General features: G+C 42.8%; 1 protein-coding gene and 1 long non-coding RNA gene across 9 annotated transcripts; one reads left to right on the plus strand and one right to left on the minus strand.

Moving 5' to 3' along the window:
- Nucleotides 1-18,066: 18,066 nt before the first annotated feature.
- LOC140069066 (uncharacterized) lies at nt 18,067-40,684 on the minus strand. The gene is made up of 3 exons (XR_011848703.1): nt 40,621-40,684; nt 18,352-18,414; nt 18,067-18,245 (listed from the first exon to the last, which is right to left on the minus strand). It is a non-coding gene; the product is annotated as an uncharacterized lncRNA (long non-coding RNA).
- A 29,328-nt stretch (nt 40,685-70,012) lies between these two features.
- SIPA1L1 (signal induced proliferation associated 1 like 1) lies at nt 70,013-228,663 on the plus strand. Of its 8 annotated transcripts, none has more exons than XM_072115606.1 (22): nt 70,013-70,262; nt 113,465-113,557; nt 154,259-156,035; nt 173,258-173,388; nt 179,667-179,855; nt 184,769-184,943; nt 189,577-189,680; nt 193,595-193,752; nt 195,894-196,470; nt 196,749-197,023; nt 198,459-198,737; nt 199,223-199,375; nt 203,835-203,959; nt 209,831-209,949; nt 210,787-211,232; nt 215,883-216,122; nt 216,558-216,714; nt 221,231-221,435; nt 222,627-222,773; nt 223,236-223,350; nt 224,790-224,871; nt 226,985-228,663. In XM_072115606.1, exons 3-22 carry the CDS (start codon nt 154,550-154,552, stop codon nt 227,126-227,128), a joined length of 5,307 nt encoding a protein of 1,768 aa, XP_071971707.1. In that variant the 5' UTR covers nt 70,013-70,262; nt 113,465-113,557; nt 154,259-154,549; the 3' UTR covers nt 227,129-228,663. The 8 variants fall into 8 exon arrangements, with proteins under 8 accessions (XP_071971707.1, XP_071971704.1, XP_071971708.1 ...); XM_072115603.1 differs by having other exon boundaries at nt 70,014-70,262; nt 221,231-221,450; XM_072115607.1 differs by having other exon boundaries at nt 70,014-70,262; nt 221,231-221,450; nt 223,266-223,350.
- The last annotated feature ends 59,695 nt before the right edge of the window (nt 228,664-288,358 follow it).

Below are 288,358 nucleotides of genomic sequence, written 5' to 3' on the forward strand. Positions count from 1 at the left end.
GCGACAGATGCTGAACATTGGAATGTTATCAATTGATTACAAAATAATTTAATTTAAAAGAAAAAAAAAAATTGAAAAAGTGACCACGAGTTAATATTTATTTTCTGATGCCTGTGTTCATTGTATTTTGTTATTTTTTTTTTTTATAAATTGGATTTTGAGTTTGTTCAATTGAAGTGATATCGATACATAATTATATCAACTTGCAAATCCACCAAGAACTGTGTCTCAAAGTTTCAGATTGCAGCATTCATAACAAAGGGGAGTTAAAGTAATTATTATTATTTATATAGTGCACCCATATAACACAGCGCTGCACAGAGCTTGCCAAATCGGTCCCTGTCCCCAATGGAGCTCACAATCTAATCAACTTACTAGTGTGTTTTTGTAGTGTGGGAGGAAATCGGAGGATCCAGAGGAAACCCACCCAAACGGCATACAAACTCTTTGCAGATGTAGACCTGGGACGAGAACCCAGGTCCCCAGCGCTGCAAGGCTGTAATGCTAACCACTAAGCTACTGTGCTGAAGCCACCGTAAAAGGAACATGTCACTAGCATGCACACTACTAAACTACTCACTTACATTGAAACTTGTCTATTTACCTATTAAAACATAAATCGCCTGCATAGTCTCCATATATTCAAATCAGCTTGGAAAAGTCACTTTTTGCTTAAAGTGAGTCACTGGTGTGTGGAAAGTCACCTCAGATCTTGGATTCTATTGTACCTAGAACTTTTGGTATCATATTAAAGATGAGAATCTCATCAGGCTGTTGATTCTTTTCTAAAGTAAATCTACCACCAAAATCAAAAATGATAATCCAGGGCCACTTACTGATAGTGCTCTTAACTAACAAATACAAGATTACCAGTGTCAGGGCCTGGATCTGAGTTACAAGTCACAGGCTTTTACACTGTGGAGGAGCATGTCTCCTCCTCTGCTCCCTCAGCACTTCCCCTCCCTTCATGTAATCTTAGTGCAGCAGAGGATATTTCATCACACAGTGGTGGGGGAAGTGCTTTGTCGCAGTGTAACAGCCCATGCATCATGGAGGAACTCTTGTAAACTCGCAGGGCCCTTCTGGCTCATTAGCATACTTTAAAAGGTTGATTTTAGAAGGAAGTAGAACACAGTCACTGAGCCTGGAGCTATGAATAAGCCTCTTCCATTTTGATAATTTCCTTTAATGTGACATCATGGTTCTAGGTACTAGAGTCCAAAAATGGGTATCTGAAAATTGCACAATTTTAGAAAGCCTTTATAGTTGACTTAGTCATTTAAAAGAACCCTCCAGTCACTTAATTTGTTTAATAATGCATAGTGTGGGGTCTAAAGGAAGCAGTATGACTTGTTTTTCATTGTATTCCTAGAACCTAGAGTCACGCTTCTTCCTTCACGCCATACACATGTGAATCCGCTGTGACTGGAGGGTTCCTTTAAATATTTGCTTTACTAATGTAGCTTATTCTCCTAGCACAACTTTAAAAGGAAAGCATTGCACCCTACTAGTTACACCCCTAATTATAATTTAGAGGCAGGGCCCCATAGCAGACTTCTGAATGGGGCCCCTTCCCCGTTTGAAAAAAAAAAAAAAAAAATAATAATATATATACACACACACACATATTTGTATAGTCACACATGAGTTACAAACACACACATTTTCATATTGCATAAACATACAGTATATACATACCATTTATAAATACAAAATATACCTCGGCCTGTGACCAGGACAAGGGAGCATCCTCTACGCCTAGAGGAGAGGCGATTTTACCATCACCATAGACAAAGGTTCTTTACTGTAAGAGCAGTGAGACTATGGAACTCTCTGCCGCAGGAGGTTGTTATGGCGGACTCTATGTACATGTTCAAGAGAGGCCTGGATGCCTTTCTGGAGAGAAAAAATATCACGGGTTATGGGGATAAAACATTTATTTAATTCTTAAAGGTTGGACTTGATGGACTTGCGTCTTTTTCCAGCCTTATATACTATGATACCCATACATACAGTAGCATATACGCTTCACCATGTACAGACATACATCATATACACTTTGGGCCCCATAGCGGCTGCTTCCCCTGTATTTACTCCCCTGGTTATATTTAAGAAGCCAACAAACTCAGTGAAATGTGTGTGAATGTTTTTCAGGTCATTTTGTACTAAATTTCTGAATGTAGTTGATCCCTTTTGACAGCACCAAGCAGCCATCAAAGCCCAATTATCAGCGACACTAGATGGAGGTCTATAGGTACAGGGCTCTGCTTTCCTAACTCCCATTCATTCAGGAAAGCAGTCAGCCATTTAATCCTTAACCACCATAGTTTGTGATAAACTTCTTTGTGATCCTTATGGTATACATTAAGGGATAGTATACCATCCTGTGAGATGAGGAAAGGCTCTAACAAATGAATTTTCATGTTGAGTTAGAAGTGTACAGCGAGTGTAATTCTAGGAATCCTGAAGGGTGTTAATGTGTGTTATTAGATGAGTGGTGATGAATCAAGTCTCCAGCCCATTCAAAACCCAACTAAATAAATATATTTAAAGCCATAGTTTCTTAAAGGTGTCGCTTCCCTTTAAGAATCAGACAAATGACAGATTATGGTAAAAAAAAATAAGCCTTAAAAGTAAAAAGTTATGATGAGACCCATAGTAATCTCCACTAAAATGATCAATTCTCCACCATGGATCTAGTCCTGGAACGTAGTATATATTTTATACCATTATGTTTTTTATGGACTGTATTGTAAACTGTATAAGGTTTCCACAGCAGATATGTTTGAGATGGTAGCAAATACAATACAGACTCCACATTGGGAATCAAAGTAACATTCAGAAGGACGATCATTATTGGAGTTGGTCAAAAAAGATTAATCTCTATTGTGTTTGTCTCTCATGTCATCTACCAACCCATCAGACTTGGATAATTCTAAGGTCTGGGGCTTGTGGCCATAGCACAAAATACTCAAATATACAGTCAAAAATCTGCAGAAGTTGGGTAGGTCTTGAATAGAACAAGACCAGGAATTTTAACATCTGAATGAAGTCTTCTGGTCTGATATCTAAAGTGATGAGCCAGTATAATGGAGCCTGAAAAGTGGTTCTTTATGTAATAGGAGGAGCAAATATATCTATTGCATATCTGATGAACTATTACCATATTGGCTGATCAACTAATCTGACCCGAAGAGACCATCATTCCAATGGAAAAAACTCATTATCATCTAATAAAATTGTCTTGTGTCCTATTACACAGAGGCCTTCTTAGACCTACAAGGAAATTATCTAAACCATTCACCCAAATCACTGATTCGCAAGGGTCTCAAATCCCTCAACACAATTTGGTAAGTGGTTTTTGATCCTGTAAAAAGGGTAGTATCTGCACACCCCTTCTGTTTCTATTAGCGACCTCATCACCGTCTGGTTAAGAGCTGCCCACGGTCTCCTCCGGGGAGTTCTTTGCGGAGGGCTGCTCACATTACTGCTTCATGGTGCTTACATGGACATATGAAGACTGATGATACATTCAGACTGAAGGCCACCGCCCAGACATATTCTATAGGACAGTGATGGCGAACCTATGGCACGGGTGCCAGAGGTGGCACTCAGAGCCCTCTCTTTGGGCACCCAGGCCATGGCCCAGCACAAAGGTCAACATTCAGGACTCAAGACCTGAATCAAGGAGGTGTGGACAGACCTTGATTATCATTGTAGCCTCTTCTTGGAACCCATGATTCATCCTATTAAGAGAACTTTAGAGGAAAACTACAATAACAAACCAAATTTCTCCTTTTTTCTCTTGTATTGGTGTAATCAGGGCGCCAATATGTTGAAAACCTGTGAATATCTTTAAATTGGCATTTGGCACTTTGTGAAAATATCTGGCTTTTGCTTGTAGATTTGGCACTCCGTGCCTAAAAGGTTCGCCATCACTGCTATAGGGTATTCTGCAAGACACAAGACGACAAAAAGAATCCTTGACAACTATCTCCTAGAAACTCGGATATTAAATGGACTCCTGAAGAGTAAACAGTTTCTACCTTTTATTTTTAACAGAAAAGTGTCCAAATATTGCATCATTTTTTAGGAAGTGTTGATGATGTCAGAACTTATCTCCCCCTCCCCTGTGCAATGGACCCGGTATAGACAACACTGACCCATCATGACATCACTCCCGAGTATAGGTAATGTCCCATCTTGTCTTCTATATTTCCAGTGGAATACTCCAAGAATCCATCTATTTCAGTAGTTTGGCTAGAAAATCTGTACAAATCTGTCGTATGGACATACCCTGTACATACACACAAATATACAGGTTTATGCATAAAATACATATATTTACAGGTTATACCTATGTACACGCCCATTACATGTAACACTTACATACTTACTAATGACATGATACACCTATGTACACGCCCATTACATGTAACACTTACATACTTACTAATGACATGATACACCTATGTACACACCCATTACATGTAACACTTACATACTTACTAATGACATGATACACCTATGTACACACCAATTACATGTAACACCTACATACTTACTAATGACATGATACACCTATGTACACACCCATTACATGTAACACCTACATACTTACTAATGACATGATACACCTATGTACACGCCCATTACATGTAACACCTACATACTTACTAATGACATGATACACCTATGTATGCACCCATTACATGTAACACCTACATACTTACTAATGACATGATACACCTATGTACACGCCCATTACATGTAACACCTACATACTTACTAATGACATGATACACCTATGTATGCACCCATTACATGTAACACCTACATACTTACTAATGACATGATACACCTATGTACACACCCATTACATGTAACACTTACATACTTACTAATGACATGATACACCTATGTACACACCCATTACATGTTACACCTACATACTTACTAATGACATGATACACCTATGTACACACCCATTACATGTAACACCTACATACTTACTAATGACATGATACACCTATGTACACGCCCATTACATGTAATGCCTACATACTTACTAATGACATGATACACCTATGTACACGCCCATTACATGTAACACCTACATACTTACTAATGACATGATACACTTATGTACACGCCCATTACATGTAACACCTACATACTTACTAATGACATGATACACCTATGTACACGCCCATTACATGTAACACTTACATACTTACTAATGACATGATACACCTATGTACACGCCCATTACATGTAACGCCTACATACTTACTAATGACATGATACACCTATGTACACGCCCATTACATGTAACACCTAGATACTTACTAATGACATGATACACTTATGTACACGCCCATTACATGTAACACTTGATACACTTATGTATGCACCATTTAGATGTAACGACTACATACACACTTCAATAAAGTGAAGAGATAACAATGTTTTATTCCATCATACTAAAAACCATACAAGGCAATAGAAAACTGGAAACCCACAAGTTCGATTACCAGGCAAAGCTTTTCAATATGTTACTTATGCGTCATTTTATTGAAGTCTGCTAATACCTGAAGAGCCCAGGTGATCCGTCGCACTGACTGACCTTCTTATCCACTTACCAAGGGAGGTGAGCTGACTTTTCCTTGTCCATATGTGTACATACACACTAATTACATGTTACACCTATGCATACACCCATTACATGTTACACTTACATACACACTCACCAACAATGAGAAAGCAGAGCTCCAGAACATTTAAAGTGATCCACTTTAAGTGTTCTGGAGTGGATTGTGCATCTGGGCCTTTGGTGGGCACAGTGGGGTGGCACAGTGATAATGGGTCCAGTCTAGCTTTAGGGGGCTAAAGCTAGACTGGACCCATTATCACTGTGCCACCCCTTCTTCTTGTATATACTACATACACACTCATTACATGTGACACGTATGTTGGCTTAGTGTTTAATGCGTCCCCTGCCACTGTGTTCAAACCGCTGAGCTGCTGCCTGCAACAGCCAGGGAGGTGGAGCAGGGCATAAGGGACGGATTAGGACTATCATGGGCCCTGGGCTGTATGAAAATTATAGACCCTACAAGTTTGGAATTCCCTTCCTACATATGGAAGTAGAATCAAGCTTCTTGGGCAATGGAGCATGTGTCCTTTCTCCATGCTTTCACTTTGTGATTTCAGGACCTTTAGAGGACCTTCAAAGGTCCTAAAATTTCTATTGTGTAAATGTGAATTGAGAATAGAAACAGATGTAAGAGACTTTCATGGGTGAATGTCCTTCTCAGAATAAAATTTGGTGGGTGGTTTTGGTGACCATGGATTGGTAGAAGCCTTGGGGCCCAGGCTACTGCCCAAACCGCCTATATGAGAATCCACTACTGACCAGAGCTTCCAGAAGATGTATTCTGCTGTGATGGAGGGACAGGGCTTCTCCGGTCAGCTCTGTGAGAGCCGTAGCACCACAGAAGGCAGTAAGTGTTGCCGCAGGACAGTTTATTGGCCGCATTGTTATAAATACGGAAACTACAGGACAGGAAGCTTGGGGCAGTAAACTTGCGTGTGCTCCATCAATACCCAACCCCCTCCCTCACCCATAGGGGGTAGGATTATGTTATGCGCTGTGTCCACCAAATGATTTTCTTTTTAACAGGCTCTCTGCCTGACCCACTCCCCTAGTTGGCCATCCTAGGCACACCATGTCCACAGTGCCCAGTGGTATATATGGCCCTGGCAGGGGGCCCAGTACACTTGCAGTAGAACCATCAGGACAGCTGGGGAGCAGCAGAGGACAGCAGCTTCTGCACTTTCCTATTCTCCTTGCCTTAGTCTTTAATCCATTCTCTGCCACTGACTGCAAGGCACAGACCAGGGGAGCAGAACGTATAAGAAGCACCAGGACCTCCATGAAAGGGAAGTCAGAAGATGTAATGTGCTGTGCAGGACGGCCGGGCTTCTTCATGAGAGCCGGAGCCTGCACCACGGAAGGAAAAGAAGTGATGCAGAAGGACATTTTGTTGGCTGCACCATTTTAAATTAGGTAGAAGACAGGTACTGAGCTGGAACCCGCTCCATTAATACCCGAAACAGCCTTCCCACTTGCAGGGGCAGGCTAGTGAAGTGGTCTTTTGCCCTGTGGCCTCCATTTTTTTTAAACATGTAAATAAAGTGCCATCTCCCTGACCGCCCCCTCATCTGGCTGCCCTAGGCATTGTCTCCACACTGCCTAGTGGTGAATACAGCCTTGTTGCCTGTATTTGGCCAAATTTTGTAATGGAACTCAAGTGACGGCCCCTGGGTGGCAGGACATCAGTGGGCCCCTTTGCAGTGAACTCATGTGGCAGCATTCCAAATTCAGAAACTAAAACAGTCTCCTGTTCCTTAAAATATTCCCTTGTTTATTATACCAAATAGCCCCCTCTCCCCCATGGATTCTTTATGTATGGCCTTATGTGGGGCCCCAGCAGCACTGGGCCCCGGCACTTGCCGAGGTATGCCCAATGATGGCGCCTGCCCTGCATCCAGGTCATAGCCACCATTTGAGCCTCTGTTGCAGATTCTGTCAAAAAAACTGATTAAAAAGTCTTGCAAAATGTAATGTTCTGTAATATAGATCCTATTACAGCCAATGGCAAGTGTTGGGCTCTGTGAGGGTGTATGTCATTCTAGAGCAGTGATGGTGAACCTTTTAGAGCCTGAGTGCCCAAACTTCAACCATAAGCTACTTATTTATTGCAAAGTGCCAGTGCAGCAATTTAAGCAGTAATGGATTCTCCTTGTTCTTTCACAACTTTCAGTGTTTAGCCTCCTAAACACACCAAAGCAGTTGAAAAGAGGAGGGCTAATTCACCTATCATTGTAGGAAGATTCTTTGAGTCCCGTCTGGTGAACTTCATGCTGGGTGCCCACAGAGAGGGCTCCGAGTGCCACCTCTGGCACCAGTGCCATAGGTTCGCCACCACTGTTCTAGAGTGTCTCATATTCTTCGAAGCAAAACAATGGAAGCCAGAGCAGACGTGAGCGCAGACTTCACTAATGCAGCCAGTAGGTGGCAGCATCATTCTGGGATTGATTCCTCCCAGTAAGACTTCAGAAGACTGGGAACTATATTTGGTACTGGTCTAGTGTTTTCATAGTATAGGATCCCTATACCTAACACCGCAGGGCTTATGTCCTGCACTGCATCTGCCACACGTGAATTTAAAGAGGTCCATTTGGTGTTTGTTTCTTTTTCATCCCCCAAATTTTAATCTGAATTATATCATACTAGCCAAGAGGGTGTGTCTAGATGAATGTGCCTGGTGTGAGCTTTACATATTTCCTTTTCCTTCCTTTTATATAACGCACACAGATTACGCAGCGCTGCACACAGATTACCGAATTGTCCCTGTCCCCAATGGGGCTCACAATCTAATCAACCTACCAGTATGTTTTGGAGTGTGGGAGTTAACCGGAGGACCCGGAGGAAACCCATGCAAACATGGAGAGAACATAGAAAACTCTTTGCAGGTGTTGACCTGGATGGGACTTGAACCCAGTTCCCCAGCGCTGCAAGGCTGTAATTTTGTACTTGGTGACAGGTATACAGTACAAGGAGCTGTAAAAAAAAAACTACAACTCCCAGCATGCTCTGACATGTTCTAGAAGTAGTAGGATAACAGCTACTACTATTGTACAAGTGCAGGATGTTTGCCCCTAATGTCCCTTTAATTAACGTACATTACATTTGAGGCTCCTTTCTCCGTGCGATGATTATGGAACAAAGCCCCTGTGATTCTTTCCTGGGAAGGAATGCACATGAGTAGATCAAGTACACGAATGGAATGACAGTACAGAGGCCTAAGCCGTGCACCGTCCCCAGTCTGCCCCAAGAATTTCAATTGCTCAGACCCTTGTCGGCTCTATTCTGGTGCATGAGCTCACAGGGATTTTTTGGCAGAATTCCAGTATTTTGTACCTACCCAGTCCTAAAAAGAAAATGTAATTCATTGTGAATGTATTTCCTGCTCGGCTGGGTGAAGGACATTAATTCAGCTGTGAAGAATGCATTATTGCTTAACATTAGCTTCTCTTAAATGTGATGAGATTCACCTCTGGCTCCTTATTGTGATGCGCTGAGCGCTTTTCCAATGTGTTGCTTCTCACTTGTTTTAAATTTAAGCCCTTTTAAAATAATGACAAACACTTACATCAAGCTGATCAGCCGGCGACGCGGAGGTGGAGGTGTGAGAAAGTCCTGGGTGATGATTCTGTGAATTGAAGATGATAGCATAGAGATTGGCTGCTCATTCCTTCACTGGTCTGATGTTATATCACTCATCTATGTGGGCCGGAACCAGCAGCACCAAAACAGGACAGTGTCATTTGTTATAGACCTCCATGTGAAATGTGTTGTAGACAGGGTTAAAGGTCTATACATAGAAGATGAATGTCCGCTGGACCAACTCATCTCAGCAGGACTTGCCGACCATCTAATATAATGGATTCCAGTCTGCTATGAAGGTGGGTACATGTGCACCTACTCACTGGGCTGAGAGTGAAGTTGTTACCGAATAGAGAGAAAAGTATTTTGTGTAAGCAGCTACCTCAAACTCTTCATATAGACTACATTAAAGGAGATCTATCTCCAGGATGAAGGATTGCAAACCAAGCACACTGACATACAAGTGTGTACCCCCTCTGGCAGGATCCGCTCTTCTTTTAGCTTTTTATGCCCTTGAATATACAAAAAAGGTTTAAAAATTAGGGAAAGTAGCCTGATGGGCTACAGGTCCAATTAACAACTTTTTTTTTAAAGAGAATAAGAAGGTAAAAGAAGAGTGTCACACTCCAGTATGTCAGTATGCTTGGTTTACAATCCTTTATCCTGGTGGTTGATCTGCTAAGCCTACAATTCTCCCTGGTTCTGACCATCTTAAGGGCCACCTGACTTCTACAGATGGGGAGACAGTTGGATTAAAAGTATGGCTTTGCAAAATCAGCAAGGAGTTTGTTTTTTCTCTTTGTTTGCGTAGGTTGCCTCTGAGTCCTCCGGTTTCCTCCCACACTCCAAAACATATTGGTAGGTTTATTAGACTGTGAGCCCCATTGGGGACAGGGACAAATTTGGCAAGTTCTGTGCAGCGATGCGTAATCTGTAGGCGCTATATCAATAAAGGAATTCTTATTATTACAAAGTTTCTCTAGTGAGACCATAGAATCCACCTTTTTGTATGTACCGGCAGACACCTACACCCGACTTACAGACGACCGCTAGTTACAGACGGACCACTGGATGATGGTAATTTACTGTACTTTAGCTCTAGGCTACAATGATCGGCTGTAACAGTTATCAAGGTGTCTGCAATGAGACCAGAAAAATTGACTGGAGTTACAATTATAAAATATACAGTTCCGACTTACAAACATACAAACCTACCACTGGATCCCGGGCGAAATGACCTCCTCACACCACCCTCTCGGCTCTTTACCACTGACCCAGGACATATTTTGTTTAGGGACAAAAAAACGATAGTTTAGGTCAGTGGTGGCGAACCTATGGCACGGGTGCCGGAGGTGGCACTCAGAGCCATTTCTGTGGGCACTCAGGTTATCACCCCAGGACAGAGTTCACCAGGAACAAATCCACCAAATCTTCCTGCAGTTCCAGGCAACTTAAGAGATGCTGCTCTCAGCGCCGCTTTAAAGCAACACTTTTTTAGCTGTTTGGAACTGCAGGAAAAGGGAGAAGGTGTGGACAGGACTGCATTATCTTTGGAGCTTATCCTGCTGGACCCAACATTCTTCCTCTACAGAGCGACCCGGGAGAGAAGCTACAAGAGAGTCTGAATTTGCCCTCCTTCTTTCAACTGTAGTGGTGGCCTCAGGTGCTGATACGATTGAAAAATGTGAAAGAACAGGTAGAAATACTTGGTCTCCAAAAGTCTCGCTTTTGTACTACTGAGGTAGATGATATTTTAAAATCATAATAAAAATATAGCCACGCTCCTTTTATGTAACTAAAATAAACTCTGTGTATAAATAGCTGGGATTTTACATTTACTCACTCACAGGTGGAGATTTATCATAAGTCTCTGAGAGCAGAACTGTTCTAGTTGCACATGGCAACCAATCAGAGCTCAGCTTTCATTTTCTCACAGCTGTTTATAAAATTAAAGCTGAGCTCTGATTGGTTTCCATGGGCAACCAAAACGGTTTTACCTCAGAAACTTGATGATAAATCTCCCACAGAGTGAAAGTATTTAGTCCTCTTTTCTTTTCTCTCGATGGATAGAAGTATAAAAAACCAATGAACTGTTCTCTCCCTCCAGGCTTGCCCCGGGCCACTGGCATAGTGTAGGTCAGTGATGGCAAACCTTTTAGAGACCGAGTGCCCAAACTACAACAAAGACCCGATTATTTATCGCAAAGTGCCAACACAGAAATTTCATTTGTGATTTATACTCCCTTCTCTGTCACAGTTTTCATTGATACCAGCACCTGAGGACACCAATAAAGCAGAAAATAGTCCCAGGTAGAGCTGTCACTTTAAAATAGCTCTGTGCACAGCAAGTCCTGGGCTGACTGAGACTGCAGGAAGATACCTGGAGTCATCTCTGGTGATGGCCTGAGTGCCCACAGAAAGAGTGCCATAGGTTAGCCATCACTGGTGTAGGTGATGGGGTTCCACTGAGTTGCGCTCTGCACTTCGGGTGACGTAACCACTGCTACGGATTTCGATGTGGGCCAAACTTTTCCAACGCATTTCGGAAGTAGCGTCTTCCTTCATCAGGGTTGTCGGGGCACATCGCCCTTCAACCTTCTTATAAACTAGACCAGTGGTGGCGAACCTATGGCACGGGTGCCAGAGGTGGCACTCGGAGCCCTTTCTGTGGCCACAGAGTTTGCCAGCAAGGCTTTCTCCTTTGATCCAATACAGCCCAGGACGCACCATGCTCAGCACTATTTTTAAGCAACATCCTTGGCTGCCAGGAATACAGGAGGAGCGGGAAGGGCTGGATAGAGATGGATTGTCATTGAAGCTCCTGCTCTGGGTCCCCTGATTCTTCCTCTTCAGGGGATTTGCAATCCAAATATCTCCATCTTTCTATTGTATTGGTGAACTCTGGACACCAATTCAATTAAAACCTGTGATACAGCTGGGATCAATAAGTTACTGCTTAAATTTTCATGTTGCCACTTTGCGACATACATGTAGATTTTGGTTGTAGCTTGTGCACTCTGTCTCCAAAAGGTTCGCCATCACTGACCTAGACAAAGGGGCACATTTACTAAGGGTCCGACGGACCCTTTCTGTTGGATTTCCCGAATATTTCCGATTTGCCCTGAATTGCACAGGGGTTTTTGGTGCATTGGGTTGGCTTTCATGTGACACAAATCGGGGGGCGTGGCCGTCGGACAACCCAACTGATTCGGACAAACCGCAGAATTCAAAATTCAAATTGTGTCGCAAGAACATGCACCGGGAAGAAGATGGTGAACTCCGGTGGACTGGCAGCTCCAAATCCTTGTTGGACATTCCGGATCGGCAGACGCAACGGGACGGGTAAGTAAATGTGCCCCCAATATTTTATTCACTACCAGTAAAGGTAACGTTTTGAATGAGGCCTGAGTTAGATTTAGGCTGGACATGTGGTGTAAGATGGACTTTTATACTATTGTTATTTTCCAACATTTCTTCAACTGTAAGACACATGTGAGTAAGGAGCCCACCTTACATTTAGCAATCCGGTAAGTTATCACATATCTGCTGGGCTAATGTGATTAGAGTAATGACTTGGGACTTGTCCTGTGCATATGCCTGCACTTCAGGGCACCGCTTGTCACTCCATATAATACTTCCAGTGTTTTGCTGTATGTGCACTGGGGAATTTTAAGTATTCCATGTTATCATGAGCAAAGGGGGTTGGGAAAGATTTTTCTGAGTTAAAAGCAATTTAGGAGGACTGTGTGCTCAGGCGGAGAGGGAAATGATAAAACCCTTTCAGGAGGCGCTGTGTGTGGGGAACCATTGACAAGTTTGTATTGGAAGAATAACATCATTGAGATAAGAAAGATCCCGGATGTATAATTGGAGATGTAAATATATGTAGCATCTGATACCTCGGTCAGTCCAGCATGAATCAGTGAGCAGGAGAGACGTGAAACACATGAAAGCCTCTGTTTTTTTTAGCTGAATAGTTTTTTTCTGCTTTTTCTGCATTTATTTATTTTGCCTAAAGGAAGAATTGATTTGGTTGTTGTTATTGTTGCTGGTTTTTGCTTGTGAAGGTCTCGCTTGTAGATGCAGAAATATTCATGGCACCGCTGGGTCCTGTTATAGACTACATGAAGAAAATGTTTTGCCAGCTCTGAAGATATAAACAGTTTTGACACGGGGATTAGGCTGCCGAGATAAGAGTCTTCAGGAAAAAGAAACATAACGTCTGCTTCTTTATGAAAGAATGATAGGTTTATATAGCGAGTCAATAAACTAGACAACCCGCCTAGACTAACTTCACACCACACACTCACTATATACACTATGTACACTATATGTGTCCAGAAGCCGCAATCGCATCATCAGCTCCACACTTTATTTTAAGTTTAATTTGGGTGAATATTTTTTTGGAGGCGACCTCTCACCATCTCACCATTAACATTGCAGCAGCAACTAAGCAGATTGTACATAATGTCCTATCTGCAGGCAGAATGTTGTAGAGCAGGATGAGCTGAGCACATTGTAAGTAGTGTCCCATCTGCAGGCAGCATGTTGTAGCGCAGGAGGAGCTGAGCAGATTGTACACAGTGTCCTATCTGCAGGCAGCATGTTGTAGAGCAGGAGGAGCTGAGCACATTGTACATAGTGTCCTATCTGCAAGCAGAATGTTATAGAGCAAAAGGAGCTGAGCTTGGCTCCTCTTGCTCTTTAACATGCTGACTTCAGATATAGGACACTATGTACAATCTGCTCGGCTCCTCCTGCTCTATAACATGCTGTCTGCATATAGGACAATGTGTACAATCTGCTCAGCTCCTCCTGCTCTATAACATGCTACCTGCAGATAGGACACCATGTACAACCTGCTCATCTCCTCCTGCTCTGTAACATGCTACTTGCAGATAGGACACTATGTGCAATCTGCTCAGCTCCTCCTGCTCTATAATATGCTGCCTGCAGATAGGACACTATGTACAATCCAGTGTCGGAACGAGGAGAGACGGGGTCCCCTAGCAGGCTACTGCTTGGGGCCCCTTCCCACTTAAAAAAAATATACATATTAGTATACTCACACATGCGAATTACAATCACATATAAATACACTCATGTGCATATACACATACAGTGCCATATGCAGCATACTCACATCACAGATACTGCATATATACACTCACCAGCCACTTTATTAGGTACACCATGCTATTAACGGGTTGGACCCCCTTTTACCTCCAGAACTGCCTCAATTCTTCGTGGCATAGATTCAACAAGGTGCTGGAAGCATTCCTCAGAGATTTTGGTCCATGTTGACATGATGGCAACACACAGTTGCCGCAGATTTGTCGGCTGCACATCCATGATCTTCTACTGTCCAATTTTGATGAGCTTGTGCAAATTGTAGCCTCAGTTTCCTGTTCTTAGCTGAAAGGAGTGGCACCCGGTGTGGTCTTCTGCTGCTGCAGCCCATCTGCCTCAAAGTTCGACATACTGTGCTTTCAGAGATGCTCTGATGCCTACCTTGGTTGCAACGGGTGGCGATTTGAGTCACTGTTGCCTTTCTATCAGCTCGAACCAGTCTGCCCATTCTCCTCTGGCCTCTGGCATCAACAAGGCATTTCCGCCCACAGAACTGCCGCTCACTGGATGTTTTTTCTTTTTCGGACCATTCTCTGTAAACCCTAGAGATGGTTGTGCGTGAAAATCCCAGTAGATGAGCAGTTTCTGAAATACTCAGGCCAGCCCTTCTGGCACCAACAACCATGCCACGTTCAAAGGCACTCAAATCACCTTTCTTCCCCATACTGATGCTCGGTTTGAACTGCAGGAGATTGTCTTGACCATGTCTACATGCCTAAATGCACTGAGTTGCCGCCATGTGATTGGCTGATTAGAAATTAAGTGTTAACGAGCAGTTGGATAGGCGTTCCTAATAAAGTGGCCGGTGAGTGTACATCACAGTATATGTTATATACATATCATGCTGGACATGTGCAGTACAATATAAATACAATGGTGCATATCCTCCATTCTTTATTGTGTCTAGTCAGATGACGGGGCCCCCTGACACTGCTGTAGTTACGCCCCTGGTACAATCTGCTTAGCTCCTCATTCTCTAAAATATGATGCCTGCAAATAGGACACTTACAATTTGTTTTGCTCATCCTGCTCTATAACATGAAGCCCGAGGATTACACTGGATTTTTATGTCTGCTGGTCCTTTTGATTCTTTGCAAATTTTGGACAGCCATATTGCAGAACCATCTGAATTCCAGCAGTGGCATGTGGACCAGTGAAGTGTCAGATAGAGGTAAGTGGGCCTCTTATTAGGATACTATAGCTGCCACTTATGGGGACACTTGGAGGATCTGTAGTAGAGGTATGTGAAGAATTCCCTGTGAATACTTGTGCAGGGTTGGGTTGGGGGGGGCACAGTCTTTTCCACTTCCATGGAGTATGAGCTCGGTTTGCCATAGATTTTTTTTTTTTACAGTTTCAGGAGCCTCATAAATCATAATCTTGTCACTGAATGAAACGTTATTGAAGATGAAACTTGGCCAAGCAGTTGAGTTGTGGCACCATGTCACAACAATATGCCCCAGCGCTGGAGAGAAGGCAATGAAGGTTACTCAATTGACAAGTGGCTCGGACAACTTCACTTGTAAGAAAAGATTAAAATCTTCCGCTTTGACAAGCTGCGACTCAAGGGGGGGGGGGGGGGCGGCAGTGTACCTAAAAGCGTCGAAACATGATAGACTTCTCCGAATAACTGATGAGCGCACAGACTATAATAACAATCAGCCAGAAAAAGAAGGGATTAAGGTTTCTACTTCTTCTCTCCAAGTTTCTCAGTTAAATTGCAATCAGAAAGATAACGTCTTTATTCTCGATGTTTTGTGCGCAGTAAATCACTTAAGGGATATGTAATTACCGGGAATAGATGTCATCTGATCTTGTGGGGGTTTTCTCCCTGCATAAGGCGTAATTATGCCCTGGCAGATATTACTGACTTCACATAGGTTGAGCCCCATTGCTGTAATTAATGTATCACTCATTCTCTATAGAAACCGTTTTCCCGAATTGCCAGAATCTCTCCGTCCTTTACGGATCTTTATTTTTAGCGATGGTAACCTGCTAGATATTTTTTCACACGGCCGCTCTAGAAGGATCCTGAGAAGCTGCTAATAGAAACCATAAAAACCTCTGTAAATAACTACTACACGTCTGAAAATGATGTAAACGTCTATTAAAAGACGCGTTTGAATGTAAATGTCAGGGGGCGCAGGAATAAAAGCAGGTTAAAGCAAAGAACCTGCCATTTTAAAGGAAACCTACCATGAGGAATCTACCATAAGAAACATATCTGATGGTAGATTCCTCCTGCCTGTCTGTGCCCTGATCTGTAATTTAATAATCCTGGAACCTAACTTGTTAAAAACTTTTTTTTTTAGTAATATGTAAATTAATTACAGAGGCTACTGGGGCGTGGAGTAGCCTTAGCTCCTAGTGGACAGCCAGGCTATGACACGCCCTAATAGCCTCTGCAGTCAATTTACATATTACATTTTATAAGAAGTTAGGTTCCAGGATTATTCAATTGCAGATTAGGGCACAGGCAGGCAGGAGGAATCTACCATCACATCTACTTCTAATGGTGGATTCCTCGTGGTAGGTTTCCTTTAAAGGCTCAGGGAAGGTTAAATGGGAGAATTATGAAGCCGTTGTAAAAGGGGTTGCACAAAATATTATTGTTTTCCCCTATCTGCTGGATATTAGTGGCATTGAACTGATGGGGCTCCCATCGATCACAAGAACGAACCCCCGCAAAGGGCTTGTTCTCACCATTAGAAGAAAGTATAATGTGGAGAATGTGTCACTATGGGATTGGTTGGAGGCAGATATAGCCAAGTACAGAAATTTTTGACCCTCCCATAGTTTTGAATCAACCGTCAATATGTGACCTGTGGGGTTTTGTTCTCATATGCTGCAATCATGAAGCATGAAATCAACAGGGGGCAGATTCCCTTTCTGTAAAATTACCCTCAAAAGGGCAACAAGCAAATATTCTTGGAACCCGTAGCAGAATCCTGATGTATTACATGGATTTCACTCCACATTTAGATTCACATTGTATGTGAATTATACAATTAGTTGTTGGTAGGCACAATCTACAAGAATCAGAGTCGGCTGCGGTTCTTGAGCCCACCGTTCATTACCCCCCAGGAGTTAGATATGACAATCCACCAAATTAGGTTGTGTTCTGCTCAGTGGAGTAACTTGAAGCTGATGGGCCCCAGTACAAAGTCTGTGCCAGTCCCCCGAAATATAATGTAAGCTTTATAGTACTAGTCTTCTCATATGGGAAAGTGACACCTTATGGGCCCCCTTAACCTCTTGGGCCCGGTTGTGACCGCATCCTTTGAACTCCCTCAATTTACATCCCTACTTTTGCTGTATCTATGGGGTCAAGTATAAGGTTAGAGCCTTGAGCCAGGGCCAATCCAACACTGACAGAAATACATGTATACAGGTTGTCCCCTACTTAAGAACACCCGACTTACAGACGGACCCCTCTGATCCCACCATTAGGACAAGTAACTGGAAATGTACTTTCTGTACTTAAAGAATGTTTTATTTCAGACTATATTTTATCACTTTAGAGTAAATTTATTCACTTCTAAAACATGAAACCTGAGATGCCAGCTGTCTAGAGTTTATATAGAGTTTTATTTTAGCATAAAATGAAGAAAAGGAGCCTTAGTAACCAGGATGGAAGCTTGCGTTCAGCACTAACACCCTGAGTATCTAAGCACCCGCCAGCCTCCCGGGGATTAAATTGTACCATTTCCAGAGACCTTCAGCTGTCACCATCTTCTAGCTCAGATATTTTTGTCGAATAGTTAGCAGAACCATCAATGTAAAAGTCATTATTGTTTATTATGATGAATAACAGTTTCCTTACAGTTTTATAGAGAACACCCACTGAGCTCCTGACTTGCAAAGGAAGGAAGTGCTTGAAAATCTGGAAATGAGAGTTATAATCAATGTTACTATATGGACTTTAGTAATACGAATACCGTATAGGAAACCTACCATTTAAAAAAGTTAAAAACTCTACAGATACTGACCCCTGCTCCTATTGATTGAGATCCCGGCGCTGTCCTTCGCTAATCTTGAAACGCTGGTATCACCTAGAAAAGAAAATTACAGTTAGCAGCCCGAAGCGCGGGGACAAGATGGAGACCCCCTTTGTGCCGTCCTCTCCCAGGGCGAGCATAATTAGCAACTCAGTGTACCGGACATCCGCTCCATGGGCTAATAATTTATTCACGCCCCCATTATTGTTACCGCATAGTCGGGTCCCACTCTGTGATCATTCAGACTGCTGGTGATGTCAGCTGTGAGTCTAAAATTCTTGCACATGCGCGATGAAACTTTCCTTGTACAGCTGATGCCGGGTGCATGCAAGGAGAGTCTTTGCGAAAGTTCAGACTCCCGGCTGAAGTCTGAATAATCAGAGGGCGGGACCCGACTGTACTAACAATAATGGGGGCGTGAATATATTGTCAGCCCCTCGAGCCAAGAGGCACTCAGATGATGTAAGCCTGAACCCCTCTGACTCATTTACATGTTTTATAAAAGTCTTTGCTATGAAAATGGCCTAGTTCCATGATTTAATAAAAACATTGTATTAAAGAAGAAAAAGCTATGAATAGGTATGTTATAGGACTGTATCATCAGTATATCTGATGGTAGATGTGCTTTAAATATCGTACAAAGCTAGAAAATATTACTGACTAGTTCTTCAATCTTATTTGGGTAATGGCCTAATGATTATCACTAATGATCTAATTTTAGACCTTTCCATCCTGATATGTGAGACTTTGTTCTGCATTGTGTTTGTATTTATTTTGGAAGTGGTAACATGGAGTCAGAGCCTCGATTTGCTATTAGAACTGTAGAGCATAATGTAATGCAAGGACAATAGTAAGGGAAGATAAAGAGATTGAGCTCTAATGGTAGACCCAAGCAGCTGTTCTTATCTACTTGCCAATTGTACCCTAGATGGTAGGCAACAACTTGGTGACGTTCCTTTCTGGCGCCAAAAGTGAAACACAGAGACAAAAACAGGAAGAAGGTAGTTCACAGATATGGGTGAAAATCATGAGGACTATATGGAATAGGAAAAGAAAAGAGGTGGAGAGAACATGCATTTGTATGAGGTAGGTGCAGTCCCCCTCCACCAGTTAATAAAGCGGCAGCTTCACAATGGCCACCTCACAAAAAAAAAAACAATGGGGCAGATTTACTTACCAGGTCCGTTCGCGATCCAGCGGTGCGTTCTCTGCGCTGGATTCAGGTCCGGCCGGGATTCATCAAGGTAGTTCCTCCGCCGCCCACCAGGTGGCGCTGCTGCACTGAAAAGTATCTGAACGCGCTGGAGTTCACCGGCTCGGGCTGAGTGAAGGTAAGCGTGTCCCAAGCGACACATTTCTTTTTTTAAATGCGGCGGTTTTTCCGAATCCGTCGGGTTTTCGCTCGGCCACGCCCCCCGATTTCCGTCGCGTGCATGCCGGCGCCAATGCGCCACAATCCGATCGCGTGAGCCAAAATCCCGGGGCAATACAGGGGAAATCGGCGCAAATCGGAAATATTCGGGTAACACGTCGGGAAAACGACCCCCAATGTGAGAGGAGCCAACTGAGGAACTTTCAGCTCTAGAAGGGATACAGAGTTGTGTGCGCTGTCCTGCTCTGCCCTCTACATATGTGTCAGCTCCCAACATACATGTATTACTACTTACCTTTCAGGACTTGTGTGCGTGTAAGTGGTATGTGTTTTCTGTGTGTCTATGTGTGTGTCTGTTTGTTTGCTGTTTCTGTCTACACTATTACTACACACACACATATATATATATACAGTGCCTACAAGTAGTATTCAACCCCCTGCAGATTTAGCAGGTTTGATAAGAAGCAAATAAGTTAGAGCCTTCAAACTTCAAACAAGAGCAGGATTTATTGACAGATGCATAAATCTTAGACACCAAAAAGTTATGTTGCTCAGTTAAATTTTTATAAATTTTAAACATAAAAGTGTGGGTCAATTATTATTCAACCCCTAGATTTAATATTTTGTGGAATAACCCTTGTTTGCAATTACAGCTAATAATTGTCTTTTATAAGACCTGATCAGGCTGGCACAGGTCTCTGGAGTAATCTTGGCCCACTCCTCCATGCAGATCTTCTCCAAGTTATCTAGGTTCTTTGGGTGTCTCATGTGGACTTTAATCTTGAGCTCCTTCCACAAGTTTTCAATTGGGTTAAGGTCAGGAGACTGACTAGGCCACTGCAACACCTTGATTTTTTCCCTCTTGAACCAGGCCTTGGTTTTCTTGGCTTTGTGCTTTGGGTCGTTGTCTTGTTGGAAGATGAAATGACGACGCATCTTAAGATCCTTGATGGAGGAGCGGAGGTTCTTGGCCAGATGGCCAGGCCCCTCGGCTGAGAAGCAGCCCCACAACATGATGCTGCCACCACCATGCTTAACTCTAGGGATGGTATTCTTGGGGTCATATGCAGTGCCATCCAGTCTCCAAAAGTCACGTGTGTGGTTGGCACCAAAGATCTCGATTTTGGTCTCATCAGACCAGAGAACCTTGAACCAGTCTGTCTCGGAGTCCTCCAAGTGATCATGAGCAAACTGTAAACGAGCCTTGACATGACGCTTTGAAAGTAAAGGTACCTTACGTGCTCGTCTGGAACGGAGACCATTGCGGTGGAGTACGTTACTTATGGTATTGACTTAAACCAATGTCCCCACTGCCATGAGATCTTCCCGGTGCTCCTTCCTTGTTGTCCTTGGGTTAGCTTTGACTCTTCGGACAAGCCTGGCCTCGGGACGGGAGGAAACTTTCAAAGGCTGTCCAGGCCGTGGAAGGCTAACAGTAGTTCCATAAGCGTTCCACTTCCGGATGATGCTCCCAACAGTGGAGACAGGTAGGCCCAACTCCTTGGAAAGGGTTTTGTACCCCTTGCCAGCCTTGTGACCCTCCACGATCTTGTCTCTAATGGCCTTGGAATGCTCCTTTGTCTTTCCCATGTTGACCATGTATGAGTACTGTTTACAAGTTTCGGGAGGGTCTTAAATAGTCAGAAAAGGCCGGAAAAACAGATAATTAATCCAAACATGTGAAGCTCATTGTTCTTTGTGCCTGAACTACTTCTTAATAATTTAGGGAAACCAAACTGAATTCTGGTGGTTTGAGGGGTTGAATAATAATTGACCCATACTTTTATGTTTAAAATTTGTTAAGATTTAACTGAGCAACATAACTTTTTGGTTTGTAAGATTTATGCATCTGTTAATAAATCCTGCTCTTGTTTGAAGTTTGAAGGCTCTAACTTATTTGCTTCTTATCAAACCTGCTAAATTTGCAGGGGGTTGAATACTACTTGTAGGCACTGTATATACATATACACTCACCGGCCACTTTATTAGGTACACCATGCTAGTAACGGGTTGGACCCACTTTTGCCTTCAGAACTGCCTCAATTCTGCATAGATTCAACAAGGTGCTGGAAGCATTCCTCAGAGATTTTGGTCCATATTGACATGATGGCATCACACAGTTGCCGCAGATTGGTCGGCTGCACATCCATGATGCGAATCTCCCGTTCCACTACATCCCAAAGATGCTCTATTGGATTGAGATCTGGTGACTGTGGGGGCCATTTGAGTACAGTGAACTCATTGTCATGTTCAAGAAACCAGTCTGAGATGATTCCAGCTTTATGACATGGCGCATTATCCTGCTGAAAGTAGCCATCAGATGTTGGGTACATTGTGGTCATAAAGGGATGGACATGGTCAGCAACAATACTCTGGTAGGCTGTGGCGTTGGTACCAAGGGGCCCAAAGAGTGCCAAGAAAATATTCCCCACACCATGACACCACCAGCCTGAACCGTTGATACAAGGCAGGATGGATCCATGCTTTCATGTTGTTGACGCCAAATTCTGACCCTACCATCCGAATGTCGCAGCAGAAATCGAGACTGATCAGACCAGGCAACGTTTAATCTTCTACTGTCCAATTTCAATGAGCTTGTGCAAATTGTAGCCTCAGTTTCCTGTTCTTAGCTGAAAGGAGTGGCACCCGGTGTGGTCTTCTGCTGCTGTAGTCCATCTGCCTCAAAGTTCGATGTACTGTGCGTTCAGAGATGCTCTTCTGCCTACCTTGGTTGTAACGGGTGGCGATTTGAGTCACTGTTGCCTTTCTATCAGCTCGAACCAGTCTGCCCATTCTCCTCTGACCTCTGGCATCAACAAGGCATTTCCGCCCACAGAACTGCCGCTCACTGGATGTTTTTTCTTTTTCGGACCATTCTCTGTAAACCCTAGAGATGGTTGTGCGTGAAAATCCCAGTAGATCAGCAGTTTCTGAAATACTCAGGCCAGCCCTTCTGGCACCAACAACCATGCCACGTTCAAAGGCACTTAAATCACCTTTCTTCCCCATACTGATGCTCGGTTTGAACTGCAGGAGATTGTCTTGACCATGTCTACATGCCTAAATGCACTGAGTTGCCACCATGTGATTGGCTGATTAGAAATTAAGTGTTAACGAGCAGTTGGACAGGTGAACCTAATAAAGTGGCCGGTGAGTGTATATTATATATATATATATATATATATATATATATATATATATATATATATGGGCACAGCATTGTACTACTACTCCTATCTTGTATATATATATATATATATAGTATATATAGATGCCATTTCAACCCGGTCTGACCTGGTGGAGATTTCAGCGATAGTATCCACCAAAAAACTGGTGGACAAGGCATAATAAATAGTTATTATAATCTAATAAAATAGCAATGTCATGTAATTGGGTCCCTATTCTGAATCTAAGGCTAAGAAGAGTGGAAACCTGCAGTGGCCCCAATATTTGACATGGCTGAAAGCTTTTTGGCTCCCCATGGGAACACTTTCAAGGCCTTTTAGCAGTTCTAGAAAGATTTCTAAAATTGTGTGATATCTTAAGACTCCCACAAGGATTCAGCAGAAAGTCATGATGGTGCAGCCACATATAGGTTCCAGGTCATTTAACTTCTAACCACATCTGGTATGTGATAGCTTATTTTATCTAAGCTATGCTTAGCAACTGCTAAAGGATCTGAGAAATATGTACATGCTCATTCTGTATGAGGTTGGACATACAGTCCTTCTTTCCTAAACATAATCTGACCCCCATACATATTCAATTATCAGGCTTGGCCAACTAGCCTGACATGTATGGGTCCCTTTAATTTCCTCTCGATCTCTCTATTTTTGTCTGGCAAAAGCCTGAGTGGGTGTATCCAAGCAAGCGGAGCCGAGGGGGAGGCCTTCTGCTGCACTCAGTTGTCTTACAGCTAGAAACAGAATTCTATGGAGGATAGGAAAACCTCCAGGGTTACATATAGAACTATTATTTCTATACATCTTTGTTACAATGGGAGTCATAAATTGGTTTTCCAATACATTAAAAATGGGGTTACACATACCTTCATTAACATAAACATGACTGACCAGGTCCCTACTGCTCCGGTCCCTACCTCCCGGTGTCTCCCACAGGAAGTCCTTGCAAATGACTTCTCAGCCAACCAATGGCTGATTGGCGAAGGTGGTGATATTTCCTTTGTGTCAAGTCGGGAGGAAGCGGGAGAGTTGAGTAAACTTTTTTTGGTTGAGTTTAGAGATGAGCGAACATGCTCGTCCGAGCTTGATGCTCGGTCGAGCATTAGGGTACTCGAAACTGCTCGTTGCTCGGACGAATACTTCGCCCGCTCGAGAAAATGGCAGCTCCCGCCGTTTTGCTTTTTGGCGGCCAGAAACAGAGCCAATCACAAGCCAGGAGACTCTGCACTCCACCCAGCATGACGTGGTACCCTTACACGTCGATAGCAGTGGTTGGCTGGCCAGATCAGGTGACCCTGGGATAGACTAGCCGCTGGCCGCGCTGCTCGGATCATTCTGTCTCTGGATGCCGCTAGGGAGAGAGCTGCTGCTGGTCAGGGAAAGCGTTAGGGTGTTCTATTAGCTTACTGTTAGGCAGGAGTGATTCTCAAAGAACCCAACAGCCCTTCTTAGGGCTACAATAACGTTCTACTTTTTTTATTTTAATTTGCATCTTTTACCATTTTGTGAGGAATTAGCAGGGGGACTTGCTACCGTTGTGTTTAGCTCTTAGTGGCACACATATCCATAGCAAAGACCGAAGTGGGAAAATTCAGTAGGGGTTGGATTTCTATTAGGCAATAACTCAGTGTCATCTCATCTGGCATAGTAGTGTGCTTCCTTTGATACTTGGCTAGAAAATAGCCATAGGAGAATACAAACAGCTTCTTGAAGCCTACAGTAGCGTTCTATATATTTGATTTCTGGTTGATCTGCTGGTGGCTTTAGTTTCTGCAGTGCATGTACTTGCCAATTCTGAGCAATTTGTAGTGAGACTTGCGACCGCTGTGTTCTGCGCTTAGTGGCGCACATATCCATAGCAAAGGCTGAAGTGGGAAAATTCAGTAGGGGTTGGATTTCTATTAGGCACTAACTCAGTGTCATCTCATCTGGCATAGTAGTGTGCTTCCTTTGATACTTGGCTAGAAAATAGCCATAGGAGAATACAAACAGCTTCTTGAAGCCTACAGTAGCGTTCTATATATTTGATTTCTGGTTGATCTGCTGGTGGCTTTAGTTTCTGCAGTGCATGTACTTGCCAATTCTGAGCAATTTGTAGTGAGACTTGCGACCGCTGTGTTCTGCGCTTAGTGGCGCACATATCCATAGCAAAGGCTGAAGTGGGAAAATTCAGTAGGGGTTGGATTTCTATTAGGCACTAACTCAGTGTCATCTCATCTGGCATAGTAGTGTGCTTCCTTTGATACTTGGCTAGAAAATAGCCATAGGAGAATACAAACAGCTTCTTGAAGCCTACAGTAGCGTTCTATATATTTGATTTCTGGTTGATCTGCTGGTGGCTTTAGTTTCTGCAGTGCATGTACTTGCCAATTCTGAGCAATTTGTAGTGAGACTTGCGACCGCTGTGTTCTGCGCTTAGTGGCGCACATATCCATAGAAAAGGCTGAAGTGGGAAAATTCAGTAGGGGTTGGATTTCTATTAGGCACTAACTCAGTGTCATCTCATCTGGCATAGTAGTGTGCTTCCTTTGATACTTGGCTAGAAAATAGCCATAGGAGAATACAAATAGCTTCTTGAAGCCTACAGTAGCGTTCTATATATTTGATTTCTGGTTGATCTGCTGGTGGCTGTAGTTTCTGCAGTGCATGTACTTGCCAATTCTGAGCAATTTGTAGTGAGACTTGCGACCGCTGTGTTCTGCGCTTAGTGGCGCACATATCCATAGCAAAGGCTGAAGTGGGAAAATTCAGTAGGGGTTGGATTTCTATTAGGCACTAACTCAGTGTCATCTCATCTGGCATAGTAGTGTGCTTCCTTTGATACTTGGCTAGAAAATAGCCATAGCAATAGGATAGGATTGTTTGGTTCTAAAAACTCAAAAAAAAACAAAAAACACAAAAAAAAACAAAAAACACAAAAAAACACAAAAAAAAACAAAAAAAAGTAAAAAAAAAAAAAAAGTTATAACTCTCATTTTAAAAATGTTTAACCCCAGGGCTAGGGGTAGAGGACGAGGGCGGGGACGTGGGCGTCCAACTACTGCAGGGGTCAGAGGCCGTGGTCCTGGGCGGGGTGAGACACCACCTGCTGATGAGGGAGCAGGGGAACGCCGCAGAGCTACACTCCCTAGGTTCATGTCTGAAGTTACTGGGACTCGTGGTAGAGCACTGTTGAGGCCAGAACAGTGCGAACAGGTGATGTCGTGGATTGCTGACAATGCTTCGAGCAATTTGTCCACCACCAGTCAGTCTTCCACGCAGTCCACCCATGTCACCGAAATCCCCACTCCTCCAGCTCCTGCACCTCAGCCTCCTCCCCCCCAGTCTGCCCCCTCCCAGGAAAATTTGCCATTTGAACCGGCATACTCTGAGGAACTGTTTTCTGGACCCTTCCCACAGTCACAAACCACTTGTCCGGTTGCTGCTGAGCAATTTTCCGATGCCCAGGTTTTCCACCAGTCACAGTCTGTGGGTGATGATGACCTTCTTGACGTAGTGGAAGTGTGTAAAGAGGTGTCCGACGATGAGGAGACACGGTTGTCAGACAGTGGGGAAGTTGTTGTCAGGGCAGGAAGTCCGAGGGGGGAGCAGACTGAGGGATCGGAGGATGATGAGGTGACAGACCCAAGCTGGGTTGAGAGGCCGGGTGAACACAGTGCTTCTGAGACGGAGGAGAGTCCTCGACCTGAACAGGTTGGAAGAGGCAGTGGTGGGGCCAGACGGAGAGGCAGGGCCAGAGCTGGTGCATCAGCGCCACTGTCAACTAGTGAAGCTCCCGTGGTGAGGGCTCTTGCGGCGAGGGCTAGATCTTCAGAAGTGTGGAGGTTCTTTAAGGAAACACCGGATGACCGACGGACTGTGGTGTGCAACATTTGCCAAACCAGGCTCAGCAGGGGTTCCACCACTACTAGCTTAACTACCACCAGTATGCGCAGGCATATGAATGCTAAGCACCCCACTCAGTGGCAACAAGCCCGTTCACCTCCGGCCGTGCACACCACTGCTCCTTCCCCTGTGTCAGCTGCTAGTCAGCCCCCTGCCCAGGACCCTGCCACAAAAACCCCATCGTCGCCTCCACGATCCTCCACAGCATCCACCAGCGTTCAGCTCTCCATACCCCAGACGCTGGAGCGGAAACGCAAATATAGTGCAACCCACCCGCACGCCCAAGCCCTTAATGTGCACATCTCCAGATTGCTTAGCCTGGAGATGCTGCCCTATAGGCTAGTAGAGACCGAGGCCTTTCGCAACCTCATGGCGGCGGCCGCCCCTCGGTATTCGGTCCCCAGCCGCCACTACTTTTCCCGATGTGCCGTCCCAGCCCTGCACCAGCACGTGTCAGACAACATCATCCGTGCCCTGACCAACGCCATTTCTGACAAGGTCCACCTGACCACGGACACGTGGACGAGTGCTGCCGGGCAGGGCCACTATATATCGCTGACGGCACATTGGGTTAACTTGGTGGAGGCTGGGACCGAGTCTGACCCTGGGGCTGCTCATATACTGCCGACGCCGAGGATTGCGGGGCCTACCTCGGTCCAGGTGTTTCAGGCCTACTATGCCTCCTCCTCCTCCCACCCCTCCTCCACCTCCTCCTCCGAACTACCATCCGTGGGCACGGCGCCATCAGTCGGTAGCTCTAGGCACAGCAGCAGTGCCGTCGCTAAGCGACAGCAGGCGGTGCTCAAACTGCTGAGCCTAGGCGACAAAAGGCACACCGCCCAAGAGCTATTACAGGGCATCACGGCGCAGACTGATCTGTGGCTGGCACCGCTGAACCTCAAGCCGGGAATGGTTGTGTGTGACAACGGCCGTAACCTGGTGGCGGCTCTGCAACTCGGCAGACTGACACATGTGCCATGCCTGGCCCATGTGTTAAATCTGATAGTGCAGCGTTTCCTCAAGACATACCCCAATCTGTCTGATTTGCTCACGAAGGTGCGCCGCATCTGTGCGCATTTCAGGAAGTCCAGCCCAGATGCTGCCACTCTCAGGGCAGCGCAGCGCCGCCTCCAACTGCCCGCTCACCGACTGTTGTGCGACGTGCCCACGAGGTGGAATTCAACACTGACCATGTTATCCAGAGTTTACCAGCAGCGCAGAGCGATTGTAGACTGCCAGATGTCAACTTCCACCAGAACTGGTAGTCAGGTCAGTCAGCTTCCTCAAGTCTACAATGAGGAGTGGACGTGGATGTCTGATATCTGTCAGGTGCTGAGTAACTTTGAGGAGTCAACACAGATGGTCAGTGGCGATGCCGCCATCATCAGCCTCACCATCCCGCTGCTTGGCCTGTTGAAAAACTCTCTGGTCAGCATGAAGTCGGAAGCTTTGCGCTCGTCACAAGAGACGGGGGAAGAATATTCCCTTGTTGATAGCCAAAGCACCCTGAGGTCTGTTTCTCAGCGCATATCGGAGGAGGTGGAGGTGGAGGAGGATGAGGAGGAAGAGGAGGAGAATGTTGGCGAGACACAAGAGGGGACCATTGTTGAGTCCTTCACTGTTCAGCGTGTATGGGCAGAAGAAGAGGAGTTGGAGGAGTTGGAGGAGGAGGAAATGGACAGTCAGGCCAGTGAGGGGAGTGAATTCTTACGCGTTGGTACTCTGGCGCATATGGCAGATTTCATGCTAGGCTGCCTATCCCGTGACCCTCGCGTTCAAAGAATTTATTCCAGCACCGATTACTGGGTGTTCACTCTCCTGGACCCACGGTACAAGCAAAATCTTGCCACTCTCATCCCTGCAGAGGAAAGGAGTGTGAGAATGCATGAATACCAGCAGGCCCTGGTGCACAAGCTGAAACAGTATTTCCCTTCTGACAGCGCTAGCGGCAGAGTGCGTAGTTCTGCGGGACAAGTAGCGAGGGAGAGTAGGCGAGCAGGCAGCTTGTCCAGCACTGGCAAGGGTACGCTTTACAAGGCTTTTGCCAGCTTTATGTCACCCCAGCAAGACACTGTCACCTGTCCCCAGTCTCGGCAGAGTAGGGCTGATCTTTACAGAAAGATGGTGAGGGAGTACGTAGCTGACCATACCATCGTCCTAAATGATCACACAGCTCCCTACAACTACTGGGTTTCAAAGCTGGACATGTGGCACGAACTGGCGCTGTACGCCTTGGAGGTTCTTGCCTGCCCTGCCGCTAGCGTCTTGTCCGAGCGGGTTTTCAGTGCAGCTGGTGGCATCATCACCGATAAGCGTACACGCCTGTCGACTGACAGCGCTGACAGGCTGACGCTTATTAAAATGAATAAAGGCTGGATTTCTCAGAATTTCCAATCTCCACCAGGTGAAGGAAGCTCAACCTGAATAATTGATCCACTCCTCCTCCTCCTCCTCATTTTCCTCCTTCTCCTCCTCTTTGTACAGTAAAGCAGAGGAAAATGGCTATTTTTTGACAGGGCCCACTGGCTCTTGCTATACTTCATGCATTTAATTTTTCTGGAGGGCCACCTACCCGGTCCTCTGTTTGAAACAATTTTTGTGAGTGCCACATACAGGCACTCAATCTATTCCATTTTTCTGGAGGGCCACCTACCCGGTCCTCTGGTTTGAACAATTTTTGGGACTGCCACATACAGGCACTCAATCTATTCCATTTTACTGGAGGGCCACCTACCTGCTCCTCTGGTTTGAAGAATTTTTGGGACTGCCACATACAGGCACTCAATCTATTCCATTTTACTGGAGGGCCACCTACCTGCTCCTCTGGTTTGAAGAATTTTTGGGACTGCCACATACAGGCACTCAATCTATTCCATTTTACTGGAGGGCCACCTACCTGCTCCTCTGGTTTGAACAATTTTTGGGACTGCCACATACAGGCACTCAATCTATTCCATTTTACTGGAGGGCCACCTACCTGCTCCTCTGGTTTGAACAATTTTTGGGACTGCCACATACAGGCACTCAATCTATTCCATTTTACTGGAGGGCCACCTACCTGCTCCTCTGGTTTGAAGAATTTTTGGGACTGCCACATACAGGCACTCAATCTATTCCATTTTACTGGAGGGCCACCTACCTGCTCCTCTGGTTTGAAAAATGTTTGGGACTGCCACATACAGGCACTATCCAAATTAAATTGTCTCCATAGCAGCCTCCACACGTTGTCTCCATTGCTACCTCCAAAAGTCGTCCATATAGCTGCCTCCATACATCGTCCCTTTATCAAACGAGGTGTGTCAGGCAGAAATTTGGGTTGTTTTCATGGATTCCACATCAAAGTTGTTAACTTTGTCGCCACCCTGCTGTGTTATCCACAAAATATACTGGCAAACTTTTACCATTTAGGGATATTATTTCAGCGCTTCTTGCGCATCTGTTTACATTCCCCTCACCCGGCATATCCTAAACTTATAAGAACGCTACTACACTTGATCTTATACAAAAGGTTCTTAGAAGTGCTGTTTGGGGAGTAGCCTAGAGACAGGGGCTTGGATTGGCGAAAGCTCGCCTGGCAGCGGAACGCCAGCTCCATGCGCATCATGCGCTTCTTGCGCATCTGTTTACATTCCCCTAACCCGCCATATCCCAAACTTATAAGAACGCTACTACACTTAACTTGGTGCAGGCTGGGACCGAGTCTGACCCTGGGGCTGGTCATATACTGCCGACGCAGAGAATTGCGGGGCCTACCTCGGTCCAGGTCTCAAAGGCCTACTATACCTCCTCCCACCCCTCCTCCACCTCCTCCTCCTCCGAATTACCATCCGTGGGCATGGCGCCATCAGTCGGTAGCTCTAGGCACAGCAGCAGTGCCGTCGCTAAGCGACAGCAGGCGGTGCTGAAACTGCTGAGCCTAGGCGATAAAAGGCACACCGCCCAAGAGCTATTACAGGGCATTCCACATCAAAGTTGTTAACTTTGTCGCCACCCTGCTGTGTAATCCACAAAATATACTTGCAAACTTTTACCATTTAGGGATATTATTTCAGCGCTTCTTGCGCATCTGTTTACATTCCCCTCACCCGCCATATCCTAAACTTATAAGAACGCTACTACACTTGATCTTATACAAAAGTGCTGTTTGGGGAGTAGCCTAGAGACAGGGGCTTGGATTGGCGAAAGCTCGCCTGGCAGCGGAGCGCCAGCTCCATGCGCATCATGCGCTTCTTGCGCATCTGTTTACATTCCCCTCACCCGGCATATCCTAAACTTATAAGAACGCTACTACACTTGATCTTATACAAAAGTGCTGTTTGGGGAGTAGCCTAGAGACAGGGGCTTGGATTGGCGAAAGCTCGTCTGGCAGCGGAGCGCCAGCTCCATGCCAAGATCCAACTAACATAGTTTTAACTGCAGCACCTTTAATCTACTACTAGTTCACTGCCTCCATACATGGTCCCCTTATCAAACGAGCTGTGTCAGGCAGAATTTTGGGTTGTTTTCATGGCTTCCATGTTAACTTTGTCGCCACCCTGCTGTGTAATCCACAAAATATACTGGCAAACTTTTATCATGTACCGATATTATTTGAGCACTTCTTGCTCACCTCCTTTGGTTCCTCTCTGCCACCCATTGGTTTGAAGCCTGAGTCCATTTAGGGTATGTCGCCATGACACTCTCTAGCCTGCTGCCGCTGCCTCTGCATGCCGTCCCCTATAGTGTCAGGGTCAATTATTGCATGTTTTAGATACTATCTAGCTTCATTCTGTCACTCTGTCATGGCCATGCTGTTGCCCATAATTTTGGCATAATGGTGCGTTTAAGCAGCCTCAGAGGCATCCATGCATGCTGCCCCTGCTGTTTCCTGTCCATTTCCGTGGTGTTTCCATCCTTTTCTGAGGTTCCCAGGTGTTTGGCCAAGCTTCCCTGTGCAGAGCCTTGGTCCCCTTGAAAAATGCTCGAGTCTCCCATTGACTTCAATGGGGTTCGTTATTCGAGACGAGCACTCGAGCATCGGGAAAAGTTCGGCTCGAATAACGAGTACCCGAGCATTTTAGTGTTCGCTCATCTCTAGTTGAGTTGTTTTGTAGTATGATGTTGGGGAGCAATGAAGGAAACCCCATTCTACCATCCTATGACGTGGTTGAGGTGGTTTACTCTTTTCTGTATCTTGAGTAAACTTTTGTTATATTAAGTTCCCTTTGTGAAACCTTATAAAAATCCATTTGTATTCTCTGTTAACTCCTAACAAATGAATCCCTATGAGAAAGAAATCTTTATTTCATATACAACCCAGGGGGTTAGGTACAAGATAGGTTCTGTAGGTTTGTTCTTAAGTTGAATTTGTATGTAAGTCGGAACTGTATATTTTAACAATAAAACTTACCATATATACTCAAGTTTTTCAGCACAAAAAATGTTCTGAAAACCCAAACTTGGCTTATACTCGAGTAAAAAAAATATAGGTTTTACCAGGTTTTTGTGGTAAAATTAGGGGCCTTGGCTTTTTCTTGGGTCAGCTTATACTCGAGTATATACAGTAATTGTAAACACATTTGATAACTGTTTTAGCTGTTTATTGTAGCCTAAGGCTAAAGTACAGTAAATTACCAAAATCCAGAGGTCCTTTTGTAACTAGGGGTCATCTGTAAGTCGGGTGTTCTTAAGTAGGGGGCCGCCTGTAATGTAAATGATTAAAATGAGACATGTACAAACTGTAGGAACGAAAGTGTTTCTTAACTTAGGCCCGTATGACTGAAAGTAAGTGAAAGTGGAGATGCTGGTGGCGATAAGCTCAGGAGCGCTTACCCTTTGTGAAACGCCTTGACTAGACTATCGGCATACTTCACAGTTCATGAAGCACATCTTAATGGATACCTACTTATCTCTGAAGAAGTAATTGGAGAATTAATCTTTCATTTAGGTCACAAGGAGAAAGCCCTGGTCGGGTTGGTGTAACATTTACAGCCTGTCCGTCACTGTGTTAGATAATATACTGCTTAGTGTATTTGTGCCCATAGGCAGCTCTTGTCCTGGCAGCTTTTCTGATTTTGTATGGCATTTACTGTAGAGGGACTTGGTGACAATACTGTGGGTGTGCCAACATGTTGTGGGAAGTGTTAACACTATAAACCTGTCATTGTAGAACAGATACATTCTGGAGACAGAACACAGATCATATCTGCCTTAATGGAATGAATGAGGCAGGATTCTTACAGCTTGTACAATGTACAGGGTCACGTGGAATCGCCAGAGCAAAAGCAGCTTCTAATAACTCTTTCAGCCTTATTTATATATGATTATTGTAGTATACTGCCCATACTACCTCTAGCAGGCCTCCCGAATTTCAGAACACAGAAAGAGAGACATAGGTTGAGGAGTGTAACTGAGAACTTGCATATACAGGCAGTCTCCTACTTAAGGACACCGACTTACAGACGACCCATAGTTACAGACGGACCCCTCTGCCCACTGTGACCTCTGGTGAAGCTCTCTGGATGCTTTACTACAGTCCTAGATTGCAGAAATCAGCTGTAAGGTGTCTGTAATGAAGCTTTATAGATAATCCTAGGTCCAATTACAGCAAAAATTTTGAAACTCCAATTTGCCTAAAACTTCAATTATAAAATATACAGTTTCGACTTACATACAAATTCAACTTAAGAACAAACCTCCGGACCCTATCTTGTATGTAACCCGGGGACTGCCTGTACTGAGCCATGCCCCTAACCCCAACCCATGGTGTGACCCCCCTGTATTATGCTCCATGCCAGAGACACCTCACCCTTTGTAGTGCCCAGATTTCTGTGGCAACTCTGTGTTATGCACCTTTCCTGCAGCCCACCCATACTATATCACACCTGCTGTCCTGTTCCCCCTCCCACTGCAAAATTCCACCCTTTGATCCTGACATATAACACACCCAAAATATGATCCAACAACTAATAATACTCCCAATTTGTTGCCCTTATGCATAATGACCTCCTTTCTGTATCCCTCCACTGGTGCTTTCTTTTCTATAGCCCTCCCCACATATAGTGAGCTCCTTTTTGTGGGCTTCAACTTAGTATGCCTCTGTTTGTGGAGGCCTGACATCAGGCAAGCTCCGCCATTGAGGGCACCATCATGGCTATCCATGAGCTTCTCCCACTTAGAGTTATTTCTCACAAATTATTAAAGCCCAAGTAAACTACTTTAGGCTTCTAATCGATATTGCACTCAATAAATCTCCACTCCTCAAACCCATAGGGGATAATTTAGGGCCCGATTTGCGTTTTTCCGTTGCGTTACCCGAATATTTCTGATTTGTGCCGATTTACCCTGAATTGCCCCGGGTTTTTGGCGCACGCGCTCAGATTGTGGTGCATCGGCGCCGGCATGCACGCAACGGAAATCAGGGGGCGTGGCCGTAAGAAAACCTGACGGATTCGGAAAAAACACTATTTTTTTTTTTTTTTAAAAGTGTTGCTTGACACGCGCTTACATGCACCCAGTGTAGCTTGGTGAGCTTCAGTGAACTCCGACGGAATTCAGCGCAGCAGCGACACCTAGTGGACATCGGGCGCACTACCTTAGTGAATCTGAATCCTCCTGAATCCTCCACTGAGAACGCGCCGCTGGATCGCGACAGGACCGGGTAAGTAAATCTGCCCCATAGTTTAGGTGTGTCTATTGAACATTTGGACAACATGGGGTTGTCCAAAAATTCAACCATTCTGGAGGGATGTAGGTTAGATAAGTTTACACAATATTGCCTTGTACTGAGTCCTCTACTAATTTGACTATGGTTGAGTTTATCCCCCCCATTTGATAACAAAATGATTATTTTAACCATACTCCTAATCCCCCAAAAATGGAGACTACAGGATCAGGATCCCCCTACAGAAAAATGGGGCACATTTACTAAGAAGAGGGCAAACTGTACTATGTGCAGTTTACCTGTGTATAGTGCAAGGTGCACAAGATTCAGGATTTCTGGCGCCCAATCTTCATGAATCTGGCGCTCCCTACTCTGCCCTGACAGAGTGCACCACTTTTTTTTGTGCACCTTTATTTTAATTTATTTTTTTTAACATATAAATATATACTTTATTAAATATTTCACATTATACAGTAAAGAGATAGGATGAACCAGCTTGTAAATACATTAAAAAAGAGCACCTTTTTGGGCACCTTTAATATACAGAGTGTGACACACTTCTGTCGGACACTACATGATAAATGTGGTGTTTGGTCCAACTGTGTACAAGAACGCCATCTAATTTGTGTCGCATGGTGCCAGGTGAAGCTGTGCCACAAAACGGTTGCGTGCAGCAAAATTGTGGTACAGACACTTAAATACCGTACTTGTGCAAGCAATTTTCACTTGTGCAAGCAGAAAACGGGTGCATGGCCCTTAGTAAATGTGCCCCAATATCTGTAACTGTTTGTCATAATGGAACATATATGTCCATTGGTGGAACTCATTAGCTGGGAGTTATGTTTTTACTACAAGTTCAGATGGAACAGATGTATGGCCATCAAGGTTATGTCACTATAACCTCAGCCAACTTGGGTGCTTGTTGGGATATTCCTCCTTAACACCCCTATTGAAAGTTATGTCCTATTATTACACATTGGCCCACATTTATCCACCTTATGCAAACTGCAGTGTGTGACAGATTCATGAATTGTACTGCACATTCTTCATGATTCTGGTGCCCCCTGGACTGCCCCTCCGGTGGAGTGCACCATTTTTTGGGGCACAGTTTAATTGCTATTATGCCCCAACACAGTGACACTTGTGTGTAATAAGAAGTTATTTTTTTCCTGGACCTGTAGTGACATCATAGTGTGTCCTACTGCCAGGAAGGAAACCCCATATATTTGTTAAGGTCATTTATAGTGGGACTGCAGGACCTGTGATGATGTTAAATGTGGGTGTTATAGGGAATGCTGGCTTTCTGAGGAGGAGGAGTGATAGGGAGTGCTGGCTGTCTGAGGAGGAGCAGGGATAGGGAGTGCTGGCTGTATGTGGAGGAGGGGGAATAGGGAGTGCTGGCTGTATGTGGAGGAGGGAGAATAGGGAGTGCTGGCTGTATGAGGAGGAGGGCGAATAGGGAGTGCTGGCTGTATGAGGAGGAGGGAGAATAGGGAGCGCTGGCTGTATGTGGAGGAGGGAGAATAGGGAGTGCTGGCTGTATGTGGAGGAGGGAGAATAGGGAGTGCTGGCTGTATGAGGAGGAGGGAGAATAGGGAGTGCTGGCTGTATGTGGAGGAGGGAGAATAGGGAGTGCTGGCTGTATGTGGAGGAGGGAGAATAGAGAGTGCTGGCTGTATGAGGAGGAGGGGGAATAGGGAGTGCTGGCTGTATGTGGAGGAGGGAGAATAGGGAGTGCTGGCTGTATGAGGAGGAGGGAGAATAGGGAGTGCTGGCTGTATGTGGAGGAGGGAGAATAGAGAGTGCTGGCTGTATGAGGAGGAGGGAGAATAGGGAGTGCTGGCTGTATGTGGAGGAGGGAGAATAGGGAGTGCTGGCTGTATGTGGAGGAGGGAGAATAGGGAGTGCTGGCTGTATGAGGAGGAGGAAGAATATGGAGTGCTGGCTGTATGTGGAGGAGGGAGAATAGGGAGTGCTGGCTGTATGAGGAGGAGGGAGAATAGGGAGTGCTGGCTGTATGAGGAGGAGGGAGAATAGGGAGTGCTGGCTGTATGTGGAGGAGGGAGAATAGGGAGTGCTGGCTGTATGTGGAGGAGGGAGAATAGGGAGTGCTGGCTGTATGAGGAGGAGGGAGAATAGGGAGTGCTGGCTGTATGTGGAGGAGGGAGAATAGGGAGTGCTGGCTGTATGTGGAGGAGGGAGAATAGGGAGTGCTGGCTGTATGAGGAGGAGGGGGAATAGGGAGTGCTGGCTGTATGTGGAGGAGGGAGAATAGGGAGTGCTGGCTGTATGTGGAGGAGGGAGAATAGGGAGTGCTGACTGTATGAGGGGGAATAGGGAGTGCTGGCTATATGAAAAGAAGAACCTAGGGTTTCCGACCGTCTGAGAATGCGGGTGGTGCGACATTGGGGTGCAGACTGTGTGAGGGATCTTTGGAGTACCGGCTGCTTGAGTAGGATGGGACATTGGGGTACAGCCTGTGAAATGGGTCACGAGGATGCAGGTTGCATCGGATCACTGAAATATAAAGGATTTCTGCAGTCAGCTAGTAAGGTCCATATGGAAAATCATTTCACAAATTGCTGCAGAGTTACTGCTGGATATACTGCAGATAACTAAGACATGACATAGACTTCATATGGAATTTGAATTTTTACATCAATTCCCAATTATGGAATTCAAAAATGTGTGAAATTTTTCCCAACAATTTTTTTTCTATTAATCCTTGTAACTTTTCTGGGTTTTTTTTTGGTCGCATTCTGAGGCCCAATCTATTTCTATTAATTAATAGAAAAATGACAAAAGGATATCTTGGCAGCAGAATGATCAACGCGAGTTAGCAGCATGATAGATTTCTAATGAGATTTATGAGCAGAATAATTACAATGTCATTTAGTGGGAATGAACATCTGACTGCCTTTTTGTGGTTTTCAGTGATCCTATTGCTGACACTCTTTCAAAGGTCAAACAGACAGAGGGAAAACTCTTCAGGCAGAAACCTTAGGTTCAGAATAGATCTTTACCCATCCACAGTCCACTGGGCAGCTAATGCAGTGTCTTAACATATCCTAAGTTACTCATCAGAGCGCACAATACATTTAATGTTGTTAGCAGGAAGGGCAATAAGGGCAGGTTCCTGTAAGCCTGTGTGCACACAATTTAAGTTAACTTGACTTTTCATTAGAAGTGAATAATGTTCTCCTACAGTATATGGCAAATCCTGATGACATAAGGCTGGCTTTGGACAGCTGGTGCAGTCACAATTTAGATCTTCTACTACATCCACATTATGCACGAACAAAGTTACCATCGGAATTATAAACCATAAAGAAAAATCCTGCCAACTACATGTGATAGCAAATATCCAAGACCAAGGCTTCACTTCAAGAGCCTGTGGGTCTGGTTGGCCAAACTAATAGGACTTCTGATGATTTTAGTTCAGGTGAACGGACCCATGGGAAAATTTTCCTAGTATTATGCTAATGTAGAATGGGAATAAGATACCTTATGCTGGAGGTCCACCTACCATCCATAATAGATGTGTGTGTGTATCAATGTATTATCATCAATACAATGACAAAGTTTGTGAACCTTTTTATATCATCTAGCCTCTAGTGTCAAATGGTTGCTCCAGGCACCACCAAATTGGATTGACCTTTTGTAGGACCCTGATAGTCCATATCCGGGACCTACCAGAGGAATTCACTGTACTTGTGTAAAATGTGCTGTATTTAGTTCTTTTTCAATAAAAGTAAAAATCAAGAATCATAGAGACTAATGAACAATTGTGGTTAGAACATGACGATGGTGTGCCTTTTTGTCTCTGTATTTTCACTATATTGCAGGAAGGGAGCATCGACAGTTGTCACCTACTGTCTAGGGTAGAATAGGCAAGTAGGTAAAGACCAGTGGATCTAGTTTTAGGGCTCACTTGTCTGTGTTTGTCCGTTTCTTTTCCATCATTGTCCATTCTCAAACAACAGCATGACTCTCTGTCCCATTGTACATTACAGGTTTCCAAAGTGTTTTATTGAATTTTGATTTGTGAAGAAGGCTCAGTAACATTGGTATATCATTAAAAGATACATTTTAGCGGAAATATAAGCTCATTTAGTCTGCGACATAGTTATTTCTGAAAAGTGTTAAAGTCTTCATTTTAATTAAACCACATAAATGAGATATCCAGGTAATATACATTTTGCCTTTCTATAATTCAGATTTACATAATTTAGAAAACGTAAAATTCACTAATTAGCTCCCAAATCACTAAAACAGCATATAGGGCACTAAACGTTTCCGACATAATTTTCTCATTTGCAAGCAATTTGAGATTTTAGCTAAATTTTCTTTTTAATTTTGTACAAATGAGCCTCTTGGTTCTGTAGTGTTCGCTGGTGTACCTGCATTCTTCTCTACAGGTGCAAGAAGGATCACTAGCAGAGACAACAGCATTGTCTCTAAAATGACAGATGAGTTGGAAACAATTAATATATCAACAGAAATTTTATAGACAATGTTTTATGTATTTATGTAGTGATATTGGAGGTGGTAGACTCTCTTTAAGTTCATTTCGTGTAAATCAGCTTACTGCCCTGTTCTCCACTGACGCCTGAAAGATCAAGGAACCTTATAAATTCTGTAATTGCTTAAACCAGTTTCCCATTTTGTCAAATTATAGTTATTGTTTGTATAATAAAAAGTTATACAATTCCATATCAATTCTTCACAGTTTTCTAGATCTCTGCTTGCTGTCTTTCTATAGGAAGCTTCATGGTTTACTTCCAGTGGACAGAAATCTGACCATGGTCACACAGGTAAGTATCAGAGAGTAATCAGAGCCGTGTAATATAATGAGCAGTGCACCTGTGTGACCATGGTCCGATTTCTGTCCACAGGAAGTAAACCATGAAGCTTCCTATAGAATGACAGCAAGCAGAGATTTGGTAAAAAAAAAACTGTGAAGAACTGATACAGAAAGTATATTGGAACATTGTTTAATGTTTCATTATACAAATAATAACATTCATTTGCTGAAATGGAAACAACCCTTTAACTGTTTATAGTAAGTCACAAGATAGTCCAATCACTTCGATGAGCTGAATTATTATGAAAAAAAATTCTCTAGGTATGCAAAAAAGTTAAAGCTTCCTTATTCTTCTGGAGTGGACAGGTCTCCTAATGTTTTCATATGCTCGCTACAGGAAACAGAAGAAGAAAAAAAGTACAGAAAGGTTGTTTTTCTTAATGCAAGTTTACTATTTTCATCTGCACTATTAATTTCTGAAATATAAAAGTTTGCTTCAATGATTTAGTAACTCATTAAAGGGGTTTTACCATGAACTGAATGTATCCGAATTGTTGATGGTCCAATTGCTGGAACTTTCATCTATTACAAGTATGGGGATCTTAAGTTTCCCTAATTTAACAATAAGTTGGTCTTATATTAATACTACTGCAATGTTCATCTCTATGGGATGGAAGTAGCGAAAAAACGTCAGTTCTTGGCTGTTTTCAGCAATCCCGCGTAACTGAATGGAGCAGCCCTCACACAAAGGTGTTGTTCTAAAAAAGAAGGATCACTCTCCTTACACGAGTGTCACGAGTGGTTGTTATCACCAGGGGCGTAACTTTAGGGTGTGCAGAGGTTGCGATCGCACCTGGGCCCAAGAGGTTTAGGGGGCCCTTATGGTGTCACTTTCCCATATGAGAAGACTAGTACTATACTCCATACATTATAGTCGGGGACCTGGCACAGACTTTGCACTGGGGCCCATCAGCTTCTAGTTACGTCACTGGTTATCACTTTTATTGTTGTGCTAGGCTGACACTGGTAGCCAAAGTCATGAATCATGTAAAAAAGCTACCACATGTGCTACTGCTACAAGTTACTGTATTATTATTAATAATAATAGTCTTTAATTATATAGCGCCAACATATTCTGTAGCGGGACACATACAAATATAACACTACATTACAGAGTATAAATCCCCCCATTAAGTACAGTACATGAGTGATATTCACTCCTCTTCATCAGAAACCCCAAGCCACAGAGAGATGACTGTTCGGCATGCACATAAACACTGCTTTCCTGCCTGCTGCCGGGGATGTGTGCAGGCACTCTCTGCCACTAGTATCTTGTTTCCCTGTGGGACCAGTATACACAGAGCATTCCTGTTACCAGCACTCGCTGATCCTGCTTCTTAGTCTATGAAAGGTTCTTCAATGATGCCAGTGTCCTTTTCATTCACATATTTTGGTTGCTATGCAACATCACTCCCACACTGCGTTCCAGACCTTATTTTCTGAATATATTTATCTCTATTTTCATCTCCAGAATGCAAAATGCTTGAGTTTGTCAGGTGTCAGATAAAGGGCTAAATCAGCACAGGAGATTTCCATGTACTTTCTGTGTTATTTCTCACAAACTGGGGATCATTATGTAACTCTACAGACACAGCATGCGCTGTCACATTGTATTGACAAGTAGTCATGAAATAGTGAGATTACCATTTCCCATGTATCAGTAGAGTAGAGTCAGTAGAAGTCCAAGTGTCTCACAAATCAGACTTATCCCCTCCCAGTTACTTTACAGGTCTCGGAAATGTACAGTTCAGCACTTATTCCGATGAGCATATTTGTGGCCATATACTGTCCATGTGACCAATAGACTGACACAGTGTCACGGTTTATAAGGAAGCAGAAAACCATATAAAGAGAGCAGCAAGAACTAGCGAAATAGGAAAACTGTCCCTTAGAGCTAAGGGCTCATACATACGTCCCCCATAGACGGCTATGGTGCCAGGGCTCGCTTGTTGCGCTCACTGTTCCGAGCCGTAGCCCCAAAAAGATAGAGCCTGCTCTTTAGCTGTATCCACGGCCACGTGGCTAGTTTTTTCTATGGAGAGGGGCGGGGGCGAGCAGCGCTCACCCACTCCTCTTCTATCTTGCACCGACGTATGCCTGCCAGGCTACAGCGCAGTGGGCATACATTCATGTGCATGAGCCCTTACTCTAAGGCTAAGCTAGTCTCTGCCTGCGGGTGATGGTCAGCTTGCCATGTGTGTTCCAGATCAGACAATTTCTCTCCCTCTGAACACGAAGACCTTTCCAGATAGTAGGGAAAAGGACTAAAGGATACTAGGGTCTGGTGTACTAGGGTCCCCCTAACGAAACGATTGCTGCAAGAAAAACTTGGCAAACTAGCAATCCCAGCATGCACACAAACACACAACCGAGACTGAAGGCAGGAAGGAGGGCAATAGGGAGGATAGGAATAAAGGACAACAACCAGAGCAGGTCCACAAAACACATACCATAATAAGCAGAGACAAAGGGGAACATACAGGAAAGTGGTGAGTGAATACAAGAGAACAGACAAACTTCACAGAATCTCTCACCACAGTCCAAGAAACAAGCAACTAGAAAGCACAGATATACAGAACCAATACAGGGATAAGCTGCAGATACAACAATACCTAGCAAAGACTGAATGACAAAACCAGCATTAAATGGAGCCGGCCACTACTGATAGAATAATACAAATGAACACAGCTGAGACCTAAAAACAGGAGCAGGTAATTCAGAAACACCGGCAACAAAAAAAAAGTATAAAACAATCAGGCCACACAGCACAGTGGTAGAGAACCAACTATTAAGGACAAAGGATGCCGGTTCAAATCCTGACATATAGACCCATTATGGTCAATGGGACTATTCACACAGAATAATGGTCTATGTGAAAAATATTGCAGCTTACTTTCATGTTTTTAATGTCCAGGGAATTCTTAGCAGAGTCAATGGGAACGCGAGGACAACACATGAACCTTAACCATATGCAGTCGGATATCATACATTTTTTGCTAGGAGGAAGAAGAACGCTGCCATGACACCTTTATTTTTAAAATTCTTTTTCTAGACAAGAATTATGGATTCTATGTGGGACGTAGTTGTAGACAACATGGAATTTCCCATATCTTGCCAATCTTTGGATGACAAACATATATGTCCATCTGAATAAGGCCTCATAAGTGATAAAACTAGTAGGACGCTCTTTGATTTCTGGAACTAAGGGTCCTTGGACCTTTTTTTCTGTCAATGAACATACATATAACATAATTGTATATTTTTGCCAAAATAAAAAAGTATGTTAAATTAATGTTGGATTTTTATGAATTTCTTTTGCAAAAGTTTGGGCATCTAAAATATTTAATACTTTGCAGAAATCACAGTCTCCGCATGGTGCTGTGGACATTCTTTGTTTACTTCTATTCCTTCAAAACACGTCTTCAAAGCTGTAAAAACATATTTTGGAAACTAAAAATAAAAAAAATTAGTTGCTTTGAGGGGTTGGCCAATCACGTCAAGTTAGCCCTTATTCACTGGATAAAGGCTACGTTGCTGATCTGTGTATAGGGTCTAATTTGTTATGACTGGATAACCCCTTTACAATCATAGTAGCCAATTTTGGGGAAACAACTGCAAACAGTTGGTAATAATTGGGCATGGGTGTCTCACCTAGATCCCATAAGCATACCCTCAGGAAATTTATGAGGCAATTTTGTGCTATTAAGGATGTCAATATATGCGCTATAAACAAGGAAGGAAAACTGCAGTATAATAAGCATTATGGCTTATTGGCTTACCAAAGGCATGTGTGAACAGTATGTCAGAGACTGCTTATGTATATGCACAGATGATATTACTGGTTTATTGTAATCTATATTAATTATTAATATTTGACACTATTAGGTTACACTATAAGAGAGTCCAGTAGACTTGCGTTCTAGCTTAGAAGCCGTTGATTTTCCTCTTTCTCTTTCCTCTTTCCTGTTTTGTGTGTATGAACTGTGACTTAGGTTGCTTCTGTATTGGAACTGATGAACCACATCCAGATCCTCCACAGCTCAGCCCAGCAATGGTTAAATTGAGTAATGGACAGCCGGTCCAGTCAACTGCTGGGAGCGGTGTCCAGGAACTCTTTTATATATCTGCCAAGTTCCATTTCACCTTGCAGGTTTTACTAGTCCCCTGATACCTATCCCTATTTCTGCTTGCTATTACTTTGCTATACTATCGACCATTTTTTTGTTATTCCATTCTGTGCTTCGCCGCCATCTTGGATTCGACCCGGGTCTGTCGACTTTGCTTGTCTGTCTGTTATCTGTTGTCTGTCCCTTTGTGTTTGGTCCTCTTTCCTGTGCACTCAGTCAGTGTATAGATTGTTGACCAGAAGTCTCTAACCAATATTTTTTGCTTGGCTTGTAAGGTAGGTGACAGGGGTAAGGTAGGTGATAGGACCTGCACTCCCTTTTCTATCTTTCAGAGATTCACTGGGGGGTGATGTATCATTGTTTTTGTATGTTTGGCGTTGTTTTGGCACAGTTGTGGTACGAATGCTGATTTGTGACTTGCCATTGCGCCAAATGTACATAGAAGTGCAAAGTCACTTTAACATAGACCTTGTTTGCACCAAATTCATTATTTGCATAGACAAGTTTTCACAATAGGACTGAATTCATGATTTTCTACCTCCCATTTGGGCACAAATTGATCTTCTGACACTTTTGATGGTCTTCTGTCGCAAACAATTCCCATGGCATAAGACATTGCCAGCAGATTTATAAAGGGTCAAAGCCACTTTACTGAATCTGACAGCAGCGGATCCCCAAAGACAGATATAGAATTGTCGTAAGGAGCCACCTTTGCCACCTCTGTATTTTGTTGGCTCTATTTGAGCAAAAATGTTTTATTTTCAAAGTCCATTCTCATAATCTAAAACAATGAACTCCAGACTAAAGTTGGCAGATATATAGTACAGTAGGAAATATTTAGACAGCACACTCTGGATGAGTGCCAAATGTATCATTGGTTCATGCACTTTGAAACATTTTTAGCATTTTACTAGATACGGCTAATACTTTACACTGTCTGTTGCCTTACTTTACACCAACATTTTGTTGCGCCCCAAAGAATGGATCCTTGGTGCAGTGTTTGTGGCCATGGGTCGCTTATGAGGTCCATTTAAGAAAAGGACTGCAAGGGAAAAAGAGTGGAAGAGAAACAGCTCACCTGGAGTGCTGTATGTCCATGATTGGACTCGGTGTCAGTCCGTGTACAACGGAAAAAGGAAAAAAGTAGTCCAGCAGTGTAGGTTTCCAAAAAATGAAAAGCAAAAATGTATTTCCAAAATATTAAAAACATTCTTCAAGCCATGGCAAAGGGAAATAGAGACATCTAAAGCGTTTCAAATCCTAGCATGGATTCTTACTCATAGGTTGTAAGACAGACGGTGAGAAATACTGCATACTACTGGAAAACACTGGACACACCACCCCCAATAGTTAACAATGAGAAACAAAGTATTTATAAGAAAACATATTAAAACAAGGGATTACGTGGTTAATAAATGTACATGAGATTGTTGCGATAGTTCATTCCGCTAAGAAATCTGGTTTCCAAAGTTAATATCCAGAAAGCTTCTCTAGCGTGCATCTTCTGAGACCAGTCTCCTCCTCTTCTGGGTCTAAACACTTTTTCAATGCGTAACAATATAATAATAATTCTGACGCACGCAATCAGATTTTAGCGCAGCAGCGCCGGCTTTCATGCGACAGAAATCAGGGGGCGGGCCGTTGGACGATCCAACTGATTTGGATTGAACGCAGGATTTAATATTCAAATTGTGTCGCAACCAATGCACTTACATACATTGGGAAGAAGAAGGTGAACTCTGCTGGACCTGAACGGGGAAGCGATAGATGCAGGAAATCGGGCACACAATCTTTGTGAATTGCGGCAGAGTGCATTGATGTCGGACAAGGCACTTCAGTTGAACTCTGTGGGCCGGGTAAGTAAATGAGCCCCATAAAGTTCATTGTAGAATTCTTGAGGCTGGAGGGGTTTCACACTCGTTGTCGGGGATTTTTGTCCGATTGGTGTGTGGTGGGAAAGAAGAGAAGAGAATGCGCTACCTCGTGAAGATGGTTTTTGCAGGGAGAAGGTACAGGTAGGTGGGATGTACACTCACCTATTTACATATGCTTATGCGTATGTAAGATGTGTAGCTGGCAGCCAGTGGTCTCCTGTATTGCATCAGTGTCCGGACCAGATCCCGGGGCTGAAGAAAGTCGATGTGTAGAACCCAAGGGAAGACAGGAGATTCGGCGCTCAGGGATTCTCAGGGATCCAACGAAAATTAGCTCAGTGAGAGCAATATTTTATTTTACAGAAATAAAAAAAAAAAAAACAAAAAAACAATAAATTATTATTATTGTTTTGTTTTGTTTTTTTTTTATTTCTGTAAAATAAAATATTGCTCTCACTGAGCTAATTTTCGTTGGATCCCTGAGAATCCCTGAGCGCCGAATCTCCTGTCTTCCCTTGGGTTCTACACATTGTAGAATTCTGCTTTGTAAATATTTCTTTTGAAATTGAAACATTGCCTTCTTGTTGTTGACATTTGTGGGTCCAGAAAAGGCCATGTAAATTCCGTCTTTAGGTAAAATGTATGTAGACTGCAAACTGTCAATAATAATAATTGAGTATGGATCTTAGTAAATAATAATAATTCTTTATTTATATAGCGCATGCAGAGCTGCACAGAGCTTGCCCAATCAGTCCCTGTCCCCAATTAATCAACCTACCAGTATGTTTTGGAGTGTGGGAGGAAACTGGTGGACCCAGAGGAAACCCACGCAAACATCCAGAGAACATACAAACACTTAGCAGATGTTGACCCTGGGACTTGAACCCATGTCCCCAGCACTGCAAGGTTGTAATGCTAACCACTAAGCCACCTGAATGAGTATGAGTTCAGAAAATGCATTGGGCTTGGAATAGAAAGTGAACCACTATTGACTATTACAGCAGAAAGGGGCATTGAGATCCTGACTCAAATACTCTTTTTAAGATGGCTAATTTTTTTTAGATATTTTATTATACCTCTTCGTCTTTTAAAAGAAACAACATCAATACTGGAAATGTGACTGCTCAATTGTAATTGTTTCCTATAGTCGATAAGTCATTTATCTTCTTTTGCTCTAATGCAAGTTTATAAGGTCTTTTATATCATTTTGTGTCTTATGTCTATACTATACCTTATGAAGAATGGAAATAGAATTTGAGCCCGGATAGAAATATATAGGTCACTAATGTACACAGGGCTAGTGCCAGACCACCCGCTTAATGCGCCTATGAAACCAGTGCCCTTTAAATCCAAGATACTCATTTAATAATTGATGATTAAAAGCAGATGACAGATGGTAACATAACATCTGCCAGCCCTTTACACCGAAACTGGGAAATCTGCATTAACTCATGTTAGGAATCACCAGGGATCCTTACTATATGATGGAATTTATAGTCCCATATAGATTGTAAACTCCATATGGCAATCTAGGGCATTGCAATGGGTGAGATTTGTAGTAAACATTAGAAGAGAGAAACAGCTGCTGGTCAACAATTTCTACTTTTAAGAAAAAAACAAAACAAAGTTTTATGAACTGAACTTTGCATATTCCTTTACCAAAAAATATACAATGCATATTAATATGTGATGTTTATTTGAAGTATATGGACTTTATTGGGCAGTATTGTACAGCCTGCAATATTTAAAGACCTCACAGGAAATTTGATGTTATAGTGTTAATTCTATTGTGTTTGGAAGTGATTGTTTAACTTCCTGTATTTTCACTTCACAGGAAAACTAAACTTCACATTTCACAATGCAATGTAGTTTATTCAACATGGACATGATCAGCTATATGAGAACTGATACTAGGTATCCAGATCTAGACCATGAATGGTAGGGAAAGGGAAGGAACCATCCCCTTAAAGGACACCTGTCATCAGGTCTGTGCCACTAGTCCTGTCACCTCTACCTGTTGGAGCAGCTCACAAGGATCCCATCCCAGCCTTTATCTAGTTATTTCATACATTAATCATTGTAAAATCATCTATTTTTTATCAAGTAAATGAGGCTGGTCACATGGTCAGAGGCAGTGATGTCACCCCTGTTACCCCTCCCCTCTCCTCCCCCTGCTCATGCCTGTGTGTAATGTATAGTAAAGCATGGCTAGTGTGTGTGCTGCATCTGCTGACATGCTGCATCCTCCTAATATACAGGTGAGAGACACAGACATCAGCTACACATGAATCTGACATGTTCTGCTGTAACATGGCTGCCTGGAGCTGCTGTATCTCTCCTAAACACACACACATGCACATACAGGCTGCAAGGGGCGTGGCCACCAGCACCAGGAAGCACATCATTATACAGCCTCACACCATTATACAGGCTGTCAGTCATGCACTGGGGGTGTGGCTGTGCCTCCCACTCATGAATAGAGTGGACAGCTTGAATATGCTAATGCTTCATTGGACATTTCAAAGGTCATTTGCATACAGCTTTAGGACCTCATTGCTTAGGTTTACAGGCATGTAGAGGGACAATGAAGGGATAGAGGCAATGCTCTCTAATGGCAGTTTATGAAAATATATTTAGTTTAGGGGGGTTATTTTGCATGACGGGTTCTCTTTAAAGGGATTTGCCCATGAAAGAAAGTTCTCAAATGTTAATCCCCTAGTGATGTTTACACAATATAGATAATTTTTCGCCCATTACTTTCCAATTTTACAGTTTTATTGCTCTTTAATCTCCCATCACTCAGTGATGGTCAGTGCAATATTCCAGAATGTGAGCGGGGACTCTCTAAGCAGACAATTAATGATTCCTGTGTGCTATGATATGCTGTGTGCTGACAATGTGCTTAGGTTACAGGGTTTATCTACACTTTCATTTAGCTTTCAGAACCATTTACTAATATTTGACACATAAAAAGAGAGATGGGCACTTACTTAGGTATCACTGTATACAAGACATACCAAAATACTAGCAAACGGGTGACGGACCCAATACTGGAGTTCGCCAAAAACAAATACAAAGCATGGAAAACCCTTCCCCTCTCAACCGCTGGTAGAATTAATCTAGTGAAACTCATCATTCTTCCTAAATGCCTGTATGTACTGCAGCATGCTGCAGTTCCGATTCCAAAAAGATTCTTTAAGACACTACACTCTCTTACAGGCACTTTCATATGGGGAACTTCTAGAGCTAAGCTTGGCCTCTCTACGCTGCAGCGACCTAAAGATGAGGCGGGAATGGCTCTACCAGATTTCTACCACTATTATATAGCGGGACAACTCAAATATGTGAGACACTGGGTAGTAGAACAAACTTTACCAAATGCAGAACATCACCTCCAGCATCATTTAGGCTGTTCCAGTCTATGGCCAGTGTTAGTACCCAACCATGCCCTTGACCTCCCCTTCCTACCCTTACATAGACTTGCCAGACAAGTATGGCAGGCGGCGACTAAAATCTCGAGATTCACAGATACAATAGCAGAAATACCACTGTGGAATAACCCATCCCTACCACAGTTACAGACGCTAGAGGGGGCACACCTCTGGAAAGCCAAAGGGGTCTGTGCGCTTGCGGATGTGTTTGAGGCGAACGTTCTACATTCCTTTCAGGAATTACAACAGAAATTTGAGCTAGAGAGGCATTTCTTTTATAGATTTCTCCAGCTGCGACATGCCCTGGAGACTCAGTTCCCATCTCCTAGGACACCTATCTCCTCATACCCACTGATAGGGATATGTAAAACACAGGGTCCTAGAGGCATTATATCTGCCTTATACACCCACCTTACCCAGGAGAAAGTGATAAACAATAGTCTGCCGGTGATTGACAGATGAAAGGCACACATTCCATCATTAGAGGAGGACTCTATCAATGACTTATTAGTAGCACACACCAAGGTATCCCCTTCTGTGAATAACAGAATGATTCAGCTATACTTTACCCATCAGGCTTACTTAACACCAGTGCGTATGGCAAGAATGGGCCGAGTACCCACGACAGCCTGTCCCCGATGTGGGGAGCTAGGGGCGGATTTCTGGCATATGAGCTGGGTTTGCCCTCCCATACAGGAGTTCTGGAATAACATTACCAATTTCTTATCCACACTAATACACATCCCGGTCCCCAAGTCACCTGAGGGATGCCTTTTAGGCCTACTTTCTGAGGAAGATTGGTCTCTTTACCAAATCATATTCCTAAGGGAAGCTCTATTTATGGCCAGAAAGTGCATTGCCCTGCGGTGGTATGACCCCAATACCCCAAACTTGAGCATGTGGAAATCACAAATTAACCAGATTCTACCCTATGAAAAACTGGTGTACAAACATCGCAAACGCCCCAATAAGTTTGATCAGGTATGGGGACTTTGGTGCAACTCAAGAGATACTAACTACTCGGCGCGTAGACTTAGACAAGAACTGAGAGATAGCACCTCCAATAGGTGAGGAGATACAGCAAAGCAGACAAAGTGGTGTGTCTTTATAAGGTGGAAGTTATCCCCGGCTAGACTAGCCGATTAAACCCTGAGGGTTTGGTTGGGGAGGGTGGGTGAAGTTGGATAGGGAGGAGAACCGACCTATAGGAGAAGGCTGACAAGTTTTTTTTCTTTTGGTTTTGTTGTTTCACAGCAGTTAGCATGCAGATGAAACTGAAAGATTGTGTTATTGTTCGGGTCACAGCCGTGGCCTTTTTGTTTTCTTTTTATTACTCATTCATTATATGGCATAACAAGGTCTATCAGGCAGACAAGAAGGAGGCGAGATTTGTAATAATAAAAAGCAATGTCTTTATTCAGAATGCTACAACTGTACATGTTGAAATTCAAGTTCTGTACTTCTCTGCTTGTAAAATGAGGTACGATATGTTCAATGTACACATGTATGTCATAAGCAAGTTTCTAAAATAAAATCAGTTTAAAAAAAAAAAGAGAGATGGGACAGATCAGAGATGAGAGATGATGAGATCCATGAGATGGATCTAACACACAATGACACTCTCAAGCTATGCTATATCTCAGCTATAACACACAGAGTCGGCTCTGCTATATGCCTCCCTCCTGGATAAAGATAAACCTTATCTGCCTGTAGCTAGAAGAGTAAGTCTCTGCACACTGCTGCTTGCCGGAAGGAAGTGCCTGTGTCTGAGCTGGTCTTGTAATGCAGGGTTGAGGGGCAGGAGGCAGAGAGCACTGCAGTGTGCAGCCAAGAGAAGCTATTCATGAGTAGAATATGACCATAGTCAGAAGATTTTTGGTCATATTCATGGACAATCAAATTGTGTACACCAGGACTGGCAACTGGCAGGTTGGAATTATATCTGTGAAATGCTGCATTTTTGTTAATAATAATGAATTAGAGTGTGTTATTTTGTTATCCTGAGTATTGTCTTCATGTGAATACCACTTTAAGTAAAATCAAGCAAAACTCATTAGATTCTTAGTCAGATGGTATATCGTTATCCTAGCAACATCAGAACCATTTTGGGTCAGGACCACAGGTAGACACATCTGGGGGCATTCATCATTTTTAGCACAGGGTCTGTGTTTTTGGCACAGTAATCGTGCAGTAATTTAGACTTGGATGTTTGATTTTTGTGCAATGGATTAATGAATTGGTTCAAACTAAATTCTAAACTAACACCACATTCTTGAAGGTAAAATATAATATAACTCCGCAGACCAGCTCTTTGCAGCTCTAAGTGTGCGCCAAAAATTGCACCAAAAGAGGTGTCAGGACACTAGTGCAATGTCAAGATGCACCCCCTCCAAAAAAAAGGCTTAGTGTCGGAAAAACACAAATATTCTGGTGCTGCCACTCGGTAAATAAGGCACAGCAGGTGCAGCAAGACCAAAAGAAAATAAATGTTGGAAAGTCAATAATAAATGCCCCTCCCCCCAATATGTCCATGTATGGAACAGGCACATATGCACATATATTGTAACTACATCAGAATACTTGCAAATAATTTAAGTGCTATTCCCATCATAGAAAGTAATGGTATATTGTTAGCATATGGCAACAGTTTATCCCAGGGTCAACATCTGATTTTGAGCTTGTTTGTTCTCTGCGTGTTTGCGTAGGTTTCCTCCGGGTCCCCATGTTTTCTCCCACACTCCGAAACATACTGGTAGGGTGATTAGATTGTGAGCCCCATTGGGGACAGGGACTGATTTGGTAAGCTCTGTGCAGCGCTGCGTATTCTGTGTGTGCTATATAAATAAAGGAATTATTATTAATTAGAATAATTATTATGGTTGACTGACCTCAAAGACACTATTGATCCTGAGATTACAGGGGCTCATAAGCACTAATCAGTGTTATGTAACCTTCACCTCTCTCCCTGTGCAGGAGCACCCATAGGATACATGCACATGAAGATGTAAAAAAACAGGGGTGGTAAAACGCTCTTCAACCTTTTCCTATTCATTGGAAGCTGAGCGGCTGCAGACAGTGAAGTGAAGTCTATCCTTTGGTGGTGCAGCTGCCTAGCTCGTTCATGGAGTGGTGAGACGCAATAGGGCTCATTTACTAAGGGGCCGAATTGCCGGGTTTCCCGAATATTACCGTTTGGCGCACACGATTGGATTGTGGCGCATCGGCGCCAACTTTCACGCAACAGAAATCGGGGGCGTGGCCATCGGAAAACCCGGCGGATTCGGGAAAAAATGCGAAATTCAAAAAAAAATTGTGTCACAAGAACAGCACTCACATGCATCAGGAAGAAGAAGGTGAACTCCGGCGGACTTCACCGCAGCAGCAGCGACACCTGGTGGATATGGGACCTTAGTGAATCACAGAAGACCTGAATCCTCGTCGGACAACGCGGTGCTGGATCGCGACTGGACCGGGTAAGTAAATGTGCCCTAATATGTCCGGTACACCGTGACCGGCTATAATAGAAAGCAATGGTGACCTTTATCTGGACAAAATTTGGACGCGATCACGTGTGCAAGTAACCTCAGCCTGCTATGTAAGGAAATCCGTACTCCAACCTCTTCATTCTCAGGATTGGTAGACGTTGCAGGGTTCAGGGTCTCATGGCAATGGCCGTATTATGACTTGGTTTTGTATAGAACCATAATAGATTTTTCAAAGAAGTGCATTATCTACGATACCTTTCATAGGGACACGACAATTCCTTTTTACAGTTGTTTGAATACAACATTTCCTTGGCCTGTATCAGTAAACAGAAAAATACATTGAACCTCCATTCAATTACAGCAAAAGTAATTGATTGATGCCACGTCAGAGCTGGGATCAATTCCTGAGGTCACTATCACCAGATAAACTTATATCACATTTCTCATATTGTGTATCATAACCGCATAGCTAGTATCCTCATCCCACATACATAGCTGACATCATAAAGGGATGAGCACAGTAACACAGTCTGGATCTCATCCAAATGCTAGTTTGGTAGATTCCTAATGAAAGCTGTCAGCGGGCCAGAATATCTTTACATGGAACCGGAGAGATGGGAAATGATTAGTACCATGGTGCCACAAGCTAAGCTCTATGAGAAAACATTCTGCAAAGTGTACAAATGAATGACAAATAACAGGAAACCTTATTGTAATATATTATGGAATTGTGATGTAAGCAATTTCTTATGTATTATGGAAACATTTGCTGTAAGTAATAGATGTAAAAATACATTTGTCCTGTGGCAGATATAGCACTGGTTAAGGTGACTTAAGGTGCATTAACGCCTGGTTAAAAGGTTGAAGGGGTTGTCTGAGATTGCAAAAATTGCAATCAGTTTATTTCTATGCCCGGTCGGGGCAGCCGTAGATTTGTGCAAAAATGTGAGACTTTTTTGTGACTTTTTAAAAAGTCGCAACTTTCACATCTGGATTTAGGTGATAACTCAGGGAACACTGCAGAAAACTAGACATGGGGCACATATATCATAAGTCCCGCTTTGTTTTTCAGATTTTTGGGAGTTTTCTTGGCTTTTCTGCTGGTCACATGTATCTTAGTGTTTTTTCTTTATTGTAACACGTGGAGTCTGGTCTTTAATGAATTTGCGACTTTTTAAAATAAAACTCCAAAAAAGTCTCCAAAAGTCGCCATCAGCCCCAAGCTAATTTCTACCCCTGTAGATTTGCACCAAAATGTGTGATTTTTAAAAAAGTCACAACTATCGAATCTGGATTCAGGTAATAACTCGGGGAACACTGCAGAAAATTAGACATAGGTGAACTTTAAAGGAGACTTTTTTAAGGCACAATAAAAGTTGCAAATGTGCACAAGCACCATGAAAAGTCTCAAAAAGAAAAAGGCAAGCCAAAAGTTTGATACATGTGCCCCATATTCTGGCTGCAAAAGCCTTCCCATCCCTATGGTCTCATTCACACATCATTTTCTTTCTTCAGTATGTTTCCGTGATTTCCACTGATAACATACAGACCCTTTATTGGCTATGCAGATATTCATATGTCCTTTTTTTCACTGGCCTATGGTTCTATGGAAAACAATTGGAGCATGTCCTGTTTTTTCCACGTTTACAGACCATGGACATCTGTGCAGCCTGTTTTTTCTCAAAAGATGCTGGGGAACCAGATGTTTTGTCTTCTAATTTTTTTAATTAATTTCTTTATTTATATAATAAATAATATAGCACACACAGATTACGCAGAGCTTGTGAAATCAATCCCTGTCCCCAATGGGGCTCACAATCTAATCAACCTACCAGTATGTTTTGGAGTAAACCAGAGGACCCGGAGGAAACCCACGTAAACACAGAGAAAACATACAAACTCTTTGCTGATGTTGACCCTGGGACTTGAACCCAGATCCCCAGCGCCACAAGGCTGTAGTGCTAACCATTAAGCCACAGGGCCACCCATTTTACACATCAATTTTTTTTGCAGATGTGAAAAAAATGGATGAACATATGACCTATGGTGTAAAAGGAGATAAGAATACTGTAATGCTATTGGCCATAATGAATTTATCAGCACATTCGCGGAAAAGGTTAATACACCTTGTTCACAGACATGTTTATACTAATTTCCCTGAGAAGAAGGAGATAAGCGGTATCACGGTTTTAACACTTTTTAAACTTTAGAGCAGAAGAGGCTTCGGCGCTGCGTGCGCACGCCTACATAGGAAATAGCGGAGATGTTGCGCGCGCACAGTCGCGCGCAGCGCCGAAGCCCCTTCTGCTCTAAAGTTTAAAAAGTGTTAAAACCGCGATACCGCGGTTTATAACACTAACGTAAGTAAGTACCGGCACCAGCTCACCCTGAGCGGGTGCTCGGTACTTACAGCTTACACCGACCATTCTAAATGGTAGGTTTCCTTTAAAATGGCTTTTGTTTGGTTCTCTTGCTCCAAGATGGCCGCCGTAGAGGAATATTTCATTAACAAATCTATAGTCTGTACCAGTGTATGACAAAAACACTGCCAAGCTGGATATATCTAGAGGATCGGGCCTCCTGATGTATTTGGCAGCTGACTGCATTGCTGGACAATACTACGTTGGGCCAAAAACTGTTGCAGGCTATAGCTAGTACGCTCCACGCCTACTTGGTATGGATTTGGCGTAAGGGGAGAAATAATTGCAATTTTTGTCCATACACAAGCCTTCATATATCTCCCTCTATGTACACATCAAGCTTTGTTCTTGTACACCATAGTACCCAGAAAGATAGAAAGAATGATAACTAGGAATCAATCCATTATTGTTTAACAGTTGTCTTTTTATGTAATTGTCCTTTTGCCTGACAAAAAGTCCTACATGAAGAACTTTTGTTTTGTCCATGTACTTGTTTAGCTAGTTGTTAGCAATAATTTCTATTTCTGGCTTTGAATATTAGTTAAACTCATCAGTAACAGGCAGGGTCGGCTCCAGGTTTCAGTAGGCCCCTGGGTGACAGAGCCTCAGTGGGCCCCTTTGCAGTGAACTCACGTGGCACCATTCAAAATTCAGAAACTAAAACAGTTTCCCGTCCTAAAATATTCACTAGTATATCATACCAAACAGCCCCCTTGTCGTTGTTTTATATAAGATCCCCTTATACTCTATGGATTCATTAGATACAGCTTCCCTCGCCCCCAGGATTCATTATGTACTGCCTTATGTGGGCCCCCCCAGCAGCTCTGGGCCCCGGCACTTGCCCGGGTATGCCCAGTGCTGGCGCTGGCCCTGGGTACAGGTCTTCTAATCATTGGATTAATTAAAGAATCCCCTAACACTAGAGATATATAAATAAGACTTGTTGGGATTTCAGACGTGAATTAGATGTGCATTTCAGAGAAGATTAGTGCCAGTCTTCAATGCACCAGAGCACAATGCTATTTAGCAGAGCATAACAACGCCATTAGAAGCCATTACCGCTTCTGCTTTCATTACATGATTTCTGTATCTTGGGGTGACAAGGAAGCATGACATATATCTATACCCTAAAGGTTGGACATATGAAGTTTTCCATTGCACTGTATTTTTGGAAAAATTGATCTGCAAGTTATCCCAAATCAACCCATAAACCATAAAATGTTCAATGAGGCTGAGCTGCAAGTTACATGCACAGAAAGAAAGAAACTTCCTATTTTCCGCTGTATACTGAGCCTTTCAGCAATTTGCATAGAGCTGGAGGACAATTTGCAATGCTAAGAAGGATATTTTTCTTCTAAGTGGGATGTATGCCCAGAATTGCAGGATGACTAGTAGGCCTGTACATGGTGGATAGCTCAGATATATAATGAGTGAAACAGATGATTGTATGATATACACAGCACTGGAGCGAATGTCAGCAGAGAACTCTAATTCATTAAACATCTAATATGCATTTGATCTCATTATGAACTTATTATTAACGCTGTCACATTCAAACACATGAGGTCCATCACTAGACAGCTAGATTTTCTAGCCACGTATCATATTGTGCCCTCACTGAGGTTTGTTACCATTAGGGAGCAAGGATTTTGACCTCAATTCACCATTCCAGCAAGACGTGGAATTAGTCCAACTTGTTGTTACAAGTGATAATAGAAATACATTTTTAGGTAATATTTCTACCATGGCTGGAGTATGGTTCCCTTACTTGGTCTTTACATGTCCATAAATTAATTGGGTTGTCCTGGTGGTTGGTGTCGGACTGGCCCACCAGAGTACCAGAGGATCCTCTGGTGGGCCCTGGCTCAACCCAATATTGAACAATAGAGGTCCTTCAGAAAACACCACAATTTGGAGGCAGCTAGAGTATATTTGCTGGCAGATAATGAAGAATGGGCCCCCAAATAGATTTTTTCTGGTGGGCCTAAGGAAACCCAGTCCAACACTGCTGTGGTAATTCTACCCCCCACCACGTCTCCATCAGCAAGCAAGCTCTGCACAAGCACAGTAGCTCCTGTTCCGCTGCCAGAGCTATGCGCATGCACAGAACTCCCATTGTGTCTCCGTCAGAGAAACAGTAGTTACCGTGCTTGCGCAGAGCTCATTTGCTGATGGAGATGCACAAGAGAAAGGAAACAGGGAGGGGGTAGGCAGGTCTGAAGTGGCTACTGGGAGTGCGGAGTAGCCCTTTCTCTTAGGCTTCTACATGCCCCCAGTAGCCTCTGAAATTAACTTGCATATTGATGGATTTCACCAGCAGCTGCATCCCAGAAATAGGCAAAAAACGGGATGCAGCTGCTACAGGCATGGGGAGCCTGTATCGGGAAAAACTTCAGAAAGTAGGTTCTCGATGGTAGATTTCCTTGAAGCTTAAAAGTGCAAAATAAATTGTACTTACCGTGTTTTTTCTGGGTAGTTCTTGCAAAGTTTCCAGTCTCTTCTGTGAAGGATATGGCAAGTACTACCTTTACCTACTACCTTCTACAGACCACATCTTGCTAATAATCGTCCAGCACACAACTACTGCGGCAAATCAGTGATCATGGTGCTGACATCATGGCACAGTTTTTAGTTGGCCTGCCCATTATATAACACCATAGGCTAATTTTGTATCCATGGGGATCACCTACTGTAAGAAATATCTACAATCAAAATCAAGCTTGATTAACCAGGGACACTTACTCATAGATCCAGGCACTGTGACTGTTATAATCTTCTTATATTTGTTATCCATTGTCTTCTTGGTTCTAAACGCAACTTTAAAAAAATAAGCCAATGAGCCTGAAGGGCTTTAGTAGAGCCCCTCCATGCTGTAGCTTCACAGGCTGTTATACTGTGCAAGGAGCACTTCCCTGTCCCTCTGAAACTTTCTCTGCTGCAGTGTGATTACATCTGTGAGGGGGGAAGCACTGAAGGAGCAGGGGAAGGTTGAGACAGTCAAACAGCCTGTAAAGCTGCAGCATGGAGGGACCCATTAGTATAATTTTAAAAGTTCATTTTAAAAGGAAGGAGTTCATAGATGACAGTATAAGAAAATGACCACGGTGCCTGGATCTATGAGTAAGTGCCCCTGGTTTATTATGATGGAATCTTGATGGTAGATTTCCTTAAACTTTTTTTATGTTTACAAATTATATAACTTATTTGAAGTTCCACTGCTTTATATTTATGAAAATAAGTTGAATTAGAAGAAATACCAGTTTATAAATGGCAGAAACCAAGTGGCTGAACAAGTCACTGCAGCATAAATCCTATTAAGTATGAATAGGAGTTGATCTGCAGTAACCTGGTCTGACCACTGCACAGAGAATGGAGCTGTTTGCCTCCTATTCCATACATTGGGGCTCATTTACTAAGGGTCCGAACGCCACACTTTTATCGAGTTTCCCGATTATTTCCGTTTTGCGCTGAATTGCCCCAGGATTTTGGCGCACGTGATCGGATTATGGCGCATCGGCGCCGGCTTTTACGTGACAGAAATCGGGGGCGTGGCTGTCGGACAACCCGATGGATTCGGGAAAAAAACGGAATTTAAAAAAACAATTTGTGTCGCAAGATCACGCACTTACATGCACTAGGAAGAATAAGGTGAACTCCGGCAGACCTCGGCGCAGTAGCGACACCTGGTGGATATCGGGCACACGACCTTAGTGAATCCCGGGATCGCGACTGGCCCAGGTAAGTAAATGTGCCCCTTTGTTTTTTCAACTACTGAGGTCAGCTTGTCTGTGGGGGTGCTGGGTGCAATTTGATATTGAGGACCTATTCTCTGGGTTATCGCTATTTTTAGCATAGAAAACTTATTTAAGACTTATTCTGCTGCTACTTCTATTTGTCTTAGTGGTATGTAATGTATTTAGAGCTCTGTCTATATACATTTGGGATAAACGACAAAGCCTCTTATGTGACAGGGAAGATTAATGACTTCCTACATAATCCGTGGTTTCTGGGAATGTAAATACATGTTTATATCAGATCATAGATGACACTGATCATTTTGCTGAAGTGACCAAAAATAGAGGGGGAAAGGTAATATGTTGTTTGAGCTCAATTTTAATGTGCACATCCCTCCTTTTTAAAGCTGCACCTCCTGTGACATATTTATTTTGTGTCCGCGCCACTAAAAGCTCAAGTTTTTATGGCACAATTTTTGTCACACAAAAAAAGAGGTCCATTAACTTCTAAAGCCCTTTCTGAATGTGGAGATTTTTTTCGATGTGAAGAAGCCCTTGCGACACAATGAAAAATCCCAGTTCAAAGCAACACTAAAGTCGGGCGCCAGAAAACAGACATGGCACCTCAAATTAATACATTTCCCCCAGAATGTCTATAGTGCCATTGTAAAACTGTAAAATGTTGGTCATGTCCCATGTCCCTGAGTAGTGTGCAGAGGGGGCCCCAGATTCAGGATTTCTGGTGCATGTTCTTCATGAATCTGGTGCCCCCTGCACTGCTCCGACAGAGTGCACCACATTTTTTTGGGGTGCACCTTTAACATAGGGCGTGCAACACAATTCTGTCAGACTTTGCATGTTAAATCTGGGGAATGGTCCCACTGAGTGCCCTTCAGTGCAGATTTGTGCAGCTGCACCACAAAACGTCACATGCGACACAAATGTGGTGCAGACACCTCTCCAATACCTGTGCAAGCAGTTTGCACTAGAAAGAACATGCAACACAGGTGGAAAACAGGCGGATGACCCTTAGTAAATGCGCCCCACTGTGTGCACACCACACCGCGACCAGGTGCCATAGTCCTCTATGATGCCTGTAATACGGCTGCACATGTGCTGGTACTCCTATTCCACACCATCTCCTGCCAATCTAGATATAGTTCACTGTTCATGTAGCAAACAGCAATTTATTAGCGTAGCACCAGTATAGTGTAGGGTTCAGTATATTTTATATCAAAGTATTTTTGTCTATGTGTGGTTGTCTGCCACAAGTCTCATCTTTATTGCCACAGGCAATTATACCAGATCACTGGCCATATCTACATGGATTCAATGGTGATTTTATGGGTGATCTAACAACTATGTACATATACTTGAATGGACAGTACAAAGATGGGAGGGAAGACGGTTTCACCATCGTAGACAGGGATGCTTTACTGTAAGAGTAGTGAGACTATGGAACCCCAGCCGCCGGATGTTGCGATGGTTAAAGGGGTATTTCACGAGAATGGGGGGCCCGATGGGATCTGCGCTTGGCAATCTGTCAGCTCCATAGAGATTAATGGAGCAGACAGGCATGCAAGGCCTTCTATTTGGCTCATCTCAGGGAGAATTGAGGGGTCCGACAGAGCTACCTCGGACCCTCCGTTCTCGTAATCCGTGGGGGTCTAATCACTAACACCTCCGCCGATCAGCAAGTTAGACTGGAAAACACCTTTAAGACACTGGGTAAGTTCAGGAGGGGCCTAGAAAGGTAAAATATCCCATATTAAAGAAACTATATGCTTTGGATGGAATGATGGTCCAGGGAGATGTTCTTACTGCCATAATTGAAGTCAGAACTAATGGGCCAATTAGAATCAGTTTCAAAGGGTTTTATGCCTTCCTCTGGAACACAGGTATTATAGTATGGACTTTATGAAACTAGTTCTTTATTCACCCTATGAATAAATATAATTCTTAATTAATTAAATACATTCTTAATATCAGAATATTACGGTAATCTAGAGTGATGAGATTTTTACAAGGGAATCTAAATTATTCGGACACAACACTAATAATGATATGGATAAGACAGATCATGGTGTCTGAATGTAAATGTGTAGGACCTAAACAAAAGCCATTTTTATCATTTTATTTTTTAACATGAAGTGCAGTTTTAATAACATGTGATAAGATGTCTGTTCCTCAACCCACCAGTATTCTAGAGTGTGATTAAGACCTCTTAGACCAGTGGTTGGGAACCTCTCTCTGTGGGCACCCGGGCCATCGCTCCAGCACACCAGACAGGACTCAAAGAATCTTCCTGCAGTTCCAAGCAACTTAAAAGATGCTGCTTTCAGTCATTTATCAAAGTGATCCTTACTTTGTTACTTGGGACTGTAGGAAGAGGGAGAATGAGTAGACTGGGCCGAAATATCTTTGGAGGACCTCCTGATAGCCACACGATTGTCTGTGTACAGAGGGACACTGGAAAAAAGCTAAAATGATGCAAATTTTCCATCTTGTCCTCTGGAGGCCAATATGATCGAAAGTTGTTGAAGAACAGGGAGTTCCTGCTTTTGGTGGGCACCTGGCAATAAATAAGGGGGGTTTTGGGTTGCAGTTTGGGCACTCGGCCACTAAAAGGTTCGCCATCACTGTCTTCCACTTTTTTCTTTATAATAACTACAGGTTAACTACAGATGTGCAAAACATTTGCTGTAAAGGGCAAAATCGTCTGTAGTGATGTGTTGCCCTTCCATACGTCTAATGGGATGTGATGTGATTAAAGGAAGCATTCTAGATGTGCTCTGAGCAATGCAATAAAAGGCATTAAGCACGCAAACGTGCCACATGTAATAAAGACAGCTGGATGCCCTTCACTCTCATTGTTAGAGGCAAACACCACAAGAGAAGAAGCTGTACAGTTTTACTGAGTTTCTAGAAGCAAATTAGAGAATATAATAACAACAAGCAGAATTAGCAGCATAGAAAAATAAGACAATTAGTGACAAACTAATAGAAAATATTTACACTTTAGTAAAATAGTGAAGATTCCATCAAAACCTATGAATGAGGTTAAAGTCATATTTAAGGGGGTAAATGCATTCATTTTTTTATATAGACATTACTTATTTTTCCATCCCTGATTTTTTTTACCGGATTATAACGTACATTCTTGTACATTCTTCTGCACATCAGTACAGCCTCTGCTCTGATCAGCCCCTAGCTTAAAGGAATCCTCCAGTCAAAGCTATTCCATTGAATAATGCATGGACCTGAGGGGAGGAGCATGACTCATTTTCATAGCATTCCTAAAAGCTTGCTAGAACCTAGAGTCATGCTCCTCCCTTCAGACCCTGAATTATACAAAGTAAAGTTCAATTAATCAGCTTTGACTGGAGTGTTCTGTTAAAGGGTATTCCCAAGAAGACAAGATTCTTAAATATACTCAGGATAACAAAATAACACATTCTCTAATTCATTGTTATTAAAGGGGTTATCCGGGTGTTAAAAACTTAGGGCCGGGTTGGGGTGGGCTATTTAAAAATAATAAACATGTACTTACCTTGTCCGGCGCTGCTGATGTCCTGCGCCGTGATCCGTCTCCTCTGTGCGCCGGTTTGATTACAAGGGCGCACAGGGAGCTTCCGGGCCGGCCAGAAGCTCCCATCCAACACTATCTCCCAGCGCTGACAACGCTGAGTGATAGGGACGGATGGGAGGAGCCGGCCACATCGAGGACCGGAAGTTCCCTGTGCGAGGCTTCTGTGCCCCTGCAAAAAACAGGGGCATGGATCAAACGGACCACGGCACGGGACGTCGGCAGCCACGGAGGAGGTAAGTACAATCACACTCCAGCTTACAATACAGCCACATAATTGGCTCATTACTTACACCAATTTAACTGTTGCCTTTCCAGGCAGAATCTACAGCTGCAATTTACATTATATTCTCTTAGCATTATCTTCTGGGTGAGTTTCGCAGGCTCACTCGAGAGATCCTGAAATGGAGAGAGAGTATTCGCAACTACCACCTTACCATATGTTGGCAGGGGTGTTGCAGGTGGTTCCTGACCTATAGAAGCCCTCTAGTTACGGACCTCTCTGCTCCCTGTGACCTGTGGTGAAACTCACTGGGTCCTTTATTCTAGTTCCAGTCTGTGATGATCAGCTGTAAGGTGTCTGTAACGAAGTTGTATTGATAATCCTTTTTCCCATGACAGCACAAAACTTTGAAAATCGAATTGTCACAGGGACAACATTTTTCTTTTAATTTAGAGTTACAATTATAAAATTTACCTATCCTGACTTACAAAATAAACTTAAGACCAAACCCAAATATCGCTTTTTCAGAGATCTAGTGTAGTACAGTTCATGCAATTGCATTATACAGATAGCCTGGTGGCTTAGATGGTGTTCCCCTCGAGACTAGGTGTGTGATTTACATGGGAGTCCAAGGGAAAAAGACAAGTAGAAAATGGTGGTTGGGAAAACCGTCCTGTGTTTGGCATGTCCCTGAATGGATGGGGGACAGATCTATGAGAGTTTCCAATACAGGGGGTCATTTTTAAAAACTGTCATACTTGATATATATACAGTACAGACTGTTTGGACACACCTTCTCATTCAGAGAGCTTTCTGCATTTTCATGACTATAAATTGTATATATATATAAAATTCCACATGTGTTAATTCATAGTTTTGATGCCTTCAGTGTGAATCTACAATTTTTATAGTCATGAAAATACAGAAAACTCTTTGAATGAGAAGGTGTGTCCACATCCTCTTAGCAACTTGGCAAACACAAGATGGCACTGCCCACCACCATTTTCTATTTATTAAGGTTGTACCATCCTCTATATAGGGGGAATAGATGCATAGTTAAAAAAAATTAACTATTTTTTTTCTAGGACATGGAGGTTTTGGGGGCTGGTTGCTGCGACCACAGTGTTTGGACAAGTTCTGGTGCTTCAGAGCTCACCAAGCACATTGGGGCACATTTACTAAGAACAGTACAGTCTGTACTAAATGCAGTTTGCCTGTGTAGTGTGTAGTGGGCGCTAGATTCAGGATTTGTGGTGCCCGTTCTTCATGCACCTTTTCTTTGGTGCACCTTTAACAGGGGGCGTGCGACACATTTCTGTCTGACTTTTTTTCAAAATCAGATCATATTTATAAAATTTCTACATCACATTTGCCATTTACAACACTGAAAACAAAACCACAATGAACACTGCGGCGCACGGTCTGCACCCATTTCAGTGCAGAACTTTGTGTTGCATCGGGTATAATGCAGCGTGCACCACAAATGTGTCTCGGACACCTCTTAAATGCCTGTGCAAGCAGTTTGCACATGAAAGAACAAGAAAAGTCTGATGCAGGGGTTTTAGTAAATCTGGGCCAATTTGTACATTTTTTAGTGTCATCACAAGCCTGGGAAAAGGTGCATAGTGCAGCGCTGATGCCACTGAGCATGTAGCATGTAAGCTGGAAAAGGAACCAGTAGAACCCACTGCTGTTCACTGATAAAAGCCAATTCACATTGAGGAGATATGATTGGTGCCAACAATGTTGGAGACATCTAGGAGAGTGCTAGGCATCAGCCATTATTGTTACCAGCTAAACAGTGTGGGCAGGGGCATCTAGTCAATACAGATCTGCCCTACATTTTGGGAATGGGACAATGACAAACTCATAGTACTGGTATAACATCATTAATCCATTCATTGTGCTCTGGTACTAATGTCATCTTCATGGAGGACAATAGGCCTACTCATCAAGGTCACATCATTAGGGAACGGCTGCTTAAGACTGGCGGAACTTAAATAGAGTGGCCTGCACCTTCTCCAGACATTGCAAACCAATGGGGTCACACTCGCAGTGTAGAGGCTTGTAACTTTGTACACGGGACCTCAATGAACAAGGAAGGCACTCTTCACAATGAGGGGGATGAGACCTAGGCAGACTATTAGTTGATTTGTGAACAGCACCAGACGTCACTGTCATTATGTAAATGATGCTCAAGATCAAATGCCAAGTTATTGGGAGAAATGTCACATGCCGGTGCCCCTGCGCCGGATACATCAAGAGGCTCTCTTGAAGCATCTACTGGGTGGTGCGGCCAGCAAGCAAAACTACACCAGGTCTGACTTTCGTTTGCTGGTTCTGCAAAAGAACGCAGGTATGACCCCTGCCTGCCACCTCCACTGGCCAACGCACCCATCTATGCCCCCTAAACATCCACATGGCGTGGAGGTGGCAGAAGCAGTGATAAATCTCCCCAGTCTATGGAATTTTTGTGGGGGTGAACCCAGCGCTGATGTTGGACTTTGTTTCAATAAATTGTTTAAGATGAAGAAATCATCATTTCATGATTATACATAACTTCCCTGCTTTCATGATATAATATCACTGTCCCAAACAGCAAATCATCCCACAAATAAAAAAAAAATAAAACAGATGGATATGGAAATAGAAAACAGCAAGAATCATAAAAAGCAATGAAGAAAAAAAATCTTGAAGGCTGAAAATCGACTGCACCTTAAAGGGGTATTTCTGTAAAAACATCTTTTATATTATCTTTATATGTTGGGAGTCATTTACTAAGGACCTGATTCGCGTTTTGCTGACGGTTTATCTGAAAATTTCAGATTTTCCCTGAATTGCCCCAGGATTTTGGCACACGCGATTGGATTGTGGCGCATCGGCGCCGGTATGCATGCAACGGAAATTGGGGTGCGTGGCCGAACGAACACCCGTTGGTTTCGGAAAAACCACGGCATTTAAAAAAAAGGGTCGCTTGACACGCGCTTACCTGCACCCGGCCTGGCTTGGTGAACTTCAGTGCACTCCAATGGAATTCAGTGCAGCAGTGACACCTGGTGGACGTCGGAGGAACTACCTTAGTGAATCCTGGCCAGACCCGTAGAGAAAGTGCCGCTGGATCGCGAATGGACTGGGTAAGTAAATCTGCCCCATTATCTTTATGGGGTATATGTGTGCCTGTTTTAAGGCATTTCCATTTTGCATCTTCCAATTTGGGTAATTTTTTTTGAGACAGTTCCATACCTTCACCACTTTTCAATTCTCATGTAATGAATCTCTAGACCGCACTCACACCTATTGGACAAACCCCTGGTGGGAAGTGTGCTCTGGTAATACCGTGTGCCCCTCGGTAAATGTAATAGAGCTAGATAAAAATGCATACCATGCACTACTTGCTGTTTTCACTCAACATGTGTTTATTGCATAAAATAGCACATCACTAACAATTATTATCATAAAATGAACCATAAAATTTACCGCATATACTCGTGTATAAGCCGAGTATCTCACCTCGTGTATCCTCACCTCGGCTTACGCATGAGTCAATACATGTCAATGCACTTAAAAAAAAACAAAAAAACTTATATACTCCCCCGGCGGTGGCCCCGATGCGCCGCGCTGCTCCACCGATGTCATCGCGGCTCGTCTTCTGGCTTCTCTGCTCGTCTTCTGGCTTCCCGGCTCCTCTTCTTTCTTCTGTAACCTCCTGCAGGGCGCGGCCATGTTTTTCCCCCGGGCGGCACATAGTATGACGTCAGCAGCGGCGCGTCATTCTATGCGCCTGCCGGCCGGGAGAGGAGGCGATGCACCTTCCCACACAGTATACAGGGTCCCTACCTCCTGAAGTGCCCTGGCACAACTAACATTTTGCCCATCCTGCCCTCCCCTAGCACGGAGAGACCGGAGCTGCCATAGTGCCGACCACGAGGCAATCATCATCATCAGTAAGAAATCCCCCATACCTGACAGCCCTGTAACAGGGGAAAGAGAAGGAGCCACAGGGAACCCCACAGGAATAACAACCGGGCTGAGGGAAGGAGAAGGGGCAGAGGGAGACCGCTTAACCCCTGCTGCATCACCCTGCATTAACCCCCAGCAGCCCTTACCTCTGAGATCGGAGCTCTCTGACACGCTGAAGACAAGTTTCCCGGGAAGTGTAGCTGGCTTGAACTGTGCACAGGTCTGCCACCTGCTGGTCATTTTTAGGTACTGCATTTGATCCTGCGCCTTATACTCCAGTGCGCCTTATATATGAAACTAGATGTCTTAGCAGGCATTTATCAGAGGTGCGCCTTATAGTCCGGAGCGCCTTATAGGCAGAAAAATACTATACTTTGTATTCTTATAATGTTGCAATCAAATGGTACCTTGGGCCGGGTGCCTGATTACAACCTGCACCGCTATTAGTGCTATATGTCACAGTGTGTGAACACTAGATATCGCAGTCCATAAACGGTTGGTGTCACCAAATAAAACCAAATAGATTATACTGTGCATGCACAAAATAAAAATAAAAATAGTCACTGAATAACTGAGATCCAGACCAGGATATGGGACATGTTACTACAGTACTTCCAATCGTTGGTAAACAATATATTTGCTATCTCCGATAGATTGTTTCACACAGCTTAGCATTTGTCTCATAGATCACTTGTGGTTATTCCAGTTGGGTAATATCCCTGTAGGTTATGTATTACCTGCATCAGTTTTTTGCTGCCACAATGCCTCCACTGTGCTTACGTTACCACTACGAACTTTGGATGCTGTGTACTCATGCTTTCCTTCCTATTTCCACGTTCTGATAGACTCCATGGTGCTTATTTACTTACCCGGTCCATTTGCGATCCAGCGGATCGAGGATTCGGGTCTTCCGGCAATTCACTAAGGTAGTGCACCCGATGTCCACCAGGTGTCGCTGCTGCGTTGAAGTCCGTCGGAGTTCACTGGAGTTCACCATCCGTTGCTGGGTGCAGGTAAGTGCGTGTCAAGCGACACATTTTAAAAAAAAAATTTTGCGTTTTTTCCGAATCCGTCGGGTTTTCCGACGGCCACGCCCGATTTCCGTCGCGTGCATGCCGGCACCGATGCGCCACAATCCGATCGTGTGCGCTAAAAACCCGGGGCAATTCGGTGCAAATCGGTAATTTTCGGGAAACCCGAAGAAAAGACGTGATGTGGGCCCTTAGTAAATGACCCCCCATGTGTGGTGGAGTGTGCTGGAGCACACAGCTGAATTACTCCAGGTCCTAGCGCTGGTGTCTGGTGTAATGGAAGCCGGCTTCCTTTTGAGATAATTGTCTCTCACTTGATTTACCGCATCGACCGGTACTCGGAGATAGGTAGGTCGGTCTGTATTCGTTGCTTTCGGGGTGTCTAACCCCCTTTTCAATAGCTATATATAATTTTCAATTCTCCTACTGTGACCGAGGGCGGGTTTAGGACAAAGTGGGGCCCTGGGCAAAACTAAAAGTGGGCCCCCAAAATCAAAGTATTTTATGAAAAGTCACAGTCAGCCCTGGATATAACACTTTGTATGGTAAGGTAATCTGTAGTATGGGACAGTTGGAGAATTTCATAGGAGATAGACAGATGATAGGGAGATGGATGATAGAAGATACATCTTCCAATTTAGGTAATTACAAATTTCAAAAAATTAAACAGTCTCCTGTTCCCGAAAATATTTCCTAGTTTATCATCCCAACAGCCCCCTCATGGTTATTTTATATACAGCCCCCTCATGGTTATTTTATATACAGCCCCCTCATGGTTATTTTATATACAGCCCCCTCATGGTTATTTTATATACAGCCCCCTCATGGTTATTTTATATACAACCCCCTCATGGTTATTTTATATACAGCCCCCTCATGGTTATTTTATATACAGCCCCCTCATGGTTATTTTATATACAGCCCCCTCATGGTTATTTTATATACAGCCCCCTCATGGTTATTTTATTTACAGCTCCTCATGGTTATTTTATATAAAGCCCCCCTCAACTCCCATGGATTTATTAGATACAGCCCCCCTCATCCCCATTGATTCCTTATGTCCAGCCTTATATGGGTCCCCCAGAAGCTCTGGGCCCTGGCACATGCCCAGGTATGCCATGTGCTGACACCGGCCCTGCTACTGGCACTCGATTCCTTCCAGTGACTTTGTCCCTGTGGAGGAGACACAGGAAATAAAAAATGCCCGCTGGTCTCATGTCCACAGCACATGTCCTGCACCTACTTGGGCAGGTCATCTGATCAGCCCTATGTTTGGCTGTAGTTGGTTGGTTGTAGTTTATCCAGTACGGCCGGTGTTGGATTGATGTAATGTGCAGTTATGGCAGTTACACATAATTACTATGGTAACAGAGCAGGACAGATCACTGAGAGCAGAGCATAAAGAGGGAGGAGCTATTACTGAGAACTGAGTGATCATGGGAGATGTAGTTGTTCACAATCTACCATTTGATTTCATGCATTATGAAGCAAACATAACTTGAGAATGCTGTAGCTACACTGATGCAGGTACATATCTTGTTTAATCCGTGAACTGAGTGGTTTTGCTGGATTGCTTCAGTCTGCCCTTGATAAACACTGAGCTTTCTGAAAAGTCCAGACAGGACAAATCAACCTGAGCTAGATGACTCATACACAGCAGCTGGGAGATGGTGCAAGGACTGATTACTGCCAGGGACAAAACAGTGATTATATAATTTTTTGAAGCAGTGCTTACTTTAAGAGGACCTGTCATCCAAATTTTAGGCACTAGGAGCTGCTTACTAAAGTAAGCAGCTCCTAGTGCTTGAACAAACACCGCAGTGTTAGAGTGATAGCGTTACTGGAAACCTCCGGTAACGCTATCTAACACAGCGGCGGGGTACAGTGTAATTGTCGGACAGCTCGCAAAGCTGTCCGACGTATTCATGAGGGGGCGGGGTTGGGGTGTGGCGACTGCCTCCTGGCAAGCGGCAGTAACTGCCTGCCTATGGAGCGAGCGGTCCGATGATTACATTGTACTCCGCCGCGGCGTTTGTTCAAGCACTAGGAGTTGCTTACTTTAGTAAACAGCTCCTAGTGCCGAAAATTTGGGTGACAGGTCCTCTTTAATGTAAGAGTAGCAGCGTTGGAGCCAGTCACAGGAGTGACACAGCCTCAGGCTGCATTTACACACATTTATGGGGGACATATATACGGCCGATATATACGTGCCCCATATACTTCTATGGGCTCACGGCGTCCTACGTGCGGCACCGTACCGCTCCGTACCCGGGAAAAAGATAGGACATGTAATACGGCGCCGTGCTGCCGTGTGCCCGCCGTGCTACGGTGCGGCAGCCTCATGCATGTATGTGCATGTAGCCTCATTATGATAATTTTATAATTTTTTTTTTCAGCAAAACCACTCGGATCAGGGATTAAACAAGATATGTGCCTGCATCAGTGTAGCTACAGCATTCTCAAGGTATAATTGCTTCATACTGCATGAAATCTAATGGCAGGTTTCCTGCATCTGTCTTATTGTCCAAATTTCCTGCATGATGACACAAAAAAATTTACAAAAACCTATGCATGTGATGGATAACATGTATTTGGCATAAAAATTGAGACCTAGAACTAAAAATCCATCTTTTTGCCATTCTGTGGTCTGCTGACAGCTAGACACGAATCCCCACACCCCAGTGACACCACTATGCGGCGTCTACATGATAGCTGAGGGGTGATATACACATGGAGCAGCCGCTGGTCACCGCTGCGGTAACGCAGGAGGTGTGAATTGTTGCCATGGTAACCTGTACCACCCTCGGTACCGCCCGCCGCCATTTTGGCCAATGGGAAGTCTCGCGAGAATCCGCCGCAGGCGCTCAGTGCGGGCGGGCGGGGAGTAACTTTGTTCTCAACTTGTGTGATCGGGGAGCGGAGCCCGGCTGTGCTGTACTGTGCTGCTGGGGAAGGGAGAGGCCACTGCTCCGGGAGCAGCCCGGGACTAGCGGAGGGAGGGCTGCGGGGTGTATGGCGGCGCACAGACTCCCAAGAGCTGGATTATCGTGTGTGCGGCTACAGGAGGAGCCCTGACAGGAGCCGAGGTAACCGGGAGAGATGCGGCAGCACACACCGGCACACAATGCACCCACTGCACAGCACCCATCGTCATACAACTTCTCACCTCCACCGGGTGCTGCAGCCTGTGCCCAGTGTGCTACACACAGCACCCTGCACTATAACACAGGCTGCCACATACAGCACCCTGCACTATACCCACACGGCACCCTGCACTATACCCACACGGCACCCTGCACTATGCCCACACGGCACCCTGCACTATGCCCACACGGCACCCTGCACTATACCCACACGGCACCCTGCACTATACCCACACGGCACCCTGCACTATACCCACACGGCACCCTGCACTATACCCACACGGCACCCTGCACTATACCCACACGGCACCCTGCACTATACCCACACGGCACCCTGCACTATACCCACACGGCACCCTGCACTATACCCACACGGCACCCTGCACTATACCCACACGGCACCCTGCACTATACCCACACGGCACCCTGCACTATACCCACACGGCACCCTGCACTATACCCACACGGCACCCTGCACTATACCCACACGGCACCCTGCACTATACCCACACGGCACCCTGCACTATACCCACACGGCACCCTGCACTATACCCACACGGCACCCTGCACTATACCCACACGGCACCCTGCACTATACCCACACGGCACCCTGCACTATACCCACACGGCACCCTGCACTATACCCACACGGCACCCTGCACTATACCCACACGGCACCCTGCACTATACCCACACGGCGCCACACACGGCCCCCTGCACTATACACAGGGTGCCACACACGGCCCCCTGCACTATACACACACGCCACATTACATTATACACAGGGTGCCACATACAGCACCCTGCACTATACACAGGGTGCCACATACAGCACCCTGCACTATACACAGGGTGCCACATACAGCACCCTGCACTATACACAGGGTGCCACATACAGCACCCTGCACTATACACAGGGTGCCACATACAGCACCCTGCACTATACACAGGGTGCCACATACAGCACCCTGCACTATACACAGGGTGCCACATACAGCACCCTGCACTATACACAGGGTGCCACATACAGCACCCTGCACTATACACAGGGTGCCACATACAGCACCCTGCACTATACACAGGGTACCACGCACGCCCCCCCTGCACTATACACAGGGTGCCACGCACGCCCCCCCTGCACTATACACAGAGTGCCCCACACGCCCCCCCTGCACTATACACAGGGTGCCACACACGCCCCCCCTGCACTATACACAGAGTGCCCCACACGCCCCCCCTGCACTATACACAGGGTGCCACGCACGCCCCCCCTGCACTATACACAGGGTGCCACGCACGCCCCCCTGCACTATACACAGGGTGCCACGCACGCCCCCCTGCACTATACACAGGGTGCCACGCACGCCCCCCTGCACTATACACAGGGTGCCACGCACGCCCCCCTGCACTATACACAGGGTGCCACGCACGCCCCCCTGCACTATACACAGGGTGCCACGCACGCCCCCCTGCACTATACACAGGGTGCCACGCACGCCCCCCTGCACTATACACAGGGTGCCACGCACGCCCCCCTGCACTATACACAGGGTGCCACGCACGCCCCCCTGCACTATACACAGGGTGCCACGCACGCCCCCCTGCACTATACACAGGGTGCCACGCACGCCCCCCTGCACTATACACAGGGTGCCACGCACGCCCCCCTGCACTATACACAGGGTGCCACGCACGCCCCCCTGCACTATACACAGGGTGCCACGCACGCCCCCCTGCACTATACACAGGGTGCCACGCACGCCCCCCTGCACTATACACAGGGTGCCACGCACGCCCCCCTGCACTATACACAGGGTGCCACGCACGCCCCCCTGCACTATACACAGGGTGCCACATACAGCACCCTGCACTATACACAGGGTGCCACGCACACCCCCCCTGCACTATACACAGGGTGCCACGCACGCCCCCCCTGCACTATACACAGGGTGCCACGCACGCCCCCCCTGCACTATACACAGGGTGCCACGCACGCCCCCCCTGCACTATACACAGGGTGCCACGCACGCCCCCCCTGCACTATACACAGGGTGCCACGCACGCCCCCCTGCACTATACACAGGGTGCCACCCTACATCTCACCCATACTTTTCTGGTTGTCCTGATACAGACGAGACCTGCATCTTTTCTAGTCAGCCTACACTGCATTGGGTACCGTCCCGGGGACTGGCATAGTGCGGCCACTCATTATTATCCATCTTTGTTGACATATCTGTGCCAGTTGGGCATCTATGTGCCCTTCCATACAGCTATGTGGTTCCAGTAAGTTAGGGCTTTGTTTCTGTGTGCCCGGAGGACAGCAGTGTAATCTCCTTCCCAGCTGTGTTACAGCAGAGGAGTTGTCACAGTGTGCTGATTTATTGCCTTCTCCTGGCCACCAGCATCTCTCAGCTCTCTCCTCCACAGATCTGTTTTCTCCATCCCCTCCTTGCGTTTACTGCACACATTTTTTTACATTTCCACTTTCTTTTTTTTCCCTGTGTTTTTGTTCTTATTTTGTGGGGAAGTTTCTTGGTGCTGAACCAGGATGATCCAGAAGAAATGGCTTGTTATGAATCTGGTGGATTAGCTCAGTGTTTTAGGATTATTTTAATGGGGGGTGGCATCCGTTTGGTGACAGATATTTCTAGCAGCGGCTGAGCAGGTGATGGTGACATCACTAAGTGAAATGCCAAGTCTAGCGCCCAGGGGTTGGATACCTTTGGCTTCCTCATCCCTTGAAGTAAGTTACATCACCTTCCTTAGATGTGATTTGTGCAGATTTTTCTATGGTGCCTATAAGAGAGACGTCTGTTGTAAGGGAGGAGGAGGAAGTCAAATATACAAGAATTGATAAGACTGTGCAGGTTTTCTTTGATCTTTCCGAGTAAATCGATGGACTAATCGTCTGCTATACTTTGGCTTAGGCCGACTAGTACAGATCTGCTCCCCTTGTGCCATAGTATGTGACTGGTGCAGCCATAGTGATGGTCCGCATTTATATAAGCTGTCTAAGAATTTTGCAGTGATGTTACCTGTCCTTAGGATAGGTAATCGGTTGAAAAAGCAAGTGGATTTCCTTGATTTGGTATAAATCTGGCAATTTTGAGGCCCCCAAGTGGAGCAGTAACTACAGGCAGTCCCTGGGTTACGTAAGGATAGGTTCTGTACGTTTGTTCTTAAGTTGAATTTGTATGTAAGTCGGAACTGTATATTTTATAATTGAAACCTCAGACAAATTTTTTTTGGTCTCTGTGGCAAATGGTTTTGAAAAATGTTGAATTTTCAGAAGAATCAGGATTAACAATAAAGCTTAATTGCAGACACATTTAATAACTGTTATAGCAGCTTATTGCGGCCTAGGGCTAAAGTACAGTAAATTATCAAATCCAGAGGGGGGTCGTCTGTAAGTTGGGTGTTATTATGTAGGGGACTGCCTGTACTCAGATTCGGTTTGGACACGCCTTGTATATATAACAGAGGACTTGTGGATCCCTTAAAATGTCCATTGATTTCAATAAAGCTTGGAAGCCTTCTGTTGTCTGTTTGGCTTTTGTTATTGTGACAATTTTGGTGACAATGGAAATTTTTTTTAAATGCGATTAGACATTTTTATATAAAAAACACTGAGGACAATCCGGCCAGTGCATGGTCTATGATACACAGATACGGTCACCTGAAGCCTAGGATGCTCTTTCATCTTTAATGTGGCAACCGAAGTTAACAGCCAGATTATGAGCCCTGTTACTTTGTTGTAGTATATACTTTGTATCTATTGTATATGAGATGTTACCAGCTCAGTCAGGCCAGGGACGACTACCCATGCGGGCGATATGACCAGTGAGTGTGGCAGGACAGGATCTGGGGTTTTCTTGAACACGGCACTTGTCTGTCTACACTGCAAACCTCTCATTTATGCCGTCGGCACAGGAAAACGCTGTCCCTCTGCTTTCATTTATTGGATCTAGAGAAGACCTTTATCTCCTGTATGAAAGGCTGCTTGTAGTGTATGTAGGAGCAGGGCTTGTCACAATTTCCTATATGATACAGACTTTTAATGACTTCTTATATGAGCGGCTGGGGAGGGGGAGAGGGTGATTGTGTTGAAACTAAAATACTAAGAGCCACTTATTCAGAGTATTTTTTTGCTGATATCATATAACAGGCGAGCTCTAAGGAGATGTCATTAATCATTCGCCCTCTCCAAGTACAACACCTTCTTTGTGCTGGATTTGGGACTGTACCGCACGTTTATTACATTTGGCGACAAAACCGATATCGGACTATACTGACAAACGATTGCGGATCATCACAACCAATATATTTCCTTCTGAAATCGTATGAGTAATTTGACATCTGGGTGTTGCCTTTCCCTTGTCAAAAAACTGTGTCCATACAGCCAGATACCCTAAACCTTTATTAGTCAATGTGAGACAGACCCAACTGGTAACGCCCAGATGTCCATTTATTTATACTTTTCTAGGAGGAAAGGGATTTGACCTTAATTCCATAAAGTATGATCCTGAATTGATTTATCATAGGAAATTTAAGAATATACTAAACAATACGTGTCTGGAGAGGTGATGGGTTCTCTTTTAGAGTCACATTTGTTTCTGTGGACTGCTGACATCACTCCAGTGATACTAGTCCGGGAAATCCTACCAGCACAAGGAGCACATTTCTCTGACTCAACTTGCTTGTGGGCAACCGGCCTAAGAACTAAAACAGACGACTGTGGTCAGTCAATGAATCATGGAACTACTGTGGCCAGCTATTATGGACCCACCACAGTGCCCGGTATGGGACACCTCCAACACTGTGGTTGGTCTGTAAAACTCTGCAAAGCACAGTCTGATATTCATTGCCGGGCTGCCTACCTGCACAAGTGTGCTGTTATTGGATCGCAAATGGTGGATCCCTGATCCTTTTTTATGGTCCATTTCTGTGTAATTTGTTTCTTAGGCTCCTGTCATCCGTATGTCGTCTGTTTTATGGATCTGCAAAAATACTAAAGACTGGGAAATGATGCCACTAACTTATCCCAACCCCTTGACATGAATCTGATCCGCAAATACGGACTGCACTTGTGTGCTGTATTTTTCCCATTCCCATAGACTTCTATGGAAAGGCCTTAGCTTCACACATGGGTGGGAAGACCTAATTTTCTACAACTTCTACACAGATCCATAAACGTGTTCTCGTACATGGCTCCATTGCCATTCGCAAAAAATGGAGAGCACACAGACGAAAACTGCACCTGTGTGCGTGTAGCCTAAGACTATCTTGTATAACGTTTGCACATCCTATTAGTTGGCTAACTTTATGCCAAAATGTGCTTGTTTTGGTGCTTTCTTATTTTTCCTCCGTACAATCCATTCTTACACAAGCCCATGTTATGGTGTGCAGTAGTTTACGGTCATACCTGTAACTGTTTCTTCTGTTTGGTGTTGGATCTACCAGTTTAGGAAAAACCTGTCTCGCTGTGATTCTGTGTTCTGCTGTTCTTTAGTCACATTTAGCATGTAGTGACTTATTTCCAGGTATTCCCTTTCATCCGGCTGAATGGAGTTACAATGCATGGACTTTTTGTGGTCTTCTCTTTTCAGGTGTGAACGTACCTTTAGGGCTAATGAGCCTTTAATCTGTCAATTAGCAGTAGCCCATGGATATGTAAGCGATTTTACTTTCCTACTATTGTCTTTCTCATAGGATAGTGCAGGTATAGTATTTGTGCCACCCTGGCTATAAATACATCATTTCCATATAACTACAAGTAAAATGACAGGAAGACCGTGGAGCCTAGTAAAGGGCAATGTACTGCCCAGGATAGACTTATTTTCATAAGATATTGCCAAGGCTGGAGAAATCAAATCAATGTGCCTAGACAATTGCCAGTGGCATTTAACTTGATGAATAAAGGTTTCTATTGCAGGGTTACCAGAAAAGTCAATCTAGGCATAAAATTGACCTTTCAGGTTTATTCATCCATTGTAGCCGTGCTGTGCTTTTGGACATAATTTACTAAAATGACAGTGAAACGTTGGCATCTTTGTTTGTGATTTCATACAGCACAGCAAAAAATCCGCTACATGTGAATAAACCCTTATAGATGCTGTGACTAGTCACTTGAATGAGCAAAGTTCTAGATCACTATCTAGTGTTCATGGGGAACAGAAGGATTGGGCATTTTTGATTTCAACATGCCTAATCCAGTGGTGACTGTCAGAACAGTCCCTGTTCTTATCAAAATAGACATGTATGCACAAAAGATTTCGGTTGCAGGTATAGCTCAAAGCCATTGACTGCAAGTGGTTTCCAAAGTATCTGGCCATACCCTTAAAGGAAATCTACCATCAGGATCATGGATTATAAACCAAATACACTTACAAGCTGGTGTGTCCCCCCTTTATTAGGATCTGCTCTTCTTTTAACTTCTTATGCCTTTGATTTTTAAGAAAATATGCTTTATATATTATGTAAATGAGCCTAAGGGGCTCCAGGCTCCATTAACTTCTATGGAGCGTGGAGCCCCTCAGGCTCATTTTGAAGCCATTTTTTTGTAAAAACGAAGGCATAAAAAGATTAAAGAAGAGCAGATCCTGACAAAGGGGGCACACACCAGCATGTAAGTGTACTAGGTTTATAATCCATAATCCTGATGGTAGATGTCCTTTAACATCTATCATCAAAATAAAGCATGATAAATCAGGGGCACTTACTCATAGATCCAGGCACAGTGACTATGATAATCTTCTTGTATTTGTTATCTATGACCTTCTTCCTTCTCAAATAAACTTTTTAAATTATGTTAATGAGCCAAAAGTAGTCAACTAGAGACCCTCTTTGTTGTATCTTCACAGGCTGTTACATTGTCTTGCTCTCCTCCCTCCCTCTGCCAGCTGTAATCTCATGGCAGCAGGGATTTTCAGCACTGTCTTATAGCCTTATAGCCTTATAGCTACAGCACAGAGGGAATTTGGTAACGCCCCCATAGCACTTTTGGGTCATGATAATTGTAAAAGTTGATTTTTGGATAACAAATATAAGATTACCACAGTCACGGTGCCTGAATCTGAGTAATGTCCCTGGTTTATCATGCTGGATTTTGATGTTGGATTTCCTTTATTTGTGGCATACCATTATTTTGTTATTTTTTTTATCAGCTATGTTATTGAGATCAGATCAGCAGGTGTCTTGTACTGACGCACTCGGGCTGAGTTCACTAGTGGTGTTTGAATTGCGTTTACAGCCTTTTGACAGTCCCTTTTATGTAGACGCTGTGTGAATGCAGAATGCTGATCAGCTATTAGGAGAGACTGTTTTGCTTTGTTGCTTACTCCTATCATTCCAAGCAGAGCATCGTGTGTTGCCTAGAGGCAGTGCATGGTATTGCAGTTCAGCCCTGTTGTCTTGTATGGGACTGGGGTACAAACAGGTCACGTGGCTGATGGGCATGCCATTTCAATCCTGTAAAACAGAAGTGGCACATTCTGGAGTATTTTGCCCCCGGTTACAGGTAGACCCCCTTCATTTAGATATAGATGACCTATCCTAAGCTGGTTGTTCACATTCATAGGAACAACACTGGCAAGTCAAGGAGGGAGCATAAGAAAATTGTCCAATATAAACATCAAAGGTGTATCATGCTGTACCCTTGCACCATCCTACCACCCATGGCTTATACCCCTTGGTGACAGAGGGTCATGGGTGCCTGAATGTCCAGGTTAGGGCTCATTCACACTGCCGTCTGCGGGGCCGTACATGCGGCCGCATGTATGTTCCCATAGACGGCAATAGCGGCACGGCGGGGATCCGGTGCCATACATGTGTGCCTCCGATCCGGGCCACACACTGCAAAAAGATAGAGCATGCTCTATCTTTCGGCGTGTGTGCGGCCGTGTGCCGCTGTTTTCTATTGAGGGAGAAGGGGTCACCACCTCCTCACCTCCAGCACACGGCGGTATGCCCGCAGGTGGGCATAGCGCGTGTGTATGTACCCTTATGTTACGCTCTATCTCTTTGGAACTGATTTACATATCGTAACAATTTTACTTTTTTTTCATGAGTTGTGAAACTTTAACTTGATAAAATATTTTTTTATAGAATTGGCAGACAAATCACTGAAAAAATATACCTCTAGTCATTTTGCGGTAAAATTGAATAAACCTTTACCAAAGTATGATGTACGGTAAATATGTCAATCCATTACCATTTTCCAGGTTAAGAGGCCGAGGGTGGAAAGAGGGGGTTAATCTTTTGTGTTATTTTAGTTTGGTTATATCACATCTTTTATCGGTCATATGTCAGACTGTGATTTCACGTATTGCTAGAGGATATTTTTCATAGGGGGCTGAAGATGAGAAAGTGGCTCTTGGTTAATCACTGGGGTGAATAGTTACTATAGAGGATCCTTGGCTCTTTCGTGCGAAGCAGTTATAGTTAATTGATGTGACATGACCCTGGGGGGCAGAGTTCCTCTGTGTGCCTTAGGGCTCTTCTGTAATGTATGTGTGATCTCCAGCAGTGAAGTAATGGTGGATATTTTCAGAGCCTTTCCACATGTCTTATAAGAGGTTAGGGATCATTTTGCATGTGGTCTGTTCTTACTGACTGTTTCCACCTTTGCTGCAGACAAAACCAACCAGGTCAAGTGATGTCAGCCAGGGAAGGGATGCTCCTATTTTCGTAGGCTAAAGGCCAGTGTGGCAAATGCAAAGCAAATCTTCCCTGCGGCTAAGTATATTATTTAGGTTACATGCATAGAACCTGCAGGCCATGTGCCAAGATATGATGTGTATATATTTCTAGCTATAATGAAATTACAATGTATCCTGGGGTGTATAGCTCATCAATAGCTGTAGAGACACAACTCAATGTGTTTCATGAGGTCCATGTAGTAGTGGTAGTGTTTGGGGAATTTCCCTATGGCGTTGTAGTAGGTTGTTTTATACAGAATTCTATAATGCACCAGCATTTTCCACAGTGTTTTGCAGTGACATTTGTGAGAAGTCTGCGGCTTAAACAAAGGGTAAGGACGGCCCTGAGCGCAAGCTCTTGCATCTCAAAGGAGCAGGCGAACAAAGAGACAGAAGGTGTGGGCTGAGACACTGTGGAGGTGGGGGGGCTACCACTAATAGGTGCTGGTCACACCAAGGACAATGCGGGAATCACTTCTATTTAGGAAATACTAATCCTTCAATGAAAAGACTTTTGTTTATTTTATTTTTTTTTTTTAATTTTTTGCAAATAATTAAAAAGAACAAAGTATCATTAACCCCTCAGTGGCTAATTTATAGAATTAGCAGACATATCACTATACAATAAGAAAAAAATGGCTTTTCTTGTCATTTAGCCCATTCATTTTTTTAATAAGCGGTAAAATTGTAAAATATACCTTTACCAAAATATTTCGTAAATATGTAGTGTTTCAATCACGAGGGTGCATGTACTCTTGCAGAGTGTATTCTGCAACTTGTCCTGTATTCTGCCTTTAGCTGGCAGACTTGAGGGGGGCGCACTCCTATCATTCCAAGCAGAGCATCGTGTGTTGCATAGAGGCAGTGCATGGTATTGCAGTTCAGCCCTGTTGTCTTGTATGGGACTGGGGTACAAACGTGCTATCTAGAAACACAATTCTGGTGCCCTAGTAAAGAGGAGAATTTCTCCTTCGACCTTTAATTTAGTTTCAGAATTGTGTTTTCTAGGTGAGCAGTAATGATTTTTTTTAAAAAAATTTTTCCGTCAGTATCAGATCAATGGAGTCCGGATCTTGGGCTCTCCATTAGATCAGTCGGTTAATAGGCAACCTACGAACTAGCAACCTCGAAGGATGAGTGCTGTGACACCTCTATATGTAGTTAGAACTTGTGGTTGAAAAGATGGCTATATCTGTTGCTAAACACCTTTATCTGTTGATATGCACGTACTAATAACATGGGAAAAGTAGACTTTGTATGCTTGTACTATTTTTATCTGTCTTTTATGTGTTGACATGTCTACACTGTGTACAGTGATGGGGCTACAGATTAAATGTATTGCTATTTCCCTCTCTGTACATATTTAGAAGAATTCCTCTCAGCAATATTAGATGGAGAGGTGTCCCTTGTGTCTTCTTTTCCCATTTGCGAATAGCTTGTTACTGGGGTCATTGTTGTGCTTCCTGTAATAAGTGCAGGGACCTTTGATGTCCCATCACTCCCAACACTTCTGGAGGCTAAACAATGGCTCACACTTTGGTAACAGAAACCATATATGATAATATCACACATAATACTGAAATGGAGAATAAAAGACCCCCCCCCCCCCCACAACAAGGAATCATAAATAAAAAAGAGAGACTTCTGACAATCCTGAGCAGCATAAAATAAAGGGCTTTTATGTATATTCCAGGAGACTTCTATTTAATCTCTGCCCCAGCAGAGCCCCTCTGCTAAATGTGAAGCTCAAGAGGGGATAGATCCATGTCTTCTTTTGCAAATTTCTGCAAGACACTTTGCAATCCCGGACTTTACAGTAAATCCCTGTTGATACAACTCATTTCTTACTTGGATATGTTAGCGGTTGCCCACCAGCGCATAAAGTTTACCAGGGTAAATACAGTAGCCTATAATAGGGTCATCCATATAGTACTTACCCTGGTAACTTTGTAGTCTGTGGAGCCCCAGACACATATTTGTCTAGCTTTTTATTTTGGGGCATTTATTTATTTATTTTTTTGTTTCATAAATGTTACTGTTTTAGCCTTGTTCTCATACACAGTAGCCAGCCAGCTAGACGTGGCAGGGGGTCTGATTGTAGCATTTCTTCCTCCCCCTCCACACATACCTACTAGTAATATTCAGCTGTAAATATATTCATACATTTCTACATGGGGTAACAGGAACCTGATATGAAAATTTGCTCCGTAAGGTATACATTTTATTTATAAAGATAGGAGGACCACAATGACAAATTTTAAAGGGGTTGTTCTGATCAGTTTGGATCTGTCAGGTGGGACCTCATTAATCAGTTCCCACAAAAATTTGGGAGCACAGCTTCATTTCACCAGGGACTCTTCTCTATATATAGTAGTATTTTTGACATAAGGACCTGTGGGTGGTTTAGTGTCCCAAATAGTCCTGTCAGGTTCCCTTTAAGCCCAAGTTCATATCTGTTGTCTTTATACTTGTAATCCCTCGTGTGCTGCAGTTCTATCTCCTGATCTTCTGACAGATGGAACATGTATTCAGTCTGAGGATTGGCTCTGAGCAGGGAGAAAATAGTTGTTTTATTATTTTTTATTGGATCTGGCTCCATACATTCCTTGTTTTTATATCCAATCTTTATGGCTTTGACGTAATTGTCCCTCATGTCATCTGATTGCAGGAATGTGTTTCACAAGGACACTTGTCGTGATTTGTGTTGTTTACCACCATTGGTCCGGCTTATCACAGACTGCAGGGTTTGTACAGTCCTTCCAACAATGAAGGGAAATTGGCCGTAATTTTTCCCTTTTCAAGTTTGTATGCTCGCCTTCTCTTGTTCTCACGTGAATCTGCACTGCAAACATCATTTGTAAAGAACGTATAAATCTAAGGATGGCCTACATTACCTAAAAAATTATATATTAATAGTTTTAGACATTAAAATGGGTGTGCGATTATTAAAGTTTTTATAGGCACTACTGGTATTGTATAGAATTAACATTCTGCATTGGGATCTGTTCCGACAGGTTTTTGTTCCTCTCGGATGTATTAAATAATGTAGAATGCTACAGAAACATAAGATATATCAAGGAAAATCAGTGGGATCAATAGCTTCCCAATAGACAAGTCAATAACTGGCATGAGTGCTATGAAGCTAGTGTGAACATCCCCCTAATAAAGAGGCCAGTATGAGAATTGTAACATAAAGGACTAACAGCTGATTTATGTGAGAAGAGAGGTTTCAGTGCAGTGCCCCAACAGGAGAAATGAAGAATTACATGTGCAAAGTTATAAAAAAAAATTATTACATGAAGAATACATGCTATCACTATAGACAAGATCCCTACAAAATAGGTTGTCATAGAATATAATTATTTCGGGAGGATATGGTTCAAAACCTGGTGCTTGGTGAATGTTTTTTGGTATTAGCACAATTGCAGATCTATACAGAAACCTATGTACCCATCACATCCCATCCGAGAAATGGAACGCCATGTACTGTGTTCTCTCCATCGTGTTTCCTAGGTGATGTGATTCATGTGGTTTTCAAATATGCTCTAAGTAAGAACATTAAATACCAGTGAGTGGAAATCAGATTATAAACACATTGTATATCAATGACTATCTGGCCACGGGTAACACTGATAACCTACATATTTGATGATGGGATCTGCTCTTCTCTGGAGAAACTCTTTAAAGGATGCCTGTTGAGGATACTATTTGTAATCTGCTCAGTTCCTCCTGCTTTATAACATGCTGCCTGCAGTTTGGGCCCTATATGCAAAATCCTCTGCTCCCCCTGCCTTTATAACATGCTGCTTGCAGACAGGACACTATGTAGAATCTGTTCAGCATCTCCTGCGCAGCTCCTCCTGCTCTATAACATGCCGCCTGCAGATGGGACACTATGCAATATGTGCAGCTCCTCCTGCTCTATAACATGCCGCCTGCAGATGGGACACTATGCAATATGTGCAGCTCCTCCTGCTCTATAACATGCCGCCTGCAGATGGGACACTATGCAATATGTGCAGCTCCTCCTGCTCTATAACATGCCATCTGCAGATGGGACACTATGCAATATGTGCAGCTCCTCCTGCTCTATAACATGCCGCCTGCAGATGGGACACTATGCAATATGTGCAGCTCCTCCTGCTCTATAACATGCCGCCTGCAGATGGGACACTATGCAATATGTGCAGCTCCTCCTGCTCTATAACATGCCGCCTGCAGATGGGACACTATGCAATATGTGCAGCTCCTCCTGCTCTATAACATGCCGCCTGCAGATGGGACACTATGCAATATGTGCAGCTCCTCCTGCTCTATAACATGCCGCCTGCAGATGGGACACTATGCAATATGTGCAGCTCCTCCTGCTCTATAACATGCCGCCTGCAGATGGGACACTATGCAATATGTGCAGCTCCTCCTGCGTTTTGTTTGCGATGTGGCAGGTTTCCTTTGACCTTTGTGGTACACGAGAGGTTAGAGTAAGAGAAGAGTATTGTACTGTAGTGGGGGTTGTACACATTTCAGCACTTGGTATTTCTAGATTATGATATTAATTTGGAGTGCACCTCCTATGCATTTAAGCAGAACATATCATTTAGCTTTGCCCTCTCATGCATGGTAAGGACGTCCTAGCTTTGACTCATTGTGACTTCCATTTATTGTTCCCTACAAGGTCTTATTTAATGGTTGGCTTTGTGCAGACTCCCTATTCTCACTGTGAGCAAAATAAATTCCTGTGTGAGTCAGACAACATGGTAATCGCTCACATTTACAAGATGACATCTAATCCTTACAATGGGGGGGGGGGGGGGTGTTACGTCTCATTTTACCTGATGTCCCTGGCCACGCAGCATTCCTATACCCATAGTCCCTTAAAATGGGATCACACCTTTAATCTCTGGTAGAGGCACGGTCCTTTCAGGCAGGGCTATACTCTCATCTTCATATGTCAGTCAGCTGCTGCATGTCATTGTTGTCTTTACCTATTAGCTGTTAAATGAAATTATCTGTCATTAGCTGTAATGTCTCCTTTAAGTGGCCTTGTTTATGAGAGTCATGCTGTCCGCTCCGCTGGCATGTGAACGCTCCGGCTACACAGGACCACTATTATGTTGCTTGTGAGCTCAATCCAGTTGAGGTTTGCGGAGCACATTGAATTCCTTTACTGGGAAATTGGAATTTAAAAGCTTTTTTTTAAAATTTCATTTAAAAGCCTATTTTCTACATATTTCAACCCTTTCAGCACATGCAGTTGGTACTTGCTGTCATAATGTTACATGGTATATGTCCATGCCTGTCTCGGTCACCATTGAAATCCATCAAGGCCTGTGTAATGGGATCATATTGCCATAGGAAAGGTCAGTAATATCACATAGGTCAGTGATGGCGCACCTATGGCACTGGTTCCAGAGATGGCACTCAGAGGCCTCTCTGTGGGCACGTGGGCTGTCTCCCAGGCACAGAGTTTGCCAGACATGGCATCTTCCTGCAGTCTCAGGCAGTCCAAGTAGTTCCCTGATATTTTAAAGTGACCCATCCTGTGCTGCTTGGTCCTGTCCAAAGAGTGAGAAGGTGTAGACAGGGTCAGATTGGAGCTCAAAGATTCTGGTAGCAATAAGTTTGTTACTGCCTAAATTGCTGTGTTGGTACTTTGGGAAAAGCTAGTGTGTTTTGGGTCTCATTTTGGGCACTCTATCTCTAAAAGGTTCGCCATCACTGACATAGGTGGTCCTTAGCTACACAGAACAGAGCTGGACTACTGGCTCGATTATCTGTGTATTGTAATAAGACTAGGTCACCGTTATCTTCAGGCTGCGTTCACATGTTGCATTTGAATTGCGTTTTGAAACTCAATTCAAATTCAACGCTGAGGGTCTTGGCCAATCACATATGAGTTTCCACCCGTGCCATCGGGAATGATTAACATGAGTAACATGTCTTTTGTATGTAAACAATACGAAATACCTGTTGCTTGTTTCAAAACGCATCCGCTTCAGAGAAAACACAAACATTTTTTGGCTGGGGCTACAATTATAAAATATGCAGTTCTGACTTGCATACAAATTCAACTTAAGATCAAACCTAGAAAACTTATCCTGTACATAACCCGAGGACTTCTTGTACCTTGTTTGCAAGTGCACTGGGCAGACCTTTACCTGCCAGTGCTCTGTCTCTCCTATCACTTCCAAAGGCTGATATTCCCAGTCTCTGCCTGTGTCACACCCGTTATCGTGAAAATCGGACACATACACCACCACCTAATAAAAACTGTTGTACCATATTAGAGAATGGTACAAATGGGCTGAGTTTTGACACTTCTAGCCTGTTTGAATACTGCAAATATTTAGGGGAAAGTTTGGGGGATTCAATGATTTAATCCCCTCAATAGCTGTTTTGGTACCGAAAAGAAGGCAACCTAGTGACACTCTGCCCATGTTAAAAAAAAAAAAGCTGCAACCTATAATAATAATTCCTTTATTTATATAGCGCACACAGATTACGCAGTGCTGCACAGAGCTTACCAAACCAGTCCCTCTCCCCAATGGGGCTCACAATCTAATCAACCTACCAGTATGTTTTTCGAGTGTGGGATGAAACCGGAGGAAACCCACCTAAACACGGAGAGAACATACAAACTCTTTGCAAATGTTGAAACCTGGTACTTGAACCCAAGACCCCAGCGCTGCAAGGCTGTAGTGCTAACCACTGATCCACTGTGCTGCCTTGGATAGACTTTTTATGGAGACTTTATTGTAGTGCACTAAGGATAGTTCATCAATATCAACAACTCCCCAATGCCTGGTCAATTCCTTTAATTTCCAGTAAAGCGTGTTAAAAATGCGGGCACCTGCTGCTTCTTCCCACAGCCTCTTTGTACAGCACAGTGTGAGGATTATTTGTTACTTGGCAGAACAGATTTTTAAAGGCTTTTTGAGAAGTAAACAATTGCAGTTCCAAGGATGTTAACCAACACATTCTATGATGTAATCCCCTGCCCCAAAGACCTTGTACAGGAAATGAAACAAGATACAAGCCTGATATATTAGACATTCTTGTTCTAGTTAGAGATACACAAGAAGTATTGGGAAAATAGAAATTCACAGCAAAGGAGGTGAGGCTGTTTTTCCTATCTACTGCATTGTTTTTATAAGATGTGTAGTATTTGACTTATCCTGATACAGTAAATCTTGAAAGACCTCTACCACCAGGAAGGGCTGTATGCAAATGAGCCTGAGGGGCTTAATATTAACAGCCCCTCAGGCTCATTTTCATACAGTCCTTCATCCGGGTGGTAGATGCCCTTTAAGGTGGTTTGTATATTTAATAAATATGTCCATCTTTGCTACAGTTTTCCTTTGCTCTTTTGTTCAGTTTTTCAGATTTATACTTTTAAAAGAAACATACCATCAAAATCAAGCATGATAAACCAGGCCTGAAGGGCCTTAGGGGTGTTAACAGAGCCCTGTCATGCTGCAGCTTCACAGGCTGTTACAATAAGCAGAACGTGTCTCTCACTGCCCGCTGCTCTCTTGCTCCGCCTGTGTAATCTAACAGCAGCAGGAAGTGCAGGGGGAGGCCTTCTCTGCTCATTGTAACAGCCTGCAAATCTGCAGCATAGAGGAGCTCTGGAAACATCCACCCACCAGATTATAGAAGAAAGGAGTTTAATGAATAACAAATATAAGAAGATAAGAAGGATCTAAACGTAAATTCTCCTGATTTTTTTCATGCTTAAATTTGATGGTAGATTTTCATTAATGTGTGGACTTCTGTGTCTCCATGGTTACAGACTACATACAAATCCTTTTGTAGTCTGATGCTGATATCATGCTGATTTCTGATGTGTCTTTTCATGTAGAGGACAAATGGACTAAAGTAAGACTAGAGGATTGGATTACTCAGCCCGTATTTGTGGTCTACAACCTGCATGCATGTGCCTAGGCGTGGTAACCGTAACTGATAAGATATGTTTATCTTGGTCTATTTGCTGTAGTGGAAGTTGATGGTATAGACTTTGGTCTTAACAGTTCTAGCAGTTTGCCACATCCTTCATTGAGGTCTTTTATAGCTTCTAGGCTACTGTTTGCCTCTCGAGGAAGTATTTTGTAGGCCTGATTTTTCTTCATTGTTTCCCTAATCTTTAATATTGGGACTCACGATAAGTTACTAAACCATGTATATCCTTCTGTGAAACGGGCAGAAAACGGGAACAGGCAGCTGCGGACCCTTCCATACAGGACGCTGACTGCAGGTGGCTCCATGAATCGCACTGATTGAGGACAGATTGTGTGGGGATTTGGCTTTGGTGAATGTGTCTCTGTAAAGCGCTAGTAAAACTTCACAGCTAGAACAAACTTTCTTTTTATCCATAAGATGTACCGTATATTTTAAAGGCTTCCTCTATAAGCTTTTTCGGGGACAGAAAACTAGGATTTTGTTTTAGAAATATCTTATTTTTTTTTTTTTTTTTTGACGTTTCTTAGCAGCTGTGTACATTTGGTTATAGTATAATTTCAATTCTTGTTCACTTTTTTCTGTAACCGTATGGTTGGTCCATTTGCTGTACTTACCCTAATAGATTTCACATGGATTTGTCTCTTCATGGCTATGTTAAAAGGGCTATTTGTAACCATAGTGGTGTACAGTGATGTGAAAAGAATAAGTGAAGAGGTAGTTGGTATACTTAATGCATTGTTGTGATTTGTGGAGTCCCAGCGTTTTTTCCACCACTGATCAGCATGTTAGCCCCTTGTTTTTAACGCATTTTGAAACTCAATACAACAGCTGAGGGTGAAGACACACATGGCGTTTTTGGGCCGTTTTTACTAAGTGCCTTTTCAGATCGTTAAAAACGCATGCATTAAAAAAGTTTTTGTCCGTTTTTCCAAAATTGCGCAATGAAAAACAGACAAAAACGCATGCGTTTTCAAAAAACGGATGCGTTTTTAAAAAACGGATGCGTTTTTTATCGATCTGAAAACGCACTTAGTAAAAACAGCCCAAAAACGGCCCAAAACCGCCATGTGTGTCTTCACCCTGAGGAGAGGAGATTTGTCTAATCACATGGTTATTAACATTTGTGTTTACAAAATGCAGCCGCTAACGCATGCATTAACCAAATACACACATTCACATTGTATCAGCAAAATGCATGCATGAATGCAAGGTTAATGCATTTGTTAAAGGTTGTTTTGTTAACTCGAATGTTTACAGCAATGTAGTTGGGCAAACCTTTTGTATTACATTTGAAAATGCACGTGCTAACGCCACATGTGAATGCCCCCTGAGGGTGATGCCACGCGTGGCGTTTTTGGTCCGTTTAAAAACGCATCAGTCTTTTATAGTTTACCATGCGTTTGGCTTCTTTGAACCTATTTATCTATGAAGATAAACAGGTTCTAAGCTGCCAAATGGTCTAAAACGGATGCATTTTTAAATGGACTGAAAATGCATGCTTAAAAACAGACCAAAAACTTTACTTGTGCCATCACGTGTACGTTAACATGTTGTGTTAACACATTGGCATTTTCAAGCACATCACAACAGCTGAGAAGAAGAGATTTGCCTAATTACATTGCTGTCAACATTGTGTTTACAAATGCATGTGTGAATGCTCTCTGAAAGTGTATTATTTGTATTATGTGAGATTAAAACCCAAATGTCTTAATGCAAAAAAAAAAAGAAAAATCTTTACATGTGAAAAGCACAACTAAGGTTCAGTGTAGGATCTGTTTGTGGAACGTTTCATGTAACAGTTTCCACCCTAAAACTTGAGCCTTGCACCTCAGATCCTCAGACTGGTAGCCCTATGGACTTGTCTAGTGTGGGTCACTACTTGTACAGTGCTGGTCCTTGCTGTCCATTGTAGTGGTTGTTAAATAGCAGCTGAACTGTCCATGAGGTCAGGTTAGTGTACGCTCGTATGTTCACTGCAGATGTTTCTTCCTACTCACAATGAACATTTGATGGAAGTAAAATCTGGGAAATTCTTTGCCGTGTACATGCTTTTCCTTGGCCGCTTCTCTGCAGTTCATATCATGAGTGGGATGCAGATGTTATATCACCTTGTAAATAACGATAGAAGTATCTATGTGTAAGAGGAGGACATATAGAGTTTATTTCCGCTGCTGCCTGTGTCAGGTTGCTGTTTTTCCTTTTTCGCCTGCGTTTGTTTGCCAACTCTCCGACTTCATTCTGCCGGTTTGATGAAATGTCACATTGAACCAATGAATATCCTTTTACCCTTCAGCGCTGCATCCGACTCTTTAATTTACCTCGTTGGAACAATTTCCTTTTGCTTAATTATAAAGGAAGGGGATTGTCTAGACAGACTTTGCCTACATTGGAAAAGAGCAGATCAAAGTCCATCGTTTGTTGACAGGCCAAACAAGCCCAACCTAAGCGATGGCAGAAACGTGCTGCTAAATGTAGTATTGTCCCAGAAGAGTGCACGCAGAAGTATGGATACAAATAAGTTTCCATTGAGAGAACCTGGAGGCAGGGGGCATTGGGGAATCCCTGAATTTTAGGATACATGTAGAAGAATGTTTGTTTTTATTTACCATGTGTTATCCTTCATATCAACTCATGACACATTAACAGACCTATGCAAATGAACTTGTTTTCACGGATCCCAGTGGCGTCTGTAGAAACCTTAGAGCAGGTTCTGTTCCTGTAATTATATCATTTGCCAGCCTTCAGGTTTTTTTGGGGGCTACAGGGACCACTCCTCGCTGGCCTCCCCCATGGGACTAGGGACACCGCTCTGCATACAGAAAGGTAAACTTTGATCTAACACCTTTTTTTCAGAAAAAGCCATTTTTACTATAAAAACTCTTTTGTGTACACTATTCTCTATCGACATGGGGCAGCCAGAAAAGGGGCTCCTGATGACAGGTTCCTTTTAATTTTTCGTTGCAAAAGCTGGATTTTGCACCTAGAATTCACAGCTAAAATGTAGCCTTTTTGCTTGCAGATTGTAGATGGGATTAGTATAAATCACATCCACCATACTGGGTCCGCAGGCTAGTAACTTCAGCTAATCCACAGCAATAAGGCAGTGTGGTTCCCCCCAACCCTTACACTTCATTATGCAAGATTTGGGCAGCAAAAAATGTCATTCATTTTCTGGTGGAGGATATATTTGACCTATTTTCTACCCCCAGTTCCTACTGAAGACCCCCAAACACTGTTTCACCTCACTGCATGACCCTTTTTAAACCCATATAAACCCATGCTATTGAGCTGCAAATCACTCGAGGGGAATGGGTTAAATGTGTCCTTAAGAATAATACAAGTGGAGGATTAGGTTGTTTGAAATAAAGCCATTGCCGGCTTTGTATTACTCAGGAGGAGGTTAAAAGACTGGAGAAGAGAAATCAATAGTAAAGCTATCTTGAATAGATTTGCCCACATATTCCAAGGCAACTCATTATGGTCGATGGAGCCGCTACATTTCATGTGTAGAAGTCTCCAGCGATGGATTTTAATTGACTGTTTGCTCAATCGGAAAACAAAGTGAAAATCCTGTAAATGAGTTGTTGGGTTGGGGTCTCGGGACGCGCTTTCCATGTCCACTCACCGTATGACGTGGGTCACATGGGATGTAGTAAAGAAAGCAGACCACTGCACATCAGTATGTAGAATATAATGTACTGTGACACATTATATAATCTGTCAGAACAGCAGACGTAACAGTATCAGGACGTATGTAATGGCCGCCATAACACACGCATAGCAGTCCCTTATCTTCCTTGACGCCTTGATAACACACACGGGATGGGATGCCAGGTGCTCATGTTTTCTGCCATAGGGAGTGCAGCTCTCTAGGGGGACAAAGGATTGGATGTAGTGAAACCCACCATCGCTGAGCTAACACAGATAAGATGTGTGTGTTATGTGTGCAGACCCCATCGCATACCTTACAATGGGGGGATTTATTGAGGCTGGCAGATGACTTTCTCCCTGTCTGTATTCTGCCCATCATATAGAAGAGTCTCCGACCTCTCGGTATACCCTGAGTCGTGCTGCGGCGCTGGAATTATACAGCATATTGCCCCTGACTCAGCTGAAGTCTGCATGACACGGGATGTCACAGGGTCCAAAAAATGGCTGCCTGCAGGTCACCTGACACATGCCCTCAAAGGGCAGCAGAGGAACATGAACCCTTTTGAGCTATCAGCTGGGCGACCTCTGCTTCCTCTTCTGTTATTACTCTTAACACTAGGGCCGGAAGAGGGGCTCAGCTCCAACTCCCTCCCTTGCACTTGTTATGTGAGTATATGTACTTTATTCAATAAAAGAAGAAGATTTTTGCATCTACAGCCTGGTGAGTGCCATCCTTGCCTTCTATATCGTATTCCTTGTGTATTGGACTTCTGTCTCTTTTCCAAGGATTTGGGCACCACTGAAGATATGTCTCCACACATATGGAACCCATGCACCCCACAGCTTGACATTGTACCCCTTCTTTCCTGTGAATAGGAGTAATGCCGTCATCTTTCTTATATAGTATTTTTCCTCTTCTGTTATTGGTTCATTTATAGGGGGACATTTATCTGGGCTTTTCCAATCGGTTTTTCTGCAAAGAAGCACCAAAACAATCTCTGTGCCTAGCGAACCACCAGACATTGAGATTACTTACCCTCTCAAGGCAGGCACTCCTCCTCTATAGCCTGCGACCGCTCAGTCCTCAAGGTCACAGGTATCGGCACACTCTGGCGCCGCCGGAGAGGCAGGACTTTTCATCATAAGTCCATACCCAAAGAGCCGGTGTATGATAAATGTCCCTCTTAGACCACCATACAAAGGATGACACTTGTACCAAAGTAATGATTGGTGGGACACGATCTCATTGTGTGCCCTATACTTTGTTCAGCTACTTGTCGTCCATGATTTTTCGATGCTTGGAGCAACAGTTTTTTTTGACAAATGGAATAAAGAGAATAAAGTTGTAGATGAAGACTATATTGTTCATATGTTTTTGTCTCCTTTGTTTCTGGGAAAACCTGATCCCATCCATTTTGTAGCAGCACGCCCAGAACTAATGCTTGTTGTGGAATTCAGGAGCAATGCCTTGTAATTCATTAGTCGTCTGCTCGCATGATATATGCATCGCTCCGTGCCCCTAGGTAATAGCAGGAGGCTCTCATTTATTGTACAGCAATCCATCATCTAGCATTTCTACACTTTGTTATGTCTGCTGGTTTTTACATGACGCAAGTCTTTTATGCTTGGTGGTTTAGAATATTTAATGTTTATATGTATTTCATTTAGATTTATACTTGTATTCTTTTACATGTATCCATAACACATTGGCCATTCTCTTACTGCATAGAAGCCGAAAATGAGCTCTCCTCTATGAGGTCTGCCTGGTATGCAGGGACTGTCAGCTAATTTGCATTTCTTTATTTCCCATGGAGCCTCGCCTGAAAATAAGTCTCCATACACCAGCTGCATCTCTTCAAGTATCAGCTGGCTGATCCGCGTGGAAACACATGACTGCAAGGCTCTGTTCACATTCCTGTTATGTGCTTTTTGTCAGAGTTCCATTGTTCTTTTCATCAACTCTTCTCTATCTGTTTTGGATGGGAACAGTGGGTCTGATTTTGGACCACATTGACCGTATTTGGTCTGTAAAGGAAAGTTGCCACCAGATCTTATCCCATTAAACTACTAGCCCCCTCAGGTAGGGAATCAAATGGTCTTTGTAGAATTCCCTCTCTTATCATTAGAGCTCTGGCTCCAGACCCCACACTACTTCCTATTTGGGGACACTGGAGGGAAGCTACAATGATGATCTGACTATGCCCTCCTTTTAATGGTATTGAAGTATTGCACTTTGCAATAAATAAGTGGGTTTTGGGTTGTAGTTTGGGTATTCGGAATGTGATATAGTTATGCATTTACTTGTAGTGTTTACACAATTCTATATTTTTTTCCCGTTCTTTACTTGAGGACTACTTGAATGGCTTTTTAACACTCCAGTGTGGCGGGTGCTGAAGACATGGCTATGGGATGAGGCTATGGCTTCTGTAGGATTGGGCCGTATGAGATGAAGCAGAGTCAGCGTGAGCTGCACTCCATCATTATCTGGTTCTTATCTCTGCAGGCAGTGAATGACATAAGCCCTGGAGACATGAGGTGAAAGCATCAGGACCTCTAGGAAGTGTTATCCTGCACATGGTCACCAGTGACCTAACACCAGCTGTTCTCAGTCATTAGACAGTCTCCTCCTAGGTGTCCTGGATCATCCATCAGCTGGTCACGGAGAAGTCTTGCTGTTCTGTCACTTTTTATTATCTTGCTGTGAGCTTGTACTGATCGCTTGTTTATATGAAGTCAGCGATATTATGTAAGGATTTGGTTCCACCCGGCAGTAAGCGCTAATGGGCAGGGTCCTCTCTCCTTTGTCTCTTTTGTTGATAGATGCTTATGTCAATATTAGTCTTGCGTTCTGTTTTTATGTTGTAATGTTGAAGCTGTATACATAATAGTTATTGTTGCGTTTTTATAATGCTGAGTGTGGTTTTGCCGCAGGTTGTTTTAGGTTATGTTTCCCTTTCAGAAGAGCCTGTACAGCCTTGTTGAGAGTCTCCTTCTGAAGGATTTAGTAATACCTTACTATACTTGGAGGACATAAAAATGGAGGAGACGGATAGAAGCTGTGCCCAATTTATCACAATGTTGGATGCTGTATGTTAAATTTGGCACATTCTCCTAGAACCTTTACCTAATCCACATCTTGACTGGCTTATTGGCACCATACTTTTGCTCCAAAATAACGTGCCTGACGGCTGAGGCAATGATATTATTTAACTTAATCATAAAAACAATAAACCTTAATGCGTGACATTTATTATAGCACAATGCAGTGTTAAAGCAGTGGACCCCTCAATTTCCCCATAGGGAAAAAAATGGAATGGAGGTGGCATATTCACTCTATTCGAAAATACTTGCACTGCGGAAAACTGGCGTACAAGCAATGATACATCTCCCCCATTGTTACAAACGAGGGTACAGATAAGTTTACATACGCTACATCGGGACGACAACGGACTTTCGTCTGCTTGTCGCTAACTTGCTTAGAGTTCTTAGTTACATAGTTACATACAGACATACAATGTGGACGTATACAATTGTACGACAACACCAGTGGTAACTTACAGCTTACTCAGTTACTGGATACCGCATATCCCCTCAGGTCTAGCGCTGATGCACTACAGGATAGGAATATTAGTACTGAGTAGTAGTGTGTCCATGTATGCAGGATAAGAGTAGAAGTGCTGTGCTGTGCCAATGTATCCAGAACTAGAGTAGCACTATGCTGTGCCCATATAAATGCAGGATGAGATGAGTAGTACTATGCTATGCATGTATATACACAGGATGAGAAGAGTAGTACTATGCTATGCATGTATATATACAGGATGAGAAGAGTAGTACTATGCTATGCATGTATATATACACAGGATGAGAAGAGTAGTACTATGCTGTGCCTGTATATATACAGGATGAGAAGAGTAGTACTGTGCTGTGTCTGTATATATACAGGATGAGAAGAGTAGTACTGTGCTGTGTCTGTATATATACAGGATGAGAAGAGTAGTACTATGCTGTGCATGTATATACACAGGATGAGAAGAGTAGTACTATGCTATGCATGTATATATACAGGATGAGAAGAGTAGTACTATGCTATGCATGTATATATACACAGGATGAGAAGAGTAGTACTATGCTGTGCCTGTATATATACAGGATGAGAAGAGTAGTACTATGCTGTGCCTGTATATATACAGGATGAGAAGAGTAGTACTATGCTATGCATGTATATATACAGGATGAGATGAGTAGTACTATGCTATGCATGTATATATACAGGATGAGATGAGTAGTACTATGCTATGCATGTATATATACACAGGATGAGAAGAGTAGTACTATGCTATGCATGTATATATACAGGATGAGAAGAGTAGTACTATGCTATGCATGTATATATACAGGATGAGAAGAGTAGTACTATGCTATGCATGTATATTTACAGGATGAGAAGAGTAGTACTATGCTATGCATGTATATATACAGGATGAGAAGAGTAGTACTATGCTGTGCCTGTATATATACAGGATGAGAAGAGTAGTACTATGCTATGCATGTATATATACAGGATGAGATGAGTAGTACTATGCTATGCATGTATATATACAGGATGAGAAGAGTAGTACTATGCTATGCATGTATATACACAGGATGAGAAGAGTAGTACTATGCTGTGCCTGTATATATACAGGATGAGAAGAGTAGTACTATGCTGTGCCTGTATATATACAGGATGAGAAGAGTAGTACTATGCTGTGCATGTATATATACAGGATGAGAAGAGTAGTACTATGCTATGCATGTATATATACAGGATGAGATGAGTAGTACTATGCTATGCATGTATATATACAGGATGAGATGAGTAGTACTATGCTATGCATGTATATATACACAGGATGAGAAGAGTAGTACTATGCTATGCATGTATATATACACAGGATGAGAAGAGTAGTACTATGCTATGCATGTATATATACAGGATGAGAAGAGTAGTACTATGCTATGCATGTATATATATATACAGGATGAGAAGAGTAGTACTATGCTATGCATGTATATTTACAGGATGAGAAGAGTAGTACTATGCTATGCATGTATATATACAGGATGAGAAGAGTAGTACTGTGCTGTGTCTGTATATATACAGGATGAGAAGAGTAGTACTATGCTGTGCATGTATATATACAGGATGAGAAGAGTAGTACTATGCTATGCATGTATATACACAGGATGAGAAGAGTAGTACTATGCTATGCATGTATATATACAGGATGAGAAGAGTAGTACTATGCTATGCATGTATATATACACAGGATGAGAAGAGTAGTACTATGCTGTGCCTGTATATATACAGGATGAGAAGAGTAGTACTATGCTGTGCCTGTATATATACAGGATGAGAAGAGTAGTACTATGCTATGCATGTATATATACAGGATGAGAAGAGTAGTACTATGCTATGCATGTATATATACAGGATGAGATGAGTAGTACTATGCTATGCATGTATATATACAGGATGAGATGAGTAGTACTATGCTATGCATGTATATATACAGGATGAGATGAGTAGTACTATGCTATGCATGTATATATACAGGATGAGATGAGTAGTACTATGCTATGCATGTATATATACACAGGATGAGAAGAGTAGTACTATGCTGTGCCTGTATATATACAGGATGAGAAGAGTAGTACTATGCTATGCATGTATATATACAGGATGAGAAGAGTAGTACTATGCTATGCATGTATATATACAGGATGAGAAGAGTAGTACTATGCTATGCATGTATATTTACAGGATGAGAAGAGTAGTACTATGCTATGCATGTATATATACAGGATGAGAAGAGTAGTACTATGCTGTGCCTGTATATATACAGGATGAGAAGAGTAGTACTATGCTATGCATGTATATATACAGGATGAGATGAGTAGTACTATGCTATGCATGTATATATACAGGATGAGAAGAGTAGTACTATGCTATGCATGTATATACACAGGATGAGAAGAGTAGTACTATGCTGTGCCTGTATATATACAGGATGAGAAGAGTAGTACTATGCTGTGCCTGTATATATACAGGATGAGAAGAGTAGTACTATGCTGTGCATGTATATATACAGGATGAGAAGAGTAGTACTATGCTATGCATGTATATATACAGGATGAGATGAGTAGTACTATGCTGTGTCTGTATATATACAGGATGAGATGAGTAGTACTATGCTGTGTCTGTATATATACACAAGATGAGATGAGTAGTACTATGCTGTGCCTGTATATATACAGGATGAGAAGAGTAGTACTATGCTGTGTCTGTATATATACAGGATGAGATGAGTAGTACTATGCTATGCATGTATATTTACAGGATGAGATGAGTAGTACTATGCTATGCATGTATATATACAGGATGAGATGAGTAGTACTATGCTATGCATGTATATATACACAGGATGAGAAGAGTAGTACTATGCTATGCATGTATATATACACAGGATGAGAAGAGTAGTACTATGCTATGCATGTATATATACAGGATGAGAAGAGTAGTACTATGCTGTGCCTGTATATATACAGGATGAGAAGAGTAGTACTATGCTGTGCCTGTATATATACAGGATGAGAAGAGTAGTACTATGCTATGCATGTATATATACAGGATGAGAAGAGTAGTACTATGCTGTGCCTGTATATACACAGGATGAGAAGAGTAGTACTATGCTATGCATGTATATATACAGGATGAGAAGAGTAGTACTATGCTGTGCCTGTATATATACAGGATGAGAAGAGTAGTACTATGCTGTGCCTGTATATATACAGGATGAGAAGAGTAGTACTATGCTGTGCCTGTATATACACAGGATGAGAAGAGTAGTACTATGCTATGCATGTATATATACAGGATGAGAAGAGTAGTACTATGCTGTGCCTGTATATATACAGGATGAGAAGAGTAGTACTATGCTGTGCCTGTATATATACAGGATGAGAAGAGTAGTACTATGCTATGCATGTATATATACAGGATGAGAAGAGTAGTACTATGCTGTGCCTGTATATATACAGGATGAGAAGAGTAGTACTATGCTGTGCCTGTATATATACAGGATGAGAAGAGTAGTACTATGCTATGCATGTATATATACAGGATGAGATGAGTAGTACTATGCTATGCATGTATATATACAGGATGAGAAGAGTAGTACTATGCTATGCATGTATATATACACAGGATGAGAAGAGTAGTACTATGCTATGCATGTATATATACAGGATGAGATGAGTAGTACTATGCTATGCATGTATATATACAGGATGAGAAGAGTAGTACTATGCTATGCATGTATATATACAGGATGAGATGAGTAGTACTATGCTATGCATGTATATATACAGGATGAGAAGAGTAGTACTATGCTGTGCCTGTATATATACAGGATGAGATGAGTAGTACTATGCTATGCATGTGTATATATACAGGATGAGATGAGTAGTACTATGCTATGCATGTATATATACAGGATGAGATGAGTAGTACTATGCTATGCATGTATATACACAGGATGAGAAGAGTAGTACTATGCTGTGTCTGTATATATACAGGATGAGAAGAGTAGTACTATGCTGTGCCTGTATATATACAGGATGAGATGAGTAGTACTATGCTATGCATGTATATATACAGGATGAGATGAGTAGTACTATGCTATGCATGTATATATACAGGATGAGATGAGTAGTACTATGCTATGCATGTATATATACAGGATGAGAAGAGTAGTACTATGCTATGCAATGCTGTGTCCACGTATACAGGATACATGTAGTAGTGCTGAACAGTCTCCATATACATAGGATACGTGTTATTGTACTGTATTATACTTGTACCTTTAATTCAGGATAGTAATAGATCTACGTACACCTGTATTTGCCCCGGCTCTCTTTGTCCTGAGGATGTAGATGGAGTTGTAGTTAGGACTCTGGTGGTCGCTTTGTTGTAGCTGCACACTTGTCCACATCTTATCTTTAGGCTGTGACCTGTCTGCTCTGATTTGACAGACACCCTTACAATTTTTATGCACAGTTGTTGGAATACTTTAAGAAGAAATATATGCAAGCCTAACAAAGCCCTGTGCCCCAGCAATCAGCCAGGAGCGCTGCCACCAGTGATTGGCAATCCTGATAACAGGAGCCGTGCAGAATAACGCTATCAACAAGGACAGGAACGTCTTATATTGTGTGCCACCGCTGCCGAATCTCTGTAGGAAGTGATATTTTTACTTGACCCTTAGATGACCAGTTTCCCTCCTGGCTTCCTCTTGCCTCCTTCGAGCATAAATAATAGATCTTTATAAACTCATCTGGAACTTAGTGGATGTGATGCTAACTCTGGTAATGCTATTTGTATATCCAAGTACACAGGGGTGCAACTTGCCCTCTATGTACATTTCAGATTATTAAAAATCGGTAAATAGTATAGATCTTTATCATGTGAAAGTCAGGACACCTCTATGCATACACATATGATAAACCAATTTGGTTTGTTTTTACAAAGCTGGTCCAGTCAAAATTTACATTTCTCCTTTAAAACAGACTTGGGTTTAATGACGTCTTTTCCCTCTTGTATAACCCCAAAATTATGGGCAAACCCGTCTCGGCAAAATATGCATTTATTTCAGTAGGGAGGGATGTGGCATGAAGGATGAGGAAGTGGATTTTTGGACTATTGCGCTGTATGACTGAGTACTGATCCCAACACAATTGGTATAGACTGGTATATGTGGTAGTAATGAGATTGTGATTTTCCATTTCCACATTCCCATCACATCCCTGCCATCACCCTGTATGACCCTGGTCTTCAATGTGCTGCCACATGACCTGACCTCAATTATCACAGGAAAATTGCTCCTTGTTTTGCCGCTAGCTCTATAGATTTCTGGCACAACTTGGTTTCAGCACTTGTGGCAGATCGGAGAACGGGATACAGTATTTTAACAAGTTCTATTATTACAGATGAGGTCATTGCATTTTGTACAAGTATCATGGTGCTCATTCATAGAGTGCAGGCCTGGAATAGACATGAATGGCCTTACATAACACCGGATGATCCAGCTGGTAAACAATTTGCTATCTCCCCCCCCTGACAGCAGGCCGGTCCTCTGGAACATGCCAAGTAATAAGTGCTGTAGACTAGAGGACACTATCCAGGAGGTTTATTATGTGCCCGGCAGAGGCGCCCGGACCGCATCGCCTCTAATGAACATGCCACTTAGAGCGAAATGAAAAATGTGTGAACCCGAGGAAGCGCTTTGTCTCTGAAAGGAGATGTCTGCATTCTCGCCTCTAATGAAGATATTGAGAAAGTGTTGAGAAAAGATTCTTCCATAGGGGCCGAGAAATTAATTAATTAATTAATATTAATGATGACAAGCTGTGTACCCTAAACAGTTACTAAAACAACCCCCCCCCCCCCCGACCGTTAGATGACGCGAGCCATTGCAGAGCAACGTGGGGGTAGTTCAGGTCTTCCAAATAGTTTAATGTATCTAATTTTGATACAAGAGGTCTATCTATTCCTGTTGGGAGGGTCTAGGAAGAAATAGTGTTTGCAACATGCTTCATAGTGACTCTGGTAAAGTGCCTAGAGGGTGGTACCATTTATGATATGGATAGTGTCACACTTACTGGTGCTATGATGAGAGTATAAAACAGTATTTACACTCAGGCCGTGCGTTTTTTAACGGACTGCTTAAAAACAGCCCAAAAACGGGTTCAAAACGCCAAGTGTGCCGCCGGTCTTAAAGAGAAATTTAAGGTCTATTACCCACAAGCTAGTTTTATGCGTCCAATTTGCATGACACTCGTATCGTGTACTGTACTGGAACGTCCTGTGCTGGCCAGAACAAAACTTGGCATGTCGGGTCAGTTCTGCTTGCTGAGTATTAGGGTCGGGCAATCTAACAAGCACATGGTGCAACTTGGACGCATCCAACTCACTTGTGGGGAACAGGCCTAATTACAACTGGGATCGGTGCGGAGATTGGTTACCGGTTAAACGTGATTCAATGTATGGGATACTGGCCGCCATAAGAAACTCTCCACTTCCAGCACGTATACATTGCACCTCATTGTGTGAAATGGGGAGGTGGGGAGAGGGGGTAGGTTGTGTAGACAAACCAGACAATGTTCACCGGCAATAAAGGTTATCTGGGAAATTGCATCTCTACAGGTGGACCTGGAAGCCGACTTGTCACTTCTATTTGACTTCTGCAATCACCATGGCAACAAAATATTGCTTGTGTCCTTCTGATAGAAGAATCCTAGCACGTAATAATAATAATTCTATAAATAAAATATATAGCGCACACAGATTATGCAGCTCTGCACAAAGCATGACAAACCAGTCCCTGTCCCCATGGGGCTCACAATCTAAACAACCTACCAGTATGTTTTGGAGTGTGGGAGGAAACCGGAGGAAACCCACGCAAGCACGAAGAAGAACATACAAACTCTTTGCAGATGTTGACCTGGGTGGGATTTGAACCCAGGACCCCAGCGCTGCAAGGCAGAAGTGCTACTCACTCAGCCACCGTGCTGCCCCACGTACCAATATTGGGGAAAATTCAGAGAAATGGACACCAGAGTATTAATATGTAATATTATATTAATATGTAATAGATATAAAATATGCAGGAGACTTGTATTTGCTGTTCTCTCTGAGAAGTTTGCAAGTTCCTTTGGTGGTCTGTTTACCCGGATCAAAGGGGTTTGTTTATGAAGATCTATGTGGGATTTTTAAAAATATGAATATTGTGAAACTGCTAGTGAAGGGGTGGACAAAAGGGTGCACTTCTGTTTCCTATTGGACAGATTAGGTGGTAACGCTTACCGGGTTTGGGCCCAATTAACCTCTAGTCGTTTTTTAAACTGGGTGTAATTTATTTTTTGCGTACATTGAGACGTGTCTATAGTATGTGTTTGTACTCTTAAACACACAGCAGGTCACAGGAAGGTAAATCTCTGTTCCACAGACGCCTGTGAGTCACCCGGGTGCCTCATATTTCATTCCACGTACATCTCCGTGCAGCAAGGTGTGCTGTCTGTGCTGTGCGCCCGCTGATGCATGCAGATAGGAATTATACTCCGTCTAGATGTCTTTGCTGTCTCTCAACACATAGGAAGGGAGCTAGATTAGTCTGACATTCACAAGGTGACAGCCTGGGAGCTATTTATGATAAGTTTTGAAAGCGAGTGTTAATAGAGTTAGAAAAATGAGATTTTTTTTTGTAATTTGTTATAGAATTATTTTATTTTTGTATGCAGAGTGATGTAATCCCCAATGTATATTCACAATCACTGGTCGGCCCTAAAATCTTATAAACTTGTGAAGGATTGGTCATTGTGCAATGACTCCCCCATACACATGCATGCTCGGCTCTGCAGATCTAGTACACAGGAGAAGAAAGAACATGACTACCACCGGTGCTTCCCCGGGTGTTTTTATATCATTATATACTTCAAGAGTGGAAGAAAACAATGACATTGTCAGCACTTGTCTCTAAGTGCCTGTCCTGAAAGTCCATTTTTGCAGGTGTATCAGGGCTGAGTTTTGGAAAACAAAAAAAATAAATTGTAATATGTAGCGATTAGAAGTGATTTTTTTTATTATTGGTTGTACAGGTTTGGGTTTTCTCTTGTGCTTTGCAGAATTCTGCTGCTTGTTCTCATATTGGCCAATCAGCTCGTGATCCGTAATAGTAGTAGTGGTAGTATTAGTGGTTCCTACCAGTCTTACATGTGACCATGTGAGAGATGCACATACATATATATAGAAGTAACAAAAGGAGCAGCACTCTGGAAGTCAGGTGTGAACAAAGTTGTGGTCTCCTTTATTTCATGTGAAGCGTTAATGATATTTCGGCTCATACTGTGCCTTTTTCAAGCCTCAATATGAGCCAAAATGTCGCTACCGCTTCACATGATATAAAGGAGACCTGACCTGTTCACACCTGACTTCCGGAGTGCTGCTGGTTTTTTTTTTTTTTTTTTAACTTGTATACATGGAGGATCTTTGACCCAATCTTGGACAGCTTGCACCCATTGTTTTTGTTTCGGCGTGCTGCTTGGACTTTCTTTGTGTACACATACAGATAGATATTTTAAAGTTCTGTCTCTGATTTCTCCTAATCCCATGGTTTGCATAGGAGGTAGTCTTGTTTAGTGTGTAGCTTATATATGTATATATTACAGGTTATGTGTGTATATTCTGCACTCACAGCTGTGTATCTTTGTAAAGCTGCACGTCGCTAAGAGGCCAAGTCATGGAAAGCAATGGATATATACAAACATTGCAGATCCAAGATTTTTATTTTACATCTTTGTTGCTTTTCTGTTACTTCAAAGGATTCAGTTTTGTTTGTGTTTGGAAGATTAATCTGTTTCCCCACTATACAGTTTATATTAAGATATGTACTTTTTAACAATGTTTAACCTGTCTTGTACAGTCTCTGATAATTATCTGGAGGTGAAGTTACAATGCTGCTGGTTGTCATATGCGCTTAGCGACCATGAAGTGTATATACCAAGCTATAAATTTGTGTGTATCTAGAGCAATCTGTCCGTCCTCTCGGTTTCTGCTTACAGCCCATCATTGGCCGTCGTGGCCCTATTACAGACATCCTGGTTCCCATCTCTAAGCTACGCTGCCACCACTACAGCCAGTGATCTGTATGGACATGGGACGGCTGTGACGGACTTGTCCAACATTGAATGTCTCTTCCGTCCTGGAAAATTAAGAATTGAGGCCGGAATGTAAATGTTGCTGATTTACCAATTCATTAGAAATTATATACATGTGATCTGGCTATATATGTATATGTTACAAATCCATTTCTTTTCACATCTGTATGACATCTGTCAATCAGTTTTTTTTTTGTCAATCATTGATAGCATATTGACATAAACAAAAGTAGTATTTTTTTGAGCCCTTGGGCTTGTCCAAAGAAAGCCTTGAATTGTGGATGGTAAATGGCTATCTTTTTATTACGTGCAATAGATTTTATGATGAAAATAATCTGTCTCATGATTGCTTTATGAAATACTTGTGTTAGCCATAAAACAACTCTTCCGCTCTTATTATATCTGTCGTTTTGATCTTCATATAAAAATTTCAATACATTGACATCAGGTTAGTGTAATTTTGAGGGCGGTATGCCCCTCCTCAGTCTGGCGCTCTTATATTTTAGAATGGGTAGGGGCCTACCATAAATGGCAACTCCCCTAATAATAATTAATAGTAATTCCTTTATTTATATAGCGCACAGAGCTTACCAAATCAGTCCTTGTCCCCAATGGGGCTCCCCTCTGTCCATTTATTCATACATTTCTCAAAGAACCTTGTGCAGTAGTGTTATAAGGGAAATAAGCTACAGAATTCTCATACTGTAGGGGAAATGATTAATTAGTACAACAACCTTGTCAGGAGGGAAGACAGATCCTCTGGAAATATTAATGTAATGTTGGGGATTTCTCAGAATTGTCTGAGGTTAAAATTGTTATAGTTGCCCAGAGAAACCAATTAGAGCTCAGTTTTTATTTTCCCACAGCTGTTAATAATATGAAAGCTGATTGGTTGCCATGGGACACTAGAACCGTTCTGTTATCAGACACTTCTGATAAACCTCTGACAATGAGTCCATAATATAACGATTGCCATTTCCTTATATCATCTCAGGAATGGAGTCATCTATAGTCAGTTTCCCGATTGATGTAAGGCAGTATAATATTACTGTAATGCCTCCCGGTGATCTAATGGCCGCCCTGACCTGTAGGGTTACAGTACGTGAGCGTCTTCTTCAGGTGTGTGTGTCTGAAGTTTACGTTGCGTATCAATGTTGTAACGTTAGATGGAAAACCACAGCATTCCATTCTGGGAAGGTAATCCAGCCGTGGTCTCGCCATGCTAATTTGCAGAAACATAAAAGCAGTTCTTAGTAAGTTTTATAGATCTGGCTGTTTATTTTGTAAGGACGATTAGCATCTTAGACCGAGCAGATAGTTCTGTTTTCAGAGAAAATCACAATTGGAATGAGTAAATAACATAGTGAGTGGCTGCGGCCATTGAATGTGCCCTTACAGTTCTCGGTGTGTATTTACTTAAGTGCTGGCTTGGAGAACACTTGAGTTGCCTGGTGTACCCTCTGCGTAATCCCTTGTCCGGGCTTCACAATGTCAAAAGGAAACTCAATCTATCAATTAGAACCGAGCCAAGGATCTGTGCTATCTGCGCTGAACTCTTAGCTAGTCTCAGGCTGCACCTTTTGTTACATCTCCTGTATTTCTCAGACTTGATCTCCATAGCCGTGTGTCCATGTCACTCTATTCTTTTATGCTGTCGTCTACTTCTTATCCTGAACGTACCCCAGATATAACCCTTAATGGCTGCTCCATGACATTATACATTATACTTCCTATAGGTCAAAGTTTCTTACTGTTGAATATTAAAGTATCAAAACTGTGGGAGAACTGTAGACCACTGTTTTATTGATTGTAAGCTCTTGTGAGCAAGCCCGCCCCTTCCTATTATTTATATGACCTTTGTTATTGCTTTGTAATGTCTTATTTTGTCTGTACGTGTTCCCCATGATCTGTAAAGCCCTGTGGAATATGATGGCTAGATGTATATGCATTTAGGATGTTTGTATCCATGATATTAAATCCTATGTGTTGTGGTATAGGCCTGTAAAATTCAATGGCATTATATAACGGTTATGCATATAGGATGTTCAGACCCCTAATATTGAGACTTATGCATTTCGGTATGTGCTTGATCAGGCTTATAAGGACATATTCTCTCAATAACACAACTATGTACTGTATAACATTGCAATAAAATATGGTAGAATTTTTTTTTTTTTATATGGTCACCAGGGCTGTAAATATATACTCGCCTCTTTCCAGTCCTCTGATTCATCATTTGTTAACAGAGAATTGGCATTGACATCTTGTCTGCATTGTGGACCCACTACAAGCTTACTGGTAAGGCTGTGCCACTGTCTATACCATATCACTGCTGAGCCTCTGTAACAGGGGCACTGCACTGGAGCAATAGCACGAATGAGGCAAATGTAGGCTGGTTATATACATATATATCTCCTGGACAACCCTTTTACACCACTTTTAAACTGCATAGTACATGGCTTTGTTCGATTCATCTCAGATCATGTACCATGTGGTTGCTCTACTTCTAGAACTTTACTCTAGACCTGAGCAGATCACTAGGGATCAACCCTGAAGTACCGTGTTTTTCGGACTATAAGGCGCACTAAAAATCCTTTGATTTTCTCAGAAATCAAAGGTGCGCCTTATATATAAACCGTACTTACACACAGCAGCTGCCTTGAACTGTGCACAAGTCTGCCACCTGCTGGTCATTCATCCTTATAATCAGGTGCGCCTTATAATCCGGTGTGCCTTATATATGAACCTAGACGTTTCAGCAGGCATTTATTGATGGTGCGCCTTATAGTCCGAAAAATACTGTAGGTACTAAAAAAAAAAGTATATACTATTATTAACTTTCTGATACTCTGTTGCTGCAGTAAAGCGACTAATGCAGTCCGGTACCATTCAGAATAAACCTTTACAAACACGTCTGTTCCTGGTAAAGATAAATTCCCATAATCTGCTTACCTCTCTGAGTTATAATTTTGGCAAAGCGGTTCATGTTATAGTTATGATATGCAGCAACAATATACGTAGAGACTTACTTAAAGCTCCCATATAGCTTTTTATTTGGAAACGGAGAAATTCCAGATAAAGCCAAGACGCGTCCATTGTTTTCTATTGATTTTGTGACATTCTTCTTGAATAAATATTTATCTAACGTATTGACCTGGAAGGAGCGACATCTCAAGGTGCCTCATGTCACAGCGTTGTCAGTGCTCCTTTGATAAATGACTGGCGTCATCCTTATAAAACACTGCAATCCAATAACATCAGAGGGGGAATTGTACGCCCGTCACTGGTTTGTAGGGTGTCAGTCGGCTCTATAGTAATTTGTATTGATTTGACCCCGAAAAAAGAAAACTCTGCCGTGGCTGCGTGTAAGCGACGTGTAAACTGTAACTCTTATTGACAACACTGTCACTTGATTGAAAATTCTTCTTTGCAATTTATTACCGGGGCCATCTGCTCGCTGCCAATTAATTTGTGAGAACTTTCGTGTTAATTACTTTACCCACATGCGAGCCATGAAAATCTTGTGGTGAAAGTCACCTTTAAATATTCTGCAGGCCGGCTGCTGCTACACCGCAATTTGTACCGAGCGGAGAAGGTCACCCATCAGCCGTACAACACTGACCTATACATTATCTGACTGTGATTTCTCTGCTGCCCTTCCTGTAACGAAATTACTGTAATCTCGCTGGAAACTATTGTAACCTGCAAAAGGCTACAGCGTATCATATGTTTTAAATATCAGATATTTTTGTTACTTACCTTCCCAGAAATGACGGCTTGCTTTACGTAAAACCTTTCTTCATAATCAAGTATCCTAGCAACTGTGCGAGAGTGATGTCACCGCTTCCCTGAATTATAAGATAGTCCAAATTGTCTAAAATTAGAGTTGTTGTTATGTGGCTCGATTTGGGTTTCTTGAATGTTACCTGTTTTCTGGACATTGGTGGGATGAGTACTTGCTGAATAAGTCCACCTTCACACAGCAGTATTTTGGTTGCTACTTTTCACCGGTATTTGGAAGCCATACATACAGAGTGGGTCCTAGTCCTGTCTGAGCACAAAATAAATGGATGGTACACGGGTGTCTAATGCATGTCGTCTGTATTTGCACATTAAAAGTTTGGGGCAAGCTAATGATACAATTTGCTAGCCTTCCATTCTTTTCTTATTTTGCAAATTCACGCCAATGACCTATGGACCACAAAAACCAACCAGCAGCTCGAGAATCAGAAGAATGAGGCATCTCAAGCCCCCCAGTAGCACTTCCAGGTTTCAGTCATTTTTAGGTTGCAAAGGAAATGGAATGGGACAGAGCGATCGATCACAGCCCAGAGCCGGGGGTCCCCTGTTCTGCTAACACTGGTGGGTCCAACAGCCAAGACCACCTGCGATAATTTATTATTATTAATGACCCAATATCTTTAAACCGGCTTTGCTGATCACAAGCTCATCTTCTATCCATGGGGCCTTCCTACTTGGCCTCAACTCTTACCCGATAGCAGATACTGAGGGAAATAAGGATTGAGAAAGTTTCAAATTAACTTTCCCTTTTGGGAGATAGATAGATATATAAGAGATATATATTTATCTCCTTAGTTCCAAAGAAGTGAAAAACTAGCAACAACATGTAGCGTGTGCAAAGCCGCAATGAATCTAGGCAAAAAAGATTCCTCCAAGTATTTGATTGAAAAGGCAGCGCAACAGAAAAAAGTTGAAAAATGGGGGTTTTAATCCAAAGGTGACGATGTTTCGGCTCTTACAAACCCCGAGCCTTTCTCAAGTGAGATCAAATATCTATATCTTTAGTCATTTCATATTAAAATAGAAACTAAGAAATGTAAAAATAAATCTTGACATATCCCAGAACGTCTGTCGGGCTTCAGCAGGAGCTCCCCATCTCTTTCCAGGCTGCCGTGATACAGGATTGCTAGGCCTTTCCTCTACAGATGGATCCTGTGTTATCTGCAGGGTTTCTGCAAGACTTTTTCTCTGGAACATTGAGAACTCTGCAGATCAGCAAACATTGAGCGCAACTTTACCTCCCGTTAACTTTTATCATTCATCTCTAGGTTTTTATTCCTTTCCAAGTGTAGCTCAGCCTCATGAATATTACATTTACATGAGTTATTAGAGAATATTTAGCAGTGAGAGAGGCCTGTGTGTATCTATTACCCAGCTCTTTCCTTTGTGATTAGAAGGTCTTGAGACAAATTTTGTTCACCAGCAACCCGAGATGACTTCTCCTTTTATATCCTTGGCCTAATTTTAGGGTTGGTTAAAATTGCTCAGATTTGCTCTTTGCTTGTATTTCTATTAGCATTTTACTGAGTACATTTGTCTGTATATTTTAGAATCTGATCAATTTTTCACAATTAGAGTATGTAATTCTAGACAAATCAATCCTCGTCTGGATGAGGAGCGCTGTTGTTTAGGTGTTTGCAATCAAACGTTTCCCAGTTATAATGGTTTTTGATACGTAGATGGGAGAAGAGGCCTTCAGAGACTTTCTACAATTCTCTTCCAGTGTCTCTGATAATAATCATCCTTAAGCCCTTTCTTGAGTGGCAATGTTCATTGCATCCTCATATAACCCATCGAATCTGTGTCCTTGGTTCCTATGTGATGGCTTTGAATCAGAATCTTCTTTTTCTAGTGTAAGATTCAGTTGGTTAGAATTAAAACAGTTTTCGAAACAACTGGATCTGCAGCGAGTTGGTCATAGTGGAAAATGCACATGTACAGCAATATATAATAACAATATATAGTGACCTTTATATATGTGTGTATATATATAGTGTGTATATATTGTGTGTGTTTGTATATAGTGTGTATATATAATGTATATATGTATGTATGTGTATATTTGTGTTCCCTGCTGTTCTTTTATATAGATCACAGAAAACTGTGATCCTATAGGCTGTTATGCACATCGCATACTCCCAGCATGCCTTTCAGCGCTCTATATGGGTGTTGTATACGGGGGGGGGGGGGGGGGGGGGGGGGGGGGGGTGGCTGCTGTGACAGGGTCCCACTGGTAGGACCCCTCCTGATCATGAGAATAAGGGCGCTCTGTTTACGACAGGTCAAACATGTTCCCTAAAACTTCATTTAATGTCCCTTCAATTCGTTTTTTCTGATTGGTGGTCTCCGTTCGTGTGATTGGTGGGGCTCACAGCCGCCTGCCTCCCACTAATCAGATTGTTAACCTGTGACTACCAAAAAACATTGTATATGGAGTATTTTAGGAGGGTAATTGTAGGAACCACAAATATTATAATAGAGGAAAGGGGTATTACAATGTATTATACGTCTATTGTGGACTGAAGGGTTGCTTTAAATGATTCCTAATGATGTATTTATACCCAAATGCTGATTGTGTCCATGGAGAAATAATGACTCAAGCCTGTAGCCTGCAAACATTCGGCGCCTCTCTAATGTCTCATTATATTTGGTGCATTATTACTTGATTTGGATAGTTTGTGCTGGATGAAATTATCTCATTTAAACAAGCATCTGAATGACAGATTCCCATTCCCCATGTGTACGGCTTGTGGATAATGCTATCCCATTTTATTGTGATTAATTATTAATGGTCTAGCAATCCTAGCGCCGCCGTTCTCTAAACAGATCCGTCCGTTGTATTTTTAGATAGATGGCGATTACTCCAGAACGTGGCAGAAAACCAGACCTAGAAGCGTTCTGCATTAGGCGCCAGCAGAGGAGAAGTTACAGCGTTTCTCAGATTATTTCCCTTCCAACGCCTACATCTATAGCTCAATGGGTTCTATGGCAGCCCCCCATTTATTTTTGTGTAGGCAGATTGTATGCTTGACAGATTCTGCTGAGCATGTTGGGTGTCCACACCTGAAAATGATCATGCCGTCGCACATCCCAACACATATTACCTTAAAGGGATCTTCCTTTATTGTTACCTTCGTGTTTGTGCTGCTGCAGTTACTCTCCTTGTTTCCCTGCTGTGTCTGTTGTGTGGATAGGACAAGTACTAAGACTCGACGTACGTGTTCCTGGTGCTGCACCTATCATCTAGAGTTTTCCCTGTGTATGCAGCAAAGACAAGACATGGAGCAAAGCTGAACATGCCCATGTGTCATTACACTGGGAGGTGGACATTGGTGATGACAATCTGTATGGATCTTGGCCCACATCAGTAACTGGGCACTGCTGCCAATCACCTAGTATGTAGGAGCAGAAAAGCTGTTCCTGCCCCAATGTGACCTATAAGTTTCTGCACATTAGTAAATCGTGTGCCCTTCTAACAATTGGTGGGGGGAATTTATTAATTTAGAACGGTATAATAGCTTGTAAAGCAGCAGCTCGGAGGGGCTCTGATGACACCCTCAGAGCCCATGTTGTTTATTAGCATAATGATAAAAGTCGATATTTAGAAGAAAGGAGGCCATGGATAACACGTATAAGAGGTTCATCGCAGTCACAGGACAGAGTTGGGAATAACTAATGGCAACTGAAGACCTATAGTAAAAAGGAGGTTGTGTGGTAAAGTTTGGCATAGTGATTGTGATTACATGCAGCTTTTTGAGTGTGGAAATCCATGTTAAGGAGCTCTGTTTCTTAATACCAGAGAGGTAGCAACTTTTATGCTCTTGGGGACGCCTATTTGTCACATTGGGGCACATTTACTTACTCAGTCCCTGGGCGATCCCCGATCCGGACCGTCCGACGAGGATGAACTTTGCCGCGATTCATGAAGATCGTGTGCCCGATATCCTGCATGTGTCCCTTCCCCAATCAGGTCCGCCGGAGTTCACCTTCTTCTTCCCAGGGGCATGTAAGTGCTTGGCTTGCGACACAATTTTTAAGTAAAATCCCGCAGTTTGTCTGAATCCGCCGGATCGTCTGACGGCCGCCCCCTGATTTGTGTTGCATGAAAGCCTTTGCGATTGTGCCAAAATCTGATCGCGTGCACCAAAAAACCCTTTTAAATCCCTGTCCCAGCGGCGCAAAACGGAAATAGTTGGGATGTCTAGTCCGCGGGGCCCCATTGTGTCTTAGTTTCTGTGGTTCCTAAACCTTCCCACTTTTCTCTTCTTGGGAATGGTTAATTCTTTCACAAATATCTATAAAGACAGACTGCAGGGCGCGACATGATGGGCTTTTGTACAATGCCCTGAATACTAAGATGGCTTGGAGCTAGCGTCTAGTGTATATGTCTGGCATGTATACAGTCCTGCTGTATGGGAAGGTGATGATGTCAAGCAGCCAGTCTCCAGTGTACAATACCGAAAACATGAGATGACGCCTCTGAAGGATTGTCTGAAAGTAGAGGATTGTAAAACTTGATGTGACATGTACTCGATGTGCACTGGCTGCTGCTTTTCTGCCAAAATGTTGATGTAAGTCTTGTTATTAGAGGCTTCACATTACATATATTAGTTTTATTTTTCTTTGTGCATTGCACACTTGTAATAATTAACATATAGGGACAAGTTCACACCTTGGTTTCATCAGTTATTTTTTTTTTTATTTAGCAACCATTCTAGATACCACGAGAGGTCAAACACACAAAACAGGTGTAAATCTTTACATTCTTCCTCAGTCTCTACTTATTTGCTCATAATATCTTCGCAAAAATCTGATGAAATAACCGATGTGTTATATTCTAATTTACAAAAAATGGGGGTTTGTAAGTTCTAATTTTCATTTTGTTGTGAAGGAAGGGTAGTGACAATCTATATTCTAGCATTGAGTGTGAACCAATGGGTATGGGTCAGAACTTGATCTTTTGTTCTTAAGACATTTTTCTAACCATTTTTACTTAAGAATTGTTTCTTTACACAATTTTATTACTCTGATCAATCAGACTAATAGGCTGACACGTCATGTTCTGTAGAGATAATTTTTCAGTTGCCATCTCATTTACTTCACTAGGACAATAGTCATAGGTAACATCTATGGATCCAGTAGATAACACAGGATCACACCATTCACAATAGGCGATGGTCACAGCTCTCCTCCTTCCATACACTATGATGTCTACAGGTCACCGCGCATGCTCACAATAGTTTCCTGTATTGTCAATGCGCATATCCTCATTCATAAATAGATTGAGTTTTATTTTGTGTATTAGGGATGTAGGGTATTGTATTCTGGTTGATACACGACAGTATCGAGTATGAGAATGCTGTTACATGGTATGAGGGAGTCGTGAGTCATTGGTGGAGCAGTGGAGAACAGTCACTAAACAGAAAAAAATAAATACTTTCCTGTTTCCGATTTTGCTTCAGGAAATACATAAATATGCTCAAGGACTAACATCTCCTAGTTGGTAATGAGTCACCGACACTATTCATTAAAGTCTATGGAAACAGGTGAACTACAGAGGGATCCGTTCACCTATCATTTCTAGATTCCATTATGTACACCTTAAACGGAGAGTCTAATGGAAAGCCCAAACGTAGGTGTGACCTGGGCCTTCTCGTAGAACCTCCAGGTCACTATTGTTGTCACTTGAAGGGTCCTTTGTGCCCAATCTGTGCCTGCAGCGGACCCTGATGACTTCACTTATCATTGGGTCCTACTGAGGCCATGAATGGTTTTAGCGGGTCCAGTGACTACTGATAGATTTCCTTTTAAGGTGTAATGACTGGGACCTTATTTGTTTAGCCCACTTGTCTCCACATATACGTCATAGCCCAGATTACTCCTATACTTCCACAATGAATATAGGAATACAAGAAAACATGTTCTGGAACTGCAGAAATAAACTAGATTTGGTTTGTAAATGGAAATTCTTTCAGATCTCTATATGAGCTTCTCATGCCGAAAAATGCACATATCATCACTGCTCTCATTGACTTGTACTGACTGCTGATTAAGAATAATCGCTGCAATCATCCGCTCAGTTAATATTTCAGGGTCGGCTTTCTGCCTGGGGCACTATAATATTCTTTATGGTATAATGTGTTTTGTGTCGCTGTGAGCTGCCCTGTCCTGCCTATACAGATCAGAGATGATGGAGCACAGTTGCCGTATCCTCCTGAAACTGATACAGAGTCAGAAACGCAATGCATTTAATAAACCAGCGGCTTTGTTTTATTTCTCTAGGGTCTGGTAATGGGGCTTCATGCAGACGTTTGAGATGCAAAGCGGAAGCGGCGCACATCAAAGCGAACATCCAGAAACACAATGTTATTGCAGGTAAGCCAGTTTTATTCAGGTCAGGGATGAGAAACGAAAGGAACTGCTGATGGCTAAATGTATACATGGATTTCCACCTAGCATTACATAGTATAAGATGTTCTACATGTCTGCCTATGGGCTCGGATGGAAGAACAGGAGTTAGAAAGATGTTATTGGTGATTTATTATGTGATGGGGAAGGAGAACATAAACGACATGGTGTAAGAGGTGCTGGAAAACAGGATAATCCCTCTATTTTCCATTGTGTGTGTGTGGCAAAGATTTTCATGATCCAACTGGTTCTGGGATCAAACTAAGAACTTTTCCGCCCTGGAAGATTCCATTTGACAGGTGATATAAACTTTTATTTGGTGCCCAGAGCAATTATCCCAGTGTAAAGATGTGGAGAATACATGTTCTTCCATTATGGATCGAAAAGTAAAACTGTCTCCAAAGAATACATTTATAGATAACCATAGCAACCCGTGCCAGGCAGCTTCTGCAAAGCCTCAGCAAAGGCTGCATCAAAAAAAACAGAGCTTCCTCTATATAATAGCTGCTTGGACTACGCATTGGGTGTATTTATTCAGGGATCGTTTCTTGACATTTCAAGTCTGGAAAGCTTTTTTTTTTTTGTTGTATATAAAACATTTTTTTTTTTTTTGTCTTCTACTGGATCAACGCAGTGGGATTATATGTTAAACTTTATATGCTGTTACTATGTCACAAACATGAAACGCCCTTACAAAATAGATACATAGTATACATAGCATTTTTAAAATGTCAGAGCAAAACCCGTCTAATAGTGTACCTGCGCTATGTGGAATTTTCCATAGGTTTCATTTATCTTACACAGGATGTGTGTAGATGTGCAGGTATAAACATTCAAGAATCTAGTGAAGCTTCAATTGACTATAAGAAAGTTGTAACGTCTTTCGTGGCAAGAGTTTCCTACCATGTACATTCTGGCTAATTTTGGGAAATTTATCAGGGCTTAAACGCCAGTTTTCTGGTTTACAAGCCCTGAAATAATCGGAATTAATTGTAAACTGCCAGGAATGGTAATTATTTCTCAATTCACGCCTCCTTCGCACCAAGTGGACGTGGAAAGGTGTGAGGAGACGTGCCCAGCGTTAGACTAGGATTCTTTCCCTGCGACTGTGCACTCGCAATAGCCTGCGACCGTCCAGGGCCGAATGGTTACAAGAAAAAGAGCAATTGTTCACCAGTGCAATCGGCTGCTGGAGTAGGGATAAATGGACCCGCTGTTCCCATTTTGGGACCTGGACATACTGCCGGAATGGAGGTTGAACAACCAATCCAGCAAATTGACGCCTCTAGCAACTAGTAATGGTGTCCCCTGGCCATCCAGGGCCATGACTAGTTATGTCAGTTTGCCAGGTTGGCTATTCTGCTGCAAATCCGGCAAAATGTTGGGGTCGCTCGGCTGAACCCGAACAGGAACAGCAAGTCTGCTCATTTCCTGTGCAGCGGAGGGACTAGTCTTACATTACAAGCCAGTGCACTATGTTCTGGTGTATGAGCAATGTCCCCATACAGGGACATAATAGATGGCTAGTTTTATTTAGCTTAATAGACCACAATCATGGCTTAGTTGTCAAAAAATGTTCTTTTTTGGGGGGGGGGGGGGCAAGGGGCTTGGTGGAAAATAGTTTGGTTTGCTAAAAGGGTTGTGGCTTGCAAGTTTTGTATAAAAATTTTGCTGCAAAGTACAGGCGGTCCCCTACTGAAGAACACCCGACTTACAGATGACCCCTAGTTACAAACGGACCTCTGGATGTTGGTAATTTACTGTACTTTAGCCTTAGGCTACAGTAAACATCTATAACAGTTATCACAGGTGTCTGTAATGAAGCTTTACTATTAATCCTGGTTCTTATGATAATCCAACATTTTTAAAATTCACTTGTCACAGAGACGAAACAAAATTTGGCTGGGGCTACAATTTTAAAATATACAGTTCCGACTTGCATACAAATTCAACTTAAGAACAAACCTACAGAACCTATCTTGTACGTAACCCAGGGACTGCCTGTATCGTATAACAATCTGACCGGTGAGGGTCTGACCACTGGGGAGCAGCAGGTCAAGCATGCGTCCTGTGGCTTCATCCAATACTATGGAAGTGGTGTAAATTGTAGAGAAACACTGCCCAGCTATCTCCTGTGCCCTTTTCTATGGTGAATGGGAGTGAAACGTTCCCATAGTATTGGATGGCTTGGCAGGGTACCTTCTCTACCTGCCATTCCACCCATTCGTGAGAATGGGACCCTCCATCTCCAAATTACTGGGTATCTCAGCAGTTGGACCCTCACCAATCACCTTGGTGATAACTTGTAGACCTGGTACATCCCCTTTGTCTTAGACATTGTAAAGAGGCACCTGATACAACATCCAGCAATAAGCCAATGGTCTTTACCCTTTCTGTTGTTCACAAACTTTGTGATTGTGCCTGACACATCCAGTACCATCTCTGTATCTTACCGCTGCCATATGATAAAGTGACAGATCATCCACAGTTTACGGGATTGTAAAAGTAAATCAGATATTCTTTTTATAGCATCATTATCATTTCACATGAATTTTTAGGGCTTCTCAATAAGGACTTTTTTTGTAATGGAAATAAACTGCAGTTCAGCAACTATAAATGTTCTGATTTATTAGGGTGGAACATCTGGGAATGTGCTGGCGAGATATCCAAGTAAAATAAAAAGAATCTTCTTATAAAGTCAATGTTCTGTGGTCTTGGACATTACTTCATAGAAAATTGTTGTTTTTTCACTAATGAAGTTTCCTTGTAAGGAGATGCATATCTAGTAACTTTAAGGAAATCTACCATCAAAATCCATCATGATAAACCAGGGACACTTACTCATAGATCCAGGCACCAGGACTGTGGTTATCTTATATTTTTTATTCCTTTTACAATCAACTTTTAAAATTATGCTAACAAGCCTGCAGGGCTACTCTCCTAGGGGTGTTACAGTACAGGAGCACTCCCCGCCCCCCTTCCTCCCACAGTGTGCTGAAACTTTCTCTGCTGCAGAGGGGGAGGGGGACACTGTCTACAAGCCTGTGAAGTTACAGCACAGAGGGTCCCTTCAGGCCCATAAGAATAATTTTAAAAGTTGATTTTAGAAGGAATAAGGCCATGGTTAACACATATAAAAGGATTACCACAGTCACTGTGCCTGGATCTATGAGTAAATGTGTCCAGTTTATCACAATGGATTCTGTAGAAAAAATCCTTTAAATCTCTACAACATATATTTCATATTGGACATTGAATAAGTGGAGGAGGTGTGCAAATGCTAAGAGGTAGTCACAGGGTTGCCTGCATACAAAAAATGCAATGTACAACGAAGAAAAAGAAAAAGCTAGTATGCATTAGCATGAAGTGCGTACAAATTTTATTGAGGAGTCATGGTCCAAATAACATACATCAAGAAAGTTTAAAAACCATTAAAAAGTGTGAAAGCACACATTCAAGAACAACAAGTGGATCAAGGCAAGGTAAGCCGATCCACATTCAGCCATAAGAATCTGTAAACAATTCCCACAACAAGTACAAATGTCTAATAACAGTAAAGCCCTAGAAAAAAGAAGGGGACTCCTGCAGTAGTCCCTGTGCAAGTCACCAACAACGTCTCTATGGTTTTAAAAACCCAAAACAGGCAATCAATGAAGTGGTCAAACCCTGCATGTGGGTCAAGCCTGAGTGTATGTAAAAACGATTAACAGAGGAAGGTGACCTGAACCTAGGGAGAGTACGGTTACCGTATTACATATGGCTGGAGGCAACTTACGCGTTCCGTCGCAGTCCTGCGACTTCCTCAGGTGACCTGAACGCAGGACTGCGACGGAACGCGTGGGTTGCCTCCAGCCATATGTAATACGGTAACCGTACTCTCCCTAGGTTCAGGTCACCTTCCTCTGTTAATCGTTTTTACATACACTCAGGCTTGACCCACATGCAGGGTTTGATCACTTCATTGATTGCCTGTTTTGGGTTTTTTAAACCATAGAGACGTTGTTGGTGACTTGCACAGGGACTACTGCAGGAGTCCCCTTCTTTTTTCTAGGGCTTTACTGTTATTAGACATTTGTACTTGTTGTGGGAATTGTTTACAGATTCTTATGGCTGAATGTGGATCGGCTCACCTTGCCTTGATCCACTTGTTGTTCTTGAATGTGTGCTTTCACACTTTTTAATGGTTTTTAAACTTTCTTGATGTATGTTATTTGGACCATGACTCCTCAATAAAATTTGTACGCACTTCATGCTAATGCATACTAGCTTTTTCTTTTTCTTCGTTGTACAATATATTTCATGTTGATAGCATTTTCCATCTGTGTCAGATACGTGAATGGTCAGTAACTTAACACCAGAATGGACACCAATGTCATATCAAGCTTTTTTTCCCTCTACTTATATTCTTTTGTCACAGCAGCTAGGTCTTCATCATGCAGCAAAGAGAACTGCATTCGGAAGATTCATAGATAGAGATCATTAAGATACTGTATTAATTAGCTTTACGACATACAGGCAGACCCCGGGTCATGTACAGGATAGGTTCCTTGAGTTTGTACTTAAATTGAATTTGTATGTAAGTCCAAAATTGTAGCTCCAGACAAAATTTTGTTTTGTCTGTAATGGGACCAAGGATCATCAATAAAGCTTCATTACAGACACCTTACAGCTGACCATTGCACCCTGGGACTATAGTAACATCCAGAGAGTGTCACAGTGGGTTGAGGGGTCTGTCTTTTAACTAGAGGTTGCCTGTAAGCAGGCCCGGCGCCAGCACCCGGCCAACCCGGGCAAGTGCCGGGGCCCCGGGCTACTGGAGGGGCCCACTCGGGCCCCGGATCAATTGTACCAGTGTCGCTATAAGACACTGGTACAATTGATCACCATCGGGATCGATCACTTTTCTGCCTCTATGCTGCGCTGGTCGGGAGCGCAGCATAGAGGCAGAATCTACAACTCACCTGTCCCAGTTCCCACGATGCAGCGCTCCGCAGGGTATGCGACGGCTTTGAAGCCGGCGCACATGATGACGTCATCGGATCACGTGTGCCGGCTTCAGAGCCGGCGCGTACGGGAGGCCCAGGCTGAAGACAGCTGCAGGCGCTGCTCCGGGGGAACCAGGAAAGGTAAATTCTTTCTTTTTTCTTTTCCGGAGGGGAGTCAGGGTGTCCGTGGGGGGGTCAGTGTGTATACAGGGGGAGAGGGAGGGGGGGGGTGTTAGTGTGTCAGCAGGGGGGGTCATTGTGTCCACAGGGGGAGGGAGGGGGTCAGTGTGTCCACAGGGGGAGGGAGGGGGTCAGTGTGTCCACAGGGGGAGGGAGGGGGTCATTGTGTCAGCAGGGGGGTTCAGTGTGTCCGGGTTCAGTGTGTCCGCAAGTGGTGGTGGGGGGGGGTTCAGTGTGTCCGGGTTCAGTGTGTCCGCAAGTGGTGGTGGTGGTGGGGGGGTTCAGTGTGTCCGGGTTCAGTGTGTCCGCAAGTGGTGGTGGTGGGGGTGGGGGGGTTCAGTGTGTCCCTGGGGAGGTGGGGGGGGATCAGTGTGTCCGCAGGGGGAGGGGGCGCAGTGTGGCCACTGGAGGGCGGTCCACGGAGGGGCCCACTAAGGCTCTGTCGCCCAGGGGCCCACTAAAACCTGGAGCCGGCCCTGCCTGTAAGTCGGGTGTCCTTAAGTAGGGGACCGCCTGTATTACTAGTTTAAGAAAAAATAAATCTAGCTTGCTTAGTTGGTTGGTATATAATGCTTATTGCTATTGAGAGCTGGTTGATGCTATTCCTTGTATGTAAGCCTCGCATAGTGGGCCCCACATGTTCTCTTCTCTGTGTAAGTATATGTAACAGCGGATCACTATGCTTTTCCACATGACTCGTTTTAGTTGGAAATTTGGTAAAGGATGTCATGAACCCCTGTTGGTTTTGGCCATCTGAATCCTGTGACTCCTGCAGCCCTCTTTAATAAAACATTTGTCTTTTCAGCAAGTCGCTCTTGTGCTGGATATTCCCAATTCCCACAGGCCCTGTCTAATAATATTGAACTTTCCATATTCATTTCCCTTGAATGTCAAAATGAAGTTGCTGTAACGCATTTTTGAGGTGGTTTATTGCCGCTTAATAGCTGTTTTATGGTTACCCTGAGACATCCTCACTAGAATCGGGGCATTATTTGCTCTGAGACGCCTGTATGATATATTTTTGTTGCGGAATATCTAGAAGTTGCAAGTATTGTCTAGCACAGGAACAGCTCACAATGTTTTTAAGTATTTATGGTGATTTTTTTTAAGCAGATGAAACAATGAGACGTTAAATGTAATGCCCAGAAAATATTCTCTTCCTACTGGAAGGAAAGGATTATTTTTCATTACATTTTTTCCCCAGTGTCATATTTGTCCTGGGGTCATGAATAGTATCGTAGCCAAATCTAACGGCTTCCCTAATTTTAGAGATCCCTTTTATGCTGCTACTAAAAAAATATTACTAGGAATCATATGTTTTTTTTTAACTTTGGCAAAAATTAATAAACAGATTTTCATATCCAAGATAAACCCACTCCTCAAATTAGGTCACTTCATAGATTGACTTAACACTACCAACGGAACTCCAATCCCAGCTGTGAGGGCAGATTCTCCCTTTAATTTTTGGCCCTGCCCCTCATATTAAGCCACACCCAATTATTTCAAAAGGCGACAAAGGGACCACAAAGTTCATAGTTTAGCAATCTGGCCAATGTGGATCCAGGGAAGGCTCTAAGGCTTTGCACATTTAACTTGTCATGGAAGAAGTTTGTCAAGTCTTGGCATCTTTTGCTTTGTTTGGCCCACTGTTATTAATAATCATAATATTAATAATAATCATCATAATCGTAATAATAATTAGAACCCAATATATGTAAGTACTATAGACACTAGATGATAGACTCGGTTTATAAGGAGATTTCAGGACTTGGAATTGTTTGTTCCATTCTTTTTTTTTTTTTTATTTTTTTTTTTATTTTGTAAACTTGACCAAATAAAGGGAATCCAAGATGAGGATAAAATCGATGTTTCATTTGGTGGTCTTTCATTTTGTTATTTGGGCTTATTTTCCCCAAACCTAACCATTGCCCATGCAAGCCCATTTTTATTTTCTCAGATGAAAGCTAATTGGGATAAGATTTTTTTTTCTCAGAAGGCATTGATTAACCAGTTAGACTCCCTCCAACAGCTGGTGGTCTCCATAAAGGGAACCTGTAAGGTCGATTTGGGACAGTTAAAGGGGGTTGGCTACTCTTTTACATAAGTGTCTTTATGTTCATCAAGTGATTCAGCATTCCTGCTACCTCTACCTGCTACCTCTATTTGTGCTGTCTGCAGACTCTCTGTGATCCTTTGTTTACATGTGTGAGCGCTGATGAATAGGAGGAGCTGCAGCAGCAGGGATATGACTCCTGAACCCCCCCCCCCTTCCTGTATCGGTTAGTGATGAAGCACAGTGAAAAGAGACACCGAGAAAGACAACATGAGGATGAGCTGGAGCAGAGAGAAAGGAAGTTGATATGCAGAGGGCAACATGGTGAGAACAGGAAAAAGCTAATGCTCTCAACTGAGGCAAAAGTACAGGTACATGTAGAGACCTGTCTAATTGAACAGGTTTGTTGAAAAGCGGCCAACCCCTTTAACATGACACTGGTCCTTACCAGTGATTTTGTGTCACAAATAACTCAAAAATTTCTGTTTGGGTTGCACAATGCTGTGGGGGTATACTAAGAGTCCGATGTGCCTTTTGGCTATTTGGTTGATTGCTAAATGTTCATTTTGAAAAAAAAAAAAGTAAACATATGGGACACTTAACCAGCTTCATGTCCTATGGACCAATGGTTCCGCTTTCCACATTGCCCTGAAAGGTTCCTCTCTTGACCCATATAGATCTTTCACATAAAAATGACATCCCCTGCTATGCAGCGATAAGCAATAACCCCAATCCACACACATTTTACTCTGATTGAACTTCTATCCTAATTCATGTTGCTCGACCTGTTAAAGGCCTTGTCCAGAAGACTCTTATGTCAATTTGCAGTCTCCATAAGGGAAGGGGGGGACTTGTCCTTCATCCCATTGAATGTCACTCTGTGTCTTAGGCAGAACCTGGAGACATTTGTCTTATATCTTTCACCTTGCATGTGTCAGTCATTGTACATGTTTCCCTTCAGTCTTGGTTCTGATAATCATAGAATTGCCCCTTGGGGTCCTACTTACTAGGTCATTGGATATTGATGTGAGATTTGTTATTCTAGTAACATGTAAAAGCAATTAGACTGTGACTATGGAAATCCTCTTAGCTACCTCTGAGCCATATTTACAGATCAGTGTTTATGTGCAGTTTATGATAATCTTGTTGAGGAGACATAATATTGGTGCTTGATCCTTTTATACATAGATTCAGTATTCTTTAGCCCTGAAATACAGACATTATAATAATACGATACATAAAATATCCATTCTGCATTATACCTTAATTTTTTTATATCTTGGTTACATCTGATATGGGAAATATTATGGAATCCAGATATTTCTTAATTGTAGATCACTTCTGTTCTAGATGTGTCATTCTGTGGATTAAAGGGATTGCCACTAGAGATGAGCGAGCACTAAAATGCTCGGGTGCTCGTTTTTCGAGACGAACTTTTCCAGATGCTCGAGTGCTCGTCTCGAATAACGGGCCCCATTGAAGTCAATGGGAGACCCGAGCATTTTTTTAATAAAACTGAACAGTAAAAGAACAGTGCAAAAAAAAAAAAATTCCAGATGTTTGCAGATGTTTTACTTGTAAGAACACATTGAAATAACACTATTCTTCACTTTGCAGGTGTTCGCGCGTGTCTCCCGCTAAGTTAGGAGTTAGGAACCTATCGGGAGACACGCGCGCACACCTGCAATGTGAAGAATAGAATTAAAACATTAAAAACAGTGAATACAGGACCATTTAAGTGCAGAACACATTGAAAGAACACTATTCTTCACATTCCAGATGTTCGTGCACATCTCCTAACTTAGCAGGAGACACGCGCGAACACCTGGAAAGTGAAGAATAGTGTTATTTAAATGTGTTCTGCCCTTAAATGTTTGTGTTTTCACGGTTTTTAATGTTTTAATTCTATTCTTCACATTGCAGGTGTCTCCCGATAGGTTCGGAGATACGCGCGCACAGCTGCAAAGTGAAGAATAGAATTAAAACATTAAAAACAGTGAACACAGGACCATTTAAGTGCAGAACACATTGAAACAACACTATTCTTCACATTCCAGATGTTCTGAACATCTCCTAACTTAGCGGGAGACACGCGCGAACACCTGGAAAGTGAAGAATAGTGTTATTTCAATGTGTTCTTACAAGTAAAACATCTGCAAACATGTGTAATATTTTTTTTTTTACAATAAAAATACTTTTATTCAATTTATTTTATTAATTTACTGCTCGATCTCGAGCCGGCGAGATACTCGTCCGAGTAACGAGCCGGTCCGAGTATACTAATACTCGACCGAGCAGTATACTCGGACGAGTATACTCGCTCATCTCTAATTGCCACTTGTTTTAAAGTTATGCAATAAAGACGGGGTGAAGGTTTTCCTTCGGATTGGTTGTAGTCTAACCTTTGGGATTTGCGGTTCATGCATATGAACGTTGTTTTGGGACGTGTTCTATCCATGTGTTTTCTATGGGACAGCCGTGATTTCCACACTCCTTTGTAGGAGCAGCATCTATTCCTGCCTGTGATTGTGGCTTGGGCAGTTTGCTCATACACAGTGGACCTCGCACACATCGAAAACAAAAGACTTTGAAGGCAAATGTGTGCGTTGGTAGTCACAGGCCTCTTTCACCCAAACGTATGCTTGCCTGGGATGTAGCCTGGGCAAGAATACAGATATGTGCCGGACAGACGAGGGGTGAGCGCTCCCCTCCCCTCTGTATTGAAAGCTGAGCTTCCGCGCCATAAAAACTGCAAAATATATAGAACATGTCCTATATTTTTTCAAAGCAGCCGCTCATCTCTGTCACGGTACAGGGCGACGACCTGTGCTCACCTTACCGCGTGCCATAGTCTTCTATGGGGGCTGTGATGTGGCCACAAAAGCATTCATCTGCATGGGACCTTATAAGTATCTGCACTAATACTCTTTGGGAATGTTAAAGTTCTTCTGATGATTGAATGACTGGAGTGGTAGTACATATACTAAACATATACTATTCACTGTCTTTGGGACTGCAGAAGTTCCCTCGATAGTGAATGACTACAAACGCTCAACCTACTACTCTATTCACTGTGTTTGGGAATGCTGACGTTTCCCTTATGGGTAGGGTGAGTATTTGTACTACCGCTCTAGTCATTCACTATCGGGGGACTTCAGCAGTACTAAAGGCAGTAAATAGAGTGCTAGGTTTAGTATGTGTACTACCACTCCAGACATTCAAATGTGTTTGGGACTACTGAAGTTCCCCCAACTAGAGAGGTATTACAAATACTCACCCTACCGCCATATTCCCTATCTTGTGGACAGTTTAAGTTCTCCAGAATAGTAGACATACTCGGCCTAGGTACTGCAACAGGAAGCGGCTCCCATTCTCGTGTTTTGTTGGACTCCTTTTGATCAGCAAGTTATCCACTGTAAGGGATTGTTATAACTTTATATTGTGGATCCAAGGTGGGGGGGGGGGGGGGGCTGTTGACCAAAACCATGAAGAGCCCTGCAGCGATCAGAGTTGGTTTGTAGACACTGATGTCGAACATAGTTTGGGCACAACTGGAGTGATACAATTTTCTGAAAAAAATCTTATCTTTGCCTTCAAGAATTCAAAATGTCTGCCCACTGACAAGCTAAAGCCCTCAGGAATGTGCGACCGCTCCTTACACGGGGTCTTTAGCTGTTTCCATGGAGGTATCAGAGCTGGTGATTTGAAGAGGTCATGTTTTTCTGCTCTCTGGATATATTTTTGCTTAGTTCATACTTCTGTCATAGAAATAAGAAGTATCACACACAAGAAGATGGATGTTTTTGTATCCCGATGCTTGGGTTCGGTTGTGCTCTTCACCTCGGGGAACAGACAATGAATGCTAATTCCATGCGTCTCCTTTATGTTGTGACCTAGAATATGACTCAGACATTCCTCCACAGCTCCAGAGCTTTTGTCTATGGTAATTGTTGTGCAAGACCTACCCAAAATTAGCAGGGGGCTTAATAGTCCTGCACTGGGTGATCCGTGTCATCACATGGGAGCAGCTGTGAGTTACTTGGAGAGGTTTAGTTTATAAAGCGCCTGATAATCTACTAATCTGCTTCTCAAACTGAAGCTCTTATTGAACTAAAATTACCATGTGTGTCCAACAAACTACTTTGTATCATCTGCATTGACACAGACCGGAGCAGGTCAACATTCAGAACAACTATACACATAGAGATAAGATTTAAAGGCCTCGTCCTAGGATTACCCATCTAATTTTAGAGAGACCGTGGATGTCTAAAGGAAATCTGTGGTTGGTCAGAGAAAAACAGACTACAGTGCAAAGCACGGGACTGTGCAGCATAGTGATACAATACAGGGAGTCCCTGCTTCCCTGCAGAAGAGCATCACCAGGGAGTCCCTGCTTCCCTGCAGAAGAGCATCACTAGGGAGTCCCTGCTTCCCTGCAGAAGAGCATCACCAATCTGTAATCATAACCGTGGACTTCTTGTACAACATATCACTATGATGTGTCCTCTGTGGTCAGTCCATGAAATCTAATCAGCACATGGTCTGGGTTCACGGACCACGGCAGTGTATTTTAACCCTAACTTGGTCTTAGACCGTCAAAGAAAAGTTTAAAGGCCCTTTATATTTGAGTCAGATTTTCTCATCATTACTTACCATTTCAGGTATGATGCCCCTTTATTTCCACATTTATCCGGCATACAATTACACTCCAGGTTTCCCATGGATGGTTCAGTCAGTTAACATTGTTCTCTGGCGTCTTGTCACTTCCATGTCATATTATGGTTGTTTTCTTCTTCCTAGGTTGCGGCAGATTGTCACATGAATTATGCCTTCTCTGTAACATGTGGATGAGCCAAGGTTGTGATCTCAATGTAATTACACTCTATAAGCCCCATAGGGTAGTGGTCACCAGCTGCTCATTTGCTGCTCCACACAATAGACACACGGGACACATGAGATGTAGAGGTAGATGCTTATACCGGGGGATGAAAGATGTGACCAGAATTGAAACCAATCAATTTCCATCAGCCAGGGGCAAGTCACAATATCATCAGGGCACTTGAGGACTAAAAATTGACTTTAACGCTCCTGATATGACACATGTGCTGTATCCAATACTCCTTTGTTTGGCCCTTGATATACCTGACCAAAGGGTAAATGTACTTGGATTTTTCTATCTATAATTATCTAGCACATGGAGCCGTGAGAGCGCTCTGTATTCTTTGGCAGGTCCGATCTCCCTAAAGATCCATTGTGTAGCGTGATTGATACGAGCTCATTTCTAAGCAAAAGGCCCATAAAATATCCAGATGGTGGCACGTTGTTGCAACTTTTGCATCGCAGCCAATTTTTGTAATAAATATTGTGTAGGCGAAATTATGTAAAGTAATTTTTCTCGATATGTATGTAAATCGGCGATTATAACTTGGTTATATCAGGTTACATTTATTTTGTTGCAGCCTGATGTAGCCGGTAATAATTCGGCATGACGGGCTGTCTCTCTGCGAGTCTAGATAAGGCCCTTAAAGGCTTAATATTTTTAATAACCTTCCTAAACTGTATTACCTATGACTGACACTCGTGAATGGGAATACATCAGCGTTAACGGTGCCTGCAAATATATCATATTATACCTACGCTGTCTCCTCATAGCCAGAGGTTAGCATACACATTTAATCTAGTCATATATAGCAATGTTTAAGGATTTATTGTCTCCATATGTACATTTTTTTAAAATTGTTTTTGTCACCGTCATATGACTATGTTAATGAATGAGAGGTGGATGTGACCATGCATATGATGGTTATTGTTGGTGCAGATGGTTAGTACATTGCCTATACAACTTTGTAGGCCCATACTGTACATCCTTGCATCCCTTAGTTGCTTTATACATATGTTTTTACAGTGAAGGCTCACCTTCACTTGGTCAGCACGGCGACTTAGTGGTTAGCATTACAGCCTTGCAGTGCTGGGGACCTGGATTCAAGTCCAAGGGTCAATATCTGAAAAGAGTTTGTCTGTTCTCTTTGTGTTTGCATGGGATTGTCACATGCAACAGTTTTAAAAGGAAACTAATTTTTAGCACCCACCCAGTCCCTATAGAGCATAGTACATACACTGCCAAAGCGTTTTTGTATAAATTTTTTTTTTACAGAAATAAAGATGTTTTATAAAGTACCTTTCAATGACATGTGCTCTGTGACTAGGCACTTGTCCGCTAGGAGCGGCTATAGAGCAGCGGCGCCCCCCCCCCCCCCTAAAAATGGGTCTCCCGGTGACAGGTTCCCTTTAAGACATTTTGCAGATGAGCAACCCCCCCCCCCCCCCACACACACACACATTAACTTACCATGGCCTATTAGTTAGCGTAATCTCTAGCACATAATCCACACAATCTCTCAACCTAATCCACACCCTTTTAACACTTTGGAAACCCTTCAGGCACTTTTGGTGTCATCTGTATAATAACAGATCTGAATATGGGTTTTGCCAAAAATAAATTACTTTTATTAGGAGTCCATTTGCTTTTTAGCTTCTTGTATTTGTCCATAGGACACTCCTTATGACTTGGCTGCCAGGAATTTGGGAACATACAAAATGCTTAATATAAAAGATAATTATTGCTGAGAAATGTAATTTGGGAATGTAGATTTCCAGTACGCCGTCACATACACCCTTGGCATCACAATAATAAAATTAGCACCTGTTCTACAGATTAGATTTCGGCTCCTCTAATCAGTTTTTCTTCCCTGTATCCGATCGCTGTGTTCCCTCATCTGGATTCATCCCCTAAGGCTTCTCTAGACTTCAGAAATGTTTTGTGCTGAGCATTTTGTAAACTTTTTTGCCTCCATTACTTATTCTGTTTCTTAAACGGCATCTGGAAGACGTCTTAATGGCTGACCAACTTTATGCCCAGGGGCTTTATAAACACTAGAGTTGAGGAATTCAAGGATCGTACATCTCCTACCTCCCTCCTTTTTGACTGTAATATAATTGGCCATCCAGAAATACCCTGTGCTACGTGTATTACAGTCGTGTGTAAACCATATCGCTTGAGACGTTGCAGAGGTTGGGGTCACCCCCCCCATCAGCTCTCCCCAAACTTGTCTGGATCGTCTTGTGATGGAAGAAACAGAGTCATGTTATAGAGTAATCCTTTGATTCTTGGATGAATCTGTACATTACATTGACCACACATGATTGGAAACTCTTCCCCCGATGACTGCCGGGCCCCTCAGCTGTGCAAGAAGACAACTGCAGAATATCTTCTCCGCACAAGTGTTCAGCAGATTTCTCTTTGAGCTTAGTCTAAAAGCTTGAAGAAATGTTCTTAATTGACCTTTATGCTATTGGGTACAATTATCTATAGAAACTGCTGATGCACACATTCTTGTGGAGGGCTGGAAGAACATCACCAAAGATCTGATCATGGCGGTGATAAACTGGTTCTGGTCAAGTCCAGAAAAGAAGTGACATTTGAAAAAGGTCTATTAGTCTTCAAACCTATAATCTATCAAAGTTGTATTGGACAGAAGGTACATATGTGGTAAAGCTTCTTATACAGTCATCAGTATACAGAATATGTGAAGTGGGCCCTCTATCACATGGTGCTCTCAATGTATAGTGGGCAATCAGCCATTGCTAGACACCTCTAGATTAGGGTGAAATCAGACAGCCTGATGGTTCTCTCCACTGTTATTTGGGAGGTCATAGTACTGTTAGAAGCTCAGCCATTCCTGCTGAAATAATCAGACTTTTGGCTGGTTTAAATCCAAGGTAGCATCCAGCAATCTGTGGCATTCCAGATCCAGTGGAACTACAGCTCCCAGCAAGTCTTTACAGTCTGCAGCTGTCATAATAGGCTGCAGGATATAACTTCATAACAGCTGGAGTGGATCAGGATGTTGACCTGTGGGAGCCAATGGGTTTCTCAATTTATTGCTTGTTTAAGCAAAAGTTAGACAATTTTCCAATATACGTTCTGTATCAATTCCTCACAGTTTTCTAGATCTCTGCTTGCTGTCATTCTAAAAGAAGCTTCTATGTTTACTTCCAGTGGTCAGAAATCTGCCCCTGGTCATGCGATGTCACACAGGTGCAAGGCTCGTTAAATCCCTGGTCGTGGGATGTCACACGGGTGCACGGCTTGTTATATCACACAGCATTGATTACTTTCTTTCATATGAGCCATGCACCTGTGTGACATTACATGACCATAATAATAATAATTCTTTATTTATCTAGCGCCTACAGATTACACAGCGCTGCACAAAGCATGACAAATCAGCCCCTGTCGCCATGGGGCTCACAATGTAAACAACCTACCAGTATGTTTTAGAGTGTGGGAGAAAACCGGAGGACCCGGAGGAAACCCACATAAACACAGAGAGAACATACAAACTCTTTGCAGATGTTGACCTTGGTGGGACGTGAACCCAGGACCCCAGCACTGCGAGGCAGAAGTGCTACACACTAAGCCACCATGCTGCCACAAAGAAAACAATGCAGCTTCCTATAGAAGAAAGCAGAGATCTAGGAAACGGTGTCACTTTTCTTCATACAAACAATAACTGTGTAGGCTTGACAACCCCTTTAATATGTGTTTTGCACATTAAGTTTTCTCTTAATGTGAGCTGCTTTGGTATATGCCATACACCTGCGCTAAATGAAGTAAATTATTATCATAAGTGATGTGTATCACAGCAGTACTACATAGAATTGCTAAATGTTCTGTACCAGTCATTACTATTAGACCCAGCACCAAATCCATGGCTTACTCGTGGTATGTGCTGAAGCCAAGAGATTGACAGTCAATTCAGGGAAAAGACATTACTGGTTTACAGGTTCTTCTAAGTTTCCGTCTTCTCCACCAAATAGTCGTGCGCACGCTGATCAGATGAGTAAGTCCTGGCAGCGGGACTCTCCTGCACCAGTAATGTATTCTCCATGAAGTTTCTGCTATAATCACTTCCAGACGTCTGGGCAGCAGTCACTTCTCATACACACACTCAGACGTTTCTTCTTTTGACAATGGATCCTCAGAGATAAATTGTTACAAAGTTTTCGGCTACTTGTTATATTGTAATCTTTCATTTATGAGGCACCAGGTATGTTCCATCGTGTTACTGATGTACGCAGCGGCACAGATGGTAAGGAGGCAGGCCTCGGAGAGTTTCCACACTCTTCAGAATATGGAAGCATATGGCAGGGGTGGGCACGTATAAAATGAATCCCGTAGAGGTGCTATTGGACCGGGTGAGTAGGATTTGATGACAGAGGGAGCGTGCATTTGTAAGGGTTGCGTACACATTAGCATCTGTGCTCCATTTTACATATGACCGTGGAGAAAGCGGCGAGGACGCATGTAATGGATATTAAAAGTGACGGCGGTCTACAGCAACACAAGTCTAGAGCTGCACGCACAATAGCAAAGGAGATCAGAGAAAAAAAAGCTGATGTGAAAAAAGCTTGTTCCCTTGCTTCATCTGAGGTACGAAAAGTTGGGAAATCGGAATGAAGCTCTCAGTGGAGCTGTTTAGTGGATGGTCATGCTTGGCCTTGGGATCGGGGACGTCACTCCTGCCCTTATTGAAGCTTGATACTGCTTCATGTACAGATACATTGATTATCCAGTATATTCCAACTACACTATCAGTGAAACAGACCAACACGGATTTCAGCTATTTTACATTATGAATTTTATATTTGGGCAAAGAAGCCATTTGTATAGTAATACCACCCAAAATGAATACTTTTACTAATTTTTCCCCTTTTCTTTTTTTACATTGCGTCTAAAAAGACTGTCACCCTGTCTTTCCTGACTCTCTCCTTGTGGACGCTTTTCACAAAGACAAATGTTGAAATGGACCTATTTGTGTCTTGTCACATTTATGGTTTAATAAGTAACTATATTCCCCCAGTTTAACAATTGTCAAGCAACTTTACCTTATTTTGGAAATTGGTTGTCACTGGTTGAGGGGCTGTCTGTGTAAGCCCGGTTGTCAGTTTAGGGGCTGTCTGTGTAAGCCCGGTTGTCAGTTTAGGAAGTGCCCAGAATTTCATGGAGAATACAATCATTCTTGTGTCTTAAAGGCATTTTCTGGGAATTTTGGAAAACCCTGCGGAGGCCAGGGAAGTCTCAAACTTCTGAGGTCATGGTGGGTCTTTTGACCTCTGACTCGGATCCTGTGCTCTCACTCCAGGCAGATGACCATTGCAACGTTGGGAGCAGCTTACCCTTGCACCCTGGTAAGCCTATTCAGCATTCTGTAAAGGAAATCTACCATTAAAATCCATCATGAGAAACCAGAGACACGTACAATAACTGTGCCTGGATCTATGAGTGCGTAATAATCTTATATTTGTTATCCATGTTCTCCTTCCTTCTAAAAGCAAATTATGCTAATAAGCCACAGGGGCTACTCTAGGCTCTCTGTGGCCTGGCTTTACAGACTACAGCAGGAAGTTCTCGTGGCTCAACTGCTGTGGGAGCAGGGGGAGGTGAGATGGTGTAACAGCCTGTAAGCTGGATCGCAGGGTAGCCCCTTAGGGACATTGGCATAATTGTAAAAATAGATTTTTGAAGGAAGGAGACCATGAATACCAAATATAAGACTATTACCACAGTCACAAATGCTGGATCTATGAGTTGGTGCCCCTGGTTTATCATGTTGGATTTTGATTTGTTATAGACATCCGTCCTGGATTGTATACTAGTTTTCCTCAAATTTTTCTGTAGTCATTGGCCATCTGTTGCACACCTAAACTTGAGATTACCAAAGAAGAGTAAGGTCTGGATGTCCAAGAGGTTAAAATATCACAATTCTTATTTAGTGCCAATCAAAATGCTTTGATTAAGTTGCCAAATCTTTCTGGGGTATTGAGACGTGACTGGCATCTGGCATTGAACTAGAGTTTGCGGGATTGTCAGCAGTCCGTTCTGAATCCGTGCCCATGAAATATTTATGGAGGGCATGAATGGTCCGAGTGAATTGAGCGCAGCTGTGTAGCTGTCACTGCTGCCTTCATTAAGCTTTACATTCCCAACTAAAAGAACATGGCAAGCGGTGTTGATTTTACGGATCAAAAGAGGATAAATCTACGGTAATTCTCTTCTTATAAAAATCAGACCATGAGGAGTTTTCGGTTGTCTGCATGTTTAAATAAACTTGACAGCCCTGCACATTGACCTTTTCTGCAGGTATAACAGCTTTGTAGTGAATATAGACAGGACAAAAGCCGTCACACAATATCACAGGCAGCAGCGGATGTGGCCTGGAAGTGACTAGTGTGGTATATGCCTCACTCCTAGACTGGTCTACAGAGGCCCTGACAAAGAAGGGGTGCCACCGGCTATCGAAGACCTACCTTCATGCCATACCTAAAGTTGATGTGTTACTCGGAGCAATGTTGTGCCTCTTGGATGTTGACATTTCCTCTTCTATATTCATGGAAAATCAGTACAGACCTTTTACAGAGAAAAATTGACTCATGTCAAGTTGAGTACGAAACATGGGATTGTGTCATTCACGAGACCGTTCTGACTTTTGAATAGATTTCTAGAATGACCAATGTAGGGAAGACCTTTGCTTATTATGCATTCCTGGGGACCCCCTGGAGTGATTAGGTAAGTTTTCGGAAGAAAGAACTCTAGCAGCTGTGGTTAAAATACATAGTTTCTACTGTAAAAGAACATTCATTAGGAATTTTCACCTGATTATTTTGGATGACCAACAAGAGCGTAGACGTAGACTTCACTTAGTGCTTTGGAGGCGAAGTGACTATTCACCAGGCAATCATATCTGGAGCAGTTGTTCGACCATTAGTCTACTTATTCCTAATGTGTATGGTCAATTCTATAATCCCTCATGTTATTTAGCTGGAAAAGGAAGGACTACGAGAGAAGACACAAATTTTCTTGAATGGAATAAAAAAAAAAAAGAAACTTTAATAGACCCTCTGTAAAATGATGCTCAAAGATTTCCACCTCCTACTAAGTGATGGTCCTCCTGAGGCCTGACACCATTAGTGAATGCTACACAGGGTCTTTGTGTGGCCAGAATTGCATTAAGAGAACTTGACTTGTTGAGATAAAAGCGTATTAATATGATTAGTGTCCTCCTATATAAGGCCCTTTTAATCTGGCACAGATGTGTACCCTGTCTTATATTGGGGCAAATAGGATAACTATCAATGGATGCATTGTGTATCACAGCATACAAGATTCTAGTTTAATTGGGGAATAGATATTAGAAATACCTTTTATAGCGGTATCTTCTTACCCAAACCCTGTATCCAATAATGATCTAGTAAAATTGGATATTGATGGCCCTATATGTGGGGCTAGCTCATCCCATACTCGGTGAAAGTGCACGGTCTGTAGAATAAAGGAGCAGATTACACAAGTCAGTATTATGAGAGGGGCTTCTGAAATAGGATGTTGCACATATTGCATGTATGTAATTCTAGAAGATAATGTATATGTAATGGGGAACTGCACATAGACAAGTTTCTTATATGTACTCAGGATAATGAAATAACACTTTCTCTAATTCACAGTTATTAACTAAAATACAGCGTTTCTCAAGCATAATTCCAACCTGTCTCTATCAGTCCTAGTGTACGCAATTTCAGTTGCCCCTAGATATTACCCTGCAACTTCTGACTTTGGGTCGGGGACACCATCTTAGATTTCTGTGTGACGGCCGTGGAGCTGAGATTTCAGTCTCTCTCTGCTCCCTGCCCTCTAACCCCTCCCCTCTGCGCTCCAGGATGGAGCTCACACTTATACGGACACGGACTTCCTGTGTGCAGCAGTGTGATGAGTGTAAAGCTACGGACGGATAAGTTCTTTATCTGGGGAGGGGTAGGAAGGCACAGCAGATCTAGTGTGTTGTGGAATAGCAGAGATGTAGCAAAGCTGATGGTCATCGTGTGTAATAGGCATCTCATGGATCTCATCATCTGATCGGTCTCCTCTCTTTCTGTGTCTCAGATACTAGTACAATGTTCAGAAGCTGAATGAAAGTGTATGTAGACCAGTACCCTGATAATCTAACCACATTTTCAACTCTCAGCACTAGAGGCATCACGAAGTGTCTGCTTAGAAAGTCTCCGCCCACACTCTGGAATTTTGCACAGCTCAGTGATAGGAGCTAAAACAGCAATAAACTGATTCAAATTATGAAGTAAAGGGTTAAAAATTATCTGTTTTATGTTAACATCACTACAGGATTGAAATTTGAGAATGTTCTTTCATGGAAAATCACGTAGCGTATACTGGTCAGATTTCCTGGGCTGAGCACAGCGCTTACAGTGGGACTCCTAGCATCCTAGTACAAAACCTATGTGCTGGACTGTGATGTTATTACATATCCAGGAGCATCTCAATAAATTAGAATACCAACAAAAAGTAATTTTTTTAGTATTTCCATTCAAAAAGTGAAATGTTGTCAAATTCCATTATGTCAAGGCAGCACCCTAGACCTTTCCGGTTTTCATAACCTTCCTAATTCAAAAAGTTTAACTTGTAGATGATATAGAGTCAGAACAACTAGAGCTTTAACTTTTTGAAGTGTCTATTGCTGTTAATTTTGATGGTTATTGCCTACAGCCAAGGAAAACCCAAAAGTCATTATCTCGAAAAAATGTGAATATTATATAAGACCAACTGTGAAAAAAAATTTTGAAGACAGAAATGTTGGCCTGATGAAACGTCTGTACAGTATGTACACTCAATACTTAGCCAGGGCTCCTGTTTCATGAATGACTGAAGCATTCGGCGTGGCATGGAGGGATCAGCTAATGGCGCTGCAGAGGTGTTATGAAAGTCTGGGTTACTTTGATGTCATCTGCTAGTGTAGGTCCTCTGTGTGTTTTATCAAGACCAAAGTCAGCGCAGTGGTCAACCAGAAAATTTTAGAGCTTTTTGGGGATTAAATTTTACTTTTTCCATCGGGATTTGACACCTAAAATACCAACACCTGGCTTAACACCTGGGCTTAATTGGCCAGCAAACTCTCCTGACCGTGACTCCATAGAGAATCTAAAGGCTATTGTCAAAAAGGAAGATGAGACACCAGACCCAACAATACACAAGAGCTGAAGGCTACAATGACACAACCCGGGTGTACATAACACCTCTGCAGCGCCATGAGCAGATCCCTCCATGCCACAACGAATTGCTGCAGTCATTCATGCAAAAATAGCCCCAACCAAGTATTTAGTGCATTTACTCTACATACTTTTCATTTGGCCAACATTATTTTTACAGTTGGTCTTATATAATCACATTTTTTGAGATTACTTTTGGGTTTTCCTTGACTGTAAGCTATAATCATGAACATAAATGGAAATAAACACTTGAAAAAGTTCTCTGTAATGACTCTATATAATATACAAGTTTCACTTTTTGTATTACTGAAATTAAACAACTTTTTGCTGATATTCTGATTTATCGAGATGCCCCTGATTATCAATATGATGCATGGAGTCCCATGCCCCAACACTGCGGTCAGTCCATGAAGTCCATCCACTGGGGGCCTTGATTCCACGGAGTGACCATGGTCGCTTGCCACAGGAGTCGCTCATAGCAGTGTTTTTGGTGGGCAATGTTCTCATCGCACCTGTTGTACAAGTCTCGTTGTAATGACTTCTTTTTCATAGTGTCCCTTGTATACTGTCTATGACCTTCCTGTGACTTGACTTAAGCCTCCCTAGACCCATTTCACATTAACAAAGCCGTAATGTAATTATACATTGGCTTTTACTGTGTAATTTGTTGGGACAATTTAATTCCAGTTTCAAATTTGTTGAAATTTGTAGAAAACGCTCTTGGGATATATTGAGTTATGGGTGAGAGGATCAGATTACCTTTCATTTAGTTAATCTCTGATGCATCTACTTAAGGTATTAGAGTATTATTCCCTTAGCTTCTAGGCTTAGGGTCCCAGCTGACTGTTATTTACTTCTGTAGAAAAGTCTTACTAGCCTGCAATTTGCTTTTCACGCCCCCTGAAACCCTGAAAACCAGTTTGGTAAGTGCCCCCCCCCTCTCTTTAGTCTGTTTTCTCTACCATTTCACTGTTGCAGGTATGGATCAGGGAGCTTTTAGTTGTTTTAAGATTGTTAACTTGAGTAAGGATAGAAAAACTTCCTCAAAAATTACTCAAAAGGTGCAATACTAAATATTTATATATATATTTTTTTATCAATGATTGAAATCCTACTTTATTGAATTTGCTTTTAACATCAGTGGTGATACATGCTGCATACTAATAAAGTTACTACTATCTGATACATTTTGGCCTAGCCAGAAAAATGTATAAAAAAAATTGGTTTACGTTAGACCCTTATTAGTAACCCTGTGAACACTAAAGTGTAATATGTGGGAAGTTTAACAAGGTATATTACGGTCATTAGATTGCAACACATTTCCAATAAAATATGTGTAAAATGTATGTGCAGCGTAAGTTTTCAAATCGCTTATGATTTACTGTCGTTTTTTTTTAAAAAAAGAATCTACCTTCAAAATCCATTATGATAAACTCATAGATCCACAGTGACTTTGGTAATCTTCTTTTTTTTTGTTATCTTCTAAAATAATATTTTAAATTATGCTAATTAGCCTGATGGGCTCTGTCGGGTGTTTCTAAAGCCCCTCAGTGCTGCATTGGCTGCATGTCTCAGACCTGCTCTGCTCTTTGTAACACCCCTCCTCTCCCAGAAGCCCTACAAGGCTCATTAGCATAATTGTAAGTTGACTTTAGAAGGAAGGAAGCCATAGATAACAAATATAAGATGCTTACCACAGTCAGGGTACCTGGATCTATGAGTAAGTGCTCTTGGTTTATCAGGATGGATTTTACCATCTTCCACTATGATGTGAGAATTGTCAGACATGTCTATGCTTTGTTCCTAGTGCTAGGTGCACTGATGCTCCCATACTATGCTGCATTGAGTTAATTGCTACGGTCCTCCATACTATTCCAGAATGAATTTAAGGGCTTAGTGTCTGTCTCCTTTTGTTTTCTTGGATGAATTTTCTGCATGACAGTCTCCCAAAGCAAGGAATGTAAAACATTTTTATCTAATTACCCTTCCATAAGCTGCTGCACAAGGACTTGGGGACTGGTTTTCCAGTACAATTTTTTTTTTCTAGTTTAACCTTTTTATAGTGTTCATGCTCCATGTGCCACCGTGGTGCCACTTTTTCAAGTTTTTGTTCAATTTAATAAAAATAAGTTTTTATTGTATACTTTAGTGTGGGAACATTGGGGCCTCCTATACCCGTGGTCCTTACCTAGTGTAGCACATCAAGATTTGAGCCTCCTTAGTCATGGTCCTTACCCAGTGTAGCCTGCAAAGAGTGGCGCCTCCTTACCCAGTGTAGCCTGCAAAGAGTGGCGCCTCCTTACCCAGTGTAGCCCGCAAAGAGTGGCGCCTCCTTACCCAGTGTAGCCCACAAAGATTGGCGCCTCCTTACCCAGTGTAGCCTGTAAAGAGTGGCGCCTTCTTACCCAGTGTAGCCCGCATAGAGTGGCGCCTCCTTACCCAGTGTAGCCTGCAAAGAGTGGCGCCTCCTTACCCAGTGTAGCCTGCAAAGAGTGGCGCCTCCTTACCCAGTGTAGCCTGCAAAGAGTGGCGCCTCCTTACCCAGTGTAGCCTGCAAAGAGTGGCGCCTCCTTACCCAGTGTAGCCTGCAAAGAGTGGCGCCTCCTTACCCAGTGTAGCCTGCAAAGAGTGGCGCCTCCTTACCCAGTGTAGCCTGCAAAGAGTGGCGCCTCCTTACCCAGTGTAGCCTGCAAAGAGTGGCGCCTCCTTACCCAGTGTAGCCTGCAAAGAGTGGCGCCTCCTTACCCAGTGTAGCCTGCAAAGAGTGGCGCCTCCTTACCCAGTGTAGCCTGCAAAGAGTGGCGCCTCCTTACCCAGTGTAGCCTGCAAAGAGTGGCGCCTCCTTACCCAGTGTAGCCTGCAAAGAGTGGCGCCTCCTTACCCAGTGTAGCCTGCAAAGAGTGGCGCCTCCTTACCCAGTGTAGCCTGCAAAGAGTGGCGCCTCCTTACCCAGTGTAGCCTGCAAAGAGTGGCGCCTCCTTACCCAGTGTAGCCTGCAAAGAGTGGCGCCTCCTTACCCAGTGTAGCCTGCAAAGAGTGGCGCCTCCTTACCCAGTGTAGCCTGCAAAGAGTGGCGCCTCCTTACCCAGTGTAGCCTGCAAAGAGTGGCGCCTCCTTACCCAGTGTAGCCTGCAAAGAGTGGCGCCTCCTTACCCATGGATCTTAAGGCTCCCTTGGCTGGAATGGGACCAAATAAATTAATGCAGTAAAATTTGGCTCTACAGTAATATTCACAACAAGTCTTGAGCTTCATGGACTCCTCTAGGTGTGATACAGTGGAGGAGTTGTTGTTGTGGTCAAACATGAACTCTAAGGTTTCACAGATGGTCACGTCAGGGCAACCGAGGCCAATAAAAATAAATCAAACTTTCATTGGTCCTATTCTCCCCCCACATAACCAATATGCCGTCCTTTGTGCGGAAAACGAGGCGTCTCTCTGGTCAAGTTTTCATTTTGTTATGTCACTCAGGTACCACTAGTGTTGGCATCTACACAAGTTTCTTCTCCCTCTGTCCGCTCTGCCTAACAACCAATCACTGAGATCACCCTCCAATCAAGTTTTACTATCCATGGAGAATCCTGATTGAAGCCTTAGACTTTTATGGCAAAGCACAGATGTCATAAATAATGCATGAGAGCAGTGAAAGCGCACTGAATAATATATGAATAGGCAATAATAGCTCCCCAGTGGATGACCCCCACCGCTGGGCATGCGCCAGAACCTGGGAAAATAAAACCGCAAAAATAGAACCGGGTGACATTTATGTATCTAGTTTTTGCCAACATCTCTGGAAACGGCATTTGTCGAAGATTGTGTAAAACTTTAAGTCATTTTGGGGAAATCTGGATAGATTTGCAGAGACTTGTTGGCAGACTTTGGATTATCAGGTAAAGATCATCCACAATGTAGACCACGTGTGTTATAGCAGGTACATATGTTAGTGAGTTTGACTTTCATGGACTAATGGGCATGGGCTCATTCAAATTCTTCCTCAATGGCCTTTTCCGGTGTTTTCCCTTATTTATACATCATTCCCTTGCCAACTGATGGGACGAGTTTTACCTAAGGATAAATGTTGGTGCTTTGTCTGGGGTGCGGTCAGTTTGGACAACACTCCTGGACAGAATCTGTAGTAACAGTTATTGTATACCAGATGGTTGTTCATTGCTCTTTCTACTTTTGACTACTGTATATGGCCATCTATGTACAGGCAATGCCTGGGTTACATACAATATAGGTTCCATAGGTTTGTACTTAAGTCGAATTTGTATTATTGTAGTTCCAGACAATTTTTTTTTTTTGTCCCAGTGACAATTTGAGTTTCCAATTTTTTTGTTGTAATGGGACCAAGGATGCTTCATTACAGACACCAAACATTATCATTGCAGCCTGGGAGTAAAGTATTTGGAGAGCTTCACCAAAGGTCACAGTGGGCAGAGAGGTCTGTCTTTAACTAGGGGTTGTCTGTAAGTCTGTGTCCTTAAAGAGAACCTGCTATCCATAAATTCCTTTTTGGAAACCTCCCCGCTGTGGAGTACAACAGAAACACCGGGGAAGAGGCAGCACCTTGGACCGCCCCCTCATGAATACACCGGACCGATTTGAGAGCGGTCCGGCATTTCTATTGTACTCTGCAGCGGTGTTAGATAGCGTTATTGGAGGTTTCCGATAACGCTATCATTGCAACACTGCTGTGTTAGGTTTAACACTAGGAGCTGCTTATTTTAGTAAGAAGGTCCTGGTGCCGAATTTATGGGTGAAAGGTCCTCTTCAAGTAGGGGATCACCTGTACTACTATCATGGTACTGGCAGAAACATGAAGGAATGATGATGTGGAGTAGTTAAAAGCTATAAACAGGTCCAGCAACTCTACTTTGTCCAAATCTACAAAAAGTTAAATAAATTGCAAGAAATTGAATAAATAACAAAACTAGACCTCTTGTTACAAGTCAACAATTTTAGTAATGAAAACTTGGTCACAGCTTGCCCATACAGTTCTCTTCCGAATCTGGTAAGGGGTGAAAGTGAAAGGTGTGGGTTTTTTTTTTTTTTTTTTTTACACACTAGACAAATCTCGCGCATGAATTTAACACTTTGGGTGAGTCAGACAACCCCTTTTAAGTAACCTAGAAAGAAAAACTTATAATATTTTGAAGAGTACGGTACTCTTATTTTGCTTCTCTACTTGGTGGTTATAAAAGTGTTGGCACGACGGTGAAGCGCATGAAGAAGCCAGCAATGGAAAGTCATTGAATCTGGGTTTTTTTGTAAATGGAAACCTCTGTCCAAGTGAATTTACTGTTGCCCTGAGCTCGAAAGAAAGGACATTTTAAACAAAAGTGCACTATTATTTATATCACTGGCAACACTTCTGTTCACTGTAAACTTTCCAAATCGTCCTTCAGTAAATCTGCGTAACTTTATATACCCCTGGGTCCCCTCTTAATCTGCATTCAGCGGCATCTGAAACACTGTACATTATTCAGTGCACAGCAAAACAAACTTCCCTTCGACCAGAAAGCGAAAAATACCATGTAATTTTTTTATGGAATTTGTTTTCCTTGTGTCTGCTTTAAATCTTTGTGGGAGTCTAGATCACAATGAGGTCATTGATTTGGAATTATGGGGAAGCCCATTGTGTAGTAAGAACTCCATACAATGCAGAACCAATGCTGTGCTGAGAGCAGTGGCAGATACAGGTATCTGGGCAAGGCCGTATTTCACCAACTATAAAAAAAAAGTTTATTTTATTAATTTCATTTACTTTAACTATTGTGTAGATGATAAATATGTGGTTGGTGGTGGGACCTTTACAAATACTAGCACAGTGGTCACTAGCCTTGTATTCTTCTAGAAACTATGACCACATTCAGGATGATGGGAGCAGTGGTAGTTAATAGAGTAGTAAACATGTTCTCAGGGGGCTGGCGGGCTCTGTGCCGGCGGGAGGCAGGGGGCTGGCGGGCTCTGTGCCGGCGGGAGGCAGGGGGCTGGCGGGCTCTGTGCCGGCGGGAGGCAGGGGGCTGGCGGGCTCTGTGCCGGCGGCGGGCAGGGGGCTGGCGGGCCCTGTGCCGGCGGCGGGCAGGGGGCTGGCGGGCCCTGTGCCGGCGGCGGGCAGGGGGCTGGCGGGCCCTGTGCCGGCGGCGGGCAGGGGGCTGGCGGGCCCTGTGCCGGCGGCGGGCAGGGGGCTGGCGGGCCCTGTGCCGGCGGCGGGCAGGGGGCTGGCGGGCCCTGTGCCGGCGGCGGGCAGGGGGCTGGCGGGCCCTGTGCCGGCGGCGGGCAGGGGGCTGGCGGGCCCTGTGCCGGCGGGCCCTGTGCCGGCGGCGGGCAGGGGGCTGGCGGGCCCTGTGCCGGCGGCGGGCCCTGTGCCGGCGGCGGGCCCTGTGCCGGCGGCGGGCCCTGTGCCGGCAGGGAGGCTGTGAACAATGCATTTCCTACCCTAGGCTAATACTGGAGTCCATTGGTTTTCCCACATTTTTGTGGTAAATTAGATGCCTCCGCTTATATTCGGGTCGGCTCATAGATGAGTATATATATGTTAAGTCTTTACACACATACGCAGTTATTTTCTATGTCCTGCAGTTTGTCTCCTGGGTCACTCTCTTCATCAGCTTCTTGCAATAGTTCAACAAAGAAATGTAATCCTGCCGGTCTGTGTCCTACCGATGAAAAGACGGGACACCTCCAGTGGCACCTAGTCCCTAATTTGCACAAGTGCTATGGCCCTTGTTTCGTCATTGTGATAAATGGCCAATTTGCGGTGACAATAAGCGCGATGAATGCCGTGTACGATGTAGTAATTAGCATCTGCAGCAGAAATACGTCTCCTCCTGGACACCGGGTTCTTGTGAAACATTGATGACTTCCCTTATATCCCCACAAATTAATGGCGGCAATCTTGACTCCGGCCTTGTGATGGGTTGTAGGTTAATAGATGAGGTCATTCACTGAGAATCCCGGCTGTTTTGCGGTTACAAAGCCTTTTGCAGCTTTGGGCCTTCATTTATCACCAATTACACCAAACTAACACGACTCCTTTCTAATCTTATCCGACTACTGAATGATGGGCAGCTCCTTGCGGTACAAATGGTATCACTGACCTCTAAATTTGCAGCCTGGCACAAACTTTGCACCGCCTCCTATGATGTCTGCTTATGTTCTCGGTAACTCGGCAGAGATTATGTCCAAAACCGATTTTATTTTCCTTTTTGTATTTTTAGAAAGCTATTAGTCTCTTGCTGGGAATGTGGGAATAATGATCAGTCCTGCCATTAAAGTGTGCAACCAATGCAAGCGGCGGCCAGGTTGTTCTTTGTTCTTACCAATTAGCGCCGCAGTTTTTTTTATTTCTAGGGGTCATCAAAAAAAAAAGACAATTTTTTTTTTCCCTTTTGGCTGCAAAGATTTGTCAGTGCTCGCAGATAGTGAGTTCATATATCTGTCTGGCCAACGCTGAGCAGTGCAGGTAGTGCTGACCACATCACATCCACGGATATAAATAAATCTCATTTCCGCGTAGCCGAACGGTTTGGTCTTCTCTGAATAAAGAACAAGCACCCGGGGATCGTTTTAATGCGCTTAACTTCTTTTCAGGTAACGTATTACATTATTGCATTACTGGATGTTTCCTCTGTTGTTACAATATTACAATGTAAGAAGCTTTTATGGAATTGGATATTGTGGAATTTTCTTATTGTCATTGTACATTAGTTATCACGTATGATATGGAGATAGGATATATCACGCGTTATACGTCTTGGTTTAAGAGAGATCTGGCGCATTTCGCTCGGCGTCTGGATAAACAGGATTATAGTTAAAGCTGTTGTGTTTGGTAGCCGTGCTTTATTGTATTACATTGGATGACATGTGTAGGACCTGCCTTCCTATGGTATAATAGTCACATCTGCTGGTTTGTCCTTTCTTTGTGTCCTCTGCTAAAGATCTGATGTGATTTTCTGTACAGGGGCCTGGCTGAGCTAATGGCATTGCATTGCTGTTATCTGCTTAGCCAGCACGACTGCGATACCCCCCAGAGGACCAGCCCTTTATTACTTGTGGTGTTTGTGCACTCAGCAAGGAGAACACGCATTGTTTTGCCTCTTTTTACTGAAAATATCATTGAAAATGGTCCATATTGCTTATGTCAACTAATGAAAGATGTTACACATACAAGCTCATTACAAAGGAATTGGTGTAAAATAGCGCACTTAAAGGGGTATTGCGGGTTTAAAAATATCATGAACTAGGTGATCAATGACAGATTGATGGAGGTCCAGAATACGGCACCCTTTCTCCTTCCATCTGCTCCTGGAAATGGAGTTTCCTCTTCTCCTGTTCAAGTAAATGGAGCTGTGCAATACAAGCACAAACCACAGTCCGGTGTGGCGCTGTTCTGATTAAAGGGCCACAAATATTGACCTATCCAACAGGTCCTTCCATGCTTCATTTAATACTTTGGAAGCCTCGGAAATTGCTGAGCACAACATGTGGGAATCTTTCATAGACAGTGAATGCTGGAGATTTGCTCAAAGAGTTGAAGGACACAAATACTAAACCTACCGCTCGCACAATTAGAGCGGTTCCCTCATTCTCACTATCAGCAGGGGTCCCAGTTGTTGTACCCTTGCCAATCAAATTGTGGATACTACTTTCCTCTGGATACAACATGGTACAAAGGAAATCTACCACCAGGATGAAGTATTGTAAACCAAGCACACTGACATACTGGAGTGTGACCCAACTGGCAGGATCTGCTCTTCTTTAAGCTTCTTATGCCCTTTGATTTTAAGAAAAAAAAAAGCCTTTAAAAATTATTCAAATGAGCCTGACGGGCTCCATTAAAACCTATGGAGCTTGGAGCCCCTCAGGCTTTTTATAAAAGCCAGGGAATAAGAAGCTAAAAGAGTGAATCCTGCTAGATGGGTCACACTCCAGTATGTCAGTGTACCTAGTTTACAATCTTTCATCCTGATGGTAGATGTCTATAAGCCATATTCTCCATTCTGAAGCATCACAAAGTCTTTTCATTAGTGATGTTTTACAGTTGGGTTTCCATGTGGATTTGTAATGAAAGCAGCTGAAAACCATTTCATTTTTAATGTACTCACACACAGTGTAACTTGTGACACGGCAGTTCTCAGCGCCATGTAACAAGCCACAGTGTGTCGCCATTAAAAATTCAAGCTTTAATTTTGAAACTAGTTTCCTCTCGCACCCTGACTGTGTCAGTCTTATCCGCAATGCGGTTGCTTCCTGAGATCTCCGGATTAAAGGCATTGTCTGTAAAACATGGCTGCTTTCAGCCAAAAACAGTGCCACGCCTAGTCATATGCCAGTATTGCAGCTCAGCTGTATAGAAGTGAATGAGTTGCCGTAGCATGAACTACCCATGGGCATGATTTTGCTAGAACTAGAGAAGGCAGAGCTCTGTTTTAGAGCCTTGATTCCCAATATTAAGTGACAAGTCACTTACTTGTTGTCTATCGAGAATCTGCAGCAGAAAAGTGTAGTGTATGGGATTGTCATGGATCCTATACATCACAATTATGACATGTTACTGTGTTTGTTGCAGGGAGGTTAATTCTTTTTGGAACTGTAAAGGGGTTACAAGAATGAATCTGCACATGGCCAAGCTTTATCACCAATGTAGAAACCAACCAGTAGGTGAGGGCGTCCATCTGTTCTTGTACTAGAGCCAAGGTGGCGAACCTATGGCACGTGGCCATGCAGAGCCCCCTCTGCAGGCACGTACCATCTCCCCTGCCTTATCAAAGGTCATCGTCTGAGCTCCGGCCAGGCAGGAAATAGTGTTGCACGCCGAGAGCTCCAGTGATCCTGTCCCATTGCAGCCTGAAGCTGATCAGCTCTGCTCTCACTAGTTATGCCTTAGTGAGACCGTAGCAGCAGATCAGTGCCCAACCCCTCCTCAGTTCCAAGAATGGAGCCTACAGCATCAGAGCACAAAGATAAGAGGTCAGGAGCTGCTCACACAGAGAGTTGTGCAGACTTAGAGGTCCTGTCAGGTGGACCTCTAAACCAAGTTATAGATACTTGTGGTTTAGTGTCCCAAATCACCCTGTATACCAAATCACCGTATGCACAATATAACCGGGTGTTATGCTGCTTCACTGGCCGCGTTGTGCAGGTGATGAGTGCTGCGGACAGAGGCAAGTGTAAATGTGGCCCGGACAGCTGCCATATCCATGATCCCAAATCCACCTGTGACCAGACCCTCGACCCCAAAACAACCACTTTGCCCTACAAACCCTTTGCCAAAATTAGATTCCCCAATCCTTCACCATGCCCTTCTTTGTTTTTACCAAAGAGTTAAACCCCGTAATGAAAAACAGCATCCAAAGTTGAAAATGCCACTTTTTTTGCCATTTTGCAGCATATAATAAAATGTAATAAACAGTGCTCAAAAGGATGTACAGTCCTCAAAATGGTAGCACTGAAAAAAAATCATCTCTTATCACAAAAAATGACACCCCACACAGGACCGTACACCGAAGTATGCAAAAAGTTGGCACCAAAAAAATTGGCACCAGAGGATGGCAAAATGAATTTTTTTTTTCAAATGTTTTTTTGTTTTTGTCATCTATGAAAACATTATAAGACCTTATTATATGTATGGTCATCATACTGACCCAAAGAATAAAGTAGACATGTTGTGTGGGGTGCACAGTGAAAGCTGTAAAAACCAGGTCTACAAGAAAATGTCATAAATGTCACTTTTCTTTTTTTTTACCAATTTTACTGCACTTGGAACTTTTTTCCCGCTTTCCAGTACAGGGCAGTATATTAAATACTGTCACTATAAAGTGCAATTTGTTACACAGAAAACAAGCCCTCACACAGCTCTTTGAAGGTGGAGAGTAAAAACAAAAAAGGGGTAAAAATGGCAATATTTGGTCCATAAGCAAGCTATCCTATCACATTCCGCCAGTCCTTGCATCTACTCAGGACTACTGTGACTGTACGGGGGTAATATTCCTCACTGAATGGCAGTAATACAATATTCAGAGCTATATTTGTGTAGCATAGTATAGCAATGTTATTGGTAACATTGGCTTTTCTATAGTCTTTATTACCAGAATGATGCTATTTATGTTGTTGTTATGTTGCCGTCAAGATATTATATCCCTTTTGGAACGCAATTCAAACGCGCTGGGGAGGGACTTCACCCAATCACGTTATGCTTTTCCACTGAAACACATGCGATCGCGAATGGACACTCAGTGTACGAAGAATGAAACGCAAAGTGCACGTTGACTCAATGTTGTATTGTCCTTTCGGTCTTCAGTGACAACTGGGACTTACAAGATAGGGGGGTGTCTTAGTAGTCTATTACCTAATGAGATACAAATCGGACACACCCCTTTGACTAGAGGAATGACAGCACCCACATGTCAGTTTATTCATGGATTTTATTTGTAGGAATAGCTCAGAAAAGAAGTTTTGGTTATTGGAAAATGATGGTGCCAGACGTCAGGAGCGGTGACCGGTTCACTTAATGGAGAGCGGAGGTAGCACTTGATCAAGACATTTTTATCTTTTTATTGCATCTCCACTACTGTATGACCTGTAATAATACTGTCTTGGGCGTCCTGAATGTGTTGGACTTCCATCTTTATTTTTAAGGTAGGAAAACTCCCTATTTTACCTGGGTGCTTCAGGGTTAACACACATGTCACCATTGTTTAGACCAATGATGAATTGCCTATCCCTGCAAGTATCTGATGCGACTGATAAGACGCTTCTCTGCTCGTCCATTATAATTGCCCCGTATGACTCTGTCCTGGATGCCTCTTATTTCATTATGTGCACAAGTGGACGTCTCAGAGAGGATCAAATGACGCTTATTCAGAAACCTATAGAGGACACGATGAAAGCTATACCGGAGCAATTATATCCCTCCATATTCCTCATATTCATCTGCAATGCTGCAGGTCTCCTGATGTGTCCCTGCTGTGTGTATAGGCTATTAATAATCCTTCTATATTGCCTATAATGAGCTCCGATTTCTCTACATTTTACTACTTGTGGTTAATATGAAATGAACAACAGCAAAAAATAAAGGACGGCCACCAAAATAGCAACCTCCCTACCTCATATTCTAATCTACTGCTTAAAGGGGATTTCCATTCTGTAAAGAATTGATCACCTAACCTTTGGATCAGTGATAAATGCCAGAATAGCACCCTCCCCAGTCGGACCAGTAACCTCCCGTTCAGTCATCATGTGCCCTGGTCACTGCTCCGAACCCTAATAGTAAACACATTCACTTCTTTGAATTCCATGGATTACGATGGAATTGATGGTGGGATAGAGCACGTCCACACTACAAAGTATTAATATCCCAAAATCCCAGGACTACATTACACCCTTTGTCCCCATTTCACTCCAAGGTGTTTATGAGAGAATCTAATTTTAGTCCTGGATAAATATTCTTCAGAAGTTTTCCTTTTGTTTCCTCCTTCCGGTTTTCTGTCTCTCTCAGCTGTGTGAGGGTGAGAAACGCAGATTTCTTATTTTACTTCAAATTAATGCAAGAAAAAAAAACCCACAAAGAGGGGGAAGCATATGGCAGAGATAATCTGCGGCGAGTACGTCACAAGCTTTTTATGGGTTATTCTGAGTAATCGCGAAATCTGTGTAAAGGCCATGTGCTTTCTATATAGGAGACTCTGATTAATAATTCACTGTGACATACTGCCAGAGGGAAGGAGCCAACCAAACTGTTCAGTAGCCTGTAGCCGGCCTGCCATGTCCTCCCGCTGCTCGGTGAAGCAGCCCATGCAGATGGGAAGGGGATGGTTTTAGGAATATTGGTTATTTTTATGACTGTTTCATCGCAGATCTTTAGGGATGGCATCCGATGAGTCCTGGTATGTGAGTGGCCAACTTTAGTAATTCCTTTACATCAAAAGATAATGTCAAAATTAGACTGTCACAAAGTTGTGTGTAAAAAGAAGAGCTGGACTCTGTCTACAGTCTCTGTACCTCCGACCAAGCACAGTAGTACAAAAGCTGAATGTGGCGTCACCCGCCCGTGAAGCAGAAGCAGCACCCATCAAAATTTCCCAACCAGTGCGCTTGCTGAATATCTTATCCCAAAATGTATCTTGAAATGGGTTCTATCAGGTTATGTTGTTATTCTGTATATTTAGGATAGGGTTTAACAATCTGATTGGTGGTATTCTGGCCACTGATCACAATATTGATCACAACTCCTATGGTTCCATATGACGGTTTGTCACTCTGTAATGTAATATTATATTTGTATATGGTATTCTAATGGACAGTGAATGTCAGAGAATGAAATGCCCAAACACTGTGGGCTTAACCTACCACTCCATTTTGTGCTCGATGGTGGGTGTTTGACCGATGGAACCCCCAATCAGATTGTTATACCCAGAAGTCTCGCTAACATTTTTCCTGAACAGACGCCCCCAGAACAGACTATGGCTGATGCCGCTGACCCGAAGAGGCTGCAGCTCACGGCCAGTACCGAGGGAGGGAAGAGAAAACTTCATGCAAGTTTTTACGAGTTTTATAGTCGGTAATAGAGTAATATAGTCTATACAGGCGTTAATGTGACCCTACTCTATGGAAAGGGGTAAACATTTATATCTATGTACAACCCCTGTAATCCGCCAGCAGGTGCTTAGATTATCATGTGTTCTGGAAAATCAGGCAAAATATGTAACATTTTTCCTATAATAGTAAATGCTTTAGATGATGCTTTAGAAATGTAGGTGGTTTGCTATAGTTTCAGAGCGGTCCCCAGGGGACATCACATTTACTGCCCATGTGATTATGAGGGAGCAGTATCTAGTGATTTAATATAACAAAAGATGCCATGCAGTCTAATATTAATCCACGGAAATGTTTAATACCTTTACAATGATGGCCATTACCAGGGATTATACGTACACGGGGAAGAATGGGATAAATGGGTCAGGATGAGGATCATTTATAATCGCAGAGTATCTTCCGAAAGCACATTTTGATTTAACCTAGGAAATTGCTTCTAAAATGTGAGAAAGTGTATCCTATAGACGGGTTCATAATTATCAGTCGCTGTATGGCGACTGGTGTTTAAATCTGAAACTTTATTTTCCGGGCTGGGGTCTTAGCTGTCACACGGAGAGCAGATTTTCTGTTGACAGCGATGACGACTTTGTAACAGGTTTTTTTATGAACTTCTGTCAAGTGCGATGTGGCGGGTTTCATCTAGGGTTTATTACTGAATCTCCTTCCATCTCCTGGTCATCTGGTGCTCATCTAGCAGCATTACTGGTGCCAAATCAAACCACATGGGCGGAACATTAACCGTGCGTCTGCTCTGCACACAAACAGGATCAGATATCTGGATTATTGCAATTTGCAAGATTTTATCCAACGCAAGTGATTTCTTATTTGTAAGGAAATAATGTCCTCTTTCATTTGTTTAGATGCCTCACATTGTATGAATCCTAAAGGAAACATTTAGTGACGCAAGTCACTTCTTTATTATTCAATTCTCTCTCAATTGAGGAGGAAGCAAGACTGAATTTTAGAATGTGTTGCACATACTACTGCCAAAAGGTATTAAAGGGAGCTTTGTAATCTACAGATGGCATGTTATAGAGCAGGAGCAGCTGAGTATATTGTACATGGTATTCTATCTGCAGGCAACATGTTATAGAGTAGGAGGAGCTGAGCTATTTGTATGTGCTGTATTTTCAGTAGTGGGTATGTTATAGAGCTGTTGGTGCTGCGCAGAGAGTACATAGTTTCCCATTTGCATTCAGCAGGAGCCGATTTATATTGTACATGGTGTCCTATCTAGAGAAGGAAGAGCTGTGCAGATTGTGCATGGTGTCCTATCTACAGCACTTGTTATAGAATAGGAGGAGCTGATCTTTTACATAGGGGTTTATCTGTAGGCAGCATGTTATAGAGCACAATGATTCATAGCTTTGTTGGAAATGATTCCTAAACAAGCAATGAACATAAGTTTCAATTAATATGTGTCCTGCTGGCCCAGCCAATTTTACAGGAGTGCCAGGACAGCAGCAGCAGGACAGAGGTCCCGTGGTCATGACCAGTGGGGTCCCAGCAATCACACCCAATCACCGTATCACCCATCTAGGGGGCAGGGGATAACTTTTAAACTTGGGACAACCCTTTTATGTTTCAACCGTTTTATAAATAGTCAGGTGTAGACAAATATATCATTATGCTGCAGAGTGCATTCAGATAGGTGTTATATAATAAGTAGCAGAAGAACTAAGCATGAAATAAACAGCAAAAACAATGGCCCAAATGGCCAAAAATGAAGTCTAAGGGGAAACTACAGAAGACGAGACAAGACGCATAGGGAATAGGGTAATTAATGAGGGGAAGGGGGTAAGTAGTGGGCAAGATCCTTTCCATACAACTAGACACCCATCCCAGTCGGGATGCCGCCAGCAGTCAACCAAATGTCCAAGGTGGGTGTAGCCCCAAATGTGGGCCGGTGCAACCAAGTCTTGTGGAACTGTTCTTATCTACCATAGTCACCAGCCCTCAGTTCCTCCATATGCCTAATTAAGTCCCAGCACCTCTATCCATTTCAGCCTGGTAGGGGCTTCAGTACATCTCCATAGGCGGGGGTTATCCGTCTCATAGCCATGATGAAATGGCGCAGTAAGCTTTTATTTGTTTGTTTGTCTTTCTTTTTATGTTTTGCAATGGTACCAGGATGCATGGACAGGAGCGCCAGCTCAGGAGTAGGGGTGACTTTCCTGTGGCAGATACTATTATAGAGCTCAAATGTGGCTTGCCAGAGGCCCACAGTCTCCACATCGCCAGCATGGATCTGGAACTATGGGAACAACCCTTTTAATCACATGACAGCTATGGGACTTCTGGGAAAAAAAAGTCCCCTTCCAATATCTTATCCTGAACAATTCCGGTCAATTGTTTTGTTTTCTATTCCCTATTCATAATCTTTGGAGATGACATGCGAGGGAGACCGTACAAGCCTTTTTTTTTTTTGCAAAGGTTCGTCGGAGACGGTAAAAAAAAAAAAACTGTGGTGGCCAGAAGATAAAAATAAATTAAACATTTACTTACCTCTGTGGTCCCCCCCGGCATCCCACGCTGCCATCTCTCCGGTCTGACCGGGGGCACACCCAACCACCCCTATTCCCAACTTTAACAAACAGGGGCACGGACCGGAGAGACGGTAGCACAGGGCAGTTATTTATTTATTTATTTTTTAAAGCAGCCCCCTCCCGGCCACCAATGGTTTTTTTTTTTGTGTTTTTTTTTTTTTTAGTCTCAGACGACGCCTTTAATGCTTTTCTATCTTTGATATTATTGATTTAACCACAAAACAATCAGATTAACATGCAATAAATTAGGAATGGTCTGCAGAAACACCAGCGATACCCGGGTGCCCTCTCTCTTAATGCTGATTTATTGGGCACCTTCAAATACGAGAGAAATGGCTGATATGGTAAATCCTGAGAGGTCGGGCAGGACAATGTTCTCAGGTTTATTAGCTAATGACATTGGTCAATCAACAATGTGTAATTGTCGGCATTAAGTCTAATGATTATATAAAGTTCTCCTCGGGACGGATCGTTCCACGGCGCTGGTCAGGGGCTTACACTTCGGTTTCATCTCGGCGGAGGCATAATTGATAGTAATTAACTTTCATGCTGCACAAATATCCTTTAATCATCTGGAATTTTTATTACTCTGCAGACGGACCTGTAGATTTAGATAAGTTAACGTCCCAAAGCCCACCGCTTTGTAGTAAATCTGCTTAATTGATGATCTAAGCAGAAAAGGCAGATCCTGCTCAAATCTTTTTATGTTCTTGTAAGAAGCTGGACAAACTCTCCCAGACCTTGTGTATTTACTCAAGGAGGGACTGGCCATCCGTCCTATTTGTTTAGAAACTTATTAAAAGGCTTTCCCATGGCTTAGCTGTAGATGACCTACCCATAGTATAGGGCATCTTTATCAAATTGGCTGGGGGTTAATTTTGCGTCGCCCCTGAAAATTGGCCGCAGAGTTGGGGCGACTGCTGCTGCCTGATTCTGCATGTCATGCACCTTGTACATTGTATAACAGCTTCGCTGGGCCATGTAACTCCGGTCCATAAATACTAATGGTATTGACCTTTATTACAGCAATGGGAGCAATAAACATGGTATGAGACAAAGCATGAGGAATGGAAGTGCCAGGCGTCTGACCCCTTCCAATCTCCGCTGAAGTCAGGACACTTGGACACTTTACCTTATGAGTTTTGTAATAAAGTGTGTGTGTGTGGGATTCTGAGTAATTTAATAATATACATGTATTAAAAGTTCGGCTTTGTTTTTTTCATAAAGTAATAAAGTAAAGCTTACAGGCTTCACGCTGTCAATAAAACGGTGCAGAACTTTAATTGGATGTAAATTGGTGAATTACCTAATATCCTGCCCCCCACGCACTCTACAAAAAAACATGAACTTCTGAAAGCAGCTTTGACCATGCAAAACTGCAGTGTTGAGTATTTGCCTTGTATCTGTATAACCATACGTTTTGTGTGTGTAAGTAGCAGCAGGACTGTGAAAAATGCATGGGGGGGGGGTGGTGGTATCTCCTCCCACTTTCTTATTCTGTGATCTCAAGATATTCCCCAGCCCCTCTCCTCCTAATATGTAAGCTCAAAGTATTCTACTGATTTTACTTAGACTTGGGCCAACCCGTTGAGGAACATCTTTCAGCAGCTGCCCCTCCATTCTGCAATCTGCAATCCTAGAATATACAGGCGGTCCCCTACTTAAGAACACCCGACTTACAGACGACCCCTAGGTACAAACGGACCTCTGGATGAAATTTACTGGTAATTTACTGTACTTTAGCCTTAGGCTACTATACACAACTGTAACAGTTATCACAGGTGTCTGTAATGAAGCTTTATTGTTATTCCTGGTTCTTATCACAACCCAACATTTTTAAAAAATTTGTCACAGAGACCAAAATATTTTTGACTGGGGTTACAATGATAAAATATACAATTCCGAATTGCATACAAATTCAACTTAAGAACAAACCTGCAGAACCTATCCTGTACGTAACCTGGGGACGGCCTGTATATGCATATTTCTCAGTCCTGCTGCTTCTACACATAGTGGTATAATTTATTACAGCATTTAGCTTTTTAGATGAAAACTAATGTTTAGACTACCTTTAAGGCAGAACTGTTTGACTGGAGGTCCTACAAGGGTCAGAAGGGCCAAGAACCCTGCCGTGAAGTAGCTTCACAGGCTATTACACTGTTTATTAGCTCTCCCCCCTTTCTCCCACTGTGTAAGATTACAGCAGGAAGAGAGGGCAGGAGGAGGTTGAGACAGTATGACTGCCTGAATCAGCAGCATGGAGGGGTTCTGGTAACAACACCAGGGGGCCCTTCAATCTCATTAGCATAATTGTAAAAGTTGATTTGAGAAGGAAAGAAGTCATAGTAAACAAATACTGCTGATTTTGATGGTAGATTTCCTTCAAGCATTCCCATAGAGCTGAAGGTAGTGTGCTTGTTTAACCCTCCATTCAACTGGGATTCCCAGCCATCAGACACTAGTTATGGAATAACAATAGAGTACTGCCAAATCCTAAAGACCCGGTGCCTGAAAGCGCATCTTATGTATAGGCACTCCTTCAGCCTAGAATGAAGATGAATAAACATCTTGCTATAATTTATGTATCCTAATTGAGATGACATCAGACCAGCTTTCTTGCCGACCTTCCCAACGTTTTCGCCATCCTCGGCTAATCCTTGCCTCTGTATTTCTTATTGTAGGTTACAAGTAATTATCACAATTAGGTTTTTCGCTGTGATTGTCCCGAGATGTTTTTACAATGCACATTTTATTAGGACAGTACAAGGTAGCGAATAGGGAAGAGCTTCTCATAGGAGGAGGACAAAGTATGTCTTTTGTAAGTGCTAGCCATCTTATATGCTGCCATTGTCTTGAGTTTCGTCTCTTGGGTTTTCTTAACCAGTCAACCGTAAACCCTGAATACAGAGGAGCTGTTACTGAGAAATCTATTGTATCTACGTCTTGAATGGCTTTGGCGTGACAAGGTTTTCACAGTGAATGTCATGGCCAGCTTTTCCAAAGCCGATTGGTCTTCATTCCCGTAGAAGTGGTGTGATTGGAAGCCGTTAAGTTGCTATGTGGAGAACATATTTTTTTAGCCCAAATTATTAATAACACCTTATGAATGGATTTGTTATAGCTTTTTTGTGTAACCAGGTTTGTATTTCATATTTACACTTTTTTTTTTCCCCCCCTCCTCTGTCTTTTCAGGTTCATCTCCAAAAGAGCTTGGGACTGATGCCATGAAACTCTTCAACTGGAATTTAATGTTTCAGAAAAGTAAACCTAAAATGTTCCTCTTGGTCTTAAATTCTCCATGATTCTGTGACAAGTTATTACACTTTCTGTTTTTATCGTAACAATCTATTTCTAACTGGGCAGATCTCATGAAACCAGTGCGTTCTCTGGAGTCTTCTCTCCAGGAGAACGTTTGCCTTTTGAAGAACAAAGATGGACACGTTTCACTTTGGAATTTTCTAAAGTTGAGCGCTTCTTCAGATCATGACCAGTTTGAAAAGGTCCCAGACTGAAAGGTCCGTTGCAAGTGGGACTCAATCATCTGTACCAGATGGACCACCAAAGGCTCGTTCTGATGATTTTTATATGAGACGTTTTAGGTCACAAAATGGTAGTTTAGGTTCTTCCGCCATGTCTCCCGTAGGACCACCACGCAGCGAGAGCTCCCATCACATATCCTCTACACCCGGTGTACCTAAAATGGGTGTTAGAGCACGTATTGCAGACTGGCCTCCTAGGAAAGAAAACGTGAAGGAAGGAAGTAGAAGTAGTCAAGATATGGAGACAGCCAGTATAGAAACCATGTCTGTTAAGAGTAGTCCCAGTAGTCAAGTTAGTACCTCTAGTATCAATTCCAGTGACTCTGTTATGCTAAAAAGTATTCAGAACACGCTTAAGAACAAAACAAGACAGGCAGAAAGTTTAGACTCAAGGTTTCTGTCTCCTGAAGGTTACTCCAGCGGCAGCTCCCCGAGGAAAGTTCACCGCAGAATAAGGCAACGGAGTAACAGCGATATTACAATTAGTGAGTTTGATATGGACAATTTTGAAGAGTGTATGTCACCAACGTTTAAAACTGGTCCATCACTCCACCGGGAATATGGTAGCACCTCTTCAATAGACAAACAGGGGACATCAAGTGACAGTTTCTTCGATATCATAAAGGGATATAAAAATGACAGAGCTGATCATCGTGGACATGGCCCATCAAAGTTGAGTGAACTATTACTGAGCAGTGGCAGTAGAGGCTCTGGATTCTCTCTGGATGTTATAGATGGTCAAAGAGATGGGCATAGGGCCTTCAAAGACCGGGACAAACCACTAAAGAGGCGCTCCAAATCAGAGACTGGAGATTCTTCGATTTTCCGTAAGCTTCGAAATGCAAAAGCGGAGGGAGAGCTCGGAAACATTGATGACAGTCGTTCTGATGACAGTATTAAGCCTTGGACATGCCCTAAATGTATCGCTCATTACGATGTTCAGAGCGTCCTCTTTGATCTAAATGAAGTCGTTATCAATCGGCATAACGTTATCAAGCGACGAAACACCACCACAGGCGCATCAGCCGCCGCGGCCGCATCTCTGGCTACCGGTCCATTGTCACACTCCTCCAGCTTCAACTCGCCTACTGGTAGCACCGAAGACTTAAACTCAAAAGAGAATATGAACGTTGACCAAGGAGATGACAAAAGCAATGATTTAGTAATGAGCTGTCCGTACTTCCGCAACGAAACGGGAGGCGAAGGGGAAAAGAAGGTCACCTTGACCAAATCGAACTCTGGTTCTTTCTCCGGCTGTGAAAATTCTTCTTTCGAGTCGACCATGAGTTCCCACTGTGCAAACGCAGGAGTAGCCATCCTCGAGGTCCCCAAGGAGAATTTGGTTTTACATATTGACAGAGCTAAACGATATATTGTAGAACACATAGACCTTGGTGCTTACTATTATCGGAAATATTTTTATCAAAAAGGTGAGTTTTATGCCTTTTTTTTTCCTGCTTTTTAAAAAGCTTCTTTGTGATTCTTGTGATCGGCCATGTGTTAAATGATTTTCTTCCAGCACAGAAAAGACTCATTATTGCAGCCATAGGTTTTTTTTCTTAAGAATTTCAATCACTGAAGTTTAGTTGCATGTGGAAGCTCATTATTATGCCCCTTATACTACATAATCATCTCGTTATACTTAGGGATTTTAAATTAATTTTGGGTGAAAAATTCTACGAGGAACTGAGCGGCCTGAAACTAAAAGTCAATTGTAATTCTAGCCTGACAATAGATACACAAAGTCTTTTCCCCTAAATATATGGAAGGAAAGGGCTATAATTTATGGGTAAAATGCGTTAAATGATTATTGAACTTTAGCTTTTTTGTTCATAAATTGACCCCTGTCTATAAATATGGAAATTTCACTGAGAGTCACCATATAGGGAGCTCAGGAAAGTTATTTAAAGAGTCCTCAGTTATGTATAGTAAATCAACATTTTATAGACCACACATTTCAATTGTGCCTGTGGGGACTATCCGGCCAGTCACCTTTTTTATGTTGCCCTCAATGTCTGCAGCACGGAAAACCTGTTACATGTTGCACCACAACATCCATGGCTGAGCCTTTGGAGGTGCTAGAAGGTGTTGAGTGAAGAATGTTACATTACCGTATTTTTCGGACTATAAGGCGCACAAAAAATCCTTTGATTTTCTCAGAAATGAAAGGTGCGCCTTATATATGAACCTTACTTACAGACAACAGCCTCCTTGAACTGTGCACAGGTCTGCCACCTGCTGGTCATTCATCCTTATAGTCGGGTGCCCCTTCTATATGAACCTAGACATTTTAGCAGGCATTTATTGATGGTGCGCCTTTATCGTCCGGTGCGCCAATAAACAGCTATAACCGTTATCAAATGTGTCTGCTTTAATTTAAGGGGTAATCCAGGAATCAGCATAATTCATATACAAGTGGGCACTCAAAATATAAGCTAATGTGTAATTAGTTGTTATTTAAAATTTTGCTCCCCTTAGCAGAAAATGCTGGTGACATAGACTGTAATGAAGAATTAAAATGCTACTGGCCCTTTAATCAGTCCGTTAATGTCCTCCGCGCGGTCCGTCGCAGAAAAGAAGATGGCCGCTGGTCACATGTCCACATCACATGTCCTTTACCTGCCTGGGCAGGGTCATGTGATCACCACTACGTTTGGCTGTAGTCGGTTGGTTGCAGTGCATCCAGTATGGTCAGTGTTGTGGTGATGGCAGTTACACATCATTACTATGGTAACAGAGCAAGAAAACCTGTTATAGATCATCACTGTTAGCAGAGCATAAGTGCTAGGAGGAGTTACTGAGAACTAAAGGATCGTGGAACTTGTAGTTTCCAGTGGCGGCCATCTTAGTGATAACTCCACCTACTTTAGAGAGGCCATAAATGTTGTAAATCATAAAATCAAACTATTTAAGCTCTGTTTTGTGACTAATGACATTGAGTATTGTTGTATTCATTTATTTATATCATCAAGGGTTTTTGTGTCTGACGTTCATATTCCCAGAATACCCCTTTAAGCTTTATAGTTAATCCTGGTTCTTAAGACGATCCAAATTTTTTTCAAAATTCCATTTGTCACAGAGACCAAAAAGAATTTGGCTGGGATTACCATTATAAAACATACAGTTCTGACTTGCATACAAATACAACTTAAGAACAAACCTACAGAAACTATCCTATACTTAACCTGGGGACTGTACTAGACAACCACATGGCTGGCTTTGGAGTTATTGAGTTTGATGCACCTTTTTTTGTATATGCAAATACTTTTGGTATAAAAATGTTCAATTGGCCCTGTCATTCACATTGCAGGCAGTCCCCGGGTTACGTACATGATGGGTTCTTTAGATTTGTGCTTAAGTTGAAATTGTATTTGACGGAACAGGTATATTTTATAATTGTAGCTCCAGAAATTTTTTTTTTTGACAATTGGATATTCAAAATTTTGTGCTTTCATGGGAACCAGGATTATCAATTAAACTTGATTCTAGCTGATCATTGCAGCCTGAGACTAAAGTAATGTATCCAGAGACTTCACCAGAGGTCTCAGAGGGTAGAGGGGTTGGTCTGTAACTAGGGGTTGTCTGTAAGTCAGGTGTTAAGTCGGAGACTTAAAGGACACCTGTCATCAGGTCTGTGTCACTTGTCCTGCCACTACTACCTGTTGGAGCAGCTCACAAGGATCCCATCCCAGCCTTTATCTAGTTATTTCATACATTAATCATGATAAAATCATATTTTCTTTATTATGTAAATGAAGCTGGTCACATGGTCAGGGGCAGTGATGTCACCCCTGTCCCCCCTCCCCTCTCCTCCCCCTGCTCATGTCTGTGTGTAAGCATTGCTGGTGTCTGTGCTGCATCTGCTGACATGCTGCATCCTCCTATACACATGTGAGACACAGACATCAGCTACACAAGTACCTGACATGTTCTGTTGTATCATAGCTGCCTGGAGCTGTTGTATCTCTCACATACAGGCTGCAGGGAGCGCCAGCACCAGGAAGCACATCATTATACAGCCTCACATCATTACACAGGCTGTCAGTCAAGCACTGGGGGTGTGGCTGTACCTCCCACTCATGAATAGAGTGGACAGCTTGAATATGCTTATGACTCATTGGACATTTCACAGGTCATTTGCATACAGCTTTAGGACCTCATTGCTTAGGTTTACAGGCATGTAGAGGGACAATGAAGGGATGGAGGCAATGCTCTCTAATGGCAGTTTATGAAAATCTATTTAGATTAGGGGGGTTATTTTGCATGGCGGGTTCTCTTTAAAGGAGTATTCCCATTTCAACAAGTAATGGATATTGTTTGAATAATGAAAAGTTTCAATACTTTCTATACACTTTCTATATACATTCCTCAAGGTTTTCTAGATCTCTGCTTGCTGTCTTCTATAGAAACCCTCATTGTTTATTTCCTGTGGACATAAATCTAACCCTGGTCACACAGGTGCACGGCTCGTTATATCACACAGCTCTGATTACATTCTGTGATATGACGAGCCGTGCACCTGTGTGACCATGGTCAGATTTCTGTCCACAGGAAGTAAACAGAAACTTTCTATAGAATGACAGCAAGCAGAGATCTAGAAAACCATGCGGAATTTATACAGAAAGTATATTGGAAAATTGTATTACATTAACTTGCCATGAAGGGAATACCTTTTTAAGATGCACACCCAGAGACAAATGAGGCACTTGAACATTTATGAAAGAATTGTATGAAAATAGCTGGAATTCTGCCTGTGTTTGTATACTGAGTATATAGAAGAGGCCTGTGACTCTCTGCTTGCGTAGAAATAATAAGAAAAAAAAAAGCCAGGAACAAACTGCATCTCATTTGTATGGGAAAGTGTTGGCAGTGTATTTATAGCCGCATCCTTGTTGCTATGCGGAGTTGGCAGCAATCTTTTCTAGAATAGTGAAATCACAGCTATAAATTGGGATTGGCTTTATAAGTTATGCTAATGAATATGATGTGCCAGATGTTGTCATGCAGCCCCTGGTAAAGACACAACCAAAAACACAACCTTTACCCAAGTCTACAGATTCCCCCTACATATTATACTACAAATAAAGATCCGTTTTGCATCTGGGGAAACTAAACCATAAAAGGATTTTTATGAAATTCTAAAAATTAAAATGTCTTCCCTGCTCCTCTGAGGCGTCGGGTCCCGCTGAAGCCTCGGCAGGTCCCTGCTCAGTTGTAAGACTACATGCACACAAACATGTTGCACGGGTGCATGTTTTTCACTAATCCGCATGGAGGGTGTAGAAAACTCAGGGCAGGTCCTATTCCCTGGATCCTGTACCAGGCAGTTTGCCCATTGATGAGCGATGGATGTGTCCAGCCGTGCTAGTTAATAGAGGATGATGGTTGGCCGGTGAGCACACGCATACAGCAGTTGTTGGCCAGCCTGAGCGATCAGTTCATTCATGGATGGACTGTTCATTGAATACTTCCACAGGCCCAGGGACAGTATCTGGGAGAATCTTACGAAGGAGACGGGAATAATGTTGTATATATACATATATCTTAAGATCTTCTTAGAAGGAATTGTCAGCCCAAGAGAAGGTCTTTTTGCTTTTTCAAGCCAAGCATTAAAAAAAAAACCCCAATAAACTTGAGAAAGATCAATAGAGTGATTGAAATTTCTTCTTGTAGCGAGATGCGTGCTGCCAGAACTCATATATTGTACTAGGTCTGAAAAACAATGGCAACGGTTTACTGAGTCACATATCCGTCTGAAATGTTCTGGAAAAGTGTCATGATTGTTCTTCTTCAAATGAGCATGAACCTCTTAAGGAGATGCGCAGAGACGAGTCGGAGCGCCCTGCATGTTCTCCATCCTCCGATGCTATTTTTACCTGTTCTTTCCACATCACCTTTTGACAGGAGCTAATGACACACTGTAACGAGGCTGCCGCACTATTTAGAGGATCGCTGGAAGTGGGCGGCGTGCTTTATATTGAGCCCTTGCAAGACATTTCTTTATAGTACACTAATTTCTTTTATAACATACTGTATTAATGAAAACAAAAAGAAAAGAGAGAGTTTTAATAGAGATGTGGTCAACAAATCAATACCCTATAATCATCAATTTATGTTTGGGGTCTGACATCTGCTGTCGAAGAAGAATAGGGACACCCCATCGATCCAAATCATGCAATTGTTGTGTCTTTAGAAATGAACGTAAGGATGGGCAACATAAGCGCATCAAGATTTTATTTCTAACTTGCAAAAATTAGGCTCCGGTACAGTCCTCAGGTCTTTGAGGTTCTGGGGAGTTATGAGTCTCTACACAGAGACTTGGATGATCCCATAGGTTTTCCATGGGGTTCAGGTCTGGAGAAAGTGTGGGCCCCTCCATTTGTGGTACCCCAGTACTTCTGGCAACCAATTAGAGCTCGGCTTTCATTTTCCCACCAAAGTTTCTTAAGTTCTCCATGGGCAACTAAAACGATTTTACTTCAGACACTTCTGATAAATCTGCCACATAGGGGGAGATTTATCAGAAGGGTCTGAAGTGAAACTGTTCTAGTTGCCCAATGAAACCAATAGGAGATCAGCTTTTATTTTATAAACCGCTGTGGTAAAATGAAAGCTGAGCTCTGATTGGTTTCCATGGGCAAATAAAACCGTTCTGCTCTCAGATACTTCTGATAAACGTCCCCCATAATATCTGTGTGTACAGCATGATGAGGAGGACTGTTTAAATAACAATTCTTATTGAAATGGGAAATGTACTAGGGGTTTCGAGGTTCTAGAGAGAATAGTGTTTGGAGAACAGCAAGTTGTGTAAAAAGTAATAAAATACTGAACAGTTGGACATGTGTTTTCTGAAGTTGAGTCGTCATAAGGTCACCTGTAAATGTTAAAGTTTCGGAAATCTCACGCACAAGCCAAATAGCCTTAACTTTTTGGTAGTAGTGCATACATCTACCATACTATGCAATACAGACAGTCCTCGACTTAAGGACGCCCGACTTGAAAACGGCCCTAGATGACCACCGCCCTCTTCCTGGTTCCATGTAATTTACTGAACTGCACTGATCAACTTTAAGGTGTCTACAATAAAGCTTAAGGGGGCTTTTCCACAAAACATGTTAGGCCCTATCCACAGGAAAGGGCCTAACTTATTGATTGGTGGGAGTCTCAGTGATGAGATGAGATTTACCCCCGTCAGATCCCTTGTTGCTTCCCGGGATGGTTGCCCCGTTCATATTCAATTGACACAGGGACCAGAAACAATAATTTGGCTGCGATCACACTTTCTAAATATACCTGTGCTGACATGAGGACAAACCTATAGAACTGCCTGTCTATCAGTCACTGGCAACCATGTAAAACATACACAAAGTTGAAGGCTGAATTTTCTGAATGTCTTCATGGCCATAATGTATAGAAGGAGGCTGCTTGCTTATAGACGCTGACTGTATACATTTATCTAATGCATTCAATTGCCAAAAGGAAACTTTCGTCCTTAACCCCATTGTATGATCCTATGGGAATTATTCTGCATGTATATGGAGTTTTAAGGTTTGTTTAGTTTCTCTTCTTGTCTGAGGAATTGAGTAGTAAGTGATGTACTGCTTGAGGTTCTCCGATGGGAAGTGTCTGCATTATATACTGGTAATATTGTGGTTTCTGAGGTCTGGAGAACAGCCACAAATAATATATTCACAAGTAAAAATGGATCAAGTGGGTACATGGTGGCTCAATGCATATCTCTGAGATTACATGGCACTGGCATTAGGAGATGTAGAACCATTTTAAGTTGAACTTTTGTATACTTTTTGTTTTGCAACTATTTGACCTAAAATTCAGCTTTTTGGTGGGGCATAATAGATTAACCATTTGTATAGATTGTCAGCATCTCCAACGAAAATTGGACTCCACAAAGTGTGACTGAGACCTAAAAAGTTTATGGTCATTTTTTATTATCACCCTCTGGTCATGACAAGGTTAAGTACCATTTTATTGGAGGGGACTGAGGGTTTATTGTGTTTGATGTAAAAAAATAAAATAAAAGGCAATTACTGGTTCAGCTAGAGGACATCAATGAAATGTTATGTCTTTTATCACTCCGACCTTCTTTTCTATGCGGGTGCTGTGCTCCTGCTGGTATATAAGAGCCTTTTAACTGCACCGCGTCCTCTATATTTTATACTACTATCAACGTATAGGGCTGTGGCGGTTTCCAGCCCTTGTATTTCCCCCGTTACCACCTAGGAATCGGTATTGATTCTTGCGTCATGACTTGCTATCCTTTCTATCTAAGGCCTCATTCAGGCGGCCATTATGGGGGCAGTGATCTGGTCACATAATTTGCCATGTCTCCTGTTCACAATGCGGTGACCATACATTGCCACACTGTGACAGTCAAGCAGCCGCACCACAGAATATAGGACGAGGAGGGGTGAAAGCGCGCTCGCCTGGGATTCTCCCTAAGTAGTTGCTTCCTGGACTGACTACTATTACTACTATTTGCTTAGGGATCATAATCTGATTTCTCTTAGAAATAGTGCCACTCCTGACTGTGGTTTGTGTCAGTATTGCAGCTCAGCTGTATAGAGATGGATGGATCTTGGGTGCACTAACATGGACCACCCATATTCAGGTGTGGCACTATTTTTGGAAGAAAGCAGTCATGTTTTTAACATCCTAGATAACCTTTAAAGGGGGGGGGGGGTCTTGTTCTGTAGCATAACCTCTTATTATCTTATTATTATACATCTATCTCACTCTGAATAACTAATGTTTGCATGACATTTTTATATGTATTTAACTGTTCCTTAGCTGCCTGAATATACCCCTGTATTCTAATATTTCACACCTAATAGCACCATTAATGTACATCAGGTTCTTGATTAGGTGATTGATTTCCATTAGGGTTAGTGGCCTCAGATGACCCCTGGCCAGTGCTTTTCATGTTGACCGATCATTAAGTCGCAGGAAGTAATTGGTTGCATGCAGTTTTTGAGTTTGTGATATGTGGGTATGTAGTGACCTTTAGTATTTAGGGCTAGTAAATATTGTATCACACCTTAGTGTGGCCTTGAGGAAGAGATTGTGCTAGCACAAAGTGATTACTAACATGGCCTGATGCTATCAGGCTAATGTGTATAAATAAGCCTTAGGACTGTGTCACATAGCCATGGTCAGTGTGCGTATCGCAGGCCTCACCGTGTCCTGCTTCATAGACCGACCACCGTGTCCAGGAGCAGACATATGCTGCAGGGAGTCCTTTTTATCATTTATCACCATGACGCATGGAGTCCCATCCTGGACACTGTACTTAAAAAGGGATCCTGCGCGGCCGGTGATTCACGGACCGACCACGGCAATGTGAAATGGTCCTTATATTGAAGTTATTTAGTGCAGGTTGAAATCTGGTTACGGCAGAATTCTGTTGTCATTTGCACCACATTTATCCAGGGTTTTAGACCGTGTACAGACACTATTGCGACTAGTATGACAAGGGGGTGTGTCCTCTGAAAGGGGGTGGTGGGAGGGGACTCAGATTTATCATCCAGCATCAGACGCTGTGATAACTCTGGCCCAGCATAAGACTAACTGTGTTGTTCACTGTTTTACCATACAACAGTTTTGATAAATATCCCCGTGTGTCTGCTCAATGTTCTCACCCATTTAATCTAGGTAATTTCATTTTGTATCTATTTTAATCCATTTTATGTACAAGATTATGGGCACTGCCTTCTTGCCTTTAACTCCAGTATCAACATTTCAGAAAGTGCTTTACAGCATATTCAAGTAACACCACAAAAAGGGACCAATAACCTGAATGTAGAAGACATAAAATAGCAACAATGTATTAGGTCAATTAAAACAAATCCATTAAAAAGGGAACATGCACAGAAAAAAGTCCACCAATGGTCAAATAAACATGATAAATAGATCACAGTAACCTGCATAAAGGTCTAGACCGCAGAACAAGTCAAGACGTTTGCAAGTATTGCACATTACCCAGAGGAATAACGGAGGACAAGGGACACAAACACACTTATATAGAGACCAAAGGTGGACACCACCCGCCAGATGTTTAGCCTTGCTTTGTTAGGGGTCACCAAGTATCTATAGGCTCAAAAGGGAAGAGATGCATTAATGTTTCGGGTCATTAGACCAGTGCAGAGTAGAACTGTACAGATCTCTGCTGCACTAGACTAATCCCGGTGTCTGATGCTGGATGAATAATCTGGTGCAGTATAAGATTGGGGAGTCCTACTTTGCACCTCCTATTAGTTGCTCTAGTTTCCTGCTCCACAATATTGAATTTTCTGGCGCAAGAACTGAATTTTGAGACGCAAATGTTGTTTTACATCTGGCCCTGCCCCTATTTATAGAGGACAGACCCCTGATTCAGACTAGTCGTAAAGGCTAAAAATGTGGCCCACAACAAGCAAATGACTCCAGTTTTCTGGCATAGACAGATTGATACATAATGTAATGGAGATCTGTCATTAGTGGACATGCACAAACCGTGTGGGGTAAATGTGACTGGTGCCATCATCAGCATATAATCTACTGGATTGGATTCAAAACCAAACAGCATCCGATCTTGGTGGGGCAGCCGCGCAGCGGCCACCCACAGTGCCAGGGATTTTGGGCATCATAGTGATATATGGTACAAGTTGTCCCTTAGACTTAGTTTAAAGGCCTCAGTTGGAGATTGCATTATACAGGCAGTCCCCAGGTTACATACAAGATAGGGTCTGTAGGTTTGTTTTTAAGTTGAATTTGTATGTAATTTGGAACTGTATATTTAATCATTATAACTCCAGCCAAATTTTTTTTGCGCTCTGTGACAATTGGATTTTTAAAAATTTTGGGTTTTCATCAGAACCAGGATTAAAATAAAGCTTAATTGCAGACACCTGTGATAACTGTTACAGCTGATCATTGTAGCCTGGGACTAAAGTGCAGTAAATAACCAACATCCAGAGGTCCGTTTGTAACTAGGGGTCGTCTGTAATTCGAGTGTTCTTAAGTCGGGGACTGCCTGTTTATGATGTGAAAAATAATGGAAATTACACTCCCATAAAATGATTGCCATCGTGGTGGAGGCCTGCAATCCCCCATGTGATTAGCTGGGGGCAGTCATATGTCTGGTTTTTAACTACATAATGTAATAAAATGTAGTCCTTTAGTGGAAATAGATTGCAATAAAAGTCAGCAGTAGTTTATAGTCCACATCAGTGACCTGGGACTTGTGATGGACGGACACCAGACAAGTTACATTGATCTATGAGATTCTAGTTGACATTTCTGTAAAGTGAGAAAAGTGCAGTGACCTGTCATCATCCTATAAATTATTTACTGCAGGTTTTGCTTTGGATATAAATCCATATTAGACAATGACTACATCCTGAGCCATTCAGCGGCAGTGTATTATTTCTTTGTATAAGGTCCCTGTAGACAAGAACTATTCATAAACGGCTTCATTGCTTTCTTTTCTCACTAATCCGACTGGTCCCAGCATGAGGTCTTAATTGTAGATCCACCCACTTGGAAATATAGAATAATAAAAATTCTATAATGAGAGAAAAGAAGGCTGGGGATGAGGATGCGTTCTGGGAAAATGCTGCCGAGGCTTTTATTAACACGTTTGTGCTCAGAATTGCTGTATATTAAGTTAAAAACAGAAAAGTCTGGTAAGTTTATCTGTGCAGTGACTGAATGTACCATATTTTTCATGTTGCTATAAGACTCGCCACAGATTATATCTTTCAAAAAAAAAAAAAGAGTATATTTGACGCCCATTAAAAATTCTTTTTTGGTCACACACAAGCACAACACACACAGCTCTGCTACATCCATTCGCTCTCACACAGCCACAACTTCTTCTCCGGCCCATCCCCTGGCAGCATGAAAGGGTTCAAGGAGCTTGCAGTTTTCCAGGAAGCATCTGATCAGTCACGTGTAAAAGCAGTACAAAGGCTGGATCCTTCTCACCTTTGGACTATTCAGACACAAGCACTTTTTAGGAAGATGTGTTTTTGTTTTGTTTTTTTCTTTCTAAAAAACCCCATAGTAAATGCCCCCCACTGGGTGCTAGTTACCGATTGCATGCATAAAAGATGCTGAGGGTGGATGTGTTATCCTGAATGTGCCACAGTCACTGAGACCAAACTTTTCGTTAATGAGGTGACCTATAACATATTAATAAAATAGTGGCTGTGACATTTCGTGTGGCCCGCCAGCCGGGGGCTACTTGCTGCAGCTTTGCCCTTTAGTTGTAAATGTATCTGTGCAGAAAAAGGGCAGCTGTCCTGTGCAGAAACAAACCTGCTCTGTTTAATTGACTGTTCATTTATTGGATTATTCACCTTCTTAACTCTACACACACTGCCCATAATTCTCCTTATTTGCACATCAGATGAAGATTAGTTATCATGATCCTGCAAAATCACAAAACAAAGAAAAAACTGGCTTTCCTCCCACCCCACGGACAATGGTCTCTGATTTCTAGTAGCTGAATGGGTTCTATGTAGAGATGAGCGAGCACTAAAATGCTCGGGTACTCGTTATTCGAGACGAACTTTTCCAGATGCTCGAGTGCTCGTCTCAAATAACGAGCCCCATTGAAGTCAATGGGAGACCCGAGCATTTTTCAAAGGGACCATGGTTCGGGAATAAAATGTGTTATTTAATTGAAAAAGAATGTCTTCTGATAAGTTATCAGATGTATGCAAACATCTGCAATCTATTCTTCACTGCTCCGCGCGTATATTATCTCCCGACAAGTTAGCAGATGTGAAGAACAGTGAAGAATAGAATAAAAACAGTGAACACAGGATCATTTAAGTGAAAAACACAGTGAAGAATAGATTACAGATGTTCGGCACATCTGCTTACTTGTCGGGAGAGGAGATACGCTGTCCCGGGATCCGCTCCTCTTCTTCCACTGAAGTCTCCCCGTGCTGCCCGATGTCTCCCCGTGCTGCCCGATGTCTCCCCCGTGCTGCCCGATGTCTCCCCCGTGCTGCCCGATGTCTCCCCCGTGCTGCCCGATGTCTCCCCCGTGCTGCCCGATGTCTCCCCCGTGCTGCCCGATGTCTCCCCCGTGCTGCCCGCGATGTCTCCCCCGTGCTGCCCCCGATGTCTCCCCCGTGCTGCCCGCGATGTCTCCCCCGTGCTGCCCGCGATGTCTCCCCCGTGCTGCCCGCGATGTCTCCCCCGTGCTGCCCGCGATGTCTCCCCCGTGCTGCCCGCGATGTCTCCCCCGTGCTGCCCGCGATGTCTCCCCCGTGCTGCCCGCGATGTCTCCCCCGTGCTGCCCGCGATGTCTCCCCCGTGCTGCCCGCGATGTCTCCCCCGTGCTGCCCGCGATGTCTCCCCCGTGCTGCCCGCGATGTCTCCCCCGTGCTGCCCGCGATGTCTCCCCCGTGCTGCCCGCGATGTCTCCCCCGTGCTGCCCGCGATGTCTCCCCCGTGCTGCCCGCGATGTCTCCCCCGTGCTGCCCGCGATGTCTCCCCCGTGCTGCCCGCGATGTGTCTCTGCTGCGCGATATCTCCCTGGTGCGTGATGTCTCCCCGTTCCACGTGTATCTTCCGACAAGTAAGCAGATGTGCCGAACATCTGTAATCTATTCTTCACTGTGTTCTTCACTGTGTTTTTCACTTAAATGATCCTGTGTTCACTGTCTTTATTCTATTCTTCATTGTTCTTCACTGTGTTTGTTTAATTAAATGCTCGATCTCGAGCAGGGGAAATACTCGTCCGAGCAACGAGCCGTTTCGAGTACCTTAATACTCAAACGAGCATCAAGCTCGGACGAGTATACTCGCTCATCTCTAGTTCTATGTTATGTTATGGTATAGTAAGAAATCCCATACACCCCTAGATTTCCCCTTGTCTTTCAGTTTTCCATCTTTTTTCTTTTAATTCTACTTGCATTGTGTGTGTGTGTGTGTGTGTGTGTGTGTCACGTGTAGAAGTGTCTAATGCTTTTACAGTCCGTTTTACTCCTGGGCGGGTGCGGCTCCTGACCTCTCCTCTCACACAGGCACTAGAGGAGACCCCGGAGCTATGGTGTGGAGGCGGTTGCTGAACTGTTCTGTAGGTTCCCCATATGCTCAGTAATGTGGGGCCATAGCTCCTCTCTCCCAGGCATAATGCTGATGGGTCATGGTGGGCAGAACTATTATGAGCTATGCCCCTCTGAATGCCTTAAGAATGTACAGACACCACAGCTAAAAGGCAGCATCAGTCCTTGAGAAAAGTGTGGTCACACAATCCTCTGCATGAGGGGGGCTGGGGGCTGGACACTACAGTGAGGAATCACTTCCAGGGACTGGGGGCTAGTGCTGGACACTACAGTGAGGAATCACTACCAGGGGCTGGGGGTTAGTGTTGGACACTACAGTAAGGAGTCTCAACCTGGGACCGGAGGCTAGAGCTGGACACTACAGTGAGGGGTCTCAACCAGGGACCGGAGGCTAGAGCTGGACACTACAGTGAGGAGTCTCAACCAGGGACCGGAGGCTAGAGCTGGACACTACAGTGAGGAGTCTCAACCAGGGACCGGAGGCTAGAGCTGGACACTACAGTGAGGAGTCTCAACCAGGGACCGGAGGCTAGAGCTGGACACTACAGTGAGGAATCACTACCAGGGACTGGGGTTTAGTGTTGGACACTACAGTAAGGAGTCTCAACCAGGGACCGGAGGCTAGAGCTGGACACTACAGTAAGGAGTCTCAACCAGGGACCGGAGGCTAGAGCTGGACACTACAGTGAGGAATCACTACCAGGGACTGGGGTTTAGTGTTGGACACTACAGTGAGGAGTCTCAACCAGGGACCGGAGGCTAGAGCTGGACACTACAGTGAGGAGTCTCAACCAGGGACCGGAGGCTAGAGCTGGACACTACAGTGAGGAGTCTCAACCAGGGACCGGAGGCTAGAGCTGGACACTACAGTGAGGTGTCTCAACCAGGGACCGGAGGCTAGAGCTGGACACTACAGTGAGGAATCACTACCAGGGACTGGGGTTTAGTGTTGGACACTACAGTGAGGAGTCTCAACCAGGGACCGGAGGCTAGAGCTGGACACTACAGTGAGGAGTCTCAACCAGGGACCAGAGGCTAGAGCTGGACACTACAGTGAGGAGTCTCAACCAGGGACCGGAGGCTAGAGCTGGACACTACAGTGAGGTGTCTCAACCAGGGACCGGAGGCTAGAGCTGGACACTACAGTGAGGAATCACTACCAGGGACTGGGGTTTAGTGTTGAACACTACAGTGAGGAGTCTCAACCAGGGACCGGAGGCTAGAGCTGGACACTACAGTGAGGAGTCTCAACCAGGGACCGGAGGCTAGAGCTGGACACTACAGTGAGGAGTCTCAACCAGGGACCGGAGGCTAGAGCTGGACACTACAGTGAGGTGTCTCAACCAGGGACCGGAGGCTAGAGCTGGACACTACAGTGAGGAGTTACATTAGTGACAGATGTACAGTATTATAATAATAATGTAAATTTAGCGAAAATCTACAATGTGTCCAGGTACATCTTTGACCTGTGCACTTTATGGTCCTGCACTGGAAAGTATCTTGTCTGGCTTGGCTTCCAATGCAAAAAAAATGTTGCTGTGCCTTAGCTGCAAAAAAAAAAAAAAAAAAAGGGGCTAAACGGTGCTATTAGACGGTCACGTGAAAGAGGGGTAGAATTTATACAAATTTCAGTCCATATTCTGTTTAAAAAAAACCTTACAGTAAAGCCGATTTTGAGAGTTTTGAATCTGAAATTGTTCATTATTACTCAGCGATTCCAACCCTTCTGTCCCTGACTTTTGGCTCAATAGCCACAACCACGTAACCGTATCGGTCTGGTATCTGTTTTTCATAGATTCTCATGAATTATATTTGGAGTTATCCATGAAAAACACTTCAGACTAGGACACACTCTACTCTTTTTAATTGAATCAGGCACACTAATCATTAAAATAACAGCCATGAGCATTGATCTGATAAATATTAATGCCGCCGTGAGCCATACCTTAAAAGAAACGGAGGGCACTCGGAGCGGCTGGTAATATACTGAAAAGATCAGTCATGTTACTACAAATTCCATACTCTTCCTCAACTAAACTGAGAAATTCAAAGAAGAGTATTTTTACTCTGCCAGAAAAAGTGAAACATGTGTATATAGGTACAGGTGGTCCCCCACTTAAGAACACCCGACTTACAGGCGACCCCTAGTTACAGAACGACCTCTCAGTCCACTGTGACCTCTGGTGAGGCTCGCTGGATGCTTTTCTTTAGTCCCAGGCTGCAATGGTCAGCTAGGACTTGCCTGAACACCCGAGTTACAGAGGGACCCCTCTGCCCACTGTGACCTCTGCTGAAGCTCTCTGGATGTTGCTATAGTCCCAGACTGCAATGTTCATCTGTAAGGTGTCTGTAATTAAGCTTTATTGATAATCCTTGGTCCCATTACAGCAAATAATTTTGAAACTCCAATTGTCACTGGGGAAAATTTTTTTTTGTCTGTAGCTACAGTTATAAAATATACAGTTTCGAATTACATAAAAATTCAATTTGAACAAACTTATGGAACCTATCCTGTATTTAACCTGGGGACCGCCTGTTTGTGTACATATAATTATGTGACATCAATTTTAAATTGACATGGGGGGCGTTGTATAATCAAATGCACAGGTTAGGCCTAAGTAGCCGTATATATTTTTTTCTTGGGTCAAGACACTGGTGAAATGGTAAAACAAAGGGGCAGATTCTGTGTAATAATTATACTAAATGGGGTTATACAACTCTTCAATGATCATTGTGGGTCCATTTGCACAGGGTTGGGGGTCCCTTTCTCACTAATTGAATCAAGCAGCTGATCGTGCACGACCACCTGCACCATCAGTTGGTAAGAACAAGACTCCACATTCTTTGGAGTTCTGGGACTTTTGTTCTTCCCTATACTGTAGGATAGTTCCAAAATTTGGAACAGAAATAATAGAAAGCACTACTAATAGGGATTGGGCAGATGAATTCCAATTTGCCTGATCCCCATTTTGTCTGAAATCTGGAGATGAATCATGATGGAGTTGGGAAGACAAGATTGTCCAAGGATAGTGGTTCTCCATGTATGATTGTTCATTTTTGACCCATTAGTCTAAAAATTGGATAACTTATTTTTTCCCCAAAATTTTGCCATGCCCATTGCTGCCAAGCTTTGGTCCTTTTTTTTTTTTTAATTTGAGTCCTACCCCCTTGTCTAGTTGTCCAAAATTGTATCTTAACACATACCTTATATACTCGAGTATAAGCCTAGTTTTTCAGCACAAAAAATGTGCTGAAAAACCCAAACTCGGCTTATACTCGAGTCAAAAAAATAAATCAAAACTCACCTTTCCGGCGGCCCCCGTAGATCTTCTGTGCGATCCATCCGCTGCAATGGTATTGTTGTGCTGCACAACGGGGGGGGGGGGGGGGGGGGTTATATACACTGGGGCAGGGCCTATCAGGCTATATACACTGGGGCAGGGCCTATCAGGCTATATACACTGGGGCAGGGCCTATCAGGCTATATACACTGGGGCAGGGCCTATCAGGCTATATACACTGGGGCAGGGCCTATCAGGCTATATACACTGGGGCAGGGCCTATCAGGCTATATACACTGGGGCAGGGCCTATCAGGCTATATACACTGGGGCAGGGCCTATCAGGCTATATACACTGGGGCAGGGCCTATCAGGCTATATACACTGGGGCAGGGCCTATCAGGCTATATACACTGGGGCAGGGCCTATCAGGCTATATACACTGGGGCAGGGCCTATCAGGCTATATACACTGGGGCAGGGCCTATCAGGCTATATACACTGGGGCAGGGCCTATCAGGCTATATACACTGGGGCAGGGCCTATCAGGCTATATACACTGGGGCAGGGCCTATCAGGCTATATACACTGGGGCAGGGCCTATCAGGCTATACACACTGGGGCAGGGCCTATCAGGCTATATACACTGGGGCAGGGCCTATCAGGCTATATACACTGGGGCAGGGCCTATCAGGCTATATACACTGGGGCAGGGCCTATCAGGCTATATACTGGGGAGGCTGTGACCAATGCATTTCCCACCCCCGGCTTATACTCGAGTCAATATATTTTCCCAATTTTTTGTGGTAAAATTAGGGGCCTCGGCTTATACTCGGGTCGGCTTATACTCGAGTATATACGGTATGTACATAGGGCAAGGTAGGTACAATTTTTGGCCTAAATTTAGTGTTTAGTTAGCTTAGAAGATGTTAACAGAGCCTGATCAGTAGCCTCTGCTTCCAAATCGTATTTGCCTCTTCTAATGCCAAGTATGTGACTTTTATTTTAATCCGTTCTCCTTATTTTGTAATGTTTTCGTTCATATATATATTAGATTGTATGCCAGAATGATTGAGGCTACCCTGGGTATTATGCGGTTTTGTCTTTGCTTCTAGCGGTGGTAGAAAAACCATATGCTGTGATGTTAGGTGAGCTAAGGCAGGAATAGAAATCCAGTAGTTTTAATGACAATTTTTTTTTTTGTATATGAATTTCCAGTAATTTATGAAAACTTGTGTGGATTGTAAACAGGTTGGATAAAGCTGTCATGATTTTTATTTTTATTTTTTTCTCAGAGCACTGGAATTACTTTGGAACTGATGACAATCTTGGTCCAGTGGCTGTGAGCATTCGACGAGAAAAACTAGAAGATGCAAAAGAAAATGGACCTCAGTATAACTATCGGGTCATCTTTCGAACCAGTGAGGTAAAATATTTGCGCTGTATTCTTAAAAATGGGTTGTCAAAACGAGATTCTCCAAAATGCCCTTATAGTTGATTGGAAGGGCTAACAAATGAAATTGAGCATATTTATCTGTTTTACATGTGTGCAGAGAGAGATACAAAGTATTGATAGTTGATGGCAGTTTCCTACAAGCCCAATAATGCCTTGCGTGTAGATACAAAATACAAAAGTATTCCAGCACCGCAACAGTATAAAATATTCTGTTTTATGTACTTATTATTACATATATAACATGACAGTAACAAAGCCTACGCTTTTTAGGTATGACCCGTAGTCAATGACTGGCATGTACTTTTAGACCTGCCTCAACTCTCTTATAGCCAAGTGCAGTCTCCTACCGCCTTGCAGCAGTAAATAAGAGTCTGTACAAGGAACCCCAGACCAGCAGTCACTAGCCCCCCAGCTCCAGGCACCTCTTACTGCTGGAAAGGGGGCTGTTTCTGACACATTTTTGTCAGAAGGACATGTGCTTTTGAGGCCATGACCAAATCATGTAAATATATGATACGAGGGTCTGCAAACATGATCCACTGGCTAAAGCCAAGCTTCAGCTTTCCTGTATTCACAACTTACAGTCTAAACTTCACTATATTGATACTCATGTTACATAGGGCAGCACGGTGGCTGAGTGAGTAGCACTTCTGCCTTGCAGCACTGGAGTCCTGGGTTCGAATTCCACCCAGGTCAACATCTGCAAAGAGTTTGTATGTTCTCTCCGTGTTTGCGTGGGTTTCCTCCCACACTCCAAAACATACTGTTAGGTTGTTTAAATTGTGAGCCCCATGGGGACAGGGACCAATTTGAAATGCTTTGTGCAGCGCTGCGTAATCTGTGTGCGCTATATACCGTATATACTCGAGTATAAGCCGACCCGAGTATAAGCCGAGACCCCTAATTTTATTGACTCAAGTATAAGCCGAGGGTGGGAAATGCATTGGTCACAGACCCAGCCAAGTATATAGCTAGCCAGCCCCCTAGTAGAACTTCATACAGCCTGCCCCCGGTAGTATACGGCCTGCCCCCCCGGTAGTATACGGCCTGCCCCCCCCGGTAGTATACGGCCTGGCAGGGCCATCAATTACACTGGGGAACATTGATGTTGGTGCCTTACAAATTGTAAGTATGTGTGGGGCCCCGATTCTGGAAATGACCCCTGTTTCCCCCTATCTGCTGGCATCTGGCATTGCCACCCTACAAATTATATGCTGCTAATACTGGTTATCACTCAATATTGTGCAAAATACATTTTGTGGCTATAGATTAGAGATTTCTATCAGCTTTAAGCCTGTTCCTATGATTTCCTACAATGAGTTGTCCTTGGACATTCATTCTGGATGCTCTAACACTAATCACCCATAAGAGCCACAGTCATAAGAACATGATACTTACTCACTCACTGATGGAGAGACATGGAAGGTATTTTTGCAATCAGCAGCTCAAAAATACCCAGAAAAACTCCAGGCACCAAAGAAAAACATTTTTTTGGGTTCCCTAGTGTTATTCCGAAGAATTGCTGACCATGCTGGGTTTTCTATAATGGAGCTGCTCTGTTACATACGTGTGTCCCATGTACACAGTCTTGAGATAAGAGCCGCTTTCAGTGCCTGGTCGAAACAGATGAGTTCTTTGACTTCTATCCATGTGTCCCGTGTAAGAGATGCCATTGCACCCCATCCCATCCCCTGATGTTTCCACCCTCCATAACTGTGTAGGTTCATGTTTATGTTCATGCTATTCCTCATCACAGAGATGAAAGCTGTTTATTGAAGCTGCCTAAAATATGTGGCTGACATATAAATCAGTTTAGACATCTGCTCTAGGCCATTCACCACAACTAGCTACAAAATTTTGGCAAGTTGCCTAATGATCACATAGAACATGCCATGTAGTCGCTACACAGTGTGATGTGAAGCCCATAAAGGTCTGTGTGGGAGAGGCTTTCTAAATAGTCACAGACTATCTTGTCTGTTTAACCCCATCCCTATTTTGTGACCTTGAAGAGGTTGTACTAAGAAATATTACCCCCTATATACAGTATATAACTACAGTACAGGCGGTCCCCTACTCTGTCCACTGTGACCTCTGATGAAGCTTTCTGAATGCTTTATTTTAGTCCCAGGCTGCAATGATCCCATAACCCATTAGACCAAAAGATTTAGAAAATCTAATTGTCACTGGGACAAATTTTTTTTTTTTTGTCTGCAGCTACAATTTTAAAATATACAGTTCTGACTTGCATACAAATTCAACTTAAGTACAAACACAAGGAACCTATCCTGTACGTAACCCGGGGACGGCCTGTATAACAATCTGATTCTACTGCTGAGTTCTTCACTGATGACTAGAATTGGTGGGGTGTTCCATTCTCACTAATTGTTGGGGTGATAGGTCAAGAGATGGGTATCTCCGACACACCCTATTCACTGCCTAGAACAGTGACTGAGACGACCAAGTGCTGTAGTTGGCAACTTACAAATTATATCTCTTTGCATGCATTATTAAACTGGAAATGCTGTCGATCACTAAGTAGGACAGCCTTCCTAACTCCTTACAGGTAGGTAACGAGCAAAGCTTAGAGGGGTATTCTCACCTGGGCATTCACATTTTACTGTATTCATCTGCCGTTAACATGCAGTTGAAGAAATGTGTATTATTAAAAGAAGTGTTCCTATGTGAAGATAATTTCCTATACATGTTGCCTCTTGTCCCTTAAATTGAGATAGTTGGCCTTGGATATGACCACCCTTCTGCACTTGATTGCACTATTGAGGTCTGCCGGACCACCTGGATTCACCATTCATTACCTAACTTCCAAATACTTCAAGTGCAAAAACGATTTATTTTTTTTTTCTGCAATCACTGCTGCAGTTTTGGTCCCATCCAAGGAGAACTGTTCTCCATTACTAAGGGACCATAGGACTACATTTATGGGAAGTTATCTTCACACAGGTACATTTAAAAAAAAAAAAAAAATCCATTGAATAAATGTATGTATGTGGCAGATGAATTGGATTCATTGTGAATTCCCAGATGAGAATATCCCTTTAAATACATACATTTTAAGTCTAAGGGAATCTTCTCCAATTAAATATGAATTTACTCATAGCTTTCCGAGATGACAGGTTCCCAGTAATTGTATATCAAGGGTAACTTCTATGTTTACTTTTTTTCTTTCTAGTTATTTGATTTAACTTTTAGTGCCTATGAAATGTGTGATGGGAGCTTTGCCATTATCCACTTTTCTTTTATCTGTTTCTCATCTTCTTGCATTCCGGAAATGCTTTGGACTTGTAGACCCGGGGCAGAGACTGTCTGACTGCTGTGTTGACTCCCTAAGTACAAGGGCAGGTAGCTTAGTGGTTTAGGTTGAGGATCTGACAAGCTATAAGATATGCACGTTGACATAGGCTTTTTCCAGCCAAATATAGCAGCATTCCATTTATAGAAAGTGTAGGTCATTCATCACGAGCGCTGACATTTATTGAAAGCTACAGCTAATGTCAATGTCTACATATATTTGTCAGCGCACAATCACTCTTTTAGGCTTGGTTTACTTTCTCTTGAAATAATGATGTTTAACAATGATGGAAAAAATTGCATGGGGCTAACCCATAATAAATCAATAGCCTGGAATTTAACATTACACTCAGTCTTAGCAACTGGTTACGAATTCAGAGAGACGGAAGAATAAACAGAATGATGAGTGTTAGGGTGACTCTAACTATAGTAGTATTATATATACATTGTTTATTATTATAATGTAATGTTCTACAACTGATAATGCGTCATCCAGAAACTTAGAGAGAAAGCCAATGATCCGAAGTATGTTTATGCAGTGTGGGAGGTAGTTGAAGAACATGGATGAAGGATTGATGGGAGAGAGTTGTTGGTGTTACAAGCCAGCTGTGATTTAGTCGCCTATTCTCAGAGAAGTGTCATTTTGGCCTCTAATAATCTGGTATATGTTGGAGATATGTCAGATGGGTAGAATAGCTTATTATAGAACAGTCTACTTTCTTATTTTACGCATAGAGGCTTCTAGCAAAAAAAGTTACATAGTTTATAAGGTTGAAAAAAAGACACATGTCTATAATGTTCAACCAAGGAAGGTATGTAAGGGTAACAGTTCTATATAACATAACCATCAATGTTATTTATATGTAAAGAGGACCCTTCTTAAAGCGCTCTGCCTTCACTACTGTGACCAGCGCCTGAGGCAGGTTACTCTACAAATTGACAGTTCTCATAGTACATTTTCATTCTAAACTTTAAACTGCCCCCAGCTGATATATTTTACATATATAGTTCATTATGTGCTATTCTTAAAGTAGTTTACTGTTTACGTTGATGTGTCTCCCATCTTGATTCCTTCCTCTCCTCTGATAAGGCTATGTTGATGCAGCCTATGTTTCCATTGATGCATCTGACAATGTAAAGACAAAGGGGATGGAGTCTCCTCACACATGATCTGATTATTGTCCCAGAGCAGCAGGTGGTGGATCATTGGCATTACAAGGCGATCTCCTCACACTGCAGAGTGTATTCTGTCTTCCTGCCTCCTGCTTGATAAGGTTTTCTCCCTGTCAGCTCTTCCAAGCAGGAGTGCGGTGTAACTACCTGGAGTCTCTGCACACAGCATACTCTTATGGTATAGACAGGGGAGAGTTTTAAAATTGCAGATAATTGTAGGGACACAGAGGTGTAGTTTTGCTCGCCACCCGCCCAATACATCAAGAGGGCGAAGCACAGGATTGTATGATAAATCTCCCTCTTAGGCTACATTGAGACGCCCATTGCCCGCCGTACCGTAGCACGGCGGGCACACTGGGAGAGGAGGAGGTGGTGAGCACCGCTCACCCCTGCCCCTCTCTATAGGAGTAGGAGCCTGGGATCGAGGGACTCTGGGGGCAAAGCTCCAGGTCCCAATTAGAGTGACAGGAAGTAGAGATGAGGGAAGAGAGGCGCAGCTATCGTGTGATTTCGTAATGGTCAAATGGTATAAAAGAGTAAGTTAGGACTCTCACCTTGATGAAGATGGTACTAGCATGTAGTGAATAGCTACCAGCAGCTGCCACTCCTAGGAGACCACGTTTGCCAAGGACCAGGATCCCGGAACGATGTGGAATGGAGGAAGAGCCCGAAGAGAAGTTTGGGAGGGAGCTTGGTGCAAAAAGCAGGCATAGAGATCCAATGGATAAAGGAATCTCTTTTATTGTTACTAAAAACTTTTTCTTATAAAATAAACATATACATCACGTATTAAAAATGCAGTGCGACGCGTTTCAGCTCTGGACTAGAGCTTTCATCAGGCATGGTGTGAAGAAGATATCCAACAGATTTATAGCTTACCTCGTTATGAAAAAAACGGGAAGTCCGTGATCATGATCACGTGACCTACCGGGGGTCAAAGTTCAAGTTTGACCCCCGTTAGGTCACGTGATCATGATCACGGACTTCCCGTTTTTTTCATAACGAGGTAAGCTATAAATCTGTTGGATATCTTCTTCACACCATGCCTGATGAAAGCTCTAGTCCAGAGCTGAAACGCGTCGCACTGCATTTTTAATACGTGATGTATATGTTTATTTTATAAGAAAAAGTTTTTAGTAACAATAAAAGAGATTCCTTTATCCATTGGATCTCTATGCCTGCTTTTTGCACCAAGCGCCCTCCCAAACTTCTCTTCGGGCTCTTCCTCCTCTCTATAGGAGTATATGGCGCCTATTGCCGTCTATGGGGGACGTGTATCGGCTGTATATACATCGGCCGTATATAGGTCCCCCATACGTTCGTCTGAATGTAGCCTTAGTGTTTTCTGCCCTCTTGGCCCTTTGAAAGGGCAGAAAGTAAATACTTAGTTGCAGGAGGAACAAAGGCACAAGGAGAGTGGAGCTTGGTGTGGAGGGAAGGGATGTCATAGTTGCACGGCATTTGGTTCTCTTACATAAAATTACATTTCATTTTCCAAAATGTATAAATGGTTTAATGTTACGCTCTCTTAGGGAGTGACTGGAAGTAACTTGCAGTGCACTTTGTTGATGTGGGTGAATTATCTGTCTTGGGTCTTGCGTGGAGTGTTGAAGGAGGCGATGATTAATTTATCTGTACAGAACTGTAAATCAGATAATGGAGGACTGTGACTTGATGGCTTCTGCATGAATATTAAATGTCCTTGTAATAAGTACACTTGTGACCCGATAATACATTGTTATATGACTTGTACTCTCTTTTATTCTTAGCTCATGACGTTACGCGGATCAGTGCTTGAAGATGCAATTCCGTCGACTGCTAAACACGGCACCGCAAGAGGTCTACCACTTAAAGAGGTGCTGGAGCATATGATCCCGGAGCTGAATGTACAAGGCCTACGTCTGGCCTTCAACACTCCGAAAGTCACTGAGCAGCTCATGAAACTGGATGAACAAGGGGTAGGTACTGGGGACTTCTGCTGTTTCTTTCCTCTATTATACCTATAATCTGCTTTTATCAAAGTATTATATTGTGATCTACACAACCTATGAAATATCCTATAGAATTCAATAGGACACCAGAGAAAATCTCAGAAGTAGATGATCTTCTTCAAAATGTCCAGACTGTGATCCAACCAGTGGACCAGCCACTTGTCCTAACATTAAAACAAAATCGCCAATTTTCGATGTTTAATTAAGACTTTGGTATTTCTCTGGTCATCTTTAAAAATGTATTGTGTAAAGTTTAAGTATAAGAAAACCGCCCTCTTTGTTTAGGGTGTTGACTTTTTTTGATAATTGTGGTTTATTGTGGTTTAATCGGTGTCGGGGAGTGTTCGTTGATGGCCTTCGCTGTTCCTTTGAACGAAATGGATACAATTTTGCCTGACTAATAAGATAAATGACACTAAAAGTTGGCATTGCAGTTTTATATTCCAGTAAGTGTAAAGGCTCATTCAGACAAACGTGTTCGTAAAAATATAGATGCGTGATATCCGTTTGCAGTTGTAGCCGCATTCATTTTTTTCACATGTCGTATGTTTTATTCAAGTTGTAAACGGATGGTTTACTAATGTATTTTCTTTCCTGCTGAGTTGGTTTAACAACATATGAATAAATAGTGTATGCTGCAGATTTTTTTTGTGCATTATTGAAAAAGTACATGTGAGCAGACCCTTTATAAATCAATATGTCACTATGCTATCTGCATGTTAAAAAAAAAAAGCGCTACGGCATACTGATCTCAAAAACGCACAGAAGGAAACTGGAGGTGCAATGATCACCAATGCTCCTATCACACAATGGGGCACATTTACTTAGGCTTTGCGCCACTATGCGACACACTTTTTTCGGACTGTGCTCTATATTCAATGGGAAATTGGCTTGCTAATGTATTTAAGTAGTGGGTGCATTGCAATTGTGTTGCACGCAACCCTTTTTTGGCGCAGCTGCACTGGCTTCCATACGGCACAATTTAGGGGGCATGCCGTCGGACTATCCGATTCGGACTGAGCGCGGGATTTAACTTTCAAATAGTGTCGCATGTCCAAGCACTTGCATGCACCACTATAAAAATGGTGAAATCTGTCGGACCTGAGCGGGAAGCGACACGTGCAGGATATCGGGCGCACGATCTTAGTGAATTGCTGCACAGTGCACGATCGTCACTTTCTGTGAACTCTGGGGATGGGGTAAGTAAATATGCACTAATGTGTTGTACACGTGCCCTATTGATAAGAATAGGACACATGCTTATTTCATTTAAGAAATTCATAAATGTGATCATGTGTATGTGGCTATATTGTTTTATTATCACTATTTTGTACATGTTTTCCAATTTGAGAATTCTTTGTAGACAGCCCTGTACCATTTCTAAGTTGGCAACCTCTACTTATTGATCCGTATCGATCAAGCGTACATTTAGCCCAGGTATAATGCAGTTTTCAGCTCCCACAGTGAGACATTTAATCTAGGTTTCTGTACATTAACTATTTGGACACTGGCAGAGCAGCAGATGTATATCACTCCACCAAGACAATGGACAGAAACCTTTGCTCTAAATCTTATGAAAGTAAACGCCCCTATGTCAAACTGTTTGATATTTGTAAAAGCATACATTGCCTATTTCTGATTGGGTTGATGGGGTTGTTCTACAGAACTTTGCTCCACACTCAAAGAATCTTTCACATTTGTGGCACCGTAACGCTCCTTACACTGGGAAAAGATAGGACATGTCCTATCTTTCCCTGTGTTACGGGCTGTGGATCGCTATGGAGGGATGACCCCTTCTCCTCGCCATCGTGGCTGTTGTATACCTGCCTGGGCTCAGCCGTGCAGCCTTAAGTAGTTCATTTCAGATTTAATTAAGATATGAGCAGTTTTGTGCTTTTTTTTCTGCTTCTTTCTCCTGTAATGAGCAGTGTATAAAAGCTTTCTGAGGTTCATCCACTCTGGACAGATAAGGAGGCTAAGGAGTACATCTTTTCATACCTAGAGAATATTTCCCTTGATGTTTTAGCTCTGTAAGGAGATGAGACTATCCAGGGACTTTGCTATAAGGAGATGAGTCATTAAACACACATCAGGTATCACTCCGCTGTCAGAAAGCTGATTTATACAAACTGCTTAAATTACAGAGAAACAGGAAAAAGGAGACCGGAATAGATCTCTTTAGTAAACTATATTACAAAGTTTGTAATTGTGTGCTTACACCTTAGTAATGCTGTGAATCACCGTCCATGTGTTACAGTTTAATAGGTGTGCCATCTCAACAATTTTCACACGGGCCTAGCCCTGACGTTACTACATAGTTGGCAATTGAACTGATATAACATACTGTCCTCCCGCTTGGCCATTGTAGCATATAATTTCTCAGTTTTCAGTGTGTTGTATAAATACTGCGCTATTTTTTTGTTACTTGTACACTTTCTCTCAGACTCCTCCATTGTTTTGTGTGTGCTTCATTGCAAGGTAACAATGTATCCCTAATGCTGTGAGTCAGATCTGTTCAGTTTCAGGGACACCTGCAAATATCTTTCTTTATTGCTCTGATAGCAAAGGCAATGCTATTCATGCGGAGCCTAAAAGCATTCCTTTGTATTGCGGAGAGGAGATTACAGAAATCAGATCATGTTTAAAGCAACACTCCCCCCGCTCTATGAGCCCCTCTATTATAATAAATGAGATGTGGTTTGCAGCTGAAATAGAAGCAAATATGAGATTCCTTTGAAATGATATAGTCTCACCTGCAGGTCTTCACCTGTCCCTGTGGTAGGTGCTCACAATACATGGTGGTCCTGAGCTGAAGGTGTGTTAGAGAAGGGGTATCCTCTATTTAATTTGCATTGCTTAAAAGGCTATCTAAGAGAATTACATTAGTACATACTGTATGACATTGCAGGAAGACGGTTCTTGGGATACATACAGTACAACCATCCTTCCTGTGTACATTACATGGGACCACCATGTTTCTAAATACATAATAATAAAATCTTAAGCGCCAACATATTCTGCAATGTGTTACAGATCATGGGGTCCATATATAAAATATTTTATATATATATATATATATATATATATATATATATATATATATATATTATGATATATATTATCATATTAATAAATATCATAGCAATAACATGGATGAAACCAGAGGAATGAGAGTTCTTCTCCCAAGGCGACGTCTTTTATATGCGTCCAAGAAGAACGTGAATTTCCCTTCCTGTCGTCTTAACCACTTTCTTGTCCATGAATATTAAAATGTATGTGGCAATTGCTGCTACGTAGCTGGACTCCTAACGTGTGATTTTATGTATCACTTATATCCATGTATGTGTGCTATAGTGTTCTTCCCTGCCTGGGACACCAGGCGCCAGACTCCATGATTGTTGAGGAGAGATGTAAATAGCTTTTAGTAAAATGTAAACATATTGTGCTTAAAAAAAGGTTTCCTAATCCTTAGTCTGTCTGCTGGGCATTGCTTACATTTCTGTACGCTCTATATATCTTCACAGTGCATCAGATCTGAATCCAGAGATGAGGTTAAGGCCCCATACACACACAAGTGAGCTACACAAAAACTGCTAGCTGAAGAGGTGGGGGGGAGGGCAGCGCTCCTCACCCCTCCTCTCTCCATAGGGAGACGTGCAGATGCGCCTTATTTCGTCAAGAGCCACATTTTGGCTATGGCTCGGTACATTGACACACGTTCGGTCGTAGATACTTTCATTATATAATAGCATTTTAATGCGCCATAACATTCGTATGTTGCATGTTTGAGCTGTGTTTCTATCTGTATATACATTATATGGCCATAATAAGTCTGTGGACACCTGAGCAGAAGACACTTGTTTCCAATAAGCATGCTAAAACGGAGCTTGGCTCTCTAATGCAGCTCTCTGAACTCTGGAAATTAAATATGTTCCTTTTTTTCTGGATGGAAATATAAACCTTTCCTACAGTGTCACCCTTCACAGGGCTGCCCTCTAAGAGCCTTGTGACATGACTTGTACCTCATCAGTGCAGAGCAGGGACGCTGACTCGTTAGTTGCTAACAACTAACCTGAAAATCGCTCCATCCAGAAAGAGTTTGATGAGGTTCGGTCAGGCCCATTGGCATCCTGCACACCAACACTGACAAGTATAAAGGAGCCGCTTTGTAAAATCTCTTTGTATGCCTTTTGGTAAACAAACATAAATAACAAACCAATATTGTAAGAATAGTGTCACAATTTAGATGACAATGAAGCAGTTAGGATTTGTGGGCTTCTCTTTGCGAGTGGATACAATTGATGTTTTTGTGAGTTACACATAAGATCTGTTCTTTTTTTAAATGCTAAATCTCTAACATTAATAAGGTTGTGTCTAACTATGAAGAACATGTACTTGACTGTGAGATGTAAATCTTGCTGTATAAATAAGTGGTTCAGCACAGACTGACTTACCAGCTCTGACTGCCAAGGTCTCTATTATAAATAGGGAAGGTTTTGTGCGCGCGTCAGTCCAGAAGGTTGGAGTGGGATACGAGCGCGGGCTCTCATCCAGATTCCATGCCCTGGTTTCCTCTTTCCCATAGCCTAAAGCTAGAAAGCTGAAGAAATCCATGTTCTGAAGTTGAGATATGGCGACCTGCTGAAGGTCATACTTTGAGGTGAAAGGCCAGAAAAGGACAGTCTATGGCTCCTGCTTTTTAAGTCACAAACCAGAATCACTAATGATTAATACAAAGAGAATCCAATGTTTCTGGGCAAATTGTTGAATATATTTGAAAAAAGAAAACCCTCATATAATCAGGTGACGGTCAATATACAATACTTTACATATTCAATGCTTCTTTCATCATATCCACTAACCACTTTTTCTCACGACAGCTAAGTTACCAGCTGAAAGTTGGCATCATGTACTGCAAGGCGGGTCAGAGCACAGAAGAAGAAATGTACAATAATGAGTCGGCAGGACCAGCTTTTGAAGAATTCCTGCAGCTCTTGGGAGAACGAGTACGACTTAAAGGATTCGAGAAATACAGAGCTCAACTCGATACTAAAAGTGAGTGAACTCTCCCTAATCCTGCTCAGCCACAACTATCCTACTGTGAATTTAGAGGCACTTCCCCAGTGACTGCCTGCTCATCTATTGGGTGTTGTTAGAGAAGTTTTTATCTCAAACCAGAGATCTGTAAAATTATTTGGATTTTTCCATTATAAGTTTTATGACCTGTGACAATCATATAAAAATGTCTCGTCAAACTTCCACATATCCTTACAATAATCACGATCCCAAGTGTTTGTATGGACGACTATGCATTCTCCTCTCTCATTCATCTTTATGGAACCAGCAGATCTAAGCAAAATATAGATCAGTTATACTCTGCCTCATTTAATTCAAGCAAGGATGTATAGGGATCAGTGGTTACTTCATTGTTGAACACCTGTTGATTGGACACTGTTTCACCACCCATCACCTCATACTGGGTACCCTGCTTCCCCACGCCCATAGTGCACTGCAATGCTCATTTGCATGCTTGCATTCCTATACATTCAGTCCACACATTTTCCCATGCCTGTGAAGAAGATACTTTACCCACAAGGCAATTTAATATGCGACAGTGTTTGTTTGTGACTATACTTTTCCAGTTGTGTGAGTTTTTGGCAGCTCCTTAGGCCGATTGTACATATATTATGAGATGTTCAAAAGCTCAAGGGAGAAAATTATACTAAGCTGATCCCTTGCTTTATTATGGGAGTAGTATTGTCATTTGAAGGAAGCAAAAAAAAAAAAAAAAACTGGAAAAATGCAACTGATCCATGGAACCAAACAGTACAAAAGCTGTATTCTGCCAAAAGCAGCAGAGGTTTTGCTAAAGCTGCAAATCCCCTCAATACATTTCAACTCAATAAACTATTACTACCCCAGGAAAGGTATTACATGTCTTTTCTAGAATCCCCTATTCTATGTGCAATCTTACCAGTATACCAATAACAAATATCAATTGCTTCTATATTTGATTCTATAGTACCTAGAAACATTATATTGGTATCCTTTTAAATATAAGATTCTCATCTTTCAGATTCTGGTTCTGTGTTCTACAAACCTGGAGATAAAGACATAAAAAGGTCAGGAATTGGATTTTTATCTAGCTACCATTCCATACTATGGGGGTCGATTCACGTTTTCCCGACGTGTTACCCGAATATTTCCAATTTGCGCCGATTGTACCTGAATTGCCCCAGGATTTTGGAGCACGCGATCGGATTGTGGCGCATCGGCGCTGGTATGCACGTGACGGAAATCGGGGGCGTGGCCGAACATTGACCCGACGGATTCTGAAAAACCGCCGCATTTAAGACAAAAAAATGTGTAGCGAAAATTACACTTACCTTCACCAGGTATAGGCCGGTGAATTTCGGGGCATTCCAGCGCGCCTCCGGGGAACTTCAGCGCAGCAGCACCACCTGGTGGACGGCGGAGGAACTGCCTTAGTGAATCCCGGCCGGACCCGAATCCAGCGCAGAGAACGCGCCGCTGGATCGCGAACGGACCGGGTAAGTAAATCTGCCCCTATGTCTTTAACTGCCTGTGTCTCTGGTTCTGTACCTCTGGAAGATGAGATTCTTATCTTCAAGTTGACATTAAAAGCAAATATGATTCTTCTCTGCTCATTTTCACATGGAGATTTTTTTATAGGTAAAATGGTGAGATTTTACATAAATATGGAATTCTCTTGAATCCATTTCAAATAAAGCAAAAATGCACCTGGGACCAAGTCCCTCCCCGTTCTGCTTTACCTGAGTTTCTAAAGGCAGCTCAATCGGATTAGTTTTGGCTATGTGCTATTTGTGGTAGTTTTTGGCTGTGTCTTGCATGTGCCGACTGCTTTTCCTGCAGCATTAACCTGATAACATAATGACCGAGCGTTGAATCGCCAATATTGCTATTATCTTACTGAGGCAGAGAATCTCTAACAAAGCTGGTCTAGACATAGGGTAAGAGATTCACAGACAATGTAGAAATATATGCAGAAATCCCTCAAAATCCACTTTTGGTAATATGATAGGCAAGTCTGATTTTACCACTGTATGCTTTGTACCCTACTAGTATACAGCTCCACCTGACTCATTAGGAAAGGGCAATGCAGCCCACCCCTCTGTCTGCAGACTCTAGACCACCATCAAAAAGAAATGTGTGATTCATTGTTCCAGAAAGTATTCCCTGGCATGCAGCTCTGTCTATTCAGCGCATTGGAAACTTGAAATGATTGCAGGGCTGGTTTTTGCAGCAAGCGTTTTAGGCATGGTTCAGCTCACATTGGGAACAGTTCAGCATTGAGCAACCATTTTTATTTGCCTTTCCTGGCAAGAAAACGCAGCATCTGTAAAATCTAGACACATTGTAAAGAAGTAGATACAAAGCTGCTGGAAACGAAGCAAGCCTGCCCATACTCACTGCTGAGGCTCGCTCATTCCTTCCCAGCATTGTGTATATCATATAGGTGTGGCATTGTGGATCTGTATACAATATATAGTATAGCATATGTGGCTTGGGGGGCTTATCAGGACTTGTTTATGAGCAAACTGAATTCTCTATGCTGTTCATTCCCATGAATCCATTTTAGGCAGCCAGGTCTGTGGAGAAACAGAGCACATTCACAGGTTTTACATATACATTATTTATCTCTCATTATACTGTCTGGTCTGGGACAGAAGTCTGTACTGAACATCTGTAACAGTGTGAATGGGGTATAACTAAACAAATGCTGTACAACACATTACACTTCTATCCGGGTACTCGGACAATATGGGAAAACTACCACATTTTGGACATCCTTAAAAGCAATTGTCCTGTGGGAGAAACATTGTCTTACAGTATTGGGTACTGCCCGTAGTTCCTATATGTTTTAAACCAGTTAAGGCTATAAGGAGAGGGCTCACAGGCTTGGGTCCCTCCATATGGGCTGGGCCGGTTTTAGACAAAGTGGGGCCCTGGGCAAAACTAAAAGTGGGGCCTCAAAATAAAGTACAAATACAGTAAGAGGCTCCTTTACCCCTGTACACTAATAACACTTAGTAGTTTACAAACAGTAGTATGGTAAGGCAATCCTGTATTATGGGACGGACTGAGGGAGAATTTTATAGATGGACAGATGATAGGTAGACTAATGATAGAAAATAAATGAAAGTTGATCTAGATCTATAGATGGATGATTGAAATATTTATAGATGCAGAAATATAAAGCAGATTATACATAGATAGCTAGATGATAGAAGATAGATATGAGTGATATCTGAGTGATGAGTGACACTGCCGGCTAGAGGAGAAAGAAGACAGAAGCTGCCGGGAGCCGCCGCCGGGGATCGGGTGTGTGTATTACGTTTTTTTTATTTTTTTATGTGCTTGGCAGAGGGCAGGCTGGCTGCCTACTACATGGGGGCTGGCTGCCTACTACATGGGGGCTGGCTGCCTACTACATGGGGGCTGGCTGCCTACTACATGGGGGCTGGCTGCCTACTACATGGGGGCTGGCTGCCTACTACATGGGGGCTGGCTGCCTACTACATGGGGGCTGGCTGCCTACTACATGGGGGCTGGCTGCCTACTACATGGGGGCTGGCTGCCTACTACATGGGGGCTGGCTGCCTACTACATGGGGGCTGGCTGCCTACTACATGGGGGCTGGCTGCCTACTACATGGGTCTCGGCTTATACTCGGGTTGGCTTATACTCGAGTATATATGGTAGGTCATATCCATAAAATGTGGCGTGAATGTAGCCCAACTCTTTCTATGCCGGTTTGAGAAATATTGGACCGTCTCCGACAACACTTTAAGGGGATAATGACTTTGTACAGGTCTGAGTCTGCATGTGTGTGTGTTACTTGTCATATGATGGGCACCCTAAAGTCTTCCCCATACACATCTGATGAAAATTGGTTCACTGCCTTCTGTATGCCAGAGATCAGTGGAAATAAGTATAGGCCAAGTTGGAATTTAACTTCCCTTTCTCCTGAAGACAAGTGTTCGGAAAACACTTTTTCCATTCACTGTAGTTTAGGCTATAGCCAAAAAATATCTTGCATGGAAGCCTCTCAATAGCTCAGTTTTTTAATTTGCTTATGCCAGCATTGTCACTCCTGGTAATTTTCCTTTTTAAAAGAAATAAAAATCATTTTTGCAAAATTGTAAATTAAAGGATAATATACTATAATATAATATACTTCCTGTGCCGAGGCCTGCATAACACATGGGAGGGTACAATGCTGACGGGGTAGACAATGCAGATGGTAGAACTTCATGTAACAGCAGTCACTCATCTATTCATTCAGTTCTCCAAGGACAGTTCTGTCGGTCTATACATCTAGATGACTCATGGCGTAATTGTAGATAGAGCATCCAAGTTGTTCTTTGTTCACATAGAACTATAGAAGTGACCTCTGAGGGTTACATACAGCAATATGTAACACTATGCTGTAAGGAACTTGTATAGAAGCAAGAAATAACCCGACCCAATTTACAGAGGTTATTTTTCCCCTAATCCTTGGTGAAAATGTTTTCTCTGTTCCTGATGGCTATGCATACCGTACATGGGTGAGAAATTCCTAAAAACTTCCTGGTTACTTCCCGGTATATTACCAGTCCATCCCTGATGCATTTATTAACCGTTTTTCTCTATTTGTCTATTACAGCTGATTCAACCGGTACCCATTCCCTTTATACAACCTATAAGGACTATGAGATCATGTTCCACGTCTCTACAATGTTGCCATACACGCCAAACAACAAGCAGCAGGTAATTTGACATATGAAAATATGAAGAGTTATACTACATAATGGCTTTCATGTCTGTGTCCATGTTTTCCATTAAAACAATTGTGGACAATGCAATGTAGAGTTGTTACAACAGATGCAAAACAGTGTTTTTTTATTGTATGTCTAGAGTCCCAATACAAACATGTACTTTGTTTCTGTAGTTACAACCCAGTCGATTTTAGTTTGATCCTGCAGTCACTTGAAGTAACTTCTTTTATGTGTGCAAGAAGGGAACACATTGAGGGGGAAGGTAAAGCTTTAAGAGCAGACTTTTTAAGTGTAACTAAACCTATATATTCTGTTTTGCTTTACTGAATAGTGCAGTTGATGCCTCATTAAAGGGAACCTGTGAGCAGAAACCAACCTAATGAACCACTACCAATATGTTGTCAAGTGTCTTAACACCTACCTCATCATGTATATCATCATGACCCAGTGTTGTGGCATCATCTTGTAAATCAACTTTGAAGTGAGATACAAATTGGTTGTGTAAAGTCAGGGAGGCGGAGAGTTTAGCACTGAAGTCAAGCTATCTCCACCTCAGACTACCCCTCTGCTGTGATTGACATCTTGCCCCATGCTTTTGGGGAGATGGTTAGTGATGTGACTGAATGCAAGACACTCAATCATAACAGAGGGGATGTTCTCAGGTGGGGAGAGCTTGATTTCAGTGTTACAACCAATTCATATCTCACTTCATAGTTGATTTTCTGAATGAAGCCACCAAGCTGTGCCATGAGAGACATGAGCTGGAAGATGGTAATCTACATAACAATATACTGCTAGTCATTTATTGAGTCAATTTCTGCTGACCAGTTTCCTCTAAGTAATGCAGCTTCCCTATGCCCTTTTTGCTTCTTTCTCCAGTAGTGAGCAGTGTATTTGAAAGGTTGTCCACAACAGAAGGTACTTTTCCGTTTTGATTCCTTCTGAGTTAAGACTATCCAGAGACTGTCTGTAAAGAGTTAAGTTATTACACACTTTATCAGGTTAATTTATCTCTTGGGCAGCGGTTACAGAACACAAATCTGATTAATTCTGAAAGAAAGGCAGAGGGGGAAAGAGGACCCTGATAATTACTATTATCCTCTGCATTATTCTTTTTTTGCAGTATTATTACAAGTTTTGTTACACTTAAAGGCTACATTCACACTGACGAATGGGGGCCAATATACGTCCCCCATAGACGGCAATGGCCACACGGCGCCCAACGGGAACGGTACGGTGCAGCACACGTGCGGCACCGTACCGCTCCGTACCCCCGAAAAAGATAGGACATGTCCCATCTTTGTCCGTAGTGCGGCGCCGTGCGCCATATCTTCCTATGGAGAGGAGCTGCACTCACCACCTCCTCCTCTCCCCGTGCGCTGCCGTTGCCCGGTACGATACGGCGGGCAACGGCAGTGTGAATGCAGCCTAAGACTTATTTTCCGTTAGCTATAGAGGCACAAAGGTTAGTATGAGTGCTTCATTGTGTAACGTTATGACGCAATCATAACAAAGACAGATAGAACTATTAAAGATAGACATTGTATTTCTTTTGCGTTTGTTGAATGTGCTTCTATGGTAGTGTTATTGAAGAAACCTCTTGAGCTGATCATGTATCCATTTTTAGAGGAAGCAGTCAGCAGGTTTTACCCCACTAAACTGCTAGTCCCCTCAGGTAGAGTATGATATATCCTTTCTAGATTATCTCCTCTTCCGTGAAATCTCATACATTTTATATATATATCTCCCCAAATATGACTCTTCTCACCTCATTTTCATATGAGATGAGTGAAGTTTAGTAGTCATTTCAGAAGCCCCTATGTTATTTTCTATATAACCTAGAAACAAGCTTTTTGTTTCATATTAAAGATAAGAATCCCATCAGGCTTACAGTTATGTGAGCTACAGAATCCTATGTAGAAGCAGCTAAAAGGTGGAAACTGGATCTTTACCCGCAGCTTTCACTTCCATCCATGTCTTTAGTTGTCTGTTTCTCTCATTCTGATCCCAGAACCTAAAGAGATCTGTAAGATGAGATCCTTCTCTTTTAATTTGACACAAAAAGCATGTTTATAGGTACAATAGAACAGAAGCCATCAGGCTTCTGACCCTACCCCTGCAACCAATAATACTCCATTCATCTCATTTGAAAAGGAGGTGAGAAAAGTTATATTTGTCTGACTTTGCGGGAGACTTTTTACTGGAAAGCGGGGGAGATTGCACATACAATAGGGAATTCTAGAAAGGACACTTTCATTTCATACACTACCTGAGGGGACTAGTAGTTTTGTAGGGTAAAACCTGATGATGGGTTCCCTTTAAATACCTTTAGTCTTCAGCTTCCATCCAAACTTCAGATACTGCAGTATGACATGTGCACACAGCGCTGCAGTGGTGAAAAGTGGTACTGCAGGTGAAAGGGAGAGAAGGGCATGGATTGTATAAAGTATTCCCTAGAAATGGTAAACTGCAGGTTAACTTAGATCTCCATTGCAATTTTATGTATTACTATCACAATTTTAGTTTTTTTACAAAGGGGCATGAAGTTACTTGTGGTATTGTTTTATGCAAAGTTTGTTGAAAGTTTAATTATGATTTAAAGTAAAATTAAATTCGGGAATGACACCATACTATAAAAAAGGCTCAATATGGATACCCAGAAAAATGCTTTGTGTTTTAACACATTTGTGATGAAACGGAGACATTTAGATACAGCAGTCTCTGTCTGTAGGTCTGTGTGGTCCACTATATTAACTGAGGTAAGTACATTTTTGTGGCGTTTATTGCACACTTTGGCCACTTTTGGTGACATCAGGTGCCGTTGCCCGTGAAGTGTCCTACAATATACATAGACACATACAGCAATAACCGAAAAAATATCCAATGGTATCTCATAATCTTTAAGCAATTGCACCGCCACTTAAAAAAAAAAACTCCAAAAAACTAAGAACGCATTAATAGTAGCGCAGATTGCGTGCTGATACCGATATTTCTCATTTCCAGCACGGAACATCCTAATAGGAAAGAGACAATAAAGTAATGCTATATTATAGGTAATTATGCAGATCCCAGCGCAGTTAAAACCGTCAGCTCCATAGAGAAATAATTATAAGTGCGCTACAGTAAAGTGGTTGGCAGCGCACGTTACCATAGGAACACAAGTCTGGATCCCCGCTGCTTGCTTTATGTTCACAAATAGCATCTAGCACCGGTGGAGGAGGATGAGGGGGGTCGCTCCGTGTTAAATTGGAAATGCATTATTCATTTAATATAACATGTTTTCGGAGGTTATGTTTATGGACAAGCAGTGTCTTACCTCCGGGCATTAGTAAGGTCAGGGGCCGCGGTCTGGGAAGATTGACTGGATCCATTGTTTCGTACCATCTGGGTTCAGGGCCATTGTTTTTACTGCCTGGTGTGTGGATAAACAGCTCACAAGGCTAAATTACTGATTTTTTTTTTGTGTGTGCGTGTTGCCCCCTCCTTCTTAATTAAATTAGAAGAATAGGAAGTGGTGGTTGTTTGGTGTTTGTATTGTGTTTTATGCTGTTTTATATGTATCTACAAAATTACGGGCATGTGTGTTGTGTACAAACAAGATGATGCTATTATACTGTGATTAATGTGTTCACATAAAAAGCAGTGGTACGGTATTATTTCTGCCTTCTATATCATTTCACACCCAGATTTTGCAGCACTTTACGTCGTAGCAGGGCAGTCGGCCATATCTGTAGGAAACGTATCTTAATTATAATAACAAATTCCGGGCTCTACATCAATCTGTCTTATTTGCAGCTGTCACTTTCACAAACAATATGCACATGTTTTCAGGGGGGCCAGCGCCTCGACGTGCGATCTGTCGCGCTCCCATAAATGTGTAAAGCTGTGATTTTCTTTTAATTGCAGCTGCTGAGGAAGCGGCACATCGGAAACGATATTGTGACAATAGTGTTTCAGGAGCCCGGAGCCCAGCCGTTCAGTCCCAAGAACATCCGCTCGCATTTCCAGCATGTCTTCGTGGTCGTAAGAGCGCACAATCCTTGCACGGACTCTGTGTGTTACAGGTATGAACGCCCAGCACATGGGCACTTCACATTGCAGTAATTGGCAAGGGACGCCATGGCCGGCTCCTTTAAGAGACCGCTTTTTAACCATTTGATGTCTTGTGGGACTGTAGAGAATGTGCCAGATGTGTTCTCTGTAGCGATTTCCATTGAGAAGTGTCTTACCTTTTATGTATTCTGTACAGCACTTGCATAGCACAATGGACTGTGTAAAAAATATTATGTACAAGTATCACTTATCATTCAAATGATACCAGATCAATACATGCTCAGGTTAGATATAGTCATTACTATATTATCTACAATCATTGTTTTCTTATATGTTTACGTTTACTGCAGAAATTGCCTTTTTATATGTTTTTTTTTTTTTGTTAGATTGTAAATATATATTTTAGATGTAATTGAGATAAATAATTTATTGTGAATACTTGTGTGACATGTGGACCCTTTCATTATTTTGCTGATCCTGTTGTTAGGGCCTTTTCTTCAGCGTGTGCTCCACATACATTATCTCGGTTGTGTGCGTTCGCAGATTTTGGCACAAGGTTATGTCAGTGTTTGCATGTGAAATAGATTTGCCGTATAATCCTTTAATGAAAATAACTATAAAAGCTGTTTTTAAAAATGTAGTTAATGCATAGAGATGGGCATGGGTCTGCTAGGCTGCTCATCTACAGTCAGCACAGATCCAATCCAGTGCTGTGATGCTTAGTTGAGTCATGTCTACCGGTCCGCGCGCCAATAATACACTGCTTAGTAATCGCAGTGTTTGTTGTCAGACAGCACTCCCCTAGCAACCCGTTTACCCCATCCCTGATAACCAGAATGTCCAAATTTAAGTGCAGAACGGGCAAAATACGAAATAAAAGCCTTACTCCTGGTACGGAGTATAGATTTATGTTTAGTTTATCTTAAAGAGGACCTTCATCACCTAACACATCTGAAGAACATACTATGTATGGGCTCCTACACAGATTGAATTTTTTTCCTAGCCCCCACGGTTGCTGAGATATCAGTCACAGTATCTGACCATTGTAATCCACTCTGCTTTTAGAAAGTTGCTGGAGCAGAGGGGCGTGTGTTATGAGAATTTTCTCACCACCTCAGTGTAAGAAAAGATTATAACAATACACACCCCTCCTTTGCTCCAGCTCCTCCTCTCTGACAGATAGAGAGAATTACAATTGTCAGATACAGGGACTGATATCTCCGCAGCCGTGAGGGCAAAGAAGGAAATTCAAAGTGCCCCTTAGTAGGAGCCCCTATATGATCATATGTTAATCGCCACATATTTTAAAACAACTAAGGATCACATAAGACCCACTTTGCTGCCTTCCCTTTACATAATAGGAACCATTTCTTTATATTATCGGGTACCCCATCTGATTTGACCTTCAGTATTTATTTTTGAACACTGCAGATGAAGGGTTGAATGTAGCAACCAAATACAATGGCCATGTGTATCATGTGCTACCTTCCACTTTATTTTAACCTTGTGCTTTTTCCATGTTCTCTCTGTAACGTGTGTCTGAAGAAGGTGCCATTCTGGCTTGCAACAAACCAGGGAATGTGATCCCTTGTCTGACATCCATGTGTGTCATACTGCCAGTGTCAATAGCTTGAGCACAAGTAATGGGGCCTCGTGTTAACCGCAAAAGAAGCAGCCAGCACACTACCCCATTACACCTTTATGTGCGTACAGGACAGCTCACCAGTTACAGTGAAACTATATAGCAAACTTAATGATATTCTCCCATTAAGTAAATGTTGAGAATAGCTGCCCACCATATGTGTATGAGGTCTTCTGATTCCACCTTGCACCCCCACCCCACGGTAGATGTCAGTATTGAGGATTTGGCCCATTGGAGAGGGCCCTTCCAGTTTCTTGGTGTTCACAGAAGTTAAGCGCCAAAATCAATAGATTTATTTTTTGTCAAGCGGGAATTCTCGAGAGGAACATCTCTGGCCAAGTGTTCAGTCCACAGGTGGATAGCTACAGTAAAGCAGCTCTTGCATAAGACTTTTCAACATGTGTTTCCTGCTCTTGACTTGTGCATGACCAGATTTCTAGTTTTGCATTTAGTATTATTTAGATTTTTATTTTCCATTGAGTTCACATTATGCATATTTTTATATTGCAGCGTTGCTGTAACACGGTCAAGAGATGTTCCAGCGTTCGGCCCACCAATCCCAAAAAGTTTCACCTTCCCTAAATCGACAGTGTTCAGGGACTTCCTCTTAGCCAAAGTGATTAATGCAGAGAATGCTGCTCACAAGTCTGAGAAGTTTCGAGCTATGGCTACCAGAACCCACCAAGAGTACCTAAAAGACCTTGTAGAGAAAAATGTCACCAACACCTCTATTGATTCATCTGGAAAGTTTCCATTCATCTCATTAGCTTCAAAGAAGAAAGAAAAGGCAAAGCCGTACCCATGGGCTGAGCTCTACAGCACCGGGGCAATCATCTGGAATGTCCAAGTAGAAGACTTCAGCAACGCATTGGAGATTGAATGTCTCCTGTGCATCTCCAACGAAATACTGGCTCTGATCGACCAGGAAACGAAAAGTGTCATCTTTAACTGTTCGAGCCGAGACATCATAGGATGGACGTCCAACAACACCACTGTCAAAGTTTTCTATGAGCGAGGAGAGTGTGTGTTCATCAGAAGCTACAGCAACAACAACGAAGAAATAAAGGAGATTGTCAAGAGGCTGGAAGTAAGATGCAACACTAAAGTATTACCAAAGCCAAATGTCTCTTAATGTCAGAGAATGTCACAGAGATGACATTAGCTCTAATCCACCATTGTTCTTAAAGTGCCTTAGAGTGTGACATAATGTACTGTTAATAGAGATGGTTTACAAGTTCGTCATGTTCAAGGCATGTAGAATAATACCAGTACGAGTCCATTGGTTTATGCAGTGTGAATTTTTTGGTGGCTCTGTTCTTCCTGTAAAGATTTTCTCTTCTTAATTCCGCTTTGTCTGTATTTCAGATTGTCACTAAAGGATGCGAGTCAGTGGAAATGACATTGAGAAGGAACGGCTTGGGGCAGCTCGGCTTTCATGTCAATTACGAAGGGATAGTTGCTGAAGTAGAGCCTTATGGCTATGCTTGGCAGGCTGGTCTAAGACAAGGAAGCCGCCTGGTTGAAATCTGTAAGGTTGCAGTAGCCACATTAAGCCATGAGCAAATGATCGACCTCCTGAGAACATCCGTAACGGTTAAAGTGGTTATCATCCCTCCACATGATGATGGCATTCCACGCAGGTATTATTTCTTATAGTTCCCCCCCCCCCCCCCCCCTTCAAATGTAATTTATTTCATGTAATATGTAGTACAAAATTATAAAAGATATTATGTCATCACAAGCTGCAATAACCTCAAAAGGACACATTATAAGGATGCAAATGAGGGCATTATTTTTGCATTCATCTGTACACTATACATGATATACTGTACATAACACAGGATGGAAAGGCACAGCAAGCTATGTATTTCCATCCTGTTGTATATGCTCAGCAGAGGCCATGTGGGACGGATGCTAAGTATTGCATCCAACCCTGATCTCCAAAGATGTACACTCTTGGAGGTCCCCAGTGATGTCACTGTCCATTCTGTTTCTAAATTTTTTTTTTTTTTAATCATCATTCCGGTTTAGATAAATTAGTCCCACAACTTGTGTTCATGGGATGATAAAACCTATTGCTTTCAGCAGCCAGACCCCGTATTTTATGGGATACCCCTTGATTTCTAGTGGCTTGTGTGTAGGAACAATCTGGGTTATTACAGAACCAATGAGAATAACATTTCTAAATTCTGCTCAGTGCTTTACTGGAGGCCGTAGAGTCAGGAGCTGGACATGTTGATTGAGAGGGTCAGTCCTGCAGTATCTATGGTGCTCAGCTTTTTATTTGTTTCCTTTTAAGAGCTGTAAAAGATGTGGTAATAAAATGTGATCCGCAGTGTAATTAGTATTCATCGTCTTTAGGGCATTCTGCAGTCATTTCAGGTGAACCCGAGGGAAATCATTATTTATTAACATCTTACATCACTTAATTTAATGCACAAACTCTACAGCTTTAATGTTTGAAATTTGGTTCTTTTCATCCATTTATCATAGTTTTGGAAAAATGCATTGACCTATTACTAGCCAATTGTCGTACACTATGTGCCCATAAAGGATACAGTATCTCCAAAAAGCATATGTTGTACCATCTCCGCCAAAAAAAAAAAATAGGTTCCATTTTATTTATAATTTTAGAATGGTAGTCTGATACTTTACCCTCATGCATAATGAACATTTTTTTTGGGGGGGGGGGCTTATAAACACAGTTTAAGCTTCTACAGCCCTGTGTGTGAGCTGACTGCCCGGGCCCCTTAATCAGAACAGGTCCTATTTCTGCACTTGTTGTTTACGAATCAAGTGATCGTCTCTCATTGGCACTGGAATGGACCTCAAGCACAATGACAAATAGGTCCATTGTTTGTGGACCGAGAAAGCACCGGTTTGTGTGCATGAGGGCTTATAAGTGGGGCCTTCAGTTTTCCAAGACACCAAACAACCCCCACCTACGATTTGGGAGTTGCAAAAACCAGATGTAACAGTTTACAAAAATTGGGGTGCATGGTGTCCCCCCTAAATGTAAGGAAGGAGTTACACCCACTAAATATTATGACTACTATGGATTTTTTGTTCTTTTAGAGGTTGCTCTGAGACGTACCGCATGCCAACTGTGGAGTATAAAGTGACCGAGGGTATCCCATATGAGCTGAAGTTCCCTTTCCGAAACAATAACAAGTGGCAAAGAAACGCAGCCAAAGGGGAGGCCGCACAACTGAGACAAATCCCTTCCCAGCTTCAGAGTCCAGTCTCATCGAGAGTATCTTCGGTTAAAGGAGATGGGAAGATGCAGACGCCAGAACGTTCCGCAAACATTCCACGCAGCATTTCTAGTGACGGTCGTCCACTGGAGAACAAGAGGTAAGGGCTTGTTTGATGTGGACAGCCAAGATAAGCCATCACTTTATGGTCAGTTGAGGTCCGGCCTGTGGTTGTTTGCTTAGCCTGAGATTGGCCTTGTCCTTCCCTGCACAACCCCATTCGAGTCATGGCTGTCGGGAGGCTGTGAATACCATTTCACCAAAAAAATTTGCTTGCCTGTGGGAATCTCATTGATTATAAAATGATGGTTTACCCTACCTTTATATAGTCACTTTATAAAATCAGTACTTCCCCTTTAACAGAGAGTGGATTTTTGTTTTGGCATGTGAAAACCACAAAAACCATTTCCTCCAAGTAATACAGTAACTCACCAGACTACCATGAATGAGAACCATACTGCCTTCATTTTGGATCAACTTCCATGTAACTCCTTTGACTAACATCCATGAAGCTAACAGATAGGGTGAGCGGGAAAGACATCTAATACTCTGTTCAATATACCTGTCTTATCTGGTTTGAATAAGGCTGTCTCCGGCGTCAGAGATATATGTCTCTGTTTCATCTGTCGCTATTGGACGATCCCAGCAGTGTCGTAACTCTCCTAGCAATCTTTCTACCTCCAGTGATACCGGATCAAGTGGAGGCTCCAGTCACAGGCAGAAATCCATGCCCGAAGGGTATGTTACTCCTCCTTGTTCTTATAGGGAAAGGCCAGCTATTCTGGCTTTGGATTTTCGATACAATATTGGTCTCTGTTCCCGTAGTCATTGAATTTCCAAATTTATGATTTTATTTATTTATTTTGTTAACCTCAATCTATCTATAAGGGCAGTCTTCTGTAAGACCGGTAAGCCAGGGATAGGCGAGTGCAGTGAAAGACCTATATGAACATGTCCTGCAGAATAAGTCCAAAACTAACAAGTGCTAATGTTCTCACTGTGTTAAGTAGAAAGCAGATGTCTTTCCGAGTCTTGCTGAAGATGGGAATCTGATGTATATTACATTGTGTGTAGAATGGAGGAGCCCCGTCTGGTGACTCGACTCCGTGTAAGGACCTACATGAAGTGACCGAAAGCTGCACTGTACAAAGCAATGTCCGACATGTTTTGAAAATCTTGGCTTTCCTTGTCAGGGACATTTTAAACACATACAATAGAGCAGTGATGGCGAACCTTTTGGAGACAGAGTGCCCAAACTACAAACAAAATCCACTTATTTACCGTGGAGTGCCAACATGGCATTTTAAGCAGTAACTTATTGCTACCTGTTGTTCCACATCTTTCAATCGTATCGTCACCCTGAGGCCACCAATACAGTTCAAAGAAAGAAGGCAAATACAGACTCTTGTTGTAGCTTCTCTCCAGGGTCTCTTTGTAGAGGAGGAATGGTGGGTCCAGAATGAGGACCTCAAAAGGTATTGCAGTTCTGTCAACACCTTCTCACTTTCCCCGCAGTTCCAAACAGCCAATAAAGTGTCACTCTAAAATAGCGCTGAGAGCAGCATCTCTTAAGTTGCCTGGGACTACAGGAAGATTTGGTGGATTTGGTCCTCTTTGGGGAACTCTGTCCTGGGGTCATGGCCTGAGTGCCCAAAGAAATGGCTCTGAGTGCCACTTCTGGCACCAGTGCCATAGGTTCGCCATCACTGCAATAGAGGATTACTCTAAATATAAAACCTACATGACAGAGGGTACCTTTCTATGAAGCTAAGATGGGAAAAGTACCATTAAAATGAAACCTCAAATATAGAATTGTATCCTGAAGATAAGCCCTCGGAGATAGGTCATTTGAAGGTAAACCCTCAATGACAAAGGGGTACCTTAAAGGTAAGGCTTGCTAATATAGCGTTACCCTATATATGAGTCCTTAATAATAGCAGTGTTCCCCGAAGATATTCCCTCGATCATAAAATTGGTCTCATAATATTTGAGGGGTGCTATGAAGATTAGCACTACTGTACTGTTTTATCAGAAGTGTTGGTGGTTAAACTGTTCTTATTGTCCTTGGAAACCAATCAGAGCTCAGCTTTCATTTTCCTACAGCTGTTTATGAAATTAAAGCTGAGCTTTGATTGGTTTCCATGTGCAGCTAAGGGGTCTGAATTATTTAGTCTATTTGACCCAGATTGTCAATAATGCCCAAGCATGGTGTATTATAAAAACACTACTACGATCGAGTGTGTAGTATGTGATCTTATTCCTCACCAAGGTTTAGTTACGTTCTATAGGGGGATCTCCTACAAGCTGCCACTACTGATACCACACTGTGGCTACAAAGTGATTTCTGATGTCTTTCCTCATCTCTGACTACCGCAAAGTGATAAAACACTCCCAAATACTAAAGAAAAATTGTACCAGCTTCTCCCTGCTCAAGGAGGTCTCCAGTCCATGTGTATTATAAAAGTAGATTTGTCCAAGAACAGTTTAAAGAGGGGCGCCATGGTGCTGAGCCAGGTCAGAGGAATACTTTTGCAACCTATTGTCATCAACAATCGCATACAGCCCTTGGTACTAGTTTCTGTGTCCACAAACCCGAAGATTGCCCACAGTGGGTTTCTAGGGACGTAGTTCGTAAGATGTTTGGTAGTAAAACCCATAATTAAAGGGGTATCCTCATTTCAGCAAATTGTTATTGTTTTCATGATAAAAAGTTATGCAATTTTCCAATATACTTTCTGTATTTCTCACGAATTTCCAGATCCCTGCTTGCTGTCATTCTATAGAAAGCTTCTATGTTTACTACTAGTGGACAGAAAGCTGACCATGGTCACACAGGTGCACAGCTAGTTTTATCATAGATAGTAATCAGAGCTGTGCACCTGTGTGACCATGGTCACATTTCTGTCCATTAGTAGTAAACATAGAAGTTTTCCATAGACCAACAGCAAGCAGAGATCTAGAAAACTAAGGAATTGACACAAAGTGTGTAGGAAACTTGTATAACTTTAAATAATAAAACAAATTTCATAAATTTAAGCGTGACAAAGACTATGTATTTGTCATGGCCTTCATGAGCTGTGATGGGGTAATTTATGGGTCTTCTTGCCACGTTGGCTAATTTAAAGAGGTCTAAAATATCTGTCTAAATAGCCATTCTCTGTACGGCTGCCCGTATACAGTGAGAATAAGTTTGAAAACCAATTTAATGGACATTTTTCAGTGCAACACTGTCGGGGACGTTACGCAGTGATAAAATTCTTCTTGTGGTAAGTAACAGTCTTGGCATGGAGCTCTAAATAACCCGATTTCACACCTCCGAAAAATGTTGTATCTATTCCTAGAAGAGTTCTAGATGAGCGTAATTCCTGTGTTGTTGAACTGATGTGGTCACATTGTGGTGCGGTTTATGATAATTGGAAACATTATTTTCTGTGGAGCGCTTCATATTGTTTATTTGGTTTCCCAGACAGATTCAATACTGAAAACAGCTAGACGTAGGATGCGACTTGAGAAACAAAGGAGTGGGGGTGGGGGGAATACGAAAGAGGTCTATGTAATATACAATCACAAGGGAAACGGAGACGCAGCAAAGTGATAAATGTATGGTCTTAAAAGGGAAATATCTTGTGCTATTTGTATCACTCAAGCTTTATTTATGCTAAGCACACCCACAACACTCACCCATGGAAAATAATGAGTGCTTTTCTGCCTTGGTTTTCTTATGTGCATGTATAAAGATGTCATATAATGTATCCCGGGAGAATGTATAGCATTGCTGAGCTAGTCTATTACCAATTGTTATGTATCCCTCTAATTGTCATCTAGCAATGGTAGCTCTCATGTCAGCATGTGAAAAGGTCAACGTCGCTGCAACCGTTCAAGTAGACTGTATAACAAGGCTAAAGTATTATATACCAGGGGTACAGGAGCTGTATTATGCTTTCTTAAGTGGATGAAATCATGGTAGAGAATAATAATAATAATACAGAAGACTTATTATTTTAGAGCCGGACCCAACCTTTCTGTGCAGAGTATGCATTTGGGATCCCAATAAGGTTTACAATACGAAATTGTGTTATGCTTCATGTTGCAAGGCCATAGTCATTCCAGAGCTTCTAGATTGGTCTGTTGTGCAGCATATTAGGATCCACGTGTATGCACAAAGCACTGGCATTCATATACATTACATGGGCTCAATGTTGGAGAACACGAAGCAGAGTTCATAGCAAAACAGAAGAGAGTGTTTTCATTATCCAGCTATATCCAGCAGGGGTATGAAAAGGTAAATGACGGGCTTATTGCTGTAAAAGATATTTATAACATCAGGGAGACCCCTTTAATACAAGCACAGAAGCAATGTATTCAGTGACCCGAGAGAAGGAAAAGCTGTAATGTGTGACTGTGACTTCAGTGTCATATCTCAGGTGTGCAGGAGAACAGCAGAAATGTGTTGTGTGTCTGGATAATGACTTATCACTTGTACATAACTCGCTGTCCTCCTCCAACGTAGCTGATGATTGCCTTGTAGGGTGATATTCCACAGAGTAGACAGAAGTTTATCCTTAGTAAAAGACTCAGCATGTGGAACAGCCAGAGAACATTAATGTACAAACACTTGCACCACACCTTAATGAAGATTTCTGCTTTACTCTCTGGAAATGCTTGTAAAGAAGCTGCTAGTGCAAATTTAACAGAATCCAAATTATTTATGGTCTAATGCTTTCCGATGTGTTTATTTCTGTAGGTTTTTCCTAAGTGAAGATAATATGGTTAATTATCTATTTTATTATCTGGTATGGAAAAATAAGCAGCTAGAAGATAGTAAAAACTTTATCATCATTTTGAAAACTGTTGCCCTGCACTCTGTTATACTACATTCAGGAACCTGGAGAAGGTCACACATATGTATAAGCTTGGCTGGAACAGAGTCATACAAGACAATTGCTTAATACATGTATTAAAAGGCCTGGAAACATTCCATACAATTTTAATTCAAATGATGTTACCAGATGCTCCAGAATTTCCTGTATCAAGTGCCCCCCTTGGTCCAGCATAACCTGGCTCTTAGTCCCCATCTCCTGCCCCCTTACAATAAATACAGGAGGTCTGGATATTTCTTGGTTACAGCAGGTGAAAATGGCAAAACACTGATGCTACTTTCTATTTCTAATAGTAACTTTGCTTTATTTCTAAACAGGTATGGGGTTGGACGAAGGTCTCCAGCATCCATTGACAGGCAGAATACACAGGGGGACCTGGTGGCCAGTGGAAAGTCTACACCCAACTGGCAGAGAAGTGATGACAACGCCAATGATCAAATAGGTATCTATGACGGGTATTAAACTTTGTGTCAAAATTGGTCCTTTGTTCTGTCTTGCTGCACTATTGAATCTCTTGGCATCCTCCTTCCTTGGAGATGGACTAGACTATAATTCATTAATGATATATTAAAACTCTAAAACTATAATAGTGCGAATATAATTCAAAGCTACCAAGTGTTAGGCTTGTGTACCTAAAATGAAACAAAAGTCAGTGTTTAGGAATGTGCGCTGTTCCCAGCTGTCATTGGCGGGTGAGACTGCAAAGGGCTGCAAATTAATGTAGGAGTAGGTCCTGCTTTATCATTTGTTCAGCTTATACCGTGGGAATAGACCATTAGAAGTAAATGGGGATGTGGACTAGCCGCCGGAACTATGGCTAGCACATGGGCCCTTTCTACATTCTTATGCATGAGGAAATATGCACTTTAGGAAGTAAGTATGACGATGTCTGGCTCTTCTGAAGAGTAATGCTAATCAAAGGAATGGTTGCCTTATTCTATATCTACTATGGAGATGGAAGATGAACCTGCAATATATAGCACATAGTATGCTAGGGACTGGTGGGATCAGCGGCTCATCTCCACATTGGATTCACCTGTTGGCCCTAGACCGTACAGACTGTATGGAAAGGCCAATGGATGCAAACCAACAGAACTTGCGGCACAGTATGATAATATTGGATGTGATTGGACAGTATCACACTTTCTTCCCCTCCCAAATTGGCGATTCCCAAATGTCAGTATATTTGTCCATAGGGCAACTTGGCCATATTCACTGCACATGAACTGGACACACACATGGAGAGGGTTGGAAGCTGTTTTTTAGTGAAAGTAGCCAATTTTGTAACACAGGGCCACCCATTTGACATAATTGATGGTATCTGTCAACAAGTATCTGTCTGTGTCGACCTTATTGTGTCAGTCCTGCTGGAGACATTGATCGGTGGTCTGATTTGTATTAGACAACCCAATTCTTTGATCCATCATGAGACTAGCACTGGCAGAGCTGTGACATGGGTGCTGTGTGTGTGTATATATGTGTATGTCTGGCCACTAAAAGACTGCTCAGGTTTTGCTAATATGATGCACATAATCTTCTTTTATATCTTGTCTATGTGTAAACACTGTCAGACATGTATTCAGTGCACTGGTTACATGTTTTTATTACCAATTTCTTTTCTATTGCGTTACACAATTAAGCTGTCAGTGCAAGTAAAATATTAGCTGTGGAAAGCAGCAGGGGGTAGCACTGCATTGCTGACATAGATGTTAACTCATTTCTTTGTAGCTTTGTGAATCTCACCCTATCTCTCCAATATCAATCAGCCTTGCACAGGAGTAATATCCAGTTATATCCAGTGCTATTCTCCAAATAAGGAAAGCAATATATGTATACTGCTGCACCTGAGCTTGTGGGTTATTACCTTCCATGCAGCAGTTTGGATGCCTTCGCCTTCTCAGGCTTAATAAATCACAAAGAAAATGCAACTGATCACATCAGACATGTTCTTATTTGACCAGAATATAAACAATGACATTGTCTTGTTAAAGGGAACCAGTCACCAGATTTTGCCCCATTAAACCATAAGCGCCCTCATGAAGGGTATGAAATGTCATTTCTAGAATTCCCGCTTTTATGTGAAGTGTCGCCCTACCTTAGAAAAATCCCCCTAAGTCGTGTGAAAATAAGCAAGGAAGGGTCAAATTTAGATACTTTGTGGGAGTGTCATTTCAGATGCCCTATTTTTTTCTGTTCTATAGGGCCTAGAAACTGGTTTGGTGTCATATTAATGATAAGAATTACACCTTTCAAGTTGCATCAGGATTTTGTTTCTGTGATCTAAAGAACCCGAGATACAAGCAGTAAAAAAAAAATAATAGGAAAAAAAATGCATTTTTATCTACAGCCCGCCTTTCCATGTCTTTAACTGCTTGTATCTCCAGTTCTATGTGTAGCAGTAAAGGCTCTTGGCACTCATATCCATAGGGACTCCATCAAGCCCATAAGGCTAGAAGAGCATAATTTTGGCCCTGGTTCGGTTAACATTACAAGAGAGTTAGGAGACCACATGCACATTAGATGATCAACTACACCTGAAATTGTATGCTGAGCCTTTATAGTTTTAAAGACAACTTTGATATATTGTTTTTATGATAAGATATATACAATTTTTCAATATACTTTCTGTATCAATTCCTCACAGATTTCTGACTGTTGCTGTCCTTCTATAGAAAGCTTCTATGTTTACTACTAGTAGACAGAACCTGACTATGATCACACAGGTGCACGGCTTGTTATATTGTTATAGAGCATAATCAGAGCTGTGTGATATAACAAACCGAGCACCTGTGTGACCATGGTCAGATATCTGTCCACTAGTAGGAAACACAAAAGCTTTCCATACATTGAAAACAAGAAGAGATCTAGAAAACTGTAAGATACTACTACAAAAAAATTATATTACCATATATACTCGAGTATAAGCCTAGTTTTTCAGCACAAAAAATGTGCTGAAACCCCAAAGTCGGCTTATACTCAAGTAAAAAAAAATATAGGTTTTACCAGGTTTTTGTGGTAAAATTAGGGGCCTTGGCTTATACTCGAGTATATACGGTATTTTTTTTCCATAAAAGGAATGACATTAATTTGTTGTTATGGGAATACCTCTTTAATAATAATCTTTATTAATATAGCACCATCATATTCCATAGTGCTTTAAAAATTATGGGGGACATATACAAATAAAATAATGCATTACAGAGTAAAAACATAATCTTATAGCACAATGGGAGTGAGGGCCCTGCTCACAAGAGCTTACACTCTTATCAGGATAAAGGGGTAGCACAGGAAGTATTAGAGCATTGACTGTAAACACCTTCAAGACTCTTTAGAGCAAAAATGTTTCCCTTTTATAGTAGGAAATCACTCGCTAAGCGTTTTCCGTATGTAATTTTCCTACTAAAATGGTTCTCTTTACAAATATCAGGGTATTAGAGTAAAGCAAATGCCTGGCAGCAGAGAGCTGAGCGGAGGCAGGAGAGCGATTCTTGTCATGTCAGCACATCACAACAGCCCTGCAGCTCCTCACTGCCCTGTATGCCTCTGCCATCATCTGTGACGGGGGCTTGGACCAGATAAAATTTAGCTGCACCGTTAGATTTTTACAAATATAGAAAGACTGTCGTTCTGTTGCTAAGAAGAAAAGATCTTGCACAAACCACCTTGAGAAATTCCGATTAATTCTGTGAGATCCGGAGTTGCTAAGTAACGTAAAATTAAGCTTTGGCCATTTCTGGGTTGTGGAGCCATCTGTTCAGCTAGTGTTTATGCACATTTTACCATGGCAAAGCAGCAATTATACTGCTCCGTAATTTCTTAGAGGGACAGAATGTATGTGTGTGCTTTGGGGTTTTTTTTGCCCCCTCCCCCTCTTTATTTGGCAGATGTTTTGTTTCTACCAAGATGCTAACAGTAAGTTTATTTTCTGAGAGAGTAGTGTAAGTGTGTGCATGTTGTTGAAGTGTGTGTCGGCCTTAGAGGACATCCACTATCAAAATCAAGACTAACCAGGGATGCTTATAGATCCAGGCACTGTAACTCTTGTGATCTCCTTATATTTGTCATCTATGGTCTTTTTTCTTCTAAAATCAGCTTTTATAATTATGCTAATGAGCCTGAAGTGCTCTGGGGTTACCAGATTCATAGGCTGTTACACTGTGCAGAGCACTTCTCCCTCCCACTGTTTTGAAACTTCCTCTGCTGCCATGAGATTGAGACAGTGAGCATGAGTAGGAGTGAGACCCTGTAACAACCTGTGAAGCTGCAGCACAGAGGGCCTCTGGTACTACCCCTAAAACCCTTTTAGGCTCTTAAAGTTGATTTTAGAAGGAAGGAGGCCATGAATAACAAATACACGACATTCCAAATTATTACGCAAATTATATTTTCTCTGATTTTCCTAAATGGTCGATGCAAATGACAGTCGGTATAATAAAAAGTCATCACCCGTTAGAGTATAAATAGATTTATGTTGAACAAACCTCCCAAACGATTAGAGTATATTCTTAAAAACGTAAAAAAAAAAGCTCAAAATTATTATGCACAGCAGACTTTCCAAACATTTTATAGGTTGTAAAGAACTGAAAATGGTCATTTGCAGCATTTGCAGGTCACATGCACTGAATTCAAAAGCGATTGCAAGTCATCCTAATTGACCAAGTTACATGGTAACATAGGACCCTTCTGTGATATCACCTGCAAAATTCTTGCATCCATCGAATTTCTTTGCATCGTCCCCCAGAGCAGCTGTTTTGATGTGAACATCCTCCCACCCTCCTAGATCTTTTGCTTGATGATGATGATACTCCAAAGGTTCTCTATAGGGTTGAGGCCAGGGGAAGATGGTGGCCGCACCATGAGATACTCTCCTTTTAGCCAATGACACAGAGGTATCTTTGTAGCATGAGACTACAGTCACAGTGCCTGGATATAGGAATAACTGTCCCTGGTTTATCATGATAGACTTTGGTGGTAAATTTTTCTTTTAAGGATATCGTTTTCAAAAGCTTTTAGGAAAATTTTAACTATAGGTAGGATACTTGCATTAAAGGGTTTTTCCCCACAAACAAGTTAGGCGCTATCCACAGATGAGACCCCCACAGAGAAACCCCCCCCCCCCCCCCCACAGATCACGAAAACAAGGAGTCCGATGGGGTCCCACGTACCTCCGTCTGCTCCATGAGAGTAATGGAGTTGGCGGCCACGCATGACCATTCTGCTCCATTAATCTCTATGGAGCTGGTGGAAATTGACGAGCGCCGTTAGGCCCTGACCTGATGAGCTTTGTTTAGGAGAAGTTCTCCATTGAATATCGGATCACATCAATTTGCCCACATGACCAACTCCAAGAGCTAAGCTGCAGTAACACAGCGTCGCCACTACAAATAAAATGGAGCTCTGCTTCCTGTTCACTCTCATTGCTGAAGCAACACCCTTACCAACTGATATTGACAGGGCATCAATTTTGCAACCCAAAAGAACCCAGCTATCAATTGGAGGAGTCACTACTTCAGAATGATGCCCTAGTCTACCATAGGCTGGCATGGTACCTCTGCCATCCTCCTCTGAGCATAAGTAGTTATCTTTTCACATCTCTTTATAAGGCAGCACACTAGTATAAAATTATACGTGTTAGATCTCCCGCACCTTGATATGACCTGCTGCGAGGGAAGTTATTAATTATAATTAATTTTATCTCGGTCCTTCAGGTCTTTTCTCGGCTCTAATGCCACAATCTATAGCATTTAATGATGTGCTAATTATGGATCTATCTTATGAAGCAACATCAAGATCATCTCCTTCCTAAGGAAAACATTACTTCTAGTCATTTACAGGAACTCTATGCCCAAAGTGCACAAGAAATGAGGAGTACACCAGCTCTCCTTTTCTTTCTTCCAGCATTGCCTTTATGAAGATAATGAAAGTTGAGCAATGCATGAAGATATTTTACTGATGTGCCTTGTCTATAATATTACATATGCAGGTGGTCCCCTACTTAAGGACACCTGACTACGGACGACCCCTAGTTAAAGACTAACCCCTCTCCCCACTGTGACCTCTGATGAAGCTCTTTGGATGCTTTTGTTTAGTCCCAATCTACATTGCTCAGCTGTAAGACGTCTTTAATGAAGCTTTATTGATAATCCTTGGTTACATTACAGCAAATAATTTTGAAACCCCAATTGTCACTGGGGCAAAAAAAAATTTTGTCTGGAGCTACAATTATAAAATATACAGTTTCGACTTGCATACAAATTCAACTTAAGAACAAACCTATACTTCAATCTAAAGGTCTTGTATTACCTTTTTACAGAGCCAACGTGCCACATGCCTGCTGTGTCTAAGGTCCATCCATCATACAGAGACAGCCCTACAGGAAGACTTATACGACAGGATCCTGTGCTTCACCTATCGCCTCACAAACAGGGACAGGTGAGTGCTGAACCTTTCTTCGTTGAAGGGAAGCTCTCAGCAGTTTTGTCAAAGCAATGGAAACTGTTAGATGGCAGCCCTGGAGATCTGTGTAGCCATAACTTTGTGTATGTTAGTAGTGACATGATTAAGAAAAGTGAAAGTTATAATCCAGCACTGTAGCTCTTGCAAGGGCTCTGGAGAGGCCTTTCAGCCTGAAGAGCTTTCTGCTCTCTGCACTTTCTTCATAGCTCCTCTCTGCTGGGAGTAGGAGCTCTTTCAGTATTTTGGTTGAATACTTACAGCTGTCACTCAGCAGAGGGGAGGGGCTTTTGAGCAGTTCATTGCAGAGAGTAGAAATCTCTTTAGGTTAATAGACCCGCCCCAAAAAGTCTGGCAGGAGCTGAAAACCTGGATTAAAAGTTACATTTTCACAGTCCTGCTTCTACTTAACACACACAAAGGTGTATTGTTACACGGCTCTCCAGGAGCAATACCTAGCACTGTGTGCTCAAACCTAATTTTCAAGAAACGTATACTTGCCTCTCTCCTGCTCTCCAGTCACCACCAGCCTCTCAGCAGTGGCATAGAGAGCGCCCACCCAGTACAGCCTTACCCACTCCACAGCAGCAGGGCGTAACAGCAGGGTGCTTTTGATGCAACATCACTGCTGAGTCTCCTTATGCTAACAGAGAAAGGTGGTGACTGGAGCGCAGGAGGGGAGTAACTAAAAGTTATGTTTACTCCACCTGGAGCCAGTACTAAAAAAGTGTCTGCTTAATGTAGTAAATTACTCATTCTAGTAGACCTGTTTAATGCTTGTATATTATGTCAATTTTAAATATCCTTTACTTCCAGACTGACAGCCATTACTCCAGCCATTCAAGCACCAATACACTTTCCAGCAACGCGTCCAGCGCCCACAGTGAGGAGAAGTGGTATGACAGCGGGGAGCGGCTGGAGTCCGAGCTCAGCAGCTACACCTACATACAAGGCACATCCGCTGACAGCGGCATTGACACATCTTCCTATGGCACTAATCATGTTGGTTCAGCCATTCCCGGGGCATCGGCCACATCTCCACGCTCCGGTCCTCCTAAAGAGAAGGTGGCACCTCTGTGGCATAGCGTCAGTGATGTAGGGTTAATAACTGATAGGACTTGTGACAGGGAATCTCACGCCTTGGATGGAAAAAGGGAATCCCCTGTCACTATGGAGAATCACACTAAGGTCCCTATAGGCGCCAAGCCATTAACAAGAGAGAACAGCGCCTACAGCCTGAGCGATGCAGCGTCACATACCAGGTAATACCTCAGTGTTACAGCTCATGTTCTTGCTTGTGTCGCTCTGTGGTGTGATCGCATTGGTGGTGGGTCCTTTTGCTAAAGGTGCAGAAAGCGAGTTAGAGAACTGTCTTGTTTTGTTACATCTCCTTTCTACCATTCCTTTCCCCCCTAACATTAGAATGAATATCATTCCATTTTCTCACACACAAACGTTTACCACATTAGTCCAAACTTCATAAAGTGTACTTAACCTTTCAACAAACTTTGCAGAAATCAATAGCTATATAATAGTATTTTTCTCTCTTTCTCGGTTGTCCATGTGCTAGTTGGTGGAGACTAACCACAATGATGTCTCCAATACATCACACAATTTATAGGAGACCACGAGTCTCCATCTCTCTGAAACATCACATAGGACATCAAAATGAGCAGCTCTGATTTAATTAAAACACTTGGGGTGAGAGAGACATTTATTTAGCTGCTGCAGATTCTTTAGCGACTCTGTCTCTACCTCCCCTCTCCGCAGACGCTATGTAATCTTGTATATCTTTGAGTGGTAATTCAGGAGAGAGTATTTGTTTGATTTGCCTGAACTATTGATTTGTGCAAAAGTTTGTTTAAAGTTTGTGACCTTTTAAAGCAGCAATAACTGTAAAACCTTAGTAAATTAAAATTAGTAAATGACTTTCTTAAAACCAAAAGCTGATGCACTAACACACCAGTCTATATGTCCGTATGGAGGATCAGACCGTTGGCTATGTAAAGGAACACTACACCTATAAGTGAAGGACAAATGTTAAAAGATATTGGTGCCCCCACATTACAGTATCAGTATGCAGTACATGCAGAGAAGCTTGCAGAGGACTGGGGGGGGGGGGGGGGGGGTTAATAATTGCTAACCCTACTGCAGACATTGCCCTGCTTAGAGGCTGCTGCTCCTGGCGGTTGTCCTGCTGCAGACAGTGCCCTACTGGTAGACTGCGGCTCCTGCCAGTTGTCCTTCGTCAGACAGTGCCTTACTGGGAGGCTGCTGCTCCTGCTGGTTGTCCTGCGTCAGACAGTGCCTTACTGGGAGGCTGCTGCTCCTGCCACTTGTCCTGACGTAGACAATGCCCTGCTTGGAGGCTGCTGCTCCTGCTGGTTGTCCTGCTGCTGACAGTACCCTGCTGGGAGGCTGCTGCTCCTGCCAGTTGTCCTGCTGCAGACAGTACCCTGCTGGAAGGCTGCTGCTCCTGCCGGTTGTCCTGCTGCAGACAGTGCCTCACTGGGAGACTGCTGCTGCTGCCACTTGTCCTGCCGCAGACAATGCCCTGCTGGGAGGCTGCTGCTCCTGCCAGTTGCCCTGCTGCAGACAGTACTCTGCTGGGACCGCTGCTGCTCCTGCCGGTTGTTCTGCTGCAGACAGTCCGCTGCTTGGACGCTGCTGCCCCTGCTGAGTTGCTGCTGCCAAGTATGTAACATTACACTTGGTGTTCCTCTGAATTTTACCTACTGTGGGGACAGAAATACTTGTAGACTTCTCATCACAGTATAACAGTAAACATCAATGTCTCTCCATTCTCATAGGCTCACAGCAGGAAACATTAGATAGCAATGATTTTCACAAACATGTCAGTAGGACGGATTATGTGTCATTTTCATCAGATTTGGTCCTGTGGAATAATACTGAAAATGTAAACTTTTGCAGTGTTCCCATCTTGTTGTATAGCGATGCGGTGTCCGCAGTCTTGTATGTTGCTTTGTCTTTGGGCCAGGAGTTATCGTTGTGTTGCAGGTTTTGGAGCAGCAGGTACCGGTGTGGTGTTCTGCTGCGGAAGCAGTTGTCATGCAGTGTTGTTTGGGGGCGCAGTTGTCAGCGTCCCCTTGTCCTGTTGTAGCAGTCGTCTGTGCTTTGTTGTCCTGAGCCCACGCTTGTCCCTGCAGTCGTCCTCGTCTTGTTTGTGGATATTGAAATGCTTTTTATTACTAACCCAAAGTATTGAATATTTTATCTGAGAGTTTATGGACCCTGAATACATGTTTTTACGTCCCAGTAAATGGAAGGTTTTTTTCTTGGAAGGAAATGTCAATGTTGGAATAGGTGTATTTATTTTATTGTTTGAGAGTTGGTATAGAAAGCACTGAGCCATTGAAATGTAAAAATTCAAATGTATGCACGAAAGAGCCCATAAGCAGCTAGATAGCAAACCTACAGCCATGACAGGACAGTGATGGGAGCAGGCTGCGAGGTGCGATACAACACCTTCATTGTTCTGTGATGTAGCTACATGAAGGTATGATACAGCCAATATTGTCTGTACCCAAAAAAGTATACAAGGCCTTCTCACACTATGGGGCAGATTTATCAAGCTGTCTGAATGTCAGAATATTTCTAGTTGCCCATGGCAACCAATCACAGCTCCCCTTTAAAATATTCATGAGCACCGGTAAAATGAAAGCTGAGCTGTGATTGGTTGCCATGGGCAACTAGAAATATTCTGACTTTCAGACTGCTTGATAAATCTGCCACTATATGTTGCAACATAGCCAAAGGGTTAGCTGCAACCACTGGACATATATATATCAATAGTTTGAAATCTAAACTTAAAGGGAACCTGTCACCAGGGACCTTATTTTCACTTCAACCAGGTTACAGAAGCCCATCACACCTGTATTACAAATATGTCTTTCTGCACTTCTCTAAGAACACATATAATTGTGTGTTAGAACTTACCTTACACCCAGACAGAATCCTTTGTGTAGTCCCAGGGGTTGGTCTTTGGTTTGGATGCATTTCAAAAACCAACATGTGACTTGTCTGTGCTGCAGACTCTTGCCCCGCCTTTGTGCTCACGTAGGAGCACACAGGTGAGGGCCAAGTGCCCAGACTGAGCAGCAAAGACAAGTCATATGTAGTTTTTTTTTACATTCATCCAAACCAAAGCCCAACCCCTAGGACTACACAGAGGATTCTGTCAGGGTGCGAGGTAACATATAAGATGCAAATGCTTAGAGAAGGTAGAAATACATATTTGCACTGCAGCTGTAATGGGGTTTTGCAACCTGTCTTTAGTAAAAATTAGGTCCCTGGTGACAGATTCCCTTTAAGGGAGTTATTCAAGAATAAAATATCATTAGTGTAGGGCATTAATATTAGAATGATGGGAGCTGGACTCCCAGAACCCCAGTTATTGGCTAATTTAAAAAGGGGCTAGTACAAGATATATGGGGCTTTGTGTGGTAAACATAAAAAAGGCCGCCTTTTAAAGGCTTTGTCTGTTTTCAACATTTACTGCACTTCCAGAGACTACCTCTAAAAATGTAGGGTAAGGTGCTTTTATTGGTGCCAAACCCCTATAAATCCCTTACTGATGGCCTATCCTGAGTATAGATCATCATTATGCAAACTAAGATAGTGGCGGGAAAGAAAACTTTAACTATTAAAACTTTTACATTAGGTCTTTAAACCTTAGTTATTTTTTGTGATATAATTATTTTTATACACTGCCCAGCCTCCTCCTTTGCTTTGATAAATAGGTAAAGGGGGTAATTATTGGCCAATAGCTATACGTAGTAGCCATAATCGCCTGAATAAATGTGCAGTATATAGAGAATATAATCCTGTTTTCCCATAGTACACTGATCACTTGCTTTGCTGCACTATTACCTGGAGTGCAAAGCATGTAAAATGTAAAGTACTACAACAACATATAATGTATAATAATAAAGCAAGTCTAATACTCTCTCCTTTAAGGGACTCTGCCACCAGATTTTACCCTATTACTAACTACTAGCCCTTTCCGGTAGGATATGAAATGTCCTTTCCCTCTTTTACAAGTATTTTTTTATTCTTTTTACATTTTACAAGTTTAGAGGTTGCAGGGGGTCTTCACTTCGGATGCCCCTATATTCACTTCTATGTTACCTAGAAAAATGCATTTGCTCCAATTTAAATCAGAATCTTGTTTTTTAGGTTGCATCAGTCTTGTGGTTCTGTGATCTACAGAACTGTAATTACAGTGAAAGTCATGGGCTATATAAATAAAGGAATTATTAGTTTTATATCAACAGCTTACATTTTCAACAATGTCTCTTACTACTTCCATCTCTAGTTTTGTAGATAACAGATCCACAAGATGCAACCCGATACATTGTGAAAGTTGAAATTCTTATCTTTAATATGACACCAGCATCCTGTTTCTGGGTAATATAGAACCAAAGATAGAGTGCGTCACATCAGACATGGTGTTCTAAGGTCCCACAATATCTGGACTTATGGCTAGCTGAGGAATAACAGCAGAGAGTGTGTAGTGGGTAGGCGGCCTCGAGCATACATTTTGTAATTTTTTCTTTGCAAATAACCCTTATTGTTGAGCTTTTGGAATCATGCCGTTTGTCTAGTTTTAATATCACTTTACACAGTGGACTGAATATTAAAACTTGTTTTTTTTGGCTATATTATTTAAGAGCTCCCAAGTTATGAATCCAATTCTTACCATTTATTGCGAGAATATCTGACCGCAACATTTTTTGCCCTTTCAGTTTGCTGTGGGGCATATTTATCGCAACATTTACAAGAAATGTGTGGCAAACCATGGTTCCAACCCTGGAGATGGTATAGTGTTTTTTTTTTGACCAAACGGGTGAAAATCTGAGGTTTAAGATTAGCTTTCTCTCATTCTCCCCCAGCACCATGAGCTCCCGGCACTCGGCGAGTCCCGTTGTTTTCACTAGTGCCCGAAGTTCACCCAAAGAAGAGTCACATTCTGCCACCTCCCCACAGCTCGCACCTTCTTTCTCCTCTTCCTCCTCCTCCCCTTCTGGTCCTAGGACTTTCTACCCTCGCCAGGGGGCTACCAGCAAGTACCTGATTGGATGGAAAAAACCTGAAGGGACTATAAACTCTGTGGGCTTTATGGATTCAAGAAAGTAAGAGCCCTTTATGTTCTGCTCTTGAATGATACTAGTAATATCCTAATCGCTTGGAACGTGTTGTGAGGTTTTATGCTCTATACTGCAATGTCCAGCATTGGAGGTTACGCTAGAAAGCTTGTGCTTCTCTTGCAGAGCTTCAGGGTCTTCTTTATATTCTGCATGTTTGTAGCTTAACATAATAACAACTAAAGATCGCAGCGCGCTGTACACACATGACATCAGACACATCGGAGCTCAGGACTCTTCCTAGCAGGCATCCATGCATGACTTGTGGTGATCATCACAAACGTAGATCTCATTCTCCTTTACCTGCTTTCCTCCATATCTTTCCTCATGATAAATAATACAGTGTCCCTACAGTGACCCTAAGCCAGTCTTTAATTTTTAAAGTCCTCTTCCTGAACTCTCTTCTGTTTCCTTCACCGAAAGAAGACATCAGATTGACTGCGTGGAGATGCCCCCCACAAGGCTACGTGCATCTATAAGGGATCTGCAGGCTTCTCCCAAGAGGGTGTCCACGACTCAAGAGGAGCTTCAGAAGTTTGTCGACATGGAAGAACCTACTGGATCAGAGAAGCCTTTAAAGGTAAACTTCATAAATATTTCTATTCCTTCTCTTTACCTAAAGTGTCCAGTGAAGGTATGTGCCACAAAGCTCATATAGGTAAGTGTGAAGGCCGACCAGTAAGAATCCCCACACTACATGCACCATTGTGATTCCACAACTTAAGGCCAGTTCTGCGCTCAGGCTTCCATTTAGTAGTTCCGTTATTTTCACGTTCATAACGGATTCTTTTTTCCACCCGTTGATTTCCATGGACTTCTAATTGTGTCCATTAGTGTTCACTTTTTACATGTACCGTTAGGCGTTTCATTATCTGAGCAGATGAGCTGCTGTATTATTTTTTCAGTCCGAAGTAACTGAAGGCTAACAGAAGACTCCGTTCCATCCTATTATTATAATTTAAAGGAAATCTTCCATCTGGATGGTACTTACTAAAGCGGTTCCCTCTCCCTCCCATCCTCTGGCAGTACGTGTTTAAGCCAGCGGTACAAGGGAGCTGCTGTGTGGGTGCTGAAACCTGCTGCCCTCTGAGAAAGCGGAAACTGGACACGGGGGAGTGGGTGGATAATTGCCACTGCTGCTGGAACCAGAAGGGCTCTGGTGACGCCCCCTGGAGCACTTAGCGTCCATTAGCATGAAAAAAGGAGTGTACCAGCTAATTTTAAGGATATATCTTGTATTATGATGGCCTTAGGAATCTACCGCCGGAGCTGCTTTAGTAAGCACCATCCACAGACTAGATTTCCTTTAACATTGTTTTTTATGAGTGACGTGTGCTTTATTTATCAGTTTGCACCATCAGTTCATTTCTCTGTTTCTTTATACTGAGCGTTCTCTGATTTTAAATTCCAGCGGTTCAATGCGACCTCTAGTGGCCAAAGCAAAGTAATACAAAAAAAATGACTATAAAACGGTGAAAAACAAAAACTAATTTTCACAGAAACAGAAAGCAGTGTGTCTGTATTTTTTTTATCTGATCTGTTAAAGGCATCCATTATAAAAAACATTTTTTTGCTATTACTGGATCAGTCCAGACATAATTTTAAGTTACAATCTGTTTTATTTTTTTAAGTATGCGGTTAAATTGTATAAACCTTTACCAAAGTATGTGATAATTGCGTACATAGTCAATCCATCACCATTTTCTTGGATCATAGACAGAAGCAGAGGGTTACAAAATTACTGCAACTTTAACTTTGGACCTTTCCAGTTCTGTGTTTCCTAGAAATACTTAATCCTAATATCACATCAAAGGGGAGATTCTCTTTGTGACACTGGATGTGTATATACTTGATATCTGCACATGGCAGTAGTGAAGGGGTGAAACCAGACTGGAAAATAATTGATGCATTCATGGAACATGATACATAGCATGAGGCCAGATTGATGTGCAACATACCGTATTTATTGCCAGCAAAATCCAGATGTAACCATGTATAAAGTGTTTTCCAGGTAGATAAAAGAGGCGTAGTACTCGCTGCCCCGCGCCTGTCCTTTCCTACACATAAGCCATCAATATATTTTCGATTACGGTGTACGTCCACTTAGTACACAAAAGATGTTTGACGACATTGTTTTTCACACCAAACGTCAATTATAGGCTCCTTAAAACCACAAATTATTTCCATTTCAACAAATTTCACAATAAGTCCAGGTCAGAACTCAGTATTTGTAACCGCACCAAGTGCTCAAGGCTCCGTACAAGGAAATCATCCCCATGGAGCTCCCAGCACTTTATAAAGGTTCTTCCAGGCCACTCAGTTTCCATGGTAACGGCGCACCACATACTCCTCCTCTTTGTATAAAGCCCAAAAATGTGTTGTAAAATAGCAGGTTTTATCAAGATGTTAGGATCCTCTCTCCATACTGAGCTGACGTTTTTTTTTGCTAGCCATTACAAAAGTGTCTAAACACTGAGCTATGTGATCCAGTATAGCCCTGGCTGCAGCGTCCAGCGGCCGCCTCTGCTGCGTCTCTCCTGGCTCCCTATCTAATTCTTATGACACGATCCTCAGAAGATGGCCCGTCGGGTGCTCTCTTGTCATGTTTCATTGTAGCGCATTCTGCTGAAGGATTTCCCAAACGTGTCTAGCAGTAAACAGAGTGTGACCGAGCAGACGCTAAATATTCTCTGGATGGTCTGGAGATATAAGCCACCGGATATGCGTGCCAGATACTGGCTAATCTGCTTCTTGCTGGTGCTTTGTAGTGTGTGATTTATAAGCAGTCTGTCCTTGTAATGAATATCTGTGAAGCTGAAGATGCAGAGTAGAAGGGTTATCAATAATAACCCTAGGCAACATTTATTAAAGGGTTTGACCACTTTTTTTTTTTGGAATGTGTGTAAGTGTTGGATGCCAGGACAGTAGCTATTTACCAATATACATCTATTAAGAGTTCTGCCTTCTACCTTTTTCCCTGAATGTAAAGTAAAGCCCCTGGTTCAGTAGATGGCTCCCTCTGTAGTGTATTGGCATCTGCCGGTATCGCTCTTATGCACTTCAGTAAGTCAAGGTGGCCACAACACTATCCAATGATAGATTTTGTACACCATCCCCCTTTATAATTGCTTTATCAGCAAAACCACTCCGCACAGGGATTAACCAAGATATGTGTCTGCATCAGTGTAGCTACAGCATTCTCAAGGTATGTTTGCTTCATAATGCATCAAATCAAATGGTAGGTTTCCTTTAATAGCTGTATGTACATAAACAAACTACAAGATGTTATAAAAATAGAACTCTTTATTAATTGTTCACAGTATATAAAACAGACCAAAGTGAAATTAACTAACTTCACGATAAGTCTACTTATGTGTACCATTTTTTTTTTTTTTAGCAGACACCACATGGACAATTACACGTCTCATGTTGTGATATTCAGTACAATGGAGGAACAATAAAAATTGTCCTCTACCTTAGATTTTGATAATTCACATAAGGTATTGCTCATTTACACACGATTGCAGTAAGATAAAAAAAAAATTATTTGGGGGGGGGAAGAACCTCAACATTTAGACATGGGAACATTCTATAGAGTGTGAGTGTTTCCCTTTCACTACTGTCTGCAGGAGAGTGGTGGAGCAGGTGGTAGCTGTTCACTTCATTGTCTCGCTTTCCCATGCACTTCATATTATTTAGATCTTCCATCGCGCAGGAGCTCTCCGTGTTATCTCCCTGACAACAGGGAACTTGGGAAGATGACAGCCGGAAAGGAAACAAGAAAGCAGCGGAGTCTGTAAACACTTCACTGGTGACTTACAGACACACATCAAGCTGAAGCCTCGGCTGCCACATAGTGCTCCTAGCAGTGACATTGTACAGGGTGCACGTCACACTACCCTCACAATGTCACACTACCCTCACAATGTCACCTGCTTAAACTTAGCTAAACAAAACAATTAGTACCAACAACTATCCCCAAACAGAGCAGATTGAAATTAGAACTGTCCCATCTGAGGACAATATAATTTACTGGTATGGGTGCTGAGTTCAGGGCTTTATAGATTACTATCACTATATTCAAGTAAAACGCTGCTCAAAGGGAACCCGTCAGCAGAAATTGACGTTTTAAACCACTTCCCGTATGTTGTCAAGAAGCTAAACACCTTCCAGTTATAAAATGACTGCATAAAGTTGCAGAGGTAGAGAGCTCAGCACTGAAGTCAAGCTCTCCCTGCCTCAGAACTCCCCCACTACTGTCATTGTCGTCATGGACCAGTCTATCAGAGATCTAATTATGTTGCTCCTGAATTCAGACCTTCAGTTACAGTGAAGGGGACAACCGGAGGATAGGGGGAGCTTAACTTCAGTTCTTAACTTTCCGTTTCCTGGACTTCATACAACAAGTTCATCTCACTTTAGAGTTCAACATGCTGGGCCATCAAAGGAACATAATCAGGAAGGTGTTTAACAGTTTGGCAACATACTAGTAGTGTTTTATTAGGTCAGTTTTTACATTCCCCATAAGTGCTTCCTTGTCTCCTATAGAAAATGTAAGTATCCTGCTTCCCCCATCCACATAGTAATTGACAACACTAAACAGACCAGCAATAAAATAAGTGACTTGGTCCCAGCGATCCCACATTGCTGCTGCTTGCCTCTTCTGCTGTGGACATCATCATGCCATCTGCATCAGGGAGCGTCTTCAGAGTAACTTATGCTCTACTCGTACATTTACATCTGTGTCTTAAAGACACAACTTTGAATGTTTTTTTTTCTGACACTAATGACCTGCCAATAATGTCTGACGGGTCTGTATTTCTGTTCAAGGCTTTCGGATTCAGGCTTCCTTAATGGCACCACATTATATTATGCCTTACTTTAGGTTTTCCAAATGGTTAGTTGTGTGAAAGTCACAACTGTCTAACAATGTAAATGGTAAGGTAGGGTCCAAATATAAGAACATGGTGATGGACTGTAGCTCATACTTGAGGTCCATAAGCAAAACTTACCAGCTACGTAGTCCTCATTCTCATTGCATTCTTCATCTTTTTGTTCTAGAATTAAGCAGAGATCTTCACCCTTTTATCTTTCAGTCATGCTTTTCTACATCATCGAGTAAAAGATCCCTGCACAGGACACTTTCAGATGAGAGCATCTACAGCAGTCAGCGGGAGATGGTTTTCATCAATGCCCGGGCCTCCCTTCTGGACCAAGCTCTTCCCAATGACGTCCTCTTTAGTAGCACATACCCGTCTCTGAATAAGTCATTGCAAATGCGCAGACCATCATACACTATGGGTATGACCATTCATGGTGAGAAATGAAGAAGCACTGGCATTTTATATCCTGTATTTTCATCTATTTTGTGGTTCATGCCAAATCCTTAAAAGAAAGAAACAATCCTTACTGTCTACTGCTGCCTGGTTTCCAGATTTTTTTTTTTGGTCATGTCCCACAACAGGAGATTGTTATTACCCGGACTGTAGCAGGTCACCTCAAATGTCATCTTGATCTTGTATGATCAGATTATTTTGTTATTTGTAGGAGAGATCATTGCAGTTTCATCAGTTCAATTAAAGGGTCATTGCAGCCAAATAGTATATGAATATGTATATCTGTCATGAAGCTTAAGTTAGCCTATTACAACAATACACCAGAGTAAATGCAATAATAGCTAGGCAGATTAAGAACAAGGAAAACCACAAGAGATATCATAAACTGATTTTGCCAAATAGACTGACTGCTAAAAGATGCATGGTATTAGAGCTAGCATTCTTCTAAAAAGGACTTATATTGATGTATATCAGCGAAGCTGATGTATATACTCAAGCTTCTCCACCCTTCTCACTAACTCTGACACTGCTCCTACGGGAAGGGTTCATTTCTCTTCATATAGCCAGCATCTTTCTCTTAGCCCCCTCCTTCCTGAGAGTGTTGTTGATGATGTAGCAGATACAAGTCACACAGACCCACTGTATTTCTCTCTCAAGAGACCTTCCAGCGAGGAGTTGTGTAACATTTCCTACCCCCTGATAAGTAAAGGGAGGTGTTAATGGCTGTAGTTTAATATTGGCAGACAGTCCCCATGTACTAGTTCCATAGTGGCGGCATGGTGGTAGCAGTGACCCCTCTCAATCAGGAGCAGGGAGGGAGGGCAGTGCTGGGAGCCATGAACATGCTGGTTGGACTCGCCTCAGGTGAGATGCAAGTTTACAAACTGATTTTGTAAGATTGCTGCCATGGAGAGGAACCATTGAGGGATAAGGGCAATGCTATTTAATCACAGATGTTTATTTTGGGAGGGTTAATTTTAATAGCAGGTTTTCTTTGACATCTGTAAAAAGCTCTGAAGACTCCCCCAAACACTTGAGTATGATCTTGTCCAATGGTAAATCTGCCCTGATATGTATAGACTAATGGCTGTTTGTATTCTGTTACTGAGACCTTTGTCGGTTGTTCTGGAAATAACACACATCTTCTCGCTTTTAGGTGAGTTTTCTGCCTCGGACACATCCCTCACAGACATCCATGACCAGAGAAGACAAGCAATGCCTGATCCGGGATTAATGCCTCTGCCAGATGCTGCTTCTGACATTGAGTGGTCGAATTTAGTAGACGCTGCCAAGGCCTTTGAGGGTACGTGTCCTGGAAAAGTTTACACTTGCGTTAAAGATGTGTTTTCCATGTACTGTATAAAACTGTACTTTTCTGCGGCTGTCGGATGTCTAAATCTGAGGTATTATTAACCATTAACATGTGGCCGGTCAAGTCCTTCCGACCACAGCCCCTTTTTTATTCCCACCTTCCAAAAGCCATTTATTGAAGAATACGAGAACTTTTTTCTCTTTGTAGTGGCTCCATCCATTGAATGTTATTTATCTCCGTCCCTTGGAGCTCATACAATATACAATGGTATTTATGTAGATGTCCATCTTCTCACACATTCAGTAGGAAAATAAATGCCCCTCGACACATGGCACAGAATGCATATCCTCTCCCCAATGGATGCTTATCCATTGAGTGTGATCCATTGCTGTGTAATAGTGCATTAGGGACTCCAGAAATCGTGCTGCTCACCTGTATCTCTGTTTTCACTAGATCAAAGAGCTTCCTTCTTTGCCTCTCCAGATGATGAACACAGACCTGGGAGCTCCGCATCGATGGGAGAAGCGTTAGAGGGCCAGGCTTCCTCTCAGTCCAGCACTTATTTTGGGTATGACACTTTTCCTTCTATCCTTTGTATCTACTAACATGAGGTGAGGGGAAAACCAGCGTATGCCTATCTTTTGATAAATTTGTTGTGTTTCACTTATTTTCAATTTTATGGTTTAAATAAATGGCGAGATTCAAATTTCTTCAGAAGATCTCCTGTTAATGTTGTTGTGCCAAGGTTACATGCCATCCCCAATCCAAAGGATAAGGTATTACCATCTGGTCTACTAGCAGGTGCGTAACTACAGTGGTAGCAGCCATAGCAGCTGCTATGGGGCCCACAGTGTCAGGGGGCCCCATCATCCAACCTGACAAAAGAATGGACACCATTATATACATTGTTCAACATAATATGTATATAACATATACATGATGTGTATAAGCTGTATCTGTGATGTATATATGCTGTATCTGTGATGTGTATATACTGTATGTCTACATAATGTGTGATGTGTATGTATACTGGATTATGCTCTATATATGTACTGGGGGGTGGGAAAGTGGCCTAAGTATGGCTACACAGGGGTCTTGGAGAAGAACTTCTGTTGCGTCCAGCAGTTCCAACACATCCAAGCATCCTTCTCGTTGTCTGACACAGAGGGATATTTAAGGGAATAGCGGGAGTGAGGTTCCATCTTGATAAAGCACCTGCAAGCACAATTAAGGACAAGTAGAAGCCTAGAGACAAGTTTTACACTTACATTTATGCCGCACAAGCTCACCCTCAAGGGGTTTACACAAAAAAACAAAACCTCTACTAACCTTTTCCAGCCCTCATATGCCGCTGTCTGTCAGGGGCACGGCACCTCGGCTCTGACAACTTCCGCCCACTTGCCACAACACACGTCCCCTTTCCCAGCGCTGTATCAGGCACTGGGACGAGCATAGTGGTACTGACAGTCCATATACAGAGGGACAATTCTGCAGATTACAGCAGTAAAATATATAGTAATCTGTAACCTATTCCCTATCCTCATACTTTCATAGCACAACCTCTTGTAACCCAAGAGTAGGAATAGATCACACTTAGGGAATTGGTCTAAGAGAAGCGGCTGGTAGAACTACACCTTCAGTGGCGTCAGAGAGGAAGGTCCGGGCCCATGAACGTCTTGGCCATGAGAACCGTAGCAGAAGGTTTCACTTTAGCTCACACATAAGTGACTAGACAATATACAAGGCTTGGGCTTTTGGTGAGCCTGAGTTTTCGGCCTCTGTGTGTAACATTTTTATGTTCCGATCACTCAGTTAAGGCTCACAGACATATTGAAGCTTTAGTCTATATTATGCAATGTTTAAGATTTATTGAGATTTATTAGCTGAAGTCTCCAATTTTAGTTGGACAGGCCACCCATCTAATCTGATTGCCCCCCAGTAGCAATAGAAACGAAAAGGTAAATTCTGTTCTTGCAGTATTGCTTATCACACGTTTCTTCATCGCAGGAAAGAGTCTCCTACATCACTTTCCTCGAAAGTGGAGCAGCTGGAGAGTATGCTGAAGATGCTGCAGTATGAGCTGAAAAAGGTAACCCCACCATAGAGGACAGACTGTCTAATATACACATGGGTGTATACTCCTCTACTGTATATTTACTGCAATAAGAAGAACCAGCGAGCGTGTGTGAGCAATATCTCCACACAGGAAAATGTCATAAATGATTCGATAGGAAATGGTTTCTGATGATCAAATGTGACATTTATTTCTTTCATATTTTTACTACAACAAAAATGATGTGATGATACTCAAATAAATGCAGGCCTTAGTATATGTGGCCATTAGTAAGGATGTAATATCGTAGGCCTCATTCACATTGCCCTGTGCTCACCCCGACTAGATCACGTGCAACACACACTGCTGGGAGGTGGGTGAGTGCTCCTCACCCCTCTCCATTGAAAGCTGAGCGGCTCGGTCATGGTGCTGTGAGACTGTGCTCACCGCACTGTGTCCCTGTGCCAAAGACTTCTATTGGGGTCAGATCACGGCCATGTAAATGGGGCCTTAGGCTTCAGCTCACACTTGCAGGTGACAAACATTGGTGGCTGGGATTGGTGGCATTGGTAGCTATTGCCACAGTTACTGCTGAGGACTAGAGCGGCTCCTGTCACAAAGTTAGAAGATAACCACTTAGAGTCGGTAAAAATATTCAGGAGGATATATAAGGAAAGATAATTACACTGTCCTCCCAGCAGGCAGAGACTGTACTGGTTCTAGGAGCCCATGTAATCGGGAGGCTGAACTATGAGAAAGTGTGCACATGAAGAGGGGCAGTGTTACCTATGTATGTTACCTTGGTCATAATGTAATAGTCCATACATTTAGCAATACTCTGCTATCCCAGATGAAATGTAAGCTCATCTGGTTTTAATGCAGTTAATTGGAGACCTGTAAATAGTCTGCGTAGGAGCAGGCAGAGATTTCTTGGCAGGTTCCTTGCACAGCAGGCGAGGGGATCGTCCCTGCAATGCTTTTGTTTGAGCCTCTCTGTGCTATGTAACTGTGCTGACATCTTCTCATCTGCCCTACCCCTGATATTTATGTTGTAGGACAAACCTTAAATGTTGTTGTTGGATGTGCATTTCCCTTGGCTTTGGTCATTTCCATTAAATCAGTTTTTTGTATTTAACAAAATATTTCAGATTTCTACCAAATCTGTCATAAAGTAATAACCATGAAGTAGAGGGACCATAAATTCACTTCTATCATTAAAGGGAATCTTTCACCTTCTCCCACAAACTTCAACTCTTTACTTACTTGTCAGTTTCTAAAAGTCCCTTCACCATTCCTAAGCAATCAGTGCCCTTGGTTCTGCTATTGAATATGTTAATTAGGCTTTCTAGTGTCAGGTAGGTGATCCTTGGCTGAAGACAGTCTGATACCCCCTCGGACAGGAATGAGTCTAAGGGCTGTTTCATATTAGTCAGTGATTGGTATGTGGCGAGTGTTGTGCCAAGGACTGATTACTTTGGTGGGGATCTAACTTTCTGTGCATTGTACAGGCGGTCCCCTACTTAAGAACACTCGACTTACATACGACCCCTAGTTACAAACGGACCTCTGGATGTTGGTAATTTATTGTACTTTAGCCTTAGGCTACTATACACAGCTGTAACAGTTCTCACAGGTGTCTGTAATGAAGATTTATTGTTAACCCTGATTCTTATAACAACCTAACATTTTTAAAATCCAATTGTCACAGAGACCAAAAAAGTTCTGGCTGGGATTACAATGATAAAATATACAGTTCCGACTTACATAGAAATTCAACTTAAGAACAAACCTACAGACCCTATCTTGTATGTAACCCGGGGACTGCCTGTATTGATACATGATGCACAGAGTTCTGGTTTCCCCGACATGTAGCGGAGCCAACTGTCGTAAACTCTAGGACAGGGCCAAAGACCCTAGGACACGGCTGGAGACCCTAGGACGAACGCAGAATCGGTGTATTAACACTTCTGCTTTCTTCTATCCTCACTGTATATCACTGAAGTAGCTTATGTATTGAACGCAGGAGCTGGCACTGCCGCCTGCTCTATGGACCTGGTGGTCATGTGATCGCCTGGTCTGCAAGGGTTAAACAGAGCTGCTGGGTCTGATCAGACTCGATACATCTGATGATCTAATTTATTTATTGCAGGAAAAGGAAGATAAAGCGAATCTGCAAGCAGAAGTGCAGCTCTTACGAGAAGACAACCTGCGCCTGCAGGAAGAATCCCAGAATGCATCGGCAAAACTGAAGAAGTTCACAGAATGGGTGTTCAACACTATAGACATGAGCTAATGGACCTTACAGACTGTACAGAGCAGAACTTATTGTGTCCAGTCACGTGTATACGGAAGACCTGTACCCGAATCCTGGTGTACGTGTACAGAAGCCGCAGTGTCCCCAATCCTTCTACTTTGTAATCCGCCTGCATGTGTTGAGCAAAGCGTCCCGTGTACACACTGCCGGAGGTCTGGCGATCACACGGAACAAGACGCCTGTCATCTGAAATGTGAATTTTTCAGAAGTTAATCTTGTACAGTTTAGAACGCAAAAAAGTTTGCCAAACCTGGTCGCTTTTTGGGCAATAATCCCTTAGCAAAAAAATAATAATAAATTGCCATACGATGATTATTCATTTGGTGTTGAATGGGTTGGATCACTTGAAATAATAATTCTCGTGCAAATTTGCATAAGAAGATAACGTAAGCCATCTGGTAAGATACAGCTGCGATGATGTGCGGTGTTTGTTTCAAGTTTGCTTGTGTTTTATAGTAGTATGGTGTTAGCACAGTCTGTTTTTTGGGTTTTTTTACACCCCCACTAGTGTAGATAGTTACTTGTACCTCAATTTTCTGTTTGTAAAATAGCAATAACCCCCCCCCCCCCCCAGTACACTGATAAATAGGGAGATTATGCAGAAGTGTTGCGCATCCGTGATCTCTATACAAGTCTATTTTATTCATGTGTTAGGATGTACAGAAGCATAGATTGTGTCTGTCCCTGGTGGACCCCTCAATCATCAGAAACTACTCCAAAAACGCTTTTTCTTTTGAAATTAATAAAACACTAATAAGTTTGCATCTTTTGTAATGACGTAGAAGCACATACCACGACGCACAATACTATAACGTGTAGTGAATATCCCCCCCCCCTCGCCTAGAAGCGGTTGCACAGATATTGTACAGACGTAATCTGGACACTGATACAGCGTTGAGTCATCTGCACTTTTCCGTTCTTCTCTCCATAGCATCAGAATGAACCGTTTCAAAATTTGCCTATAACCGAAAATTTGTAAAACCAAACCCTATATTTGCTACCAGATTCTATCTAGGCAGAGAGATTTATATTTTGTAAGAAAAATGTAATTTGTTCTCTGAAAAAAAATATTGTTTGCGATGCTTTTATTAGTCCGGTTTGTGACACTTTGTTTAAAGATGTGCTTTTTTTTTTTTTTTTTAATCTATGTTTTTAATTGCTTAAAGGCATGTACAGAAATACTCTATCCACCCACATGGCGACAAGCTTACAGTCTCGTTATTTACCCGACCATTGGTAAGATGTTATATTGGAGATCAAAAAGTGTTTGACTGTCTTTTTTTTTTTTTTTAAATGACTGTATGAAGGAGATTTCTATAATAATTCCTGGTATCACTTGTACATTGAATTTTTTTTGCAAGCCTCTCTCGGCCGTTCTGAGATTTTAGATTTCTCTTCTACAGAAAGGGAGGTGATTGAGGCGGCTATTTATTAGAAATTTGCAACAAAGTTATTGTATCTGAGGTTGCAGAGAAAACTTGTACAATCCTGAAAATAAACTGGTTTTAAAAGTTTACTGGTTTTGGTTATTCTTCTTTCATATTAAGTATAAAACAATTGCATAATAAGCTAAGGTTTAGCTGAAATGTAAGGGAAGTACATACTAAAATGATGCTTTACCAAATTTGTCTTGATATTGTAAATGGATGTGGTTTTGCTCCCCTGCTATAATCTATAGAAGAGCTGACTCTGAGTAGCTGCAATGTACAGTCATGGCCATAAGTTTTGAGAATGACACAAATATTATATTTTCACATGATCTGTTGCCCTCTGGTTTGTCAGATGTTTTTATCACATACAGAAATACAAGTGCAATCATATTATGAGGAACAAAAGCTTATATTGACAGTTAGAATGAGTTACTGCAGCGAGTCAGTATCTGCAGTGTTGACCCTTCTTCTTCAGGACCTCTGCAATTCTCCCTGGCAGCTCTCACTCATCTTCTGGACCAAATCCTGACTGATGGCCGTCCATTCTTGCACAATCAATGCTTGTATTTTGTCACAATTTGTTGGTTGTTTGTCTACCCGTCTCTGCATGATTGACCACAAGTTCTCAATGGGAATAAGATCTGGGGAGTTTCCAGGCCATGGACCCAAAATCTCTGTGTTATGTTCCCTGAGCCATTCAGTTATCACCTTTGCTTTATGGCAAGGTGCTCCATCATGCTGGAAAAGGCATTGTTGATCACCAAACTGCTCTTGGACGGTTTGGAGAAGTTGCTCTTGGAGGACATTCTGGTGCCATTCTTTATTCATGGGTGTGTTTTTAGGCAAGACTGTGAGAGAGCCGATTCCCTTGGCTGAGAAGCCGCCCCACACATCAATGGTTGCAGGAGGCTTTACAGTTGTCATGAGACAAGACTGATGGTATCACTCACCTTGTCTTCTCCCAACAAGCTGTTTTCCAGATGTTCCAAACAATTGGAAAGGGGATTCATCAGAGAAAGTGACTTTACCCCAGTCCTCAGCAGTCCTCTCCCTGTACCTTTTGCAGAATATCAATCTGTCCCTGATGTTTTTCTGGAGAGAAGTGGCTTCTTTGCTGCCCTCCTGGACACCAGGCCTTGCTCCAAGAGTCTCCGCAGTCTCATAGTGCGTGCAGATGCACTCACACCTGCCTGCTGCCATTCCTGAGCAAGCTCTGCACTGCTGGTAGCCCCATCCCCAAGCTGAATCAGTTTTAAGAGACGGTCCTGGCACTTGCTGCTTCTTCTTGGGCACCCTGGAGCCTTTTTGGCTACAATGGAACCTCTCCTTGAATTCCTTGATGATGCGATAGATTGTTGACTGAGGTGCAATCTTTCTAGCTGCGATACTCTTCCCTGTTAGGCCGGTTTTGTGCAGTGCAATTATAACTGCATGTGTTTCTTTAGAGATAACCATGGTTAGCAGAAGAGAAACAATGATGCCAAGCACCAGCCTCCTTTTAATGTGTCCAGCGGTGTGATTCTTACTTAATCATGACAGATTGATCTCCAGCCCTGTCCTCATCAGCACCCACACCTGTGTTACTGGAGCAATCACTGAAACCAAGTTAGCTGCTCCTTTTAAGGCAGGCCTGCAATGAAGTTGAAATGTGTTTTGGGGAAAAAGTTAATTTTCTAGGCAAATATTGACTTTGCAATTAATTTCTGTTAAGCTGATCACTCTTTATAACATTCTGGAGTATATGCAAATTGCCATTATAAGACCTGATGCAGTAGACTTCGTAAAAATTAACATTTGTATCATTCTCAAAAATTATGGCCATGACTGTAGAAGTCCATGCATAACCAAATTTCCATTCTTCAAAGCATTTGAGACCATTACTAATAGAAGTAAAGAATGATATAATAATTGTAAAAAGCCTCAATAGCAATGAGCTCCCAGTTCTACATGCAATTTATGGTAATGGTATTTGCTTCTATGGCAGAAAATTGTCAGCTGTTACAAGCACCAGATGCCTGGAGTAAAATCTGCACCTCTTATGCTTAAAAGGAACTTGTCACCAGATTTTCACAAATACAGACGTTCCCCTACTTAAGAACACTCGACTTACAGACGACCCCTAGTTACAAACAGACCTCTGGATGTTGCCAATTTACTATACTTTAGCCTTTGGCTACAATAAACAGCTAAAACAGATATCAAATGTGTCTGCAATCAAGATTTATTGTTAATCCTGGTTCTTATGACAACCCAACATTTTTAAATCCAGTTGTCAGAGGCCAAAACAAAAACAATTAATGGAAATGAAGTAAAATGAAATGATAGCATACTTCCATGCCTGTTGTTATTTCAAGTGAGCTAATACATACATGGGGGAGACTTGGCAGATGTAACGGGACCTTAGGTAACCTTACCCTGGCCACATGATTTTAAGTTCCTAATGATGTAACGGAGCTCTCTCTCACTGTTCCATAGAGCAGCTTATCGAAGCACTAAGACCTGTCAATAACAGGAGCAAATAGGCCGGGCAATGGATATGCCAGGCCTCATAGGACTCGCATCTGGTGAGCTGCATATAAGTTTACAGTTTTTTCTGTCTTGTGTGTTTTTTAACATTGTAGGCATGGAAAGGAAACAATGTTTTTTCTGGGCGGGTTAATTTCAATAGCAGGTTCTCTTTAAGCCTCCTGCATACAGCTCACCGGAGCTGGAACCCAGGCGCAGCACATGGTCGGGTGCAGAAAAGGGGAACGCTCCTCTCCCCTCTCCTCTCTGTAGGAAACCGAACGGCCGTGACACAAGTATGGGAAAATATAGGACATGTCTTTATATTTTATGGCCACCCAGCTTGGACACTGTGTGCTCTTTGCTCCATGACCGGGTGCCATAGACCTTTATGAGGGCTGCGATCTAGCAATTTGTGCAGCTGGATCATGGGCCCCCATATGGTAGTGATAATGCTGGACCATGGTCTTCAAACTCACTAGACTGCCTGACACACATCTGCCATGCAAGCTTCCTCCACCTACCAACAAGTATGCAACCACAGACCTTGTGATTATTTGCTGGACAACTATCCAATCCCTTATAGTGACTCTCTGGAGCCTATAGTCCGGATTAAATTCTGTCCTCTTCATTGCAAGAGCCAACAAGAAGAAACCAATCAATGAAAGGCAGAAGGCTGATAGGGCTTAAGCTAATGGACATCCAAGAAAGCATAATGGGACTGGTAGGCTGGAGGGGCTGCACAGGAACTGCTCTAGGAAGACCAATGCATCAGATGGAGCCACGGTGATAAATGTGTTAACTATATGTGGTACATCAACTAAAACACAGAAGCCACACACAAGCACCTGAGCATTATTCTCTTGTATTATCTTGTGCTTCTGTCTCTCCGCCCCTCCCTCGCTAGATGCCGGCGGTAACAGTAGCGTGCACCAGGTTTCATGCCGTAGTCGACGCCCCCCCTTTATGAATTAGCCGGACCACTTATTATGGCCGGCGATCGGACCGCTAAGTGCCACAGTGTGGCAGAGCTTATCGCTATGTTCCGCTGCAGCTTACAAGATTACATTATAGATGCAATACTGTGGCCAAGATACATAGATATAGACACAGTAACAGAACCACGGTGGTACTAGGGATTGTTATTGCATAGATACAATAAGAGAACCAAAATGCTGTGATACAGATTAAGCTCATCCACCAGGTTGAAGGACTGTATGCAAATGAGCCTGAGGGGCTCCAGGCTCCATATGTTTTAATGAAGCCTGGATCCCCTCAGGCTCATTTTCATACTAGTATTTCATCCTGGTGGTAGATGTCCTTTAAGTTTCAAGTACACTCCCTCAACATATGTAAACTGACTTTTAGGAAGATTGATAGTTCTTTAATTGTTTTACAGGGGTTAAAAACAAAATTGTGTGCAATTTTGAATTTTGGGCCTTTCACTTTACCATAAAATCTATATGTTATCTTTATTGATAAACATATAGACAATATAAACAAATATTAATATTATTTATGGATCGTTATGATTATGGTGATACTTCGTTTATATAGTTTATTATATATTTTTACAATTTTACTGAAGAAAAACTAATAAAGAGAAAATCTATAACTTTAGTATTTTTCTGATAACAGAGCAGGCCTAGGGCTTATTTTTTACGTGTTGAGTTCTTTTCAGTGGTACCATTTTGGTGCACATAACTTTTTTTTGTTACTTTTTGGAACATTTTTGTGAAGGATTTTTATGAAAAATGTACATTTTGGCAAGTTTTTCAAGGTTTTTTTTTAAGGTGTTTACCGAGTAGGCCCAATAATGTTTCCAATTTATTGTACAGAATGGTACAGATCCGGCAATAACAAATATGCAGGTTTTTTTGTGATTTTGTGGGTGTTGGAAGGAATTGGATTGAATGAGGAATGGATTTAGGGGAAACAATTCTATATAACATAACCTGCAATGTTATTTTGGTGTAAAAAGGCATCTAGACCCTTGAAGCTCTCTGCAGTCCCTGCTGTGACCAGCGCCTGAGGCAAGCTATTCCACAGATTGACAGTTCTCATAGTAAAAAAAGCCCTGTCACCTCTGGTGATTAAACCTTGTTTTCTCCAGACGGAGACGGTGCCTCCTCTCAAGACCATCCATGCCCCTCATGATTTTGATGGCTCTTTGTTGAACCCTCTCCAGCTCCAGGGCATTTTTTTATGGACATATTTTGCCTTTGGATTATTGGCCCCCAGGTGCATAACCTTACATTTATCCACATTAAACCTCATTTGCCAAGTGGATGACCAAACATTCAGTTTGTCTAAGTCACCCTGCAGCCTATGAACATCCTCCATAGACTGTATTACACTATATAGCTTGTACTACTACTCCTATCCTCCATAGACTGTATTACACTACACAGCTTGTACTACTACTCCCATCCTCCATAGACCGTATTACACTACACAGCTTGGTGTAATCTGCAAAAATAGACACAGTGCTATTAATTCCTACCTCTATATCATTAATAAATATATTAAATATTAGTGGGCCAAGCACAGAAATAGCCCCTGATGGAAATTGGGGCAACCACGGAAAACATAAGCGACCTGCAGACACCCCAGAACCTAAAGGTAAGTGATAGTATGTAGACAAAAAAGTCTAATACATAATAAATAATGCAGACGAGAACATGGATAGAGGAATAAATCCTCAAATAGGTCCAATGTGAGATGGGGACCGGAGGTACCTACCGGCTCCCACTATACACAAAATCAATTTAGTCCTTACCCGTAAGCATGGTGATAGGTACAATGGGGGACCCCAGGAGGGCAATGAACTACACCCCAACGCGCGTTTCGCTGATGCTTCGTCAGGAGGTGGAGTGTGTGTGTAGCCTCACCTGTTTTATACTCACCATCGGCCGTCCAGCTTGGAGACGCGCTCATCACATGACGCGATCGCCACATGGGGCCGCGCACCACGACACGCCCACCCAAATCACATGATCGGAGGGGAGTTGCCATGGAGACGCGCCCGAAGCGCGCACCTCCACACGCACGATCGCGGCGCACGCGCACAAGCGCGTCAACTGGACACTGCGGACAAGCATAACCAGGTAAATGCTAAAATGGTACAAATCTATGATCGTATAAAATAAAATAAAACCAAAATTTGTTTCCCCTCATTTCTTTCCCTATTATGTGGTATCTTTTGCATATTATGTATTATTCTAACAATAAAATATATTATGAATTTTAATTTTTGATGGTTTCTTTTGGCTCTCTTTTGGGTTGTAGATCAGATATTGGTTGAGAGTTGTAGTGATATATTATCTAACGAGGCTCCCTTTTCTTTTTTGGTTTTGGCCAAGCACAGAACCCTATTTTATTTCCTTCGTACACATTTTGGTAAGTTTTTTGTATTTATTGAAAGCCTCAGGTGACCCGTCAGATTTATATTTTTTGAATGCCCTCTTTTTCTCATTAATTGCCCTTTTAACTGTAGCTGTAAGCCACGCAGGGTGTAATCTAGCCCGTCTATACTTGTTACCTATTGGAATAAATTTAGAAGTATAAAAACCCAGGATAGATTTGAATTTCTCCCATTCAACAGTATCATCATGTGACAGTATCTGATCCCAGTCTATATCCTGTAGTGCAGCCCTGAATTTCGGGAAATTCTCGATTTTCCCACCTTTTTCTGCTTTTTACAGTTTAAGAGCAAAATAATTATATTATGATCGCTGTTCCCAAGAGTTTCCCAGACACTGACAATTTGGACAATTTCCGCATTGTTAAAAAATAACAAGGTCCAACAATGCGTCACCTCTTGTGGGATCTTCTACAAGCTGCACCATAAAATTATCCTGCAGAAAGTGGATAAAATGTCTCCCCTTCACAGATGAAGAAGAGCCCTGACCCCAATTATCAGTACTGTCCCCTCCTGTGCAGCCCGCTCCATCTGTTTATATAGGTGACACACAATTTCCTCAGAGATATTGGGAGGGTCTATGAATTACACCAAAAATAATTTTCTCAAACCTCTCCTGGTTTTGAATCTCAACCCACAAAGCTTTAGCCTCCTTACACTGTTCTGTATCATTCACAATCACTTTTAAGTCTCTTCTGACATACAGACATTCACCACCTCCCCTCCTATTACATATATACATACACCACCTCCCCTCCTATTACATATACATACACCACCTCCCCTCCTATTACATATATACATACACCACCTCCCCTCCTATTACATATATACATTCACCACCTCCCCTCCTATTACATATATACATACACCACCTCCCCTCCTATTACATATACATATACACCACCTCCCCTCCTATTACATATACATATACACCACCTACCCTCCTATTACATATATACATACACCACCTCCCCTCCTATTACATATATACATTCACCACCTCCCCTCCTATTACATATATACATACACCACCTCCCCTCCTATTACATATATACATACACCACCTCCCCTCCTATTACATATATACATACACCACCTCCCCTCCTATTACATATATACATACACCACCTCCCCTCCTATTACATATATACATACACCACCTCCCCTCCTATTACATATACATATACACCACCTACCCTCCTATTACATATATACATACACCACCTCCCCTCCTATTACATATATACATACACCACCTCCCCTCCTATTACATATACATATACACCACCTCCACTCCTATTACATATACATATACACCACCTACCCTCCTATTACATATATACATACACCACCTCCCCTCCTATTACATATACATATACACCACCTCCACTCCTATTACATATACATATACACCACCTACCCTCCTATTACATATATACATACACCACCTACCCTCCTATTACATATACATATACACCACCTCCACTCCTATTACATATATACATACACCACCTCCCCTCCTATTACATATATACATACACCACCTCCCCTCCTATTACATATACATATACACCACCTCCACTCCTTTTACATATATACATACACCACCTCCCCTCCTATTACATATACATATACACCACCTCCCCTTCTATTACATATATACATACACCACCTCCCCTCCTATTACATATACATATACACCACCTCCCCTTACTATTACATATATACATACACCACCTCCCCTCCTATTACATATGTACATACACCACCTCCCCTCCTATTACATATGTACATACACCACCTCCCCTCCTATTACATATGTACATACACCACCTCCCCTCCTATTACATATATACATACACCACCTCCCCTCCTATTACATATACATATACACCACCTCCCCTCCTATTACATATATACATACACCACCTCCACTCCTATTACATATGTACATACACCACCTCCCCTCCTATTACATATGTACATACACCACCTCCCCTCCTATTACATATATACATACACCACCTCCCCTCCTATTACATATACATACACCACCTCCCCTCCTATTACATATATACATACACCACCTCCCCTCCTATTACATATATACATACACCACCTCCTCTCCTATTACATATACACATACCCCACCTCCTCTCCTATTACATATATACATACACCACCTCCCCTCCTATTACATATACATACACCACCTCCCCTCCTATTACATATATACATACACCACCTCCCCTCCTATTACATATACATATACACCACCTCCCCTCCTATTACATATATACATACACCACCTCCACTCCTATTACATATGTACATACACCACCTCCCCTCCTATTACATATGTACATACACCACCTCCCCTCCTATTACATATATACATACACCACCTCCCCTCCTATTACATATACATACACCACCTCCCCTCCTATTACATATATACATACACCACCTCCCCTCCTATTACATATACACATACACCACCTCCTCTCCTATTACATATACACATACCCCACCTCCTCTCCTATTACATATATACATACACCACCTCCACTCCTATTACATATACATATACACCACCTCCACTCCTATTACATATATACATACACCACCTCCCCTCCTATTTGCCCTGTCTTTCCGAAAGAGTGTAAAACCTTGAATATTAAAGGAAACCTACCATTTGATTTTATGCATTATGAATCAAACATAGCGTATATACTTGAGTATAAGCTGACCCGAGTATAAGCTGAGACCCCTTATTTTACCACCAAAATCTGGGAAAACCTATTCACTCAAGTATAAGCCGAGGGTGTAGTGTACGGCCAGTCTGCCCCCTGTAGTAAATGGCCAGCCCCCTGTAGTAAATGGCCAGCCCCCTGTAGTACACAGCCAGCCTGTCCCCTATAGTATACAGCCAGCCAGCCCCATGTCATATACAGCCAGCCAGCCCCCTGTAGTATAAAGCCAGCCCCCTGTAGTATAAAGCAAGCTAGCTGCCTGTAGTATACAGCCAGCCAGCCCCCTGTAGTATACAGCCAGCCAGCCCCCTGTAGTATACAGCCAGCCATCCCTCTGTAGTATACAGCCAGCCAGCTCCCTGTAGTATACAGCCAGCCATCCCTCTGTAGTATACAGCCAGCCATCTCCCTGTAGTATACAGCCAGCCATCCCTCTGTAGTATACAGCCAGCCATCTCCCTGTAGTATACATCCAGCCCCCTGTATGCCAAGCACATAAAAAAAATATAAACGTAATACTCACCGTCTGGCGATACTCACTCACCCCCAATTCAATGCAGGAGAGGATGATCTCCCTGGGTTGTGCCTTAAGGCAGAATAATCAATTGTTGCACCATCCTCCCAGCTGCTGTGTATGAGTGATCCAGCTCAGGTTGATTAGTCATGTCTTGACTAAGCTCCATGTGTTATGTGTTTATGTAGGCAGCAAGCTTGACCCAGCTTTCCCAAGGTCCTGAATGTTATAATTGTTTTTTCAGCAAAACCACTCAGCTCAGGGATTATCCAAGATATGATCCTGCATCAGTGCAGCTACAGCGTTCTCAAGGTATGTTTGCTTCATAATGCATCAAATCAAATGGTAGATTTCCTTTTATGCCCCAATTATGTGTTGCATCGAGCTAAGTCTCCGCTACACCAACAACATCTAACTGTTCCTCTAATATTAGAGCCTCAAGCTCTGCCATTTTGCCTACATACACTTTAATTTTCCACATTTATTTGACTTATAGTAATTTTACTGGCAAATATATCCTCATTATTGTTTTATAACTTGTGGATTTCCCATCCACTGCCTTACTGCCCCATTTACCGCCCACCTCACCACCCACCAACATAACCTGCCCCCTCTCTGACCTGTCTACCACTTTAGCGTCTTCCTTTTCTCCTCTCCCAATCCTCGTTTAATTACTCTGCCACCCCCTCCACCCTGTGTGGTTTATTTTATAAATCACAAGTTGCTAATTTTTAACATTCTACTTGAAACAAACCTACAAAAAAACAAAATACCAGGTAATAATTTGAACTTTATATTTAAAATGACTCTTAATTAAAATTATGCAAATGGTCATAAAAAAAATGATTTTTTTTCTGTAACATATTTGTTTGTAAAGGACAACAATGACAAATATAGTAAATGTGAAGATCAAATCTAAATACATCATCCTTGAAATTAAAGGGTTCACCTGCGTTGATTTATAGGGACTATATTTTACTATATTTAATATTTAGATGGTGGGATCATTTCAGTATGCTTTAAATCATACACCTCCTTCTGGGTGGAGTAACTGAGCAATTTTTTTTCTCCAAAAAAAAAAAAAGTAAATCCACCTTTGCGCGGCGTTGCACACCCACAAATAGAGATGAGCGAGTATACTCGTCCGAGCTTGATGCTCGTTTGAGTATTAGCGTACTTGAAACGGCTCGTTGCTCAGACGAGTATTTTGCCTGCTGGATAAGAAAGCTTTCACTTAAGGAAACACAGTGAAGAACACAGTGAACAAAGGATCATTAAGGATCATTTAAGTGAAGTACAGAAAGGTGTTCTTCACAACAGCATATGAAGAACAATATGTGTGAAGAACACATTGCAGATTTTTAACACGGGTCATTCTCCTTTTTGAAGTTCCACAAATATTCCATTCAATAAAAAAATCGAAGAAACAGGACTGACTTCCTTATTTCTCAATAAAATGACACATTTTATTGCAGAGCCTTGGTCCCCTTGAAAAATGCTTGAGTCTCCTATTGACTTCAATGGGGCTCGTTATTCAAAACAAGCACTCGAGCATTGGGAAAAGTTTGACTCGAGTAACGAGCACTCGAGCATTTTAGTGCTCGCTCATCTCTACCCACAAACATTGATACATATGTAGCCCTGGGAATATTTGCAAGAATGACGTTAAAACTGCAATTAAATTAGGCCAAAAAAAAAAATTGCAAGTGACACAAATTGCGCAAAACTTAAACAACATAGAACAGATTTGCAATAATAAATTACCCCCTGTGTGTCTGTATATTGTATGAGTTTGTATATACTGTATGTATGAGTGTATACATGTTTGTGTATGAGTGTAGAACTTTATATGTGTGTGTGTATGAGTGTATGTGATTGTATAAACATGTGTGCACAAATATGTCTATATATAAGGGGGATGCAGAATCTTGCCATGGAGCTCAGCCTCTCCTTGTCACTCTCCTGACCTGTGACATCTACTGGCTTGACGACATACTATTCCGTTGATTGGAATTGTAATTTAAGCATATAGCGCCCTCTTGTGTCTGCTTTAGAGAAATATCTAAACAGGTTCACAATGTGATAACTCAGTTTGATTAAACTCAAATTTAAAACCATGAAAAATGTAAATGTGTAGATGTAAATAAGAAAAGATGGAAACATCTCTTTTATATATAATAGTAATAATAATAGGTTTCTGCAGAGCTTCATAGATCATGGGGTACATATTCAAACAAGATTAGACATTACAGAGTAATAACATAGTCATATAGAACAAAAGGAGTGAGATCCCTGCTCACAAGAGCTTACAATCTATCAGTAAGAAAGTGTGACACAGGAGGGGACAGTGCTTGTATAGTGGTCCAACAATTCTTTATAAGGGATCGGGATAAATAATGAATAATGTTGCACGACCTGTCAATAACCACTATCTGTATTTAGAGATTAAAATGTCAGACTGACGTCCAGGTTTTGGGTTAGTGTTTGGGAATATGTGGCATGCTGGTTCATTGACTGCTGAGCAACCAATCAACCAGCTTTCAACCCCTTAGCAACCACATTTAGCATGGATGTGATTAGCTAGGTGGGACATGACAAGCTGCCCTGACAAGGGCAAGCTCACTATCAGGAACCGTATAACGGTTCCTGAGTGACCCTACAAGGTGAAAGGGAAGACTTACTTTATCTGGCAGCTGCTGGATGGAGGAGGGACAGGTAACAGGAATACTGAGATAGACCAGTGTTCACACTGTTACACAGAAAACCAACAAAAAGCTGATACAGAGAAAGTGGGGTCACATTGGGAGATACAAGACACTGAGGCACAAACAACAGATACAGACAGACAAGCGGGGTCGAACTGAATTGTATAGCAATAGAACGGTCAGTAGGCAAAGCAGAATTAAAATACATAGGATAACAATATAGGAAGAACACTAAATATTCAGCAAGGTCTGATGGGATTAACCAGGTATATACGGCAGTTCCCAGACAGCAGGAGACTGAAGCAGCTGTCCATCAGGCTCGTGACCATTGCTGGACAGAGCTGCACTGCAGAGAGCAGGGTGTGGCACAATAAATCCAAACACAGGAGAAACCTAAGCCACAGTTCACACACAAGAAACACAAACAAATTAATGCCACCTATGGATAGAGAGACATTTTAGCACGGACATTGCAACAAGTGTTGGTTCCACTCCTGGGAGAACGCATCCAGACCTAATGGATGATCCGCAAGGTCTAGAGAACAAAAAAAGGTTAACTTTCCTGTTCCTCCGAGAGGCAAACTGATCTATTTGGGGGTACGTTTGTAAACTCTATTTTGTACCTGGATTTTAAAATTTCAAGTACCCAAGGATTCTGGGTGACCTCCTCACACCTGGTTGCAAATTCTCTGAGCCTGCCCCCACTCTGGCATCACTCTCTAGAATCTTTCCTTCCAGGGGCAAAGAGGATGCCTTACATAACTACGGGAATTCTAGCGACTAGACCTACCTCTAGTTTTCGGTGTCTCGCTATTCTCCTTAAAGGGACGAAAAAAACTGTTGGTTTTTTACGGGCATTTTTTCTGGAAATCCCTTCTTCTTGTCAGAGGCCCTATCTACAATGGAGTCTGGCTCGGGACCGAAAAGCCATAAATAGCAGCGGGCCATAAATATAGGCATCAAAGCAGTTGCACTTATGACTAGGTCCATTAGTCAAGGGACACCCCAAACTCTCTCTTTACATGCCTCTTGTAGTAAGGTTGGTAGATGTAGTTATTAAAAGGACTGTCACGGGTGGTCCCGCGACCCATATTGCGGGTCGCGGGCTCACCCGTGCTCCCCGGGGCTTGCATGTGCGGCGCCAGTGCAGCTCACCTCTCCCCATTCCTGATGCTCTGCCAGGGAATTTGAAGGGCCAGCGCATCGCTAATTGGTGCGCTAGCTGATCACTTCCCCTTTAAAAGTCCAGTACTTTCCTTACTGCCTTGCTGGATCTTTGTTCCTCACAGCCTGAGAGAAAGCTCTACTGTGATTTACCTGCGTTCCAGTGTCTCCTGCGTTCATCTGCAACATCTCCCACCTGGGCCTAGCCTTTTCTTGTGGCCTGGAGGCAGCCGGGGACCAGAATAACGGAGTGGCTGGCGGTTGCGGCCTAGGTACACTAGTGTCATGGTGCTTGGTATGGGGACCGGAGGGCTGTCCTACAGCCTGGAAGGTCTCCAGCAGGTGGCGTTGGCAAGAAATTATGTGGAGGGAGAGGCTATGATGCTGGTTCTCCCTGGGGCAGCCCTTAAAGTCTTTAGTATGTGTCCTTGGTAGATAGATGGGGCGCCTTTGGTGGTGATGCAGCTGTAGCGGGGACCAGATGGGGGCAATGTTGTGCATAAAAGTAACTTACAGTTCTTTATTCGAACCAACGGTAGCAACAGGCCAAACGATTCTGTACAAATGCAGTACTGGAGTGATTGTGGAGAGGAACCTCAGGAGTTGTCTCACCAGCCTGGATGCAGGGGCAGGCTGGGATGTAGCTGTGTCCAATCCTGGAAGCTGCAGCTTTGTCCTGTTTGTCCTGTGTCACTCTATGTGAAGTAGTTATTGAGATGAGGCCTAGCAGGCCTGTAGTCAGAGCTTGTGCTCAGAGCTCCTCCTGTGGTGAGAGCCCAGCCTGAAGAGAGCTATCTCCTCCCCTGACTAAGGGTTTAGTTACTCCCTAGTGTTAAGGAGATCGCACTGGTTTCGGATACCATCTTGACTTAAGAAATCCCAGAATAAGGGACTGTCCACCATTTTAAGCATTAGCCAAGGGTCACGCCAGGGGTCAAGCACTGTCCAGTTAATGTCATGATTCAAACTTCATTTTATGTAACGTGTTTGCTGGCCTGTCAGATAATTCCCTTTGACATTTAATGAGAAGCCAGTCTGTGCTTCATCTTTAGTTCAATATTTTGATTTTTGGTGCCAGTTTATCTTTCTTCTCAGGGAAATAAGTATAAAAAATACCGTTTATCTGTGTACAAGGTCCCTGAGAACTGAGCACAATTAATGAACTTTTTGTAGAATGTATTAGAGGGCGTTTGTAGTACATTTAAACTAAGCCTATAGCATCCAAGCACCTTATCTCCATGTCATGCCTACCAATGCTGATTCTTCTGTCTTTTTATACATGCAGCTGTGAATTAAATGGGGGAAGATCTTTACATACACTAAGAGACTGACGTGTCTTGGTTTTATGTTCAAGTTCCTGGTACCAGGACAACCATGAAAGGGTTAATTTGAAGATCACTGTACAACATGAAGTAAGGGCAGTTAGGCCCTAGATAAAAATCTCTAACACTAGTCAGGTGGTCTCCTTCTCCAATCACACTCCAGTTACAGTAGTGGAACATCTTTGGATAATCACATTAACATTCCCTTAACCCTTGCCTATCCAGGCAGAATCTACCACTGCTCAATTACCTCTATATGTATTGCATAGGAAAAGGGCTTATTCGCAGTTCCTCTGCCATGTGCATTGGCAGGGACGTTGCACATGTAACCCCCCTGCTGCCTGTGAGCCTGGCAACATGGCCATCTCAGGTGCTCCCGGAGCCTCGGCGGCCAGAGAGGACCTCTGGGCATCAGCAGAAGCTCCTGTTCCTGTTCTGGCTTCACAGAGCCAAATAGATTTCTGATAGTAGATTTCTTTCATGTCAAATTTGTATGTAAGATTGGAACAGGTATATTTTGTGTGACTCCAGATAAAGTATTTTTTGGTCCCTGTGAGAATTGGATTTTGAAAATTTTCGGTTGTCAGGGGATTAACAATAAAGCTTCTTTATACACAACTTCCAGTTGATCATTGTAGCCTGGGACTAAAGTTGAATACATTTCCAGCATTCAGAGAGCGTCTCCAGAGGTCATGGATATTGGTCCCCATTGACGCCTATGGCACCTGGTGACGGTCTAGTGAGCACACATAACTTACCGCACTGCAACCGTGCACAGGGAAATATAGGACATGTCCGTGTTGTGTTGCCGGCCCTGCGCTCCTCTATGGAGAGGGGGGAGGTGAGCAGCGTTCATCCCTCCTTCCTCCAGCGCTCTGACGTGTGCTCCTCCAGCCATGTGAATGTACCCTAACTAAGAGGCCGGCGGCACACGTGGTATTTTGAACCTGTTTTTGGGCCGTTTTTAAGCAGTCCGTTAAAAACCACATGCGTTTAAAAACGCATGCGTTTTTTGAAAACACATCAGTTTTGACCAGTTTTACCAATTATCTTAATTAAAACGAGTCAAAAACGGATTCGTTTTTTAACGGACTGCTTAAAAACAGCCCAAACACAGGCCACGTGTGCCGCCTTAGTCAGGTGTTCGCAAGTTGGAGACTGCTCATATGGTAATTTCTTAGTGTTTACTGTCTAGTACTTCATGCGGTATCCTCACATCCATTCTGTTTGGTCATAATAGAAAACTGAGTGTGAAGAACTATCAGTTGTAAAAGCACCAGTTTGGTAGCACAAGATGGCAGTATAAGCTAAGAGAAGTATTTCCATCTGGAGCATTCATTCACATAAATCATTTCCCCCACATAACGTAGGCTGTAACATTAGTAGAAAGTTAAGAAAGGGCTTTTCCAACTTATACAAGATACAGCTGAACATTTTCACCAGAACCAATGAATACATGGCAGCCACAAGGCAGTTTTGATGCCACGTTTTTCTCAGGTTCTGCCACAATTTCACTGCAATAGCTTCAAATCATATCAGGTCTTTAAAGTACTGTTGTAGTCCTTAAGAAGTTGACCCACCAAAATATAAATCATTTTACACAGGGCCGGCGCTATGGGTAGGCAAAGTGGGCAATTGCCCAGGGCCCCCTTAAAGAGGAGAATATCTTCTTTCAAATTAATCCTGAATTTTGTTTCTAGGTGCCAGGGATCCATAGATATTCAGGTTTAAAGTGAGAATATCACTTTTTATCACTTCACTAGATTCTTATAAAAGAGGAGACTCTCTTCTTGCTTAGGAAAAAAGAAGTGAGGTTCTAGGTGTCACAGAGCCAGAGATACAGCCCTCTGAATTGTGCTCCCCCCCCCCTCCATCAGGCTACAGGGAGAATTTGCTGCACACAGGAGCTGCTGCTCCTCACAGATAATGGAAATATTCACTTTATATGTTACTACATTTTGATAAGGAAAATATCCACTAATATTCATGTTTTTAACCCTTCTTTATGCAGAACTATCTGGGGGTCATTTACTAAGGTCCCGGGGGGCGTGGCCGTAAAAAAAACCCGACGGATTCGGAAAAAACGCAGCAGCGACATTTGGTGGACGTCGGAAAAACTGCCTTAGTGAATCCCGGCCGGACCCGTATCCACTGCAGAGAGCGCGCCGCTGGATCGCGAATGGACCGGGTAAGTAAATCTGCCCCAATTTCTCTCTTATTGCCTTTTATTTCGTGATCTTTTTTTTTTTTTTGCGAAAATTTACTGATGCAATGAACATTCGATCCTCTTTACCCAATGTCACTATTATATATTAACACCGCAATCCAGAACATGTCCATAAAGTTATATGTAACACCAAAAACACTCACATGTTCTGGAATAAAGTTATTATTTCCCACCATCCTCCAATATTTACACCTACATATTTTATGACGTTCTCACTCTGATTCTTATGAAGTGCGGAGGGTTCTGTTATTGAGCGGCTAATACATTGGCGCACACCTAAACGTGACTTTTATTATCTCATTAGAGGGGTTTATGGATATATAGTTATTTATCCGGGTTACCGTTGTGTAAGGGAGCATACAATGATAGATCTGTGTGACGCTCAGTGAATTTTTCTGCAAAAATTGTTTAGTGTCCCCTGTGGATGTGACTTCCCTTTGCTGCATATTTTGGTGAATATACAGATGTGGGGTCTTTATGATCTCCTTATATCTTGCTTGTTTAGGAAAGTATATTTTCTTTATATAAGTATTATGGATTTGTACAGATTTTAGAGGAAATTTTGAATTTTAATTGCCAAATGCATCGCCTGGTTGTCTGCTTTCAAAATTATATAGGTTTTACGGGCGCCTTTACTTTTTATTCTGTTTTATTGCTATATTTTGCAGGTTGTGACTGTCTTAAAATTTGTAGCTGAAAAACAGATATCAAGTTATTACAGTTAGTGATATTATGTGGATTTATTCATGTGAACATATGAGGCATTTGTGAACTCTACACATGTCCATCTATTAGCATGTGTCAGTAATGTGTGTGTATGTAGAGCATGTGTCAGTAATGTGTGTGTATGTAGAGTATGTGTGTGTATGTAGAGCATGTGTCAGTAATGTGTGTGTATGTAGAGCATGTGTCAGTAATGTGTGTGTATGTAGAGCATGTGTCAGTAATGTGTATATATGTAGAGCATGTGTCAGTAATGTGTGTATATGTAGAGCATGTGTCAGTAATGTGTGTGTATGTAGAGCATGTGTCAGTAATGTATGTTTATGTAGAGTGTGTGTCAGTAATGTGTATATATGTAGAGCATGTGTCAGTAATGTGTGTGTATGTAGAGCATGTGCCAGTAATGTGTATGTCAGTAATGTGTGTGTATGTAGAGCCTGTGTCAGTAATGTGTGTGTATGTAGAGCATGTGTCAGTAATGTGTGTGTATGTAGAGCCTGTGTCAGTAATGTGTGTGTATGTATAGCATGTGTCAGTAATGTGTGTGTATGTAGAGCATGTGTCAGTAATGTGTATATATGTAGAGCATGTGTCAGTAATGTGTGTATATGTAGAGCATGTGTCAGTAATGTGTGTGTATGTAGAGCATGTGTCAGTAATGTATGTTTATGTAGAGTGTGTGTCAGTAATGTGTATGTATGTAGAGTATGTGTCAGAAATGTGTGTGTATGTGAAGGAGCGGGTCAGTTGTCATAGGATTAGTAAACAGCCTGAAGGGACTTACTGTATGGTTGAAGGCTCAGACTGCTCAGGGGTGTATAGGGGAGGCTGGAGGGTTTTCTGCACCTGCATATCAGTTCAGGGGGGACATACGGAGACCTATGTACCCACATGTCTGTAGACTTTTTTTATTAGTCCCATTATGGGACATTAACATCAGGCGATTCCTTGTCCATTATAATTCCCTGTAGTACTGATGTATTGCAGGGTGTTATTCTGACTATGGACAGTCCTGGGGTCCTGATCGGACTTGAGAGTTGCCATAGCAACTACTGTCACCCATCAACAGCGAAATGGGGGGCTGATCATGGGGGGACAATCCCCCAGGAGGCATTTGAAGTAAGCAGACCACGGCATCTAACAGGTCAAACTCCTGCAATCAGAGCTCACACTCAGTGCGGGTGCTACACTGGGGTGTCAGCTGTTAGTAGCAGATGAAACCCGGCTTCCTGATACCGGCTCAGCTCGGTGACTGATATTTCCTTCTCTGAGCAGCAATAGGTTAATGAAGTGTTTAGTTTTTACCTTCTTTGCTTCTTGAGGAAATTACTTTTACATCAATTAGCAACCAATCACAGAGCAGATTTAAGTGTAAGAGAGGATGGTCAGGAATGGAAGCTGTGCTGTGATTGGTTGGTGTGGGTAACCAGGACAGTTCTGGCATATGTTATGTTACCCTGGGAGTGTGTGTACATGTGATACCTGCGCAGTACATAAGGGGCAACCACTGGGGCAGATACATCCATAGGGGCAGTTACTGCACTATGTTCCCTGATGAGAAGTGATGTGCACAGACCTTGTATTCACCGGCCAAAGAAACCACCAAGAAAAATGAATTTAACCAAAAAAGATCCAATAAATAGACAAAAGACAAATAATTGGGAACTAAATAACCAAATATTTATTTATAATCCCATCCCATGGCAGACCCTGGACTCACGAAGAGTCACCCTTCAGCACTCAGGAGAGGAAAAACCCCCTGTGGAGGAAACCTCTAGGGAACCCATGGCTGAAGGATCGCCCTTCCTCTGGGCTTAAAGGGTTACTGCCAATAAATATCTCTCACTCAGGTAGTCGGGATCCCGAGGTCCAGGGGTCCATGCGTCCAGGGGTCCATGCGTCCAGGGGTGCACACGTCCGGGGGTCCATTCGTCCAGGGTCCATACGTCCAGGGGTCCATAGATCCACGGTTCTTCGCGCCTCGGCGTCTCATCACCCATTCCCTGCCCCTTCTGATTCAGAGGTCAATTTATCATAAGTGGGAATTGTGACATCAGTGCATCTATGAGGTCACACTCAGGATTCTGAAGGATTAACCCTTGAATGGCTGACAATATGTCTGACTACAGGGGGAATTAAAATGTCCTTGTCTCTTGTACTGGTAGCGACTGCATAAAACGCCCTAATATATACATATTTATAAGTGACGCTGCACTCACAGTTTTTAATCTTATTTATTGGAACATATAATCATTAAATTTTAGGGGGGGAAAATATTGTATATTTTAATATTATATAAGGCTGCAGATTTATCAGGGAACGTGTAGAATTTTTTTCTTAACACTGTGGGGTTTACTTTTGGGTACATGGTGTGAGCCTTTCTGCGTTTCATGAGGATGAAGGATAGTCCTATGATGAATTGCTGGGCTGACCTCCACCATTGTAGCCAATCCTATGTGACGTCAGGGCTCATGCACATGGACATGACATGTGTGCTAGACGGTGTTTCAGTGGTTATCACACAAGCTGCTGCTGTGTGCAGAGGAGGCCGGCGGACGCATTGATATAACATCATCCCACCTCCTGGCAAGAGGAGGGAGCAGTGAGGGAAAGTTGGACACCAATATTAGGCCTCTGTATACCAGGAAAGTGGCTCCCCTAGTAGGGACCGGCGCTATGGGTAGGCATAGTGGACAATTGCCCAGGGCCCCCTTAAAGGGGGGATTCTCTTCTTTCAAATTAATCTTGAATTTTGTTTCTAGGTGCCATGGATCAAAAGATATTCAGTTTTAAAGTGAGAATATCACATTTAGATTCTTATAAAAGAGGAGACTTTCTTCTTTCATAGGAAAAAAGAAGTGAGGTTCTATGTGTCACAGAGCCAGAGATACAGCCCTCTGAAGTGTGCCCCTCCATCAGGCTACACGGAGAATTTGCTGCACACAGGAGCTGCTGCACCTCACAGATAATGGAAATATTCACTCTATATGTTACTACATTTTGAGAAGGAATAATATCAACTAATATTCATGTTTTTAACCCTTCTCTAGGTAGAACTATCTAAGAACACACTTTCTCTCTTATTGCCTTTTATTTCGTGATAGTTCTTTTTGCGAAAATTGACTGATACAATGAACATTTGACCCTCTTCGCCTAATGTTGGTTTTATATATTAACACCGCAACCCAGAACATGTCCATAAAGTTATATGTAACACCAAAAACACTCACATGTTCTGGAATAAAGTTTTTATTTCCCACCATCCTCCATTACTTACACCTATGTTATGACGTTCTCACTCTCATTCTTATGAAGCGCGGAGGGTTCTGTTATTGTGCGGCTAATACATTGGCGCACATCTAAACGTTATTTATTATCTATTATTTATTATTTATTATCTAATTAGCTCGGTTTATGGATATATAGTTATTTATTTGGGTTACCATTGTGTAAGGGATCATACAATGATAGATCTGTGTGACGCTCGCACATTTTGGTGTCCCTGTGGATTTAACATTCTCTTTGCTTCATATTTTGGTAAATTTACACATCTGGGGTCTGTGTGATCCTACGGTTTTAGGAAAGTATATTTGCTTTATATAAGTATTCAGGATTTCTAAATATATAAGAGGAAATTTTGAATGTTACCGGTAATTGCCAAATGCATCGTCTGGTTGTCTGCTTTCAAAATTCTATAGGTTTTATGGCGCCTTTACTTTTTATTCTGTTTTATTGCTATATTTTGCAGGTTGTGACTGTCTTAAAATTTCTAGCTGAAAAGCAGATATCTAGTTATTTCAGTTTTAGTGATATTATGATGATTTATTCATGTGAACATATCAATATGAGGCATTTGTGAACTTTACACATGTCCATCTATTACACTTAGGAGATGTGAAGGTAAATATTTTCTGTTTGGAGCACATTTTTGCCATCAAAGTCAATTTTAAGTATTTTTTTATAAAATGTTTCAGTTTGAATCAAAATTGCATAAAGGTGCCTATGTCTATAAACTCTTTAATGCAATTTTGAAAATGGGGCAAGTGTCTGCTTTCAGAAAATATGTGGTCTGTTGGGTTTAGTTCTTTTTGCTGTTATTTTGATTTTATTTTTAAGCGTCAAAATTGTAAAAATTGCTCTGGTCAATAACGCATCAAAATATCCAGAAATGCCGGGGAGTGAAAGGGTTGAATTCCCGGTTGAAGATGCTTATCATCTATCTGTCTAATTATCCATCTCCTATAATCTGACCATTTATATATCTCACTATTTCGCTATCTATTTATTAATCAATCTTCTATTTCTCTTCTACTGTATTTATCTCTCATATCTATCTCCTGTAAATATCATCTACTTTATAGTTCTGCATCTAGAAATCTCTATCATCTTTCATATTTATTTTCTATCATAATAATAATAATTCTTTATTTATATAGCGCACACAGATTACACAGCGCTGCACAGAACTTGCCAGATCAGTCCCTGTCCCCGATGGGGCTCACAATCTATTCAACCTACCAGTCATTTTTTGGAGTATGGGAGGAAACGGGAGGACCCGGAGGAAACCCACGCAAACACAGAGAACATACAAACTCTTTGCAGATGTTGACCAGCGCTGCAAGGCTGTAGTGCTAACCATTGAGCCACCGTGCTGCCCATCAATTTCCCTATCATCTATCTATCTCCTATAAAATTCTCCCATATTACAGTTTGTTTTACCATATTAAAGGGAGCCTTTCCCACTTTTAGTTTTGTTCAGGGCCCCACTTTGTCTAGAACCGGCCCTGATTTTATACTACAGTTTTTTATGCAACAGGTGAATGGGTTTTGTACATATGTTGTCATTGTAAATCACTGCAACATAAACACCAGCGATTTCCTCTGCTAACCTTCAGAAAACATGCCCTGTACGCCCCCGACCTAAAATTACACTAAGTGTATTATAATTATAATAAATAAATAAACTATGAGGGGGCTGCATACAAAAAGACTGTGGGTGGGGCTGTATATACACTGTGGGGGGCTGTATATACACTGTGTGAGGCTGTTAGGGGCGGATAAGACTGCCCTTGGGCCTGGGCTGTATTAATATTATAGCCTCTACAAGTCTGGAATTCACTTCCAACAAATAGTACTAGCTTCCAGCTTCTTGGGGAATGGAGGATCTTCAAAGGCCCTGAAATAGCTCTTTTGTATGTGCGTATTGAGAGCAGGAACTGACATACAATGATTTCATGGGTGAAGATCCTTCCTATTATAAAATTTGGTAAGTGGTATGGGTGGCCATGGGCCCCCTACAAGGCTTGGGCCCCAGGCTGCCGCCTAAACCGCATATTTTATACTCCTCTACTACAGGCTGTATATCTGCTGTGGGGATCTGTATATTAACTGTAGGGGCTCTATATGGACTTTAGGGGGACTGTATATAGACTATGAGGGCGCTGTATATAGATTGAATAAAGACTATGAGAGGGTTCTATATAGACTATGAGTGGACATATATACAAAAAGAAGGATGGGTGGCACAGTGATTATGGATCCAGTAAAGTTGCTTTAAAGGGCTTGACTCAAGGTCCCACTGCTTGAAGATGGCTGAAACATTGCATTCTGTACCACATGTGAATAAATCTCTTTAAACTTTCTGGAGTGCTGCTTTCTCTTTCTGGAATGGACTATAAGGGGACTATACGCTGTAAATAAACTTTGGGGGGCTGTATATGAACTATGAATTTGCTTTATATCGACTATGAGGAAACTGCATATAGACTATGAGGCTATATATAGTCTGTTAACAGACCAGTGGGCTGTATATAGACTATGTGCGACTGTATGAAGACTATGAGCGGACTGTATACAGAATGTGGGTACTTTATATAGACTGTGGGGGCTGTATATAGACTATAGAAAAAAGAAGTTTTTTTCAGCTCACCGGCCGCACCACGACAAATGTGCAGATAGCTGCTTCTGGACTGAAGAGACTTTAACTGAAGCAAGAGAAAAGAAGTTGCATTCCGCATCCAGGTGTAGATTAAAAATATCTTTATTCTCTATTCATTCATCTATAAAAAATTCAGTTACAGTACATATTGACCAAAAATAATGGAAACATAATGATATCATTTGGCCTATGCGTTTCAGGCATATAAAATGCCCTTACTCATGTATATAGACTATGAAGTGACTGTACATAGGCTATGAGGGGCTGTATATAGACTATGAGGGGGCTGTATATAGACCATTGAGGCTGCACATGATGCATTTCTATTGTGTCTTGAAATGCATTGGGAAAAAACGTATATGTGTTTTATTAGAAGGAACATGTGTTTTACATTGTTGATCCTTATTGTTATCAATATTAAAAGACAAAAAACATGTTGTTACTTATGTAAATCACTTTTTAAGACTACAGGGCCTATTATTGCTGCAGATTTGTAACAGTGTGCCAGGGGAACTCTTTTATAAATCAATAGCAATTTTTCCAAACACTGCAATGCAACCTAGGTCTTCTTAAAATAGTAAAAAATGTAAAAAAAAAATTTGTCCCGGCGTTGAACTGTGTAACGGAACACAACGCCCAGATGTCCCACTTTTTTGCCATTTTACAACATATAAATTTTTTTATAAAAAGTGATCAAAAGGTCATACAGTCCCCTTACTGGTATTAAAAAAACATGGGTAATGATTAGAGATGAGCGAACACTAAAATGCTCGGGTACTCGTTATTCGAGACGAACTTTTCCCGATGCTCGAGTGCTCGTCTCGAATAACGAACCCCATTGAAGTCAATGGGAGACTCGAGCATTTTTCAAGGGGACCAAGGCTCTGCACAGGGAAGCTTGGCCAAACACCTGGGAACCTCAGAAAAGGATGGAAACACCACGGAAATGGACAGGAAACAGCAGGGGCAGCATGCATGGATGCCTCTGAGGCTGCTTAAACGCACCATTATGCCAAAATTATGGGCAACAGCATGGCCATGACAGAGTGACAGAATGAAGCTAGATAGCATCTAAAACATGCAATAATTGACCCTGACACTATAGGGGACGGCATGCAGAGGCAGCGGCAGCAGGCTAGAGAGTGTCATGGCGACATACCCTAAATGGACTCAGGCTTCAAACCAATGGGTGGCAGAGAGGAACCAAAGGAGGTGAGCAAGAAGTGCTCAAATAATATCGGTACATGATAAAAGTTTGCCAGTATATTTTGTGGATTACACAGCAGGGTGGCGACAAAGTTAACATGGAAGCCATGAAAACAACCCAAAATTCTGCCTGACACAGCTCGTTTGATAAGGGGACCATGTATGGAGGCAGTGAACTAGTAGTAGATTAAAGGTGCTGCAGTTAAAACTATGTTAGTTGGATCTTGGCATGGAGCTGGCGCTCCGCTGCCAGGCGAGCTTTCGCCAATCCAAGCCCCTGTCTCTAGGCTACTCCCCAAACAGCACTTTTGTATAAGATCAAGTGTAGTAGCGTTCTTATAAGTTTAGGATATGCCGGGTGAGGGGAATGTAAACAGATACGCAAGAAGCGCATGATGCGCATGGAGCTGGCGCTCCGCTGCCAGGCGAGCTTTCGCCAATCCAAGCCCCTGTCTCTAGGCTACTCCCCAAACAGCACTTTTGTATAAGATCAAGTGTAGTAGCGTTCTTATAAGTTTAGGATATGCCGGGTGAGGGGAATGTAAACAGATGCGCAAGAAGCGCATGATGCGCATGGAGCTGGCGCTCCGCTGCCAGGCGAGCTTTCGCAAATCCAAGCCCCTGTCTCTAGGCTACTCCCCAAACAGCACTTTTGTATAAGATCAAGTGTAGTAGCGTTCTTATAAGTTTAGGATATGGCGGGTGAGGGGAATGTAAACAGATGCGCAAGAAGCGCTGAAATAATATCCCTAAATGGTAAAAGTTTGCAAGTATATTTTGTGGATTACACAGCAGGGTGGCGACAAAGTTAACAACTTTGATGTGGAATGCCCTGTAATAGCTCTTGGGCGGTGTGCCTTTTATCGCCTAGGCTCAGCAGTTTCAGCACCGCCTGCTGTCGCTTAGCGACGGCACTGCTGCTGTGCCTAGAGCTACCGACTGATGGCGCCATGCCCACGGATGGTAATTCGGAGGAGGAGGAGGTGGAGGAGGGGTGGGAGGAGGTATAGTAGGCCTTTGAGACCTGGACCGAGGTAGGCCCCGCAATTCTCTGCGTCGGCAGTATATGACCAGCCCCAGGGTCAGACTCGGTCCCAGCCTGCACCAAGTTAAGTGTAGTAGCGTTCTTATAAGTTTGGGATATGGCGGGTTAGGGGAATGTAAACAGATGCGCAAGAAGCGCATGATGCGCATGGAGCTGGCGTTCCGCTGCCAGGCGAGCTTTCGCCAATCCAAGCCCCTGTCTCTAGGCTACTCCCCAAACAGCACTTCTAAGAACCTTTTGTATAAGATCAAGTGTAGTAGCGTTCTTATAAGTTTAGGATATGCCGGGTGAGGGGAATGTAAACAGATGCGCAAGAAGCGCTGAAATAATATCCCTAAATGGTAAAAGTTTGCCAGTATATTTTGTGGATAACACAGCAGGGTGGCGACAAAGTTAACAACTTTGATGTGGAATCCATGAAAACAACCCAAATTTCTGCCTGACACACCTCGTTTGATAAAGGGACGATGTATGGAGGCAGCTATATGGACGACTTTTGGAGGTAGCAATGGAGACAACGTGTGGAGGCTGCTATGGAGACAATTTAATTTGGATAGTGCCTGTATGTGGCAGTCCCAAACATTTTTCAAACCAGAGGAGCAGGTAGGTGCCCCTCCAGTAAAATGGGATAGATTGAGTGCCTGTATGTGGCAGTCCCAAAAATTCTTCAAACCAGAGGAGCAGGTAGGTGGCCCTCCAGTAAAATGGAATAGATTGAGTGCCTGTATGTGGCAGTCCCAAAAATTGTTCAAACCAGAGGAGCAGGTAGGTGGCCCTGCAGTAAAATGGAATAGATTGAGTGCCTGTATGTGGCAGTCCCAAAAATGTTTCAAACCAGAGGAGCAGGTAGGTGGCCCTCCAGTAAAATGGAATAGATTGAGTGCCTCTATGTGGCAGTCCCAAAAATTGTTCAAACCAGAGGAGCAGGTAGGTGGCCCTCCAGTAAAATGGAATAGATTGAGTGCCTGTATGTGGCAGTCCCAAAAATTGTTCAAACCAGAGGACCGGGTTGGTGGCCCTCCAGAAAAATGGAATAGATTGAGTGCCTGTATGTGGCACTCACAAAAATTGTTTCAAACAGAGGACCGGGTAGGTGGCCCTCCAGAAAAATTAAATGCATGAAGTACTATAGCAAGAGCCAGTGGGCCCTGTCAAAAAATAGCCATTTTCCTCTGCTTTACTGTACAAAGAGGAGGAGAAGGAGGAAAATGAGGAGGAGGAGGAGGAGTGGATCAATTATTCAGGTTGAGCTTCCTTCACCTGGTGGAGATTGGAAATTCTGAGAAATCCAGCCTTTATTCATTTTAATAAGCGTCAGCCTGTCAGCGCTGTCAGTCGACAGGCGTGTACGCTTATCGGTGATGATGCCACCAGCTGCACTGAAAACCCGCTCGGACAAGACGCTAGCGGCAGGGCAGGCAAGAACCTCCAAGGCGTACAGCGCCAGTTCGTGCCACATGTCCAGCTTTGAAACCCAGTAGTTGTAGGGAGCTGTGTGATCATTTAGGACGATGGTATGGTCAGCTACGTACTCCCTCACCATCTTTCTGTAAAGATCAGCCCTACTCTGCCGAGACTGGGGACAGGTGACAGTGTCTTGCTGGGGTGACATAAAGCTGGCAAAAGCCTTGTAAAGCGTACCCTTGCCAGTGCTGGACAAGCTGCCTGCTCGCCTACTCTCCCTCGCTACTTGTCCCGCAGAACTACGCACTCTGCCGCTAGCGCTGTCAGAAGGGAAATACTGTTTCAGCTTGTGCACCAGGGCCTGCTGGTATTCATGCATTCTCACACTCCTTTCCTCTGCAGGGATGAGAGTGGCAAGATTTTGCTTGTACCGTGGGTCCAGGAGAGTGAACACCCAGTAATCGGTGCTGGAATAAATTCTTTGAACGCGAGGGTCACGGGATAGGCAGCCTAGCATGAAATCTGCCATATGCGCCAGAGTACCAACGCGTAAGAATTCACTCCCCTCACTGGCCTGACTGTCCATTTCCTCCTCCTCCAACTCCTCCAACTCCTCTTCTTCTGCCCATACACGCTGAACAGTGAAGGACTCAACAATGGTCCCCTCTTGTGTCTCGCCAACATTCTCCTCCTCTTCCTCCTCATCCTCCTCCACCTCCACCTCCTCCGATATGCGCTGAGAAACAGACCTCAGGGTGCTTTGGCTATCAACAAGGGAATATTCTTCCCCCGTCTCTTGTGACGAGCGCAAAGCTTCCGACTTCATGCTGACCAGAGAGTTTTTCAACAGGCCAAGCAGCGGGATGGTGAGGCTGATGATGGCGGCATCGCCACTGACCATCTGTGTTGACTCCTCAAAGTTACTCAGCACCTGACAGATATCAGACATCCACGTCCACTCCTCATTGTAGACTTGAGGAAGCTGACTGACCTGACTACCAGTTCTGGTGGAAGTTGACATCTGGCAGTCTACAATCGCTCTGCGCTGCTGGTAAACTCTGGATAACATGGTCAGTGTTGAATTCCACCTCGTGGGCACGTCGCACAACAGTCGGTGAGCGGGCAGTTGGAGGCGGCGCTGCGCTGCCCTGAGAGTGGCAGCATCTGGGCTGGACTTCCTGAAATGCGCACAGATGCGGCGCACCTTCGTGAGCAAATCAGACAGATTGGGGTATGTCTTGAGGAAACGCTGCACTATCAGATTTAACACATGGGCCAGGCATGGCACTTGTGTCAGTCTGCCGAGTTGCAGAGCCGCCACCAGGTTACGGCCGTTGTCACACACAACCATTCCCGGCTTGAGGTTCAGCGGTGCCAGCCACAGATCAGTCTGCGCCGTGATGCCCTGTAATAGCTCTTGGGCGGTGTGCCTTTTGTCGCCTAGGCTCAGCAGTTTGAGCACCGCCTGCTGTCGCTTAGCGACGGCACTGCTGCTGTGCCTAGAGCTACCGACTGATGGCGCCGTGCCCACGGATGGTAGTTCGGAGGAGGAGGTGGAGGAGGGGTGGGAGGAGGAGGAGGCATAGTAGGCCTGAAACACCTGGACCGAGGTAGGCCCCGCAATCCTCGGCGTCGGCAGTATATGAGCAGCCCCAGGGTCAGACTCGGTCCCAGCCTCCACCAAGTTAACCCAATGTGCCGTCAGCGATATATAGTGGCCCTGCCCGGCAGCACTCGTCCACGTGTCCGTGGTCAGGTGGACCTTGTCAGAAACGGCGTTGGTCAGGGCACGGATGATGTTGTCTGACACGTGCTGGTGCAGGGCTGGGACGGCACATCGGGAAAAGTAGTGGCGGCTGGGGACCGAATACCGAGGGGCGGCCGCCGCCATGAGGTTGCGAAAGGCCTCGGTCTCTACTAGCCTATAGGGCAGCATCTCCAGGCTAAGCAATCTGGAGATGTGCACATTAAGGGCTTGGGCGTGCGGGTGGGTTGCACTATATTTGCGTTTCCGCTCCAGTGTCTGGGGTATGGAGAGCTGAACGCTGGTGGATGCTGTGGAGGATCGTGGAGGCGACGATGGGGTTTTTGTGGCAGGGTCCTGGGCAGGGGGCTGACTAGCAGCTGACACAGGGGAAGGAGCAGTGGTGTGCACGGCCGGAGGTGAACGGGCTTGTTGCCACTGAGTGGGGTGCTTAGCATTCATATGCCTGCGCATACTGGTGGTAGTTAAGCTAGTAGTGGTGGAACCCCTGCTGAGCCTGGTTTGGCAAATGTTGCACACCACAGTCCGTCGGTCATCCGGTGTTTCCTTAAAGAACCTCCACACTTCTGAAGCCCTCGCCGCAAGAGCCCTCACCACGGGAGCTTCACTAGTTGACAGTGGCGCTGATGCACCAGCTCTGGCCCTGCCTCTCCGTCTGGCCCCACCACTGCCTCTTCCAACCTGTTCAGGTCGAGGACTCTCCTCCGTCTCAGAAGCACTGTGTTCACCCGGCCTCTCAACCCAGCTTGGGTCTGTCACCTCATCATCCTCCGATCCCTCAGTCTGCTCCCCCCTCGGACTTCCTGCCCTGACAACAACTTCCCCACTGTCTGACAACCGTGTCTCCTCATCGTCGGACACCTCTTTACACACTTCCACTACGTCAAGAAGGTCATCATCACCCACAGACTGTGACTGGTGGAAAACCTGGGCATCGGAAAATTGCTCAGCAGCAACCGGACAAGTGGTTTGTGACTGTGGGAAGGGTCCAGAAAACAGTTCCTCAGAGTATGCCGGTTCAAATGGCAAATTTTCCTGGGAGGGGGCAGACTGGGGGGGAGGAGGCTGAGGTGCAGGAGCTGGAGGAGTGGGGATTTCGGTGACATGGGTGGACTGCGTGGAAGACTGACTGGTGGTGGACAAATTGCTCGAAGCATTGTCAGCAATCCACGACATCACCTGTTCGCACTGTTCTGGCCTCAACAGTGCTCTACCACGAGTCCCAGTAACTTCAGACATGAACCTAGGGAGTGTAGCTCTGCGGCGTTCCCCTGCTCCCTCATCAGCAGGTGGTGTCTCACCCCGCCCAGGACCACGGCCTCTGACCCCTGCAGTAGTTGGACGCCCACGTCCCCGCCCTCGTCCTCTACCCCTAGCCCTGGGGTTAAACATTTTTAAAATGAGAGTTATAACTTTTTTTTTTTTTTTACTTTTTTTTGTTTTTTTTTGTGTTTTTTTGTGTTTTTTGTTTTTTTTTGTGTTTTTTGTTTTTTTTTGAGTTTTTAGAACCAAACAATCCTATCCTATTGCTATGGCTATTTTCTAGCCAAGTATCAAAGGAAGCACACTACTATGCCAGATGAGATGACACTGAGTTAGTGCCTAATAGAAATCCAACCCCTACTGAATTTTCCCACTTCAGCCTTTGCTATGGATATGTGCGCCACTAAGCGCAGAACACAGCGGTCGCAAGTCTCACTACAAATTGCTCAGAATTGGCAAGTACATGCACTGCAGAAACTACAGCCACCAGCAGATCAACCAGAAATCAAATATATAGAACGCTACTGTAGGCTTCAAGAAGCTATTTGTATTCTCCTATGGCTATTTTCTAGCCAAGTATCAAAGGAAGCACACTACTATGCCAGATGAGATGACACTGAGTTAGTGCCTAATAGAAATCCAACCCCTACTGAATTTTCCCACTTCAGCCTTTGCTATGGATATGTGCGCCACTAAGCGCAGAACACAGCGGTCGCAAGTCTCACTACAAATTGCTCAGAATTGGCAAGTACATGCACTGCAGAAACTACAGCCACCAGCAGATCAACCAGAAATCAAATATATAGAACGCTACTGTAGGCTTCAAGAAGCTATTTGTATTCTCCTATGGCTATTTTCTAGCCAAGTATCAAAGGAAGCACACTACTATGCCAGATGAGATGACACTGAGTTAGTGCCTAATAGAAATCCAACCCCTACTGAATTTTCCCACTTCAGCCTTTGCTATGGATATGTGCGCCACTAAGCGCAGAACACAGCGGTCGCAAGTCTCACTACAAATTGCTCAGAATTGGCAAGTACATGCACTGCAGAAACTAAAGCCACCAGCAGATCAACCAGAAATCAAATATATAGAACGCTACTGTAGGCTTCAAGAAGCTGTTTGTATTCTCCTATGGCTATTTTCTAGCCAAGTATCAAAGGAAGCACACTACTATGCCAGATGAGATGACACTGAGTTATTGCCTAATAGAAATCCAACCCCTACTGAATTTTGCCACTTCAGCCTTTGCTATGGATATGTGCGCCACTAAGCGCAGAACACAGCGGTCGCAAGTCTCACTACAAATTGCTCAGAATTGGCAAGTACATGCACTGCAGAAACTACAGCCACCAGCAGATCAACCAGAAATCAAATATATAGAACGCTACTGTAGGCTTCAAGAAGCTATTTGTATTCTCCTATGGCTATTTTCTAGCCAAGTATCAAAGGAAGCACACTACTATGCCAGATGAGATGACACTGAGTTAGTGCCTAATAGAAATCCAACCCCTACTGAATTTTCCCACTTCAGCCTTTGCTATGGATATGTGCGCCACTAAGCGCAGAACACAGCGGTCGCAAGTCTCACTACAAATTGCTCAGAATTGGCAAGTACATGCACTGCAGAAACTAAAGCCACCAGCAGATCAACCAGAAATCAAATATATAGAACGCTACTGTAGGCTTCAAGAAGCTGTTTGTATTCTCCTATGGCTATTTTCTAGCCAAGTATCAAAGGAAGCACACTACTATGCCAGATGAGATGACACTGAGTTATTGCCTAATAGAAATCCAACCCCTACTGAATTTTCCCACTTCGGTCTTTGCTATGGATATGTGTGCCACTAAGAGCTAAACACAACGGTAGCAAGTCCCCCTGCTAATTCCTCACAAAATGGTAAAAGATGCAAATTAAAATAAAAAAAGTAGAACGTTATTGTAGCCCTAAGAAGGGCTGTTGGGTTCTTTGAGAATCACTCCTGCCTAACAGTAAGCTAATAGAACACCCTAACGCTTTCCCTGACCAGCAGCAGCTCTCTCCCTAGCGGCATCCAGAGACAGAATGATCCGAGCAGCGCGGCCAGCGGCTAGTCTATCCCAGGGTCACCTGATCTGGCCAGCCAACCACTGCTATCGACGTGTAAGGGTACCACGTCATGCTGGGTGGAGTGCAGAGTCTCCTGGCTTGTGATTGGCTCTGTTTCTGGCCGCCAAAAAGCAAAACGGCGGGAGCTGCCATTTTCTCGAGCGGGCGAAGTATTCGTCCGAGCAACGAGCAGTTTCGAGTACCCTAATGCTCGACCGAGCATCAAGCTCGGACGAGCATGTTCGCTCATCTCTAGTAATGATGTCTTCTGCTGTGACATATTTTTTATATTTATGGAGCTGTGTGTGAGGCCATTTTTTATGGATGATTTATGATTTATGATTTATATCTTGATTTTTTAAAATCTTTTTATATATTATAATTTCAAACACTTTTTTAACTCCAAGGGTCTGATCCCTCGTAGAAAAAAATTTAATACCACAACATTGATATGCTGAGAGCCCCCCCTCCCCCCCCCCATAACATTATAGGATCTCATCTGTCAGGGAGGGGTTAAATTACATGTTACAGTACAGGTTCTAAAGATTGGTGTCAAATACAAACAATGTATCATATATATAATTATATTAGAACATAAAATACAAGTGGAGCACACAAATGATTCAAAAACTTGATAGATGTATTCATCATTTTCACCATGGCCTATATACGCTTGATGTAAGTGTAAAATTTTATTTTGAGCAGCTTAGGGCACAATGGTTACCGTGTTATGACTGGGGCAGTCATTTTCTCATCTGTGCGGATGATGGGTGTGAGGATGGAAGTATGGAGTGTGGGGGAAGCTTGGTCGATAACATTTAGAAGGCGAGTTAGAGGGAAGAGTTGTAGGGAGTCCAGTCCTGATCTGGTGCATCCCAATAAGTTTGAGAAGCTTTTGGATGAGGGGAATATCAGCTCAGTGGTAGCGAGACATTGCCTCTAGCAACCAGGGGATTGTCTGCACCGGTAAGTAGGGGAATAGGAGCACAGGATAGGACAGACAGGATTCTTTACTGTAAGAGCAATGAGACTATGGAACTCTCTGCCGCAGGAGGTTGTTATAGCACAGTGGTGGCGAACCTATGGCACTAGAGATGAACGAACACTAAAATGCTCGGGTACTCGTTATTCGAGACGAACTTTTCCCGATGCTCGAGTGCTCGTCTCGAATAACGAACCCCATTGAAGTCAATGGGAGACTCGAGCATTTTTCAAGGGGACCAAGGCTCTGCACAGGGAAGCTTGGCCAAACACCTGGGAACCTCAGAAAAGGATGGAAACACCACGGAAATGGACAGGAAACAGCAGGGGCAGCATGCATGGATGCCTCTGAGGCTGCCTAATCGCACCATTATGCCAAAATTATGGGCAACAGCATGGCCATGACAGAGTGACAGAATGAAGCTAGATAGCATCTAAAACATCCAATAATTGACCCTGACACTATAGGGGACGGCATGCAGAGGCAGCGGCAGCAGGCTAGAGAGTGGCATGGCGACATACCCTAAATGGACTCAGGCTTCAAACCAATGGGTGGCAGAGAGGAACCAAAGGAGGTGAGCAAGAAGCGCTCAAATAATATCGCTACATGATAAAAGTTTCCCAGTATATTTTGTGGATTACACGGCAGGGTGGCGACAAAGTTAACATGGAATCCATGAAAACAACCCAAAATTCTGCCTGACACAGCTCGTTTGATAAGGGGACCATGTATGGAGGCAGTGAACTAGTAGTAGATTAAATGTGCTGCAGTTAAAACTATGTTAGTTGGATCTTGGCATGGAGCTGGCGCTCCGCTGCCAGGCGAGCTTTCGCCAATCCAAGCCCCTGTCTCTAGGCTACTCCCCAAACAGCACTTCTAAGAACCTTTTGTATAAGATCAAGTGTAATAGCGTTCTTATAAGTTTAGGATATGCCGGGTGAGGGGAATGTAAACAGATGCGCAAGAAGCGCTGAAATAATATCGGTAAATGATAAAAGTTTGCCAGTATATTTTGTGGATAACACAGCAGGGTGGCGACAAAGTTAACAACTTTGATGTGGAATCCATGAAAACAACCCAAATTTCTGCCTGACACACCTCGTTTGATAAAGGGACGATGTATGGAGGCAGCTATATGGACGACTTTTGGAGGTAGCAATGGAGACAACGTGTGGAGGCTGCTATGGAGACAATTTAATTTGGATAGTGCCTGTATGTGGCAGTCCCAAAAAAATTTTCAAACCAGAGGAGCTGGTAGGTGGCCCTCCAGAAAAATGGAATAGATTGAGTGCCTGTATGTGGCAGTCCCAAAAAGTTTTCAAACCAGAGGAGCAGGTAGGTGGCCCTCCAGAAAAATGGAATAGATTGAGTGCCTGTATGTGGCAGTCCCAAAAAGTTTTCAAACCAGAGGAGCAGGTAGGTGGCCCTCCAGAAAAATGGAATAGATTGAGTGCCTGTATGTGGCAGTCCCAAAAAGTTTTCAAACCAGAGGAGCAGGTAGGTGGCCCTCCAGAAAAATGGAATAGATTGAGTGCCTGTATGTGGCAGTCCCAAAAAGTTTTCAAACCAGAGGAGCAGGTAGGTGGCCCTCCAGAAAAATGGAATAGATTGAGTGCCTGTATGTGGCAGTCCCAAAAAGTTTTCAAACCAGAGGAGCAGGTAGGTGGCCCTCCAGAAAAATGGAATAGATTGAGTGCCTGTATGTGGCAGTCCCAAAAAGTTTTCAAACCAGAGGAGCAGGTAGGTGGCCCTCCAGAAAAATGGAATAGATTGAGTGCCTGTATGTGGCAGTCCCAAAAAGTTTTCAAACCAGAGGAGCAGGTAGGTGGCCCTCCAGAAAAATGGAATAGATTGAGTGCCTGTATGTGGCAGTCCCAAAAAGTTTTCAAACCAGAGGAGCAGGTAGGTGGCCCTCCAGAAAAATGGAATAGATTGAGTGCCTGTATGTGGCAGTCCCAAAAAGTTTTCAAACCAGAGGAGCAGGTAGGTGGCCCTCCAGAAAAATGGAATAGATTGAGTGCCTGTATGTGGCAGTCCCAAAAAGTTTTCAAACCAGAGGAGCAGGTAGGTGGCCCTCCAGAAAAATGGAATAGATTGAGTGCCTGTATGTGGCACTCCCAAAAATTGTTTAAAACAGAGGACCGGGTTGGTGGCCCTCCAGAAAAATTGAATAGATTGAGTGCCTGTATGTGGCACTCCCAAAAATTGTTTAAAACAGAGGACCGGGTCGGTGGCCCTCCAGAAAAATTAAATGCATAAAGTACTATAGCTAGAGCCAGTGGGCCCTGTCAAAAAATAGCCAGTTTCCTCTGCTTTACTGTACAAAGTGGAGGAGAAGGAGGAAAATGAGGAGGAGGAGGAGTGGATCAATTATTCAGGTTGAGCTTCCTTCACCCGGTGGAGATTGGAAATTATGAGAAATCCAGGCTTTATTCATCTTAATAAGCGTCAGCCTGTCAGCGCTGTCAGTCGACAGGCGTGTACGCTTATCGGTGATGATGCCACCAGCTGCACTAAAAACCCGCTCGGACAAGACGCTAGCGGCAGGGCAGGCAAGAACCTCCAAGGCGTACAGCGCCAGTTCGTGCCACATGTCCAGCTTTGAAACCCAGTAGTTGTAGGGAGCTGTGTGATCATTTAGGACGATGGTATGGTCAGCTACGTACTCCCTCACCATCTTTCTGTAAAGATCAGCCCTACTCTGCCGAGACTGGGGACAGGTGACAGTGTCTTGCTGGGGTGACATAAAGCTGGCAAAAGCCTTGTAAAGCGTACCCTTGCCAGTGCTGGACAAGCTGCCTGCTCGCCTACTCTCCCTCGCTACTTGTCCCGCAGAACTACGCACTCTGCCGCTAGCGCTGTCAGAAGGGAAATACTGTTTCAGCTTGTGCACCAGGGCCTGCTGGTATTCATGCATTCTCACACTCCTTTCCTCTGCAGGGATGAGAGTGGAAAGATTTTGCTTGTACCGTGGGTCCAGGAGAGTGAACACCCAGTAATCGGTGCTGGAATAAATTCTTTGAACGCGAGGCTCACGGGATAGGCAGCCTAGCATGAAATCTGCCATATGCGCCAGAGTACCAACGCGTAAGAATTCACTCCCCTCACTGGCCTGACTGTCCATTTCCTCCTCCTCCAACTCCTCCAACTCCTCTTCTTCTGCCCATACACGCTGAACAGTGAAGGACTCAACAATGGTCCCCTCTTGTGTCTCGCCAACATTCTCCTCCTCTTCCTCCTCATCCTCCTCCACCTCCTCCGATATGCGCTGAGAAACAGACCTGAGGGTGCTTTGGCTATCAACAAGGGAATCTTCTTCCCCCGTCTCTTGTGACGAGCGCAAAGCTTCCGACTTCATGCTGATCAGAGAGTTTTTCAACAGGCCAAGCAGCGGGATGGTGAGGCTGATGATGGCGGCATCGCCACTGACCATCTGTGTTGACTCCTCAAAGTTACTCAGCACCTGACAGATATCAGACATCCACGTCCACTCCTCATTGTAGACTTGAGGAAGCTGACTGACCTGACTACCAGTTCTGGTGGAAGTTGACATCTGGCAGTCTACAATCGCTCGGCGCTGCTGGTAAACTCTGGATAACATGGTCAGTGTTGAATTCCACCTCGTGGGCACGTCGCACAACAGTCGGTGAGCGGGCAGTTGGAGGCGGCGCTGCGCTGCCCTGAGAGTGGCAGCATCTGTGCTGGACTTCCTGAAATGCGCACAGATGCGGCGCACCTTCGTGAGCAAATCAGACAGATTGGGGTATGTCTTGAGGAAACGCTGAACTATCAGATTTAACACATGGGCCAGGCATGGCACATGTGTCAGTCTGCCGAGTTGCAGAGCCGCCACCAGGTTACGGCCGTTGTCACACACAACCATGCCTGGCTTCAGGTTCAGCGGTGCCAGCCACAGATCAGTCTGCGCCGTGATGCCCTGTAATAGCTCTTGGGCGGTGTGCCTTTTATCGCCTAGGCTCAGCAGTTTGAGCACCGCCTGCTGTCGCTTAGCGACGGCACTGCTGCTGTGCCTAGAGCTACCGACTGATGGCGCCGTGCCCACGGATGGTAGTTCGGAGGAGGAGGTGGAGGAGGGGTTGGAGGAGGAGGAGGCATAGTAGGCCTGAAACACCTGGACCGAGGTAGGCCCCGCAATCCTCGGCGTCGGCAGTATATGACCAGCCGCAGGGTCAGACTCGCTCCCAGCCTCCACCAAGTTAACCCAATGTGCCGTCAGCGATATATAGTGGCCCTGCCCGGCAGCACTCGTCCACGTGTCCGTGGTCAGGTGCACCTTGTCAGAAACGGCGTTGGTCAGGGCACGGATGATGTTGTCTGACACGTGCTGGTGCAGGGCTGGGACGGCACATCGGGAAAAGTAGTGGCGGCTGGGGACCGAATACCGAGGGGCGGCCGCCGCCATGAGGTTGCGAAAGGCCTCGGTCTCTACTAGCCTATAGGGCAGCATCTCCAGGCTAAGCAATCTGGAGATGTGCACATTAAGGGCTTGGGCGTGCGGGTGGGTTGCACTATATTTGCGTTTCCGCTCCAGCGTCTGGGGTATGGAGAGCTGAACGCTGGTGGATGCTGTGGAGGATCGTGGAGGCGACGATGGGGTTTTTGTGGCAGGGTCCTGGGCAGGGGGCTGACTAGCAGCTGACACAGGGGAAGGAGCAGTGGTGTGCACGGCCGGAGGTGAACGGGCTTGTTGCCACTGAGTGGGGTGTTTAGCATTCATATGCCTGCGCATACTGGTGGTAGTTAAGCTAGTAGTGGTGGAACCCCTGCTGAGCCTGGTTTGGCAAATGTTGCACACCACAGTCCGTCGGTCATCCGGTGTTTCCTTAAAGAACCTCCAGACTTCTGAAGATCTAGCCCTCGCCGCAAGAGCCCTCGCCACGGGAGCTTCACTAGTTGACACATTTGGCGCTGATGCACCAGCTCTGGCCCTGCCTCTCCGTCTGGCCCCACCACTGCCTCTTCCAACCTGTTCTGGTCGAGGACTCTCCTCCGTCTCAGAAGCACTGTGTTCACCCGGCCTCTCAACCCAGCTTGGGTCTGTCACCTCATCATCCTCCGATCCCTCAGTCTGCTCCCCCCTCGGACTTCCTGCCCTGACAACAACTTCCCCACTGTCTGACAACCGTGTCTCCTCATCGTCGGACACCTCTTTACACACTTCCACTACGTCAAGAAGGTCATCATCACCCACAGACTGTGACTGGTGGAAAACCTGGGCATCGGAAAATTGCTCAGCAGCAACCGGACAAGTGGTTTGTGACTGTGGGAAGGGTCCAGAAAACAGTTCCTCAGAGTATGCCGGTTCAAATGCCAAATTTTCCTGGGAGGGGGCAGACTGGGGGGGAGGAGGCTGAGGTGCAGGAGCTGGAGGAGTGGCGATTTCGGTGACATGGGTGGACTGCGTGGAAGACTGACTGGTGGACAAATTGCTCGAAGCATTGTCAGCAATCCACGACATCACCTGTTCGCACTGTTCTGGCCTCAACAGTGCTCTACCACGAGTCCCAGTAACTTCAGACATGAACCTAGGGAGTGTAGCTCTGCGGCGTTCCCCTGCTCCCTCATAAGCAGGTGGTGTCTCACCCCGCCCAGGACCACGGCCTCTGACCCCTGCAGTAGTTGGACGCCCACGTCCCCGCCCTCGTCCTCTACCCCTAGCCCTCGGGTTAAACATTTTTAAAATGAGAGTTATAACTTTAATTTTTTTTTAACTTTTTTTTGTGTTTTTTGTTTTTTTTTGTGTTTTTGAGTTTTTAAAAACAAACAATGCTATCCTATAGCTATGGCTATTTTCTAGCCAAGTATGAAAGCACACTACTATGCCAGATGAGATGACACTGAGTTATTAAACAAAATAAACGTAAAATAAAAAAGGACAAATGGCAGACTGTGCCTAATTGAAATCCAACCCCTACTAAATTTTCCCACTTCGTTCTTTGCAATGGATATGTGCGTCACTAAGCGCAAAACACAGCGGTCGCAAGTCTCACTACAAATTGCTCACAATTGGCTAGTAGATGCACTGCAGCAAGTACAGCCACCAGCAGATCAACCAGAAATCAAATATATAACGCTACTGTAGGCGCAAGTAAGCCGTTTGGATTCTCCTATGGCTATTTTCTAGCCAAGTATGAAAGCACACTAATATGCCAGATGAGATGACACTGAGTTATTAAACAAAATAAACGTAAAATAAAAAAGGACAAATGGCAGACTGTGCCTAATTGAAATCCAACCCCTACTAAATTTTCCCACTTCGGTCTTTGCAATGGATATGTGCGTCACTAAGCGCAAAACACAGCGGTCGCAAGTCTCACTACAAATTGCTCACAATTGGCTAGTAGATGCACTGCAGCAAGTACAGCCACCAGCAGATCAACCAGAAATCAAATATATAACGCTACTGTAGGCGCAAGTAAGCCGTTTGGATTCTCCTATGGCTATTTTCTAGCCAAGTATGAAAGCACACTAATATGCCAGATGAGATGACACTGAGTTATTAAAGAAAATAAACGTAAAATAAAAAAGGACAAATGGCAGACTGTGCCTAATTGAAATCCAACCCCTACTAAATTTTCCCACTTCGGTCTTTGCAATGGATATGTGCGTCACTAAGCGCAAAACACAGCGGTCGCAAGTCTCACTACAAATTGCTCACAATTGGCTAGTAGATGCACTGCAGCAAGTACAGCCACCAGCAGATCAACCAGAAATCAAATATATAACGCTACTGTAGGCGCAAGTAAGCCGTTTGGATTCTCCTATGGCTATTTTCTAGCCAAGTATGAAAGCACACTAATATGCCAGATGAGATGACACTGAGTTATTAAACAAAATGAACGTAAAATAAAAAAGGACAAATGGCAGACTGTGCCTAATTGAAATCCAACCCCTACTAAATTTTCCCACTTCGGTCTTTGCAATGGATATGTGCGTCACTAAGCGCAAAACACAGCGGTCGCAAGTCTCACTACAAATTGCTCACAATTGGCTAGTAGATGCACTGCAGCAAGTACAGCCACCAGCAGATCAACCAGAAATCAAATATATAACGCTACTGTAGGCGCAAGTAAGCCGTTTGGATTCTCCTATGGCTATTTTCTAGCCAAGTATGAAAGCACACTAATATGCCAGATGAGATGACACTGAGTTATTAAAGAAAATAAACGTAAAATAAAAAAGGACAAATGGCAGACTGTGCCTAATTGAAATCCAACCCCTACTAAATTTTCCCACTTCGGTCTTTGCAATGGATATGTGCGTCACTAAGCGCAAAACACAGCGGTCGCAAGTCTCACTACAAATTGCTCACAATTGGCTAGTAGATGCACTGCAGCAAGTACAGCCACCAGCAGATCAACCAGAAATCAAATATATAACGCTACTGTAGGCGCAAGTAAGCCGTTTGGATTCTCCTATGGCTATTTTCTAGCCAAGTATGAAAGCACACTAATATGCCAGATGAGATGACACTGAGTTATTAAACAAAATAAACGTAAAATAAAAAAGGACAAATGGCAGACTGTGCCTAATTGAAATCCAACCCCTACTAAATTTTCCCACTTTGGTGTTTGAGGTGGATATGTGTGTCACTAAGAGCTAAACACAACGGTAGCAAGTCCCCCTGCTAATTCCTCACAAAATGGTACTAGATGCAAATAAAAAAAAAAAAAAAGTAGAACGTTATTGTAGCCCTAAGAAGGGCTGTTGGGTTCTTGGAGAATCACTCCTGCCTAACAGTAAGCTAATAGAACACCCTAACGCTTTCCCTGACCAGCAGCAGCTCTCTCCCTAGCGGCATCCAGACACAGAATGATCCGAGCAGCGCGGGCAGCGGCTAGTCTATCCCAGGGTCACCTGATCTGGCCAGCCAACCACTGCTATCGACGTGTAAGGGTACCACGTCATGCTGGGTGGAGTGCAGAGTCTCCTGGCTTGTGATTGGCTCTGTTTCTGGCCGCCAAAAAGCAAAACGGCGGGAGCTGCCATTTTCTCGAGCGGGCGAAGTATTCGTCCGAGCAACGAGCAGTTTCGAGTACGCTAATGCTGGACCGAGCATCAAGCTCGGACGAGCATGTTCGCTCATCTCTATATGGCACGGGTGCCAAGGGGGCACTCTGAGTGCTCTCTGTGGGCAACCAGGCCCTCACCCCAGCACAGTTCTCAAGACAAGACTCGTCCTGCACTTTCCGGGAACTAAAGAGATGCTGCTTTCAGTGCAATCATAAAGCGACTAATTCTTGGCTGCTTGGGACTGCAAGAAGAGTGAGAAGGTGTGAACAGGGCCTATTTTTATTTGGAGGTCCTCCTGCTGACCCCATGATTCTTCCTGTACAGAGGGACTTTTGGAAAAAGATACAATGATAGTCCAAATTTGCCGTTTTGCTTTATTTTTTCAACTTTGTTGGCTTCTCCAAGGCCACTATGATGAAAGTTGAGCAAGGAGGGAAAAATGGGTTGTAGTTTGGGCACTCGGTACATAAAAGGTTCGCCGTCACTGTTATGGCGGATACTTTGTACATGTTCAAGAGAGGCCTGGATGACTTTCTTGACATCAAAAATATCATAGGTTATGGGTCTTCCCCTCCTCCCCCTTATAAACTATGATACATTTACAGTGTATTTAAAAGATACGTGATAAATATTTGATATTTCAGGTTCCATCTTTGGGATACTTATATAAAGAAATCTCCTTAGGCAAGATAGGTAGAGATATGTCTGCTTATTTCTAAGCATCATTATTTGACTCTAGTCAGTGCTGTTTGGGTTTTTTCATATCTTTCTTTTTAAAGCCATTTTCCCTTTACCTGACTGCCCAAAAAATATATAAATCAATATTAAAAGTGTGAGGCGAACGTAATAACCACAACACTACAGAAACTTCCATCACAAATCGATATTAAAAGTGAATTCCAGATACTTTGTAATGTAACTTATCAGAGGAAAGAGATTATTTCTCAACTTGCCTTTTTATTCTCATTCTACCTGTGTAACAGGTAAAATGACTTTACTCTAAAAATGTGTTATTCCTTATATACTCACTCTCACGGGTGTCACGGGTGGTCACGCGGCCCATATCGCAGGTCGTGGACTCACCCGTGCCCCTCGCTCCCCACAGGTGCAGCGCCAGCACCACATACCTGTCCCCGTGTCCCGGCCTCGCCCGTTGTGACCCCAGTTCCGTTTCTGACTGCGCTCCTTTGCCGCCTGCTTTGATTTGTTGCTACGTCTTCGACTCCGATCCTGTGCTACCCGTCCTGACCTCCTGCCTGCCGCTCCTGTAGCTCGACCGTGGCCGCCACTGCGGACAAGTCACGCCTGTGGAACCGCCTGGTGGTACCACGCTGCTGCAAGTCCAACCCACTTTGCGGCAGGGTCTGGTGAAAACCGGGTGCCACTTAGATTCCGGTCCCAGGTAGTGGCTTGTGTCATCGTCCACAGTGGTTCAGAGGATCCACTACCTCTAACCCTGACATTCACACTGCACTGCTGATTTATTTGAAGTTTGCTGAGAGGTCAATTAAATTATATGATAGATTATTCCCAAATCTGCTGTTAATAGGATATGCAAACAGAAGGCAAATAAATGTATTTTTCACTCCTCATCTCTAATAATCCATAACTTTTAGTTTTTCCATCTACAGAGCTGCCCGGGGGCCTGTTTTCTGAATAACTAATTGTCCTTCCTAGTGATGCTATTTCACATTCCATGACATGTACTGGGAAGCTGTAAAAAAATTTCAAATTTGATGAAATCATAGAAAAAACACATTTGTGCCATTTTATTGTGTACACAGTTTTTACGGCTATCACTCGGCTGGTATTCTTCAGGTTGGTACGATCAAGGGGGATGCCAAATTTGAATACATTTTCTTATGTTTGAATTGATTTTTGAAAAATTAAAACCTTTTGTACATTTTGCCCTACTCTGACACTAATAACCTTTTCACTTTAGTGTACAAATATGTGTAATCATTTGTTTATAAATTTTTGCTGGACAAGCTGAAGTTTTTCACTGCTACCATTTTGGTGACTGTACGACTTTTTGATGACTTTAATGATGACTTTTGATGGTGTAAAATAGTGGAAAAGTGGGGATTTGGACATTTGACTGCTATTTTCTGTTATGGGGATCACTGCCAGGAATACAGGCATTTACGTACAAGATAGGTTCTGTAGGTTTGTTCTTAAGTTGAATTTGTATGTAAGTTGGTACTGTATATTTTATAATTGTAACCGCAGCCCATTGTAACCGCAAATTTTTGTTGGTCTCTGTGATAATTGGATTTTAAAAATTGGCATCAGAACCAGGATTAACAATAACACTTAATTGCAGACACATTTTATAACGGTTAGAGCTGTTCTTAAGTAGGGGACCGCCTGTAACTGTTTTCATATTTTGATAGATGGGGATTTTTGGGACGCGGTGATACCTGACATGTTTATCATTTTATTTTTTTGTATATTTTTATATGCGTTCTAGGGAAGGCGGGGTGATTTGTTCCCATTTGTCATGGCAACCAATCAGCAACTCTGATAATGTAGTGGGGGTGCCTATTGGCAGCGATATGGCTGCGCCCGTGTGAAGTTGCTGTTTATGTGAAATGATCGGCTTTGACCACAGCCTTCTTATAGCGTCATGAAAGCATGAAAATATTGTTGTGCATGGGCGCACTATAGCAATATCTTCAAAAAAGTAGTGCAAAAAATCTTTATTCTGAGTACAAATTCAGTGCAAAGCTTAAAAACATTTAAAAAAAACACCTTTCAGGGTATGCAACCTGGGTGGATACAAGTATTATAGTCCATGTTCACCTCTCTATCCTAGAGCCACAAATCATGGACTACTATATACCGGTGCAGTATATCATAAATGGGTGCATGAAAAAAGTAATATCCGAATGTCACCACTGTAAACATATGACCATACATCAAAACATCAATACATTTTTATATCACCGGTATGTTGGAGAACAGCTTCCCCACCTATTCCGCCACTAGCACATGGCTTCCTCAGGGGTCTTCATAAGCCTTGACTTCTTAATGACATATATTTATAATGGGCAGTCCTTAAGGGGTTAAAGGGGAAGGCCACCTTAAATAAGTTATGCTCTGGGGCTTTTTAGACAGGAAAACAAATAATATAGTAACTCACCATCCGACAATTTAGTATTGTCCTGATCCTAATCGGCAATCTGGGGATCTCTTCTTTATCTTCTTTCTTCTTCTCCTTGCTTCTGTCCAAGAAAGGAAGAACATGTGATGTTTCTTCCATTCTGTATGCTCTCTCATGACACAGCTCCTCCTGTGCTGTAAGTGTTCACAGCTGTGTCTCCGCTCAGTATTTAAACACTGCACATGCATAGACAAGCCTGGACAAAGAAGATAGCGCCCACTGATCCCGCCCAATCAGGGACGCGGGCAGAAGAAACTGGAGGGACCAGGGACAACAACAAGAAAACTGGTAAGTACCCTTGTTTCACTAACTATAGTACTGGGGGATTAAAATATATATTTTAGGCAAGTGGCCATTATTATTATTTTTTTACACAAAGGTGGCCAACTACTTTACTTCTTTCCATACCTCGAGACTATTTCCCTTGATTTCCCTTTGAATTCAGCTCTCTAAGGAGATTAGTCTCTGTTTATAAAGAGTTAAGCCATAAGACACTTTATCAGGTTCCTTTATCTCTTAGCTGTCAGTGGAAACAGAACAGAAAACTGATTTACACACACTGCTTAAACGAGGAAGAAAGAAAGGGGGAAAAAAAGGACGACACTGGAACGGTTTTCTATAATAAAGTATATTACAAACTTAACCATTATCATCTACAACACTGATTTATGAAATTGTGTCAAAAGTTTAGTTACACTTATAAATTAATAGGAATGAAAGACCTAGCCAAGTATTGCAAGCTCCATCCCATGCCTATATCAGATCACAACTTATATTAGCATTAACAAGTGCATGTAGAGAAAGATAACTTAGTGGGGTACGGCTTTGCCCTCTAAACTCGTAAGAGCAAAAATAAATCTGATCCTTGTATGAAGCATTCACCACCGTTATCCACTCCTCATTTTTGATTTTGCCAATAGCTCCAGTTAATCCTTACATTCACAATATACACAGAGTCTTGTAAAACATTATTCACCTATTTTTGCATAAATGGGGGTCAAGGTCATTTTGATTGATGGCGGTGCTTAAAAACGTGAATTTGCAAAATATTAAAACTAAAGATAGACGTCTGGAAAGTTGATGACAAAGATTTCTTTTGTTCATTTATTTTGGTTCTTTTGGTTCATTTATTTTGTTCATTTTTAACCTTGAGGATGTTCAATTTAGAACATTTATATCAAGGATCTCCCTGTAAAGTTTTAAATGAACCCCCCCCCCCCCTCTGCTCTGCTATATTCATTTTGATGGTATAAAATCTTCTTTTGAAGTCCCTTTGCACCTGACCGTATTAAGCACCAGTCAATTACTGAGCTATTCTGGTAGTCCTAGAAAACCTTGATTTCAAAGTATCCATATTCTGACCATCGAAAAGTAAATTTCACTTACGGTAATCCTGAGTAGAAATATAACCTAATGTGCTAATTTAGGAAATATTTGCAAGTCATCTATAGAAGTAAATGTATTATTAGAAAAAAAAATTTGCTTCAAACACCTTTTTTTCAGTATTGTTATTCAGTATACAATTATAATTATTTTACTATGCACAAATATATTTCAAAAAATATACTCCTGTGGTCACACTAACCATTGGGCCAGCCAAAAAAGGAAGACAGTTTCAAATGTCACTTTTGTGCTGTATAGAGAGGGACAGAGTGAGCGGATTCATTTCATCATCATTGCAAAGTGGGGAATTCATTGACAGTTTTCTACTGTATAAACTTAGGGTGGGAAATCCTTTGGTCACAGGCTCCCCCAGTATATAACTATTCAGCCTCCAGTATATAGCCAGCCAGCATTCCCACAGTATATAACCTGCCCCAATATATAGCCAGCCCCCTGTCCCCGTATATAGCCAGCCCTCTGTCCCAGTATATAGCCAGCCATCTACCCCAGTATATAGCCAGCCCCATTATATAGCCAGCCATCTGCCCCAGTATGTAGCCAGCCCTCTTCCCCTCTATATAGCCAGACAGCATTTCCCCACTATATAGCCAGCAGCCCCTTGCCCCAGTATATAGCCAGCCAGCGTTCCACCATTATATAGCCAGCGTTCCACCATTATATAGCCAGCCCTCTGCCCCTGTATATAGCCAGCTCCCTGTCCATGTGTATAAACAGCCCTCTTCCCCAGTATATAGCCAGCCCCCTATCTCAGTATATAGCCAGCTCTCTGCCCCAGTATATACCAGACCCCTGCCTCAATATATAGTTAGCAGCCCCTAGCCCCAATATGTAGCCAGCCAGCATTCCCCCATTATATAGCTAGCCGTTGATCCGTCCAGCGCTCAGAGTGTGAGTCTGTGATGTAGCACGGACCTGCCGCTACCGGACGGATTGAAGAGAAGACATGCGGGAGGCATTGGGAAGGTGAGTATTGACTTTTTTTTTACTCGAGTATAAGCCAACATTTTTTGTGCTGAAAAACTCGGCTTATAATCAAGCATATATGGTAAATGCTTTTTAACTCCTTAATGACCCATGATGGAACAGTTGCAAATCTGCCATGTACTGTAATACAGAAGTATTGCAGTATACGGTAGAAGTGATCAGACCACCTAGGGCTGAAATCCTTTGGGGGCCTAAAAACATTAACAATGTAAAAAAGACATGAAATAAAAAAAAACACTTAAAAAATTTAATTCACCCCTCTTTCACTTTCACTAAAAATAAACAAAAAAAGACTTTCAAAATATTGAAACAATTATTCCTGGTGGTGAACCCTGTAGCAGAAAATAATGTCCATATAGGCAGGTTTCTATAACAATTCTATAAGTATTTATGTTGATTTTAGTATTTTAAATCTCTAATATAAAAGTTCTTGCCTCTTATAGAGATAAACAGTCGTCTGACATAACACACTTTTAATTTATTCGGTTACAGTATGCAACTTCTAAAGAGCACCTAACAGGGCTGACCTTTAATGGTTAATTAGATACAGTACATGATAATGAGACCAGTGTAAATAATAAATATGTTCATCTAAATACCATACACCTTTACATTTCTCTGTTCTCATTCAATACTAGGTCACTAGGTCCATGAATACCATAAAATATCAGCATGAAGCTCCGGCCTTTTTTTTGCATTGTAGATTGTTCAATTTTCTTTATTTTAGAAAATGAAACATACGATTTATTTAGAAGGACAGAGCAGAAATCCCTATAAAGCTCTGTATGTAATACAGGCAGTCCCCGGGTTACATACAAGATAGGGTCTGTAGGTTTGTTCTTAAGTTGAATTTGTATGTAAGTCGGAACTGTATATTTTATCATTGTAATCCCAGCCAGAACTTTTTTGGTCTCTGTGACAATTGGATTTTAAAAATGTTAGGTTGTCATAAGAATCAATATTAACACTAAAGCTTCATTACAGACACCTGTGATAACTGTTACAGCTGTTTATTGTAGCCTAGGACTAAAGTACAATAAATTACCAACATCCAGAGGTCCGTTTGTAACTAGGGGTCGTTTGTAAGTCGAGTGTTCTTAAGTAGGGGACCGCCTGTATATAGGACCACATTTATTAAAGTGTTTGCGCCAGTTTTCTGTCTGACTTTGCACTGAAAATAACATAAAAAATTCTTGCACATGTATTTATAAAGTGTCAGCACCAGTTTTATTGTCGCGGCTACACTGTGTCCGACAAGACAGAAAAAAATCCATGTTAGAGCAGTCAAAAACAGTGCAGTAGGTGCAGTTTGCCTGTGTAGTGTGCAGGGGGCGCCAGATTCATGAATTGTGGTGCACGTTCATTATGTATATGGCGCCCCCTGCACTGCTCCTGCAGAATGCACCAAGTTATTTGTGGTGCACCTTTAACAGAAAGCATGCAACAAAATGATGTTGGATAATGCGTGATAAATGAGTTGCACAATCCGATCAAAACGCCCCTTTCAGTGCAGAAATTATGTTGGATCCAATTTAAGTCCTTGTACCAGTGCAAAGGCAGAAATAAAACTGGTACAGGGGCATTAATAAATGTGGGCAAAGTGAAAAAAAAAATGAAAAAATGGTGCAGACTTCCTGAGCAGTGCAGGGGGCACCAGAATAATGAAGACCGTGCAGAAGTTGTGATGAATCTGGCGCCCCCTGCACACTCCACAGGCAAACTGCACATAGTACAGACTGCACTAGTTTTTTTTTTATTAATATGGGCCACTGCTGTTATCTGTAGTAGTTTTTACCTGAATAGCTTATGGTTTTAAAACGTGTAGTAAATGTAGACTCTCCAAGTCTGGCTAAATATTCTATACTTTTAATTAAGTAACTAAATCAGGGGTCACTACAATAGTAAATTATACCACCCCCATCCAGTAGTAATTTATCTAACACCAATTCTAACATCAAGTGTGAAGAGACAGGTCCATCTTTATAGCAGATGAATGTGTCCCCTTATGCTGCCCCCATCTTTTTGCAGGTGGTGTTGCCTGAGGCAAGAGGCTCAAATCGCCTCATGGCTGCTGCAACCGTATGTGGGAGAACATGAGAGAAGACTGAAGACAGAAAAAGCAGAACAAGCATCACAAATCCTGGCTTCATGTAATTAATGAGCAGAGACGGGAGCAAGCACAGTTCCCCACCCCTTCACCAGCTGCTCACCCGGGGGACTGCAGCCTGCATCTTCTGTTGCCTCCTGTCTCACTCTATGGACTCTTCTTGGCAACCAGAATGCTGGGCTGATAAAAGGGCTGTAGCAGGTAGAAAGCAGCGCTTTAACAGACAAAGTGCTGCAAGGTAATGAATGTACAGGCAATCCCTGGGTTATGTACAAGATAGGTTCCATAGGTTTGTACTTAAGTTGAATTTGTATGTAAGTCGGAACTCTATATTTTTTAATTGTAGATCCAGACAATTTTTTTTTTCCCCAGTGACTATTGGATTTTCAAAATGTCTTGCTGTAATGGGAACAAGGATTATCAATAAAGCTTCATTACAGACACCTTACAGCTGATTACTGCAGTCTGGGACTAAAGGAAAGCATCCAGAAAGCTTCAACAGTGGTCAGAGGGGTCTGCCTGTAACTAGGGTTCGCCTGTAGACTGCTTGTATATTGGAAAAATGTTAGTTTTCACTTATTGCAGCTAAAGATAAAAAATATTATAAACGTTACAGTTCCACTTTTTTTATTGGTGCCCCCAATAAATAGAGATAACAGTATGCCGCACAGTGTGCAGAGCCAGCTCACCCTTCTGGCTGCTCCGTTTCTCATTACATGCAGGTGCTCGTAGATCCATGTAGAAGTTCCAACACACAGCAAACCAAAAATATGACTGAGCTTGGCACTAATCCGCAGGCTCAAACCAAGCGGTAAAATCTTCTTTATTGAGTTGTTGAAAACAAACACGTATCCATAGAGAATAACACAATGACCTACGGGTTTCGGCTGTTACACCTTATTCATGGTCTAAAAATTGTTACGAAAATGTAACAAAATGTAAAATAACCCGCGCTAGATCACCAAGATTTTTTGGTTTGCTGTGTGTTGGAACCCAATAAATATAGTTTACATAGTTTATAGCTATGGGCGGCACAGTGCAAGAGTTTGTATGTTCTCTCCGTGTATGCGTGGGTTTCCTCCGGTTTCCTCCCACACTCCAAAAACATACGGTTTAGATTGTGAGCCCCATTAGGGACAGGGACTGATTTGCCATGCTTTGTTCAGCGCTGTGGAATCTGTGTGCGCTATATAAATAAAGAATTATTATTATTATTGAATAATAATAATAAGTATGGCAGTATATGGGGATTTTCCACATCATCTATTAAAATGTGCAAATCGCACATGGCTAACGTATACCTGTGTAACATAACAGATGACCTAAATTTTAAAATGATGTAAAAGGAAAATAAAACTGCTATGTTATCGCACCATTCTTTTCAAATATTTTAAATAAGGTAAAGAACAGAGAATTGAATGGTAGTGCGAATGTAGCCTTACAAGTACAGCACACAAACCAATATGAAATATCATCAATATCTTTGTTTTATATATAGATTAGTGATGAGGAGGAGGACCCTGAAGAGATTGTGACCCTGATGCTGGAGCCTGTCTAGGGGATGCACTGCAACCAACCTACTATAATCAAACATAGCGATCAGGGATGGCGCCATCACTGGCAATACCTGGGTAAATGCCGAGGCCCAGAGCTGCTGGGGGCCCACATAAGACTGTACATAAGAAATCCATGGGAGAGAGGGGTCTGTATCTAATGAATGCATACGGTGTAGGGGGGCTTTTAACAAATTACCATGATGTGGTTGTTTGGTATGATAAACTAGGGAACAGGAGACTGTTTTCATTACTGAATTTTTAATTCTGCCATCTGAGTTCACTGTAAAGGGGCCCACTGAGGCTCTGTCACCCAGAAACCATCCACTGAAACCTGGAGCCAACCCTGATAGTGATGATAACATGACTTGTCTAGGCAGGCACAGAACATGTGATGTGAACATGTGACCAGAGGCCATCTTTTGTCTTGTGACTCCTCCACGGGGACAAAGTCACAAGACTGATTAAAGGGCCAAGAGAATTTTCATTCTCCAGTATAGTGTATGTCTACAGTATTTTTCTGCTAAGGGGAGCTACATATTAAATAGCAACTAATTACATATTAGCTTATATTTTAATGATCCATTTCAATATAAATTACGCTTATTCCTGGAATAGCCCTTTAAATAATATGGATTTATAATTTGATTTTAAGTTTTAACTCCTTAATGGCAATGACAGCAAGTTAAATAGCTAATACAAAATCAACAGATATGTATCACTGTATATTTCAGAACCATGGACAGTGGTTGCATCATGGAAAAAATGCCAGAACAAGATTTATTATTTTAAGCAAAATGTTTCAGACATCAATGAGATTCAAATTGGGTATCTTGTGCTTTGTTTATGTTCAAAATTTAACGTAATGTATCTTATCGCTCATTTACACATACATTTCTGTATGCAGAGCTGTGTCCGTAGTCCCATTGGAGTGGTCAGTAAGGAACGGTCCCATTCACACTTTGCCACCCCTTAATAACAATCCATACAAAGTAGCCAAAAGAGGCAATATTTCCCTTATCCCATCCTTGAAATGTATTTGTAGATTTCCCAGAATCCTCCTATGGTACTATCAGAAATTGCAGAGCTTGGCAATTTCCTACCATCGATTATTATTGCATGGAGGAGCAGGAAACATCATGAATCTGTCACTTCCCCGCTCAGGTCCAACAGTGTTCACTATCTTTTTTGTGGTGCACCTTTAACATAGGGCGTGCAACACAATTTAAAAGTTTAATACCGCGCTCAGTCCAAATCAGTCGGACCATCCGACGGCACACTCCCCGATTTGTGTCGCATGGAGGCCGGCGCAGCTGAGCCACAACAGGGTCGTGTGCAACACAATATCAGTGCAGATAACATTCCTAAATACCTGTGCAAGCCGTTTTAGCCACAACAAAAGTGTGCGTCCGACCCTTAGTAAATGAGCCCCATTCCCTTCTAGCTGTGCAGTGAGACATTGCTGTCAATGTACATGTCTTTATCCCTTTATGTATATAGCGCACACATATTACGCAGCGCTGCACAGAGCTCGGTCCCTGTCCCCAATGTGGCTCACAGTCTAATCAACCTACCAGTATGTTTTGGAGTGTGAGGGGACCCGGAGGAAACCCACGCAAACACGTCACTATACATCCCTTTATGAAGTAAAGCAATTTTTCTGCACATGTTTAATCCTGCAATTGTCAAGCATGTTCCATTTTGTGACATTTTATTTACACGTGTCAAACAAAAAAGACACAATGTGTGATACAAATAATTAAAGCAACATTCACCCAAGCTGCTGCAGCGCTATACGTTATACTGCGCTGCGGGAAACATGATATAAAAATGAAACCTGCATGTCACCATCACATCCACAATCACCATAATCCTCCCCCTTATGTGACCTCTCTAATCTTCAACCTCCAGCACGCTGATCCCGATGATCCTTCCCCTCCGCATACAAACACCAGTGTAATCCCTCTACTCTCTCAAGGTTTTGTCATAAAATCCACTCCGTTTCTTGTGCCCCTTTATAGTATAATGGCAGGAGGTATAATGAGATGTTTTGCTGTGAGGGGTTTCTTATCGTTAAATCTGAATGTATCAAGTGATGTCTGCTACATGTATTGCATGCACTTAGGTGCAGTGTAATTGTCATCAGTTTGGCTGACTTATTAATAGATGTAATCTGAGCAGTCACAAACACAATAAACATTCTTCGCAGATTGTTCGATCATTGATTTTGCTTGTTCACGCTTAGAGTTAAAGGAAACCTACCATTAAAATGCAGCATAGTAAACCAGGGATCCTTATTAATAAATCCAGGTACAGTGACTGTGGTAATCTTCTTATATTTGTTATCCATGGCCTCCTTCCTTCTAAAATGATGCTAATCAGCCAGAAGGACTCTGAGAGGTGTTACCAGAGCCACGCTGTGCTGTCTCTGCTCAGGCTGTTACACTGTACAGAAGCACTTTGCCCTCCAACTGTGTGAGATAAAAGCAGGTGGAACTGTGGAGGAAGCAGGTGGAGGGGGAGACATTGTTACATCGTGTGAAGCTACAGAAATGAGGTGCTTTGGTAACACCACCAAAGCCCTTCTGGCTGATTGGCATAATTTTAAAAGTTGATTTTAGAAGACAGAAGGCCATGGTTAACAATTATTAGCAGATTACCATAGTCACATTGCTGAGTGAGTGGCCCTCATTTATCATGCTTGATTTTGATGGTAGATTTCCTCTAAAAAAATTGCTGAATTTTGACATATTTTTTATCTAGTTTCTGGGCTGATATTTGTTAAAGTTGACGGAACATATAGTAGTAAAATGCTTGGAATACAAAGCATGATGGATATTTCAACATAGGTTTGAAAAACAATTTGGAATAGAGTGGTTAGCAGTTTTTGGAGCAAATTTGCTACAGAATGACATTAAAAAAATCATCCAATGTATTTAACATAGTGTAAAGGTATTTTATGCCACTAGAAATTTCATTTTATTGTTAGCATTTGACTGGTCCTCTGAGGGCCTGGGGAATCCTCTGGTTGGCTTAACCTAACTTTTTATGATTTGGCCAAGTCTACACTGCCTATACAAATAGGATATGTTCCCATGAAAGTGTCTAACCCAATGTTTGTTAGCCCGTTACCCCAGACAAGGCCAGTTTTACTGGCAAATCATATTAGGGGGCCAAGTTTCTTGTGTTTTTAACCAACAGATACTCCTTCACTAATCCTAGTCAGTAAGATAAGCTATTACATTACGTAGCCCTGTACTCCAGACAGGTCTAGATTTTGTAACTACCTATATCTTCATACAGTAGTGTTGGATTATAATTATAATTCCTTTATTTATACATCCCCTACAGATTATGCAGCGCTGCACAGAGCTTTCCAAATCAGTCCCTGTCCCCCTGGGGCTCACAATATAATCAACCTAGCAGTATGTTTTTTGGAGTGTGGGAGGAAACCGGAGGACCCCACACAGACACAGAAAGAACATACAAACTCTTTGCAGATGTTGACCTGGATGGGACTTGAACCCAGGACCACAGCACTGCAAGGCTGAAGTGCTGACCAATGAGCCATCCTTCTATATGTACAACCATTGCTCTGACAATACCGATGAATACTGGGGACAGCTTATACCTAAATCAATTGCTGTCTTGCTATGGGGTTATCATTGTGCTCTATTTGTATTTTTTTGAAGTAAATATTACTCACTTGCCACATATGCACTTTATAGGTGATCTTTTGGCTGGGTATAACAACAGTACTTGCAGTAAGTGCCCCAATTGTGGTACTTTTAGTGTGAGAGTAAATCACAGTGTCCCCAGTCACTTAATGTAGAGGGTTACTAAGTAACAGAAATCCCTGTTTGAATATATACACTAGTCTAAACTTACCCAAAATTGTGACCTACCACATTATTAATGTTACAATTTTTTCCCTTGAAAATAACACCTAGTGTCATAGTATATAAGGTGGGAAAAAGACAGAAGTCCATCAAGTTCAACCCATAGAATCAAACAAATGTTTTTCCCCATTACCCGTGGAATTTTTGCTGTCAAGAAAGGCATCCAGGCCCCTCTTAAACATGTACAAATAATCTGCCATAAGAACCTCCTGCGGCAGAGAGTTCCACAGTCTCACTGCTTTTACAGTAAAGAATTCTGTCTATGGTGATGGTAGAACCGCCTCTCCTCTAGGCGTAGAGGATGCCCCCTGTCTATGGTGATGGTAGAACTGCCTCTCCTCTAGGTGTAGACGATGCCCCCTGTCTATGGCGATGGTAGAATCACCTCTCCTTTAGATGTAGAGGATGCCCCCTGTCTATGGCGATGGTAGAACCTCCTCTCCTCTAGGTGTAGAGGATGCCCCTGTCTATGGTGATGGTAGAACTGCCTCTCCTCTAGATGTAGAGGATGCCCCCTGTCTATGGCGATGGTAGAACATCCTCTCCTCTAGGTGTAGAGGATGTCCCCTGTCTATGGTGATGGTAGAACCACCTTTCCTCTAGATGTAGAGGATGCCCCCTGTCTATGGAGATGGTAGAACCGCCTCTCCTCTAGGTGTAGAGGATGCCCCCTGTCTATGGATATGGTAGAATTGCCTCTCCTCTAGGTGTAGAGGATGCCTCCTGTCGATGGTGATGCTAGAACCTCCTCTCTTCTAGGTGTAGACGATGCCCCCTGACTATGGCGATGGTAGAACCGCCTCTCCTCTAGGTGTAGATTATGTCCCCTGTCTATTGTGATGGTAGAACCTCTTCTCCTCTAGGTGTAGAGGATTCCCCCTGTCGATGGTGATGGTAGAACCTCCTCTCTTCTAGGTGTAGAGGATGCCCCCTGTCTATGGTGATGTTAGAACCACCTCTCCTCTAGGTGTAGATTATGTCCCCTGTCTATTGTGATGGTAGAACCTCCTCTCCTCTAGGTGTAGTGGATGTCCCCTGCCTATGGTGATGGTGGAACCTCCTCTAGGTGTAGAGGATTCCCCCTGTCGATGGTGATGGTAGAACCTCCTCTCTTCTAGGTTGGACGATGCCTCCTGTCTATGGTGATGGTAGATCCTCCTCTCCTCTAGGTGTAGAGGATGCCCCCTGACTATGGCGATGGTAGAACCGCCTCTCCTCTAGGTGTAGATTATGTCCCCTGTCTATTGTGATGGTAGAACCTCCTCTTCTCTAGGTGTAGAGGATGCCCCCTATCTATGGTGATGGTAGAACCACCTCTCCTCTAGGTGTAGAGGATGCTCCCTGTCTATGGTGATGGTAGAACTGCCTCTCCTCTAGGTGTAGAGGATGCCCCCTGTCTATGGTGATGGTAGAACAGCCTCTCCTCTAGATGTAGAGGATGCCCCTGTCTATGGTGATGGTAGAACCGCCTCTCCTCTAGGTGTAGAGGATGCCTCCTGTCTATGGTGATGGTAGAACCCCCTCTCCTCTAGGTGTAGAGGATGCCCCCTGACTATGGCGATGGTAGAACCACCTCTCCTCTAGGTGTAGAGGATGTCAGGTATTTGTACAATCTAATGGTGTCTTCAGTCGTCTTTTTTCCAAGCTTAATAACCTCAAGTTTTGTAATCTGTCATTGTATTCTAGTCCCCTCTTTCCCCTAATAATCTTGGTTACTCTCCTCTGCACCCGTTCTAGTTCTACTATGTCCTCTGTATACACTGGGGCCCACAACTGTACATATGCAAGTTTATTTGGCTAGATAAACTTCCCAGGATAGCATATAATACACTATACACACCACAGAACATAGGGGGCCTGGGAGCCTGGGGCTTAACTCTCTTAAAATACTGGTGTATTGATATATGAGTGACCTTATGGCTGGAGATTGAGGCTAGAGCCACACTTAAAGGGAACCTGTCACCACATTATTCACAAATACAGCTAGTGGCAGGTTCCAATAAAGCCCTAGTAACTGACATCCTCGTCCTCTGGATGAATCCAGCAGCTCCTCCCCTTGTTATCTCTGAATGCAGCAGTAATGTCATGTGACCAGGGTGATATCATTGCAGGTCCTTTAGCCTTCAAATATTTGAAAACTTTAGACCAAGCATATAACTCATGAAATCAGAGCAAATCATATCACATGAAATCACAGCAGCCTGCATGGAGAGAAGTAGAAGTCCATGCAGGAATGCTGTGATTTTTTTATGTGGTCATATATGTGCATGTGGTACAGTTGGCTGATGTTATGAGGCAAAGGGACCTGTGATGATTTCATTCTGGTCACATGGCATTAGGCCACACCCCTCAACTCGCTCTTAAGATGCATAGATACCAGGAAAGTTTATAACTCTGATTTTGTGAGAATCTGAGGGAAACAATTTTTAGCTAAAAGAAGGATGTTAGTAACTAGGGCTCTATGGGAACATGTCACTAGCTGCATTTGGGAAAAATGTGACAGCTTCCCTTTAAGGCGGTCCATAAAGTCGCTGGTCTTGTCACAGATGCTCTGTGGGATATTCTTCTCAAGTGGTTCTCTCTTGTCTCACCACTTTTGTTATAGCCCAGAATTCTCCCTGGGAAACTTTTTGAGTGGGGAACTCTTTTCGAACTGCAGATTATTTTTGTGAATCCCACTCTCTCCCCCTGCTGGGGAGCATCACTATCACCAGATTAGGAGTTTTTTAATAGCTTGGAAGGCTAGCGATCTCTAAACTGACCCCATTAGAATAATTTTGTCACTCTCAGACGATGGGAAGCAAAATTTCTGTATTATACACATTGTAACCTCCCCTCCCCCCAGTAAACTGCCATACATGCTACGATGGGTAGAGGACCTGGGAAGGGAACTTAACCTAACGAAATGGAGAAATTCGGCCTATTCTACAACTAGGTTGTCAATCAATACATTGTAGAGGCGAGTTATGAAGTACTCATGAGGTGGTACATGGTTCTGGTTAGATTGCTCCAAATTGCTTGCTCTACAGATGGTTGTGGTCATGAGGGTACATTTATCAATATACCTGTCTGAAGGTAGCAGCCGAGACAGTGCATACAAAGATTGTCGCAGCGGCATAGACTCACTCAGTTGTCTGGTGGCAGTGCACAAATTTGAGCTGGAAGAGGCCCAGCTTCCTGTACACTGTCTCTGCAGCCTTATATACATATCAGCTGGGAGAGGACCACCGCTGCCACATCTGATGTCCCTGTATGGACAGGTGAGCTGGGACATGCTGGGAAAAATAGCAGGTCTTAAGGAGGGACATTTTCAGGGAAATAGGCTAGGTGCTGTGGACGTATAAGGGGATCTGTCATTTTACTTGCACATTGTACTAGCATCTAATACTTTTTTGTGTGGAACTATTAGGGATTAAAGGTGTTTTCTAGTCTTTTTTACTACTAATTTGCTATTTATTCATTTATGGTTAATTGATGGATGTGAATCTCAGGGCAGTGGTGTAAGTGTCCTGGTACACTATGGCTGGAGCAGCCAGCAGCCAGCTCCATCCATTCTGTAACAACTTTTTGGAAATACGTCTCACCTGCCCCATTCCTCCTAATTTGTGCACTGCAGATAATTTTCTGCACTAAGCCCTAATTTTGTACACCTATAGAACAGTGTTCCCCAACCACCGGTCCGTGCCCCAAAACCGGGCTGCAGAACACCTGAAGAGAAGACTGCTGTAGGGGAATGAGTAAGGTGAGTATTTTTTTTTTTTACATTTGAGTTTGGTTGGGAAAGGGGACATTTGAAGCAGAGGAAGGGGGTAGCTAAAAGAAAGGGGACATAGGAGGAAGGCATGATGCAGGAAAGGAGACATGGGAGGGGGCATGCTATAGGAAAGGGGACAATATAAGTGTGGGGGGGCGCTACTTCAGGAAATGGGACAAATTAAACTTGGTACGCAGGGAGTTAGAGTGGGGCATGCAAACATACATTTTTGGCTATGAAACTATGACACCAGACCGCATGCCCCCACCCACCGGTCCCTAGAGAAAGTGTATGTTTACAGCCGGTCCCTGGGCAAAAAAAGATTGGGGACCACTGCTATAGACGGAGGGGGGCCTGGTACTGAACGTCACCCATGTGCCTATTGTTTTTTACAAGGTCTCCTTCTCAATACATTCAACGGCTCTATGTTGTTTTTCATTGCCTATCTATTGAAATTGCATTGAAAAGAAGCCCTTCTGAGTTTAAAAGCAGTATATTATTATTGAGTTAAACCCATAGAAATAATCTTTTCATCTATTGTAAGATTCATCATTGTCTACATCCTAATGCAAAACGCCTGTATTTCTGAGCATGTAAAATTATTGTATTGCTTTGCAAAAAATTGCCATTTACAAAGAGGCAATATTTTTACTTGAGCAGTAATGTGTTCCTTGGATTCTTGTGACACATTCAACACAATGTGATTTTATTTAAAGTGAGTCATATAAGGAAGATGCTTATCTGATTTTGAAGGCTCATTTTAAGTACGTGCTGCTCTGGAGGCGAATGTAAGTGGTTCTGGTAATTTGCTATTTGCAGGTTCAATGTGTTGCTAATTATGAGTGCTGAGTGTATGAGAGGAGCAGTGGTATTCAGGTGGCACAGGGATTATGAGCACCTGCCTCTCATCCATAACAAATTTTACTGTGGTGCAAAAAAGAAAACAATAATCTCACTTGTATAGTAGCCATTTTTTTTGGAAAAGCAACTTAACACCAAGTTTTTATGTTTTACTGTGAGGAGTATGATGGTTCTAGCTCTTCAGGTGTTTGCATGGGTTTCCTCCGGGTCCTCCAGTTTCCTCCCACACTCCAAAAGATACTGGTAGGGTGATTAGATTGTGAGCCCCATGGGGACAGGGACTGATTGGTAAGCTTTGTGCAGCGCTGCGTAATCTGTGTGCGCTATATAAATAAAGAATTATTTTATTATTTAGGTAGAATACACATTCTTGCTTCTGCACCTTTAGTCAGGGGTGTAACTTAGGGGGGGTGCAGAGGTTGCTTTAATTTGTAATTAACACAAAAAGATTGGGGATTCTAACATTCCAATTGTAAAAAAAAATTGTAAAAACATATCCGACTTTAAAAGGTCTTCATTAAAAACACATCAACATGGACACAAAGACATGACGCACTGAACAAAAAAAAAATTGCTTTCATACCAGCTTATGGGAGCCATAGAGCCTCTATTGGGTTTCTCTTTCCAATAAAAATACTGGTAGTATAAATGATACTTTAGAATTGGTGGGGCTGGTACAGATTTAGCATTGGGCCCTTTCTAAATTTAGAGAGTATCATTTGTATGATATGAGTAAAAGGGAAGTTACAGGTTCACATGTTATAACAATCAGAGAAGTAAGGGTCTGGGACTGCTGGGATACCACCATTCACAAGAGGGAACCCTCCAGGGGTCCGATGCTCACTTTTTAATGGTGAGGCAGGTCGAGGCTGCAACTAACCACACCATTCAATAGTACAGTGCTTGCCTACCTCCAGCACTCCAATTCACTGCATATGTGACTTCTGGAGGAAGCCAAGCACTGAAAGTTTTGAATGCAGAGACTGGACA

The sequence above is a fragment of the Engystomops pustulosus genome, chromosome 7 (genome assembly GCF_040894005.1).
Source record: "Engystomops pustulosus chromosome 7, aEngPut4.maternal, whole genome shotgun sequence".
Taxonomy (NCBI): Eukaryota; Metazoa; Chordata; class Amphibia; order Anura; family Leptodactylidae; genus Engystomops; species Engystomops pustulosus.

Bases quoted from the DNA above. Each gene is read 5' to 3' on its own strand.
- SIPA1L1 (XM_072115603.1), top strand. From the start codon at position 154,550: ATGACCAGTTTGAAAAGGTCCCAGACTGAAAGGTCCGTTGCAAGTGGG. The intron at 209,950-210,786 runs GTGAGTGCTGAA...CTTTACTTCCAG, and splicing joins CGCCTCACAAACAGGGACAG to ACTGACAGCCATTACTCCAG. The intron at 223,351-224,789 runs GTATGACACTTT...TCTTCATCGCAG, and splicing joins CAGTCCAGCACTTATTTTGG to GAAAGAGTCTCCTACATCAC.